Genomic DNA, 285,109 nt, shown 5'->3' with positions numbered 1-285,109 from the left:
ACTCCATCCAAAACAGCTTGGAGAGACAAAACCAATTAAATATCACCAAAGCTTTGTTTTCTGCAAGAAGCTGGAAGTGGCCCTGAGAGGGTTTCCAGCAGCTTTCCACCAATTACTCTCACCTGCATTTCCTTTCAATTCAACACCATAGTTTGGGAGTATCCCTGGGCTGACACTAACCTGGAGTTGTGTCCAGGGCTGTTCACTGGCTTGAGAGAAAACAGCCCATGGAATCTCTTTGTCTGTTGAGTGCAAACATTCATGTCAAAGTTGAGGGGAACCACATTTCTAAAGCATTTAAGAGACTTTTAAAATAGCTTTCTAGAGTGTGCTTCCAGAGGGAAAGGAGCTCAAGCCACACTGGTTGTGGGACCTCCCTGGGATCTGAAGGTGTAATATAAACACTTTGGAAAATCCCAGCTCAGCTCCCCACACCTGCAATGAGGAGATGCTCCAAGGCCAGCCCTGCCCTCCATGAGAAAGGAGGAGAAAGCCAAGGTCATTCATTCATCAGCTTTACTGCATCCCTGGCCAGGTGCCACCACAGTGTCCCTAAAAGATGCTCCTGGACAAGTGTCCTTGGCAAGAGGGGAAGCACACTTGGCTTGCAAAGCCTTGGTCTTGCCAGAGGGAATCCACTGGAATGAGAGTTACTGAGGAGCTCTGAGAGGAGGTGAAGGAATAAGGACAAGCTTCCTGTGAATGTTTAGCTGCTCTGATTGCAGCTCCTTTGATTTTTGTGGACTGGACACAACAAATAGGAAACCACAGTACAGCAGAATACAGCTCTGCCCAGAGATGGATGGGGGACATCACACAATCCCAGACTGGGTCAGGCTGGGGGGGCCCACAGTGGGTCACTGGTCCCACTCCCTGCTCCAGCAGGGCCATCCCAGAGCACATGGCACAGGACTGTGCCCAGAGGGATCTGGAATATCCCCAGTGTGACCCTCCCTGTGCAGCCTGTTCAGGGCTGGGTCACTGCCCAGCAAAGAAGTTCTTCTTCCTGTCCAGGTGGAGCTTCCTGGGCATCAGTTCCTGCCCGTTCCTCCTGTGTGGTTGCTGGGCCCCCCGAGCAGAGCCTGGGCCATCCTCTGCCCCCTCCCTGCAGCCCCTGACACACCCTGGGGAGGGCCCCTCTCAGGCTCTGCTCTGGAGGCTGAACAGGTAACAGAAAATCCAGCTTCCCATTTAAAGAACATGTCAGGCCTGTTAGAAATTCCTTCTGTTTCTCTTGGGAGCAGGAGCAGAGGTGCAGCAGGTGGATCTTTCGTTCCCTTGTGTTTTGGGCAGGCTGTGGGAGGGGTGTGCTCACCCAGGGATGCTCTGCATGGTGGCAAATGAGTGGGATCTCTCTCCCACCCAGGAACAACTCGGACCTCACCAGGTCTTTAATTCAAACACAAAAGCTGGGACAGGATGAGGCCTCCTCACTGCTTCCACCAGGAGAAGGGAGAGGAGGGAACAAACTCACCAGGGCTTCTGGGATTTCCATTTCTACTCACTGAGGGTGAGGTTGGCTCCTGGAGAGAGGGCCAGGCATCTCCAAGCCCTTCTGTCAGCAGCCCCAGCCAGGATGGCACCTGGCAGGGCAGGGTGTCTGCACAGCCTTACTGGGGGGCTGGAGTGAGACAATCTCCAAAAACATTGCACAGCAGTGCCAGTGCCCAGCTCAGAGAACCCCAGAATCAGAGAATATGGTGAGTTGGAAGGGTCCCACAAGGATCATTGAGTCCAACCCTCAGCCCTGCTCAGGCCCATCCCCAAGAGTCCCCCCCTGTGCCCCAGAGGATCAGCCAAACCCTCCTGCAGCTCTGGCAGCCTTGGGGCTGTGCCCACTGCCCTGGGGAGCCTGGGCAGTGCCCAACCAGCCTCTGGGGGAAGAACCTTTGCCTGAGATCCAACCTGAGCCTGCCCTGACACAGCTCCAGCCCTTCCCTGGCTGCTGTCCCTGGTCCCCCCAGAGCAGAGCTCAGTCCCTGCCCCTCCTCTGCCCCTGCCCAGGAAGGTGGAACTGCAGTGAGGTCTCCCCTCAGTCTCCTCTTGTCCAGCTGAACACACCAAGTGCCCTCAGTGTCCTCACACACCTTCAAATCAAGGCCCTTCCCCATCCTCCTTCCCTCCTTTGGACACTCTCTAATGGTTCAATCTCTTCCTTCCATTGTGTCCCCCAAACTACCCCAATGTTGAGGTGAGGCCACCCCAGGGCAGAGCAGAGCAGGACAATCCCCTCCCTGATGCCCCAGGACAGGGATGTCCCCCCTGGCTGCCAGGGCACTGCTGACTCATTTCTGCTCCTGCAGCCCCTCCCCATGCTCTGCACCATGACCTCCATCTCCTGCAGGGCTCCCAGGCCTGGATTTGGAGCTGCAGAACCTTCCAGGGATGTGCAGAGCGAGCTCAGGTGCAGCCTGGCCCAACCTCTGCCTGCAATGCCTTTCATCTTCCAGCAACATAATAAATAGCAATAACCCATATTTCCCCCGAGTTTGGATAAGCTTTCCCTCTTCATGCCATTACTGTTTTCTCATGGATCAATTTTTTTCCCACAATTTTTTCTTGGCTCCTTTTTATAGTGAATTAAATTGTTTTGATGAAATGAAAATGCTGGTGTATCACCAGGGGGGCTCAGGGCTTCTGCACCATATAAACACCCTGCAGGGAGGTGGGGAGGACACTCAGAGCTGCTGTGTGGTGCAGAAGAAGTGTTACCCTGAACATTCATCCCTGCACTTCATTAGCTCATGGCAATAAATTCTGTGTCTCAGCTTTCTGCTTTATTGCCATAAAATATAATGGCCAGTTTCCAAGTTGGCGCCGTGGTGTTGGGGATAATCTGTCCAGCAAGCAATAAAGCAAGGTGCTTTTAAAAAATTTACTCCATTGCTTCAATCCCAACATAAGCAACCTTCCTGGAAAAATTCAGGGGGAGCAGGGGCTGGAAAGTGTTGAGTCAGCTCAGGGTGCCTGGAGAGGTTTCAGGGCACGTTCAGGCACTTTGTGTGTCTTCTCCTCTTGTGAGATGCAAAAAGGTAGAATATCTACCCGAGTTAACTCCTGCCCACTGTTGCCATAGTTACCTGACCACTTTCTAATCATCAATAGATTTGTTCTCCTAACACAGCCCTGTGGTCAGGGATTAAAGGCATCTCCATTTTATAGAGAGAAACCCAAGGCACAGAGTCCAAGGACACGCAGGAGGCAAAGGCAGGAATTGAAATGCAGCCTGAAGGTGTCTTTGTTGGACTCTAAACACAGCCTTGAGCTTCTGGCTCTGGCCTGGTGCCCTCTTAGTCATGGCATCTCCCACCCTCAGTGCCTCCAGTGACTCCCAATCCCTGGAAGTGTCCAAGGCCAGGTTGGAGCAACCTGGGTTGGTGGAAGGTGTTCCTGCCCATGGCAAGGGGGGAAAGGAGACCATAGAATCACAGAATCACAGAATCATAGACTCATAGAATCACAGAATCACAGAATCACAGAATCACAGAATCACAGAATCACAGAATCATAGAATCATAGAATCACAGAATCACAGAATCATAGAATCACAGAATCACAGAATCATAGAATCATAGAATCACAGAATCACAGAATCACAGAATCATAGGATCATAGAACCACAGAATAATAGAATCATAGGATCACAGAATCATAGGATCACAGAATCATAGGATCATAGAATCATAGGATCATAGAATCATAGAATCACAGAATCACAGAATCATAGAATCATAGAATCATAGCATCATAAAATCACAGAATCACAGAATCAGCCGGGTTGGAAAGGACCTCTGAGATGATCAAGTCCAACCCTGGATCCACTACTGCTGTGGTTACTGGATGATCTTTAAGGTCCCTCCAACCCAAATCATTCCATGATTCTGTGATTCTCTGGCACTTCACTTGGCCTTTGCTTTGATGCTGGAAATGGTTTCTCTGTCAGCTGCAAGGCCATCCCACATGGGGAACACCCTGGCATCCTTCTATCCTGCCTCTTTCAGACCAAACCAAGTCCCTCAGCTGCCAAGGACTGGAATGGGCAGCTGAAGGGCTTCAGTGAGGTATTTTTCTCTCTAATTCCATCTCTGAGATACATCTGAGAAAGTAGCACAGAACACATCATAAATTGCACTTTTAAATACTTTTGGCTGTGATGCCTAAAGGGTTCAAGGGAAAGGCTACCAAAGCACAAGCTCTGTCAAGAATAAATATCACCAGCACTAAATCATATTTGCCTTGAGGTTTCTAAAGAGAAGAAAAAAAAGCCACCTTATTTTTGTTGTCTCACCTGGAATTTTTGCAGAAAAACAAGCTACATTTTGCCAGCCAGAAGATAAATTGAGCTCAAAGACTGTTGCAAAGTTCAGCCTGGGGAGGTCTTTGCTTTAGAAATTCTGGTCCTTAGTAGGAATGATGAGTATTTCTTCTTACCTCAGATTGATGCATAGAGGTAAAAATCCTGGTTAGCACACACATCCTCATGCATACACATGATTTTTTTACACATAATATTTATTCAGTTTTTCAAATTGATCCCCACAATTGCAAAATGACAATCTTACAGCACTAAAAAGCCATTTCTGATCATGTCTGGCATTTACAGAGAATGAAATGCTTTTAAAATCCCCAGGTACATTTTGAGACCTCCAGATAACTTTAAAAACCCAGTTTCCCTGTCCAGGGGCTACTTCAGCATCTAATTACACAGGCAATTCTGTAAGAGCTATGGAGAAATCATTAACTGACTTTGGACTTCTCTTTTATTATTTCCTCTCCTCTGAGATGGTGTAAATCCAAAGTAGCTTCACTGCAGCCCCTGGAATTAGGAATATAGGAATGAAGGATTGGGGGGGGGGGGCAAGTGGGACTGAAGGAATGTGAAAGTTGTGGCCATGTTCTGCAAAAACGTTGCCACAGTGTCCAAAGCACATGGAAAAGCTCCCTCCTGGCAGGAGAAGGCTCAGTGAGGAGGTAAAAAGCACAAGAGGTTTGGCAAAAGGAGGTTCAGGAAAGACCTTCCTGTTCTCTAAAACTTCCTGACAGGAGGGGGGAGCCGGGGGGGGTCGGGCTCTGCTCCCAGGGAACAAGGGACAGGAGGAGAGGGAACGGCCTCCAGCTGTGCCAGGGGAGGCTCAGGTTGGACATCAGGAGGAATTTCTTCCTGCAAAGGGTGGTCAGGCCTTGGCAGGGGCTGCCCAGGGAGGTTTGGAGTGCCCAGCCCTGGAGGTGTTCAAAAAAACAAGTAGAGGTGGCACTTCGTGATCCAGTTCAGTGGGAATGGGGGGATTGGTCGAAGGTTGGACTTGATCTTGGAGGTCTTTTCCCACCTTCAAGATTCTGTGATTCTGTGACATGAGGACAATGCAGATGGGGAAGGGCCTTGATTTGAAGGCCTGTGAGGACGCTGAGGGCACTTGGTGTGTTCAGCTGGAGAAGAGGAGACTGAGGGGAGACCTCAGTGCAGTTCCACCTTCCTGGGCAGGGGCAGAGGAGGGGCAGGCACTGAGCTCTGCTCTGGGGAACAGCACAGGGAGGACATGGAGCTGCTGGAGAGAGTCCAGAGGAGGCACCAAGATGATCAGAGGGATGGAGCAGCTCTGCTGGGAGGAAAGGCTGGGAGAGCTGGGATTGTTCAGCCTGGAGAAGAGAAGCTTTGGGGAGACCTGATTGTGGCCTTTTGGCACCCGAAGGGGCTACAAGTAACATGGAGAGAGACTATTTACAGGGGCCTGGAGTGACAGGACCAGGGGGAATGGCTTCAAACTGCCAGAGAGCAGGGTTACATGAAATATGAGGAAATGCTTGTTCCCTGTGAGGGTGGTGAGGCCCTGGCACAGGTTGCCCAGAGAAGCTGTGGCTGCCCCATCCCTGGAAGTGTCCAAGGCCAGGTTGGACAGGGCTTGGAGCAACCTGGGCTAGTGGAAGGTGTCCCTGCCCATGGCAAGGGGTGGAAGGAGATGAGCTTTGAGGTCCTTTCCAAACCATTCCGTGTTTCTGTGATTCTTTCCCCCTCTCTGAACATTTGCAGCACAGCAAACACCTCCTTGGTGTGATCCAAGCCCTGCCTGAGCCAGAGGGAATCGTTTCCCTGGCAGGGTCCCCAGTTGCTCCCATGCAGGATGAAGTGCATCTCATGTACAACCCCAGCTAAAGCAGAGCAGCAGCTCCAGGGAGCAGAGGACTTTCATCCCCACCCAAAGCTTTCAGCTGCACCTGCCCATCCCAGTGCAGACAAAAAGATTTCTATAAAACTCAAGTTTTCATTAGTTTCTGCCAATCATTTCTGCCCATCCAGCTTAATTAAAATTTATCCTTCGAGTCTCAGGCAAGTGTTACACAGAAAGAAGGTTAAAAGCCTCCGTCTACCTTTTCCTTCCATTTTGGGAGAGGTTCCCTGAGTGGCCCATTTGGAATATAAGCACTAGCTACTAATTTCATTTCAAATTAACTGTCCTGCAAAGTAAATTTCACAAGTCTTTGCACTTCATCAACAAAATTAAAACAGTTAAGGAAGGGATTTGCTGATGGAAGATGCTAAAATTGTCTGTCTTTAATTAATCCTGAGAAGAACATGCTGAAGTGGAGAGCCTTTACTTCCCATCAGCATTTCCCTGTCCACAGTGATATTAATTCAAGGGTCATGGACTGGGTTAAGGTTTGTTGAGATAGAGCTTGTTGGAGCTCTGCCATTTATTCAGGTGGCACTGGGTTTGTGGGGAGAAGAAATTGTTCCCAAACAAGCATGGGAGCACTTACAGCCACCAGAAAAGAAGCTTCAGGGTCCATCAGGACTTCCAGTGGGTGAAGGTGGGATTTATGGGATACTCCATTCCCAAGTGTGTGTGGGGGCAGATATGGGTGAGACCACACAGCAGGATATTGCAGAAAGGAAGAGCCAGCCACAGTCCAGAGCACTGGCAGCACAAACCTGAGGTGAAAGGCAGATCTGGGAATATGTGGTGCCTGGAAAGATCCCAGGACTGAAGACAGAGGGATGACCTTTGCTGTGTTGCCTTTCTTGGTGTCCAAGAAAAAGAACCTGGTGAATTTGTGGATGTAACAATTGGAATTACATGTTCAAGCACAATTTACCCCCCTCCCCCAAAGAGATGCTGCTTGTAGGACTGAAGATTTCACCAGCCCCAGGTGGTCCTGTCACCACACAGGCACTGCAAAGGTGGCATCTCACCTTGGCTCCTTCCAGGTGCTGCCAGGGCTGCAGGAATGCTTAGGAGAAGGAATAAACACTGGTTTGTACTCTGGGAAGGAGGTGGGAGGAGCCCTTAGTGTGGAAGATCATGTCAGACCAGGGCTCCCACAGTTCTCTGGGAGGATTTGATGGAAAGGGGCTAAAGGACCCTCAGAAGAGCCCCAGCCCCTTTTAGGAGCTGGAACAAGGACCAAGCTGAGTAAAATGTTGTATTTGCACACCAGGAAGGTCTCAGACCTTGTCAGGGCTCAGCCCCAGCTCCTCATTCTCATGAACTCGCCCTCTTTGCTCAGCTCCTGGCTGGGCTGGGAGGGGTTGTCCTCTGTCCTTCCTCCCTCCCAGGGACCACTGTGAAGGAAGCGGCACAAAACTCACAGATCTGAAGGAGTGAGAGTGAAGAAAAGATCCTGAAGAGATGGAGAAAACACGAGGAGCAGGTTAATGGTTTGTTCCAGTGATCAGAGCACTCTGGAGAAGAACAAGATGTGTCAGGTGTCACTCGGTGGGAAATGTGACATTATTCCAGGTCAAGGATTCGTGTCTGCTTTGTTAGAGAGAAGCTGCAGAGCCAGAAGGGCATAAAACAGATTTAAAATAAAGCAAAATAACAATCTTCAGGTTTTGTTCAGCAAAAGAGGGATACTGTAAATACAGACCAGCTTGGAAAAATGCAGAAAGGGCCAGGATGAGTTACTGGGATCTACAAAAGAGGTCATAAAAAAGATCAACTCTGACACACAAGAAGCGGACCCTGGGTGCAATTGCTCCATAAAACTGACAGCTGGGAAACATGGAGCTAATGGAAAGAAACCCCATCCAGCCTGTCCCTCCCTGGGATTTACTGGGCTGGGGAAGGGCAGCCTGTGCTGGGGTTTGCAGAGCTCGGTGCCAGCCTGGGCTGAGAGCAGTAAATCAGTGCCCAGCAATAACCACAGCAGGAGGAACTTTCCCTTTTCCTCTTATCACCAACCACAGGAAGTTCAACCTGGGAAAGTGCTGGATCCTGCCCCTGGGATGGGGCAATCCCAGATGGATGGACAGACTGGGAATGAGATGCTGGAGAGCAGTGCCAGGAAAGGGCCCTGGGGGTCCTGGTGGTGCCAGTTGTCCCTGAGTCAGCAGTGCCCTGGCAGCCAGGGGGGACATCCCTGTCCTGGGGCATCAGGGAGGGGATTGTCCTGCTCTGCTCTGCCCTGGGGTGGCCTCACCTCAACATTGGGGTAGTTTGGGGGACACAATGGAAGGAAGGGATTGAGCCATTGGAGAGTGTCCAAAGGAGGGAAGGAGGATGGGGAAGGGCCTTGATTTGAAGGTGTGTGAGGACACTGAGGGCACTTGGTGTGTTCAGCTGGACAAGAGGAGACTGAGGGGAGACCTCACTGCAGTTCCACCTTCCTGGGCAGGGGCAGAGGAGGGGCAGGGACTGAGCTCTGCTCTGGGGGGACCAGGGACAGCAGCCAGGGAAGGGCTGGAGCTGTGTCAGGGCAGGCTCAGGTTGGATCTCAGCCAAAGGTTCTTCCCCCAGAGGCTGGTTGGGCACTGCCCAGGCTCCCCAGGGCAGTGGGCACAGCCCCAAGGCTGCCAGAGCTGCAGGAGGGTTTGGCTGATCCTCTGGGGCACTCATTCTGTGACTCTGTGAGTGTTTCCAGGGAACCAAAACTGGAAATGCCCATGAACAGCAGGGTCAAGGACTCCGTTGAAGCAGGGGAGTGAAGCTCTGGGTAACCAGCAAGGAGAATAGAGAAGGGAAGAGGCCGAATGTGCAGCAACAACACTCGTGTCCCCATCCCACCTTCCCAGGAGCCCTGAGAGGTTGAAAAGGCTGTGGGGGTTTAGTCCTGGCCACAAGCACAGCCACAGGCTGCTCCCACTTTGCTCCCTGTGTAACCAGTTCCCTCACTAAGTAGTTGGTTTAAATAAGAGCATCTATCTTCTAAATTGTGTGTATCAAACAATCCATCACTTGGAGGCTGCAAACCTCCCCAAATCTGTAATTATGGTGTCACAGCTGATTGTGATGAAAGTGAAGCTGTCAGGGAGACATTTGTGAGACAAACACACTTGCACACAGCAGCTCTCCCCAGAGTGCTCTGCCAAGCTTTCCTGCCATATGGGGCCATGATTAATAGCCCAGCCTATATGTAAATATTTAGCTGTTTAGGAAGCAACGGAATCCAATTACCTTTCAACCCATTTCTCTCCTGATGATAAAATACAAAGCAGAATTTTTTATTATGTTTTTTTTTCCCTTTAAAAAAAAGATTAAAAAAAAGCCCCGATGAGTCATATTCCAGTGATGATATTAAAGACATTCTTCTCTGTGCCTGAGGTAATACAGGCTGAGAGCTCAGCCGGGCAAGGCAGCTGAAATCTCTTATTTTCTCATTACTATAATGTCTCTCTCCAAGGAAGGGAGCGCTGGCACTTTGTGCCAATCACCCCCCGTGACTGTCACCGTGACAGTGGCCTGGAACCACAGCTCTTGCTGGTACATGAGACAATCTGAAGCAAAGCTTTTATCATGAGCCCTGTGGTTTTTCAGGACAATCCTTCAAGTTTGCAGCTGCTGGGAGGAAGAGCTGGCTGAGAACCACAGCAGCCCCTGGGGACAAACCCAGGGATTTCTGGCTGTCCCAGCAGCAGGGACAGTTTGAAGCTCCAGCTTCACGTGCACCCACAATGGTGAAGAGAAAAGAAAAATCAGCCTCCACAACAACATGATTTTTTAAAAACAATTTTTTTACTTTTCTGGCAAGGTCAACATTTTTGACTGTGTTTTACTTTCCCACCTCCGTGTCCCAGCCCTCTCCACCCTCTCTTGTGCCTCAGCACATCCTCTCCTTGAGGCAACACTGGGAACTTCTCTTGGCAGGTTACGAGTGCTGCTTTTTGCCTCTCTTGACTTGATAGATGAGTGTTACCACAGCTTGGATCACCAGGCTTCCTCCAGCTCCTGCTTCTATGTACAGACTCACAGCTGGACCACTTGGAAATTCTCTTTAATCTTGGTAATAACTTCTGAGGGAGCTGCTCAATGAAACCTGGGTCAAGGTGGTGTGTCCTCCATGGCCTCCCTCAGCTTTGTCTCAGGGCAAATGGTGCTGCTGAAGCCAAGTGCAGATGGTCCTGTGGGTGATGGGAGACACCCAGATGAACCATTTCCACACCATCAATCCCTCTCTGCCCTCGGATTTGCACAAGCCAGCACCCAACTAAACCTCAGGGCATTCAGAGCAGAGAGCTGTCACTCCAGTCACAGCCACCAAACACTGTGGACTTCTTATCAGAGCCAGGGCATCAGCTGTGCCCAGAGATCCAGCTTGGCACAACAGGATTTTCAACAGCAGGAGCTGGAGGGCTGTTGGTCTCTCATTCAGTCTCTTGTCCAGCTCTATGGGAATCCCATGGGACCAGATGGGAACGTGCCTGGAGGTCCCAGAACAGGCTGTCTGCTGCTCTAGTCCTTGGGAAATAATGCCAAAGGGTTCCCAGCAGGGCTGGGAGGAGGCTGTGCCTCTGGCTGCTGTGCAGTGTCGTGTGGCCAAGGCTGGCAGTGCCAGAGCTCTGCCACTCCACACACGCAGTCCCTGGGCACTGAGCTCCATGAGGTGGGCAAGTCCAGGGCCTGAATTCCTGAACTCCTGCCATGCCCCTGCCAAGCAGGATGCCCAACCACTCTCCAAACCTGTAGCTGGTGCTGAGTCACTGCCTTGCTGTTCCTCCACAAAGGGCTGCCCAGGAGATGCTCTGGCCCCTCAGTGGCTCCATCACTGCTGCTCCAGCACCAACCTCATCCCCAGGGTGAACACTGATCCTGCATGTGGACCAGGAAAATAAAACACCCTGTGCTACTGGGTGGCCCCTTGGGGGGCTCAGGATACAAAGATGGACATGCTGGACCACCACAATGAGGCAGGGCATGGGAGAGACAGAATGGGTACAGGAGGAGAAGCATCCAGTGGAGGGGAAACCAGACCTGTCCAAAAACTGGACACCTCTTCTCAGAGAAGCTTTGACACGAGGGCAGAGCAGCAAATGCTGCCCTGAGCTGGACTTCACTGCTTTAAAAACATTCAGATAACCTGGGCTAGTGGAAAGCATCCCTGGACACTTGGAATGAGATGATCTTTAAGGTCCCTTTCAACCCAAACTAGTCTGGGATTCTGGGAATGAAAGGTTCTGAGCCTCACCCACAGCTGCAGAACCCCTGCCCAGCTCCAGACCTGCTGTCCCCAGGGCTTCCAGGAGAACACTGGCTGTCCTGGGACACTTCCCACTCCTCAGTCCTGGTCCCTGGCCAGACCAACCCCAGCACTGCCAGTGGAGAGGGGTTTTTTCAATGGCAACTTAATGTCTACATTGGGAAATGTTTGTCTTGTGAAAACGTGTATTATGGTCTCACCAGCACCAAGATAATTGTCTTTTTAGCAATTTCTAGTCTATCCAAGGTGCATTTTAAGCAAAATGGCCTGATATAAAACACAGGCAGCTTTATTATTAGTCCTAAAAAATGCCAAACATGATTTAAGAAGGGCATCTCTGCCCTCTAGAGAGACCTGGCCATGAGTATAATTTTGGAGTCAATCCCTTTAGTTGTATTTTTGCATTTTGTGTGTTTGCAATTAAATTGGAATTATTTTTATACATAAATGGTGTGGGGTTTTTTTCCCATCATGGGCTACTGAATGCAGAGTTAAAATCATTTTACCTTTTCGGATGAAGCTCTTTTCCTTTAGCAAGTTTGAATTTCTTTTAAGTGCAACATTAAATCCTAGTTTTCTAGTGTTACAATATGTTATTGAGGAGTAATTTTTACTTTTTCTGTCATGTTTTCCTGAGGGTTGTTTATTCCTAATGATGGATCTAATATACTGATCCTTGGAGACATCTGAATCCTGACTGGACGGGGAAATCACAGTCCTCTTGTCCAACCTCAACTATTCTGTGTCTCTGCTTCCTGTGAAACAGGGAGGGTTTGATCACTTGAAATGCTGTGCAAAACATGAAAAAGTCTGTTTATTTGTTTTTTTTTTTCTACTGCAAATGGGTGTGTGCAGGAGAAAGGAATTCTGCATCCATCAGGAAACTGGATGGTCTGGTGGTCCCTCAGAGGCTCAGCAGAGCTCTTTGTGCCTTATGCTGATCCAGACAGGCCTGAAACACAGCAGGGCAGTGGGAAAGGCTTCCAAGAGAGAAAGGAGAAAGGAAAGACTAACAGGAGCAAGAGAGATCCATGCTGGGAGTGCCTGAGGGGAGACTGGAACAAGAGTGGAAGGAGAGACTCGGGAGGTTTCAAAGGTTTTCCAGCTGGGGCTGGCTCAGCAGTTCCTCCTCTGGAAGGATCCAGGGCAGGCTGAGCCCTCTGGCCACGGCGCTGTGGGGTCTGAAGGGCCTTCAAACAGCAGCACTGGCACTGCGGGAGCGGGGGCTGCAAAGATCGGGGAGCAGGAACCGCTGGGGCTGCAAAGATCCGAGAGCAGGGACCGCTGGGGCTGCAAAGATCCGAGAGCAGGAACTGCTGGGGCTGCAAAGATCCGAGAGCAGGAACTGCTGGGGCTGCACAGGATCGAGAGCAGGAACCGCCGGGATCGGCCCCGGGTCTGCAACACTGCGGGGAGGAGATGGGGCAGGGAAGGGATGGGATAGGGAAGGGATGGGATAGGGAAAGGATGGGAACAGGGAAGGGATGGACACAGGGAAGGGATGGACTCAGGGAAGGGGTGGGATAAGGAAGGGATGGACACAGGGAAGGGAATGGGATAGGGAAGGGATGGGGACAGGGAAGGGATGGCACAGGGAAGGGAATGGGATAGGGAAGGACTGGACACAGGGAAGGGATGGGGACAGGGACAGGGTGGGACAAGATGGGACAGGGAAGGGCTGGGACAGGGAAGGGCTGGACACAGGGAAGGGATGGGGACAGGGACAGGATGGGACAGGGAAGGGAATGGGACAGGGAAGGGCTGGACCCGGGGAAGGGATGGGGCAGGGAAGGGATTGGATAGGGAAGGGATGGACATAGGGAGGAGATGGGGCTGGGAAGGGGTGGCACAGGGAAGGGGTGGCCGTGCACACCAGCAGGAGTGGGGGATATGAACCTGCTGGAGCCAGTCCAGGAGAGGCCACAGAGATGCTCCAAGGGCTGGAGCCCCTCTGCTCTGGAGCCAGGCTGGGAGAGCTGGGGGTGTTCACTTGGAGAAGAGAAGGTTCCAGGGAGACCTGAGAGCCCCTTCCAGTGCCTAAAGGCGCTCCAGGAGATCTGGAGAGGTGACTCAGGACTTTGGAATGACTAAATATGAACCCTCTACTCCCTGCCATTGCTGCCCTGCTCCAAGGGAACAGGACACAGGGGCAAGGGAGGGGCTGTCCGAGGTCCATCCAAGGCAGAAGGGGGTGGTTCAGCACCACAGACATGCCCAGACACAGTGCAGGTGTTCTGTGGGAGAGAGGGGGATGATCTATCACAAAATCACATCCTGTCACCCTCAGGACTGACAGAACTGTGACTGTGTGACATAAATCCTGCCAAAGGCACGTGCAAGGGAGCAATTACCTCCTGGGAAGGTTAAGACTATGGCATTCAACCTGTGTGGCTGAAGAGGGACAAGCAGAAGGTGGGGATGTCATTAGACCATTAATAACAACATGCAGGGAACAACCATTGCAAACTGATATGATAAAAATAAGCATTTCCAGAACCAAGGACTCCTGCCCCTCCTGTTCCTGACAGCATCAGCAGAGCTGGCAAATGGCCCTGCTCCTTCTGCATGTCCTGGTGTGACCACAGCCATGGGCAGGGGGCATTTGTGCTCTGCACCTCTGCTCCAAAGGCAGGACATGCCAGCAGGTCCAGTCCCGTTGGCTGGGAGAGGCTCAGCATCAGAGCAGAAATGGTGCTGTGTGGTGTCCTTCCTTTTCCTCATTTCCAGCTGAATCCAGTGGTGTGGTGCTGCTGGAAGGAGTGGACTGGGATTCTGAATGCCTATCTTGGCTCCTTCTACACTTGCCTTCCCTGCCCCAGGCAGAGTGTCTTCTCCTCTTTGGATCTCCCTGCTCATGCCACCCTCCTGTGCTGCATTTTCACTCTCCAGGTGACAAAGGTGCCTCAGAGGACACGCCCAGGCTGCTCAGGCTGCACAGCTCTGTCAGGGCTGAAAAGACATCCCATAACCTCTTGTACTGCTTGAACACTGGTGAGCACAGAATCATGGAATCACAGACTGCTTTGGGTGGGAAGGGACCATAAGATCATCTCCTTCCACCCCCTGCCATGGGCAGGGACTCCTTCCACCAGCCCAGGCTGCTCCAAGCCCCGTCCAACCCGGCCTTGGACACTTGCAGGGATGGGGCAGCCACAGCTTCTCTGGGCAACCTGTGCCAGGGCCTCCCCACCCTCACAGGGAGGAATTCCTTCCATATATCTCACCTAAACTTCCCCTCTGGGTTTGAACCCATTAGTCCTTGTCCTGTCCCTACACTGTTGGTCTCTGGCAAAGAGTCCAATCCTGGTGTTGTATCTCCCAAAGAGATCCCTGCCTGTTGGAATGAATAAAACCATAAACCCTGCCCTGAAAAGAGCTGCAGTGAGTAGGACTCACCAGCACCATGCCACAGCCTCAAGTTGTGCCAGGGGAGGTTTAGATTGGATATTAGGAAAAACTTCTTCATGGAAAGGGTCCTAAAGCACCAGAACAGGAAAGTGGTGGAGTCACCATCCCTGGAAGTGTTAAAAAAACACGTGGATGTGGCACTTGAGGACGTGGTTTAGTGGTGAACATGGTGGGGGTGCTGGGTTGGACCTGGTGACATTGGAGGTCTTTTCCAACCTCAGTGATTCTGTGATTCCAAGAGTGACTTTTCTTTTCCCAGAAGAGGCAATCTCAGTCTTTCAATCCCAAGCATAACTAAGCAAGTCATGAGCTTTCCTATGATGCAAATTAAGAGAGAGGGACAACATATGTTCATTATCTCAGTCACAATGAACAGTTTGCCCAGATGTTCATCTAGAATGACTCTATTTTCATTTCCATCTTTTTGCATAGATCCTCTAAACCAGCAAAAGTCAATCCATTTCAACAGGCAAAACAATCTCATGTGTAAGTTATTCCTGAAGATAAGTGACTACAAGCTGGAAGCCTCTGCTCCAAGGCACTTGCCTGATATATAAGCAACAACAACATAAATGCTTTATAGCAGCCTTCCAAGAAACTGAAACACAGAATTTCTGCTTTCTCAGATCCCCGTAACTCAAAACCAGCCTGAACAATCCCACACTCACTCACGGAGACAAAGCACTTTCCTCTGGGCTGAGCTGAGATGTGAAAAATAAGGTGAAGGTTGGGACTGTCATCAGAAAGTAAAGAAATGATGCATTTAAAATTAAGCTTGTGGTGGATTCTTCTACCCTTGACAACAGCCACGACAGTGGCTCTGTAAGGCTGTGAAGTACTTTGAGGTCACCTGATGACAGACAGTTAAAGAGCTGGACATTTTTGTACCACAGGCAAAGCCAGAAGAAAACTGTCTTTGTTAAGTGGCCAGCTGGCCTCCTGCTTCCTTACATCAAACTCTACTTAGCCCATTTGTTCCTTTTTTTCCTGATGAATGATCTCAAAAAGAAGAGATGTTTCAAATAAGGAAAAGATGTAGGAATTTTCACATAAAAATAAAGAGGAGGAGGAGTAACTGAGCAGCCAGAGAGACCAGTCTGAGCTTGCCCCACTGTGCAGGTCTCCGTGGCTGGATCCAAGCACTGTGTGACAAACAGGCAGACACCCACAGACATTCCCACAGGGCCTAGGGTGTCATTCCAGTTTATCAGCCCTTATTGCCCCTCAAACCTGCCAGGACTTCACTGCTCAGCTGAACTTCCCCGTGGGACCTGGAGGTCCTGGGATAGATGAACTAATTGCTGGAACCAAAGGAGGGCTACAAAGCATCCAAAGGGGCTACAAGGATAGTGAAGGCTCTGCAAGGGCCATACAAGGAGAGTCTGAGGTCATTTGGTCCCTTCAGCTGGAGGAGGCTGAGGGCAGAGCTCAGAGGGGTCCGCAGCTCCTCCTGAGGGGCAGCTTCCTCTCTGCTCCACGTGAGCAAGGACAGCAGCCAGGGAAGGGCTGGAGCTGTGTCAGGGCAGGCTCAGGTTGGATCTCAGCCAAAGGTTCTTCCCCCAGAGGCTGGTTGGGCACTGCCCAGGCTCCCCAGGGCAGTGGGCACAGCCCCAAGGCTGCCAGAGCTCCAGGAGGGTTTGGACAACGCTCTGAGGGACAGGGGGGATTGTTGGGGTGTCTGTGCAGTCCATGGGTTGGACTGGATGATCCAGAGGATAATCCTCCTCTGATTCTATGAAATCAGAGCCTTGTTCACTCTTACCAGGCAAACCAAGAGCAGCAGAAGTTCAGGGCTCTCAGCAGAGCCAACAGATAACAGACCTCACTGAAACTAAGGTCACTGAGCAAGTGTACCCTGACACCCCACTGCCAGGGGACTCTGCTCTTGCAGCCTCAACATCCTTCTCTCCCCCTTGCTCTCCAAGGGTAGTGCTCACACACGGCTTCCTTGTGTGCCCCAGTCAAGCCTGTTCATCTCCTTCAGTGCAGTGATGGACTCCACAAAAGTCATCCTGATTATCTTTTGGATTTAGGGGTAAAGTTGGACATTTTTTCTTCTGCCTCTTCTGAGAGAAATCCTTCACAGTGCAGCTCCTAGTCCCCCCAGAAGACTCAATCATGCTGTTTTCCCAGAAGTCCTACACCCTTCCCACAACAGGGTGTCAGCTTTAGCCAGTGCCTGCTGTGTGAAGCACAGCTTTCACAGGAGAGGAGACAGGACCAGTTCTACTGTGTGGAAGGGGCTTCTGTCAGGCTGGATCAATGGGCTGAGGCCAATGGTGTGAGGTTCAATAAGGTGAAGTGCCAATACCTGCCCTTGGGTCACAACCACCCCCTGCAGCTCCAGGCTTGGGGCAGAGCAGCTGGAAAGCTGCTGGTGGGAAAGGCCCTGGGGGTGCTGGTGACAGGGGCTGGACATGAGCCCAGGTGAGCCCAGGGGGCAAGAGGTCAATGGCCCCTGGGCTGTGCCAGCCATGGTGTGTCACAGCCCCAGGGCAGGGACTGTCCCTGTGCTGGCACTGCTGGGGCACCTCCAGTGCTGGGGCAGCTCTGGGCCCTCAGACAAGAGAGACATTGAGGGGCTGGAGCGTGTGCAGGGAAGGGAACGGAGCTGGGAAGGGGCTGGAGCAGCAGGAGCAGCTGAGGGAGCTGGGGGGGCTCAGCCTGGAGCAAAGGAGGCTCAGGGGGGACCTTCTGGCTCTGCAACCCCCTGACAGGAGGGGGGAGCCGGGGGGGGTCGGGCTCTGCTCCCAGGGAACAAGGGACAGGAGGAGAGGGAACGGCCTCCAGCTGTGCCAGGGGAGGCTCAGGTTGGACATCAGCAGGAATTTCTTCCTGCAAAGGGTGGTGAGGCCTTGGCAGGGGCTGCCCAGGGAGGTTTGGAGTGCCCAGCCCTGGAGGTGTCCCAGGAAGGCCTGGCCGTGGCACTCAGTGCTCTGGGCTGGGGGACAAGATGGGGATCAGGCACAGGGGGGATCCATGGGCTGGGAGGGCTTTTCCAGCCCCAAGGATTCTGTCAGTGTGTGATTCCATGAGCAGGTAAATGACACCTTCCATCGATGTGGCCCAGCACTGCTCTGCTAACCAGGGAAGGTCAATCAATCGTGTTTCAGAGTGGCTGCAGGAGATATGTTTTCTCATAAGATATTCTCTCACAGGAAAAGAAAATGGGTGGGATCAGCCAGGATCACACATAAAGAAACAGTGATGACAGGCAGAAAATTGCAGAGCTTTGAAAAGTTATGACCAGATAGAAAATATCTAGCACAGAAGTCTTTAGGTGACCTAACCCAGCTGCTGCTAATGTTCCAGCAGTAATAAACAGGAGCCTGTTCCCTTGTCCTTCTCCTTTGGGATTCTCTGCTGCAACACTGGTTAGTACTTGAATTCCCAGAGCTGATAACAAAGCTATTGTCTGTTATCACAAACACAATGACATTATTACAGAACTTCCCCTGCAGCAAGATATGAATTAGAGTTAACCTTAGCACACACCAAATATTTACTTTAGGAAAGCAAAAGATATTATTTCATAAATCAGAAATTGTTCCCTTGGCCCTTAAAGGATGTTTAGAAGCAGAGTTGTGATTATGAAGTACATCCTATAATGCCAAACCCTTTGGATCCATGGCTGACCCACCACAGCTCTCTGACTGTGACTGAGGCCCCTCCATGGGGGTCCCTGGTTGCCTTTCACTTGTGTGTGGCAGTGGACAGAGAAGTGGTGGTCACTGGAAAGGTTAAATTCCTTTGGGAAATGAAACCACAGAATCACAGAACCAACCAGGTTGGAAAAGACCTCTGAGATCATCCAGTCCAACCCATGACCCAACCCCACCTTGTCACCCAGACCATGGCACTGATGCCACATCCAGGCTCTGCTCAAACCCCTCCAGGGATGGTGACTGCACCCCCTCCCTGGGCAGCCCATTCCAAGGGCTGATCCCTCTCTCTGGGAAGAACTTCTTCCCAATGTCCAACCTAAACCTGCCCTGGGGCAGCTCAAGGCTGTGCCCTCTTGTCCTACTGCTGGTTCCTGGGAGCAGAGCCCGACCCCCCCGGCTCCCCCCTCCTGTCAGGGAGTTGCAGAGTGAGAAGGTCTCCCCTGAGCCTCCTCCTCTCCAGGCTGAGCCCCCCCAGCTCCCTCAGCTGCTCCTCACAGCACTTGTGCTCCAGTCCCTTCACCAGCCTTGTTGCCCTTCTCTGGACCTGCTCCAGCCCCTCCATGGCCTTCCTGAGCTGAGGGCCCAGAGCTGGACACAGTAAATGAGGTGGTACAGAGGTGTTCAATGAGCTGCAGTCATTAGCAGTGTCTCTTGGGTGCTGGGGCTTCAAAATGAGGGACTGTCCTCAGACTTGTGCTCTAGACCCTTCCTTGTACATATTTCTGAGCAGAGGGGACAGAGCCAGCTCATTGTTGTGTGCCAGATTTCAGACCACTCGTGCTGCCAGACCTCCACCTCAGGACACCCCACGAGACCCACCTGCTTCACCAGAGACTTGGAGATCTTCAAAAAGAACTTTACACTTCACATAGGCAGGAAGTTTTCAATTTTAATCAAACAACAGGCCAAAGGAGAAACACAGGACTTAGAAGTAATGGTGAACAGTCACAAGGGTTGGGAGACTCCCCAAAACTGACCTCCTGCTGCAGAGCCAGGACTGACTGTGGCCCAGAAATCAGACTTCATGATTCCTTGGCTTTCCTGCAGTTGAGGTGATCCTCAGCCTGACCTTTATTTTTCCACTTGGCCCAGGTCCAGAAGAACAGGATGAACCCTGAGGGGAAGAACTTCCCATGGATGCCAGAACATCTCCTGATATTCAGCAAACGTGTTGGCAGATACAACTGGGTTCTCCATCACCTGCATGACCCACCTCAGACACCCACTGGTTGTTCTCTAGAATAAGCCCAGTGAGGAGAAGCCCCTTTGGAATTGCCCTCCTCGGTCCCTGGATGCTGCAATATCCATTGGTCATCCAGAGCACAAGGGATGAGACACAACCAAGCCAACCAAGAGACAGGGACCCTGGCAGTGCCCCCACACTGTGTGCCCAGGATGCTGCTGGCCTGGTGGGTACAGACCTGTTGCACATAAAAGTGGGGACAGAGACCACCTTTCAGTCCTGCCTTGATGTCTCGTTGCTGTTTGTAAAAGCCCTGGAGCTGTGCTTGGGGATTGCTAAAGCTGAGCCCAGAAATGAGCCAGGTCCTCTCAGGACAGCCAGGCAAAGGCAGTTGTGTCTTGGTTTTTCTGCCATCAAAGGGGTTTCATGGCTGGAGCATTGTGAACCCCTCCTGTGTCACTCAGAAGCAGGACCCTCCCCTGGGGGCTCCCCTTGTGACACAAGAAGCCACCAAACCACTTTGTGCCCCCAAGAGGCATCAAACACCTCCCCTGGAGTGAGGGGCTCACGTCCTTTCCGTGTTTGCATTTTAAACTGATTTTCTACAGCTCTTCACATCCTTCCTGTTGCTTATTATGGTTGGAAATATTCGATTTCAGGCTCTGCATGTTAATTCTTCCCTGCCATCCTCTCCCTGCTCTTGTGTCCCTGCCCAAACCATCCCAAGGTACCACCTCCTTTGTTTCCCTAAGAATATTTCCTTGTAGAAGCTCATCTTTATTTATCAGGAGTTTAAAAACTCAGCAAGCCTTTAAAAACCCAGCTGATCTCTCTTGCCTGCTCACTGCAAATCCAAAGAGCCTGCAGAAAATGGGATAGAACAAGCATTAGATTAAATAAAAACTGGTCCCTCCACCTCCTGTGATTCCCTAATTTTCTCCGCAGCAAGTGCAATGCCCACTGTGCTGATCTGTGGGACACGGGAGGGCTGGAATTACAGCAGCTCCTATGCAGGATAATTGAGCAACACATTTTATTGTCCTCATAATTTTCCCAGCCTACAGTGTGTTTTGGAGAGAGGTGGGGAAGGGGAGGGTGGATTTTCCACAAAGCTGAGCCTACAGGGAAATTACAGTTCCTCCCACTGGCTCTGGGGGTGGGGAGGATGCTCCCAGCAGCCACGTGCCAGGAGCAGCAGGTACCAGAGAAATTCCAGCTTGGTGATTCTGGTTCTCACATCACCTCCAAGGCACAGACAGCAGCCACAGTCCACCTGAGTCAGAAATTAAAAGGAGTCAATAAAAATGTCTGAGTACAAATCACATGGCAGAACTTGGCCTTCATTTCTAGGAACACTGGAGCATGAGGGAATGGCCTGGGGCTGTGTCAGGGCAGGCTCAGGTTGGATCTCAGCCAAAGGTTCTTCCCCCAGAGGCTGGTTGGGCACTGCCCAGGCTCCCCAGGGCAGTGGGCACAGCCCCAAGGCTGCCAGAGCTCCAGGAGGGTTTGGCTGATCCTCTGGGGCACAGGGGGGGACTCTTGGGGATGGGCCTGTGCAGGGCCAGGAGTTGGACTCGATGATCCCTGTGGGCCCCTTCCAGCTCAGCACATTCTGGAATTCTGTGATCTCCCCTGGCCTGTCCCCAAGCTGGTCCCAGCTGGGAGCCTCTCTTTGCTCTCTTGCCCTTCTCCTGGCTGATGGCAGTAAAGAGGGCAGTGATGAGGGCACTGTGCCCACGTGGCTGCAGCCCCCAGCCCCAGGGCAAGGCTGTCCTTGAGGAACCTGCCATGTTGCCTGTCCTGGCTCAGCCTGGAGCTCAGTTTGGAGCTCAGCTGCAGCTCTTCAGATGCAAAGCTGACCCCCCAGCCCTCTGCTCCCTGCCCAGTGTGAGATATTCACCCATTTTCCACAGCTCAGGATTGTTATTTCTAAATGCAAAACCTCAGGCCAGTAAAGCATTGCCTTGTTCATCTCCATCACTGTTAAAAGACCCACAACACTTTCAGCTCAAGAGGTGGCTGTATTTTTCTTTTACCACTTTTGCCAAGGATGACAATTAACAGACTGACTCCTCTGTTCCACTGAAGGCTGTTCTCATCCTCAGGTGCACTCAGGGCTATGAATCACTCTGTTCTCTACAAGTTTAGTACCTGCTGCCATGAGGTAAAAGCATTTTATCACAAGTTCATTACTCTCAGTGGAGCAAGATGGTGAGGCTCTTTCCAGTCCTAGAGCTGTTTAGCTTGATGTCATCAGATCCTTATCTGACACCACTGAGCAAGTTCATTGCCTTGGAAATCACCCTGAGTTCACCTCACTGCTCCTGCTGTCTAAGAATTAAAAAACTCCCACCAGGCCTCCTTTTCCTCCAGCTCCCCATGCCTTCAGCAGGGGGGTGAGGGTCTCCAGAGGGGTGAGGGTCTCCTGCCCTCTAAGGTGACCTGTCTCTGGTGGGGTGTGCCCCCAGTTGGGGACTGGGGTGGCCCAGGCTCCAGTGTCTGACTTCAGGCTCTTGCTCAGGTGGGTGAATCTGAGCCAAAGCTCAGACTCAGAGCCCCTCAAGATTCAATCTGACCCAAAGCTCTGACTCGAACACCCTCAGGGTTCAATCTGACCCAAAGCTCAGCCCTGAATCCCCTCAGGGTTCACCAGAGCTGACTCCCTTTTCCCCTCTCCCTTTTACCCTCCCCAAGCTCAGTCTGAGGACCAGGGTGATCAGTTGTAGATAAACCTTTTCCACCCCTCACCAGCTCCCTTTGTGCAAACTGAAGTGCATTTTTCATTACCTTTCCACATTCTAAAGCACCGTAGTACCCTCAGGCAGGACTTTGACCAGTGCTGGCCATAGGACACAGTCTGTGGGGCTGGAGGACACAGCCCCACACCCTGCAGCCTTTAATGGTGTTTGTGTTGAGCCCAGGGGAGGTCCCAGCCCAGCTGTGCCTGTCACACTCTAACAGACAGCAATGATTACTGTGTTGTAATGTAGATGTGAAAGTTTTATTGAGCAGAATTCCACTCAGGCTGTGGATGGGGAAGAGAAAAAGCCCACCCTGGTGGGGGGTGATCAGCTGAGAACACAGAGGGGTCCAGGACCACAGTGCTGGAGCAGAGTTCACAAAATCTCCTGGGTTGGAAGGGACCCACAAGGATCATCCAGTCCAACTCTTGGCCCTGCACAGACACCCCAACAATCCCACCCTGTCCCTGAGAGTGTTGTCTAAACCCTCCTGGAGCTCTGGCAGCCTTGGGGCTGTGCCCACTGCCCTGGGCAGTGCCCAACCAGCCTCTGGGGGAAGAACGTTTTGCTGAGATCCAACCTGAGCCTGCCCTGACACAGCTCCCTCTGCTCCCTGGGTGCTGTCCCTGGTCCCTACAGAGCAGAGCTCAGAGCTGCCCCTCAGGAGGAGCTGCAGACCCCGGTGAGCTCTGCCCTCACTCTCCTCTCCTCCAGCTGAACAATGCCAGATCCCTCAGCTGCTCCTCGTTTGCCCCCCCCAGACCCTTCACCATCCTCGTGTCCCTCCTTTGGACATTCTCCAATAGCCTTAGATCCTTCTTAGCTTGTGCTGCCCAAAACTGCCCTCAGGACTCGAGGTGAGGCTGCACCAGCACAGAGTTGTCCTACTCTGGTTCTGTCAAGCTTCTGCCACCAACTATTCCAGCCACTTCCCTGGGCTGGAGCTTCCTGTGCCAGGAGGGGGGAGGTTTCTGTGGAACAGGAGGGATGCTCCGAGCCCTCAGAGAGGCCAGTCCTTGTTCACACACACAGGGAGCTCTGGCTCCAGAGCTGCCTCACATCCATCACCTGGGGGGAGTCTCTGGGCTCTCACTGCAGCTCAGCAGCCTCAGGTGAACCTCAGAATAAACTGCAGTTCTTTCCCTGAGCACTGTGCAATGCTGGGGCTCGATAAAGAGCTTTGTTCTCTCTGTCACAGAGAAGAATAACACCCTCTGCTTGCTGGGACCCTTTTATGTGCCACAGTATTAATTCCACTGGATGTGTATCCGTGGAGCTGCTCTGATCACACCCCAGCCCAGGTGGGAGAGGCAGCCAGGCCATGGGGGTGTTATTAGACAAGCCCCAGGGGAAAAAGTCACCACTGGTGAGATCTTCACAGAGAATGGAAACTGAAACCAATAAAATCCACAGATTTTGTTCTTCCACTCTGGAAACACAAAGCAGTGTTATCTCCTACAAATCCTGGATATCACGAGCACTCATTTCCTCCTGAAATGAGTGGATTTGTTGTAAATTTATAATGTTATTTTAAGCATATATTTAAAAATATATGTGTTTGTAAGTATTTTATAAACACACACCTCTATATATCACTATGTATTTGGTCTCTTTCTCTTTTTGTGAGTGCGAATTTTTGGGTCATATTTCTCTGATTTCCAATTTTCACTGTGAAGCTATGAAAGAATCTTGCATTCACATCCCTCAGGAGTTCAAATGACTTCTTATTTTTGAAGGGTTCATTCATTACATGTAATTCAATACCTGGCAGTGAACAGGGTCCCCAGGGCCCCAAGGCTGACATGGTGTTTGGACAAGGCTCTCAGGGACAGGATGGGATTGTTGGGGGGTCTGTGCAGGGCCAGGAGTTGGACTGGATGGTCCTTGTGTGTCCCTCCAACTCAAGAAGATTTTGTGATTCTTTGGTTATTTCAGTGAGAATTCAGGGCACTTTTAAAACACCACAGACCTGCAAATCCCAGTGAGGAGGTCACAGGACTCACACGGGGACAGGACCTGGCCAAGGCCCCACCAAAGCCCCTGGGACACAGGTGAGACAGGGAAGCACAGCATCCCATCCCCCTGAAGGCAATGAGGGACTGGAGGGACTGGAGGCAGGAGCAGGCAGAGCCTGGGGAGGGAGGTGAGGGCTGGTGCTGCCCGTGATCATGTCAGACCATTTCCACTTCCCAGTACCCCAATCCTGCAGTCAGGAATCACCACGGGATCAGAACATCTATCACAAGGAACAACAAAATTGTCTCTTTGCCAGCACTCCTGGCAGGAACAGCGTTAGGCCAGATATTTTTATTCCTGGTTTGATTTTGGTTTGCACTGTTTGTTCAACTCCATCTGTGGAAGTGTGATGAGATTCACCAAGGAGTTACACAAAAATGAAGATGAAAGGTTCTGCCTTTCCTTTGAAGGCAAAGTTCACCTTTATTTGGTCTGGCAGCGCAATCCAGAGGGCTGAGCTCATTCCTGAGAAAGATGCCATCAAGGGCTGGGGAAAGACTGGGAATGGATTAAAGGGGGAGAGGGAAATGGAGCAGCTGGGAAGCTGCCTCAGCATCAGAGCTTCTGAAATACAGTCTGTTAGGTGGCATTTGAGACACTTGTTGCCATGTCATGAGCAAACCCAGGGACCTGAGATGAGAACAGGAATTCTGTGAGACTTTGTGCCACTTGCACTGACTGGAGGACAAGCAGTTTTACCAAAAACCCCAATCTTTCAGTGACTACAGAGGAGGGGAAAGTAACAACACTCACAAATTGAGAAGCAAATCTCTCTCAGTTAATTTTACCAAAAAACCTTGATCTTTCAGTGGGTGTAGAGGCAGGGAGAATAACAACATTTGCAAATTAAGAAGCAAATGTCACTCACTTAAATGAAGGCTCATTAGCACCGTGAGGGTGAAGGAACATGGGACTAAAGGGGACTTCCCCACTACTGAAACCACTGTGGCATTCAATTCTTTCTGGAAATAAGTCCCTTTGGCCTTTGGCTCCAGGCCCTGCTGGAGTGCTGTTCATGAGCCTGAAGGAAATGTGCTTCCCTCAGAACAAACATCATTTGCTTTGTTTATCTGCTTAATCTGTTATCCCACTGAACACAAAACACCTCTGCTGGTGCTCAGAGTCCTCTCTGATGGTGCCCAGAGAATTCCTTGGGTGACACTCATCTTCATAGGCAGGAGAGGAGTCAGAACCAGGTGCTGTTTCAGCACAGAGAGAGAACCAGCTAATTGCAGTTCCAAGGGGATGTTCAAAACCAACTCGAATTCATGACTTTCAGGTTTCTGTGCAAGCAGGATGAGCAGGGAGGGGCACAAGGGGATGTGCTGCTTGTGCCAGGGGCAGGGAGGAGCTCCAGGCTGTTTGTCTCTGACAGAACACTCGTGGGCAGGGTGGGGGTGCCTTTCTGAGGAGAACTTGGCCCAAATTCTCCCAGTATGGGCTGTGGACACTGTGTTCTCTACTGAATGCTTTGAGAAATGCTCCAAGGAAGGAGAGTTGCATTTGGAGCCCAGCCCAGACCTTACAACAGCCTCCTCTCGTGGTGGGAGAAGTCTTGCTCCACCTCAGAATGGACATCAGGGTTTCCAACCCTCTGTGCAGCTGCCCAGGGGTCACTGAGGCACCAAGGAGAGGGAGAGCCAAGGTGGTGTCCCCCACAGATCCAGAGCTGTGCCCTGAGCCATGGGGGGCTGCAGGCAGGAGCAGCTGTGAGAGAAACTCTGCCGGGAAGGTTTCAAGGTCCATAGAGAGAAAAGCAGGAAGGATGGATGTTTTCCAACCTCTTTTGGAGTTCTCACCCAGGAAAGGGAGCTGTGGTTTCCAACTTCATTTCTTTGTGATTCACTTGGTGGGTGAATTTTTCCAGATCCACAGAGAGGAGGAGAGAGGTGCTCAGGGAGGTTTGGAGTCCCCACTCCTGGAGGTGTCCAAGGAAGGACTGGCCATGGCACTCAGTGCTCTGGGCTGGGGGACAAGGTGGGCATCGGGCACAGGGGGGACTTGATGGTCCCAAAGGTCTTTTCCAACCTCGTTGATTCTCTGATTCCACGATCATCACTAGGAACACACATCTGTCATCACAACATAACACCTGAATGCAGAAACAGTGGGGGAACATGGGGCAGGGAATGATCTGCTGTGGGAAAGGGCACCTGAGGGCTGCAAGAAGGTTAAATAGCTCTAGAAGGTGAGCAGGTGAAGAGAACTGGGGTCACCAGTGAGCGGGCTGGGGACAGGAGGATTTCTTTCCCACTTGGTGAACATGCAACCTTTATCCTCGATTCCCCACAATATTTATGTTTCACTAAAGCTCCTGAGCTTGGGGAATAATAACAAGCTCTTATTTGCAGATCAGCAGGATCTTGAGTCTCCAACGACTTTATAGACAAAGGTGTTGAAAGAAAAGGACTGGGAAGCATCCAATTTTATATTCCCAAAAAACGAGATCCTCAGTCAGAGCCTGGAGAGAAAATTGTGGCATAATGTCCTGCACCAGTGAACTGACCAAGGAATGATGACTAAAATGTGAGCTGATATCTGGTCTTTCCTAAGCATGAAGGGTTTTCTTCTTCCCTCTGTCCTCTTTAATTTGGATTCAAAAGGAGCTTGGCTGCTTTGGTGAAATGATTACTTTTGAACATGATCTGTCATGATGAATTAGAGCTTCTTTGATAAGAGGCTGGAGAGCTGGGCATCCTAGAGAAGAGAAGTCTCAGGGATATCTTTCCAAATGTTCCATATGAAGGAATGAAGTAAGAGCCAGAATCTTGTCAGGAGCCCCCACCAACAATGAGCACAAATTTAAACCCATCCAACTCCCTCTGAACACACACACACAGTTCTCTTACTGTGAGGGTGGTTGAACGTTGGCTCAGGCTACCCAGAGAGGATCTGGAGTCTCCACATATGGAATATTCCAAACCCACCTGGACACAGGTCTGGACCACCTGTGCTGACCCTTCCTGAACAGGGGGGGATTGCACTGAGCGGCCTCGAGGGCTCCCTTCCAGTCTCACTGAGGCTGTCATGGTGAAGGTCCACATCCACAGGAGGCAACTTGGATCCCAAATCCTCCTGGTCTTACCAAGGGCCAGTTGACCTATGTTCTATTTCTGAGGAAAAAATCTACTAAATCCCACATAACTGCTGAAAGGAGGACAGGCCTAACAAATAAACAGGCCCATGGTGACCTCTGAAGCTGTGAAGAAACCGCTCCAGTTTTTTTTCTCCATCTGTAGGAAATGTCTGCTGTCAGACAACTGCATCCATGATGTGGAAAGGACAGCACTCTCCTCTGGACACACAACACCTGAAACATCCCTGCCTTGTCTTCCTGAGGGCCCTGGCACAGGCAGGATTCTCCCCAGTATGGCCCAGTTAACACTGGAAAGGAGAAGCAAAGCAAACTGAGCAGGGAAAAGCAAAGCCCAGGATCCCAGCAGTTTGTGCTGCCACTGCTTTGTTTCTGAACATGATAATTACAGTCCCAGGGTGCTGCTGTCAAGCTTGGAGTGGGTAATCTTTCTGCAGTTATTAGAGCTGAATGCTTAATCCAAACAGAAAACATCAGAGCTCCCTCTGAGTCAGACATCAAAGCCTGCACTTAAAAGGGTAAATGTCCCAAGAATGGAGCTGTTGGCTCAAGAGTCCTGCTGTGGTCAACATGTGTCCAGCAACCAAAGTGTGGCAGCAGGGCAGGCACACATGTCCTGGCTCGTGCCAGCACCAGTAAAGAGGATTCAAAGCCTGAGAGCCCCCTCACACACCAGAGGGAGAAAAATCTGCCCTTTCATAAATGAACAGTCCCTGGGGAGGAGGTAAGAGGTGGCAGAGAGGGCAGGAGGGCAGAGAGCAGGAGGCAGCAGTGCAGGGACTTCCCAGGGAGAGGAGGACAGAGGACACCCCAAGGGAGCTGGTGTGGGGGGTGTGAGATGGGGCAGGTGGGACAGAGCAGCTCAGGGGGGAACTGGGGCATGGAGAGACAGAGATGGAGATGGAGGTGGAAAGAGTTGGGGGTTGGAGAGGGCAGGTGTCAAAATGAGTCTGCAGGACATTGGAGGTGGCAGGACAAGAAATGGGCTGGACAGAAGAAGTGACAGCACTTTTAGAGAATAACAGACTGGTTTGGGTTAAAAGGGATCTTAAGGACCATCCAGTGCCACCCCCTGCCATGGGCAGGGACACCTTCCACCAGCCCAGGTTGCTCCAAGCCATGTCCAACCTGGCCTTGGACACTTCCAGGGATGGGGCAGCCACAGCTTCTCTGGGCAACCTGTGCCAGGGCCTGCCCATCCTCACAGGGAAGGATTCCTTCCCAATATCCCATCTAACCCTGCCCTCTGGCAGTGGGAACCATTCCCTCGTGTCCTGTCACTCCAGGCCCTTGTAAACAGTCTCCTCCATCTTACTTGTAGCTCCTTCATGTCCTAGAAGGTCACAATTAGGTCACCCCAAAGCTTCCCTTCTCCAGGCTGAACAACCCCAACTCTCTCAGCCTTTCCTCCCAGCAGAGCTGCTCCATCCCTCTGATCATCTTGGCAGGTTATTCATTCTCTTCCATCCTTCCTCAGGCTCCAAGCCCAGCAGTATCTCCAGACCAAATCCAACCAAATCAATCCCCACCAAACTGAGCTGATTCAGTCAAACCCACCCCCTGGCACAGCCCACCCTGGGCTCTGACACATCAGCAAGTTCTCACCACTTTGTTTTGTTTTGTTATGTGGGTTTTCTTTTGTTCTCAAACAAATCTCTTTGCAGACACAAGATTTTATTTGTGTGAAAGACGAGATTTTATTTGTGTGAAATGATTTCTGCGGGTTTGTTGTTGTTGTTGTTGTTCAGGTTTGGGGGATTCGTTAGAAAACAATTTCTGCAGGAAGTGTGACTAATAAAATTTCCATTCTGTGTATTTCAATTTGAAAATGCTGGTGGGAATAAGCCAAGCAAAATATTTCATGTATTTTCTTTTTTTTTTTTTCCTCCAAATCTTCAACTGGAGAAATCCAGTTTTTTTCAGCTGGAAAATGAGAGTACTTGCCTCTACTTTCTGTGACCATAATAATGTGAAGAAAGTCCTTCTTGCAGAGAAAAAGCAACAGGTTCTCCAAAGTACAAAAGGGCTGAGGAGTTTTTTGGGAAGTTTTCTTCTCATGAGTGAAAACATTGTTATTTCTTCAGTTGCTCTCCCTATTTGTCTGTTATTTCTCACAGAGGGAAACATGGAGGAGGCACTGCAAAAACTGAGATTTTCCTTTTTGGAAACAGAGCTAAAAACATCTTATTCCAAAAGGAAAATGCCGGGTTGGTTTCCAGCTGTTGCCTGGAAACTTAAAACGCAGAACAATCGACAACTTTGTCTCACTTAGAAATTCCCCTCGGGAAAAAACTCCCAGTTTTCAATCAGCTCCGCTTTTTGAGCTTCCCATCTCCCCGAAACCTCCACTGACAACTTGTTTCTGGAGGGGTTTTCATAATCCTGGTTGGGAATTGTCACTGTCACAGCCCAAAGGCACCGTTCCCTGTTCCTTCCTCCCCAACAAAGGAGAGCAATTGATTCCTGCGACATCCCACCCACTGTTTGTGTCAAACCCTTTGTACCAGAGATTGATTTTAATGAAATGTTCCACTTTCACACACAGGAAATGCAGCAAATTGAGTTTTTGAATGTGAAATAACAGTTACCAAATCCTGCCAAAGCAAGGCTGTCAGAGCAGCACAGATGGAGCCTGGAGGGGTGGGAAGGGGAGAGGGACCCTGTTGTCTCTTCCCAAGGATTCTGTTTGCCCCTGGTATCACCAAATCTGCACATTTTTATACCAGCCACGAATTCTGCCTCTTTTTTTGGCTTTCTAGGGGGTGATAAATGATGCCCCCTTTTCCCAGGTAGCCCTGTCTTTAGGTGCCAAATCCCCATAAGGTTTATGAAATCTGGGGTTGGTCCCTCACCCATCCCCGATTTCACAAATATAGTTTTATACAACCTGGAAGAACAGTTGAATAATATGTGACATTTTCTGATGAGATTGAGATTTTTTAGGAAATAATGTGTTTTTTAAGGTGATGAACAAGGGCCAAATAGGGAGAATTGCAGAGATTTGTAACTGGTCAGTAAAAATGGCTCCTGAAATCCTGTGTAAATATTGTAGAGTCACCTGCTAGAGGGAAAGGAATCCTAATTTCACATGTTTATAATGGCTTTAAAATGAAAGAGGGCAGGGTTAGATGGGATACTGGGAAGGAATTCTTCCCTGTGAGAGTGGTGAGGCCCTGGCACAGGTTGCCCAGAGAAGCTGTGGCTGCCCCATCCCTGGAAGTGTCCAAGGCCAGGTTGGACGGGGCTTGGAGCAACCTGGGTTGGTGGAAGGTGTCCCTGCCCTTGGCAGGGGGTGGGATGGGATGAACTTTAAGGTCCTTTCCAACCCAAATCATTCCATTCTGTCTAAAAAAGTGAGGTCTGAGCTGGGCACTGTGGCCTGGGAGGGAGCTCCTCAGTCAGACTGGGCAATCCTGGAGCTCACAAACATTATGGCAGAACTGGAAGCAGTTCAAAGAGCAACAGAGAAGGTGGAAGATGCAGAAATGCTTGAGAGCCATAACATCTGAGTAGCCTGGGGCTGCCCAGACTGCCAGCAGCCTGTGATGGATGGGGCTAAAACCAGAGTTACCCAGAGAGCACAAAGACTGACTTCTGTGTCTGCATACAGAAGCTGGGGTTCATGAGATGTGGCCAGTAACAGACAACTACAGAAAAAAAACTTGAGATGGACATCCTTGATACAGTGGAAAGCTCAGGATCTTGTAGAAAAAAAAACAAAACAAAACAAAACAAAAAAACCAAAACAATAGCAGCTGAGAAGGAAAAGGCACAAAATAATTTCTCTCTCCTGAGAAGTGATGAAGCACAGAATTGTTCAGTGGAGGGTTCCTCTTCACTTGTGGTGTTAAAGTGAATCTAAGCACTTGTATCACATCATCTGCCCTCCAGAAGGCTCTAGTCATGCTGAATTTCAGCTTTCATCATTGCCCTGTTTATTCTCAAAGACACCTGTCAGTGGATTATACTGTAGAGGTGATGAAAAAGGAGCCTTGAACTGGAGTTCTTTCAGCCATAGTAAAACTGATGCACACGACCAGAATAATGATTTTCTTCCCTCAGACAGAAAGAGCTGAAAAAGAACTCAGAGATGAATCCAAATTCCTGATTTTCCTTGGCAAACAACCTGAGCCCCTCTCCAATTGTCTGAGTTCCTGTGCAAAACTTCACTTTATCCATGAAGTACAAATATCACTGGAATTTTCCTACCCTGATTTGGAAAAACCTTGGATTTCCTTATTATGGTGCCACAGTAAGTCAGTATTTCAGGGTAGTACATGTCCATTTGGAGACATGGTTTAGTGGTGGGGTTGAGTTGATGGTTGGACTTGGTGATGCCAGAGGTTTTTTCCAACCTTAATGATCCTGGGATTGCTTCTGCAGAGGTCTCATCCCATAAAATGTGTCTCAGTTGTTCAGATTGGATCAGCAGGGATTGCTGTGACATCGAGATGACTGATGCAGAAAACATTCAGGGTATTGGTTGTATCTCCCACCTCATGGAGAAAATGGGGACTGATGGGGACCAACAGATGGAAAGCAAAACCACCAAGTCTCCAGCAGTCCTCAGAGACCCCAACCACATCCAGAATTTGCTGGGCACATCCCTGCTGAGCGTCTTGTGTGCTCTTGTTTCACACCAGTGAACTGTTTCTGCCGTTTTACAACAATCTGAATTAATTTCCTGCTCTTAAGAAAAATCTCTGCAAGTTACTCTTGACATAGGACCGGTTTCCAGGGCTGTGGTTCCTGCACTCCCAGCCCTCAGCTCAGCGCTCAGGAGGAGGACAAGGAGGAAAGAAATGTGCCTTGGCTTTGCAGAAAGGCCCATCTCCCCTTGTACCCGTGTCTAGAAGGAGTCAGAGCTCATAATTAAAACATTTCATTATTATAGGCTTTCCCTAAATCCTCAACTTTGCTTTCAGTCTCTAACTCAGGGAGTTTCTGAGCAAGAGAATATAAATTACTATTTAACAGAACTTCATAAGCTTTTAATTGCTTCATGAATTCATGCACCACTTGAGTCCTCAAAATATCTTGTAGTAAAGAGTTCCACAGTTTAATTATAAGTTGAATGGAAAATATACCTTTTTCTTTTCCCCCTGACTTGCTGATGTGTGTTACAAATTATTCCTTCTTGGCTTGGGGTCATAAGAAACAGACTTTTAGTGCCCTATTCATCTGTTTCGTGCTACTCACAGTCTTGAGGACTCGTATCTCCCAGGATATTTTTTTCCTGATGGAAGAGCTCCCTTTAGCTTCCTCTTCCCCCTGTGGAGATCATGGGGCACTTTGGAACATCCTTCTCGCTGTTCCCTGGATTTTCCTAGTTCTACTTGATGCTGTTGAAAGATTTTGGATGATCCACCTGTCATCCTTCTGCATATGCTCCATTTCTCCTTTAAAGAGCACTAATGGATGTACAAGTCAGACTTCCCCTGATAAATGCTATGCCAGTGCCTTTACTTTTTATCCTATTTATCCCTGACCCTGCCACTTCCAAACCCCATGGGGATTTCAAACAACTCATTTGCTTAATTTGAGGCAGCTCCTCCAATTCATAACCCACAAAGAGAAATTCCACTGCTCGAATTCTCCTCAGCTCCTCCACAGCAAACATCAAAATGAAGAACTCATTTAGCTTTTCTGCTCCAGCCTTATCTTCCTCGAGCTGCTCCTTTCATGCCTCACTCATTTACTGGCCTTGAAGATTCTCTGGCAGTGCTCCTGCTGCTGATGTGTTTCAAAAGGATTTGTTAGGATTTCTTACACAGTTTGCAAGTTGTTCCTAGAAATATTTCTTGGCCTGCCTCATTATGACTTTACAAGTATCTTGCCAGAGCTTATGCTCTTTCCTGTTTCCCCTTTTAGACATAACACACCATTTAGGACTTGCAGGAAGCTAATGCTGTGTGACAGCAGTTGGAGTGGGGGGAAAAGCACAGCAGTTCTGGAACAGGAATGCCACTGTATCCCCCAAAACCTGGATTGGAGGTGATTCCTGCCAGACCTGCCCTGGCTGTGGTGATGTGGGTGACACCTGTCAGAGTGTGCAGGAATTCACCAGCCATGCAAACCAATAGCTATTGATTGACTGATTGATTGATTGATTGCTTTTATCTGTCAAATCAGTCACACCCTGGGAATACTGATGTCCTTTGGGACACTCAAAGCTCTGTGCTCAGCAATATCTGCACAGAGGTACCTACGCCACGGGAGATGCCCCTCATGCCCCATTCCAAGGATGGCTCCATATTCCTGCCAGTCTTCCATTCCATGTTCATTAGCTCTGGGCACCTCAGAGAGTGCTCCAGGCTAAATCCTGAACAGAACCCCTGGGGCAGGACAGCAGGAGGGTCATAACTCAAAGAGAAGCTCCAGGGGAGTGCATGGATGAAGATGGCACATGTTCTCAAGCCTCCATCTCTTTTGTGTAGAGGAAATTTTAGGATGAAGAGTTCTTGCATGAAAGCCTGATCCCCAGGGTGACACTGGTCAGATGTTCTGACAGCTTGAACGCTGCCTGACAGAGGGAGAGACTTCCCAGGGCTCTGCTGACACGCTGGAACTGGGTCACCTACATTTGCACTTTCTAATTGCACATTATTTCTCCCATCACTTTTTGCCCTGAGTTCAGGGTGATTTGAAGGTAACCAGAAAGCAGGAGTGTGCTGGTGCCCACATAGCTCTGGAGACCCTTCCTTGAGCTCCACAGCCAGGCTGCTGCTCCCTGGAGCCTCAGCCCAAGCTGTGCCAACTCCTCTGCCACCCTGATGGTCCCCTCAGCTCTGCTCCTAGCCCACGGCTCAGCCTGATTCCAGACAGGAATGGCTCAGCCTGATCTCCAGGCAGGAATGACTCAGCTGCAGGATGTGCCTGGAACCAGCCATGTCTGTAGTTTTTCTCCACCCTGCCAAGCCTTCCCATCACTGTGGAAGGTGTCCTTTACCATAGGAAGGTCAGGCATGGAGCTCTTGTGTGCTGCCTCCCTGCCAGGGTCACAGAGTCACAGAATCTGCTGAGCTGGAAGGGACCCACAAGGATCATCCAGTCCAACCCCTGGCCCTGCACAGGCCCATCCCCAAGAGTCACCCCCTGTGCCCCAGAGGATCAGCCAAACCCTCCTGCAGCTCTGGCAGCCTTGGGGCTGTGCCCACTGCCCTGGGGAGCCTGGGCAGTGCCCAACCAGCCTCTGGGGGAAGAACCTTTGCCTGAGATCCAACCTGAGCCTGCCCTGACACAGCTCCAGCCCTTCCCTGGCTGCTGTCCCTGGTCCCCCCAGAGCAGAGCTCAGTCCCTGCCCCTCCTCTGCCCCTGCCCAGGAGGGTGGAACTGCAGAGCTCTCCTTCCTCACTCCTGTATAACAGGAAAATACCCATCCAGCTCTTCATCCCAGGGGCTCAGGAGTTTCTCACCCTCACCAACAGATCATGAGACTTCTGCTCTCCTAAGGCTGCAGAGGCTGTTGGAGCTGCTGCCTCTGTAGTAATGCAGGATGAGGGGAGTTGGGATCAGTAGCTGTGGGCAAAGGCCACTGTGGGCTTTGCTGGTCCCTGGGCTCCTGCTTCCCTCCCAGCTCAGGCTGTGCACAGTCCTGGACAGCCTGGCTTGGTCTGAGTCCTTCACCTTATCCAGGTGTTCCCCAAACTCTTACTGGCAGCATTTCCTTCACTCTTGTGAACCACAGAGAATCATATCAGAGAATCAGAGAACATGCTGAGTTGGAAGGGACCCATCAGGATCCCCGAGTCCCACCTGTCGATCATCTGCTGCTGCAGGGGCACAAGCTCAGGGAAAGGACCTCCCACCCCACACTGACCTTCCCCCTGTGCCATGAACTGCTCAGACAATGGAGCTCCTGCTCCAGCAGAGCAGCTTTCCTTGCCCAACAGAGGATCTTCCATTTCTTTTGCAGGAAGACAGACAAACAAAAATTATATTTCCCAGCTAAAACGTTTCAGAAAGAAATTTAAATTGCTGAAACTGCGTTGCTGAGGAGCCAGTTCTGGGCAGCAGCTGCAGTGGGTGCTGGCAGGGCCCTCAGGGAGCAGCAAAGTCTTGCTGCACTGGCAGATGCTTTTAGAAACATCACATCTCTGTTCTACAGATACTGCAGTTTTGGCTGGAGTTGAATCCTCTGTATAGGAAAAAGGCACATGAGAAAAATGGATGCTTACCTGGGAAGTGGGAGTTTGTCCAGGATGTTAACACAGCCCTCCCCAGAACATGGTTCCATCTTGGTTTGTAGTGGGAGATAAAGCCCAGGAAGGGCTGATTCAGAGGAGGAAGAGCATCAAGAAGTGTCAGCCAGTACCTCTGCTACAGTGCTCAGTTTGTGGTGGCTTTGGGTTTTTCTGGGGTTCCACAGTCCCATTTTATATGGGTTTGGGATTGTTTCTATTACAGAAGGAAAAAATGGACAAGTAGGAGATTCTGGACTAAAGGAGATGTGACTGGTGGTGAGTGCAACCACTGGTTCATGTTTGTCAGAGGAACTTGGTGGCATCGTTCCCCTCTGAGCATTGTCACCCTCACTGGGAACCCTGCACCAGCCCCACAGGTGCACAAGCAAGGCCAGCCCACAAAGAACAGCCATGTCAGGAATTTTGGGGGGTGCTGCCTGCTCAGGCAGTAGGGCAAGTCTTTTCCAGCCGTTTCTTGGAGCCCAGAACTATCTGCAAGTGCCAGGGTGTATCAGGAGTGGGGCTGCCCAACAGGGTGCACCAATCTGGGAGCCAGAAGTGGCATCAGGGCAGGTAAGGATGGTGCCCTGAACAGGGGGACACAGTCCCACAGCACCCAAACAAGGTGAGCAGAGCAACAGCAGCAGGCTCAGTCAATGGTCCAGAGATCCTCAGGAATGTTCAGAGTGACAAGAACCACCCCAGGGTCAGTCCAGGAAGGCCCATCAGCTGGACAGGACAATGTAAGAACAAGACCAGGCACAAAACTCCCCACAGCACAGCTCCAGCTGAGCTCCAGTGGCTCTCCAGGGGCAGTGGTCGTGTGGGAAAGAGGTGCCACATGACGGTGGTCAGGAAATGCCAGTCTCTTGGAGCACTGGAGGCCTGGCAGCAGGGGCAGATCATCTCTTCCCACCTCTGCTGGGGAATTGCAGAGGTTTGTCCTTAAATAACCACTGCAGAAGGGCTGGGGGGTAACACTGATGGGATTGTCCTGTTCCCAGACCATGAACAGCTGGTATACAAAATTTCTCCAGCACAACTTCAGCGCTGAGGAAGGGAAAGACTCCCAAGGGTCCTTTGTGGGCTCTGAATCATCCTGACAAAGCAGAAGCACCTCGAGCCCATCTGTTGACTTCATTAAAACCAAGCAGGTCCCCCCTCATCTCAAAGCTGTCTCCCAGCCTCCTTTAGGCTTCCAAATCCCCTTCTCTATGGCTGCTCAAGAGCTGAGACAGAGAGTTTTCAAAGGCTTTAAACACCCATTTGCAGCTAATTTAGTGAAGCCTCTCCAGGCAATTAGCACTGGGGGCACTCCCAGCGCCGGGGGGTCGGTGCTACCTGGGCTCTGCACAGAGTCCTGTACACAATTAAGGAGCCAATGCAATTTAAAATGAAATGAAAATAAGGGGGTGACTGTAATTAGTTATTACAGTTTATTAGCAGCTCATATCCTTTGGCAGATCCTGCCTTTATTCAGTATTTAATGGGATTAATAACTCCTTAAGCAGCCATGTGACAGCAAGGAGCAGTAAAGTTCGCAGCTGGGAGACAGGCACTGTCTTCCCTGTCTTCCCTCTTCCTTTTTTTCCCCTCTTTCTTTTAAAAAGGGACATTTTTTCATGCCTCTTCTGTACAACTTGATGACTTACTGGCAGAGTAAATTGATAACTATTGGGACAGGCAAAGGGGTTGTGGCTACTCCTTTAACTCATCCAAAAGACCTGTGATTCTCAAGTTTTGCAGGATCAAACCCCCCCAAGGCACACTGGAAATCCAGAGGTCTTTAATGTCTCATTCTGCCATATCCTGGTGGAAGTTGGGCTCTACTTCTCTCTCCTGGTCCAACGGTGATGTCATCAGAGAATCATGGAATGGCTGGGGTTGGAAGGGACCTTAAAGATCACCTCATTCCACCCCCTGCCATGGGCAGGGACACCTTCCACCAGCCCAGGTTGCTCCAAGCCCCGTCCAACCTGGCCTTGGACACTTCCAGGGATGGGGCAGCCACAGCTTCTCTGGGCAACCTGTGCCAGGGCCTCCCCACCCTCACAGGGAAGGATTCCTTCCCAATGTCTCATCTAACCCTGCCCTCTGGCAGTGGGAAGCCATTCCCCTTGTCCAAAGTCCCTCTCCAGCCCTCGTGGCAGAGTGGGGGACGGTGAGGAGCAGTGTCATCATCCATCTGATTCATTTATCAGGTTTGTTCTTGCAATGGTGAAGCACAAACCAGTTTTGAAGGTCAGGACACTGGGGTTTGTGTATTGATTCGTTCTGAACATCCAGGAATTGCAGAGCTTCACCAGATGCTAAACTTCCCAACTCTGAAACACAGAGGAAGAGAAACCAGGGGAAGCAAGTGCCTTGTGGCATCTGTGTCAAAAAGTGGAGTGTTAACAACAGAGCAAACTCAGCACTGCCTCATCTTCTTATGTTCCTGACAAACTAACAATCAAATTCTCCACACCAGGCAAGAGGAAGGAAGAGTAGTAAAATCAAAGCAGGACACATTGTCTTCAGAGCAAAGACTGACCAGTAGAGCCAGGTGGTTTTTAAAGATTCACTTGCCCACACTTCTCCCAGTTTCTCAGTGAGGACAGGGTGTCATTTGGCAAAGTGCCACTGCTTCCCTGACCTTGTGAACTGCTTCAGCTTTTGTTATCATTGCAAACTTCGGCCTTGAAAGGGACCTGAGCTTAGACAGCCCATTAAGTGCCTATTAGTAGTGCACACAATTCCTGCCAAATTAGCATTGCAAACAGATAACAAAGGTTAGTCTTGAATAAAATTTGCTGCAAGCAGGTGTGCTGGGCTCTCCAGTCCTTGGAAAGAGCAGAGGAAGAGGAGGGAGCTGCAGGCACAGGCCATGAATATCGGGATCAACCTCCCAAATGCAACAGTGGAGTGGGATGATGCAAACTGAGCGAGCAGACAGAGGGGAGGATCTCGGGGGGTTCAGTCCAGCTCCTCATGGAGATGACAGCATGAGGAGGGAGTTCAGATCGGGGCACCTGCACTCAAATGTCCACATTTAGGCTTCTGAGGGGAGACCTCAGTGCAGTTCCACCTTCCTGGGCAGGGGCAGAGGAGGGGCAGGGACTGAGCTCTGCTCTGGGGGGACCAGGGACAGCAGCCAGGGAATGGCTGGAGCTGTGTCAGGGCAGGCTCGGGTTGGATCTCAGGCAAAGGTTCTTCCCCCAGAGGCTGGTTGGGCACTGCCCAGGCTCCCCAGGGCAGTGGGCACAGCCCCAAGGCTGCCAGAGCTGCAGGAGGGTTTGGCTGATCCTCTGGGGCACAGGGGGTGACTCTTGGGGATGGGCCTGTGCAGGGCTGAGGGCTGGACTGGATGATCCTTGTGGGTCCCTTCCAGCTCAGCACATTCTGGGATTCTGTGACTCTCCTGATGGCCAGCTTTCCTCTGGAGGGGCAGCTGCTCTGAGGTGGCTCAGTCTGTTTTAAAATCATGTCTGGGAGTCTGAGTCAGGCCTCAGCAACCTGCCCAAAGCCAGTGCCCTGCGACACTGTCCCACTGCCCCCTGCCCTGCACTGTTTGCCTGCCCTGCTCTCATGGAATGCCTGCCCTGCTCTCATGGAATGCCTGGCTCCTGGTTAATGAAGCTCCCAATTCCCACTGCACACAACACACTGCCCTGATTATGATGCTCCATTACACCACCTCAGTGTGATCTGTCAAGGTCATTTTAGAGGGGTATTACTTATGAGACAAGGAGAAATCCCTGGATATTTATGGTCCTTGAAGCAGAAAGTGATCAGGGCAGGATCCTGTTTCAGCAGCCTGAGCCTCCAGTCTGGGCTGGATGTGAGTTGTGTTCAACAGGGTCTGCCCAGCCTGGAGTGACCCAGCTCTGCTCAGAGTGTCACAGAAATCATCAGGAAGAAATTAAACCTTCCAACCCCACCTTTTAAATGTTAGTGAGCCAGACATTCCTTTATTCTGGGCAGAGATAGGGAGCAAATCATTCCAGCTACATATGAGTCCTTTCAAGACTTTGCACATATTTATACATTTTAGCAAACAAAGAAATTAATGTCCGTTGGTTCTGAGTTCCACAGTTCTCTTCAATAATTAGTATTCTATCTTTTATTGGCTAATTTGGTCTACATTTTTTGGTTCTCTTATCACTCCTCCTTAGACAGAGAGTCTCCAACTCTCGGGCTGTGATGTCTTTGTTATTCTCCTCTGTATCTTCTGCTTACTCCAACATGTCTTTGAAGGACCATAAATTTAAGATCTCAGATGTTCAATCTTCGCCTCCCTGGGGTGTTGTTTATTGGAGCTCATCAGAGCCAGTCCAGAGAAACTCAAACTCCAGAAGGAAAACCCACCATCTTTTGAGGTGTTCCCATGGAAACTGTCCCTGCCCATGGCAGGGGTGGAACTGGGTGATCTTTAAGGTCCTTTCCAACCCATTCTATGACTGTATGATCCTCCTGTCTGTGTCTAAGACACTGTGTGTAGATCAATTCCACGGCTGTTTAACCAGAGTTGGGCTTTGGGTTTTGCTCCCCTGAACTTGAGGCACGTGATTAAAACCTTTCAGCAACAACAGTGGCAGCTTAAGTGAATGTGACAGCAATAGCTCATTCTTTTGGGAGTAGGAAAACTTCAGGACTCTTCAAATAGTAAATGTGTGAGGTCTCCTTTTAGGAAGAGACAACTAATAAAATGCCAGTATTTCCTAGAAGACAGTGAAATGTGAATAATGTCACTGCAAATCTTGCAGTCGACCCAGCTCCTTTGTGTGCACTTCAAAGTCTCATGAAGTTATTTATTCCCACGTGGAACTTTAGCAAAAATGTTTTGTTCTATCCTGCAGTTTCCCTGTCTGAATTTCCCACTTTTTCTGCCCCACTGAGACCTGTCCTGAGCCACTACCCCGGGCCTGCAGTCGGGGGGGTGTCTGACTGTGAACTGTGCACACACACATGTTGTTCATTCACAGATTGCTGTCTGTCTCAAAAACTGTGGGCTCCAAGGAGTGTTTTATATAATATTTATGTTTCTGAGAGACACGAGAGGTCACTCAGCCTGACAGATCTTGGGCCTCTGCCTGTGGGAGGTGGGTTTTGCTGCAGCATCAGCAGAAAGTAAATTAGCTCCCAAATGAGGGCTCTGAGAGTTTCTGGCTGTCATTTTCATACAGCTTTGGACTAAACTCATGTCTTTTTTCTGGTCAGCACGAGGTGTATCAGCTTCTGATGCTGGAAATAGAGCTCAAGGGGGATCAGTGTTTGCTCTCCTTAGAGTGGAAGAGATACTCCAGCTGCAGTGAGGCACTTTTGGCCTTCAGTTCTGATGAAGTCAATCCATGAATGAACCTTTTCATAGAGCAAGGGTGAACCCCCCTTTGCCAACTGGATTGTTCCCACAGCTCACCCTTTCCTCCAAGAAGTTTGCTTTGCAGCACATGAAGTTGGAAAGTCTTACATTTCTTCATCTCCATCCTCCTTGTCAGGAGCACAGAGAGGTTAAATGTTATCTCCAAGGTCATGAGAGCCACAGGAGCTGATTTCAGCTGCCACCCCATAGCACTCAGCTGCCTTCAAGCTGCTGACAGTATGTTCAGTGAAAAAAGAGAGTCCTGAACACCCCTGAGGAGCTCTGCTGGTGAGACCGTGCAGTGTAGAAAGGCCAAGTAAATATATGATAAACATTAGTGATTTAGAGCCAAACATCTGCTCCACTGGAGCTGGGACTGACTCTCCTGTGTTGTGACTGAGTCGCTGAGGTGCTGAGTTACCACAGGAGTCTGGTGCCTTTTCAGGAATCCTGGAGTAAGCAAGACATATGCCCAAGGCTGACAGACAGGTCACAGTATGTTCAGGAGACTGCCTTTCTGGGAAGACAGCTGGAAGAGCAGCAGGATATCCCAGGGCATCCCAAACGGCAGCAGATGCTCGTGTTTAGCTGAGTCCTACCTGCAGAGGCTGCAGAGCAGTGGGGACTGTCACTGACTCACTTCCAGAGAGGAAGCAAGCCCATCTGGAGTCCTGGATGTGAGCTGTGTTTTGCTGAGCTGGGACTTGCTGATCCCCAAGTCCAGCTGCTGTTGGAAGACTCAGAGTGAGTCAAACCCTGCCCTTGACAGGGTGCCAGCCCTGGAGGGTGCCCAGCTGCTCCATTTTCACTCCCTGAAGTCTTGTTTCACTTTTCTATCCCACTCTTGACCTCTGTCCCTGCTGGGAGGGAGTTCAGTGAGAAACCCCTGTAAGACACCCAGTGAAGATGCTGTGCCATGTTCTGGGGTCAGCAGGTGGGACAGACACATGGATACAGAACAGTCCTGTGCTCTCCCTGCACAGGAGGTCACACAGCTTGATCCTGTAGGTCCCTCAACTCTACCCTCCTTAAATACACCCTGAACATGCTGGTTTTCCATTCTGGGATCATGCAAAGGTCAGGGAACCACCAAGACCCTGGAGTGAGCAATGACACTTGTGCCAGAGTGGAAGGATCTTATGTGTCCTGGCTGTGAAACTGCACATTCCTGATCCTTTTCCTATGGTCTTAAAGGAACATTTGGCTTTATTCCTGCTTGTTCTCTTGATTATTCCCATGTTTCCTCCTCCCAAGCCTGGCAGCTGAGCGCTGACTGTGCTGGTTGCTCTGACTTCCCAAGCACACTGGTTTTATAATCATTCTCTCCTGTTCTCAAAGTTTGCTACTTCTAGATTGGCATGGATGTTTCAAGAGAATAAATGCTTTTGGGCCTTCTCCTAAAACACTGGATTGACTCTTCTCATTGCCTTATGTCAGGATTAGGTCATGGTGTTTTAATGAGTTTGAGCTTTCACGGGTCAGCCAGAAGAACCAGTCCTGGGTTGGTAGGAGTTGGAGCACAGTCAGAGCAGACAGGACTAAGGCACTTCAGTGCCAAGCAAACACCTCTTTCTGTGTGCACAATTCACCTTCTTGGAAGCTTAAAACACACTTGAGTTTCCTCAGCAGCAAAGAGTGTCCCAGACAGGACAAACTATCACATGGGCTTGGAGCTTTGCTTTGCTGTGTGTGCTACAGAGCAAACCTATGGAAGCTGCAGAGCAACCAGGAGGCCTTTGGAGCAGGTATTGCCATCAGGTCCCATTGGAATTGTGCACCTTCCTGTTCCTTAGATGGCCTTGAACCAGGTGGTTCTACATTCTCCCATCCCTGCCTTTGCCTGGATACTCTGATGTATCACTGCCATCATATTATGGCTTTGTCCAGCTCAGATGAAGAGGTGGAAGAGCACAACCTTGTCCCTCCTGACCCCTTCCAGCCTTGCCATGAAATTACCAAGATGCCACAAATGTGGAGCTTCACTCCAGGGGTTGGCACCACTTCAGAGCAGCTGGGCAGCTCTTCCTAAATTTGGCTCCTAGGCCACAACCTGTAGAGTAATTTCCACCTAGTTTTTCACTGCTCAGAATATATTTTTGTTATATTTTTGCTAAAACCCAACAGAGCAGTTTTTAGGGAAGATTCAGCACAAGGCTTGCTCGTAGTCAAGAGTGAATGAAGTAAGGAAATGGTTATTTTTCCCTGCAGATATTTCCCAGCTCTATTTCAGAGAAACCTGTACAACCACCTCTGTAGCCCCTTAATTTTCACAGTTCCTCCACTGCCTGAAGCACAGAGTTAACCTGAGGCAATGATGTGGGCAGGAGAAGTGGTTGCACGTCTATCCAAGGAGTAAAAGGGCAGGATTACCTGGGATGCCCCTCAGAACAGTAAATGTGGCATGAAGGAAACACGTTGAGCAGTTGCAGGGGGATTAGGCAGGACAGGGAAGCAAGACTCACACAAATTTGAACTAAACCCATTGGCCACACCTGGGTGAGCATTCAGAGTGTGAATGGCACAGGAGGCACCAGTGGGCACGGACTGGAAAGTTGTGTTTTCAGGGAATTTGTGTGGCCAGGCTTTGACTGCACAGCAAATTAATGCTGTTGGGTTTTATGGATCAGTGCCCAACATGGCAAAGTGATTGCAAATAACTCAGGGGTGACTGTGCACAGCAGGTGTCCAGCCTGGATTGTCCCTGGAAGAGTAGAAAATACCAGGAGCCTTGGTGGTACATACAGCATTCCCTCCTCCAAGAGGTGCAGCTGAGCTTTGAGGGCTTGGTCAGACTTGCCTGGGAGATCAGGGGACTCAGCCCTTCTAAAGGAGCCCATCAGTGACAGGGGTCACCTCTCCATCAGGGACAGGAGTCACCTCTCCATCAGGGACAGGGGTCACATCTCCATCAGTGACAGGAGTCACATCTCCATCAGTGACAGGGGTCACCTCTCCATCAGGGACAGGAGTCACATCTCCATCAGAGACAGGAATCACATCTCCATCAGGGACAGGAGTCACATCTCCATCAGTGACAGGGGTCACCTCTCCATCAGTGACAGGGGTCACCTCTCCATCAGGGACAGGGGTCACATCTCCATCAGTGACAGGGGTCACCTCTCCATCAGGGACAGGAGTCACATCTCCATCAGTGGCAGGGGTCACCTCTCCATCAGTGACAGGGGTTCACATCTCCATCAGGGACAGGAATCACATCTCCATCAGAGACAGGGGTCACCTCTCCATCAGGGACAGGGGTCACCTCTCCATCAGGGACAGGGGTCACCTCTCCACCCTGCAGCTCCTGGGGACCCTGAGACAGTTGGGTCAGACAACTCACAGTTGGGCTGTCCTGCCCTGCAGCAGCTCCTGGGGGTCTGAAGGGCTTGTCCCCATTCTCTGCTGCAGGGAATGGGGTTTGTTTATGTGCAGAAGACTGTGAAAGGCAATTCCCATGTTTTCCTCCCAGGAGCCAGCAAGGAGGGATGGTGCCAGCAGCAGCAGGGGCTGAGGTGTGGGGTCACTTGCTCCCTCAAAAGCTTAACATGGAGCATGAGCTGAGCTTGCCCTGGTTTGGAAGTAAACATTTGCTCTCTTGGTTTCAGGGAATACACATGAGGGACTTGGGGCAACACAAAAAGTGTGGGGGGGGACTCACAAAAAGTGTGTGACTCGTTGTCTTGGGAATGAACAATGAAAGGTTGTGTCCTGTGTTGCTCCTCAGCAATTTTCACTCCACCTCAGGGCAAATGCAGAGTCAGCTCCAGGACCTTGGCATTTTACAGGAGGGATCAGACGTGGCTGCACAGCATCCCCCAGACCTCAGCCAGCTGTGCCATCCCTTTCCTAAGATAAATGCAGCTCCACCTCTTGACCAGCTTCTTCCTGAAGACTTTCATGATGGATTAAGATCTTCCCTGGGCAGTTTGTCAGGTGCTGTGATTATACCACTGGATGAACATGTCTTGGCCACCAAGGATGTGGCACAAGGCCCAACTTTACAGCAGCCTGGCTATAGGATTGCCTTCTCTTTACCAAGGGTTCAGGGCCATGGGGATGCTCCAAGGGCTGGAGCCCCTCTGCTGTGGAGACAGGCTGGGAGCTGGGGGTGTTCAACTGGAGAAGAGAAGGCTCTGGGGAGACCTGAGAGCTCCTTCCAGGGCCTGAAGGAGGCTGATTAAAAGGAGGGAGAGGGGCTTTTTATACAGGCAGAGAGCGACAGGACCGGGGAAATGGCTTTAAACTGAAAATATGTTTAGAGCAGATACTGAAAAGGAATCCATGGCTGTGAGGGTGGGGAGGCCCTGGCACAGGTTGCCCAGAGAAGCTGTGGCTACCCCATCCCTGGAAGTGTCCAAGGCCAGGTTGGATGGGGCTTGGAGCAACCTGGGCTGGTGGAAGGTGTCCCTGCCCCTGGCAGGGGGGTGGGACTGGAGGATTATGATGTCCCTTCCAACCCAAACCATTATGTGCTGCCAAGGAAGCTGAACAACCCCAATTCATCAGATCAGATTTTAAGTTACCTCTGGACAACTCTGGGTTTCTCCAGTTGTCCAGCACTCCAAACTGGGCACAGTGTCCCAGCTGAACCTCTTCCTGGTGGAGGGTCCTGGTGTCTGAGCCCTGCCTGCACACAGCCAGGACAACCCCCTCAGGGTGGGAGTTTGTCCCACCCTTGTGTGATCTCCTCTCCCATCTCCAGCTGGATCCACCCAAAAGGGGGGTTTTACATCATCCTCACTGAACTCTGCACTAGAGGGGTTTTTTGGCCTTTTTCCTCAGTCTCAAGGTCATTTAAAGTCCTTTTCAAATCCTGTGTTCTCTAGTCCAGCTCTTGAATGGCCCAAGGCCCAGGCAAGGGCCTATGGATCAGCTGTCTCAGGTTGAAAAAGTTCCTGGTAGCTGCTCTCTAATCCTGGTTTGCTGCCCAGTTCTCAATCCCCAGATGGTGGATTCATCTCCCACATATTTCTTTAGCTTGTTTCTGGGGATTTAATGAGCCAAGAGAGTTGAAGGTGCTGCTGTAACAGAACAGATAAAAGGTATTGCCTTTGCACTGCCCAGAAGCTCAGTTACCTCTGAAGAAAATTAAATGGGTTTTCTATGATTTGTTTCTGATGATCAAGGCTGACTCTTACTCACCTCCACTTATTTTCCAGGTACTACTTTCCTTAATTATTTTTCCAGGAATTAAAGCTGAGTTACAGGATTCCAGTGCTGACACACAGGACTTTCAGTACCCACTTCTTGTCCTGCTCCAAGTTTAAACTTCCTGTGCAAAATGAGCTGTGTGGGGGCTGAAATGGCTGAGGGTGCTGCCTCTGACCAAGATGTGTCTCCAAAGCAAACCTCTCCTTGTCTGTGCTCCTGAGCACTTCCCAGGGAGGGAGTTTTGCCTCTATCCATGGAATTTATCATCCCATGGCTCCCTGGTCTCCTCTTAAGGTGGCTGCAGCTTCTCCCTGGCACTGCCTGCAGGGAATGGCCCTGCCAGGGGGGTCACCTGGGACCCAAAATTTGCTGTCACTACCAAACATCTCTTAACTCTTGACTGTGGATTAACTACCACACTTACTTCAGATTTTCTCACAGATGATAAGAGCAGGCTGGTTTTGGATATATAATACATAGTTAGGATATATTATAAAAATTCTGGTGTCTGCTGTTATTGAGAAATGCTGCAGAAATTGTCTCTTTTTATCTCACATCTCACTGCATACACTTGTCATGTGGGAAGTCCCCCATACAGGTTTCTTTTTTAAATGCACTATATCAAACTTCCATAATAACAACTAACATTTCTTTTAATTTTATTTTTTTTTGCATATTTGATTCTTTTAATTGTATCTTAAATTTGTACACTGGCTAGACTTTGTTATTTGACAGTGTGAGAAGGTCTGTGCCTGATTGTTTTGCCTGTGTTTTAAAAGGGATGTATTCTAAATGAGCTCATATTGTAAATTTGTGGGTTTGTGTGTTACACAAAAAGAAGAAAAGGAGGACTCTTAAAATTATAATCTACTGATAAAGAATCTTGCCCTCCCCTCCAGCCCTGGCAGGCAGGGCTGGCATCAAGCTGGTCCTCAGGTGGAAGAAAAACTGTAAAACACTGTTGGAAAACTCCTAAAAGATCTTTTAAATCTGCTCATATCCCAAATTCTGCACAGCCTGGAAAGTTGCAAGCTGATTTATGGAGCAAACAGTGCCAAGAGGCAGCACAGACTGTGGGGAAAGCAGGGAGACCTTCTCTTCCTCCCCACCCAGGGAGCTCCCACAAGTTCTTGTCCCTGTCTCTGTGTTCCTGCCTCCCAGCACTTCAGAAAAATTTGCTCCTGAAGTGTCAGAAAGGATGGAGAGAGGGCCCATAAATTGTAAGTCTTGCAAACATTCCAAGAAGCTGGAATTTCTGTGATTTCTCTGGATTTTTTCCTAACCTGATCCTTCCCCTTGCCTCGAACTCCTTCTGAGAGGCTCATTTCCCATCAATAATTGATAAATGCTCCCTCCTCACTCCTCTTTAGCACAGTTTTCTTCTGTGCCAGGGAAGCAGCTGCACAAGGCACCCTTGACAGCCTCCCTTTTAACCTCGTTTCCAGAGCTCTGCTCTTGTTTAACAATAAACCACACACCCCATTTGCTGTTATTCTCTAAGCAACACCCTGTGATTCAACTCCGATTTATTCCATTTCACGCTGGAACAAACGATTTATTCCCCAGCCTGTTCCCTCAGAAGCCTAAATGACAAATTATCAAGGTTAAGCATTGTTTTAATTTAAAATAAAAGATGAGGGAGCCCATTGCAAAAGGAGCATGGTCTGCTGCAGTCAGGCAGTCACTCTTCTCTCAGAGTTGGAGATCTCATTTCTCCCTGTTCACAAGGGGTGGGGGGAACAAGGGGGATGTTTTATATTGCACAGGGCTCTGGAGGAGCAACCTGAGGTGTGGCAGAAGGTTCAGAGCTGAAGTGTTGCTTTATTTACTATTACTATTACTATTACTATTACTATTACTATTACTATTACTATTACTATTACTATTACTATTACTATTACTATTACTATTACTATTACTATTACTATTACTATTACTATTATTATTATTATCATTATTATTATTTTATAGGGACATGGTGTCAATGGACTTGAGCCAGGTGTGGAAGGGTGAATCCTCCAGCCCTGAATCCCAGAGGAGCAGGGGAAAGGGTCTCTGAGTCCGGTAGGACCTGTCACACCCACCAGGCAAGGAGGGATGAAAAACAGGAGCTCCACAAACTCAGAGGATCTCCACAAATTTACAGGATCTCCACAGGAAATGCCCACTCTGGACAGGGGCAGAGGATGTGCTGCCTTCTGGAGAGCCAAGGTCACAGCACTGGCTGCTCTTCAGGTCCCTCAGCCATGGGTGGTAGGACCGAGCATGTTGGAGTTCTTTCTGTACCAAGCTGATGGGTTTAAATCCAGCTCCTGCCACACCTCCAACAGTCTTGCAGGAGAAATGTTGAACTCTAAATCAGATAAAAATAGACCTCTGTAGGTTACAACATGCATTGAAGACACCAACTCCAGCTGTATTTCCTCTTCTGCTCTGGAAAAATGCAAAGTGAAGGAGTAGCTTTTTAGGAGCAGCAGGGAGCAGGATAATCCAGGCATCCTTGGTACAGCAGTGATGGATTAACCCTCAGAGCTCTGCTGTCCTTGTACAGGCACTGGGGGGTCTGTGCTGTAGGAATTCCAGGGAATAAACCCCCTCTGCAGTGTTGGTTTCACTCTGGGGGGCCTTGGTGCTTCCCAAGCCATGAAGACCTTGTCCTACTGTCCCCAAATAGCAGGAGGACACCTGCCCTGTGCTTCCCAGCCCTGGTGTGTGCTGTCCCCAGGCAGGGAGGGTCCTGCCAGAGTTGGGGGGCACTGGGAGGAGGTTCCCACTGCTCCAGGGGTTCAGTGTGTGATGGATCACCCTGGGGCTGCCCTGGCACGGAGGGTGTGTGATGGACTGTGAGCATCGAGGGTCACAGTGTAAGACAACCAGCTTAGGGGGGTTAATTAATGTTGCTGGAGGGAATCTGGTGAAGAGAGAGTGCCCAGGAAGCAGTGGCACGTCCCAGGAGATGTGCCAGCCAGCAGGGACCAGGAGTCAGGGATGGCAGAGCCTCTCTCGGGCCAGATTCAGGCAGAGCACTGCTGAGTGGGTCTCCCACATCTCCAGATCTCTGCTCCACAGGCCAGAGGAAACCTCCTGAGATCTGATATCTGTTAGAGAGCTGGGTGGTCCAGCAGCATCCCTCCCTCCCTTGTCCTGTCCCTCTTTCCTTCCCTCCCTCCTTCCTTTCTTCCTTCCTTCCCTCCCTCCCTCCCTCCCTTGTATCTTCCCTCCCTCCCTCCTTTCCTCATTCCCTGTCTCACCCTCTTCTCTCCCTCCCTCCCTCTCTCCCTGTGCTCTCTGCTCTCAGCCCCTACATTCCTAGCTCCATCCTCCCTCCTGCAGTTCCCAACCAGCCCCTGGAGCCTCTCCCTCACCCCTCCTCTGCCCCCCAACCCCCTCTGCTGTGCAGGGCCAGAGCCTCAGCACCCAGCTGGCAACAAAAACCTGCTGGGCATCAGGAAAAGAGTAAAAAAGAAAGATTTGTGAGCAAAACAAGGGCTGTGGACTTGAAGGGAAAGTAATAACCAGAATATTCCTGTGTGCTGGGAGAGGAACAACTGCAACAACACTGGCATGATGGAGACCACTCCTGGGAAAGGTGTTATATGGCAGTTTTTCCTCATTTCTCTTTGGAAGATGAGGTTGTAAACAGCCTTGGAATGAGGCACAAGACACACACAAGTGCCCTGCATTTATAAAGCACTCGCCTGCCACATGTGCCCTCCGTGTGTTGGTACCTCCTGGAAACAAGTTCTGCTGAAAACCAGAAATGGGACTTTTTGTGGTGCCTGTAAACACATCCTGAGAGAGATTTATAGAGCTTTAGATAACTGGGGAGACTTAGCACTAAGTACAGCAGTGAATTTCTGCAGAGAGAGATCCTGGTAAACCAGGAGGAGAGCGGAGCAGCAGCTGCTGTTCCAGACAGAGCTCCTGGGAAGGCCATGTTTCATGGAATCACAGGATGGTTTGGTTTGGGAGGGACCTTAAAGCTCATCCAGTCCCACCCCCTGCCATGGGCAGGGACATCTTCCACCAGCCCAGGTTGCTCCAAGCCCCGTCCAACCTGGCCTTGGACACTTCCAGGGACGGGGCAGCCACAGCTTCTCTGGGCAACCTGTGCCAGGGCCTCCCCACCCTCACAGGGAACAGCAGCTGGCACCAACTGTCCCCCTGACAGCAACTAGTTTATTCATGTCCTGACAGAAAAGCTGCTCCTTCACTTTGCATTTTTCCAGAGCAGAAGAGGAAATATGGCTGGAGTTGGTGTCTTCAATGCATGTTGTAACCTACAGAGGTCTATTTTTATCTGGTTTAGAGTTCAACATTTCTCCTGCAAGACTGTTGGAGGTGTGGCAGGAGTTGGATTTAAACCCATCAGCTTGGTACAGAAAGAACCCAGAGGAATCATAGAATCAACCAGGTTGGAAAAGACCTCGAGATCATCCAGTCCAACCCATGACCCAACCCCACCTTGTCACCCAGCCCATGGCACTGATGCCACATCCAGGCTCTGCTCAAACCCCTCCAGGGACGGGGACTGCACCCCCTCCCTGGGCAGCCCATTCCAAGGGCTGATCCCTCTCTCTGGGAAGAACTTCCCAATGTCCAACCTAAACCTGCCCTGGGGCAGCTCAAGGCTGTGCCCTCTTGTCCTACTGCTGGTTCCTGGGAGCAGAGCCCGACCCCCCCGGCTCCCCCCTCCTGGCAGGGAGTTGCAGAGAGTGAGGAGGTCTCCCCTGAGCCTCCTCCTCTCCAGGCTGAGCCCCCCCAGCTCCCTCAGCTGCTCCTCACAGCACTTGTGCTCCAGACCCTTCCCCAGCCCCGTTGCCCTTCTCTGGACCTGCTCCAGCCCCTCCATGTCCTTCCTGAGCTGAGGGCCCAGAGCTGGACACAGTAAATGAGGTGAGGCCTCAGCAGTGCCCAGTCCAGGGGCAGAATCCCTGCCCTGCTCCTGCTGGACTCTGCCTGCAGGTCACTTGGTGCTGAGTGAGATGTTCTTACAATTGTTATGGGGTTTTGTGAGGCCTGAAGGAAAGCAGAGCTGAGAACAGAGGGATAATTAAACCCTGCAACAATCCATGGGAGGTGGGTGTCTCCAGTGTGAGGAGGAGTGTTCCTTGTTTTCCATGCTGCCTCCACATGGATACCCCGTGTGTTGGGTCCTGGGGGATGTGGCCAATGCGGGAGGGGGGTCTGGTGTCTGTGTCTCATTCAGGAGGTGCCCCAAGTTCTGGAGCAGCGTGGTGGGACCCTCTTCCCATGTCTCCAACACACTCAGTCCCACCACCTTCACAGAATGCCTGAGGTTGGAAAAGCCCTCCCAGCCCATGGAGTCCCCCCTGTGCCTGATCCCCACCTTGTCCCCCAGTCCAGAGCACTGAGTGCCACGGCCAGGCCTTCCTGGGACACCTCCAGGGTGGGGACTCCAAACCTCCCTGGGCAGCCCCTGCCAATGTTTAATCACCCTTTTTGTGAAGAAATCCCTCCTAAAAGGAGGAATTCCTCATGGAACCTGGCTGGCTCAGCGAGGGGTCACAGTGGGGAACTCCATGGGGTGGTTTCTGGGTTCTCAGCAACCCATGGCCAAAGGAACTGTTGGTTCCTACAAGCTCCATAGTGAGAATTCCCAAACTGGCAGTGATGTCTCCTCACACACAGTTGGGGATTCCCTGGTTCAGAAGAGTCATCCACAGTTTCCCACAACATGGAATGCACAAGGGGACAGTGTCACCTGCCCAAGGCAGCAGCACCAGCCCGGGGTGAGTCCCATCAGCAGGAAAGGACATTGTGCCCAGAGCTGTCACCCTGAAGGCTCAAACCACAGTTCTGTTCCCCCTGCATGTCCTCAAACACTTTGGAGTCAATGTTGTTATATTTCCTGAGTGAACCCTCTTTCCCTAAATAAGAGATTTGCAATTACAGAACCATGGGATGGTTTGGGTTGGGAGGGACCTTAGAGATCATCCCATTCCAGCCCCTGCCATGGGCAGGGACACCTTCCATTATCCCAGCCCCATCCAACCTGGCTTTGGACACTTCCAGGGTGGGGCAGCCACAGCTTCTCTGGACAATGATTTCAGTCCCAAAAGCTACATAAAGTCACGATTACAGGAGAGAAAAGGAAACAAAAGAAAACAAACCCCAAATCTGCTCAGTGACTCCTTTGCAGGGCTGTTCCAGAGGCTGCTGCACCTGCAGTCTCATGAGACATCATCTGCACTCCGAGGCACCAACACAAGAAGCTTTTTTAAACAAAGGCTTCTACTTCTCTCGCACCCACAAACAAACTCATCTGCAAAGGACCTGCAGTGAAGCTGTAAAGGGCTGCAATATTCTGCAGAACACTCTTGAGGCTGCAAACCAGACTTTCCAGTGCAAAACTTCCCAAAAATGAACATGAATGTTAGATTTATTTTTAATTCTGCATTTCTTTGAAGCTGTTTTATTTTTTTTTTTTATAGCTTTTCATCCCTCAGCTGGAGGGAAGTGTTTCCCTATTTCCCCCCCTTTTACCTATTCCAAATCCTCACTGTTGCGTGGTGGCAGAGTGACAAAGGGCTTTAAAACTGCACAAATCTGCCAGTCTTCCAGTGCTGGCAAAGTTTTGCAGGAAAACAGAACAGTGGCAATAAAAATTGCAAAAAATGGGGGGAAAACTAAGCATTTTCTGGTACTTAAAGAAGTAACAAACTTCTCTAGGAAAAAGAATCCTCCAGCAGGTAATTTGAGGAATATGAACATTGTGAAAGAAAAAGCACCTGGATTGGTTTTCCTCATAAATTATTAATTTTTGACCAGCTTTTTTTAATCTCTGGGGCAGAATGACAAGCCTTTTGCTGACTTTTCTGTGTTTTGTTAGCAAAGGAAGAGGGGAAAAGAAAGCTGGGGGGGAAATGAATCATAAAAAGCTGTGATGGGCTCAAGTAGCAACAAGGAGAGGAATCACAGCGGGGTCTGTGCAGCCAAAGGTGCAGCTTTTATTGGGGAACTGGGGGTGACAAACAAAGCAGCCACATGTGACCTGCCCTGTGACATTTGGTGGTGAGTGACTGAAATGAGGGGAGGTGACACCATCCCTCACCCAGCAGTGTTGACAGAGCCAGGATTTGAGGGGATTCTGTTCTCCATCAAACAGATGGAAGATTAAAACAGGCAGTGGCTGGATCCAGGTGGGTGGAACATCTCTGTTCAGCACTGGACGTTGTCACGTGTTTTCCTCCTGCTGCTCTGTCCTGCAAAAACCCTCCCATCTCCTGTCCTGCAAAAACCCTCCCATCTCCTGTCCTGCAAAAACCCTCCCATCTCCTGTCCTGCTCACTGGAGCAGCTGCTCCCACAGCATCCAACTGCTCTGCCCTGTCCCTAAATACTGCTCCTTAAAAATCCCACCTGCCATGGATCTGACTGTGTGCAACACACAGTCATGGAATCAGAGGGTTGGAGGGACCTCAGGGACCATCTCAATCCACCCCTGCCATGGGCAGGGACACCTTCCACCATCCCAGGTGGCTCCAAGCCCCGTCCAACCTGGCCTTGGACACTTCCAGGGATGGGGCAGCCACAGCTTCTCTGGGCAACCTGTGCCAGGGCCTCCCCACCCTCACAGGCAAGAGTTTCTTCCTAATATCTCATCTAACCCTGCTCTCTGTCAGTTTGTACCCGTTCCCCCTTGTCCCATCACTCCAGTTCCTGATGAACAGCCCCTCTCTGGCTTCCTTGCAGCCCCTTTCAGGTCTTGGAAGGGGCTGTGAGGTCTCCACAGAACTTTCTCCTCTCCAGCTGAACAGCCCCAGCTCTTTCATCCTGAACATCACATAGGAGAAAGCAGATGGGATGATTAAAGGGTATGACCTGATCTCTACACACCCTTTGGAAAAGTCCCTCTCCAGCTCTCCTGGAGCCCCTTTAGGCACTGCAAGGTCTCCCTGCAGCCTCCTCTTCTCCAGCTGAGCACCCCCAGCTCTCCCAGCCTGGCTCCAGAGCAGACCCCCCTTGGCACCTGGGTCACCTGTGCTGGCTGGAGCCCAGAGCCCCTGGCACAGACCAGCCCTGGCTCTGGCTGAGGAGGGAGCACAATGGTCAGCCCTGAAAGCATTTGGGGAGGTTTCTTTGCTCTGGGTCACACCTCCCTCCCCCCCTGCTGCTGCTGCTGCTCCTGGTGTGGGGCTGAGGGCTCTGCACCCCTCAGGGGCTTTGCTGGCCCAAAGTCCTTCCATGGCAGTGAGGGACTCCTGGCAGGGCTGGCCTTGGCATGGAGCTGCCTGAGGAACAGGGGACAGAGCTTTCCATGTCACAAACTGCCACACAGGAGAGATTTGCTCAAACATTGGAGCCCCTTTAGGCCCTGGAAGGGGCTCTCAGGTCTCCCTGGAGCCTTCTCTTCTCCAGGTGAACACCCCCAGCTCTCCCAGCCTGCCACAAGCACCAGTTCAGCTCTTCAGCCACGTTCCAAGGGTCATGCCCTGGATCCCAGGGGATTTATTGCAGGCCATGGACTCCTGTGAGGTGGTGCCTGCCTGACCTCCCAGCTGAGCATCCCTGTGATCACTGACCCCACAGCTCTGGGCTTGGACAGAAACATCTGGGAGAGGGAGACAGGGAGCAAAGGCATCTCCTGCTGGGCTGTAGGGCAGGGTGAGGAGCAGCAGTTCACAGCTCAGCTCCTCTCTAACTGCTGGTAAGTGGAGGGAGAAATGATCACCCTGGGTGGGAGGGCCCAGAGGGGGAAGCAATTACCAGACACCCCCTGTGCTGTGTGGGATCCTCTGCCTGCCAGGGTGTCCCAAAGGTCACAGCTTGATTTAATAAAGGTTTCTGCCTCGAAAGCAGCCTAATTTCCCATGCTGGAATAGCAGGCAGCACTTATTAGCCAGACCTCAGGGCTTTGTTAATGAGCTCACAAATGTCTCACCTGGAGGTTCACAGGGCTTATCCTGCTCTCTTGAGATGAGGGTTGGTCCTTTTCAACACAAAAAGGGATCTGCCTCTAGGTGAGGGTGCAGTGCTGGAGTCCCACTCTCTCCTCCTGCTGCTGAGGTTTGCCAGGAAAAGGGAGCAGAGCCAGGGCCTGCCTGGGAGCTGGAGCTTGAACACCCTTGGGGGCAGTTTTCCTTTACTGTCGGGGTGTGGAGGAGGAATTCTCCACCTGTAGCTGAACAGAAGGTTGTTAATACCCATCATCCCCACAAACAGAACCTTCTAATATCCACCATCATCACAAACAGCACTTCCCATTGCTGCTGAATCCACCCTGGGCTTACCAAGAGTAGCTCATGGTCTTGTGAAAAGTAGTTCACTGCCTGTTCTGCTTCACATGATGGGCTGATGTGTCACTCTCCAGGTGTCCTGGGACACAGGAATCCTGTTCCCTGCCAGTGTCACCCCAGCCCAGGCTGTCCCTGCTCCCACCTCATGAGGGGAATCATAGAATAGAATCACAGAAGGTTTGGGTTGGAAAGGACCTTAAAATTCATATCATTCATGTGCAGGGACATCTTCCACTAGCCCAGGTTGCTCCAAGCCCCGTCCAACCTGGCCTTGGACACTTCCAGGGATGGGGCAGCCACAGCTTCTCTGGGCAACCTGTGCCAGGGCCTCCCCACCCTCACAGGCACGAATTCCTTCCTAATGTCTGACCTAAATTTCCCCTCTTTCACTTGAAACCCATTCCCCCTTGTCTGTCACTGCAGTTCCTGATGAAGAACCACTGAGCCCCGTTCCAGCCCCAGGGCACCCAGCTGAGCAGCTTGGCTCTGCCTTTCTTTTTGTTGTTGTCTTTTTCAAACAAAGAAGCATTTTGCACTGTCCCTTGCGCCTCCCAGGTAGCCCTGACAGCACAGGGGCTCAGGGCATGGAAATGGCTTTTATTGCTCTTTCCTTTGCCTGGGCTGTGTTACCCCCTGTGGAGAGCCTGGGTTTAGGACTGATGGTGAGGTGTGTACCCCAGGGCAGTCCCTGCTCTGTGGGGATGGACCCTCTCCAGCGTGGTCAGCCCAGAACTGGGTACTGGCTCGTCCTCTTCTCCCACCCTGCTCCCTATTCCACTTTTCTGACAAGTCCCATTCCCCCTGGCACCATCACACAGAGTTGAAACTGCTGGCAGAGATCAAAGAGGACAAGGGGGTGGCAGCACCTTTATTATTTTCGGAGTTGAAAGGGATGTTTACAGCTTCCCAAGCGAGGTTGTGCCTCTGAGGTAACATCCCCTGCACTTTCAGCACTGTTGTTGTCATCTTCCGGGAGAAAACTTGTTCCCTTTTGATCCTTTCAGGCAATGGGATCAAAACAAAGCAGGCAAAGGTACAAGATCCAGAAGTATTTAGTCAGCACCCTGTTCAAAGGCTTTCCTTTCTTACTGAAGTGGGGATAAATGAGCAAATAAAAATCTGAAGACAAGGAATAAAAAGGAAAGCAGATCCTAAAGAGGCAACTAAATCATGGAGGCACCATTGTCCTCACATGTGCCACCCATCAGTGTGGAAGTGCTGAGGACACTGCAGCTCCAGGGAGGAGTGAAAGCTGGATTTGAAGGACGGGCAGAAAGCTGGGAGGTTTCCTACAGATGCTGAAAGTTGCTGAGCTCCATAAGCAGCTCAGTTTCCCTCTGCACCCAAAGGAACAAAAATTGCCTGCTCCCAGAAATTTTCATCACTCTGGTGGAGAAGCTTTGCTTGGATTATGGAAAAGCATGAAAATAACAAATAGCTTAAAAATATCTGTTGATAAACAGGTGGGAAGATCCTCAGACGGGTCCCCTTAGACCAGCCAAGCTTGTTGAGTGCAAAGTGCTCCCCATGAAGCCCCTCCTGCCAATGTCACCTCTGGGGTGTGTCCCACCTGGGCTGCACATGAAGCTCAGCTCACAAGGGACCAGGACCTGCCTAATGAGGTGACTTCAAATGATTGTTCTTCATGGTCTAAAAGTTTTTCCACGGTGGCTTGAGAGAAATGTGGCAGCAAGAGGAGGGACAATGGAACCAGGGCACGGGTAATCATTGAATTATAGAATGGTTTGGGTGGGAAGGGACCTCAAAATCTATCCAGTTCCAGTCCCTGCCATGGGCAGGGACACCTTCCACCAGCCCAGGTGGCTCCAAGCCCCGTCCAACCTGGCCTTGGACACTCCCAGGGATGGGGCAGCCACAGCTTCTCTGGGCAACCTGTGCCAGGGCCTCCCCACCCTCACAGGCAAGAGTTTCTTCCTAATATCTCATTTAACCCTGCTGTCTTTCAGTTTGTACCCATTCCCCCTTGTCCCATCACTCCAGTTCCTGATGAACAGCCCCTCTCTGGCTTCCTTGTGAGGTCTCCACAGAACTTTCTCCTCTCCAGCTGAACAGCTCCAGCTCTTTCATCCTGAACATCACATAAGAGAAAGCAGATGGGATGATTAAAGGGTATGACCTGATCTCTTCAGGTCCAGTGCAGGCAGAAGCAGGATGAGAAAATGCTTTCAGAAGAATCAGATGCTTTCAGAAAAAGCATCTGAAAGGGCAGAAAAGGGGCCTTTGCCCTGTTTTGCTCTCCTTGATTCCCACTCTGTGACCTCGTTGCTGTTGTGGGCAGTGGCTCCCAGGGGGAAATGCAGGTGCTCCCAGGGCTCTGCAGGTGAGCAGATCAGTCCAGCTGTGAGATCCTGGGCGGGAGGTTCCTGGCTCAGCCTCTCAGCAAGGTAGATATGAGTCTGAAGATGTTTGTGCCACAGCTGGGCTCTGCTGGGAGCAATCCTTGGCTGCAGGGGGAGCTGGGAGAGGCTCAAGAGAGGAGCAATTGTGGAAGTGTCCAGAGCTCCAGAGCAGGACAGAACACTCACCACCACAAAACAGTGGGAAACCTTGTCCTGGGAAACAGCTGCTGAAAGAAAGTGTCTATGAGGTCCAAACCTCAGGGATGTCCTTCAAGGGGAGGATTTCCTAAATCCAGGACACAGTTTTTGCAGAGAGGCATTTTCACTGTCATAATCTCTGTCCTCAGAGCTCTGTGTGACTTGCAAATCATCCTCATTCCCCCTCCTTTTTGCCTCAGCGGGTGTTTCCAGAGAGGGAATAAGGCTGCAAAAGGGAAAGCTAAAACAATACAAGGGGTGACACTTAGAAAAAGAGGTGGGAAAAAAAAAAAAAAAGAAAAAAAATGAGGAAAAAATAAAAAAAAAAATATGAAAAAAATAGTTCCAAATGTCCTTCCTCAGAGAAAGAGCCCCCTGTGATTACACTATTTATCAGCCTCTGTCTTAACACAGAGCAGTTCCAGCTTATAAAGAGTGACACATGCAGAGCACAAAAAACCAGGGCTGCCAAAGGATCCTGAACAGAAACAAAGCCCAGGACAGCTCAGGGCGTGGGTGGAAAACACCCCAGGAAAACACACCAACATGTCTGGGCTGCTCTGCAATCAGTGTGACAGCAGAAACGTTCCTTCAGGGAATGGCCAAGGCCATCCCTGGCTGAAGGACAGAGCTCCCCTGGCCTGGCAGGGCAGCTGGGGGGGTTTCAAACACAATTCCTGGAGCAGGGAACCATTCAGTGCCTTCATCAGTCAGTGCTCCTGGAGAAGGCCAGGGGAAGAGTTTGTGACTAAAACAGGGTAGATTTAGACTCAACATAAGGAAGAATTTTCTATGATGGAGATGGGGAGGCCCTGGCACAGGTTGCCCAGAGAAGCTGTGGCTGCCCCATCCCTGGAAGTGTCCAAGGCCAGGTTGGACGGGGCTTGGAGCAACCTGGGCTGGTGGAAGGTGTCCCTGCCCATGGCAGGGGGTGGGATGAGATGGTCTTTAAAGGCCCCTTCCAACCCAAACTGTATGATTCTACAATTCTCTATCTTGTCCTATTGGCTTCCCTTGCATTAACAGGGGGAGCAGGATTGGTGTCCTCTGCACCTGCCAGGGGTGAACCAGCTCAGCCTGTGCTCCTGCCAGTGACAAAACTGATAAAATGGGAAAACTCCCAGGAGAAATGACCCCCACAGTTGTGGGACCAGGAGAGCTGCTGCTGTCACTTCACTGTCATAGAACCATATAATGGGATGGAATGGTTTGGGTTGGAAGGGGCCTTAAAGCTTGTCTCATTCCACCCTCTGCCATGGGCAGGGACACCTTCCACCAGCCCACATTGCTCCAAGCCTTGTCCAGCCTGGCCTTGGACACTTCCAGGGATGGGGATCCACTCTGGGTCACCCTGGGGGGTTCCCCTCCTCTCTGTCCTCAGGAATCCCTGACTTGACCCTCTTCCCTGCCAAGTGCCAGGGGAGGGTTGTTTCCAAACCAGCTGGCCTGGACCTGAAGGATCCATCAAGGCTGAGCTTGAGGCTCCAGAGCTGTCCTGGGGTGGCAGCCCCAAGACTGAGCTACTTTGGGACCCTCAGCATCTCAGACTGCTCCAGACCCAGCCTCGTTCACTCAGGAGCCATGAAACCACTTCCAAGGAGAGTCCAGGTGACTGAGGGAACGAACCCTGGGTGTGGTGGGGAGCAGCTCTCCCTCCTTCTGCCCAGCCACGGTAACCTGCAACCTTCTACAGATATTTTCCAGGTCACAACTGAGTTCCCAAGAAGTCCCCCTACAAACTGCCTGTCCCTCGTGGCTGCCAGCCCTGGGCCCTCAGCAAAGACTGGAATCCTGGGGGGTTCTATCCTGAGTAAGTGTGATTTTCTGGGGAGGGTTTTAGGCATTTCTGGAGATACCTGTCTGTGATTTATCCCTGATATCCAGATACTCATCCCAACCATGAGCCACTTGAGAGCCATTTCCCCCTCACCGTGCCTGACCTTTGAAGAGGAGGAAATACTTTCCCATTATCTGGTTAAAGGCATCTTTATGTTATCATTGTATTTTCAGTCATTTTCCTGTAACTCTCAATAAAACAGCTGAAGATACTGGAAGAGCTGTTTTAACAATGAAAGCAGCTTCACCTCAAAACTCTTATTCAGCTTAATGAAGACCCATCTGCTGCAGTACAAAAAGCACCGAAATAATGAGCGGAAATATGTGTGGTGATCACATTCTTCACTCCCTGAGAGCAGCTGGGAGCTCCTCTGACTGTTGGGAAGGAATATAAGGAACATTTTGTGCCCTTTGGCTTGCAGTCTGTAAATAATGAGAACCAGGCAGGGCTGCTGAAAGTTTGCCCAGGCTGAGCCTCTGTGAAGAGCCACAATCACAGGTCACACCTGAGACCTGTGACAAATAGGAGGGTAGGTGGGATCTTTATGTGCATTAGGAATGTCAGCAGCTCTCTGCTGTTGGATGGGCTGCCCTCAAAGGCTTTGTGGGACATGCTGGATGAGTGGGAAGTGGCTGGAACTCAAGCAAACACCTTTTCCTGCTGAGGGTTCAGCAATCTCAGCCAAGGCTGTGGTGCTGGGAGCCAGCAGAGGAAAGGCAGCAATAAATTACCGTGTCCCTGGGTTTCCTGGGACAGTGTCTCACCTCACACATCCTCAATGCTCAACATTCCCACGGCCCCAGATGGCAGCCTGCAGGTTGGAGCTGTGCAGGAGGGATCTCACCTGTGCATTCCCACAGAGCCAACTGGAGGAGCTTCAGCCCAAAAGGGAAATGAGACAACCCATCACCTGCTGTCACCAAATCCATCTGTCTCCCTCCATGTCTGCAGCAACTCAGCTGCATCACAGAGGTAACATTCCCTCAGGAGTGTTCCACGGAGGAGGGGCTGGAACACAGAAGTTGCTCCAGCTGCCTCTGTCACCTGCTGACTGTCCTGGGCAGAGCTGGGACCTGCAGGATGTCCTGGCTCTCCCCCCCTAATAAACCTGTCCATCAGAGTGCACCCAGCTCCCTGCAAACCCCACAACAAGGCATCGAAAAACACCTGTTCAACGTGAGGTGCCTCTGGTGGGGAAAGGGGACACTCCTGTCACTGACACAACAATTAAAGCTGGTTCCTCTAATCAGAGAGTCCCAGAATGGTTTGGGTTGGAAGGGACCTTAAAGATCACCCATTTCCAACCCCTTTGACAGCTCTCAGCACTTGGCAGAGGTCAGGTCAACATCAGAGTCCAGGAGACAGCAGAGGCAGATCAGGACAACCCTCAACCTCCAAGGTCTGCTCTCAAGGGTAAGAGTTGCCCTTAAACCAGGGAAGAGAAATAAGGAATTGCTTCATCAGACTTTCCAAAGTGGGTTTTCAGAGATCTTTCCCTGTCAACTTTGTGTCAAGGCAAGAAGGAGAGAGACAACCTGTCTGGGCACTGACTTATGAAGGGGATTGGCTGCCCATGCCAAGAATCCAAGCATAAATCATGACAGGCAGGTTAAATGCCCCAAAGTGCTTTGTCTTCTGTCAGCATTAATATGCAGAATTAGGTCCTGAGAGACGTATCCTTGTAAAATATCTTTAAAATGAGGGAGCCCTCCCAAGGCCCAGCTGAAAATGTCACTGGTAATGAAGAAGGAAACTTGTCACTTTCTGACCAAAACCATCAGAAAAAAGCACAACAAAATCACATTTGGCTTTAAACTTTGGCCAAGAAAGCACAAAGTTCTTCTTCAGATTTTGAATTTCCTTATGGTAAAATAGAAAGGAAAAAAAACTTGATGAAAGTAGTTTTTTATTGAACTCCTGTTCTTTCACAAACCAGTTCCTTCTGAAACTCAAATTCCCAGAAAAAAAATGTCCAGGCTGTTAGAAGTGGACACTCACTCTCTGTCTTACAGCCTTGGGTAGAGGAAAGTTGTTTGGGATTCAAAAAATGAAGATTGTTTCCATTCTCAGGCCCATGGTGATATTCTTGTTGCTGTTCTGTGAAGGGTCAGGAGTTGGATCTGATGATCCTTGTGGATCCCTTCCATTTCAAGATAGTCCATGGCATTCCCTCAGTGGTTTGGGCAAACCTGAGACTTGCAGCTCATGCAAGGGGGTGCAGCCCACTGGCTTTCTGGAGCATCACAAATTGTTTTCCATATGAAATAACCCCAGAAAATTGTGATCCTTCATTCATCTGAGTATCTTTAGCTCCAAGATTTCTGCCCTGCTTTCCCTGGCCAGTTTTTGCTTTTGCACAAAGACCACTTGAGGTTTTCCTTTGCTGGTGACACAGAGCAAGGAACCTCCAACCCAGACCCAGGGATATCTATGGATGACTTAAAGCTGGAGGCTGATTTGCTGAAGAATGGTTGTTTTTATGACAGACATAGCAAAACCCTTCTGAGGTGCCTCGAGATTCTCACTGCCCACATAAATCCCAACAGCCTAAATAGAAAAGCTTTGGAATCACAGAATCCCAGAATATGCTGAGTTGGAAGGGATCCACAAGGATCATCAAGTCCAACTCCTGGCCCAGACTTTCCAACATAAGCATTTGCATAATTCCTAGTTTTGTTAGCACTCAAAACTCCCTTGTTTAGTGCATTCAGTCCTGATCTGTTGAACCAACATGTTCTGAAGCTTCCCTGTACTAAGCCCTCCCCTCTCCCTGCAGTGTTGTGCATCTGAGCTCCTCAGTGCTGCAGGACTGAAACCACACAGCAAAGGCTGTGGGATCCTGAAGGTTTCCCTTCAGGAAGATCCAGATCACCCAAGCCTGGTGTGACATCCCATGCTCTGCTCCCATGCCTGGAAAGCCAGCTCTTTCCTTGCTTAAATGCACACTGGTGCCTGCTGGAAGGCAGAGAGGAGAGGGTAAAGGCACAGAATCCCAGAATCCCAGAATGTGCTGAGCTGGAAGGGACCCACAAGGATCATCCAGTCCAACTCCTGGCCCTGCACAGGCCCATCCCCAAGAGTCACCCCCTGTGCCCCAGAGGATCAGCCAAACCCTCCTGGAGCTCTGGCAGCCTTGGGGCTGTGCCCACTGCCCTGGGGAGCCTGGGCAGTGCCCAACCAGCCTCTGGGGGAAGAACCTTTGGCTGAGATCCAACCTGAGCCTGCCCTGACACAGCTCCAGCCATTCCCTCAGGTCACAGAATCACAGAAGTAACCAGGTTGGAAAAGACCTCTGAGATCATCCAGTCCAACCCATGACCCAACCCCACCTTGTCACCCAGACCATGGCACTGATGCCACATCCAGGCTCTGCTCAAACCCCTCCAGGGACGGGGACTGCACCCGCTCCCTGGGCAGCCCATTCCAAGGGCTGATCCCTCTCTCTGGGAAGAACTTCCCAATGTCCAACCTAAACCTGCCCTGGGGCAGCTCCAGGCTGTGTCCTCTTGTCCTACTGCTGGTTCCTGGGAGCAGAGCCCGACCCCCCCGGCTCCCCCCTCCTGTCAGGGAGTTGCAGAGAGTGAGAAGGTCTCCCCTGAGCCTCCTCCTCTCCAGGGTCCTGTCCCTGGTCCCCACAGAGACGACATCAGGCTGTTTTCCATCCCTCCCCCCCTTCCTGCTCCCATCAGCTCAGGAATCCACGTCGTGCTCAGCACTAACACACCCCCCCAGCACTCTCACCTTGTTTTCTCCCTGCTCAGGGGCAGCAGTTAAATTTACACCACGTGCCTCTTCCATTTGGGGAAGCAGAATTACAGCCGAGCTTTGTGTTGGTTTAACAAAAGCATTTGCGAGGCAGCTTTGCAGCCTATTAAGCTCGGAGCCGGTTTCATGCTAATTTTCTTTTTAATAAAGAACAAATGGGCACGGGCTGCACACAAAAGCACGGAGCTGGAGCTGCGAGCAGCACAGCCCCGCTGTGTTATTATGTTTTGGGGGTGGATAACTCCTACAAATCATTTGTATCCGTTGTCTAAAGGGAATAATTTGAAGCAAGGAAGCATTAAGGAAGTGAAGGATACACTCCTGCACTCGTTTGCTCAGCTTAAACTCCTTCCTTTGTTTGCTGCCCTTGTTAGAGAAATTGTGCCTCGGTTAAACTTAAAATATGAGTGTGATTATCAACCCCAAATATAAACCAATACAGAATAGAAAACACTATTCATAGCCACGGAGAGCAGGAGCTTTTACATAATTTCCATAGAGTGTCATGCATTTCTAGGAAGGAGAAAAAGGTCTTGAAAAGAAACAGCTGACGGGGAAATCATTATGAGAGATTTTTATGCTCACAGGGTAGTCTTAAACAGAAATAATGTTGCTCCAGAAAATAACACTTGCAAAGTTATTTGGGCCTAAAGCTCCCAACAGGCACCTCATGGGGTTTGCAGAAGTGCTGAATCAGGGCAGGAGAGGCAAAACATTTGCACAGGAACCATGCAGAGAAATAAGCACTTCTGGCTCACAGCACGTTCCTGCCAGGCTGCAGGAGGGGGTTTCTCCCTCCTCCATCCCTGGCCTTGCCTCCTGCCCCTGTGGAGCAGGGAGCAATTCATGGGGACAGGAGCAATCCGTGGGAACAGGAGCAATTCATGGGGACAGGAGCAATCCATGGGAACAGGAGCAATCCATGGGAACAGGAACATCCTGCAGCCCTCACTGCTTGGAGCTGAGCTGGGGCTTAGCCCCAGGCACGGGCAGTGGGTGAGCCAGGCTGTTGTTGGGCAAAGAAAGAGGTTAAATAGGTATAAAAGAGAGAACGGGATAAATGGATTCATCCTCAGAGCCTGCCAAGATCTGGGAATGTCCTGGAGGTGGAACCACCCAGAGCCCTGTGAGGTCACAGCCAAAGCACAGAGCAGGGCTGGTGTGACACCGGCAGCAAACAGAGCTGGGAGGGTCTAGGGGTGAACCCAGGGAGGGAGAACATGCAGTGGCTTTTCCTCTGCCTGAGGGATTCTCCAAAATGGATGATTTTTGTGATTCCTGGGGAGTCCTGCACAGGGCCAGGAGTTGGACTCAATGATCCAACTCAGCATATTCTGTGATTCTATGGAATTTACTCCAGTCAGATTTTAAAGTCAAACTTTAGATTTATCTAAGCTCAAACAGGATAGAAAGAGTCTCCAGAAATGTGGTGCTGGCAAGAGCTACAACCCTGTGCAAAGCCAGCAGCAGTGTTTGCTCCTGCTCTCCAACACCCTGGGAGGTGCTGGGGGGAACAGAGGCAGGGACTGCCCAGGCAGCATCAGCTGGGCCTGTCCCTTTAACCAGAGCTCCAAGTCTGGTGCTAAACACTTGCTCCCAGTTCTCATTTATTTATTTATGCTTTTAATTCTCTCCTAGATGCTGGGAAATGTATTTGCATTTCATTAAAATGTATTTTCCCCACTTAGTTCTGCAAACCTTCTGGCAAACCTTCCCTCTTTGTCATTTTCCCCGGGCCTGGAGCAGACTCAACGTGTTGCAGCTGCTTTGCTTGAGCAGCCCCTGGAGCCTCAGGGCTGTGCTGATCCCTGGGCTGGATCCCTGGGAGCACCTCAGGCCCTCAGTGGATCCCTGATCGATGGATCATCACCCCTGGGGGGGTGCCAAGAGCAGCACACGGGTCCAGAGGGCCCAAATCATGGGTGTTGGTGCAGATCCAGGAGCCAGACCACTGCCAAGGGGCTCAGGGTGGGATTTAGCAGGGATAGGGCACACAGCTGCCATCAGTGCCAGCTTTTGTCTCTGCTGCAAGTGGCTTGGCTGGCACAGCTGGCACAGCTGGCACAGCTGGCTTTCAGCACCACTGCACTGCAGCCAAGACCATGACCAAGTCCCTGCAGCACCTGGGGAGATCCAAAGCCTCCAAGTCCCACTTCCCAGCCAGCAGTGCCCCTGCACAGACACAGATCCCTCCAGCTCTGGGGGGCCTGGCCCAGAGGAAGAGCCTTTCTGCCAGCATGGAAATGACATCTTTTTAATGCTGCACCTTGTCACCTCCTCCCATCCCATCTGCAGATGTAAGAGTTGAATTCATTTCTCATTCCCTAATGAAAATACTCCCCTTCACTCTACCCCAAGTGTCCAGCTCCTTCCCCATATGTATGACACATTATTCCCAGAGGAATATATGCCCCTTTCCCTGACTGCCTCTTGCTGCTCTGTACACTGACTTTTCCTGCCAAACAGGTTCCAAGCTGCCCTGAGTCCCCCTACAGCCCAAATCCCAGCTCCTGGCCACCCAACAAATGACCTTCTCTCTGGAACAGACACTTTTTCTCTGGGTGTCTCACTCAATTACATCTCAGCTCAAGCAACATCCATATTTAATTATCAGAGGTGCTATTAAAGCTCTGTGCCCTCCTCAGCTGAGATGTCCTGTCCTGCACTGCTCAGCAGACCATGAGACAGGCTCACTGAGGCTGGACCTTGGCACCAGGATCGTGTTTTTGAGTGGAAACAGGTCCATCTCATGATTTATTACATTTTAGTACCTGTAAGATGTTAAGAGCAACCTCCACCCCCAACCACTATTTCTTCCAACACTACATTTGAGATCGTCAGATGAAAGGCACCAGGAATGCAAAGCATCATTAATATTTAAGTCAGATTTGCAGAAAGATAAATTTAAGCAGAGTAGAAATTAACTGGATCAAGATAACCATTTCCTGCAGTAAAGAGCTTAAGCTAAATCAAATACTTTACTGCAGAAACAATATCCCTTATCCCTGGGTCCCCACACGAGGAAAAACAGACAGTACTTCATGATCCCAGCGTGAGGGACAGAGCTTTGGCTGCTCTGGGCAGCACAAGGCACATCTGGGTCACAGTCCCAGCTGTGTCTCCTGGGATATCACCCCTTGACTTCAGCACAGTCTGGTTTTACTGTGTTTTTAGGCACCCCCAAAAAGACCCTCTCTCTGCAGAAAGGGGGCAAAGGATGTGGCTCCCAGCCCCAGACAGCTCTGGCAAGCTGGACACCAGTGAAGCTGGTAGGGGATGCCAATGCCCAGGGAACCCAGGCAGCTCCATCACAGAGGATGTCACCGACTCCACTGCAGGAATGCAAATAAATCCCCTTTTCTTCTGGGTAATTTGTTTCTGTGCAGAATAAATTGAATATGTAATTTCATTTTCTCTCTTGGAGCATTAACAACCTTGGAATTGTTGGGATTCACAATGAAGACAACAAACAAGTAATTACTGACGAGCTGATACGCTGGTGAGAGGAGAATGCCATTGATTTGAATTCTCCTCAGCCCTGTTTTACCCTCCCCTTGCATTAGGCATAATAAAGTGTTACAGTAGACTCTGTTCTCTTGTAAAGTAGTTCTTATCAGCCACCACAAACTGCCTCCTGGTTAGAGAACATGCCCACACCATCGTGCTCCTCACCCAGGGGATCCATCCCTGGTGGGATGTCCGTGGCTCTCCCAAGACCAGCAGCTCCCAGCCAAGGCTGAGACCCTTTCTTGTGCATTACTTGGAAACCTTCCCTTGGAAACCACTGCCTTTCCAAGATCCAGGAGCTTCCCAGCATGATGAAGGAAGATGCAGAGCCACTGGGCACAGCCCTTTGAGCAAAGGTGTGCCCACTGGCTTCTCTTTCCAGTGATTTCATCAAGTGATGGCCAGAAAGTTGTTGAACTGAAATAATTAGAACAAAGTCGATTGTGATGTGAAATTTGCTGTGCAAAATGCAGTTTGTGGTGCATCCTTCAAAAGACAGGACAGCTGGATCCCATTTGTTTTGCCAGCAGAGACTCGTCTCCCAGGGAAGGCAGGACTGCTGGTTTTGGTCCTTGGTTTAAACACTGTTTGGAAAGATGACCTTCATCCCCCTGTGCCTTGGTGCTTCTGTGTGTTGAAGAGAAGCAGAAATATTTCACTCTCTCCCCAGCTCTGACCAAAATTTCTGTGGCCAGTCACTGTTTTGCAAGATGAGCAGAGGAGAGTGGAGAGCACAGTTTTGCAGCTTGGAAGGGGTGCACAGAGCATTTCACTGCTTGTGAAAGGATCACAGAAACATGGAAATGTTGATGTGCAGGGACTGCTGGAGGCCTCCAGTCCAGCATCCTGTGGGCAGAGTGGTTGTCAGCATTAGGTCAGCCCTGGATCTGGAAAACTCCCAAGGATGAATAGACATCCAACTCAACCACTCTGCTGAAGACATTCCAGGTGCCACCACAGCCTGTCCCTCCCCTGTGCCCCCCAGCTCTGCCCTCGCCATCACCACCCTCTGAGCAGTGTGGAACTGCCCTGAGGCTCCTCCTGTCTCCTCTTCTCCAGAGGGAAGCCCAAATCCCTCCCTTTCCAAGCAGTTTGTGCCAAAGGGAGCTGTAACACCATAAATCGTGACATCCCAGTGCAACCACCACAGCCAGCACAGCACAGATTCCCTGGCAGTGCCTTCTGGCCCTCAGCTGGATGGTTCAGGAGGTGAAGTTTGCCCTGTGCCTCTATCCTGCCTCCTCCCAGCTCCCCAGCAGGGCTGGGAAGGGCATGATACCCATTCCAGAGGCACAGGGACGCTCAGGAATTTGCCACAAGCATCTCCTGAGAGGTCTGTGCTCCTTCTTCGCGTGTGTGTGAGGACACAGCTCTGAGGCAGAGGTTGGAAATGACTCCTGTCCCTGTTTCATTGCCTCAGCACAATTTCTGGACATGTTTCCTAAGAAATTTCTGCAAGAAATTCTTGAAATGTCATTAAAATGGAGCTTCTTCCATGTTCTTTCTGTTTCTGAGATCTACCTCCACTCCTACCAGATCATAACAGACAGTTGATGTTCTGCCTTAAATCAGGTCCTTCTGTTGTGTGCAAAGTTCACCAGCACTCAAAATGATCTATCGGAGCATAATTAATTATTTTAAAAGTCTAAATTTTAAATTATTGTCTCAATTATCTTTTCAGAGGTTTCTCTTTTCTTTCTGAGTTTGGTAAGAAAATTGCTTAAGCACTGTCAGATAACTCAGTAATTTCCCAATTAATATAACTAATGTTTACACATAAATGACTTCTTCTTTTAGCAAGCACTTGCAGCTTCAAGTGACCTTGATAACCTCATGTATTAAGTATTTCTCTCACAGGACACAGATATACTGATTTTATTATACAAATATTCATCTTTACTACAAGATATTCACAAATTAACCTCTTTGAAGAGGCTTCTTATTTGATAGAGAACACAGGTTGCTGCACTAAGGAAAAGACATTAACATCTAATTAAGCCCCAAAATTATCCAGTAGAACTACTTGGTATCTTCCTTCAAAACATTCTCTTCCTTTCAGTTCCCAAAGAACATGAAAAATGGAGAGTGAAAGGTGTTCCCAAGAAATAAATCCTCTTAGGACAGAATCTGCAGCCCTTCATGAGCAGGCTGAGGTGAAAGTGTTGGGATTGTTGTGCAAAGGAGGCTCTACTGGCAGGGCTCAGGAATTCTGAACCAAGTACGTCATTTCCTCCCATGTCTTTCCAAAACCCAATCCCTGCAGGCTCTGCCACATGGAGCAGAGTCTTTTTCCACTTCAGCAGGTGCTTTAGGGACTGTGTTGAGGTGAGATGATGTTGGCCAGAACTTTATGTTTGAGCAAATCTCTCCTGTGTGGCAGTTTGTGACATGGAAAGCTCTGTCCCCTGTTCCTCAGGCAGCTCCATGCCAAGGCCAGCCCTGCCAGGAGTCCCTCACTGCCATGGAAGGACTTTGGGCCAGCAAAGCCCCTGAGGGGTGCAGAGCCCTCAGCCCCACACCAGGAGCAGCAGCAGCAGCAGGGGGGGAGGGAGGTGTGACCCAGAGCAAAGAAACCTCCCCAAATGCTTTCAGGGCTGACCATTGTGCTCCCTCCTCAGCCAGAGCCAGGGCTGGTCTGTGCCAGGGACTCTGGGCTCCAGCCAGCACAGGTGACCCAGGTGCCAAGGGGGGTCTGCTCTGGAGCCAGGCTGGGAGAGCTGGGGGTGCTCAGCTGGAGAAGAGGAGGCTGCAGGGAGACCTTGCAGTGCCTAAAGGGGCTCCAGGAGAGCTGGAGAGGGACTTTTCCAAAGGGTGTGTGGAGACAGGACAAGGGGGAATGGCTTCCCACTGCCAGAGGACAGGGTTAGATGGGATATTAAGACGGAATTCTTGGCTGTGAGAGTGGGGAGGGGCTGGGATGGAATTCCCAGAGAAACTGTGGCTGCTCCATCCCTGGAAGTGTCCAAGGCCAGGTTGGAGGGGGCTTGGAGCAACCTGGGCTAGTGGAAGGTGTCCCTGCCCATGGCAGAGGTGGGACTGGATGGGCTTTGAGGTCCTTTCCAACCCAAACCATTCTATGTGTCTGTGACTCAACAATGCTCTGATCTGTAGAATGAGGACCCCACAGCCCCACTGGGCTCCTGTTCCAGTGTCTGAGCACTCTTTGACTTAAAATATTTTTCCCATCCCTAAGAGTGTCCCAGGTTGGGTTGGAGGGGGCTTGGAGCAACCTGGGATAGTGGAAGGTGTCCCTGAGGAGACGGTCAGAGCTGTCCTGGTGTGGGTGGAGGAGGGAGATTCTCACACAAATATGAAGTTTTCATAATATTGCCCAAAGCCATTGATGTTTATCAAGAAAACCAGCAGGTTTCTCTGCAGAGAAGTGCAGAGGACCAAGGATGACTTGTAATAATTCTCAAGTTTTGAAGAAAGTGGCAACCAGGAGCTGCCTGGTTCCATGTCTTTCCAAACCATAGCAGTCTCTTGATAAATCCATTTAAGTTTAGATAGATTTTTCCTGCATATGGTTAATTTAAAGTCCATTTAACATTGGTGGTTTAATGTATTTTGATTGACTTTTAATTTGTATTCAAGTGAGCTTGACACAAGCCATCAATAAAGATGCATAATTGAGTGTGAATCAAATTTACAAAATAAAAATCCTAGGAAATGTATGTTAAGCCCTATAACTACTTAAATAAATTGCAGAAATGAAGTGTTTTGTTCTTGGTAGTAGTATGTAGTGCAAGCTGGTATTTACTCACACACCCTAAAAATTGAGTTAGGTAGGGGAAATAATTATTCTTCTTGAATCAAAGACCTCCCAGTCCTTCTCACTGGAAATGATTTGATTTATCTTTGCTGTGGAGAGGCAACTGGGATGCTCAGACATCCTGCTTCATCTGAGCATCTTCAATTCAGGAGGAATTTCTCCTTCCCTCACAAATTCCTCCTTCTCTTTGACTCATCTTTTAACCTTCACCCCAGACCCCACCGTGGAACAGGAAGGAGGTCAGGGGAGAAAAGTGCCCACAAAATGAACACAGGAGGGGAGAGGTTGGTGAGGGAAGAGCACAAGGAGAAGCTCAGGGTACAGGAGCAGCTGATGGTCTCTGGGAATGCAGCAGATAATTGAGAGAAATTCAAGGAATACTTTATCTTTTCACAAAGATTAGTGGAGTAGTGGACAATGAACAAATCACATATTTTAGCTGAAGAAGAGCAAAGTGAAAGACAAGTATCAGTGAGGAACTGGAAAGCTTTGGAAAGAGCAGACTCCAGAGTGAGTCTCAGTTTGTTGGAGTTCTGAATTTGAAGGAATTACAGTGGGGATCCAACCCTGGAAAACTGGATCCTCACTTAAATTTAGCAAAACCACCTCAGTTTTCTTTTGCAAGACAGTGTGAGATTGTCTTGAGGACTTTGGGAGAAAAAGACAACAAAGCTGCAGGTGACTGAGCTGTCAAAACACAAGGAGTGTGCAGCTGAAAATCAAAAGAGGATATCCCAAGGACAGGACAGCAACAAACAATTAGAGAAGAAAGGATTGTATATATATGTTTTTATTTTTTCTAAAAGAACAACACAGACAACATCAGCTTTTGGACAAATAGCTGCAAACCCCCCACAGTCATTTTACAAAATCCTGAAGGAATGAAAAGAGCAAAGCAGAAAGAAATCACAAAGGAGAAAGGGAGGAACAAATTTGTGTTCAGAAACCCTCCAAGCTGTTCCTGCATCCACTGAACACGTGTTCAGCCTTTATTTTCCATCTCGGCACTGAGCAGTGACACAGGACTGCCCACTGCACCTCAGAGGGCAGGATGGGAAAGCCCAGTCACACCAAAGAGCTCTGAAACTCAGCTCAGGCAATGAGAAAACCATTTCTACTTTGAGAGGTAAAACAAACCCCTGTGTGGCTGATTTGGTAACTGTTTTGGGAAGCAGAATCTTTGTTTCAGGGCTTTTCCTCTGTGTCACCTTGTTGTAGAAAACGTCTGAGTTCGTCATCCTTGACTGTCTCAACAACCAGGGGATGGAAGAGACACTTCTGGAACATGATTCATCTGCCCCAGCACAGACACCCACCAAAGGATGAGCTGAGTGTACATTCAAACACTTCTGTCAGCTATAAAGGGAATCTGGACAAGCTCAGAAGTAAATATTTGGATTGCAGATGTCTAAATCTCTGAGATGAATCCTGCCCTGGGTCTCTCCAAACAGAAATTATACTGCTAAGGACACAACCTCCCAAAGCAGGAATGAAAACAGGGAGATGAAGAGAAAGCACAACTGAGGAAAAATATTACCATGATAAAGGAGAGGTTGAATTCCAGGGAAGGAGACAAATACTACAAAGGAAATGCAAAACAGTTTTTATGGTGCTACAAACCAGGTAGAAACAAGAGATAGAACTAACTCCAAACTGTGATGCTGTGCAGGGAAATGGGCTTTGAAAGAATCAGCTTTGTGGGCATTGAAGGAAAATCAGAGTGTTGTTGCTGTTCCAGAAGGCTCTGGATCCCTCATTTCCTCGTCCTGGGCTTTGTTCATTCTGCAGAGCTGGTTTGCCACCCCAGTGTTATGAAATATCTTTCCACACATCTTAGATATCCTTATCAACCTATTTTGCATATCATTAAAAAAAAAAAAAAAGAGATCAGGTCAGTCAGATAAGACCTACTTTCTCTCTGGTTGTTGACTAATGTTAAATATATTCCCACTCTTTCTCTGTTGGAATCTCATGTCAGTTTTTAGAGTGTTTCTATGACAGGGGTCAGATCTCCCTGGCTCACCTACAACTGTGACCTTCAGAGACCTCCCCAGCATCTCCAGGCCCACTGGCCAAGGGAACCAGCCCTTTCCAGCCTCTTCAGCCCAGGTTTTCTGTGCTTGCTGATATAAATATGTTCACTGATGACAAATATGGTTTAACACCATCCTTCCCTGTCAAAGTGCTGAAAAATAGTTCATCATCCTCATGTACTATTCACCCCGCTCCTTCCCAAATTCAGAACACGTTTATTTCTTTATATACATCCAAATTTATGTTTATTATCCCTTTGTTGTGCCAGCCACTGATTTTCCCAGGTGTTTCAGCATGACAGTTCTCTTCAGTTCAGAACTTCTAACACACAATAATTGCCACCAGCATTTCCAGGGGTTTATTTGGTTATTATTTTTACTTCTGTAGCTCTGTCTGTGTTTCCTTCCTGCACTCCACAGTCATTCCTACACGGAAGGAAGGTAAACATGGGAGAGACCAGAAGAGGGGCTGAGTTTCCACACCATACCTTCTGCACTTCCTTGGTGCTTCTCCACCAACATAAGGAGCAACTGTACAGTAACAACCCCTCATCCTCTGTTCTGGAGTTGATCAGCTCTAGTTTCTTATTGTCCTGTGGGAACAGACCTCAAGAACATGTTTCGTGCAGGAGAGAATCACCGAAGGCAATGCTCTGGGGAGGACTAGAGACAGAGTGATAACAGAGAATCACAGGATCACAGAATCAATGAGGTTGGAAAAGACCTCCGAGATCATCCAGTCCAACCCATGACCCAACCCCACCTTGTCACCCAGACCATGGCACTGATGCCACATCCAGGCTCTGCTCAAACCCCTCCAGGGACGGGGACTGCACCCCCTCCCTGGGCAGCCCATTCCAAGGGCTGATCCCTCTCTCTGGGAAGAACTTCCCAATGTCCAACCTAAACCTGCCCTGGGGCAGCTCAAGGCTGTGCCCTCTTGTCCTACTGCTGGTTCCTGGGAGCAGAGCCCGACCCCCCCGGCTCCCCCCTCCTGGCAGGGAGTTGCAGAGAGTGAGAAGGTCTCCCCTGAGCCTCCTCCTCTCCAGGCTGAGCCCCCCCAGCTCCCTCAGCCTCTCCTCACAGCACTTGTGCTCCAGACCCTTCCCCAGCCTCGTTGCCCTTCTCTGGACCTGCTCCAGCCCCTCCATGGCCTTCCTGAGCTGAGGGCCCAGAGCTGGACACAGCACTCGAGGTGAGGCCTCAGCAGTGCCCAGTCCAGGGGCAGAATCCCTGCCCTGCTCCTGCTGCCACCCTGTTCCTGAGCCAGGCCAGGATCCATTGGCCCTCTTGCCCCCCTGGGCCCCCCTGGCTCCTGTTCAGCTGCTGTCAGTCAGTCCCCTCAGGTCCCTTTCTGTCCCCCCACTCTGGCCCAGCCCGTGGGGCTGCCGGGGGTTGTTGCGGCCAAAGTGCAGGACCCGGCCTGTGACTTTGTTGAACCTCACCTCGTTGGATCCTTCCCATCTCTCCAGCCTGGCCAGGTCCCTCTGCAGAGCCCTCCTGCCCTCCAGCAGATCAACACTCCCCCCCAGCTCGGTGTCATCTGCACATTTGCTAATGGTGGACTCAATCCCCTCATCCAGATCATCAATGAAGATATTAAACAGGACTGGGCCAAACACTGAGCCCTGGGGACACCTCTAGTGACCAAATGCCAACTGGATGCCCCGTTCAGCACCGCTCTCTGGGCCCAGCAAACATACCAGGGACCTCATCTCCCTGCCTGTGTGGGCACACAGCCCCTGCCACCCCCTCCTTTCCCTTACACCCCTAAAACTGCCTAAAAGTCTGACAAAGTCACAACCATTGTGACTCTGAGAGCAATTTTGACCAGCCCTATTTAAAGCCACCCTTGGATGAAGTGCCCCACACTCTCTCCCAGCAAGGTCAGACACCAGGGTTTGGGCTGAGGCACAAACAAAACCCAGCAGAAATGGCAGGAGGCAGAGCCTGGCATTTGCTGGAAAAACACCCACACTACAAGTTTCCCAGGGCTAGGAAAGGCCATCTCATTTCCAGCTCAGAAACAAGTGGAGTGAGGAGAACTGGCTGTGGCCAGAGGACGAGGGCCTGCTGAGCCCAGGCCAGGCTGTGCTGAGGTTGCAGCTGGTAAATGAGGGACTGGGAATGAATGGTCCAGAATTGCCTGGTGGAAAAGGAGCTGGGAGGGACAAGAGGGTGGGCTGGCCCTTTGGAGTGGTTCCTCTCACAAGCACTTGGAATATTCACTGGGCAAGGTCAAAAGCCCAGGTGTGCCTGTCCTCTCCTCCCCACCACTCTCCAGCTGAATTCATCTGGCACATGAAGGACCTTCCCCTTGGGCCCTGTAAGCACTGATTATCCCATGCAAAGGAACAGCAGGAGAATGCTGCTCATACCCCAGGCCACCTCAAGGTTAAACCCTCACAATGACCCAAACAAAGGTCTCCTCAGTTCAGATGAAACCCTCAGTGACCTCCATCACCCCTGTGGTCACACTGGGGCCTCTCCTGCTCAGGTGAAAGCTGTTGTAAGTGCCAGGGTTCAGGCAGGAATGAGCCCTCACACAGGTCTGAGTGATTCCAGGGCTTCCCTCACCATGCACACATATTCCAGAGGGATCTCTGGAATTGCTCCAAGCTCAGCTGTCAAGGGGTTAAATGAGGATGAAGGAGTGACACTGATGCCTCAGTTTAGGCATCTAAATGCCATGTGACCTCAGCCACTTTCCTTTGGCTGAGGTTTATTTTCACCAGTGCAAGAGTGGAAAACCAACTGTGGTGGCCTGGGATCTTGGAAAAGGAGAATGTATGAAAATCCAAGGGGTCAGAGCTGGGTGGAAATTCCCCATCCTCCTTCCCAGTCTGCCAATGCAAATTATTTTCTCTGGACTGCGGTTTTCAGGACAGGAAAGCCATCCAAGATAAAAGATACCTGCAGCTCCCAAATCCCATGACAAGAGTTGTCTGGAGACCAAACCCACAACAGGAATTATGATCCAGCCCTGGATTATATTGGCTCAAGCAGAGAAAGTGCCAGGGACAGGAGGAGACAGGAATGATGGGTCCCAGCAGCAGGAGGGCTGTGGAGGGTCTGAGCAATAGTGTGAGGTCCAGACACACTCTGGGAATATTTCACCTTCCTGCCTTCTGCTTCACCAGGGAAACAAAGGAGATACAGATGCTGGGTTATAAATTTTAAAGCAATTCTGCTGAGAACCTCCTTTTGAATTTAGAGGCGAATTCTTCATCTAAATGGATTGAGAAATTCTCCCTCTGAACTCATCCATCTCCTAATAGGACACCCTGACACCAGCTGAGTCAATCCAATGTCTGCTGTTGATCTGAGTGTGTTCATCCAAGGCTGACATGACATTTCTTTTGTTGACAGAGCTCATATGTTACAGCAGCCTGTCCTTCATATTTCTCTATCTTTCACTGCTTCAGCAGCTGCACACCAGGAGAAACTGCTGCATTTACTTATTGCTCCAAGGTCCATTTCGTAGACATTCCCTTCCCCAGCTAAGGGCAGCTTTTGTGTGTTAAATCCTATGTTTCAGCTGGAGAAGGATTTGCCCTGGAGATGATTCTTTAAAGGCCAATGCAGCAAAGTTCTCCTAAGCACTGGAGCACCTGATTTTAATTTCAGGAGCAGATACTTAATAATTACATTATTCAGCATCTTTTATGCCAAAGGATTCTTCTCAAAAGTTGGTCTTTGACAGAGAGATCTAGAGATGGATCTGGATGATCAGTTCAGGCAGGACTTCATGCACCAGGGTATTTCTGGAGAGGAACGTGACAGGTAATTTGAACTGTGTCATACCAAGTTCTAAATCTCACTCAGATTGCTGGGGTGAGGATTTTAACAGACAACTCTGCCCTTGGAGCATGATGAGACCTTCTGCACTGAGGGCAGAGCCCATTTGTGCAAGAAATGAACCTGTCCTTGGAGTCCAGACTGGGACAAATCCTGGGAAAAGTGCTCTGGGAAAGTGTGACCTGGTCCTGTCCTCATGTCCTGGACATTCCCTGTGGAGGGACAGAAGTCTGGGCTGGCTGGTCACTGCTCTCACTGACAGTGGGACCTCTTGTATTGTCATTTAGGCAGGTATGGGCAGTGTGGACACTCTGAGCACAAACACTGCTTGGCAGGTTCTTCCCTTGGAGAAGCACAAATGATAAAACCAAAAACCCCATATGCATAAAGAGTTAATCACAGGGTTGATACCAGGCCTCCTCTGAAATCAGAAATATGTCAGAGCTGAAAACTGCTGTGAACAGATGACAGGGGAAGGGCAAACAGAGACACTGGGAAGGTCCTTTGGGTACCATGTTCTGCCTTCTTGTATCTGCATCCCAGATCCCTGAAGAGAAACCCATGGAAGTGCAGGGTGAGCTGCTTTCTGCCGTGCAGCAGAGCTCTGTGACCTTTAAATCATCTTTACACACCCCAGCAGCTTGAAGAAGAGTTTGTAAGCTACTGAATAAGATGTAAATTATGACTGATTAGTGCTAAGGGTTGTGTGGCCACACAGGAACTCACTGGGCAGCAACTGCTGCTCCTGGTGGTGCCACCAGTGCCACCACAGCGATTGTCACTGGAGGAAGATGTGATCCTGGGCTGGTCACAAACGTGGTGATGCTGCTTGTGGATGTGTCACTGACAGAAAATTATATCACAGTGACTCTCTGCTCTCGAATTCCTCCTGTCTGAGCCTTGTGTGGGCTCTGGAAGTTCAGCTCACCAGGCTCTGGATGTGTCCCAAAGGCTCAGCTTGTCAGGGCCAGTGTTCCCTGGGTCACTGGGTTGTGGAGTGGGTAGGACAGAGGAGCTGGAGCTGGCAGGAGCACATGGAGATCCTGCTGCATTGTCCTTGGAGAGCTGCCATTTCTTCCTTTGCTGGGCAGTTCCTGCTCTCTGAGCTTGCAAGACGGATAGAGAAGCTAAGGAAAAACTCTAAACTGAAGTTTCCAAAGAAGGGGTGAAGAAGAGGTGAGACAGAGCTGCCACGAGGCTCTGCCTGCCTGGGGGGCTGCTCTGCACTGCTCAGCAGGCACTTTGCTCCAGGGGGAAGAGGCGGGCGAGCCCTCGTGCTGCATCCCACTTTAGGGACCCCCTGGCTGGGGCACAGGCTGTGCCAGTCTGGTCAGCAGAGGGGGGGGGCTAAAGGCCCTCATCAGGTTGCAGTTGGACAATGTGTTTTCTATGGCTCTGCTGATGAGGACCTGCTGAAGAGCTCAAAATCCACCACTCTCCAACCTGGACCTGCCAAGGAGCTCAAATCCCACCCCTCTCCAACCTGGACTCCTTCCTGTCCCCTGAGCTTACACACCATGAGGTGTTACATCACTTAGAACATGAAAATATATAAAATCCAGGCTGGGGAGCAGCAGCTGGGAGCTGTGGGAGCTTTGAAAGCTCTGGCCAGGCAGGAGCTGCCCTGCAGGGAGATGCTCCTGCTGAAGCCCTGCTCTGACATCTACAGTCATGCTGAGCACGTGGTCCAGCTCAGCTTAGCCCCATGTTCTCTCCATCCCAGCCCCAGGATGGGTCACAGGCTCTGCTCCCTTCCCTGGAGGAATCAGATTTCACTCCTCAGTTCTGTGTTGCTCTTTGCCTCATAAAGTTTTATTAAAGACTTCCAAGGGATTTTCTCTGCACAGCTGCCCAACCAATGCCCTTCACAGCACATCTCTAGCTCTTTAAATATTCACAAAGCTGGATCTGCTGCTTAATTGAATTTCCTCTATGAATGAATCAGTTATTTTTCTATCTCCTGCAGCAAAGAGGCAGATAAAGTGTAAAGCTGGGGTAGTACACCAAGAAAGCAATTCCTCTCTAGTCAGGCTGAGCCAATTCACCCCTGCCTGGATCAGGTCTCCAGGATCATTCTTCTCCCCAGGCAGTCTTAAAATCACAGATTCCTGGAATAATTCTTGTCAGGATGCACTGCCAGAGGTCTCCAGACAAGCCCTGCTCAGGGAAGGGATACCATCAAAGCCAGAGGAGGTTGCTCATGCAGCCAATCTTCATCATGCAAGGATGGAGATAACCCCTTTCTCTGTGTCTTTACCTCAAGGCTGGCTGTCCCTCATTGTGAAATGTTTATTTTCCCTTACATTTGGTGAGATTCCTGTTTGTTGTGTCTGTTGTTGTCTCCTGTCCTTTTGAATGAACCTCCACCAAGGGCCTCCACCTGTCCCACAACCTCCCTTAGGCAACAGCAGGAACATCTCTCAGCCTTCTGCTCTTAGCACCAGGCGGTTTCAGCACCCTCAACCTTTCCCTGTGCTTCAGCACATCGTGCTCCAGCCCCTAAACTGGATCCAGAACTTCAGATGTGACCTCACAAGTGCTCACTAGAAGGGAATGATCACCTTCACCTCCCTCAGGGTGCTCCTTGTGCTCCTGCTGACACAGCCCCACTGGCTTTCAGGGACACAAGACATGCTGCCAACTCTTGTTGCCCACCAGGAGCTGGCATTAGTCAGGCTACCCCTAATGCAGAATTATTTTAAATCCTGTGTTTCTCGTTAATAAGAGGGAAGAAGAAGGAATGGGCAAAAATTCATTGATGTCAGGTAGGGGGAGAGCAGACAAGGCAAATGCTGGAAACTGTCTCAGCCTCCCCTGGTGCTCACTTCCCATTTCTTGGAGGTTTGGGCCATCTCAGAGAAGTTATTCTGCACAGATGTCTTGGCTCTGAGGTCAGCCAAAGGAGCTGCCCTGCTTTATCCTTGGCCAGGAGTTAATATCCAACTGTAGAGCAAGGAGAGAAAAAAGGAGCGCAGCGGCCTCAGGGTTTGGGTCACAAGAGCACAGGGAGCCTGAGCAGGCTGACAGGGACCAGAGCTGGGAGCAGATGAAGGAGCAAGGTGACACATTGCGTTGAAGAGGCTCCTCCACCCGAGCTGCAGGTGGCTCACAGGCTTCACTGAGTCCTGGATCCAGATTTACAGCAAATCCTGCAGGTGGGACCCACAGCAGGAGCGTTTCTGGCCGTGGTTCCCTGGTTGGGTGTTGCTGAACATTTCTAGGCAGTCGTGTCCCAGCAAGGATGAGCTCAAACAGGGTCTTAACTTTGTCTTTCCATCATCAGGAAGGAAAGTCTCTCCTCCCTCACGTGGTGCATTGGTCCCGAGTCTCCAGCTGCCTCCCAGTCCAGCCCAGGTGAAAATGCCCTTTCTCAGGCAGCACAGCTCTGTGTGCACAGACAGTGCTCTGAGAGCACAGCACGGGGCACAAATCCCAGTCCTTGGCCCCCAACAGGACTGGAAACACAAGGAGAGGAGATGGGGGACTTGAGGGTGAAGGACAGAGCCCCAGGAATTCCTGCAGCCCTTTCCCAGAGCTGCTGAAGTAGGACACTCATGGCCCACTCCATGATTGCAGCGTTCTGGGCTTGAGGATAAAAGAAAGGCCAAGCCTCAGGGAGAGACAGTTTAGCATTTAGTTCAGCTCCTTCAGCATTATCCCTGTGGGATGCTGGGCAGCAGGATGGGGGGCTTTACATCCTTCCAGCACACATCCTGCCCTGCTGTGGGGAGCAGCACAAAAACCTCTTCCACCTCCCTGCAGCCAGCTGAGAACAAGGAAAAAAGTACCATTTGTTTGACTCTGGGATTTGCTGCATCTCCAGGAGATGAGATTCAGAGAGCACTGAGAGTTTTCAGCAGGGACTTCTGAAGGTGTTTTCTTTCCAGAAAAGTACAATTTCTTATTTAGTCTCACTCTTCCATGTGATTAACAGCTCTTTTTCATCCCAAAGTATTTTCAGTTACAATATGCTGCCCTGCAGAAGCACTGCTCCCCCTGGTTTGCATCTGCCAATCCATGGCAATAAGTCATCCCAAGCCTCACCTTGGTGTGTCAGGTCCATCTTCTTCCCTGCAGATTTCCCTGAACAGACCTACTCTGAATGGCATATTTGTGGAGCTCCTGAAGGGCAGGAGACCCAACCTGACTGATAAACAGCCTGTTCCTGCCTCCAGACAGAAACTCTTCTCTTGTTCCTTCTAACATTTGTTCTCTGCTTGGTGCTTGCAAGATGAGAATCATCAAAAGGCGAGATTCTGGAGGTTGAACAGATCTGTCAATTAGAGCAGTTTGCTGTTGTACAGTTGAGCTTTGAATATCTCAGAGCCCCTTCCAATGCCTAAAGGGGCTCCAGGAGAGCTGGAGAGGGACTTTTCCAAAGGGTGTGTGGAGACAGGACAAGGGGGAATGGCTTCCCACTGCCAGAGGGCAGGGTTAGATGGGATATTGGGAAGGAATTCCTCCCTGTGAGGGGGGGAGGGGCTGGGATGGAATTCCCAGAGAAGCTGTGGCTGCCCCATCCCTGGAAGTGTCCAAGGCCAGGTTGGAGGGGGCTTGGAGCAACCTGGGCTAGTGGAAGGTGTCCCTGCCCATGGCAGAGGTGGAACTGGATGAGCTTTAAGGTCCTTTCCAACCCAAACCATTCTATGTGTCTGTGACTCAACAGTTCTCTGGTCTTTACAATGAGGACCCCACAGCCTCACTGGGCTCCTGTTCCAGTGTCTGAGCACTCTCAGACTTAAAATATTTTTCCTAATTTCTAATCAGTGTCTCCTGCATTGCAACTGTTTTCTGCTACCTTTTAGCCAAACTCCAGGCACCTCCAAGGCAATTCAGGGACTGTCTTCCCACTGGAGTTGGAGACAGTGATAACATCTCTCTCCCTTCCCTCTTCCCAAGAGGACAGATGTGGTCTCACACATCAGCAATAAAGGGGGATATTCACTCCCCTTTTCACCCCAGCCCAGGATGTTTTTGGCCACCATCTCCACCACAACATGCTCCTGACCTGTGTTCCCACCGTGCTGAGTGTGTTCCCATGGTGCCTCCAGGTCCTTTCCTGCCTGTCCTGCTCCATGGAGCCACAGCATCCTCGGCACTGCCCCTGGATGGGGCCTGTGCTGAAGGTCATGTGGTTCACCTGAAGAGCAGCCCTGCCCTTCCCAGGGTGCTTTTATCCAGGCACTCCACCCCAAGATCCAGACTCTTAATGGGGACCTTGAGCAGTCCTGCCCTCAGGATCAGCCCAGGGGATGCTGCAGGTACCCAGCCATCAGTTGAACTGTGTAAGGTCCTTTAACCTGAAGTGTTCCAGACAATTTTATACCCAAGTTATCATCTTGATCCAGTCTGGATCTCATCAGTTTCCTATAAAGGTCTTCTTTGAGATTTCTTTGCCCCAGAGATGGAAAGAAATTCTCAGACCTCAGCTCTCAAATACTGATGGTTCTCCTCTGGTGACTTGATGTGGGAAGTCCCACCTTGGATAGATCCAGGTCTCTGTACAGAGTTCTCAGCTCTTTCCTATCTCTTGAGCTGGTTTGAGCCTCAGGATCATGAGATGCATTTCTCCAGTGAAGTGATTGTCTCCTGATTGGGACAGGACACAATCCTGGGCATCCTTTGAAGACCAGGAAGGTTTCTTCAAAGATCATCCAGAAACTTCAGTCTTCCTCTCTGGCCTCCTGTGTGCCCCAGGCAGCAGAATTTGATCCAGTTATGCAGGACTGAGTTCACCACCTTTGTCTTGTCCTTACCAAAGGAGCCCCCAGCAAGGGTTTGAGGAGAGCACAACTTCCATGGGGGAACTGATCCAGCACTAAAATTTCCACTAAAGCTGGTGCCTTATTTCCAGTAGTCTCCTGTTCTTCACAAGGAAGAAGTGGTCTGAAAGGTACAGAGTCTCCTCAACGTGAAAGTTTGTAACAGGAACTCTTCTCCCTTTGTGTTTTTCAGCTTTGAATTTGTTTCTTCATTAAAGCACAGCTTTGTTCTTAAACCCAGCTGATTTCTGCAGCTTTACTTGCTTTTCCTGCATCTCTCTGTTCAACCCAAAATGAATGAACTGCTCCCTGCTGATGGAAACCAGATGGGATCTTAAACACAAGCTGGGGCTGCTCCTTCTTGGAGCTTTAGTCCAGACTCTCATCAATTAGGATACTTTAAGACAGCACAAGAAACTGCTGCTAAAGTGACAGATAGTGCTTGGGAGTCACAAACCCTGGGAATGGGGCACTCTCCCAACAGAAGTTTCTCCTACACCACCTCTCTGGTTAAGGGGTGCTGGCAGCTGAATAACAAATGGACTGTTGCTCCCCCTTCCCAAGGCTTGGAAACTTAATGCTGAGCATGATTGGAGGTGTTCTGAGGCAGCTCTTGGTTTCTTTTCAGAGCACACTGAGAAACGGGACCTGCTTTGCCTTGGGAGCAGCTCCACTCCGAGTAGCCCAGCACGGCTGGCCAGTGACTGTGCCCTTGGATTTCATCCCCCGTTTGGGGCTGGGTTCACACATTTCCAACAGAATTGGTAATTCCTTTCCCCGCTCTGAGTGTTGTCCAGCCTAATTTCGGTGCCAAGGCTCCCCCTGCAGTCACTGCAGAACCGCGGGCACCTCCAGGAAGCAAATGTGGCCGTACAAAGGTTGCTTTGATGAAAATCCACAGAGGAACGACCCTCTGGAAGGATCTGAGTCTCTCCCCAGACACTCAAGGGTCTGATGGAAGGGTAATTTCTGGGAAATAATCTCTTCCCCACATTTAACTGCATGGAACTGGAGCTGAACATGAAGGAAATGAAGAATTCTTGGGTTTGTTGCCACTCTGAGGAGTTACATTTCCCTATCTTTCTCCTGTTTTGAATTAAACACCTCAATCCATTACTCTCCTACCCATTGTCTGCCCTGTATTTCCAGAGGCCAGAGACTTTGCAGCTCAGCTCCTCGGGAAATCTGTGGCACGGAGTCAAAGTAATTTCTCAGTCTTTCCTCATTTGCACATGTCCATCAGTCTTTCTGACAGAAATGATTGCAAAGAGCACAGATGCATTTGCCTTGTCTGAGGATTTCAGTGCAACCAGAGCTGCTGGTTCCAGGAGAGAAAGTGCAGAGAAAGAAGAAAGGGAAAGGAGCAAAAAAAAGAAAAGTAAAATAAAGTAAAGGCAAAGAGGTGATTGCAGAGGGAAAGACAGAGGGGAAGGGAGATGGTGAAGAAAAGAAAAAAAAAAAAGAGAAGAAAAGGGAAGGAAAGGGGGGGGGGAAAGGAGAGGGGAAGGGAAGGTTTGGGAAGGGAAGGGAAAACTTTTTTTGTTTCCGCCAGTGCAAAAAAACCAAACAAACAAAACCAAAAACAAACACAAAAAAAAGAAAAAGAAAAAGAAAATATCCCTGGCAAATGTTGTTTTCTTTTAAAAGCACAGCCTTTCTCCTGTGCTGAGAATATTTCAAAGCAAGGTTTACACCTTGAGATCCACCTGGCAGCCTCATCACAGCTCAGAGCTGTGCCCAGCCCCAGCTCCTGCCCCTCTAGTCCAGCTCCCTCATCCCAGTTCCTCTCTGCTCTGCAGCCTTTCTTCCCTCCACTCCTTATCTCTGCATCCCTGTCTTGCAGCATTCCTGCATCCCAATTCCTCTCCTCCAGCTTCCAGGACAACGGGACACCCACCAGCTCATCCCAGCACAACCTCAGGGTGAGCCTGGCACAGTCCCAGGACCCCCAGCTCAGCTCCACTGCTTTCTTACCTGCTGATATTTGGCTTTCCCCAGTGCAAAATGGATCTGATTGTTGTGCAGAGGCTTCAGGCTGATGTGATGAGATGAAACAGGAACTCCCCACACAACCTGCTCCCTGAGAACAGGTTGCTTTGGTCCCCTCAACAGCATTTTGTTCTCACTTACCTGAAAAATCCCCCTCTACAGGACATTTTTCAGTTTTTCTTTGAAAAAAAAGGCTTGGAACACTTCCACCAACAACTTGAACAGATTTGCCTCTGAATTATATTTTTCTAAAACATTTGTGACAAAATATTAATATCTCTGCCTTCCAGGGAAGATCTTGAAACATTTCAATGCTCCCTCATGGCAAAAAAAAATTAAAACATTCCTTTTGACGGAATATTCATCCAAATTTTCATGGGAATCACTAAATAAAAATCCAGAAATCTGCCCTACGTGGTTGCTCCATCTTTTTGAGCTTTTTATCACTTAATGTTTTGCTCTATGAGAAATGTTATTTTCAATTCTAAGGCAGCGTGCAAGCAAGTTTGGCCAGTTTAATATTCATCTTCTGACAACACTCAGGGTTCAGCTGGTCTCCTAATTAGTTCCTGGCTGCAGTGGAGAGAATTATCGTGGAGAAACACTGACCTTCTACCCATGGGATCTCATTTTTCTCTGCTACCTCCAGCTAGAAATTTGGAGCAGAGTGATGCTTAATCCTGCTGGCCCTGCCAATCCCAGCTCCCTCCAAGGAAACACGAGTGTTGCTACTACTTTTCTTGCTCAAGGCTGCTCAGAGACAGCTTTTTTAGTACTGTTTCTGCTCGTGATGATGTGGTAAAACTCTGAAGCAGCTCAGCTTAAGAGGGCCTGGGCTGAGTTTTAGCCCTACTTAGGTCAGGATGCGTTGGAGAACCCTTGTGGGAGGGTGTTCTGACAACATCAGGGTCTCTCTTGTAGTAGAGAGCTGTTCACACTCCTTGTTTATGCTCTCGTTTAGTTTTCATTAGTTTGTCAGGCAAATCTTCTTTCAAGTGTTTTCATTCTCATCAGCCAATAAATAATAAAAATCAGACACGGGATTCTAAAAGTGGAACCACAGAAAGCCCTATTTCCTGTCAGCCCATATGTTCTGGGCCAAAAGAGCTGCATATCCCAGAGGAAAATTAAAGATCTGAGAGAGCAGCTGAAAATTCATCAGCCGAGTTTCTCAGCAGCTCCCGATTGCAGAGGATGAAAAAGCAGAGCCAGTGGACAACTAAAGATCTCCCCCTAGTGAAAGAGAGGGACAGCACAGCTTCCCGGGAAAACCGGGGCTGGGGGAGAGAAACACCTTTAACTGAACCACAGAATCCCAGAATGTGCTGAGCTGGAGGGACACACAGGGATCATCCAGTCCAACCCTCAGCCCTGCACAGGCCCATCCCCAGGAGTCACCCCCTGTGCCCCAGAGGATCAGCCAAACCCTCCTGGAGCTCTGGCAGCCTTGGGGCTGTGCCCACTGCCCTGGGGAGCCTGGGCAGTGCCCAACCAGCCTCTGGGGGAAGAACCTTTGCCTGAGATCCAACCTGAGCCTGCCCTGGCACAGCTCCAGCCAAAGGGGCAGTTCCACAGCAGTGCTGGGGGGATCTGCTCTGACAACAATCTCAGAGTCCTGTTGAGGCCACGAGCAGCAGCTGCAGCGTGTGGGGGACACACAGGGTACCCAGCCCAGCCCTGGGCACTCACAGGGACCCTGGCCTGTGCAAAAAGGGGTCCCACAAAAGGCTCTGATTAACCCCAGTGTGACAAGACTCTGTTAGGGGAGCATTAAGACTCCCCTCTCAAAGCCCTGAGACCCTTCCCCGAGGTGGTCATGCCTCTGCCTGAACTGCAACCCAGCCAAAACCATCCCTGGAGGTGCAAAAAATGAGTAGGCATTGCACTTTGAGATGTGGTTTGGTGGACATCATGGTATTGGGTCAGAAGTTGGGCTTGATGGTCTTGCAGGTCTTTTCCAACCTTAATAATTCTATAGAATCCCATTAAATTACATCATAAATTAATGATGGTTTTTGTCTGGGAACCTTTGCATGGGATGACATTTTTCCTGTTGATGGGATCACCTATTCTGCTGCAAGCACAGGATAATTGTAATTTCCTGGACTGCTAAAAACACATAAAGTTTATGGGTAATCTTATTAAAGCTTTTTTATAGCGGGAATCTTTATGTTATGAGCTGGGAGAAAATTAATAGCCCTTCTTTAGTGGTTGGCACACAATTAAATCCCAGGAGGCTTTTCTTCCAGATGAAGCACCAGCTCTATGGGTGATTCCATTGTGGTCACTGCTGTGGGTGGCTGAAAACCAAAAAGTGGTCATCTGGGGGGTGTTTCCAAGCTGGAGGCTCCACAGAGGGACCTGGAGGTCGCCTATAGACACATCCTTATGTCTGGACATAGACTGAGGTAGGTCCAGTCAGGTAGTTCCCACCTGAGGAACCAGACTGAGGTCATAAAGGTCATAGAGATCTCAGGCTGAGGTCACAGAGTCACTGAATCATTAAGGTTGGACAAGACCTCCAAGTTAAAACCTCAAGTTCAACCTTCAGCCAAATCTCACCATGTCCATTAAAGTGTGAAGTGCCACATCCAGTCATGTTTTGAACACTTCCAGGGATGGTGACCTTAAAGACCATCCAGTCCCACCCCCTGCTGTGGGTAGGGACACCTTCCACTCGACCAGGTTGCTCCAAGCCTTGTCCAACCTGGCCTTAAATCTTTCCTAATATCCAACCTAAACCCCCCCTGGCACAACCTGAGGCCATTTCCCCTTGTCCTGCCACTTGTTACCTGGGACAAGAGATCAACCCCCACCTCCACACAACCTCCTCTCAGGTAATTGTAGAGAGCAAATGTCTCATTTTGTCAGTGTTTCATCTACCTGAAGGATGACACCACTGACCCCTCTTCCTTGCAGGCTTCTCTTCAGGCCTGGAGTGTTTTATTTTCCCAAGAGGAAAACTGGTGCTCTGTTTTCCCTCCTCAGATGTAACTCCAGGACAAGTGATGCCGTATCCCTTCACAACATGCTGTCCCCACCTGCTGCTCAAGTTTAAGAGACAAACTTAAGAATAACACAACAGTTTTTCCACTGTTTCCACCTCCCTGTGTTCCCACAGTGGTGCCTCACTGTGCAGCAGCACAGATCAATCCCCATCCCAGGAATAACTGAGCTGGAGGCATCAGGACTGTCCCTCAGGAACAACGAGGGTGATGGTGGGTGATGTCTGCAGTTCAGCACAGTCCAGGACACAGGAGCAGCTCAAACACACCCTAAGCCAGGTCTCCATGGCCTCATGTCAGAGCAGCCTGACAGCAAAGCAAAGGATCTGAAGAACTCAAACAAACTCACCTGGGGGATGCAGAGCTTCCCAAAAGTACATCTGAAACCCTGGGACGAGTCTTCTCCAAAATGTAACAGTCAGGCCAGTGGGATTGACCACAACTAAACTGCATCAAGCAGGCTGAGGAAGTTGGGGCTGTTCAGCCTGAGGAAGAGAAGGTTGTGTGGAGACCTCACATCAATCTTCCAGTGTCAGAAAGGGCTCCAAGGAGCCAGAGAAGGACTGTTCATCAGGAACTGGAGAGATGGGACAAGGAGAAATGGGTTCAAGCTTAAGGAGAGGAAATTTAGGTGAGATACATGGAGGAAATCCTTCCCTGTGAGGGTGGGGAGGCCCTGGCACAGGTTGCCCAGAGGAGCTGTGGCTGCCCCATCCCTGGAAGTGTCTGAGGCCAGGCTGGGCGAGGCTTGGAGCAACCTGGGCTGGTGGAAGGGGTGGAATTGGATGACCTTTAAGGTCCCTTTCAACCCAAACCATTCCATGATTTTGTGATCTGCACTGAGCTCCTGCTGCAGGAGGAAAAAGAGCATCTTCTGGGGCTGTAGAGCAACACCACCACCTGTAGGGTTGGTGGGATAACTCTACCTCCCTCTTCAGCCTGGCAAAGACCTGTTGGAGAAACAGGACATTGTGACAAAGGAAAGATGTGGAAAAACTGGAGAGTCCAAGACAAATCAGGAGAGGAAGGCAAGAAAACCAGATCTGTGGAAGACAAACGTATGAACTGGATTAATGAAGAGTGAATGAAAACATTGTGTCCCCAGGGACAGCTGCAAAGGGGAACAGACCAGGGATTCAAGTGCATTGAAGACAGGACACAATGGGTTCCAACTGAAAAAAATAAGATACAGGCTGGGAGGGCTGAGAAGAATTGGAAACACTCCTGTGCCAGGGTGAAGGGCTGGACCATGACGTGCTGTGGTCCTTCCCGACCCCTGCTGTCCTCCAAGCACTAACTCAGGTTAGAAAACTCAATATGGCAAGTCTGTAATCAGAAAAAAAGTCTCTACTAAAACCTGAAATAATTGGTTACATATTTTAATCATAAAAGAAGGATGTTGGAAGCTGCAGAGAACTGAGGATTCTACAGTTTGCAAAGCTGCATATGGGAAGAAACTCCTCTTTAGCACACTCTGTGGGACTGTTCCGGTGCCAAACCACCCAGAGATTGTATGTTCCACCCCCACTCCTTCCAAACAAAACAAAGCCTGATCCCAGGGCTGAAAGAACCTCCCAGATCTCAGAGCTTGCAATTAAAACCACCGGAGGTGACAGCGCTGGAAATGCTTAAAAATAATCACCCACCTTTGAGTTTTCTAAGATTTGTTTGTCTGGTTTGAATGCCTTCTGCTAAAGGGAGGCAACTCCAATGCAGCTTGGAAATGCCTCACGTGGAAGCCACAGCCATGGGCACAGGGCTGCAACCTGAGGGGACATGGAAAGCCTTATATTTCCCAGGTTTTGTCCCCCCAGACACTGATGCCTTTTTTTTTCCTGATTATTTTTCTAATTTTCTAACTCAGAAAGACTTAAAGCCAAGGTGCTGCAGCCTCGGGGTAACTGGGGAGGGGTTGAGCCCTGGGGAAAATTGTGTTGTGGACCCAAGAGAAATACAGCTAAGGTGGGTGGGATGGGATGGGATGGGATGGGATGGGATGGGATGGGATGGGATGGGATGGGATGGGATGGGATGGGATGGGATGGGATGGGATGGGATGGGGGTCAGGACCCTGCTGGATCTGATAGGTCTCCCTGTCCCCCCAGCTCTTCCCCTCAATTTAATTTGCAGCTAAAACTTGGGAGTTCACCTTCAAGATAATTCCAGCCTCCTCCTTTGGTCAGGACTGGATGCTGCTGATTTCAAGTCTTGTCCAGGTGTATTGATTCTCCCAGCAGTGAAAACACTGGCATATAAATTGCAAATTGGAGCCAAAGGGAAGCGGCTGCATTCCGAGCACATGGAATAAAAGAGATTTATAGCAGGGGAAAGGTGTGTTTATTCCTGGGGTGACCTCAGGCCCTACATTACTGCTCTCTCCATGTGCTGACCTTGAGGCAGTGGCTCAGCAGGGGCAGTGCAGCCAACATTTAATAAGGGAGTTTAGCAGAGACAGAACCATTCCAAAGAAAATGCTCCACAAAGTGATCTTGTCCAACCCCACACAGCCAAATGAACAGCCTGGTCCTGGCCAGGCTGATTTCTTTCTTGTGATTATCATTATTATTCTGTTTTCATATTGCAATAAATAATGTAATTACTAAAAACCAAGTGCTGATTAACAGACTCCCTGCTCTGCTGGCAGGGACAGAGCCAGGCTGGGGACAGGAGAGCTCCAGTCCTGCTCAGGGCTGCTGCCTTTGGCCTGTGTTTGTTCAAGGATGGATTATTTGGGGTGGGCACTTCAAAAAGAAAGACTTATTTGGTGACCCTTAAATCCCTTCCAGACCATGCCTGGGCAAGACTCTGGTTTAGAGGGACTAATATTAAGGGAGGGAGCAGAATGGGCAGGACAGAGGTGGATGATGACCTCGGTGGTGTCTGTGGGCAACTCATGGGCACATGGAAATCGGGGTATTTGCTCCATTTCTCTGGGCCTGGTCATGCCATGAGGGTGATGGAACCTGCAGCCCTCCCTCTTATTCCTCAGGGAGAGGATGCAGAGGTCCTGGCACAGTGCAGTGCTGGCTGGGGGAGGTAGAGGGGGACACAGGGCACATGGAGATCATGTCTGGCAGCCTCACCTGAGCCCCACCCCTTGTACAGCAGCAGAAAGTTTGGGGAAACAATCAGCTGGCACCACCACCTTCACCAAACTGAAATGACAGAGAGATATTGAGACTGATTTCAGGTCTGTTTAATGAGGGCTAATTAACCCACCCATCCCAAGGCCACAGGATACACTGGTTGGAAATTTTCCAGTTAATGCGTTATTTAATATTTCCACCTAATTTTCAAGAATTTAATTGATGTCTTAATTATGAAAGATATCTGTGTTAACAACATTCCCAAACAAGTTCCTGTCACTGCTGTGATTTAGAGGCATGTGGGCCTCTCACTGCTGGTCCTTTCCCCTTGGAGGCAGCTCCTGCCCATCCTTGCTGAGCCAGCTTATGCGAGTCTAGGTGGAGGACCAGGGCAAAGCCAGGGGCAGGGGATCCTTTGGTAGTCCCAGGACAGAGTCCAGCCTTCCCCTTATGCAGGGGTCCCCTGCAAGCCCACAACACATCATAGAATCCTCAAATCACAGCATCGTTTAGTTTGGAGAAGACCTCTGATATCATCAGGTCCCCCCTGTGCCTGATCCCCCCCTTGTCCCCCAGCCCAGAGCACTCAGTGCCACAGCCAGGCCTTCCTGGGACACCTCCAGGGCTGGGCACTCCAAACCTCCCTGGGCAGACCCTGCCAAGGCCTCACCACCCTTTCCAGGAAGAAATTCCTCCTGATGTCCAACCTGAGCCTCCCCTGGCACAGCTGGAGGCCGTTCCCTCTCCTCCTGTCCCTTGTTCCCTGGAGCAGAGCCCGACCCCCCCCGGCTCCCCCCTCCTGTCAGGGGGTTGCAGAGAGGGACAAGGTCATCCTGAGCCTCCTTTTCTCCAGATTAAACAACCAGCCCAAAGAATAAACAAACCAAGCTCTCTGCCAGCTCCCAACCCTCTCCCCCCACTTCCCCACAGAGCAGGTGGTTACAGAAGCCATTCCCAGCTCCCCTTCTGGCTGGGACAGCTCCAAACTGCAAGAGGGACATGGAGGCAGGGGGTGATGTGAAGGTTGTGATGTCAGACCTCCAGGGATGGGGGACTGAAGCTGGTCCCTTCAAAACCAAGGAAGCTTGGCTGTTGTACAGTGCTGAAGGGGAAAGGAGGCACGAGATTCACTTTTGGGCCCTTGGGACCAGTCTTAATTATTTGTTTCATTACTGCTGACTGATGCAAATGTTCATGTAAATGTGAGGCCACCTCCCAAAGGCACCTGATGGTGTTTGGTGAGAAGGATGCTGTCAATGACAGGTGGGAGGGACAGCTTGTATAGCTCAAGAATCATGGAATCATGGAATGGTTTGGGTGGGAAGGGACCTTAAAGCTCATCTCATTCCACCCCTGCCGTGGGCAGGGACACTTTCCACTGGACCAGGTTTCTCAGAGCCCCATCCAGCCTTGAACACTTCCAGGGATAGCCTTGAGCTTGCAGGTCAATCTTGCCCATGGCTTCACCTGGTCCAGGTTGACCTAAAGGTGATGGTGATCAGTAGAGGCAGGTCCTGGGAATGTGAGCCTGGGGCTGGGCTGTTCCCTGTGGTGGCTGTGCCCCCATCACCTGCCTGGGCATTGCTGGGCAGTGTCAGTGGTGGGAAGGGGACCAGTGAGGACTGATTTACTTTTGCCTTCTGCCCCCCCCAGACCCCCAGGGGGGGCAGTTTGTTGTGGCTCAGGTGTCTGTGCAGAGAGGGAGGGGGACCTCACAGGGGTGGGCAGGGGTTGGGCAGCATCCAGGAGGAAATGCTCTGTGTGCCTGGAGCTGTTCTCTCCTGCTTTGGGTGCTGGGTCTGGGGATGGTTTAAGGAAATGCAGATCTGAGTGGCCTCAACTGCTGTAGCCATGTGAATAACTTCCTTTCCATCCTTTCCACATGTGACCTAAACTGTCCTGGCTGGTCCCAAACTGGCCTCTGTGTGGGGCTGCAGAGACAGAAAAGCAGGGCCCTATGTGTGGCTGTTTGCAAAGGCAGAGTCCCTGCTGGCCACAATCCCTCTCCTCTTCAGCTCAGCTGCAAATCCACCCCGACCCCATGTTCTGCCCTCTGCCTCCATCCACGAATTCCTAGAGATGTTCCCTCTCCTTATACTTGTTACAATCATAGCTTCTCTGCAGAATTTGGGCTCCCTCAGGATTCCCCAGCTCCAAACCAAAACACATGAAGGTCAAGTGCTCCTGCTACTGACTGAACCTGCTTGGCCAAGCAAAGTCCTTTGAAGGGCAGCATGGAAAAGCCCCTGGGTCTGCAGCAAGCTGGGGAAGATGCCTCAGGCTGGTCTTCATGTCCAGATGGAAGAAAAGATGCCATAGCTGGGGTCTGCCTGGGCAGGGACAGTTGCATAATCTCAATGATCCCATTCCTTCTGTCTTTCCAAACCTCTAGAAGCCTAAGGGCAGTGGCCATGACCTGACCATGTTGGGCACTGTCCCCCTGGCCTGGGGAGACTCAGACATCTCCCAGAACATCCCAGTCAGACAGATCTCCCCACTGAATTTAAAAATGCCACAGCTGCCACAATTAAAAATGCAGACAAGGAAAACAGCACACAGCAAGCAGAGAGCAGGGCTGGGTATTTATAGCTCCTTATGTAAACCAGATACAATGGAGCCATTTGGAGCTGAAATAGGCTCAGCTTCATCCCCCGTCATGGGGTGCCTGGAGCAGATTGCAGAGCTCAGCCCAACAGGAGTGAAGATGGGCCCAGCACAACCCTCCTCAGGACACAGGAAGGTGATGGTTGTGGACTGAGGAGAAATGAGAGGCCGTGGGAGGTACCTGGTGGTGATGGGCAATAACAGGTCTCATCCTGCTCCACGTGTGATGAACAAGGGTGGAGAGATTTCCTGAGCCCAGCCAGACATTCCCTTTGCCCTGCCCTTTGCTGCAAAGCGCTAATTGCTGTTACTCATCAGCAAGGACTCCACGGCAAAAACCCGATGACTGAGGTCTGGCAGATTCTCACAACTGATAAATTAATTCCAAAAGGTCATTATGAACTGCTTTAAAAAAGTGCCAGCACATGAAATAGGGGTTATTGCTTCCTGAACATCTCTGCCTGTTCTCTGGTGATGTGCTGTTGAATTAGGTATTAAATCCACAGATGAGCTAAATGAGTTAATCGTGTCAAATGTTATTACCAGGAGTAGCAGAAGAATCAGAGATGATTAGCCACTTGTCAGAAAGTCTCAGCACAGAAGACAGAGAGAATTAATTTGTCCCACTGACCTGGTTTTGGTTTCCACGTGGTTCTCATTGATGCATGCTGGAAATATAGGGAATAAACAGGGAGAAATGAAAAGCCAAGATGATAAAATGGGAGAGTTGGAAGTGATGTTCTAGAAAAGCAGAAAAGGGTGAAGATAGGGAGCCAGAGAATTACCAACCAGAGCCACCAGTGCTCTCTCCTAAGCTGAATTATCCCATGATTTTAAGCAGCACTTGCCAGCAGAGGATGTTCATTGATCTCCCCCTTGGGAATCACCTTCCCAGCCAGGACCCTCCAGCAGCACCAACTCTCACTTTGGGCCAGGCTGCCCCTTTCCTGGCCACAGACAGGCCTGTCCATGGATAAATAGGGCTGGAGACCTTCCCCAGCCCTGCCTGCTCTTGCCTTTCCATTCCTTGACACAGCCAATTTCCCAGAGGAGATGGATTGATTCTCCACAACCACCATGTATTTAATACACGCTATTTATCACCCATCTTGTCACCCCAGTGCAAGAAGTGTGTGCCTGCACAATACACATGCAAAACTCTCTGCTGCGTTTAGTTAATCCTCTGATGGCCATCAATAACTATCAGGAGTCACCAGGGAAGAATTTTAATAAATAGAATATTTGCTTTTTCTCGTTATTGTCGCTCAGATTCTCAGTAGCCCTTCCCATTTAAAAGTGTGTCACCCTGCAGCAGCTCCTGTTTCCATTGCATCAGCCTGCCAGAGCAGGAGGAGCTGTGCTGGTTACGTCAGTCCTGCTGTCTGGGGAAGGGAATATATCAAAGGAAAGTCAGTTCTCAGTGTTCTGACGTAACTGTGCCCCACAAGCTCAGTGCCAGGAGCTGGCACTGGGTTCTGTCTGCTCTCAGAAACACTCAAAGTAGGGCCTGGGCTGGGGCTTGGGTACCTGTCAGCAAGCAGGTCACCAGCACTGGGAGCGTCATCTCCAGAAAAGCACCTCAAGCCCAAGAATCACAGAATCATTAAGGTTGGGAAAGCCCTCCAAGATCATCAAGTCCAACCTTTGAATCCCACCAAGCCTGTTAAACCCTATCCCAAAGTGCCACATCCAGGGGGTCCTTGTGCAGGGCCCACAGGACACCCAGGGGGGCTCAGGGGGGCCAGGCCTCACCGGGTTCCACATCTGCTGAAGCCAAATCAGATTGGGAAGATCACACCACTCCTGGATATGATTTTCTCTTGTCATTGTGTAGGGCTTTGAACACACACCAAAGTCTGCCCTAAGATCCTTTCCAGGGCTGTGGGTGAAGTGTGGATCTCCACCAGACTGGAGCTCTAGGGCTCATCTGGCACAATGTTCTTGGCCCAGCAATGCCAGCAGGGCATCAAATTTGCATCAGATTTAATAAAAACCCCTCCATTTTGGCCAGGGCAACATCCCTCTCCTTTTTTTTTCCCCAGTAATCAAGCAGCAACACTTTCAAAATAATCTATCCAAACCCCATTTCCCATCACAAGCCTGTTTCCTTCATAAAATCTGAAGATTCACTGTCATCACATGTCTAGTGGCACTTCTTGAGCCCTTGCTTGCAGCCACCACCACTTAAGGCTTGCCTGTGGCAGTGTCAGAGTCTCCCTGACAGTTTTGCTTGGCCCTGTCCTCTATGTAGTAAATAATCAAGTGTATTTTGCCGTTGGATCTTATTAAATTATCATTTCATTTACCATTGAACCTTGTTAACTCACAGTTTTATATCAATAAAGTAATTGTCACGTGTTAAGAGTGAGGTGCAGGACTCCCTCCACAACACCACCCCCTCACAAAGCAGATCAAGGTGATTGCCCAACCTGACCCAGACACTTTATCCATCTCAGCCTGGCCCAGCTGAAACCATTTTCCCTCATGAGTCATCAGACTCTCTCTCTGTCTCCTCTTAATTGTCATTCTCAGACCAGCCCCGTTTCCACGACACAAATACCTCAGTACAGTTGACTCTCTTAAGCACTGCTCAATATTTCATACAGAGGCTTCTCAACATCACAGACTATTCCCAACTGATCTCTTTAATCACCAGCAATTCACTGAGAAAGCCTAAAATAGTGCTTTTTAGCTCCTTATTAGAAGGAGGGGACCGAAGTTTTTGGAAGGGAATAATGAGGCTGTGACAGGAATGTTTGGACAAGCAGGAACAGAATGGCTGTGAAATGCTCCTGCTCTGGAAACCTTCCTGGGAATATCAGCAGTTTTCTTCCCACCTGAGCAAGGCACATATTGCAAAGTGCAAGCAAAGACATAATGTGATTTTATTTGCAAATAGATGCATGAATCACTTTTCCCTAAATTGCTCAACTGGCTTAAGGAGCAATCAGGTTCTTCCTCCCAAGTTTCCATCTGTGGGGGGAGTGAGCTGCTCTGGGGGGTTGTTCTGAGCAGTCTGTCAAAAATGGCCCTGCTCACTCTCCTCCTGAGCTGAGCCCCAGCCAGGTCAAACACGACCCATCAGGGCAGCTTGGGACAATCCTCTCTGTTCCCAACCACATTTTGCCCCATTAAACACCTGCCTTGGTCTGTGGGAGCCAGAGCTGGCCAGGATCCACTTTTTTTCAAACAAGCACATGAATAAACTTGCATAACCCAAAATGTTCCAGCCTTTTTGAGCTCATGGCTCACAGACACCTCACAGATGTGTCAGCAGGCACTGCCTCTCCCTGGCCTCAGAAAGCACCTCCCCAGGACAAGGTGGGAGGAGAAGAGGTTGACTCCACTGGTCCAGGGCATTACCCAGGGCCAGGAATTTGGCTGGCACAAAGGAAAAGTCCCTGACATTGGAACGGGCTGAAATTCCTTTGAACTCTGATCCCGTTCCCTGTTGCACAGAGGCTGCAGGAGGACACACGAAGGTCACCAGCACAGGGCAGGGACTCTGAGATAACTTTGCAACAAGAAGAGAGAAAAATATATCCAGGGATCACAATAAATTCCACCTTCTTTTCCCAAGGGCTCCTATGAAACACTTGAAAAAGTGACCTCATTAATTAATGAGATGGGTTAACGCTCTTTCCACATACTCTACTTAATTGCAATTCTGTCATTCTCAGTGAATTCTTAAAGCCATATTGATTATTCAAAGCTCTGTTCAATCAATAAAGCAATAAACCATGTATGCTTAAAAAAGTGATTAAAGAGATAAATACAGCAGCCACTTTAAAGCAGCCATGTCCTTCTGCAGGCCAGTTATCCAAGAGCAGACAGTGGGTAAATATGTTCCAATGTCCTCATGTAATTGCAGTGGGAATTGTCTCATTAATTTACTTTAATCCCAAATCCATGGACGAAACATTTCCAAACAGAAATCATCCCAAACACTAATGCTCCCAGTTTTTACTGGCTGCCTGTTCCATGCCCTGCATAAATGATAGTCATGGATGAGAGAGATTGTGGCCAGCAAGTGTCACTGTGTGAGCCTGGGGTGACAGGATGGGTGGGAAAGCAGGAATCCTGAAGGACAAGTTTTCTTGAGCAGCTGCAGAAACCTCACAGCACCGTGGCTGAAGTTTCCTTTGGCAGCTGTGCCCTGACATGGACATGGACCTTCTGGGCAGGGGCAGAGGAGGGGCAGGGACTGAGCTCTGCTCTGGGGGGACCAGGGACAGCAGCCAGGGAAGGGCTGGAGCTGTGTCAGGGCAGGCTCAGGTTGGATCTCAGCCAAAGGTTCTTCTCCCAGAGGCTGGTTGGGCACTGCCCAGGCTCCCCAGGGCAGTGGGCACAGCCCCAAGGCTGCCAGAGCTCCAGGAGGGTTTGGCTGATCCTCTGGGGCACAGGGGGTGACTCTTGGGGATGGGCCTGTGCAGGGCTGAGGGTTGGACTGGATGATCCTTGTGGGTCCCTTCCAGCTCAGCACATTCTGTCATTCTGGGGTTCTGTGAGGAGCCCAACTCATCCCTGGTTGGAGCCACATCCACTGGAGTGGAAGGGCTGAGAAAGCCCTTTCATTCCTCATCCCTGACTGTGCTGACTTGATCTCAGTGTGGCTGATGCTCTTCCAGATTTGCTTCTTCCTGACTGCAGCCTCCCTGCACTGTGCATCCCCCCCCGAGCTGCAGGGACCTGCATCCTGCTCCCACTCCAGTTCTGCTGGGACACACAACACTGAGGAGGAGTCAGGAAAACCTCCTGTCCTCCCAGTGTGTGAGCACTGTCTGAGCTCCCACCCCAGAACCACAGAATCCCAGAATGTGCTGAGCTGGAAGGGACCCACAAGGACCATCCAGTCCAACCCTCAGCCCTGCACAGGCCCATCCCCAAGAGTCACCCCCTGTGCCCCAGAGGATCAGCCAAACCCTCCTGCAGCTCTGGCAGCCTTGGGGCTGTGCCCACTGCCCTGGGGAGCCTGGGCAGTGCCCAACCAGCCTCTGGGGGAAGAACCTTTGCCTGAGATCCAACCTGAGCCTGCCCTGACACAGCTCCAGCCAAAGGGGCAGTTCCACAGCAGTGCTGGGGAGATCCTCTCTGACAACAATTTCAGTGTCCTGCTGAGGCCCCACACTGAGCTCACTGGTGTCTCTGTGGGAGGGGAGGTTTAACCTCCCAGTGTGCCAGAGCTGTCCCAGCAATGCACCCCAGATCCTGCCCTGGCTGTGCCCACAGGGACGCTCTGTGTGTGCAGGGCTGAGATCCATCACTGCACTAATCTGGGTTTGAAACTCCTCAGCACGAAGTCCCCAGTTCCCACTTTGGCCAAGCCTTTTTCTCCTTTAGAGAAACAAATGATATGTATTTGTACAACACATCCTGAGTTTGGAGCTGACAGATCCCTGAGGCTTCCAACTAGAAAGGATCCAAGGTAAGGGCTCGAAGCTTGGAGGAGAGGAGGAAAAAACACTTCTGGGCTTGAGGTGAGTTTTTAATTCTTCCTTTTTCTGATGTTGTTGGGTTTTTTTTATTGAAAACATTGTGATTTAACAACTACAGTCATTGTTGAACATAAATAAATAATGTGGAGAACTGGGACATGCTCAGCTCTGTGATTGCATAAATATTCAAGCTGCAAAAGAAATATAAGATTTCAAAGGTGCAAACCTAATTATGGAGTTGTTATCTCTCCCTCTGTAGTAATTCAAACATAAAGAACACTTCCCTGTGGGTTGGTAACATCTGAAATGGTGAACCTGGTAAATACAGGATCTTGCCACAGCTCAGCACCACCTCACCCTCACACAGAATCTGCTCAGCTGAACTAAGGGCACAGGCCCCACATTTCCCTGAGCAGAGAGCTGGGCCTTGCAGGGCAGTGGTACCTCTGTCCTGTCTCTCCTTGAAGCCCCTCTACTGCACTTGGTGCCACGAGGACCATCACAACATGACACTGGTGACATGGCATGTTTCTGCAACACCAAAATGCTCCCACCAGACTTGTCCCCTGCCACCTCTCCCTGCCTGGATTCCTGCCTGGATTCCCCCATTCCATGCCCAGCCTGGTTGACACAGATCTCTCCATCCTCCTGCATGGCTCCCACATGTTCAGCTGGAGATGACTCTGTCTGGGAGGCCTGGGAAAGCCCCCACGGGCCATGAGCAAGGCTGGAAGATGCTTCAGGTCCTCTCGTTGCTCTGCAAAAACTTGACAAAGGAGCCCAAAACTCACAGAATCACAGAATAGTTGGGCTTGGAGGGGAGCTCTGGAGATCACCCAGTACAACCCTCCTGAAACAAAAGCCCCACACAGACCATTGACTCCTCTGAGCTCCCTCTCACATGGCTTCTGCTGTGATACAGCTGAACACCCTTCATGGGCTGCATTTGCCCACTAGTCCCTTTTCCATATCCAAAACCACCCCTTTACTATCTTGAAATCAAATTGTTAATTAACCTTTTAGATTTTCCACTATAGTTTGACATAAAACAAGAGTTTGCTTAATCTCCCTTTTCAGGTTTAGAATTTTCCAACCGGAAAATACTATTTCTGCAATATTGTCTCTACAGCCAAGAAAAAAAAACCTCCACACCAAACCCCTCCATCCACCTGCAGGCCAAGCTGTGCTGTGACACAGACCTGCTCAGGGCCTAGCTGCTCCCTCCCTGCAGCTCCAGGACTCGGCTCAGAGGGGCTGAGGACACAGAGCTTTTACCTGGGGATGCTACAGGTACTGAAATGCTCCAGACAGGAATTGCTGATGCTCCAGGACATTGCCCAGGAAATCCCTGCCCCAGCCATGCTGGACTTCAGAGCTATCACACAAGCCATGACTGGAGGTGAGGGTTCAGTTGCATCCCAGGGGAGGACAGTCATCCCAGGGGCACTGGCCACCGCCAGCTTTGCTCAGGGCTCCCTAGTGACTCTGTGGAATATTCAAGGTCCCTTTGTTGTGAGACAAACAAGAGGGAAAGGGCTGCTGTGTCCTGGGACCCTTGGAATGGGGTTGCTGGTCCAGCCATGCAGCAGCAACCCCTGCCCAGCTCCACTGCAGGTTTCCAGAGTGCCACTGCTGGGGAGAGGGGAAGAGGGTCTGGGAGTGAGCAGGTTCCCTGGCAGAAGCCTGGGATGGATCCAGTATTCCTCAGCTGTTGATTTAGGTTTAACCTGCAGAAAAGGACCTGGGAGTTCTGTTTGACAGGAAGCTGAACCAGAGCCAGGGGTGTCCAAGTGGCCAAGAAGGCCAATGGATCCTGGCCTGGCTCAGGAACAGGGTGGCAGCAGGAGCAGGGCAGGGATTCTGCCCCTGGACTGGGCACTGCTGAGGCCTCACCTCGAGTGCTGTGTCCAGCTCTGGGCCCTCAGCTCAGGAAGGACATGGAGGGGCTGGAGCAGGTCCAGAGAAGGGCAACGGGGCTGGGGAAGGGTCTGGAGCACAAGTGCTGTGAGGAGCAGCTGAGGGAGCTGGGGGGGCTCAGCCTGGAGAGGAGGAGGCTCAGGGGAGACCTTCTCACTCTCTGCAACTCCCTGCCAGGAGGGGGGAGCCGGGGGGGTCGGGCTCTGCTCCCAGGAACCAGCAGTAGGACAAGAGGGCACAGCCTGGAGCTACCCCAGGGCAGGTTTAGGTTGGACATTGGGAAGTTCTTCCCAGAGAGAGAGATCAGCCCTTGGAATGGGCTGCCCAGGGAGGGGGTGCAGTCCCCGTCCCTGGAGGGGTTTGAGCAGAGCCTGGATGTGGCATCAGTGCCATGGTCTGGGTGACAAGGTGGGGTTGGCTCATGGGTTGGACTGGATGATCTCGAGGTCTTTTCCAACCTGGTTGATTCTGTGATTCTGTGATTCTGTAATCCTGCAGGGCAACAGCACCATCTACTGCTGCAGGAGCCACAAGAGCTGGGCAGGTTACCAAGCACAGCTCCATCCAGCCTGGGCCTTCTCCCTTCTCCTGGCCATACCCTCCAGCAGTTCCACACTCATGGGAAAGTGCTCTCCTCTCCCACCAGAAAATACTGTGGCAGAGCATGTCGTTTTTATAGCAGAATAAATTGGTCGTCACCCCAATGTAAGAAATATAAGGAATATGTAGAGCTGTTAAAGAGTGTCCAAGGGAGGGACAGGAAGGTGGTGAAGGGCCTGGAGGGGCCACATGAGGAGTAGCTGAGGTTTGTTTAGATTAAGAAGAGGTGACGGAGGTCAGACCTCACTGGGATCTGCAGCTTTTCTCAAGGGGCAGCTCCAATCTCTGCTCTGTGGGACCAGGGACAGCAGCCAGGGAATGGCTGGAGCTGTGTCAGGGCAGGCTCAGGTTGGATCTCAGCCAAAGGTTCTTCCCCCAGAGGCTGGTTGGGCACTGCCCAGGCTCCCCAGGGCAGTGGGCACAGCCCCAAGGCTGCCAGAGCTCCAGGAGGGTTTGGCTGATCCTCTGGGGCACAGGGGGTGACTCTTGGGGATGGGCCTGTGCAGGGCTGAGGGTTGGACTCGATGATCCTTGTGGGTCCCTTCAAACTGAGGAGATCCTCCAAATGAGAACAGGCTTCTGGGGAGCCTGGGCAGTGCCCAACCAGCCTCTGGGGGAAGAACCTTTGACTGAGATCCAACCTGAGCCTGCCCTGACACAGCTCCAGCCATTCCCTGGCTGCTGTCCCTGGTCCCCCCAGAGCAGAGCTCAGTCCCTGCCCCTCCTCTGCCCCTGCCCAGGAAGGTGGAACTGCAGTGAGGTCTCCCCTCAGTCTCCTCTTGTCCAGCTGAACACACCAAGTGCCCTCAGTGTCCTCACACACCTTCAAATCAAGGCCCTTCCCCATCCTTGTGTCCCTCCTTTGGACACTCTCCAATGGCTCAATCTCTTCCTTCCATTGTGTCCCCCCAAACTGCCCCAATGTTGAGGTGAGGCCGCCCCAGGGCAGAGCAGAGCAGGACAATCCCCTCCCTGATGCCCCAGGACAGGGATGTCCCCCCTGGCTGCCAGGGCACTGCTGACTCAGGGACAACTGGCACCTCCAGGACCCCCAGGGCCCTTTCCCAACTCTGCTCTCCAGCATCTCATTCCCAGTCCGTCCGTTGTTGTCCCGTTCCAGGGGCAGAATCCGACCCTTGTCTTTGATGACAGTCCCGTGCCGGTGTCCCCGTGTCCCCACGCGGTGGCAGCAGTGACAGCGGAGGAGCTCGAGGGGACGGGATGGGCTGCGAGGGGAAGGGCAGGGTGAGCCCGCCGGGGCAAGGGTAACCCGGGCGGGGTGAGATACCCACTGCGAGACGGGCTGGGAGCCATTCCCGGCTCGTTCAGCCAATCCAGCCCATGGATGGCCCCACGGGACGGGTCCCAGCCCTGGAGGGATGTACCTCCGGGGAATGTTCCTCAGCCCTGCGGCGGCAGGAGCCATCTCTGGGGAATGTCCGACTCTTGCCCAGGTGACCTTGGCATCCCAGAGTTGGTGACCTGCCCCTTCCTGCCTCCTGCTTGGTCCCTGGGGAGGACAGAAGTCCCAGGGACACTGCAGGGAGCACTTGGCAAGCCGAGAGGGGGATGACATGAGATACCCCATGTGATGGGGCAGCTGCTGAACCACAGGATGCTGCTGAACCACAGGATGTTCCCCAGCAGGGCAGAAGCATCTCAGTTCAGCCTGGAGATGGTGTAAAACCAGGGTGTGAAGTGATGCTGCAGGTGCTGAAATGAAGCCTTCCCACCTCTATTTTTATCTTATTTTTTATGCCAATTGCTTCTTTGGGTCAGAGAACTTCCCCCCCTTGGACCTGCACTGGGGAACCCAAGTCCACTCAGCTCTCCCCATTCTAGAGAATCTTTTCATCTGTTCCAATAAATCCTCCCTGGACACCCCCAAAACACCTGGTTCCTTTGGCTGCAGGTTCCCAGATCAATGGATAGTGGAGTTCTCTCCATTATTCCAAAGCCATTGTGCTCAGTGAACTCACCCACCTCCCAGCAGGACATGAGATGGACCATGGATGAGGAGCCTGAGCTCGTCCCACCTCTGCCCCTTCCTGAAGAGCTCCATGACCTGTCCCATGCCCACCACTGCTGGCCAGAGATCCACACAGAGCTGAGCTGAAGCGCCTCAACCAGGTTCTGGCCTTCCTGGCTGAGCTCCCAACACCAGGATGAGCTGCTATCCCCCCACCCTGACCCTCTGAACCCCTCTTTCATCCCCAAGTGCTGCTGTGGGATGCTCTGTGCCCAGCTGAACACCCTTGTAGGTCATGCCCATCTCCATGGGAACTCCACAGCCTCTTCCCATCCCACCCCATCCCATCTGGCCAGGGCTGTGGTGCACCTTGGACACTGTTACTCACTGCACCAAACCAACAAGAGGCCCTCAGGGATGGAGGCAGCCCCACCACCACTGGAAGCAGGCCCTGGACACCAGCAGTGTGTGGAATCCAGGCTGGATCCCTTCCCTGGGCAAGTGGATTCACAGTGATGTAAGAGGGGATTGAAGTTTGGCTGTGGGTTCCTGAAAGGAGACAGTATTCCAGAACCAGCTTTCTCTTCCACCCCAATAATGGATTCAGGATGTTAATTAATAGATAATTGCTAATATCTTGCATCCCTCTAATGTCTCACTGATGAGCTTCAAAGCACTTTGCAGTCTCTGGCTCTGATTCCCTGCTTTGAGAGGGCACAAATTGCAGCTCAGAGACATTTCAGGAACTTGCTGATGATCCAAGTCCGGATCAGCATCAGCCCCAAGTTCTGGATTCCTACTCCAAGCACCGACCCGCCCTGCCTCTCCTGCCACACCACTGGCCTGCCTCCCAAACCACAGCCTTTTAGCAAACCCTCCCAGGGAAGCTCTCAAGGAGGCAGAGGCAGGGAAAGAAGGAGTTAAGCAATATACTGATAGGCTGGTGAGATCATCAGAGCTGGGATGCTCCATTGTTTATTAGACTCAACAGAGCCCGGTAGACAACACCCAGAGGGATGAGGGGCTTGGGATGAGCCTGGCTTTGGAGAGGGAGACCTCCTGCTGCAGCCAGCCCTCACTGCTCTCCACGTGAGTAGGATGGGTGTCCGTGAGTTTGGCTCTGGGGGTGGTGGAAAGGGAGAGGAGATCCAGCAGGGCAAGGCTGGGGGTCACCCTCTCACTGAGCCCCTAAAAGGACTTGCAGGTGTTGTTCGCTCAGCAGGTCCCTGAACGTGCTGCTGGGACCATCCAAACTCTGGGTGACACTGGAAAGCTGCTCCTGAGGATGCAGGGGCCTGGGCCCAGCCCAGCTGCACTTCAGCAGCAAAGGGACACTGGTTCCTTCTCAATTTCCACCTGAGACCTGGTGGGGTTGTAGGTGATGTGAAACCCCCTGATGTGTTGCCTCACATCCCCCAGCCGGGTCTCGGAGCAGCACCAGCCACTGCCAGCCCCTCCTTCTCCAGGGGGACAGGGACATGGGGCCTCAGCACATCCCTGGCACCAAAACAACCTCCCTGCCCTCCCCCAGGGCAGAGCCTGCCCGGCCCAGCAGAACCAGCCCTCCTGGAGCTGGCACGTGGTGGCAGAGAGCTGGGTGCCCTGAAATGCTACTCTTGTGCCCACAGGAGCCGGTGGGGGGGTCTCTCCGTGGAGTGCTCAGGGGATGGTGAGGGCAAGTGGCCACCTCCCCTTCCACAGCGAGCCAGGACAGCCCAGTGACAGCCAGGACACGGGCACAGCATGGTGAGTGGGGCCAGGGGGGCACAGAAGGGTGAGTGGGATCAGAGACATGGCGTGGGGAGCAGGCTCAGCATGGGGAGTGGGCTCAGAGAGACACTGTGTGGGGAGTGGGCTCAGAGGGGCACAGCAAGGTGAATGGGCTCAGAGGGGGCTGGCAGGGGGAGAGGGCTCTGAGAGGCACAGCATGGGGAGTGGGTCAGCACTCGGTCCCTCCTGGGGGTTTCCCTGCCCTGGCACAGGAACTGGGAGCTGTTCTGCCCCAGCCCCTCCCCATGCAGGTACCCCAGGCAGACCTGGGGCTGTGGGGATGCTCTTCATGGGGCAGCATCAGGCAGGACAGGTCCCCACCTCCACCCTCAGGTGTGCTGGGTCATTCATGCCTATCCCTCCCTGGGACCCTGACTGACATCCACTCTCCATTAAATTTGGCAGCACTGACATCTAACCAAAAGTTTCTGCTGAGTGAGTGTGTGCACATGTCCATGAGTGCAGCCACCTCCTCCTGGCACACACAGACCAGGAGTGTCATCTCAGGGGGTCTGTGCTGAGCTTAAACATCAGGACTAATCAAAGAGTCTTGCTGAGACCCTCCAGAGCAGCAGAAAAAGCCACGCCCCAAAAAGCACATCTTGGTTTTCCTCCATTCCCCAGTTTCCTCCCAGCTGGGACCCACCAGTGAAGACTTTGCTGCCCCATTAGGGCGGCAGACTGGACACATCTTCTGGCTGAAGGACAGACAAACCCTTTGGATCTTTCCTAGAGGCTTTGCAGAGCACCTGATGCTGCTGTTTGCCAGGGACCATCACAAGCCATCTGGAGGCCACTGGAAACCCTGGAGAGCTGTGGAGCAAAGGGGAGGGTCTGGGGGTCCCTCTCTGTGGGGCACTATCTGGACCTTAGACAGCCAGGTGGGGGAAGTGTGTGCACACCTGTGTCCAGGTGACTTCCACCCAACTTCTCCACAGCACCCACCCCACCCAGCAGTCTGGGGTCCTGGTGCCAGGACTCACTGGCTTTGTCTTCTTGGGGACAGCTGGCAGGGTCTGAGCCCTCAGGAAAAGCCTGGCCCTCAGTCCAGGTTGGTCTCTCTGGTTCTCCCCAACAGGAATCAGGGTGAGCCACATCCATGGAGTGCTCAGCTCACTCTGGGATTTCCTTAGAATTTTCTTTTCTGAGGCTGTTGATTCCCGGAGGGATGTGAGGCTGGAGGGGAATCTGGTTTAGAAGAGGAGTTTCTGCTGCTGCCTGGTGGAGTGAGGAACTTTATTCAGGGCAGTGGCTCAACAGCAGAGAAGGCAGCAAAATCTACCCATAAACTTGGCCTGAATTTGCAGCAGTATTTGGTGGTTGGTTTGCAAAATCCTGAGCTTTTCCCTCAGTGGTTTGTGTGGTGAAACACGGGACAAGAGCTGCAGCCTTTGTGCACCCCCCCAGCACCCACAGCTCTGCACCAGGGCAGGTCCACACCTGCCCCACCACCAGTGCTCCCATGGGATGGCACCTGCTGAGTCCCAGGGCAAAGACCAGCTGCACTTTGGGACACTGAGAGGGGTCTCCATGAGGAAGATGCAGGTGGAGATGGACACAAATCCCTGGGGGAGCTCTGGTGTCCCCAGCCATGCACAGTGGGATGAGGAAGTGGCAGGAACTGCTGCAGTGAGGACTTCAGAGGAGATGTAGGAGCTCCTGAAGCACCAGGGCTGCCTCCCCAGATGAAAAGCAGATGGCCAGGCTGAAGGCTGGACTGGGGCAGCAAATCCAGCTCTTGCATGGCTGGGGTGGCTCAGGGCTGTGCACAGGGACAGAGTCTTCAGATGGGCCTGTTGCCCCACTTTTGGCACAGCTCTGGTCACATCTGTAGGTCCTTTCCAGCATCCCAGGTCCTGACTGGGATGTCAGGGCTGAGAACTGCTCCTGAGGGCTGGCAGGTAAGGAATGGCATTTGTGGGATGGGCTGAGGGACTGGGACAGAGCCCTCAGGTGCTCTGCTTAGCCCAAAGCTCCCGCTCAGCACCACCACAGAATGTCCCCAATGTCCCCAAGGTGGTACCCAGGGGTGTGCTGTGCTTTGGCACTGGGGTCCCCAGCAGCACCAGCAAACAGGACCCCAAGATTTCCCAGTTCAGAAACCAAACATCACCACACAAAGCACTGGGAGAGCAAAGGGGGGAGAAACAGAATCACATGAGGCTCTTCCTGATGGAGTGGGAAAGGAAAGATCCCGGTGTTACCTCCAGCTCTGAGAGCTACCAGGGTTTCAGCAGCACAGCAGACACACCAGATGTGAAATCTGAGACAGGACAGCAAAGAGTCATCTGCTGATTCTCTCCTTCCAACAACGGTGGTTAAAAAAACTGGGAGAAATCTGATAGCACTTTGCTGCCAGACTGCTCAGGCCAACATCAAATCTGAGCACATCTGGGATGAATTAGGGATGGAGCACGGGCAAGGCAGGAACTGGAATTGCATTAACTCTCCCAAGAGCTGCAGATCCTTTCAGTGCTTCCAAACAAGCTCCCAGGCAGTGGCAGGGAGTGGAATCCTTCCCCAGCTAACAATGGGAGAAGTGTGACCAAAAAAGGATGCTCTGCCAGGAAGTGCTGGAGAAATGAGCATTGTCTGGGAATTGTGGTGAGAAGGGTGGCTTTGCCAGAAAATAAAAGGAGGGAATAAATCCACTCTGGAGGAAATGGAAAGCTGAAAGGGAGATGATGGTTTCAGCCTGACATTAACTCCCTGCACAACACACAGAGCTCAGAGCACCCCTGGATACAGAGGAAGGACTCAGCCCATGGGCAAGCAGGGAGTGCTTGCCTAAATATGGGACAGGACAGCCTGGATTAGACTGCTGAGGTGTGAGATCTGGGGATTATTCCAGAGAATAAAGCAAATTTCCAACCACAGAGCCAAATTAAAATTGTACCATGGCTTGACCATAAAACCTCTCCATGAGAGATGTTACAGGAACAAAGACAAAAAATGCCACCCCAGAGTGACATTTCAGGAGGAGTCTGATTGACACTAGAAGAGGAGGATTTGCACTAGAAAAGGAGGAGCAGCAATAGTCCAGTTTGCAGAGGTGGGATTAGCAGCTCAAAAGGACGAAGAACAGAAACCACAACTTGCTACTATGACCAAACTTCCCTGCCTGGTCAAGTCCTTGGTGATCCCTGATCAAGGGCTGTAGAAGACATATCATGTATTGAGGGCAACAGAGCTGGGGAAGGGGCTGGAGCAGCAGGAGCAGCTGAGGGAGCTGGGGGGGCTCAGCCTGGAGAAAAGGAGGCTCAGGGGGGACCTTCTGGCTCTGCAACCCCCTGACAGGAGGGGGGAGCCAGGGGGGGGGGTCGGGCTCTGCTCCAGGGAACAAGGGACAGGAGGAGAGGGAACGGCCTCCAGCTGTGCCAGGGGAGGCTCAGGTTGGACATCAGGAGGAATTTCTTCCTGCAAAGGGTGGTCAGGCCTTGGCAGGGGCTGCCCAGGGAGATTTGGAGTGCCCAGCCCTGGAGGTGTCCCAGGAAGGCCTGGCTGTGGCACTCAGTGCTCTGGGCTGGGGGACAAGGTGGGGATCAGGCACAGGGGGGACTCCATGGGCTGGGAGGGCTTTTCCAACCTCAGTGATCCTGGGATTGTGGGATTCTATGGGATTCTACCAAGATGGCAGAAATGTGCCCCCTCCTCTCTCCCTGTCTTTCCTGCTCCAACAGAGAGGAGTGAAAACCAAAGACAGGAGGGATGTAAATGTTGTCCATTGTTCTTGGCTTTCATTTTTTGCTTGTTGGTCCTGGTCTGGCAAACCTGAAACATCCCAAAATACATGGATACCGTCAGTTGTTTTTCCAGCTGTGAGCAGGGGCTGGTGCTGTGGGAGGCCTCCTGAGCTGGGCAGCAGCAGGACACTGAAGTGCCCTGCCCTGTGACAGCTGGGTCACCACATCTGCAACACTGTCTGTGCTGGGGGCACTAAACTGAGAAGTTACATCTATCTCTTTTCAGACTGAGCCACAAACCTTGATAGGGACACAGGTGAAAGAGTAAGGGAGGTGCTGGCTGGAACCCAGCCATCAGCATCCACAGATGGGCACTGGGCCCAGTAGGGTTGGAATATGGGCAGGTTTCCTTCAGATGGTGCCTCTGGAGCTGTGCCAGCCCCGTGTGGCTGCACTGAGGTGCTGTTTGCTCTCACATTGATCAGCAGCAATGGCAACAGGGCTGGGGCTGCTCCTCCACACCTGCTGCAGCCACAGGCAGGGTGCACATCCAGTCTGGGATCAGCCGGGATGTGAAGCTCCTGGAGAGCCACTCCATGGGCCAGCAGCAGGGCTGGGCTGAGCAAACACACAGACAAATGAAGCCCAAAGCAGGACATTGAATTACCTGCTCAAGATCAAGCCCCCTTAGGCCCAAAGCTCATGTGGTGCTCAGGCAGAGCTGTGCTGGCAGTGCAGAGGGCACAGAGCCCCACTGGGGTGTTGTGCCCAGGCCAGCATGGATGTGACTGCTGGGGAGCACAGGGGAGCCCCATGGGGACAGCTTGGGCTTGGCAGCAACCACCAGGCTCTGCTTGGTGGTGCTGGCACAAGGGAGATGCTCCAGGCTTTTGCAGAGCACCCCTTTGCCCCAAGGGTGGGCCCAGCAGAGGACAGAGCAGTCCCAGCCCTTCTGACACCACTGAGCCCCCGGGAGGAAGCCTGGCAGCTCAAGCAGGAGTTTGCTTTGCAAAACCAAATCTAATTCCTGGGTGTGAAGCATCCACGTCCCTCTCCTGCCTTCCTCAGCCCTGGCTCATCCCTGCTGAACTTCCCAGCAGCAGGAACCATTCCCAGTCCAGACCCCTGCAGTGTCCTCAGCAGAGCCCTGAGCAAGCAGTGGGTACTATAATGCTCAGCCCTTCCCATTTCCCATAATGTTTTCTCAGTGCTAAAGGCACTTTATTTCTGGGAAAATGTATTTACCCCTTGAGCTGATGAAAAACTAATGTGCCAGAAGCCACACTGCTGACCCAGCTGTCCCAGGAGCCCTCCCACAGCTCCTGCCCCAGCTCACAGCTGGAGAAACAAGTCCTGTGGGACCAGGACTTCCCACCTCCCATCTGAGCATTTAGGTAGAAGTGAGAAGCTCCTGTGCTGCAGCTGCTACAAGGCTGGGTGTGGCAGTGAGGAATATCCAGCCCCCGGGGTCTGAAGGAACCTTCAGCCCATGGGAAGGGGCTTTCTGCTGTCCCACAGAGTGTTCCTGACATGACACTCCTGTGTCTCAGCTTCTCCACCTGCAAAAGGGACACACGACCATGTCACGAGGTGCTGGGGTGTAGTTTGGGATCTGGGAGGGAAGGCAGGTCCAAGGACAGAGCCAGCATCCCCAGCCCTGCCTGCAGCACCCTGCTGTTCCCCTGGAAGCAGCCAAGAGCCCGGGGAGGTTCCAGGTAGTGGGTTCCACCACTGGATCCCTGTGTGAGCTGGGAGCTGGTGAGCTGGAAGGTGTAAGGACAGGGACAGGGGCTGCAGGAGTCCCTGGGTGGGCAGTGGGGCTTCACAGGCATCTTCTGTCCAGCCTACCTGCAGGCCCCCATTGCCAGCTCCTACATTCCATTGCTCTCACAGGTGTGATGCTCCTCGCTCCCTGCAGTGACCCACAAAACCTCCTCCCCCTTCCTCTGAGTTTCACTTACTGGTGACCAAAAGGGAAGCACCTCCATCCTCCATCACTTGCCTGGCTCTGCTTTCTCTTTTGTCCATCACAGGTCACCTCCTCAGACCCCACCACCATGGAAATGCCCCCCAGGAGCCCTGATGGGAGCGAGAGGTCTCCTCCCTCCAGGGAGCTCATCACCAGTCGCACGGGGAGCACCCTGTGCATGAGCTCCCGCAGCGAGTCCATCTGGACCAGCACCTCCAGGAGCAAGTGGGAGATCTACCACAAGCCTGTGATCGTGGTGTCTGTTGGAGCTGCCCTCTTCCTCTTAGGGACAGTCATCATCATCCTGTCCTGCTTCCTGAAGGATGAGAGAAAAGTTTTTAAAATGTCTGGCCCGGCTTTCCTGTCCCTGGGGCTGATGCTGCTTGTTTGTGGCTTTGTGTGGATCCCCATCATCAGGAAGAAGCAGAAGCAGAGACAGAAGTCACAGTTTCTACAGAGCCTCAAGTCCTTCTTCTTTAACCGCTGAGAGCAGCCCAGGACCTTCCCGGGAAGGTTCCCCTCCCCTCTTCCAAGTTGTGCTGATTAGCCATAAAAAGAAACACGTTCTTGTACTCTCCTAGAGGATTTCATCTCAGTAAGTCTCTTCCCTACATGGTTTCCAGTGTCAAAATGAACTTTGTATTTCATCCAAGTAATGTCAGAAAAAAAGGGAGCAGGATTTTCCAGCTGAGCCCAGCAAGGCAGTTCCAAACTCTCTGTGTCATTGGGTCAGTGAGTGACCCAACAGCACATGGTGGGGAAAGCAAAGCTCCTGAGTAACCTGGGCTAAAGCAAAGCTCCAAAGTTACCTGGCTCCCCCCAGGAGCTTCTGCAAGATACCTCAGCAGAGAGGAGCCCTCTGACTGCAGAGTGTGAGCCAGGCTGGTGTGAACATTGCTGCAAACTGCAGTTTGGGTGGAGAAACTGAGAGGCCAGATGTGGTTCATCCAGAGGTAGTGAAGAGGAGAAGCAGGACAAAATAGTTCCAGATCACTTTGTATCAGAAGAGGCCACCACAATGGGCAGTACACATCATCAGAGCTCAGGAGAACCAGACGTGATGCCCATGGCCAGAACATTCCTGTCATTCCTAGAATCACAGAATTATTGAGGTTGGAAAAGAATTCCAAGCCCATGGAGTCCCCCCTGTGCCTGATTCCCCCCTTGTCCCCCAGCCCAGAGCACTGAGTGCCATGGCCAGGCCTTCCTGGGACACCTCCAGGGCTGGGCACTCCAAACCTCCCTGGGCAGCCCCTGCCGAGGCCTGACCACCCTTTGCAGGAAGAAATTCCTCCTGATGTCCAACCTGACCCTCCCCTGGTGCAGTTTGAGGTCGTTTCCTCTTGTCTTGTCACTTCCTGACCCCCACCTGCCTACACTCTCCTTTAAGGTAGTTGTAGAGAGTTGTCCCCCCTGAGCCTCCTTTGCTCCAGGCTGAGCCCCCCCAGCTCCCTCAGCTGCTCCTGCTACTCCAGCCCCTTCCCTGTTGCCCTTCTCTGGACACCCTCCAGCCCCTCAGTGTCTTTCTTGCAGAGAGGGGTCCACTGACCTGTCACAGCGACTGCTGGGCCACTGGAGCTCACTCCATGCTGTGTGGGGTGTTCCCAGGCTGTATTTGTTGCTCCAAAGGGTCAGAGTGAGGAGCAGCATCACAACCATCATGTTCTGGGTGTTTAAGGAAGGCTGTTCCCCAAGGCCTGCAGGGCCAGACCCGTCTGACAACATCTGTCCATCTGCACTGGTGGTGTCTGTCAGAGCCACCCCTGAGCCCCAACCATCAGCCTGTTGGTGCCACCAGAACTGGACCACAGGCAAGAGAGACATGTTTGTTACCTCCACCCTGCCTTTAATAAATGAGTGCCTGAGACAACTCACCAAGGAAAGCACGGATCCTTCCTGCACGGATTTGGTTTCATTTTGCATTTTCAGCAAGCTGGAATTACTTTAAAAGACAAATTTGGAACAGAAATTCTCAGTCTGAAGAGCTGGGCTCAGTCTGGACAGTGAGATCTGGGTTGATATGAATAGGCCCAAAATGTCCAGGGTTCAGGCACTGATGAGAGGCTGATGTTCCAGAAGTGCTGATCCCATCTGGATCCTCAGCCTGGCGGGACCGCCCAGCACAGCAAGCACTGGCTCAAAGGCCCTGGCCCCTGCTGTGGGGTGAGAATGTGGTCAGTGCTTCAGAAGCAAAGAGAAACAGAGAAGAGGAGACCCCACCAAGCTGCCCTTTGTAGTCTGCACCTCCACAGGGAAGCTGAGGCATCCCTGCTGCTCTTCCAGATGCTGTGGGAGGTGGGGAGGTTTGCAGGGGGTGTGTGGAGAGAATCTGAATGTGTTTGGTTTCAGATAGACAGGGTTTAATAACCTCCCTCAGCTACTGAGGAGAGGAAGCCCATGTAAGCCCTCAGCTTCCTCTAACCCAATATCCCACATCTACCAACAGCTCCCAAGGAGCACTGGGGGAAAGCACAGGGAATGGGATGTGCAGACAACAGTCCTTCTCCTGGTTGGTGCCCAGCTAACTGCAGCTCAGAGCCAAGACAGAGGCTGCTCAGCCCCCTGTTCAACAGCCACTGACAGAGCCAACACAGTCACCTCCTTCTCTTTTGCCCCCTTGTTCGGGTCGCTTTGTGCTTTCAGTCTCTGCAACATCCTGCAACCACAATTCCTCCCAGCTCCCTAATTTGCCAGACAGGCTGGAAGCTCTGCACAGCATCAGGAGACACAGCAGAGGCAGAGGGGCCCAGATCCTGCAGCTGCAGATCAGCAGACAGCCAGCAGGGCAGTGACAAGGGACACGTGTCCCCTGTCCCCCAGGCCCATGCCCTGCAGCTGTGGGAACTGTGCTCGGGGCTGAGAGTTGATTCCTTCAGGAAACACGGAACCTCCTCCTGGCAAACTCGGGTTGAACTCCCTTATTTCTGAAACTGGTGCCACACCAGCATTTCTGCCAGCAAATATGGTCCAAGATGCCCACGTCCCAAAGCATTTGGGCTTCCACAGCGTGGCTCACGGGGAGCTCAGGCTCACCTTGCCCCTGCTGCCAGGCTGCCCCCAGTCTGTGACCAGGGCTGGGCAGTGCCATGTGCCTGGAGATCCCTCCACCAGCGTGGGCTGAGCTGGAGGTGGCACATCCCGTCCTGGCAGCTCACACAGCTGGATTAGGAGGATTTGAGCACACACCCTTTGCCCCAGGCTCAGCCTGGCCCTGAGCTTTGTGTCCTGGGGGTGCAGATGCGTGTCCCTGCCAGCCAGTGCCAGGTTTGGGGGTGTCCCAGGTGTATATTCTGGCCCCAGACCCAGCAAACCTCTATTCCTCAGCCATTCGTTGTGTTGTTCCAGGCTTTGCCTGTTTTTCCAATCCTGCCCTGGCAAAAGGAGCAGCCTCTGCTGATTTCACTGCAATGGCCAGAGGATACTCACCCAAAATTCCTGCTCAGGGGCAGCTGCAGCCAAAAAAACAGATGGACATCAGGACTCTGGAGGGGGAAATCATGGAGCAGCTTGAAGAGCACCCCCAGAGTCCCAGCTGGATGCAGATCTGGGCACAGGTAGAGTCCTAAAGCTGCACAGGCTGGAAGAGGCACCTGGAAATGCCTGTTCAGCCAGGGCTGGCTGTCCAAAGGGATGTGACAGAACTCCTAAAAGGCTTGGAGAGAGGGGGCAGGGGTCCTACTCTCTGTGCCTCATGGCCAGGGATAAGGAGATGACCAGTGAAATGTTAATATGATAAGAAGTCATTGAGACCAAGAATTTAATTGGATTCCAGGCTGGTCATTTATAACAGGAATATTAGGTTTCATTAAAAGAAAAATTTCCCAAGGGACTTGCATGTGGCTGCTCTGGTCTCCTCTTTGCTCTGTGCCTGTGGGGAGGGAGGGGAGGCTGTGGGAAGAGGGGTCTGGGGCAGAGGAGGGGGTGGTACCCTCTGGACAGGGGGGGCTCGCTTGGGACAGAGGGAGATGAAGAGAGGGGCAGGGGCTGCAGGTTTGTCTGGGTGCTGTCCCTGTGTGCTGGGTGAGGATCTCAGGGCTGGGGGGCTCAGTGGACACCTCTGTGGAGGTGTGAGCAGCACCAGGGTGGCACAGGAAGGTGTCTGGCAAGAGGGTGGAGATGCCCAGGTGATGGTAAAGGCAATAGCCCAGGGATCAGCTGAGGAGAGGGTTTATCAGGTGGATCTCTATCACTGGCTGCCCAGATCTGTGGCAGGACAGGGAGGGAAAGGGAGAGGAATGTTAATTGAAAGGGAAGTCAGATTGACAGCCTGGAGATAAGTGCAGATGGAATTCCAGGAACAAAGTGATAACTCTCCACTTTGTAACACAGGGTGTAAATCCTGGTCACTGCTGGGAAGGTGGGTGGACTTTGAATCGGTGCTCCCAGCACTGGGAATTCCATCACTCTCTTGAAATGAGCTGGAGCAACTTGGGGAAACAGAGGTGCAGGGTGTCCTGAACTGCTCACAAGGATTCATTAGGAGCTGACATAAAATGCTTGTCCTACTGTGGCCCAGGAAAACCCCCTAGGGCTGATGAGAAGTGAATTCCTGCCTCTGTGCTGTGGGACCAGTGAATCTCTACCTCCCCAGGATGTGGGAGGCAGGGAGTATCCATGGGTTCAAAGTGCTTTTATGGACAACAGATAGAGGAAGAGACAGCAGAAGCAAGAGAGAAGAATGTGCCCTCTAACTGCAGCATAACAGTGGTGGATGCTGGAGAAGTCCACAGGGAGCAGATGCCAGGAGGGACTGGGCCCACGTGTTGTCTCCTCCTGCCACTGCTGGAGTCACCACTGGACCTTTGATCAGATCATAGGGCAGTTCAGGTCTTGGGGCTGTTCCCATGCACCTACAAATCACTGTTTTACACTGCCCAATATTCCCCTTTGCTCCCACTGAAGCCTGTTTGAATCCCAATGTGATGCTTCGGATCAGACCAAAGAAAAACATGGGTAAAGAGAGGATCAGTTTTCCAGCAAACATAACCATGCCCAGCTCTCACTAAAGCCAGTTTAGTGGATGTGATCTGCCAGCTTCCCTTGGTCTATAAAAAGAACAGGAAATCCATTAAAAAAGTCATTATCTCTGCAGAGCAGTCCAAGGAGGAAATATTTCCCTGCGTCTCAAAGGTCAGCCCAACCAACCAGCCCAGCAGGCTCTGCTGGGGATGACACCCTGCTCTGGGGTGGCTGACCTGCTGCTTCATTCCTGGGCCTCAACAGGAGCCAAACCTCCTAAAGATGCTGCACAGCCGTGTTGCAAACCTCCCTCTGAGGATGCTCCAGAGCCTAAAGGGGACTTGAGGGGACTTTGAACAAAGGCCTGGAGTGACAGGACAAGGGGGAATGGCTTCAAACTGCCAGAGGGCAGGGTTAGATGGGATATTGGGGAGAAATTCCTTCCTGTGAGGGTGGGGAGGCCCTGGCACAGGTTGCCCAGAGAAGCTGTGGCTGCCCCATCCCTGGAAGTGTCCAAGGCCAGGTTGGACGGGGCTTGGAGCAACCTGGGCTAGTGGAAGGTGTCCCTGCCCATGGTAGGGGGTGGAAGAAGATTGTCTTTAATGTCCCTTCCAATCCAAACCATTCTGTGACTCCCTGACCTCAGCTCACACTGACTGGACTCATCCCTGGTGCAATCAGCAGATTTCTGCTGCTGGGAATCCACCAACATTCACCCTCCTCCAGGGATCAATGGTCCAGCTGTGGAAGGCAGCAGGTGGCCACTGATGTCTGTCAGCACAGGAATATGTTCCACTGACAACTTCCACCACTCTTTCCTGGCAATAAGGCCAAGGGCTCCTGGGGCCACGAGGGCTGATACCCCAAGTTCCTGCACCCTGAAAGGCTTCTGGTGCTTCTTCCACCTTGGGGAGCAGATGACATACCACCAGGATGAGTTGCAATTGCCCATCCCTCCTGAAAGCACCAGCCTCCCCTGTCTTTAACGAGCCAGGATGAGGGTAATAACTTCAGAGGACTCTCAGTGCTCACAGTGAGCTTGAAATCCTACAAAAACCCCTTCCTATTTGCCATGAGGTGTGAGGCACAGGGAAACTATGGAACCAGCTCAGATTTACACCATAGCACCACTGAGAAAGGCACAGGAAAGCTGGAAGAGGTGGATTTGAGCAAACATGCCCCAGCTGTGCCCCTGAACCCTGCTAAGGGAGCGGGACTGTCACCCAAACCACGGCAGAGTGGGTGGATCTGGTTATTTCTCACCCAGCTCTGGTCCTGCTGTGCCCTGGGTGTTCCAGGGTAGGAAATGCCTCTGGCCAAGCTCAGACATGTGCAGCCCCATGGCTGTGTTCCCTTTTCTGGGGCTGGGAATTGCAGCACCAAGAGTAGTTGTGTTTTTTCTCCTTTTTTTTCCTCTCCTTTCCCCAGTTGGAGTATCAGGTTGCACAGAAATCAGCACCGAGAAAAAAACTGTTTATTGCCAGTGCTCTGACCCAGGGGATTCAAAGCTCTGCTTCTCTTCATGCAGCAGCACTGGTGATGGTGAAACTCCTGCTCCCTGCACTGCAGGGTTTGCAGCACCCAGACCACCGTGAACACTGAGGGGCTTCTGAGACATAAGTCTCCAACCCAGCCCCCATTCCAGCATCCCTGTGAAGGAAATAACAGGAATTCCAGCCTGGTGCAGCCTGGTTTTAACCCAGACAGAACCTGAACTGAGCCTCAACCACAGGGGTGGAGGGGCTCCCAGGACACCACCAAGAAGCAGCTGAAAATATGTGTGTGTGTGTGTCTGTGTGTCTGTGTGTCTGTGTGTGTGTGTGTCTGTGTGTGTGTGTCTGTGTGTGTGTGTCTGTGTGTCTGTCTGTGTGTCTGTGTGTCTGTGTGTGTCTGTGTCTGTGTGTGTGTCTGTGTGTCTGTGTGTCTGTGTCTGTGTGTCTGTGTGTCTGTGTGTCTGTGTGTGTGTGTGTCTGTGTGTCTGTGTGTCTGTGTGTGTCTGTGTGTGTGTCTGTGTCTGTGTCTGTGTGTCTGTGTGTCTGTGTGTGTGTCTGTGTGTGTGTCTGTGTGTCTGTGTGTCTGTGTGTCCCCCCTCACCTCATTTTCCTTGGTCTCAAAATCTGCTCAGGCCTCACTGGGGTGATAAAACTTTCCATCCCTTTCCATGCTGGAGCATCCTGGGTGTGCAAGAGAAGAGCCAGGAGGGGCCAGGACTGGTGTGGGGCTCAGGTCTCCAGCTGTGTGTTGGGCTGGGCCACAGCCTGAACATCTGGCACGAGCAGCTGGACAACGTGTGTCACCCCTGTGGAAGGACTGGGGGAACCCCAGCTTGCCCAGAAAGCACTTCCCTGGGTATTCATTTAACCAGGAGCCTCCTTTGACACTTCTGAACCTCAGTATTTAACCTGTCTAGTCTAAACTCCATCCCTGGGTGGCTCAAACCCTCTCTGGTCCAGACATGGCCTTCCCAGCACGTGCCAGTCTGCTCCATGAAGGTAGGAAAGAAATTCAGCTTCTCCACATCCTTCTTGTCCTCACAGGCTCTTGCAAGGGGGAACTGCATTATTTGCAGCCTTGCCAAGGCTCAGCAGCCTTGGTTGGAGCCTGAGCTCACCTGGCTGAGGAGCTCCCAGGAGACTTTTACTGCTCTCCAACAGAAGTAGGAGCTGAAAACCCCAAGGGACATGAAACCTCTTGTGCCAAAAGCAGCAGAAAGCAGCACAAAGCAGCACAAAGCAGCACAAAGCAGCTTTCCCAGCTCTGCTGGGATCAGTGCTGAGCTGGGCCCTGCAGGTAAATGGGAAGCAGGTCACCAGGTTTGCCCTGTGTGTGAGGCATCACCTCTGCTCCAGCAGGACTGGTGACATCTCTGCCTGAGAGACCAGTGATGGGTCCTGGTGGCTCCCAGTTGAAATCCTCACTGGGAGAAGCTGCAGCCCAGTGCAGCCCACTGACTCTGGTTTCCCAAGTGGCCACAGCCACTGTATGGTGCAGAGTTCCCCCCTCTGCTCGTGGGGACGGGGTGTCAAAGGTCTTTCAGGTGTGTGGGGGCTGCCCCAGCCCTGCTGGACCTGCAGGTTTGGGGGTGTGGGGGGCTGAGTGTGGGCTTTGGCCCTGCGTTGTCCTTCAGCAGGGAACCAGCAGCCCGGTGTGGATCTGCCCTGCAGGAGGCAAGGCTGGCATCTGGATGCACTGCAGTGGTTCTGAACCCTGCCAAGCAGGGCAGGAGGGCTGGGATTTGCCCATGGTGGCACTAAAGGAAATGTGCCACCCTGTATCAATAGTGTCACTAGATAAAAGTCACTCCCTGGGCTGGAAAGGAACCCAAAGCCTTCCAGAAGTTTGTTTGTCCCCCATTAATGGTTCAGAAGACTGAAACAATGAATTTTGCTCCAAAAGTACTTCAAAAAGATCAGTACACTCTGTGTACCTCTTCTGCCTTTTTCTAGCCCAGTTCTGCTGTGGCTGGAAAGATGATGTGAGTGGGAAACACTCCTGGAGCTGGCCCTGAGCAGGTTTGCAGAAGGATGTGGCAAGAGGGAACCAGTTCTTCCCAGGGGACAGTGAAGTTGCTTCCCAAGTATTAGTAGGGAGCAGTCTGAGAGGACAGATGGAAGAGGCCTGACAACATCTTTGGCTGAAGGGAACCAGCCCCTCCGTGTTCAGCTGCAGCATGTGGAGACAAACCAGGCAAGGAGCCTTCAAACAGTGTGTCCTGCAGTGAAAACCAGCTGAATCCCTGTGCCATGGGCTGAGCTGGCCTGCAATATCTGCCCAGGGGTGAGGAGGAAGAGGATGGGCAGCACAGGGCAGCTTGATGGAGCAGCCCAGGGCTGGTTCATGGTGATCCTCAGCCACAGTCCACAGGGCTGAGCCTGCAGTGGGGAAAGGCTCAAACTGCCAGAAATGCAGCTCAGCTTTGGCAGGGCTGGGCAAACTCCCTCCTGTGGCACAAGGGGACTGGTTTCCTTCAAGGTCAGCGCATCCCTGTGGGGTTGGAGCATTTTGGGGTTGTGTCTCAGCTGCAGGACTTGTGTCTTGAGGGGAGAAGCTGCTCTCTCAGCACTCACCTCCCGGGTCTGGGGGTAGGAAGAGCTGCCTGGACCAAACGAAAGCAGCTCAGAGCAATTCATATTGAACTCCTAGGACATCTCTCTGAGGAGGAATGGTAAAACCAGCACCTCCCCCCTGCAGACACTGAGTGATAGATGCTGGGTGATTGTACCTCACATACCCCTCTGGGGAAGGAGCCCAGGCAGGAACAGCACCGAGTCAGGGAAAGCTCCTTTCCCCAGCACACCTTTCCTTGCTGAGCCCTGGCTGCTGCTGCTGCTGCTCTGGAAATCATCCCACAGAGAACAGCCCTGCAAAACCTCCCAGCACGAGGGGCTTTAACTCACACTCCTTTAACACACACCTGGGGGTTTAACACCCTCTTCTACTGAAAGAAACCCCCCCACTCCACAAGGCCCTGCCCAGGTCAGCTCAGCCCACCCAGCCCTGGTGCAGAGGGGTCCAGCCCCCCCTCCCAGTGCTGTGTCCAGGGCTGTGGGGGCTCCATGGCAGCAGAAAGCAGGATCTCCAAACACCCCCTGGGAGCAGCAGCAGCAGAAGAAGATGCTCCTGAGGACAAGAGAGAGGTGGAGGAGCTGCATTTCTCTGCCTGCCTTCAGGAAGCCTTGCAGATCAGGCTGGCACGTGCTAGAAAGGCTGTCACTGGACCAGAGAGGGGTTGAGGCATCCAGGGATGGAATTTAGACTAGAGAGGTTAAATACTGAGGTTCAGAAGTCTCAAAGGAGGCTCCTGTGTGTCAGGAGCAGTGTCAGCATTGCCAGGCACAGCTGTAAAACCATCCCAGCAGGTTCAGCTGGCTCAGACTCACAGCCCCAGGAGCTGAAGGGCTGAGCAGAGCTCCCAGCAGTGCCCTGGGGCAGCTCCTCTCTGCTCCTCCACCCACCTCCCTGTGCCATGGGCTGTGCCCAGTGCTGCCTTCCCTGGGCAGCTCCTTCTGATGGACACACGTGTGGAGCTGGGATTGGGGCAGCTGAGGAACACTCTGGAAGTCCTGGATATTCTGGCCTGCAGTTTCCAGCCATCCCTTCCCTACCCTGGAGCTTCAGAATCCTAAATGAACTTTTAATTGTTTTGTTGTTGGTGTATGTGTGCTGGATTATGGTTTTTAAGGATTCATTATTGCTAAATTCATTTTGCTGGCTGTAGTTACTAAATTGTAGTCAGGGGTCCTTTTTCAAAATCCTTTCTTGGAGCATTTTACTGAATATAATCCTTTGTGTACAAATGCAGGAGTTATTAGTCCTTAGTTATACTTTAAAATTTGAGGGTGGTAAATTGACCATAATAAAAATTGGGTTGTTTTTTTTTTTTCAATGTGTGGTGGTGTTTTGGATTTCAGATTTGATCTTAAATGATCAAAACCAAAGCAAACCAGAAGCTGCCTCAAATTGTGCCAGGGGAGGTTATAGGTTATATATTAGGAAAATTTTGTTCACTGAAATATGCTCACCAGGGAAGTGGTTGAATCAGCTTTCCTGGAGGTATTTAAAAGACCTGGATTTAAAAAACCCAGGGTTTAGGCTGTGTTTGGGTGGGGGAAAATCAAGCAGAGCTGGAAGGAGGGTTGTGATTCATCCCAACCCCAAACACTGCATTAAACTTGGCATAATCCATGAGCACACCAGCCCAGAGTGGGACCCTGAGGGCTGGTCTGGGCATGGGGCAGGTCCTGACCAACCTCCACAAGTTCTCTTGCTCTGCTTTTCATTCCTGGGCTACCTCAGGCCTGGGATGCAGCCTGGGAGAAGATTCTTGGCCTGCTCTGGTGACATCAAGGTGGCACAAGCCTTTTGTGGGGCTGCACACACCTGGGTTGACCTGAGGCCCTGCCATCAGACCCATCCTTCCCACTGTTCTGGAGAGTGCCCGTGGTCTGAGTGGGGTTCCTGGGGTGCTGTGCCCTCTGCCCCACATGGATAATGCCTGGTGGGATCAGGGATCAGGCTGGAAGGGACAGAAGAGCATTGAGGCATCTTCTGCAGCTCTGCCACTGCTATAAAAACTGAGTGTGTGGAATTACAGACTGGTTTGGGCTGGAAGGACATCTGGGTTGAGCCCAAGGTTTTAATGTGTGCAGGTGGAGCTGCTGATGGAGGTTATGATTGAAGACTTCCCTGACATCTTCGGGGAGGAGATGGCTGGAGATGCCTCTCCCCAGGGCAGTGGTCACAGCCCCAAACCTGACAGAGCTCAAAGAACACTTGGACAACACTCTCAGGGACAGGGTAGGATTGTTGGGGTGTCTGTGCAGGGCTAGGAGTTAGACTCCATGATCCTTGTGGTCCTTCCAGCTAAGAATTTTACATGATTCTATGATTCCTGTCCATCAGCCAAAGAATTTCCAACACTCATGGGTAGCTCCAGAGGTAGGAGGACAAACTGGGGGTTGTCACAGCCTGGGGCTTGGGATACCAGAAAATTCAACATCAGGACAACGACCAGTGTAGGACTTTGGGTGGGTTTTTGCTTCAGGAGTTCTATTTTTACTTCCAAGAAGTCACTTGTCTGCACATGATTTTACTTTCTAGACCTGCATTAGTTTCTAAGAGCAAAGTGACCCTGCAGAGAGACCAGAAAAGGACCACCAGACAAAAACCTTTCAGGTGCTTCTCCCTCTCTGCTGGGCATCCTCAAAGAGGACGAGGGAGGTGCAGTGGTGGAGTCCAAAAGGGCAGAGGTATGTCAGGTCCACACACGCTGTGACAACGTGCTCTGGGACAGGAGTCATTGCTGATAAGGCTGAGAAGCTGCTGTGGCTCCTCCTGGCAGACCCTCCTGTGTCCTTTGGGGCTCCTCCTCCCCTACAACGACACAAAACACCTACAAAATACCTACAAAAAGACAGAGCTGCCAACTGCAGAGGGCTCTTTTTCAGGTACTCCTTCATCACAGCTCCATCAGGTCTACTTTGGAGCAGGTTGTGCAATCAGCACCTTCTCTGTAGAGCCAAAGTGGCAGTCTGGAATCAGGCACTTAATGCTCCGGGCCAACTCTTGGCACATGTTAATGCCAAAATTTCTGGTTTAGGCACCTTGAGCTCTGTTTCCAACCTGGCACATACAGGACAACTGATGAACCTTTCAGAGGCAAGAAGGTAAAATGAGCTCACTTTGGTTAAAATCAGAACTGAGCCCAGTGGGTCGTGGCTTTACCTCTCGGATCCCACTGTGGGGTGGAAAGGTTTGCAGGGTCTCCTCAGCACAACAAAACCAAAAAACCAAAAGAGAAAAGAGACCTGGGGAGAAGAGAATGAAAGAAAACAACCAGAAATAAGAAGGAGGAAGAAAGAAAAGTCTTTTGGGGATCAAAAACTGAAAAAATACAGGAAGGTTCCAGCAGGTCCAACTCAGCTGAAGGTGCTGAGAAGACCATTTGGGAACTGAAGACTGGATTTGACAGCAAGGGATGGTTTTTTATCTGAGCACCCACAAAGACAAATTTCAGAGCATTCCTGCAAATGAGGAGATCAAATCCTGAAAGAAGCTGAACTTCCCTCCAGCCCTCTGGTAATTACTCCAGAGTTCATTCTGGGCTGGCAAAGCCAGGCCTGAGAAGGTGATAATGCCTGAATAACAGATAAGTTATTTATTTGTGTATCTAAAGCCTTCATTGTCCAGCCAAGAGGAAATAAAAATATCTGCTGGATCAGGCAGACCTTTGCCATCGGGAGGGAGCAGCACAGGAATGGAGGGCTCGCCCAGTGCTGTCTGTGTGGGCTGGGTGAGGCTGGGAGACAGGACCAGGGCTGTGCTGGGCACCCTCCTCTGCCCTGTGATTGCCCTCTGGGAGATGCACAGTGGGGGTGCCAGGCAGGACCTTGGTGACCTTTAACACCTGGGATTCCCTGGGCAGCAGAGGAGGCAGGGAATGTCCTCCATGGCCCCCCCATCACCTCACTCATGGATGAGCAGGGGGGGGCTGCCCAGGTGGCAAACAGGCTCTGGATGCCCTGGTTTGGCGAGGAGATGAGGGAGAACACTCCTGATGTGAGACATGCCCTGGAGCCAAGGCCACCCCCAGCAGATACCTGCAGCTGGGCCCTGCTCCAGCCCCTGACAATGACCTTGTCCCCAGCGGTCCTGTCCCAAGTTTGGCATCCTCTGGCCAAGAGATGGGACAGGCAGCTGCCACCCTACAGCCTCTGCACTGACTTGGGATGCCCTTCCCAGAGCCAAGGGCTCCCTGGGAGTGCTCCACCTCCCCCAGACTTCCCTGTGTGTCAAACATGCCCAGACCAAGGAAGCAGGAGAGGGAAGATGCTCCCGGTGGCACATCCCGACCTGGGAGGAGAGGGTGGAAGCCCAGGATCCCACAAAGCCATACTGGGTGTGCAGAGACAAACCAGGAGCTCTGGGGATTTTTGCCTTGTTTGGTGATTCATGACTGCCTTGCTTGGTTCCCATTTTTGGGGTGGGCAGTGACACAGGTTGTCTCATGTGGGACTCTCCAGCAAGACCTGCCTTTTGGAGGTGCAGCAAAGCTGCTGCATTTCAGTTGGTGTTGTGCAGTTCAAAGGTGCTGTATCCCAGTGCCTCAGTTTACCTATAAAGAGAGGGGAATAGCAGGATGTTTCCAGGCTGCCAGTGGGATAGCAGAGCCAGTGTCCTGCAGCCTTCACTGGGATCCTTGCACGGCAGGTGCTGCCCAAAAGTGACCCAAGGTGCCCTGGACCCCAAATCGCAGCACACAGCCTGGCTGGGGGCTGGGGCAGGACCAGAGCTGGACCTTTTGGACACACGAGGTGTGATGCACCCACCCCTGGGTGTCCTGAGGGTAGGTCCCTTCCCTGGAGGGCTCACATGGAATGGGATCTGCTCGGGGCCGGGGCCAAGCCAGGGCCATGAAAGGGTTAAAGCTGGATCGTGTGCTCCCTCCCAATTGCTCTGCAAGGTGTGTTGTGACATTTGTACTTCCTCTTGGCAGCCCGGGAGCAGAGGCAGCGGGAGGGAGTGCAGGGATGCTGCCAGCCCCTCCCTGAGGGTCTCTGTGGGGGCTCCACCATGGGCCCCCTCAGGCTGCTTGGCCGCTGCGCCGTGTTCGCCCTCGTGGCCCTGCTCTGCGACTTCGCGGGGCTCATCTTCCTCCTCCTGGGCATTTTTGCTCCTATAAGTTCCTGGGACTTCTTTGTGTACCTGGGAGCCCTGCTGCTGGCCTTCAGCCTCCTCTTCTGGACCTTCTGGTACACCTTCAGCATCGAGGTGCCCTTCGGGGAGCTGGGTTGGAGCTGAGCCAAACCAGAGGCAAAGCCGGAGTGGGAACTTGCACTCGGAGGAGCAACATCACGTTCTGGGAAGATCTGACACGTCACTCAGCTGGTGAAGAGCATCCCAAAAAGACCAAAGGGAAGGGTCTGATGGTTCTTACAGCATCAACCAGCCAGATGGACCCCCAGGGGAAAGGTACCTGCAAGGGATGCTTTGCTGGTGTTGGGGAATGCAGAGGTCCTGTCAGGGCAGCCAGACCTTCCTGCCAGGGACAGGCACTGCCAGGAGTAACACTAGAGTTTAAAATGCTCTGGAATGGATTGATGATGGGCAGAAACTTGGGTTGGATGAGATGAGTCTCTGGATGAACCTGGGGAGGGGGATTTTGGTGGGAATTGGAGGTTGCTGAAATCTGGGGTTTATTTGCTCAGTTCTTCCCACCAGATGATGTGGGAGTTGAGGGTCCTGGAGAGTTGCTGCTCTCCTGTGACAGCTTTGTGTGGCACAGGGATGAGGAGTGTGAGCCGTCTCCTGGCAATACACCCTGGGCAAATAGTCAATAAGGATAATCCAGTTCCAGGCTGTTTTTAGCACCAAGCCTCTGTGTAAATGAGGTGAACAAACCCAACTGTTCCCTCGTGTACCCCACCATTCTGTGGGCACTGCTGGGAGGGTTTTGCCAAAGAGGAATGTTTTTCCAGCAAAGTACTAGGGAAAAGCAAGTGAAAGTTGTGTCAGGCAGGCACTGGTGATGTGCTGTACACAGCCCTGTGACAAATGCTGAATACACAGAGACTGGGTACAAAGTGCCATGTTTGAACCTTGGCTTTGAGATTATGCCTTCTTAATCTCAGGCTGCTCTAGAACATGCCTGGTTTGCTTGGCTGTCACACAAAGGGCAGAAAGATCAGGCAGGTGGGCCTGGGCTGGTCCTGCAGCACGTGAGCAGGAGGGACCCACATGCTGAGCATCAGCAGGGCATGGAGGGGCTGGTGATGACCTGGACACCCAGGGCAGCCAAGAGCTGCCTCAAAGGGCTGAATTTTGACCCCACCTATGAACAGCAACACCTTTGCAAAGCTTAAGGGAGGTGGGAACCTCTGTGTGTTGGGAGAGCACCACTGCAGGGATGGCACCCACCTCCTTGCCAGCACCCCAAGGGGATGCTCCTCCTGTGTTGGCAAGGCTGGTGGAGCCAATTAGATAGAGTTTTTTAACATGCTTGGAGCTGTGTGGTACCTAACAAAAGGGAGATGACAGCAGGAGGATGCTCCAACCAGGAGCCACCACCCACAGCCAACCTTCACCCACCACCCAGAGCCAACACTCACCCAAAGAGTTGATGATTTTTCAACAGTGCATGAGACAAAGAGGGGGCAGAGATGGGGAAGATGTCCTCACTGACACGTGGGTGAGAGTCAGAGCAGAGCCCAGCCTCACCTCTCTTCCCTTTTGGCATCTCAGCCAGGCCAGTGCCCCCAGGCAGGTGCCTCCACTGGCAGGAACCTTGCCAGGGACATGATCCCCACCCTCGAGTCACGAGAGGGAGATCTCCTTGCAGAGTTTTTTATAAAGCCTCTCACAACCAATGAGAAACATCCTTTTTTATTATTTACTGATTTGTCTTTATTTCCTGTCATGTTGCCAGTGACCACAAGAGACAGATAAGGTTTTCTTGCCTGTCCCAGGAGGGTGGGAGCTGCAGTGTGGGGCAGGGGGTTTCACAGCCCTCATGCACCAGGATGCCCAGGCCAGGAGTTCAGCTTTACCCTCCACCGGGTCTCAGGGTGCTTTTCCACCTCTGTGCCCTTGGGACAACCTCCTTCAAGAATTTCCTTGATGCACCTCAGGATAAGAACCTGCACCAAGCATCAGTTGGTTACTGCAGCTGTATATGAGGAAGGGCAGCAGGAACCAACACCCTCCTTTATTTGCTCTGGTATTTTTAATTTCTGGTGCTGAGCCTGTCAATCCAGCCTGTAAAGCTTGGCTGAGGGCTTTGTCACTGTTCAGAGTCTGTCCCTTGCTGGGTGAGTGTCTGGGTGTGTCACTCAGGGTCAACATCCAGGGAGCCCTTGGTGTCACCCAGGGAACCCAGCAGGAAATGGTGCTCTGTCCCTGTCCCCATTGGTCCCTCCTGTCTCCTGGGCCAGTGGGACAGACACTCCTGGATGAAGCTTGTTGGGGAGCAAAGCCATTGGATGATCCATCACATCACCAGGGAAAGTTTGGGGATGTGAGGGGTGAAGGGGATGGTCACACACACGGGACAGAGCTGGCAGCCCTGTGCCCAGACCTCCTGGAAGTCACTGGTGAGCCCACACCCCATTCCATGGAGGAGCAGAGACCTCCAATTCACCCATCACACACCAGCTCAGACCAAGCCCTGCACTGCCAGGGTCCTGCAGACCCAGGATGCTGCATTCCCTGTGGGATGTTCCTGCTTGCACATCTTCCCCTCTATGACCCCTCTGTGGTCTGTGACAGTCACCCAGCCCATCTGGCTCCAGGCAGGGCCATCCTCCAGCACGTGGTGCACAAATCAAACCCAAATGTGTGTGTGTGTGTGTGCCAGGTGCCTTCAGCATCCTTCACCTCCCCCAGGCAGCTGCAAGGCCGTGGGCACAGGCAGGACATGGTGGCTTCAACTGGAGCAATCAGGCAGGCCCAGCAACAGAGGGGAAGACTCCCACTTGTGGTGGGAGACCATGGGATTTCTCTTGCCTCCCTGTCCCACCTTCTCCCACGGTGAGCACCCACACCCCAGCACCTCAGAGCACCAGCTCTGATGGTCTCCAACGTCCTCTCCATCCCAGGGACATCAGTCCTCCCTTCTCCTGCTGTCCCCAGGCCCCAGTGGCTGGGGCAGAGTGGCAGGATGGGTGTGAGTGAGGCACCAGCGAGTCCCTGTCCCTCAGCACGGGCAGATCTGGCCCAGGCCCAGGCTGTATTGACTCAAGGGCTTATCTTTCACCACCGAGTTTTTGTGGTTTTGTACTCGCTGTGTTTGCTCCAGGCTGCTGGGGGTGTTCCCAGCCATGGGCATGGCATAGCCCAGTGCCTGTGGCACAGAGCCTGTGTGTGCTGGGCACTGGCAACCAGCAGTGCCCTCCACCCCCTGGCCAGGCTGTGCTTCCCAAGTCACCCCACTCCCCCAAAACCAGCATCCTCCCGTGTTTCCTACCCTGATTCTTCAACCCCCAAATGCCATGGGAGTGCACTCCAGGAGTTCTCTCTCAGCCCTCCTTGCAGCCATGGCATCCCCCACTTGGCACCTGGGGAGGAAATATCAATCCAAGCAATATCTGGTGTTTGCTCACGTGCCTGAATCTTCGAGAGGAAAAAATCCTCCTTTTGTGACTAAATGTTACCAGCCTTCCTCATACCTTGACCTGGGCTGGTCCTGAATATCACTGGGCAGCTCACAGGGTCCAACTGAGAAGGTGATGGCTGCACATATGGACATCCTGGGCTTCTTGGGCATCCCCTTTGCACACAGAAATTGGCTGGTTCTTCTGTGTGGGATCTGGCTTGTGGGAAACGGTCCCCTCAGTCCCACTGTTATGATTTTAGATGCCTTTGTTGAAGAGATCTTGAATTTCTAAGCTATTAACAGGGTCTTTTAACGTGTTCACATCTCTTTTCCCTGTCTGTTTGTAGGGAAGCAGGGAAGGACGAGTGTGAATGTGAGGACTGAGCAGAGGAAGAGGAGCAGCACCATACAGGGACTCTGTCGTGCTGCCCTTGCAAAACCACCCCTGCAAACCCAGTAGGACCTGTGCCACCCTGCCCTGCTGGGCACCCTGTCACTGCTCTGGGCACTGGAGACACCCCTTGAAGCATCAGGACCCTTTTGCATCCTCTCCAAGCACCTTGATCTCACCTCCTGCCCACTGCTGCTCTCTCAGAGGGCCCAGCACAAGCTCCCTGGTGGCAGAGGAGCCCCTGCCAACTGTCCTGACCACGGGCCACAGATCCACAGGGTCCAGTTGGCAGCCTGGAGCAGCTCTGCAGACCTCACCCAAGGGATGGGAGATCTGGTTCAACAGGAGGGACTGCCCCATGTGGAGCTGAGTCCCCTGGCTGGGGACCCACTCTGTGTATCAGTGCACTCAAGGGAGAGACCACAAAGTCAGACAGGACAGAGGATTTCCTGAGCAAAACCTGGGTGGAGGTCTTAGGAATGTTTTACCTAATCTCACCAAGGTCCCAGGAACTTTGTAAGAGGGTCTTAATGAAATACTCAGAAGACCTTGGTTCAAAGAGCTGCAAAGGCCAGGAAAGGATTTAGTGTTTCAGCTGCCAAACCATGGTGGCTCCACATGGGAACAAACTTCCTGAGTGACTCAAAATACAAATCTCAGGTGAGAGGAGACCTCTTGGTCTCCCATGTCTCCATTCTCCTGTGTTCCTGATGCTGATCATGAAGACACTTGTGTAGAATGGAAACATATATAGCACCTATCAAATATATAACAACCTATCAAATAGGTTGTTCAGCACTTTCCTTCACAGATACCTCTTCTCAGCTATTTAAAACTTCACCAAAATTTATTTCTGTGTGATTTCCTGTCCTGGACAACCTGCATTTGTGATAAGTTTTGCTGCTGCCCTCAGTTCTCTCTGCAGACCAGCTGACAGGACAGTGCTGGCCCTCAGGGACTTCTCTGTCAGGCTCCATATGGGGCCCTGATGAAGGAGGGGTCTCCCCACCACATCAGAAAGACCTCCCCAAACCCTCCTGTGGTGCTGGAGATGTGGTTTGGGCCCAGAGAGCACATTCTTTTGCATTCAGTCCATGCCATCAGCTCCACCAGCCATGTCATGGGCAGAGAAAACACCCCAGGGGCTCCAGAGGGAGGGGTGAGCTGGGGACACCCCCCTTCCCTGCTGCCCAGACCACAGCAGGGGCCATGGGAGACTTCATGGGTGGCCTCAGGCCCTCGGTGCCCTTGCTGTCCTCGATGCTGGCATTTGGGCAGGGGGGTTTGTGGGAGGGTTGTTCAGCGTGGGAACTCCTGTTTGGGGAGGAAACAACTTCTCTGTCTCTGGTTCCAGGGACATGAGGCTGGTGGCAGGGCTAGATCACAATCCCTGCCATGGGGAGAAAGCTGGTGTCCCCTGTAGCTATCTAACCATCCTATCCTCCCATCCTGGGAGGAAGGCTCCCTGCTCGACCCCACAGCTGTGCTGTGCAGGTCCCACAGCCCCAAAATAACTCCAGTTTGAAACCCAGGCGTTATTCATGTCCTAATCCCACCCCAGGTAGGACAGGGACCACCTCCCAGTTCCCCAGAATATCCATCAGAGTTGTCACACTCAGGGGTGCCACCAAGCACATTGAGCAGGCACAGGGTGAGGGTGCAGAGCAGAGCAGAGCCTGTGCCAGGGTGTTTGCACTGCTCTGTTCTGTCCTGGGAGAGCCAGCTTGGTGTCAGGTCTGGGACTGTTCCATTAAAGTTTCTGCCTTCCTTTTCCAAAGCTGGTTGTCTCCTGTCAGGAGGTGGTGGGGTGAAGCAGGAACCTCTGGTTGCAGTAACTCTGGGAGGGAGTAGCTCTTACACAAGGGAGCTGGACAATGCCTGGGATAAATCAGTCACATCAGTGGGAAACATGAGCACCATTAACCCCTCTCTGGCAATGTGAGGAAGCCCCTCCACAGTGCAAGTAAGCTTTTAAAAAAGAATCTTTATAATTCTTAAAATTTCTAAAGGTGCTGTTGGCTTTCCTGCATTTGCAGCCAGTGCAGCAGGGGACATCAATGAATTCTTTTTCCTTTGAAGATAAAACCATATTAAGAGGGTCTCTGAGATTTTTGCAAACTCCCATGAGTCCAGGAGCAGGGCCAGGAGATCACAACATAACCCTGAGATCAGCAACTGTATTATCTCTGCAAATGAGTGCCCTCTGCCCTGGGCAAGAGCCAGCCTTCCCCAGGGCAGCCTTCCAGTCATATCCATCCTGCCCCATATCCATCCACAGGGCAGGAGACAGCCTGCAGCCAGGAACTCTGTCAAGCAAAGGGTCTGGGGGAATTCTGAACTGACCCCACTGCTCACAGGGCCACCTTTGCACTTCACCCAGGGACAGAGCCAGCCTGGCTTGTGGGGGTGGAGAGGGACCAGCACTCCTTGACCTGACAGAGACCACAAACTCCTCCTGCACCTTGTACCCGGGGGATGGAGATGGGGGAACAAGCAGGATTTGTAGATCCTGGAGTAACTGGTTCTCCCAGACTGCACAAACCCTTCTGCAGCGATCCTTGTCTGCATCCACCCTGCCCAGGCTGGAGGAGTGGGATGCCTGGTCCTGGAGGCAGTCCCTGGTTCCAGCTGGTTCCAGCACAGCTGCTGAGCTGGAGGGAGTGGGCTCTGAACTGGGATTTAACCCTTCCCAGCCATGGAGGTGCCTGGGGCTGATGGATGGGCTGGGGTGCAGCAGGATGAGCAGCTCCCCCACTCTCTGCACACTGAGCCAGCATTGACTTCACCCTCAGATCCTCTCCTTACACTCCTTGGGACCAGGCACTTGCTGCCTTTTCTGTCCCCATCCAGTGCTCCTGCAGTTCAGTTGCTGTCACTGGTCGTGTGTGGCACCTGCAGGCAGGGCACAGTCCCAGTATCCCAGTGCCTGCCCCATCCTCCTGCTCCTCCAGTGAGCCAAGGCCCATTCCAGCAGCAGGGACATCACCAGTCCCACACCAGATGGGGGAATCAGCCCAGTGGGAAGTGCATTCTCATGCTGGAATCCTGGAGAGAAGGGTTCCAGGGTCCACAGCAGCAGGAGCTCCTGTGTTTGTCCCCCATTGTCAGGGGGCGGCAGGAGGGGCCTGTCCAACACATCCCCAGGGTGAAGGTTTGCCCAGTCAGGGATGGGTTTGTGGGCATCAGCAGCAGGAGGCTGGAGGTCTCTTGGTACATCCCTGTTCATCCTGGGGCTGACTGCTGCTCCAGGGCACCCTGTACATCCCTGGGCATCCCTGTACATCCCTGGGCATCCCTGGGCATCCCTGGGCACCTCGAGGCTGGCTGCTGCTCCAGAGCACCAGCATCCCTCTGCTTCCCTGTGCATCCCAGGGCTGCCCACTACTCCAGAGGATCATCATCCTTGCACATCCCTGCACACCCCTGTGCATCCCTGTGCATCCCTGTGCATCCCTGTGCATCCTGGGTCTGACTACTGCTCCAGAGCACCCTCTACATCCCTACTCATCCCTGTGCATCCCTGTGCATCCCAGGGCTGGCTGCTGCTCCAGAGCCGAGCTGGGAGGACACCCACTGCCACGACACCAGTGACAGCTGGGTGGCTCTGCTGTCCAGCTGGACCTCGTGGCTACTGCCTTCCCTGAGTGGCCACCAGCTAATTCCTGCCTGCTGTGACTGATGCCCAGCAGAGCTTCATGGCTGTTCTCCACCAGTACAACCAGTCCACAGGGAATGAAAACCTTGGGATGAAACCCTTCCACACCAGGCAGTGTCCAGGTCTGGCTGGGGGTGACATCTGACTCCAGGAGTCACAGTCCTCAGCTTCCCCCAAGGAGATGCTCTCCCAGGGATCTCTGGAGACCCATGATATCACAACAACCTTGGATTGTATCAGGGGCTGGCAGCTCTAATCCTGGAGGGATCTAATGTGGCAGGAGGAGTTTTCTAGGAGGCTCCACACTTTACAGTTAAGTAAAATAATCCCAGGCTTTCCAATCCCACGGGAACATTTCTCAGCATGCAGCTTCTCACTAAAGCCCTGACTCCCACCCTCAGGCATCCCATGGTGGATTCCAAACCCTTCTTGTCTTCAACTTGGCTGCAGGAAAGACTCTGACCATGCACAGGGCGTTGGTACCCAGGACTGGCCCCGCAGCACCCGGGGCACCCCCACCCCACTGCTCCCTGCCTGCACCAGGGGCTGGGCAGGCACAGGGCTGGGCAGGCACAGGGCTGGGCAGGCACAGGGCTGCCCCAGGTGACCATGGGGAGCACTCACCATCAGCCAGCAGATAAATCACACTGAAGACAAGGAAAATGGTTTTCCCAGCTGTAGTGGGTTGACCCCAGCTGGATGCCAGGTACCCACTGAAGCCACTCTCTCACTCTCCCTCTGCAACTGGACAGAGGAGAGAAATAAAAAAAACCAGCTAAGGATTCATGAGTTGAGAGAAGAGCTGGGAGAGGTCAGTGACTGATCACCTTCATGGGCAAAACAGACTCAAAGTGGGGCTGGTACTTAAATTTATTACTAACAGGATAAGAGCCAAAGAGTGAGAAATAAAACAGTCTTAAAAACACCTTCCCCTCACCCCTCCTTCCTTCCATGTTCTCCCTCCTCCCCCCCAGCAGTGCAGGGGGACGGGAATGGGGGTCACGGTCAGTTGTTGTTTCTGCCACTGCTCAGGGAGAGGAGTTGGAGTCCTTCCCCTGCTCCCGTGGGGTCCCTCCCTCGGGAGACAGTCCTCGATGGACCTCTCCAGGGTGAGTCCATCCCTCGGGCAGCAGCTCTTCCCAACCTGCTGTCCCGTGGGTCACTCCTCCATGGGGTCAGTCCCTCACAGATGAGCTGTACCGGTGTGGGTCCCCCACAGGGGCCACGAGTCCTACCCAGGAAAAACCTGCTCCAGCCTGGGCTTCCCTCTCCACGGGCTGCAGGTCCCTGCCAGGACCCTGCTCCATCCTGGGCCTGCCACGGGGTCACAGCCCCCTTCCTGCATCCACCTGCTCCAGCATGGGCTCCCCCATGGGCTGCAGGGGGGTCTCTGCACCCCGATGCTCCCCCATGGGCTGCAGGGGGGTCTCTGCACCCCGATGCTCCCCCAGGGGCTGCAGGGGGGTCTCTGCACCCTGATGCTCCCCCACGGGCACAGGGGCAGAGCTGCCCCACCCTGCTCTGCACCACAGGCCACAGGGGCACAGCTCCGGCACCTTGAGCACCTCCTGCCCCTCCTTCTGCACTGCCCTTGGGGTCTGCATTGCTGTTCCCATGTTCTCACTCTGCTCTTCTCTTGCTGGAGTTCTTTCTGTGCAACAACCTTCTGTTCCTAAATATATTATCCCAGAGGTGTTACTGTCACTCCTAGTTGGCTCAGCCTTGGCCAGTGGTAGGAATTCCATCCTGGAGCCGGCTGGCATTGGCTCCATGGGACAGGGGAAGCTTCTGGCAGCTTCTAAGAGAAGCCAGCCCTGTAGCCCCCCTGCTACCAAAACCCAGCCACAGAAACCCACTACACCAGCTCAGTTTGCTGCTGCAAAATGGGACATCATTTAAGGCAAAACCTGTTCTTCCCAGAAAATGCACTTGCTGGTCTTTGCCAGCTGTTACTGGAAGGAGAGTGCAGACCTTTGATCGTATTCCAGGGTTTTTTTCTTGGTGGATCACTGAGTTTTTGACAAAAAGGATCTGTAAGAATGACACAGGGAAGTGTAAAACCTTCCCAGGCAGCTGAGCAGGATATGTGCCAGGGTGCTGATGCCAGGCAATGCCCAGAAGGGCAGGGGCACACACTGGTCTGCACCACAGCTCTGCTGGGCTGTGCTGCCAACAGGGCAGTGAAACCAGCCCCTCACCAAGGGATAGCTCCAGCCCCACTCCTGTCCCCAGGATCCCTCAGCTGAGGGTTTGGGGATCTCGTCCCCTGCCCTGGGCACTGATCTCACAGGGGGCACTGGCTGAGCCCCTCAGGCACTGCCAGACCTCTGCTCTCCTTGTAGGCTCAGAAAATTCCCCTCTCCTGCAAAGCCCCAGAAGAGCCCAGCCCAGCAGCGTGCCCTGTGTGTTGGCACAGGGGGATGGATTCCTCTGGCACCTCCCGGGCACTGGGCACTGAGGGTGGAGGAGACTCCAGCCCCCCATGGTGGAGGAGAAGGGGTGGGCACTGCAGAGGGTGGGATGTCCCCAGTGTGAAAGGGTGGCTGCCATGTGCTGGAGAGGGAGCCAGCAGGGGACACCCAGCCGGGGCAGTGTCACCTCCTGCCTGTGTCCCACCCCGGGCCAGCCAGCCCCCCACTGCCCCTGGCCCTCCAGGGTGGGTGAGGGGAGAGCAGGGAGCTTGGAGGAGCCTTCTCCTCAATTATTCATGGAGAGATCTCTGCTGATGGAGCTGGGGCTCTCTGAGGCTGCTTCCTAATGGATCCTGCTGCCGAGCTCTGGCCAGTAAGCACTCCTGGGCCCTGCGGAATTCCCACTTCTCCCATCTCCGTGCCATAAAAATGCCACCTTCTCCTGCTAATGATGCATTATGCAGCCATTACTGGGGGTTAGAGCCCTGCTGCCATCAGGCAAAGGCCTGTCAGTGTGGGAAGGGCAGGGTGTGCTCTCCAGGCAGGGAAATGGCACATGCTGGGATGTGCCAGGAGTCCTGTCTGTGCTGGAGGGGGGACAGCCCAGCTGGGATCAGCTGGCACGGGGAGAAGAGGGACCAGTAGGTGTAGCTGGAGCACAGCATGGTCTGCACACAGCCCAGCCCAGCTCCTTCAGGCAGAGGGAGGGAAGGAGGTGACAGAGGATGCTTGGGAATGCATCTCCTGGAACCACAGGTGCTGCAGGACAGCTCCTGTGCAGAACAGGATGCCATGGATGAGGGGGTGGCAGTGGTGGAAGATGACTCAGGACTGGCAAAGCTACTGGTAGGACACTTTGCAGGAGAAGCTGTTAAATGCTGCAGCAGAAACACTTGCCAGGCTCTCAGCTGGTTGGGTTCTGTCCCTTTGCAACACTGTCCAGGGTTTCCTGTCACCCTTTCCTGTCCATGTGGACGTCCCACAGCTGAATTCCTGGAATTGGAAACATAACCCTGGTGTTTGCACAGCTCAAGGTGCCACAAGATCAAAGAGGGGGTTCATGAGGGTCACATCAAGGCTTAGGTTACCTTGAGTAATCCTGTGGATCATCCCCATGCCCACTTTATCCACTGGCCATCCCACATGGAGAGCTGTGGTGTCCCTCCCATCCATCCATTCACCTCACAGCCTTTCATCCTTGCAGAGGCACCTGCATCTAACAGCCCTTCTGACCTGACTCTCCATCCATCCATCCATCCATCCATCCATCCATCCATCCATCCATCCATCCATCCATCCACCCATCTACCCATCCACCCATCCATCCATCCATCCATTCATCCCATGCACTCACCACCCAACTGTTCTTCCAGCTCCAGCTGCTGCTCCATGAGGGAATCCTTGAGCTCAGCCCTGGGGTGGGTTTGGTGCCCTCTCCTCAAAGGAGACTATGAAACCCTTGTGACCATGGTGGGACTGGTGTTCCTGTGGAGGCTACAGGAATGCAGGTTTCTCTCTCAGGAGGGAGAGGACACGTTGATGGGAAGGATCTGTACCCCTCCTTCTCATGGCAGAAGATCCTCAGAAGGCTCTGCCTGGGCCTGAGACTCCCTCAGCAACCTCCCAAAACCTGCAGTAGGTGACAGGAATTTCCTCCAGATTGTCATATTTATAAAACCACAGGATAAAAACACATCCTGACCCCTTTTCCAGTCATATGTGAGTGACCAGCTGCCCACAGCTCCCTGCTGGAATTTCTGAGGGACCAGCAGTGCCCAGGGTGGAGCACAGCCTCTGTGGGTGCCTCTGCCATGGGGGATGCACAGGAGGGACATTTGCAGAGAACTTTATCAAAGGACCTGGGGGGCTGGTGGGGGACAGGCTGGACATGGCCCAGCCCAGAACCCCCCGTGCCCTGGGCTGATCCCACAGCGTGGGCAGAGGGCAGGGGGGATTGTGCCCCTCTGCCCCTCAGGTGAGACCCCCCTGCAGAGCTGCTCCAGCCCTGGGAACAGCACAGGGAGGACATGGAGCTGCTGGAGAGAGTCCAGAGGAGGCACCAAGAGGATCAGAGGGATGGAGCAGCTCTGCTGGGAGGAAAGGGGAGAGAGTTGGGATTGTTCAGCCTGGAGGAGAGAAGCTTTGGGGAGACCTGATTGTGGCCTTTCAGTGCCTGAAAGGACCCTACAAGAAAGATGGAGAGGGAATATTTGCAAGGGCCTGGAGTGGCAAGACAAGGGAATGGCTTCCCACTGGCAGAGGCAGGGTTAGATGGGATATTGGGAGAAAAGTTCTTCCTTATGAGGGTGGGGAGGCCCTGGCACAGGTTGCCCAGAGAAGCTGTGGCTGCCCCATCCCTGGGAGTGTCCAAGGCCAGGTTGGACGGGGCTTGGAGCAACCTGGGCTAGTGGAAGGTGTCCCTGCCCATGGCAGGGGTTGGGACATGATGAGTTTTTAGGTCCCTTCCAACCCAAAGTAGTCTGTTACTCCACGAAATCCATGTCCCAGTGCTGCAGGCATGAGTTATCCTCGGGACATCAGGTCACCGTGACAAACCACATCACTGAGCACCTCAGGACTGAGCTGGAAATGGCCCCAATATCCTCTCATGGACACAGGCCTGGTGAGAGGATGAGCTGTAGAGTATCTGGGGGCTGCAGTTTGCTGGAGATCCAAATGTATCCCCAGGGACCTTTAGCAGAAAAGGCCTGGCTCTGACCAGCAGCTTTAATAGCAATCACATGGGATGATGGCAGTTTTTCCATCTGCACAGGGACTGTCTGGGAGCATCCTTCCCAGATGCAGCAGATTCCAACCTAAAACAACAGATACCTCTGGGAGCACTGACCATGAGCTGCAGTGGGGGTGGTGAGGACATGGGTACTGTGGGCAATAGCTGGCCCTAGGCACCAGATATGACAGATGCCCCTGGGAACAGGCCTGGGTCATGCCCGTGGCACAGGAGATGTGAGCCCTGGAACAGGGAGTGGATGCCCAGCACAGCATTCCCTGGTTATCTCCAACCTCCTGCTGCCCGCTCCAGCCAAGGCAGGGACTGGCTCCCCCTGCCAGCCCTGACAGCCATCCCTGGCCGAGCAGTGCCACCCTGTGGAATACACCCTCCGTGCCTCTGAGGGGGGTGATGCCCTGAACCCCCACCCCAGGCCTCCAGGTCCATGGCTGGTACCCCTCCACCACCACCCTTGGTTCTCTCTCCCTGGTCCTGTGCATGACCACAGCACAGCACAAGACACCCCCATCCCATCCCATCCCATCCCATCCCATCCCATCCCATCCCATCCCATCCCATCCCATCCCATCCCATCCCATCCCATCCCATCCCATCCCATCCCAGTGCTGCCACTGGAGCTCTTCCCTGTCCTTGCTGCCTTTCCCAAACATCTCCAGGGCTGCAGCCACCCCGGGGGTCCCTCTCCCCCCTCCCAGGACGTCTGCAAGGGGCTGGTGCCCTGGCACATGCACTAGTTCCCCAGACACACTAATAACAGGGTTTATTATTAAATAATGAGGCAGGGACACGTCACTGTCAGGTCACCATTTCTTATGAAACAGGGTTTCCATTCCAGTGTGGTGTCTCAAGCACTTTTCCCCAGTGCAGGGTCACTGCACCCCGGGAGTGGGTGGGGAAACTCAGGAACGGGGAGGGGGAAGGGAGTGCAGGAAGACCCCAGGGAGGAGCCACCCATCAGCAGCACATCAGGGCAGGCTGCCCTGGCTGGAGCCCCAGAGGATGGGGTGGGACACCATCAGCTCCTCTGCCCCAAACTGCTCCCCCCTTTCCAACCCCAAGTGGTTCTTATTTGTTGCCCTGAAGTGTTCTGGCTGGTCCCAAAGCTGGTGACACTCTTTGTCCCACCCTGAACAAGAACCTCTCCTTGGGAGCAAGGAAACCCTGTGCCAGCCCTCCAGCCCACTGTCACCTCCCACCTGCCCACGGTGGGGTGCCCAGGAAAGTGCCACAGCCCTGGGGACACATTCCTGGATGACAGGGCAAGAGCAGCACCCCCGGGAGCAGGGACTGGGGCAGGAGGACAAAGGTGATGAGGGGATGAGACTCTTTCAGCTGGGGCCAGTCCCAAAGAGGGTAAAGCCAGGAGGGGAGGGCTGAGCGATGCCTGACCTGCTTGGCACAGGTGCAAATGAGCACCGAGGGTGTGAACCCTTGGGAGTGGGATTTAGGGACAAGGGACTGTCACTGTACCAAGGAACAGGGCTCCAGCAAGGAGAGCAGGGTGGGTTCCCAAGTCTGCCCCCTTATACAGTCCAGAACTTTAGTTCAGTCCCTACCCCACACCCCAGTACCTGCCCCTGGACCCCCAGGGCAGGAGGGATCCTGTGACACTGGGAGGATGGCCATGATCCTGGGGAGCTCAGAGGGAGGTGAGAGAGGGCAAGGCTGAGACTGCCTGGGGGATGAGCTGGCATCCCTTCCCACCCCATGGCACAGCAGGGAGGGGAGCATTGGCTGGCAGAGGGGAAGGGGAGCTCACAGGGACCAGGATCACTCTCTCCATGCTCTGATTTCATTGTCCCTGTTCCTGGTAGCTGGAGGCTCTGATTTATCCATCTCTGGGATGGAAAGCCATGAGTTCCTGCTCCAGGCTGGCTGCACCACGTACCCGATGGCCCCAACAGCCTGGGAGCCTGGGCACCTCCAGCAGCCCTATCAGCAGCCCTGATCCTCCTGCACACAGAGCCCTGGGCTCTCCCGGGGCTCTGGGTACCACAGTCACAGCCCACCAGGAGCTGGGAGGGAGGGGAGGGAGCAGCACTTCACCCCTGCACACTCTGTCACAGGGTGCAGGAGGATCCCCTCCACTGAGACACTGGAGGAACCCACTAGCAGGGTTTGGCCTGCCAAATTTTAACCAAAAGAGGCAGCAAATGCCAGCAGTGACACCTGGAGATCTGCAGGAAGTCTGAAAGTCCATTCAGTCCCTGTCCATTGAGAGAGCTTCACCCGGAGCTGCTTCTGGGTTTTTTCCAGAAATCTTCTGAGAGGTTCCAGCCCTGGCTCTGTCCCAGCATCAGTGACACCCCTCAGGCATCCAAGCAGATCCCATCCCTGCTACAAGTCCCTCTTGACCAGCAGCAGCCAGGGGAGCACAGCCGCCAGCATGGCCACGGTGAGGATGAGGAGGACAGCGAGGGCCATGGGGGACTGGCAGCACTTCACCCCCAGGGCTGAGCTGGATGACACCAGGCTGCCCGTGTCTGCCCTGCTCCTCCTCCCCAGGGAGCTGCAGTCCGTGTCCACCAGAGGCATCCCGTGCTCGCTGATGACAAAGATGTGGGCTTCCCGTGCCAGCGCCGCCGGCAGCCCCGGCGGCTCCGCGGGGCTTGGCCCTGCGCTGCAGCACCGGGCAAAGCTCTGCACCGGCATCACGAAGTGACTGGGCACCACCAGGGTGTTGCCGGCCTCTGCTTTGGTGAGGTGGGACAAGGAGGACGGTGACAGAGGCATCTCCAGTGCCCGGGGGTTGGTGCCCGCCCCGGGCGGCCACAGAGCCTTCTTCTTGCTGAGGAAGGTGACGAAGCGGCACACGGGGCAGATGATGCTGCTCTGGACGTGCCCGTCCAGCTTGGCCGAGAGCAGGCACTTCACCAGGCAGTCGTGGCAGAAGGTGTGGCCGCAGCTGAGCCGCCGGTGCGCGGCCTCCAGGGGCTGGAACTTCTCGTAGCACACGGGGCACTCGGGCGGGGGGCTCTCCTTGCTGGAGGAGGTCTCAGACATCCCGGTTCCAGCGGCCACGGGAGCTCCTCAGCTGTGAGGGGGAGGCACAGGATCACAGGATATGCTGAGCTGGAAGGGACCCACAAGGATCATCGAGTCCAACCCTCAGCCCTGCACAGGCCCATCCCCAAGAGTCACCCCCTGTGCCCCAGAGGATCAGCCAAACCCTCCCTGAGCTCTGGCAGCCTTGGGGCTGTGCCCACTGCCCTGGGGAGCCTGGGCAGTGCCCAACCAGCCTCTGGGGGAAGAACCTTTGCCTGAGATCCAACCTAAACCTGCCCTGACACAGCTCCAGCCATTCCCTGGCTGCTGTCCCTGGTCCCCCCAGAGCAGAGCTCAGTCCCTGCCCCTCCTCTGCCCCTACCCAGGAAGGTGGAACTGCAGTGAGGTCTCCCCTCAGTCTCCTCTTCTCCAGCTGAACACACCAAGTGCCCTCAGTGTCCTCACACACCTTCAAATCAAGGCCATTCCCCATCCTCATTCCCTCCTTTGGACACTCTCTAATGGTTTCAGATCTTCCTTATATTGTGGTGCCCCAAACTGCCCACAAACCAGGGTTTGGTGGCAATGATAAGCATGATCCATCTCTGCTCCCTTGCCCTAGTCCTTTGCCCCTCACAGAGGGAGGGGGTGGCTACCAGGCACTGTCTCCACAAGGCATTCCCAGGAGCATTCATCCTCTCAGTGTGGCCCTTGGGAGACATGACAGGAGGATCTCAGCTCCAGACCCCTCAAGGACAATAATCCCTGGCTGCAAAATCACTCGGGAAGAGGGATAAGCCCCTGGATGGAGCTATGGCTGCCTGTTCAATGCCTGACAGGTACAGCCTGTGCCACAAGTGCCTCTGTGCTCTGGGCCAGCTGCAGGTGCTGGGAACTCCCACCCCACAGTGAAATCTGCCAAGGAAAGGAAGGTTTTTCCATCTCAGGGAAAACAGAGAGGCCAGGAGGAGCAGGGGAAGGGCAGGTCTGTGGAGAAGGTGGGAGCAAAGGGCCCCACAAGGGTGGAGGGGGTACGTGACATACCCAGGGCAAGCAGTGAGCACCCACACCAGGCTCCTTCCAGGCTGCTGGAGGGTGTCCCAGGCTGGTGGCCAGGCCACTGACACCTCCTGGCTCCCTCTGGAGCACGGGGCAGCCACAAGGTTGGAGCCCAGTGTCAGCTCTTAGTCAGAGCCAGCTCAGCCAGCCCAGCCCTGGCCCCAAGTGCAGGGGGATGTGGGGCTACAGAGAGCCCCAGACCTGAGCCTGGGATGGCTCTGGAGCTCTGTCCTGCATCCCCCAGGGCAGGGAGCACTCACATGGTGCCCTCAGGTAAGGGAGAGGGGAGAAGAGAGAAGGGGGAGAGGAGAAAAGAGAGGGAAAAGGGGAGAAGAGAAAAAGAATGCTCGGCTCAACTCCCTTCTCTTAGACTGGTTCAGGAATTTGAACTTCATAAAACCTGCAGGTTTTTCCAGACCTTGTCGGATTTTCAGACCCCACCCAACCTGCACCCCTTTTCTCATGCATGACTGTGTCCATGGACACCCTCCCAGCTGATTCTGGAGGGTCTGCCCTCCTCCCTCCTCTTGCAGAGGAGTCATCCACTGCCCTGGGATGGCCACTACAACGCAACAAGCCACCCCCTCCCCAAGCAAGAGAGGAAAGTTCCACGCTCCTGATCTGGTTTCAGAGAGATCAGAGACTTGATGCTCCCCCAAAGTGCTGCAGAAAGAAATCCCAGCCCCATGCTCCTGCTCCTCCAGGCCCCAAAGTCCTCTTACCTGCTGTAGGGCCCCAGGACAGGGGTCCCTCCATGCACTACTGTCCCCTGACCAGGGCTGGCTGCACCAGGGCACCTATAAACACCCAGGTGAGGGGCACCAGGGCACCTATGTAACAGCCAGGGGCTGGCTGGGTGTCTCACCAGGGCGTTGCACAAGCAGAGCAGGGACAGGGGCAGCTCCCGGGGAGTGAATGTGGAGGAACTTGTTCGGGTTTTAAAGGGCCCACGCTGGCCTGGTTGGGCAGGGAGTGGGAGAGGAGGAGGCGTCAGGCAGGGCAGGGGCAGGAGCACAGTCCTGCCTGCCTTCCCTCCTGGAAAGGAGACTCATCCCTGGGGTCAAACCCCAGGGAAACAGGCACTGAAGGGGATGTTGGGTCCCCAAACCCCTCTGTGGCTGCACAGACGGGTGAGCTGGAGCATCCTGCACCAGGGCCAGGCTCCTGTCACACTCTCCTCACCTCTCCATCCCTCACCCAGGCCACATCTTTCTTCCCAAGCCCACTCCCCTCCTCATCCCCCAAACACTCATCCCTCATCCCTGCACACCAGATGTTCACCAGAGTCCTGGTGTGATGGTTCATGGCCCAGCAAAGACACTCTGTCAGGCATGGGGGCACTGCTGCTTTGCACTGCCATGGGGGTCTTCCAGCACCCCTGTGAGCCATGATCCAGGCCCAGCAGGACCCTGTGGGCTCAGGGCAGGCAGGACCCCCTGGCTTGGCCACCTCAGCAGCTGAGGGTGGATCCCGAGTCACCCCCCGGCCACGTGCAGGCTGGAAACCCACACAGAGAAGGTTCCCTGGCACCTCACCTGGTCCATCCTGGGCAAGCAGCCAAGAGGCACCTTCCCTGCACAGCCTTGTAAAAACTGCTGGCAGGATGGATCACTCCTGCCTCAATCCCAGCTCCTCCCAGGCACCCTGTGCGTGCTCAGCCTGGGCAGTGACCAACCCACACTCCATCTTGAGAGTGGCCCCACAGGGATCCAGATGCTGTTTGCCACATCCACAGGAGGTCCCCAGAACATGGGGTTACGCCAGGGTGCTGCCCACCTGGGCTCCCTCACTGTGGCCATGCACCCACAGCACCCGGGTTTGCACTGCCAGGGGGCCTGAATGCCCCAGAAATCCGGGGTCTTCACCAGGGAAAGCCTCCAGCAGAAACCCAGACATGTGAGACCCCCCTGCAGAGCTGCCTCCAGCCCTGGGAGCCCAGCACAGGGAAGACATGGAGCTGCTGGAGAGAGTCCAGAGGAGGCACCAAGAGGATCAGAGGGATGGAGCAGCTCTGCTGGGAGGAAAGGGGAGAGAGTTGGGATTGTTCAAGCTGGAGAAGGGAAGCTTTGGGGTCACCTAATTGTGAACTTCCAGGACCTGAAGGAGTGACAGGAAAGATGGAGAGAGCCTGGAGTGTCTGGATTAGATGTTAGGAAGAAACTCTTCCCTGTGAGGGTGGGGAGGCCCTGGCACAGTTTGTCCAGAGAAGCTGTGGCTGCCCCATCCCTGGAAGTGTCCAAGGCCAGGTTGGACAGGGCTTGGAGCAACCTGGGCTAGTGGAATGTGCCCCTGCCCATGGCAGGGGGTGGGAATGAGTTGATCTTTAAGGTCCCTTCCATCTCAACCCCTTCTGTGATTTTTGTGACACAGAGAGCTGCTCTGCACAAGCAATCCCAGCCCTGTGCTCCCTCAGCTTCATGAAGGTACCCAGGGTTCTGCAGGGTACCCAACAAGGCAGGCCCTGGGGTGCCCCTGTGGGCAGCAGGGCTGGTTCCACGTGCCATGTGCCGTGGCAGGGCCAGGCTCAGGCGTGGGCAGCAGTATCAGTCTCTCGAGGGTGCAGCAGTTGCAGTGGTTACAACACAGGGCTGGTTTCTGGAAGGAGAAGGGTGGGTGCAGCCCCACCAGGCCACCCTGGTGCCCCCAGGGGTGACCTCTCAAGCCATGAAGCCCTGTCCCTCGCTGGGAGGAGACCCTGAGCACATCAACACCTTCTGCACCCCTCTTAGGCTCAGGGACCAAGCCACTCCACTTGTTCTCCCAGATTTTTTGAGAGGATCAGAAGCTGAGGCTGAAACCCCTCTGACAGATTGTGCCAGGGCTGGGGCTGCAGTGTCCCCTCTGGAGTGGGCATCCCCCTCCCCTGGTCCCTCCTGGAAGCTGCTGGAGGTGCACTCACCAAGATCCCCAGTGTTGAACAACGATGTGGGCCAGTGAGAGCAGATTTGGGGCAGCCAAGCATCTCCTCATTCTCACTTTGCTCCCTGCTGGCACTGAGGTGGGGTGGAAATTCCTGTTTCCCATACTTTGAATGCTCTCCGCCGTCAGAAGCCATGAGCTCATGGCTCTATACATAGGCACTGGAAAAACGAGTCTGCCTCCCTCTGCTGCTCTGACCACGCCAAAATCAAAGGGATTTGGGCATATCACAGCCCCAGCTCTGGCAGCAGTTTCGGTCTTTCCCAGGGCTGGCTTTTCTCCGTGCCTTTGTTCCACTTTCACGTGCTGCAGCATCATTCCTGAGTGACAAAGTCGAGTCTGCCTGTGCCCGAAGGACCAAAAACCAAGGTCAGGTGCAAAGCAAGTCCCTAAATGCTGCCTGTCATTTTTTTTCCCAGGCTTTAAGAAGTCCAGCTCATGGCCAGTGTTTCAGCCCTCTCAACCCAAGGACTCCGGGATCCTTTAATCCGAGCAAACTGACACCAGGATCCTTTGATCCAAGCAAGGTGGCACCAGGATCCTTTGATCCAAGCAGGAAGGTGGCACCAGGATCCTTTGATCCAAGCAGGAAGGTGCCACCAGGATCCTTTGATCCAAGCAGGAAGGTGCCACAAGGATCCTTTGATCCCAGCAAGAAGGTGGCACCAGGATCCTTTGATCCAAGCAGGAAGGTGCCACCAGGATCCTTTGATCCAAGCAGGAAGGTGCCACCAGGATCCTTTGATCCAAGCAAGAAGGTGGCACCAGGATCCTCTGATCCAAGCAAGATGGCACCAAGATCCTTTGATCCAAGCAAGGTGGCACAGGATGCTTTGATCCAGGCAGGAAGGTGGCACCAGGCTCAGCTCCTCTCCAGAGACCACAGGTGACGCTTTCTCTGCTCTGTGGTCAGTGGCTGCCAGTGAATAAAGGACATTTCTGACCCAGAGGAGGACACTCCTGCACTGCAGGCCCCCACTGCAGGCTTTGGGGTGGCCGAGGTCCCTTCCCTGCAGCCACAGCAGCATCTGGGCAGGGCTTTGCAGCCTTTTGCAAGGACAGGAAGGTGCTGCAGAGGCAGCCCTTGTCCTCCACAGCATCACCCAAACTTCCCTCTCCCAGTGACCAAGTGTGGAGGAGGGACAATGCTACTGCATTTATTATATTCATTATATTTAAAACCAGAAGACTGTTCTATATGTGAGCCTGGTGCCAGGCAAATAATCACTATATGTCTCAATATTTCCATATCAAGTCCATGCTGCTCTTCCCCAGATCCTAACCACTGAAGTGGGGACATCTCCAGGGAGAAAAGACATGTGCCACATCTCTGGGGCCAGGATCCTGGTGGGAAAATCCCAGAGGGATTCCTGGTGGCAGGATGTCCATGGGGGGAGCTTTGCCATGGAGGCACAACCCAGCCACGTGCAAGGGCAGGGCTGGGGAAAGTCTCTCTGTAAATGAGCCAAAACCTTCTGGGGGGATCCCTGTGCCACGTCTGCGTTCTCCTCTCTCAGTGCCAGGAATGGCCCATGGAATGGTGGCTGTGATATGTCCTTGCCCAGTGGCCTCAGCATGTCCCCAGGCTGGTGGCAGCTGGCAGGGCAGGCTGCCCCTCCTCTCTCTCCTCCAGCCCCTTTCCATACTGGATTTGTTACACCAGTGGCACCTTTTCCCCACCCCCATCCCCCTGGGGTGGTGCTCCATCCCTCCCAGGTCATGGACAGTCCTCCCAAACCCCCCCAGGTTTTCCCTTGGCCGTGTCCAACCTTCAAATCTGAGGCTTTAGAGGAGTCTCTGTTCGACTCATTTTCCTCTTCCCAGCCCCAGCTCAAACACAGCAAGTTGCTGGCATTGGTGGGAACGAAGTGAAAGGAAGGGAGGGGAAAAAGAAATCCATGTTTGATCACAGCCCAGGAGATATTCCCATCTGGGGAGGAAGCTTAGTGAAGAAAAATTCCTTTCCCAGGGCTGGTGAAAGGTCCAAGGGCCATGTCTGAGTTATATCCACTTCCATGCTGCCAAAATAAACTCACACAGCTGGAAAAGTCAGACAACTTCAGGGGCACCAGAGCTCTTTAAAGGGTCTTGGGTGTCCCCAAGCTCATCCGCCTTCCCTCCGCTTGCTTTGCTTGAATTAGAGTGGGAAAATCAGCGGGTTTTCCTTCTGGGTGTGTTCATCCTTCTCCTCAGGCACGTGGCAGGATGGAGATCCACCGTCAGGATGCCAATTTAGCCAAGACGACCCAAAATTCGTAGGGAAAGTTCTTCCTTCAGCTTCTTCCCGGTACTTCCCGCGTTGCCACGAGGTGGTGCTCTCGGATGCGCTTTGGACACCAGGAAAACATTCCAGGATGCGCTGGAAAAACGTCTGGGAGTGCCAAGGTGTCAAGCTGATCCCCACCAGCCGGGATGCTGCCTCTTCCCCGCCAGGATAAATGGGATCTGCTCTTCCTCCTGCCGATCAGAAATGTAAATCCAGCCATTTCATGGGATGAATCCAACACCAAGGAAGAGCTGAGTATGTCCCCAAACCTTTCTATGATCTCTGCTCTCCTGTCCCATGCTGGGAGGGAACCTGCTGTGGTGTCCCAGCTCTGACTTGCTGGCAAAAAATCCTCCTGGAAATGATCCTGAGCCTGGTGTGAGTCTTATTGGTTTCCCTTGGAGTCTTATTCTGACACCAAATCTTTGGGATTTGCCCCATCCAGTGGGTGCAAAGCCACACAGCCCCACAGTGATGGGGTTTTCCCATGCCTGGGAGGGCAACTCCCATCTCCAGGGGCTCCTTCAACAGTTATTTCCCCCCCTAGAAGTGTTTTCCCCTCACCAAACAAGGTGTTTGGTCATTGCCTTGAGTGAGCCTGGGGTCAGCCCAAGTGCCATCCCTTGGGATGGCAAAGAAGACCAGGGCTGTATGAACCCCCATGGATGTGGCAGTGGCATGATCTGGCCCGTGTTCCCCCTTCCTGCCCCTGGCCCCACCTCATATCCCAGCCCAGCCCCTTGGGATGCTGGTTCCCAGCAGGAAATCCACAGCATCATGTGTGGAATGGGGAAACAACAGGGCTTTGAGGGCAGGAGGCAGATGCTCAAGGGAGAAGAAGGGTCTGTTGAGCAGCAGCAGCTGCTGGGATGGGCCCCCCTGCCTGTGCAGACCCTGCTGGGCTCCCCCAGGGGTCACTCTGGGGGTCCTGCCAGTCCCACAGCCCTGCAGACCCTTCCTGGGGATGGGGACAGGACCAGGATGAGGAGCAACATATGAAACCCAGGGGGGACCCACCATCACACCCTTCCATCAGACACGGCCAAACCACAGCAGATTGGCCCCTTGCTTGTCCCTGCACCCTGGTGCCCACCCCAACCCCACCTGGACCCACCACAGCCCCTGTAACCCACCTCTGCTGTGCCATGAGCCATATCCCCTTGGGAATGTTCTATCCCCGGCATCCCCTGCAGCAGAGGGTATTCCCTGCCTCCTTTCCACCACCCCCTCCAGCTGCCTTTTTTCCTTATTCTGGTGGGGGAAGGCATGGAAAGCCTGCAATGCCGGGAGAAGAGGCTACTGGAATTGGGGATTTGGGGCCTCTGCCCAAAGGGGATGTTCCCTGTGGTTTAGGCTGCCAGATTGTGCCACAGTTTGGGTTTTTCCCTCCGAGCCTGGCTCCTGGAGCGATGAGACTGCAGAGGTGTTTCTGCCTTTGACAGGAACAAGTGCAGGTTGGCTTCTCACCCTGCAACATCTCGTGTTCTGGAGCAGCACAGAAAGAAAAGGCTCAGTAAAAGGAGCACTAAATACCCAATTTGGGTTCATTTAATGATTTTTCCAAGGCCTTTTGACCACACAGAACAGTGCTGTGGGTGGAGTTTGCAGGCAGAGCTGCTCCAGCACCATCCAGGATCACTCTGTGGGTGCCAACCAGGAATATGAGGATGTTATGGAGAGGAGGATGCTCAGCATGAAGTGCCTCAGCCCGGGCCCCATGGTAGAAGGCAGGAGGGCTGTCCTGTAGGGTCTGCACTGCATTTGGCCTCCCTGTAGTCAAAACAAGGGAAGGGTAACCCCAGCCCTCTCTTCCATTTGGGGTTGGCTGGAAAACACACATCCCTCCCATTCCCTCTCTCCCTGCCCCATCTCTCCCTCATCCTTTCCAGTCCCATCCTTCTCCACATCCCTTCCAGCCCCATCTCTCCCTAAGCTCTCCCAGCCCCACCCTTCCCTGCACATCTCCCATGTGCCTCCCAGCCCTACACCCTCCCCAAACCCATCCCTCCTGACATCACCTCCAGCCCCACCCTTTCCCTGCTCCCTGCTGGGAGACACTCAGAGCCCTGCAGGAGCTCTCCTGGGCTCCAAACAGCCCTGACTGAACCCGTTGGGTCACAAGGGTGACACAGTGCTGCCCGTGCTGTCAGGGTGGCACCGGGATGGGCTCTGAGGGGGTGTGAGGTGCAGGGGGCAGGTCCTGCCCTCAGTGCTGCTCTCAGCCAGTGGGGAAGGAGGCAGCAGAGAGGGGGGGCTGAGGTTGGGTGTCTTTGGAAGCAAACACCAGTCTGGGAAGTTGGTATTCCCCAGCAGCTGCCAGTGCTGAGACCAGCAGGCTCGTGACATGGAGCTCTGGGTGGGAGCCTTGCAAGGCTGGGTTTTTTCCAGCAGTCAGAAAGCCCCTGGATCTGTGATCCCTTCTCCCGAGCCCAGGAGCAGCCAGACTTGGCCTGTTCAAACCCCACAAAGCTCCTGAGGTGCAATGAGTTGACAGTTCTCAGATCATGTCCCTGGGGACAACACTCACAGTTCCAGAGCCACGAGCAGACACGGATGCTGCTGCCTGACACAGACCAGTGCTCAGCTCCCCAGGCTGTGTCCCACCCCATCCCAGCTTCTCCCTCACCTAAAGCCCCCCTTTCCCCACATCCTGAGGGCTTCTCTCAGCCTCAGAGCCTTTCCAGGTCCCCTCCCCACGGCTGGGGCAGCTCAGGCACCACTTTTCCTCACCAATGAGCAAATCCTTCTCTGGGCAGCTGGGAGGGTCCAGCAGGATCCAGCTCTGCCCCAGCCCTGCAGCTGGTGAAGGTGCACAGACAGCCAGGATAAGAGCTGCTGGAGTCAGGGATGTGTCCCCCTCTCAGACTGGGCTGCTCCCAGCTCTGAATCCCCAGCCTGGATGCTCCTGGACATGGTAAGAGCTGCCGGTCCCAGACACCCTTCCAAGGCAGGGAGCAGTGAGATAATCCCTGCCCTTTTCCCCCAGTGGTTATTTCTCCCTCTCGAACCTTCACCAGTGTCTCTCCAAGGTGATGATGCCCAGGTGTACCTGCACCTAGTGGGTCCCCACTGATCCCCCAGGGCCCCACACCCCCCCCTGTACCCCCTCTGTGTCCCCCCCGGGTCTCCCTGCACCAGGGCAAAGCCCACCCACCCCACAGTGAAACCACCTCTGGCAGCCCCGTGCCAGGACCAGGGGACACCCCCGGCTCCTGCCCACGCTGGGTTCCCCCGCCCCTGTGAGGGACCCCCTTTGCTCAGATCTGTGTCTCTCCCTGGCCTTTCGGCGAGGGGGGTTTGCTGGGGAAACACAGCCGGTCCCTTTGTGCGGCCGCTAATGCTGAGTGACTGTTCCTTTGTGCCGCCTGGGAACAGCCCCGGCACACAATGGGGGCGACCTCAAAGCAAACATCGACTTAAAATCACTGTTAACCAGGCAGGAACACCGGGACCCCTGGGAAACACAGCCCCCAGCAGCGCTGGGCCTTTGTCAGCAGAGGCAAAGCCCCCCCGAGCCGGCTGGTAAAGGGGATGGAGCTGGTGGCATCATCCCTGGTCCTGGAGATGCTGCTCAACATTGGAGGGGATGGGGGTGACCTGGGGTGTGGGGAGAGGCAAAGAGTGTTTTGTTAACTTAAGCACCCAGCCTGGGAAAGAGAGACTGAGGAACAATTTTAAAATTGTGTTTGAAGGATCCCACTGGAGACGAAACCAGGGATGTGGTTTCCCCTGGGTGCCCCTTGAGGAATTAATTCAGGGGTGAATAGATACAGCCTTGGCTCTTATATGAAGGAGAACCCCCCCTTGCCTTCAGAGCTCATTTCCAGTTGCCTCCCAAGGGAGGATCTCTGTGTTGATCACAGCAAGGTGGCAGATCCATGCACATCCAGCAGAGCCAGGTACCCCCAGACCTCCCAGTCTGGAGCAGCACTGACCCTGCCTCCCACAGACAAACATCCAGAGATGCAGACAGATGTGCAGAGAACCCTCACACCCCTATGGCTCCCCACTGCCTCTCAGGTGGCTGTACCACCCCTCTGTCCCCTCAGAGAGGCTGCTCTGTCACTGAAGAGTGAGGAAAAAACTGCACCAAGGCCATGTGGGATGCACAGTGCAAACAGTGCACGACATTTCCTTACAGCTTCTGGAGTGCAGTGGGAAAACTGAGCACCCAGCCTGCTCCAGATCACAGTGGTGGGCACCAACCTGCTCCAGATCACATTGGTGGGCACCAGCCTGCTCCAGATCACAATAGTGGGCACTCAACCAGCTTTAGACTGCAGTGGTGGATACCCAGCCTGCTCCAGATTGCAGTGGTGGGACCAGCCTCCCTCAGAGCACAAGAATGGGTGCCCAGCCAGCTCCAGAGCATGGCAGTGGCACCCAATCTGCCCAGAGCTGGGCTGTGCACTCACCCAGCACCACCAACTCTGGCTACTCCCAACTCGGAGCAGCACAAGGCTGGATCCTGGGAAAGGAGATGTTCTAGCCAGGCCTCCTGCACAGCCACCTTGATTTCCCTTCCCTGCCCTCCAGAGAGGGTTTCAGGGAGCCAAGGGGATGTTAGCTGAAGGGAGAAGGTGGGAGATGTGTGGGGTGGTCCAGGCTGGGAGCAGCACCAGCATCAGCCAGGTGTGACTGGGAGCAAGGCTGCGCTTCCAGGAGGGATGAGGCAGCTCCAAGGGCAGTTTGCCACCAGGATGAGTGTTCACAGGATGCTGTGGCTTCCCCTCCTCTCACAGCCTCTAATCCAGGAGCGGTGTCTCAGGCCGTGCTGTGCCGCACGTCCCGCGCCCGGTGCTGACACTGCCCTGGGCAACACCCAGGGCACACAGGGTGACCCAGACAGGCCCGTACAGGGGGCAGGGGACAGAGGTCAGGGGACAGCCACAGGCTGGACACCCGGCTGGGGAGGGACAGTGTGTGTTCTCCACCCTCAGGTTGTCTGCAACCACCCCCGGGAAAAGCAGGAAAAGCACCAACCCTGGATAACTCCACATGCAGGACATGGCAGAGGAGAGGTTGTGGGGACAGAGGTGGCCCTGGTGGCACTGGCTGTCCCCACAAGGACAGCTGGTACGGCCGCGGTTTCGGCCACGCTGCCGGCAGCGAGGGAAGCACGAGGGCACCCCAGCGGCACCGCCCGCCGCTAATGACAGGGCAGCTAATTACAGGGACAGGCAATTAAACACGCAAACCAAGGTTAAGTATCAGGGCAGCGACAGCAACGCTGCGGGGGCACTGTCCTACCCTGCCCGCGGCCCAGGGGCTGCAGGGACACGCGTGGGGGGCACGGGGCAGCGATGGGGCAGCGATGGGGCAGCGATGGGGCAGCGAGGGGGCAGCGGGGGAGCCGCCCAGCAGCGGGCACGCTGTGCCGGCAAGGCAGGGAATGAGAAAGCCGGGCTGGGCAGGGGTGGTCGCGGGGGCTGTGGGCTCTCCTGAGTTCGGCTCGGGGCTAGTGGGGGGCCCTGGGGGGTTCCAAAAGCCTCTGCCCGCAGCGAATTCCCTGCTCCGCGGGACAGATGAGCCGTGCGGGGCGCAGGATGGGGAGGAAGGAGGAGGAGCTGCCCGTGCCCGCCCCGCTGCTCACCCCGAGGGATGGATAGCCAGGGCCCCCAGGGATGGATGTCCAGAGCCCCGGGGGATGGACGTTCCACAGATCCCAAGAGATGGATGTTCAGAGCCCCCAGGGATGGATGTCCAGGGTCCCCAGGGATGGATATTCCACAGACTCCAAGGGATGGATGTCCAGGGCCCCCAGGATGAATGTCCAGGGGCCTGACGGATGGATGTTCCACAGGCCTCAAGGGATGGATGTCCTCAGGTCCCCAGGGATTGGGTTCAGAGGCCCGTTCCTGAGTCCGCCCCTCCGGGGACACCGGGGACAGAGCGCTGGAGGACGGGACGGGGAAGGGGCAGATCCCGAACGCGGCAAAGATAGAAAGGCGGGACCACCTCGACCCGGGGGCGGCCCCTGGGATGGGGGCGAGCAGAGGAGGGTCCCCACGCCGGGCAGAGAGGGGACCGCGAGGGGCCGGCGCTTCCCGGGACGGGACACGAAAGAATGGCCGGGATAGCGACTGGGACCGGGATAGGGACAGGGGCAGGGACAGAGACTGGGACAGGGGCAGGGATAGGGATAGGGACAGGGTCAGGGACAGGGGTAGGGACAGGGTCAGGGACAGGGATAGGGACAGTAATAGGGATAGGGACGGAGACCGGGCTAGGGAAAAGGGACCTGGATAGGGACACGGACAGGGACAGGTACAGGGACGGGAATAGGGATAGGGACAGGGGCAGGGACAGAGACCGGGACAGGAACAGGGACCGGGACCGGGACATGGACATCGACCGGCACCGGCCCGGCTCCCCAGGCCCCGCCCCTCCCCTCCTAGGCCCCGCCCCTGGCCCCGCCCCCGAGGTTGCATCATCCGGCCCCACCCCCCGGTGCCCGGATGAGGCGGCCCCGGCGGCGGCGGGTGCTGCGGCGGTGTCAGGGGATGCGCTGCGGTGAGCGGGGCGCGGGGCCGGGCCGGCCGGGCCGGGCCGGGCCGGGGGTCCCGGGATAGTCCCGGCGGGCCCGAGGGGTTCGGGACGGGGGGATCGCGGCCGGGGGTCCGGGGGGGCCGCGGGCCCCGCGCCGCCATTGGCTGCGGGTTGACAACGGGGCAGGGCCCGCCCCCGCGCCGCGGCATTGGCTGGCGGAGCCGCGCCGCGGCCGCTCATTGGCGGAGGGGACTGTCAGTCACGGCGCGGCCCGGCTCGGCCGCCGCCCTGCGCGGGCCGGGCCCCCCCGGGACCCTCCGGGAGCGGGGCCGGGGCGTTACCGGGCTCGGGGCTGCCCGGCACCCTGAGCCACCGCCGCGCTGGGCTCGGCACCCTGAGCCACCGCCGCGCTGGGCTCGGCACCCTGAGCCACCGCCGCGCTGGGCTCGGCACCCACGGCGGTCATTTTTGCATCACCGACAGGCAGCCGGAGGTGTGATTCGCCTCAGTTGTCATAAAATCCTTGGGCGACCCGGTGGCCGCGGTGCGGGGCCTTTCTTAGGAAGAAATTCTTCCCGGAATTAGGTGGTCAGACACCGGGAGGGGCTGCCCAGGGAGGTGGTGGAGTCCCCAACCCTGGAACGACTGGCCGTGGCACTCAGTGCTCTGGGCTGGGGGACAAGGTGGGCACAGGGGGGATCCGTGGGCTGGGAGGGCTTTTCCAGCCTCAGTGGTCCTGGGATTGTGGGATTCTCTACCAGGATGGCAGAAATGTGTCCCCTCCTCCGTCCCTGACTTTCCTCTTTCAACAGAGGAGTGAAAACTGGAGGCAGGAGGGGTGTCAATTTTGTCCATTGCTTTGGCTTTCATTGGACTCGATGGGCTGGGAGGGCTTTTCCAACCCGAATGATTCTGGGATCTCTGCTGAGTATTTTTCAGTAGTTCCATGAGGGTTTTTCTCCGAGGTTGCTCCCACCTCCCTCTCAGCTCTATGTTGTGTTTCATACAAAGCCCCCCAGACCCCCTCGTGCCCCGGTGACGAGCGTGACCCGAATTGCACAGACGTGTGCGAGGGATGAACGGCTCTGACACGGGAGCAGATCCCTCACTGGAGCCAGAGCTCACCGAGTGACTCCCACTGACACGTCCCGTCCTTCCCGGGGGGAGGAGAGCTGTCCTTCCCTCCCACAGTCTGCACTGGGAGTGACTCAGGCTTTCCCGGCTCCCTCTGGAACCATCCTCACTTGGTCACAAGTGCACAGAGGTGGGGGGCACTTTTGGATGCCTGTGGGGCATTTATTGCCCTCAGAGGTGCTTAGATATGTGAAGCTGCTGTAGAAGAATTCCTTGGATACTCGAGGAATTTTTTTTTCTTCCTTTTTGTTTTTTCTCCCTTCCCCCCACAAGAAACAATTCCTGGACACTGTGGAGAGCTGGTGGCCTTGTCAAGGTCAGTGTTTCAGTAGAGATATCAGTAACTGTGAGAGGAAGGAGCTGTCCCAGGGCAGAAAAGAGACTGGGAGGATTTTGTATCTTTTGGAAGGGAGGTGGTGGAGTCCCCACCCCAGAGGTGTCCAAGGACATGGCACTCAGTGCTCTGGGCTGGGGGACAAGGTGAGGATTGGGCACAGGGTGGTCCAGAGGTCTTTTCCAACCTCAGTGATTCTCTGAGTATGTATTTATTTACATACATAGAAATGTGGTGTATTAGCAGTGTGAGTGCACAGACAGGCTGGTTGGCAGTGCCAGTTCACTGTGGCTGTGCAGGATGTGAAAGATGTGGGTGGATAATGTGGATTTTGGATTAACAGTGCCAGGACTGCCCCGGAGGAGATCCTGTGTCCTGCTTTCTGCCTGGGCTTTGTATTTATGTATTTACTTTGTATACAGGGAGGGATTCTCCCTTTGGTTTGCACATGTGGAGATTTAATCCTGTGTGCCACTGGGAGTCCCAGAGGTGAAGGATGTGTTCAGACACAAAGTGTTTGAGTTACTGTTTGAGTAATTCAGGGGAAAGCCCTCAGGTGTTTTTTTTTTTCCTGACTCTTTAGAGGTTGCAGATATGTAAGATAATTCCTCTTTTGGTGCAGAAGGAAAGAGAAGAGAAAGGAAAATATGAAAGTGGAGAGAAAGCACGAGACTGATGATGTCTGTGACCTTGGTGCCACAAGGAGTTTTGTCTCTGGAGTCATTGCTGGGAGCAGACTGCCAAAAACTACAGCAACAAAGTACAGTTTATTCCCTCAGTCTGTTACAGTTGGTTTTGAGGTGTCAGGAAAGTCAGACTGAGGAAGGAAATGGTATTCTTGCAGTCCTCATGTTTGTGTGACACCACAAAAATAACCAAGATAAACTGTGGAGCGTGTTCAGCAAACTGCCTGCCCTGCTGTGCTGCCCTGACCTGTGGGCAGAGCCACTCAGACCCAGCAGAGCAGCTTTTTCTTGATGTGATTGTGTCCCTCCAGGGCTCAGCTCAGGAGCAGATTGTGCTGGTTCCTTCTCCTTCCCAACACAGAGTTTTATTTTTAACATTCCTGTTGTTCAGTGCTCACTGCAGAGCCCCTCTCTGGGGGCTGGTCTGTGATAAATACTGAAAATACACCTTTTGGGGAGTGTTTTCAAATCAATTTTCCCCTCTCTTGGCACTGGTAAGATGTAAAGGAGCAGAATTCCCTGCTCTTGGCAGAACCCCGTGCTGAGTGCATCTTCCCCTCTGGCCCCCCCTTCCCAGGAGATGTTGTTCTGGGGATGGGGTTAATTGCTGATGGGAGGCCCAGGGGACCTGGTGCTGTCCTTTGGTGCAGGCTCTGGGCTGGGTGTGCTGTAAGTTCTGGGGTAAATCCATTGATCCTGGGGAGGATGCTCTGGGATTCTTCAAGGTTTGAGGAGAAACCAGGCAACTGTGAGTTGGGGAGGGTGCAGTTGGGTGGATGGTCTCCAGAGGGAGGGTCAGGTCTGTGGCAGCTCCACTTGCAGCTTGTTGTGGGGTCAGGATCAGTGCTCCTGGTGCTCAGCATCTCTCATGGACCTTCCTAGAGGGTGGTTTTCTGGAGAGCAGAGACTCAAATCAGGAGGAAGCTTGTCCTTTTCACAGCCTGGATTTCCTTCTCAGTTCTCTGTTTACTCCACACCTTCTGCTCTGGGGGGGTTCATCCCTCGGGGGTTCCTGGCTATGGAGCCAGCAGTGAATTGTTCTCATGGTCAGGCCCAGGTTGTTCTGGGACACTCACATCTCCAGGGGCCTTTCCTTCATCTCTGCAGGTACTGAACCTGCATCAGGAGCACCAACCTCTTCAGGTTTCCTTTTTAAAGCATTTGGGTGGGAACAGATAGAGGTCGAGTGTCTTAAACTTCCCTTGTGGGTGAATATGATTTTTAATACTAAATTCTGCTCCCTTTGGTAGCTGCAGCTTGATTTCTGGAAAGAGGCTTCTTGCATCAGTGCACTTCTTCTGGTTTCAAGGTTTCCACCCCAGTGCTGGCTCACTCAGCAAGGGTTCTTTATTATGATTTCATATCATATACTCACCAGGCCTTTGAGCCTTGGCCATGTGGTGCAGAGCAGACATGTTATATTTGATTAATGAGGCTGTTGAGATAACAAGGCTTTGCTGTGTGGTGCCAGGTTGTCTTAAAGGCTTTTAGTCTGAACTTGGCACAAAGTTCCTGCAGGTAGGATTTGGTTATCTCCTGCCTCCTGTGCTGTCCAAATTGGAAATGCAGGATTTATTGTTGCAGCAGGAGTGTTCTGCTGACTGTGTGCTCTGTGACTTTCCTCTTTCCCTGAAAGCTCCTGTGCTGCTGTTGCAAGAGGCGAGGAGGCATTTGTTGTGGTTCACTTGAGAACATTCAGTTCAGAAATAGGATTGCAGGAGAAGGCTGAGTTCACAGAGGCTCAGTTCCTAACAGTGACGGATGCGGGCAGACATCCAAAATGTATGGAAATCCACCAGCTCCTATTCCAGGATGAGCAAAACAAGCACAAATTGATTGGTGAAATCTAATCCATGCCTTTGGTTGCTTTGTTTGTTTGTTTTCCATCTTCTATTAAGTGCATGACAATGTCCATTTGCTTTGAGTTTTGGCTGGAGGGCTCAGGTTCCTTTGCTTTGAGCCTTGATTTGGGGGGAAAAAAGTCAAGAACTTCAGGGGTTTGGGGATTACCTGTTGGTTCTCTTGGTTTAAGAAGGTGAAGAACGGTTGGAACAAGGTTTCTTCTGCTTTTGTGCCTGTGAATCAGCCAAAAAGGGGAAGAGGAAGAAGAGCTGGCTGGGGACAGTCCTTCCTGCTCTTGGTGGCAGCTCTGGGTGGTGCCAGCTCTGGGTGACGGGGTGAGATGGGGGGGCTGTGGCACAAAACAGGCACTTGGCAGTTCTGTGGTAGCCAGAGTTATCTCCAGAACTGAAGGCCCCTGTGAGCTTGGCAGAATTCCTTGATCAAGTCCTGTTCCGGGTGGTTACTTATTTAATTCCAAAGGTCACTGGACATTTCCATTGCCTTAAGGGGAGAGGGGGCAGCAAAGCATAGGTGGGGGAGTGCAGCACTGTGCTTTGTCATGTTTGTTTGCCTCTGCACAGTTTTTCATGTTTGGTGTCTGAAAATATTGGGCAAACAGGGTTGTGGGGAAGAAAGCAGAAAAATGTGCAGAAAAATGAACATTAAATAAGATTAATTCCCTTTCCATGGCAGTGGTTGTAAGCTGCTTTTAAATGGGAGAGTGTGAGGCAATTAAAGTCAGGGAGAATGTTTTATCCAGCCCCTTGAGATGCTGCAGGTACACCCAGGGTGAACTGCAACAGCTTGTGAGCAGTGCTCAGAATTATTCCTCCTGTGATGTTTCAGTGATTCAGTTGACTTTGAGAGCGGGGAGGAGTGAATTCCCGACTGTGGGAAGGGGTGGGTAGAAGCTGAGACATCGTGTTGTGTTTCAAGCTGAGTGTTTTGGTCTTAGATTTCATGCAAAGCTCCTCAGCAGCCTCCTGTCACACGGATGAGGTTACACCGTGTTACACTTCAGGCTGTGTTTGTGTTCTCATGGCTTAGGAGAGATTTCAAATGCAAGATTCCCTAAGTTACTTGGAAAATACTGTGTGTTTGTTTAGTTATTTCTGCCACAGGTTGGATTCAGAAATCCTTGTGATATCCAGAGGATTCTGCACATCTCGCTTGTAAGGATTCCTTTGGAGGTGGGAAAACAGATTTGTCCTGTACAAACCCCACTGATTTAGACCAGTTCTTAACCTACACACCGCATTTTTTAGAATGATTTCAGCGTGGAAAAGTTCTTTCCTTTTCCCAGTGGAGAGTTCCTCTGTCCTGCTGACTTTGTGGGGGTGGCTTGAAAGGATCCCCCTTGTTTTGAACGTAGCCCTTGTCTGGGAGCTGCCTTGGAGCTGGAGCTGTGCCCACGGAGCTGTGCTTTCCCAGGGCACTGTGTGAATGCTAAGCTGTGTTGGAATGAATTCCAGTGGGCAGCAGCATAAGCCTGCTCTCATTTTCCCTGGAAGACGCTGCTGCATTGTCTTGTCTGTGCCCTGAAAGCCTCAGTGTTGTTGGTCAAAGGCTCAATTCTGCAAGTGCCACGTATGCAAAGGGGCCTGTGAATAGGAAGGTCTTGCCGTGCTGGTTCTCAGCTCCTTCTCAGCTCCTCATGGAATTCCAGGACAACTGGCAGCAGGCTGAAGCAAGGCAGCCTTTGTTAAACCCTCGTATTCCGTGGGCATCCTCTCTCTCCCACACGTGAGATGTTCCAAATGCTCTGGTTGGGTTCTGATAAGGCCTGGGAATCACTCCCCTGCAGGCACATCCCTGTGCTCAGATAAAACCCTGTTCCTGTGCCATCAGCCGAGGGAATGGGCAAAGCTTGGCACAGTGAAGGGATCTACCTGTGCCCACAGCTGTGGCAGGGGCAGGATTGGAAGCTGTTGGCATCTTCTGGCTCTCAGACTGGTGTTTGGGCCATGAACCACCGTGTTTGTGTGCTCTTCTCTCTTTCATGCCCCTCATGAAGGAGCACTGCAAGCACTGCAGGGATTCCGTGGGTGTTTGTGTCCAAGGGTGTGCCCTGAGCAGACAGGAAGGAGTCCTGGACCTTATCTCAGCCACTTCTAGGATATGATGTAGGAAAGACTAGGAAGAGTTCCTGCCGAGGGGCCTGAGGCATCACAGGGCTGAATCTCCTCCCTCTGGTGTCTGAAAGGGGGTTTGGACAAAGGAGTGGGAGGAAAAAATACCTCCTGTACTTGGGAATGCCAGGCAGCCCTTCCTGTCCTTGCAGAGACTGCTGTGCTTGCAGGGATTCTGGGGATATTTATTTCCAAGGGTGTGCCCTGAGCAGACAGGAAGGAGTCCTGGACCTCATCTCAGCCACTTCTAGGAAAAGGTGTCAGATGCTTCCTTGTACTTCCCTGTAAGAGAAGGCAAGTGGTGTGACTGTGTCCAAAAAGTGGGATGTGGATGCTGGAGCTCAGCAGGGCACACTGGTGTTGGCATCTGGAGCAGGTGTTTGTCCAAAATCCCTGCTGGTAGCATTAGGCATGGTGGGAGACGTGGAGCAGGGGCAATCATGAATTATCACCCATTTAACCAACATGGAGTCAGCTTGCTCCTGTTGGGTATGTTTGGGAAGGAAGAGTTCCCGAGGCACCACAGGGCTGAATCTCTTCCCTCTGGTGGCTGAAAGGGTCTTTGGACAAAGGAGTGAGGGGAAAAAAATCCCTCCTGTACTTGTGAGTCCTTGCTGTGCTCACAGGGGCTCTGGGGTGTTTGTGTCCCAGGGTGTGCCCCGAGCAGACGGGAAGGAGTCCTGGCCCTTCCCCAGCACCTCTCGGAAATGATCTCAGGGGTTCCTTGTAGAGCCCTTTTCTAACCACATCCTGAATTTTGCTGACAGCTGGCTTGGCTGCTCACCTTCTGAGCTCAGCTCACCTCTGGAGCTGTGGGAGCTGAGCCTGTGTTGTGTCTCATTTCTTTTGGGATGAATGTGCTGCCTGCTGATCCAGCCCTCCGGAGTGTGCCGGTTTGGAGCCAAGGGCAGGGAAAGATCTGAGGCTTTTATGGAAGGGTTTGATCAGTGCTGGACCAGTGCTTTGATCAACACTCAGCAGTGCCTGAACTGGTCACCTCTGCCTTGTCCTGGCAGCTGGAATCCCTGTCCAGGAGCTTCCTGAGCCTCTAGCTCACCTGGATGCACCCGAGGGGGAACTGCAACAGTTTGGGCTCCACATCCCCTGGGAACAGGCTTGTGCACAGCACTTGGGATTTGTCCCTGTGGTGGGATGGAGGTGCCTTGGTAACAGCTGAGCGAGTGCTCCCGAGGAAACTTGTGTCTGAAAGTTGTTACTGGAATGGCTCCACAGGTGTGTTTTATTTTGTCAGTACAAGGAAGTGCAGAAAAGGAGACACCAGCAGTTCTCTTGGGCAGTGTGGAGATGTGATTCCTGACAAATTGCTTCTCCAAGAACCCTGTGAAGTTAAATAAACACAGTGTGAGATTTGGGGTGGTTTTGAGGTGCTTGGCACCCTCTGGATAAATTTGGGCCCTTGGGTTGTGGCAGCTGCAGTCTCAGCTGGAGACCCACGTGCCAGCTCCGCCTGGCTGTGTCTCTGAGCTCAGTGCCAGCCTGGCTGCCCTCTGACGAAAGCATGGGACTGTTTTGTCCCACTTTTAGGTATCAAAAATGTGGGTCACTGCGATGCAGGACATATCAGTGTGACAATTTTAGCCTGAAGGGACAGAGTTGGCTGAGAGGGGGCAGCGATGCCCGATAGAGTGTGAAAGTCAGGACTTCCAGGTCAGCTATTCCTGATCAATGAGCTTGATGTTGTTCCCAGCCTCTGCTTTAAGCACAGAAGGAGTTGGTGTCACCTTATTCTTTTTCTGAGTGTTAATGGCAAAATTTAAATCTTGGTTTTTTGAGGAGAGAGAAAAAAGGATGCCTATTTATGAAAGAGTTGTGGGATTGCTTGGGGAGGGCTCAGCTGTGGTGCTTTTCCTGTGGTCTGAGCAGTTCTGGTCCTGCTGTGCATGGCAGGGCCACAGCCACCACTTCATCACCTTCAGCAGCTCTGGGACCTGCTGTGAATGTCCCATGTCCCCTGGACTGTGTGTTGCTCCTTGGATAAAGGTCTGTGTTGGGTTGTGTTTCCTGTGCTGGCTGAGAGCCAAGCAGTGCTGCCAGAGGCATCCAGAGCTCCAGGAAGGGTGGTCCTCATGGAGCAGGGGGTCATCTGCTCCTCCTAACACCTCCAGGCTGGAGACTCTCCTGTATGATGTGACCCTGTGGTTTTATGAGAGGCTGATCCTTCTTCTGTGTGTCTGAGGGAGCAAAATTATGTGGATAATTTCAGTTACCTGCCTGTTTTACACAAGCAGGAATTAGCCAGGACTCAACACAGGAAAGTTAAATTGAATTTTGATCTCCACACACAGTTAGTGGTTCCTCAGTGTTCATCCTCCTTCACTACTCACGTTTGCAGCTCTAATAGCTGCTGTAGTGCTGTTGTAGTGCTATTGTTGTGTTGGTGACAGGAGGCAAAATCTCTTTAAGAACATTTTGGGACCTAAAGTGGAAACTGTGATTGCTGTAAATTTTAGTGTGTTACCAACTGTGATCCAAAGTGGGCTTTTCAACTGGTGTTTCAGTGGCAGATAAAAAAACACAGCCCAAATTTCTGGTCCTATTTCTTGCTGCACAAGCACTTCCAGAAGCTGGGTAAAATTCCATGGCTTGTTGTGGCAGGTCCCTGTGCTGGATGACTCCTGTTAGGGATCATTAACATCCTGTGTGCAGGTGCCAAGTCCTGGTGCTGCTGTTGGAAAGGCTGTGGCAGTGAAGCCCAGGATTTAGGAGCAGGTTTGGGGTCTGTGTTTGTCCTGAGTGTGTCCCTGTGTTTGTGCCCTGCAGGTCGTGTTGATCATGGACAGTGAAGAAATCCCAACTTTCTCGAGTCCAAAGGAGGAAACTGCATATTGGAAAGAGCTTTCCTTGAAGTACAAACAAAGGTATTGTGGATTGGCAGGCTGGGTTTGCTTCTTAATGACCAGAACTTTGTTTAATCTCTTTCTCTGCAAGACCACACCAAGATTATTATATTATATTAAAGATTTTAGAAAGAATCTCTAAAAAGAGAATTTGTAAAGAATTTCTAGCTTTAAAATTCCCAGTTTTGTGGGAACTGAGTGTTGCTTGCCCAGTGTCTCCATGCCAGGAACTCCAGGCTATGTTCTGAGCATGTTTGAGCAAGAGCAGAGCCCTTTTAGGATCATGTGCACCTTTGTATAATTAAAGTGCTGCCTTAAGTACTATCTTGATGTTTTATCATAAGAAGGCGCCTTTGGGCTCTCCTTGTGTCATTCCTGTTCCCTCCAGCTTCTTGTAATGGAATTACTGGTATGAAAAGTGGCTGATTTGGTGTCTGCTGCATTTTATTGAAGTGGATTTTACCTCCCAGTCCTGCCTGGACCAGGGGTTTGCATCTTTTAGGGGGCACGGGGCTTTTTGGGTACCAAAGGTGGCAGGAGAGGCTGTTGTATTGAGTAGTGCTGTGCTTCTTGAGGGGCTTTCTCTGGAGTGCTCCCAGTTCATTTCCTTTGGGAAGCTTTATGTGCACTCAGTGTAACTCATGTGCAACTGAGTTGAAGCCACTTAAAACCTCTCTGGAGCCCAAAGAGCCCAAGTTGCTTTTTTGTTTGGTTTGGGGTTGTTTTGGGGAGGGAGGGGTTGGGAATGTGGAGGAGCCTGTCCCTGTGGAGAACCCTAAGCTGTTCTTGGGTGTCAGAACATTCTGTGTGAGGCACCAATATGTTGTTTCCTAAAGCCTGGTTGGTTTTCCCTGCTATTTGCTGAGGGCTGAGCTGTTACCTGTGGTAAAGATGCAAATTTAATAAGCAAAGTATGTGGAGTGGCTACCCCTGGTATTTAATAACTGTCAGTACTAAGAGGCAGGGATGTGCTGGCTTCCTGACTCCTCATGATTTTTAAGAACCTTAAATTTCCAGGTAGTGCAGAGATGCAGAAACTGTTGTTCTCTCTTTGGTTTTTGACCAAAATCAGGTTAAATGTTTGCTTAATTCATTGTCTCCATCAAATCTCGTACCAGTGGAAGCTGATGGAGTATAAAGTGATTCTCAGGCTCCCATGAATCCTGTAAATAGCCTTGGTTTCACACAGGCATTTAGGGCAGCTGTTGGTTTTGATGTAAGAGAATTAATTTCCTTTAATAGCTGAGCTTAATGTAATTTCTCCATTTCCCAAATTTTCTTTTTCCCCTTAGAAATCTATGATGACACTTAAGTACTTCAGAACTCCTTTTTTTTTCCAGCTTTTTATTTTAGAAGAGCTGCAGATTTTAACTTGGGAGATGCTGGCTTTTCCCACTGATGAAATCCTCTTCTTACAGCTTCCAGGAGGCTCGTGAAGAGCTGGCTGAATTCCAGGAGGGAAGCAGAGAATTAGAAGCAGAGTTGGAGGCACAGCTAGTGCAGGCTGAGCAGAGGAACAGAGATTTGCAAGCAGATAACCAAAGACTGAAGTATGAAGTGGAAACATTAAAGGTGGGTCTCCTCTGTAATGGTGTTGCTTCTTTTGGGTATGTCTCGGATCTCCTTTTAGATCCTCTGGGCTATTCTTGGTCACTGAACATCCAAATGAAGTCAAGGAATTGTCTGTTTATGATCCAGGCTTAAGTATGGCACGTCCTCCAAATAAGGCAGGGAAATTCCTGGCAGAATTTTCCTTGTTCACATCATGAAACTCTTGTCATGGAGTTTGTGCTGTGAATTCTGGAGGCTGTGCCAAGCAGGAGCTTTATTAGTTCCACAGGGAACGTCAGCAGAGCAGCACAGGGACAACACAAGTTGTCTTTCTTTGCAAACCAGTCTTTGTCTCCTCAGTTTTATGAGACCCTAAAGGAGGCTCAGAATGGGTGATCTGTGCACATCTTTCAGAGAGTCTCCATTCTTAACAACCATTTCTATGGAGCCAGGAATTGCAGAGGGATCTGCATCTGCAGGAGGTGGCTTAGAACTGATGCCTCTGTGTTAACAAGTTCTTGCCTCTTTTGGAACCTTGAAATAGCATCATTTTGGGTAGTCTTGGCTTGTGGTAGTGAAGACAAAGGTTAGAAATTCTCTCAGTGGAAGGAAGGTTTCTGGGATTACTCTGTGTATCCATTCCCAGCTGTATTGTAAGGTCAGCACATATTTTATGAGGTCAATGCTTTCTCCATGGGGATCTATCTGTGCCCTCAGAGCTGGTGAGAGACTGTTTGGCAGGGAGTTCTTCCAAAGCTGAGTTTGTGGGCCTGGAGGTTTTGTAGCAGATTCCAGTGGCTCTCATTTTTGCTCATGGACACGTCAGACAGCATCTGGTCTCACAGTGGCTGTTATCAAGGGAAAAGGGAGGGCTGTGCAGTTGGATTTCTCCCTGGCTTCCTGGATGTTTGAGGCTCTGGAGCAGCTGTCAGTGCAGGCTGTTGGGAGCAGATGCAGGGACACATCCCTGAGAGCCAGCTGTGTCCTGGAGAGATGGCTGGGACTTTGTGCCATGTCTGGCTCTGACGTTCACAGCCTGTTCCTTCTCCCTCTCTAATTTTTCCGCATTACCAGCAATCCCAAACCAGCAGCCTGCAAAGAGTGTGATACTTTCTTTGTCCCATTTGACTGCTATTTATCTCCATAATTCTTCCTTCCAGGAGAAGCTGGAGCACCAGTATGCCCAGAGCTACAAGCAGGTGTCCCTGTTGGAGGATGACCTGAGCCAGACCAGGGCCATCAAGGACCAGCTGCACAAATACGTGCGGGAGCTGGAGCAGGCCAACGATGACCTGGAGCGTGCAAAGAGGTGAGGGCTGCCAGCCTCTCCTTCCCTCAAAGCTTGCACTGCATCCTTTCTTTGCCACTCAGATTGGGCATTTTATTCTTCCTTAAAAGGGAAAATACATTCAAAAAACCCCAAACAACCCCCAAGACTCTTGGGGTTCGCCTCCATCAGCTGGTTCCTCGTGTTAGAGCTGGAAGGGCAGTGGGACAGCGTGGCTCGTGCTCCTGTGAGGAACAAGCTGTGCAAGCAGAGCCACTGCCTCTGGTACCCCCAGCTAAATGACTTCTAATTGTGGGCCTGGTGGCTCCAAACCCCTTTGAAGTCAGCAGCTCATGCTTTACATAGTCCCTTTTAAACAGACCAGGCCAAAGGAGTCTCCTGGTCCCTTCCAGAGCAGCTGTAGGGAACAATCCTGGCCTTTGTAAGGCCTGGGATGAACAGGCTGCTCTGGAAACGCCCAGTTTGGGAGTAGGTCATGCTTCCCTTTTGCTGAATGGGAATTCTGCCATTGATTCAGGGAGAGCAGGAATGAGCCTCTGGCTATCTGGGAACAAAGATCTGAGAGCTGAGCTCCTTTCCACCAGGCTCATGCCTGACTTCTGACATGGAGTTTGGAAGGAATTGGCTCTTAGGTAATATCCCAGTGCTCTGCTGTCCACACTGGGCTCTGCCTGCCCACAGCTCTGCCCTCATTATTAAGTGTACAGCTTTGGATCATGGCTTGGGAAGAATGGGGATGGGTGCACAGGACTGGCTCTTTCCCACACCTCTGGTACATCCCTGAGAGCTAGATGCTATCATGTTTTTTCATCTTTTTCTCCTGTTTCTTTGGAGTTGATTAGTCCTTTCTAAGCAGCATTTCCATGGCTTTCAAATGCTCAGTGTGACTGCAGGCCCTGCTAACATTTTTCCTCTATTATGTTTCTGAATACACTTTTATGTTGGCTGAGCTGAAGAACCCAATATTCTGGATTTTGTTTCTAGGGCAACAATAGTTTCATTGGAAGACTTTGAACAGAGGCTGAACCAAGCTATTGAGAGAAATGCATTTTTAGAAAGTGAACTGGATGACAAGGAGTCATTGCTGGTTTCTGTACAGAGATTAAAGGATGAAGCAAGAGGTAAGGCTTGTCTGGTTAGTTCTGTGTCTTGCTTTGCTAAAAGAGACACTTAGCAACCAAAGCTCATGTTTCTAGAAAGCCTCACATGATGAACTGGGTACATTAGCTGTTATTAACAGTAGGTTTTTTAAATGTCCTGTGTAGTCAAGAGGAAAAATTTCCTGACATAGGACAGAATTAATATCAGATTAATTCAGGATTTTAACATAGGTGAGTATAAAAATACTCTGTTCCACAGATATCATAGAATAGTGCTTTGAAAGTTCCTTTTTGTTATGGTTTTATGCCTTGTGTAGGAAGAGAAAGCACAGGAAATGACAGGGAAATACAGGATAAATGATTAAGTAACTGTCCTGAAAAATCCTGTCTCCTGTGTTCCTTCTAAACCCCTTGGAAATCTCCTGGTTTATTTAAGATATTCCAGTAAAGGCTGTGTTTAGACCTGTGAGATCAGAGATGGTTGGGATAGTGTTCTGGGACATGAGCAGGAATTGGGAATTCCCCAATGGATTTCACATTGAGGATCCTGGGGAAATGTTTCTAATGACTGGGAGAAACTGAGTTCTCTGATAATGGAGATGATCTGCTCATAATCCTGTGCCAGCCATTAATAAATTCAGAGATTAGTGGTTTTCAACTTTATTTCCCAAGAGAAACTGTCTAAAATAATTCCTCAGTTCAGGCCTGGGCCTGAGTGTAAGAAAAGTGTAAGAAAACTCACCTGAACAGGATGGGATTTTTTGCTGTAAACCTCTTTGAACCAAGTTCGTGCCCCAATAATTAAAAACTTTATTGGAAGCACAGGGGTTTTTGTAATAAATATCAAGAGGCAAGTTTTCCAATATGTAAAGTTTTACAAAATGTAAATATTTCTGAAGAAATATATGTATTTTCATTTGAGGTTAGGGCAATAATACTGGGAAAAACAGCAAAACCCAGGAGACTGTTTTCTAGAACACTGGAATAATCAGCCAAAAAGACATCTTGTTTTTTAGATGAGTCATTTGGAAATTTTTAGCATTTCTTAGGGTAGCAAAGCTGCTTGTTGTTCCCCCTGACAGCAAGCAGGAACAGTAGCCACTAAAAGAACTGGTAAAATGTCAAACTGAGAGATGACATTTCTGATTGAGCAGCCTCAGGTCCTCTGCTGTGGGCCCAGATTTTCATTTCAGCTCTGCTGTTTTACCTAAAAACAGTTCTAAATATTTGTGACAACTTAAAAGCTGTAGTGTACAGTTAATTTTGCTCTTGCACGTTGTAGCAGATTAAGGCAAGGAATAAGAGGTCTGGGAAAATTCAGGAACAACTGGAACAAAAAGGAACAACTCCCTTGAGATCTTTTCTTGCATCTAGACCCTTCTAAGGATTTACAGATCCGTTGTTGAGCTGTGCTGGATGCTCTCTGTAGCAAAAAGATGTGGAAATGGGAAGGGACAGGGTAAGGATAAGCTGCAGTCTGGGGAGGAGGTGAGAGTAAAGCCTGGCTTTGCTAATCTCCAGCCTGTTTCCCTGTCCTTTGGACTGCCCAGTCTCTCCACTCTGCTCTTCCACTTGTCAAGACATCAAAAACTGGATGCAACCCTTGGATTGTCTTTGGCTGGTGTGGAATTCTGTGGATTATTAACTGGAAGAATAAGATAGGAATTAGAAACACGGGGGTAGGTCATTCCTCTGGTTTTTGCAGCCTCTCCTGGAGCAGGAGCTGAGTGTGGCCCAGCTGCAGCATTTGTGTCCAGCTGCAGTTTTTGTAACACTCTTTCCGTGGAGCTCACACTGCAAATGGGGAGAATTCCTGAGGGAAAGTCACCTGCCATGATCCCAGGGACCACACAGCTCCCAGGGCCAGGCAGGGCTGTTTGCTCCCCCCCTGCTCCCAGATGGGATGGGAAGGGGTGGGATTGGGCTCTGGCTGTTCTGAGGGGTGTCCCCACTGCTGGAGAATCCAGTTAATCCAGGATTACTGCAAAGTGTCTCCTCTTCCTCTCTCCCAAATGAACAGAGAGAGTGTTTGTGACAGAAGTCAGTCTCTAATATATGTTTTTTGTGGATTTTTTCTCCTCTCCATCCCCAGACTTGAGGCAAGAGCTGGCAGTGAGGGAAAGGCAGCAAGAGGTGACCCGAAAATCAGCTCCCAGCTCTCCCACTCTGGACTGTGAGAAGATGGATTCAGCTGTCCAGGCCTCTCTCTCCTTGCCAGCCACACCTGTTGGAAAAGGATCAGAAAATAGTTTTCCTTCCCCCAAAGGTACCATTCCCAGGAGCTGTGTCTGGGTGTTTGGCAGGATGTCCAGCCTGCTGACAAACCATGGGCTCCACAGGGAATGTGGCTGTGGGGATAGGGGGATCCCACACCTGTGTTTAAATCCCAGGACAGCATCAGGTGCCTTTAAGGAGTAGGAAAAAAAGGAAAAGAGCATGGAAAAAGCATGGAAAAGAAGAGCAATGAAGCTCAGATATTGCTTTTGTGGGGGCAGGGGTTTGCACTGTGCAGTGGGTGCTGCAGTGGAGCACTGAGGATATTTGGGATTGCAGGGAAATGCAGGGACTGATATTCCTGCTCCAGTGTGGAGCAGCAGTGGTGGGTGGAGGGTGTCAGGAATTCCAGAGTCTCTGTTCCCACACTGACTCTTGGGGGGTGCTGTTTTCTCCCTGAGGCAGTGGGATGTTAGTCCAGTCCCCTTCCCCGTCTGGAAGGCTCGGGACAGTCTCAGGGATTAATACATTATTTTTCCAATGAGAAGGAGCAGATTCCAGCAGGAGCTCTGGCTGGATTAGATGGATTGTGGTCAGTAGCCCTGCAGATGGAGAGTGCATGAACTCTGCATGTGGGGCTGCTGAGAATGAGGGCAGTGGGCAGGAATTAAGCTCTAGCTTTTTTCCATGGCTGGTGATCATGCAGTTATTGTGGGGTAATTGTATCAAGTGTCTGTGGCAGGATTTGAGATTTAACCTTTTTTTCATGTAGAAGTTGATTTCTTTAAATTTTTAAAAAACCCTGAACTGTGGGGGAGTGGAGCACGGAATAACATGTGTCTGTGTTTGCAGCTATACCAAATGGGTTTGGTACCAGCCCACTTACTCCTTCAGCCAGAATATCTGCACTCAACATTGTGGGAGATCTGCTACGGAAAGTGGGGGTGAGTGCTCTGAACTGCAGCTCTGGGCTCTCCCTGGGGCTTCTGGCCTTGTGCTCAGTCCCAGCCTTGGCCCGTGCTGAGCTCGTGCTGTGCCTTCCAAATCATCCATGTTGTGTTTAGTCTGTTATAATGTAATTTTTTTATATTATTTTGATTTGTAAAGCAAGTTCTGATGCCAGTTTGGGGGTGATGAAATTCATATTTGGGGTTAAAGGTTTCTCAGGGACATGGGTGTACAGGGTTAGGGACTGTCAGCTGCTTGTTCTGACCTCAGCTGGGGCCTGCAGCTCCTTCTGCCCTCAGGCTCTGGGTGCCTGCTGACACCTGAGATCAGGTCTCTTCATGTGAGATCTCCTCTTCTGGGCAGAGATATTGAAAACTAAAATGAAAACGAAAAAAAAAAACAAACTAGAAAGCTTTGGTAAGAAAGTGAGAAAAATAAATCAGGAGAAAGCCAAATGCTCCCATCTGTAGTTGGTGGGGAAGTGAAATGCATGAGCCTTTAAAGGGATTACTGCTGTAAGCAGGGAAGAAGTGGTTTAAACATCTGTTGCAGTGTTGTTCAGGGTTTTCAGTTGGACAGAGACCTGAGTTTTGAGCTCTGAGGAGCTGGCTGATGAGCCTCAGGGGCTGTGTTTGAGTGGCAGCAGGGCCAGGCTCAGTGCTGGCTCTGCCTGGTGTGTGTAACCACCCTGAGCTGGGCAGGAGCTGCAGTGCAGACAGTTGTTTTAGCAAAGTTGGGAATGAAAAACTGCCTTTGCTGCTGCCTTTTGGAGCCAGTGAGCCTGTCCTGGGTTTGAAAGGGCAGCAGGACAGCTCTGGGTTACAGAGTGACATGTTTAAAAGGGGATCATTGTGAGTAAGAGTCTGCAGGGGATTTAGGGAGCTTAACCACAATCCCATATGATTACTCTGCAAGGACAGGAAATGCCAAATAAGCATGCTTCCTTCCCAGCCTCACACACAGCCACTGACACACAGCTCCAGCCCAGGCACTGCTTACCAACAATTATAGGATGCTCAGGACCTGCTTTGGGTTTGGCTGGGCCTCATTCTGAGCCTCAGACTCCCTGTCTCTGCAGGAATTCTCCCCTCAGCTTTCCTGCTTGCAGCTGAGACAGGGAATCACTTGGCCCAGATCCCAGTGGGCAGTGACAGGTGCTGTGTCACCCAGAGACAGGGATTGTCTGTAGCTGCCTGTATAGCCCATATTCCCTAAGGAAGCTTCCATGGATTCCTAGGAGAGTGTACAGTGCTCACTTACCTGTGGCAGCACATCAGGTGGAATATTTGTGGAGTGGGTCTGAACCCCACGTTTTTGGAGACAAATTTTAGTCTCCAGTTCATGGATTTGCTCCATGCATAGGGAGGTGTAAAGAGTAAGGACCTTCTGCCAGACCAGATGGACATTCAGGATGAGCCTCAGTCTGCAGGAAGGGCAGGTGGTGTTCTGGAGGGAAGGAGGGAATTGGGATGTTGCTCCTCCTCCTGCCAGGAGTCAGTGGATGAAGCAGAGACTGTCACTTTATACAGGGGGAAAAGATCTCACCAGGATTGCTTGGAAGTATCAGAGATGGAAGTACAGAGATGGAGGACCATGGCTCAGCTGCTGCTTTTGCTTTGTCCTGACCCCTCTGTTCTGAGGGGAGCTTTACAAACTGGCTTTGGTTTGCAGGCCAAGATTGAGAAAGAAATGCCAGGAGAAGTTGTCCTGGTGAAAAAAATCAACTTCCCAAATACACAATCCCTCTGGAAACCTGAGAATTCTGCTTTAGGCTCAGATTAGCTCCTGGCAGCCTCACTGCAGCTGCTGAGGGAAGGGTTTTGGTAACTTCTGCTGGAGTTGGCTCCCTTATCTTGGGTAATTATTTCAAGGTTCATATGTTCTAAAATCTGAGCCCTCATGGAGCTGAGTAATGCCTGGCAGTCTGCATCAGCATCTGTGTGTTTCCTTTGTGGTTTGGGTGACAGAGGAAATGACAGCTTTGTTCCCATTTTTTTGCCAAAGGTGATCACACTGGAGTCCTGATCATGGCCATCCTGAGGTCGTGGCACAGCCTCACCTCCAGCAGCAAAATACTTTCTCCTAGTGGTTTTATTGTTTTGACATTATTTTTTTTCTCCCCTTTCACAGGCCTTAGAATCCAAATTAGCTGCTTGCAGGAACTTTGCAAAGGACCAGGCCTCACGGAAATCCTACATTTCAGGGAACGTCAGCAGCGCCGTGATGAGCAGCAACAGCACCAAGTACCCACACCCAGGGCACACCTCCTTCTTTGACAAAGGGTGAGTGAGGGACAGCCCTACCCTGCAGGGAACTGCATTTCAGCAGGACTTTGTCTTGTCTTGTCCTTGCCCACCACAGCTTCCATCCCACAGGACAAATAATCCGTGGGACCAAAGTCTCCAGGGCACAGGGAAGGTGCTGATTTCTGGAAAGCAAAGACAAAAGCAGATGTGGTTGTCTCAGCTGGTGGGGTGGCACTGCCTGTTCTGTCCTGCTGCTGCCTCATCTTTGGTGGCTGTAAAACCAAACCCCAGGCAGAAAACCTGCTAGTGGGGAGTGTGGCCTTTGAGAGGATCCCAGGGAAGGAGATATGGAGTTGCCATCTCAGGGAAGCAGAGCTGGAGGTGCCATCTCAGGGAAGCAGAGCTGGAGGTGCCATCTCAGGGCAGCAGGGCTGGAGTTGCCATCTCAGGGCAGCAGGGCTGGAGTTGCCATCTCAGGGCAGCAGGGCTGGAGTTGCCATCTCAGGGCAGCAGGGCTGGAGGTGCCATCTCAGGGAAGCAGGGCTGGAGGTGCCATCTCAGGGCAGCAGGGCTGGAGGTGCCATAGCTCCTGGTGTGCTCTGGGGATGTGGAGGTTCCCTTGGCACAGCTGAGGGCAGGCAGGAGTGTTCACTTGCAGGGTGGAGCCCTGGGTGCTCACTTCCCTCTGCATTAGGGGAAGAGATAAATGTCACTGATGGTGTAATTGTGGCTGCTGGGGGGTGACAGGAACTGCTTGCATAGGAAAAACTACCTCATGTGACTTACCCATGGTCAGAGCTTCTTTTGGGATCCTGGGACGTGGTTCCACAGGAGGATTTTCCCCAGTTCCTGGGAGCACAAGGCCCTGTGGGTGTATGAGGGTGAAAAGCACAGTGGTACTGGGGGCAAAACACCCTTCCTGCTCCCTGCACCGTGGTGATATTTCATGTTAAACCTCATCCCAGTGCAGTTTAATGCTAATAGTCAGCACATGCTCAATCCTACATTTATTTTAGAGAATGAGATGAGCTGTTGCCAGTCTGAAGAGAGCCAGACAGCTGAGCTTCCTACAGCCACCTCCTCAGCTGACTCCACTGCCGTGTGGGAGCAGGCAGAGCTGCATCTTACAAACTGGCATTCGGGGTTTTTGGAGCCACTGCTGTTTGGAAGGGAAGAGTTTGGAGATTTAACAAAGTCACTGTCACGTGCAAATCAGACCTTAGGGCTGTGTGTGTGCTGAGGGGGCCCTGCAGCCCCCCAGCAGTGCTGGCAGGCCCTGCTGGGGAGGGACTGAGGCAGCTCTGAGGAGGCAGCAGGGCTGAACTGAGTGTGGTGGGACCAGTCAGCTGATTGCCCTGTGGGGTGGGGGTCACTCTGAATTCCCCACATTGTCATCACCCTTGTTATCTGGGATGGTGCCTGCAGGAGGAGCAGGTTGTGGCTGAAAAAGGCTTAGAAACCTTGGCCCCTGAAGGAGCTGCAGCAGAGGTGGGTGTTGTTGGGCAGGAAAAGGGATGGAAATGACTGATGGGCTCATGTGCAAGTTGCTGGAGACCCTGCAAGATAATCAGTTAAGCCACACAGGTATGTCTGGGTTAGTCCTGCTTACTGCAGCCCAGACCTTTGGTAGCACTCAAAGCAGTCCTTCATCCCCTTCCTCTCCTTTTCTGCCAGTTCCTCACTGGCCAAGCCACACTCCTTGAATTGGAAGAAAAAAATAAAAAAAAAAAAAAAGTGAACTGGATTCCCTGGAAGATGAGATCAGTGTTAGTAGCATTGCAGCTCCCTGCACTGCTGGGCCTGCAGGAGGGGGGACAGGGTGTTGTGTTCCTTCTGGGCTGTCCCTTGGTGTGTGTGCAGGGTGGTGATACCTCTGCTCCACGGAGTTTTGCCATATTTTTTCCCTCACCTTTGAAGATTTGGGATTCTCTTTCCTGTATAAACAGCAGTACTGCTGACAGTTCAGCTGGAAAACGTCCACACCCAAAGAGGAAGGACAGAAAGTAATTAGGAGAAAGTTCTATGCACAAATGGAGAAACACCCACAAGTGTTGTGCTGGTCAGAGCTCACCCTTTCTGGGGGGTGAATTCTGCACTCAGTGCTCAGATTTTGGAAAGCAGTAGCTTGTCCTTGTCCTCTGCACCCCGGTGTGCTGGCCCAGCAGGGTGGGTGGCCCAGGGCTGTCCCTCCCCCTGGCTCCTGCTCCCCTGGGTGTCCCAGCTGTGCCCTGAGGTGCTGGCAGTGTGAGCAGCTCCTGCTCTGTGTCACTGTGTCACTGGGGGCTGCACTGAGCTGTCCCCACGTGGGGTCAGCCCGTGGGGCCCAGCAGGGCAGTGGCTGAGCTCAGGCCATGCTGGGTGGGCACGAGGGGCTGAGGGGAGCCCTGCCCTTCCCTCTGCCCTTCCCTCCCCTCTCTAACTCCCTGCACTCTCCTCCCTGCCCCTGAGTGCTGCTGGACCCTGAACCAGCCTCACGTGGTTGTGGCTGTGACCCAGCCTGCAGCCTCTGCCTGAAGGGCAGACAGTTGTTGGGTGCTGGGGTTGGGGCAGAGGTACCTCAGCCCCATCCTTACAGCTCTGTTTGCTTCCCTTCCTCTGCCATTTTGCTGGTTAAAGTGTTGGAGGAGTCTCCAGCTCTTGTCAAGCCCCTGCTCTTTGCTCTTTGCCCTCAGAGTGGAGCTGGGCAGGAGCTGGAACAGGGCAGCAGTGCTATAGGGGACCACAGCAGGGCTTGCTCCAGAGCTTTGCTGGAGAATTGGAAGAGTCAGGACTTCCCTACTTTATTCCAGCTCCCCAGTGTCGAGTGTAAGACTTGTTCCTTCAGGAACGTGCTGCTTCTGTCCAGGTGCCAGGGAATGGCAGAACAGCACCTGCAGATGTTCTTGGATAGATATTTGGGCTTTTTGCTGTTGTAATTGTTCTTAATTGGTTATTAAAGTCAGTCCAGTTTGGGAACAAAACAGCTCTGGCCATGAAGGGCCCTGCAGAGTCCTGGCACTGGGGTGCTTGTTCCTCAGGGCACTAACTCCTTGTTCCCCTTCCTGCACTCTTGAATACCAAAGCCCTTGGAGTTGATGTTTGTTCTTAGTTATTTATCTGGATCAGTTGGGCTTTGTTTTAATAAAACAAGCTGCAGTTTGAATGTGAGGAGATTCTTGCACACTTGCAGCAGTGCCATGAAGCAAGTGGGTGTATGTGTTACCCACAGCCCTGCTCTGTGTACACCAGGCTGGGAATTCTGGCTCTTCTTTGGGTCCCTGGTCCACCCTATAAAAAGTTTCCCTGGAAAAGGGGGAACTGTGGCTAACTCAGGTGAGTAATCCTGTAATGTGCCCGTGCAGAGCAGGGTCTCCCTAAGCAGAGGTCAAAGGTTTGCTGAGGTTCAGTTTAACCCCTTTGCTTTGGCCCAGGGTTGTGCTCAGGAATGTCTTTTTTGCGTACATAAACTTTCCCTTTCTCTCCACTAGGCGTGAGAAGGTCATATTCCCCACCTTGGTCATGGGTAATGAATTCATTTGCACTGATCTGCTGCATGTGCTGTAACCTGGGGCTTGGGGGGCAGAGCTGGGCTCTGCTAACTGCACGAGGTAGTTCTTAGTGTCACACACTAATAGGCCCTGATCAAAGCCCAAGGCTGTAATCTCTCCTTCTGACTTTAAATAAACCTCTCTGCTGCTGTGACCTGTTGCAAATGTAAGCCTGAGTGCTGCTGCTTTCTTGATCTAATTAATACTTCAAGTACCTGCATGATTCTGATTGAACTGGGCACAGCAGGGACACAGAGGGAAGTGTTGCTGCTCTTGATGGACTTCATCTTCAAAGTTTGCCCTCTGGTTGTGGTTTTCCTTCAGCATTTTGTAGCTCTGGACTTGTTGATGTGTGGGTGATGTGCTTCTGGCTGAAGGGAAGGCAAACAAGGGCTGGAGAGGGGGAGGACAGTGTGGGGAGGGACAGCACTGCCCCTGCTCAGTGTCAGCAGCCCTGCCCAGCACAGCCCTGGCAGCTGGAAGCAGCAGGAGGCAGCTGGAAGCAGCAGGAGGCAGCTGGAAGCAGCAGGAGGCAGTTGGAAGCAGCAGGAAGCAGTTGGAAGCAGCAGGAAGCAGTTGGAAGCAGCAGGAGGCAGCTGGAAGCAGCAGGAAGCAGTTGGAAGCAGCAGGAAGCAGTTGGAAGCAGCAGGAGGCAGTTGGAAGCAGCAGGAGGCAGTTGGAAGCAGCAGGAGGCAGCTGGAAGCACAGATGTGCCACAAGGCTGGGCAGGTCCAGGCCTCTGGGGATGGGGGTCCTGCACACAGGGCTCACAGGCCCCACCTGCAGTGACAAAGGCCAGGCTGGTGTCCCTTCCCTGCCTCTGGAGGAAGTGTGGAGGGTTCCCTGTGCTATCAACAAGGGCAGGTTCCTGCCAGTCTCCTCCTCCTCTCACATCTCTGCTGGGTGTTCCTCAACCTCCTGGTGCTGTTACTGCTGCCCAGGAGAGGAGGAGATGTGTGTTAGAGCCCTGACCTGCCTCAAAACTCACTTTTCCTCTGATTTTCTTGTGGCTCTGCTCTCCAAGTGTGCTTTGACCAGCTCCATTCACCCTCCAGGCCGGGCTGTTCAGCTCCAGGAGAATCTTCTGCTGAGGTTTTGTTGGATACTTGGAGTTGAGGGAGTCTTGGAGATCAGATGCCAAGTACAAAACAGCTTGACATGCTGTTTAATGAGTCAAAATCTGTCATTAGCAATGAGGGCAGAGACTGTGGCTGGAGATGGGCACAGAGCCCATGGCCCTGTAGGGACAGGCAGTCAGAGACATCCACCAGGAACCACTGCAGGGGTATTTCCAACTTCTGCCTCTTTGGAGCACTGGAACCTGGTTTCTTGGGAAGCCCAGAGCAAGGGCACATCACAGAGTGTGCTGGGGTGGGTCTGAGGGACAGGGATGGGGCAGAAGCAGGAGAGGGACCAGGTTGGGGTCAATCCCTGAAGGCAAGTCTCTGTGCAGCTCCTCCCATCTGAGACCTTGGAGACCAAGCACAAGGGCTTCTCTTCCCAGCTCTGGGAGCTCAGACAGGACATTTTATAGGTTATTTTTAACAACTGCTCTGTTTAAGGTGTTTTACTTCCCTTTCACTGTGGTTCTCACTGCAACAATGCCAATTTCTTTCCCTTTTTTTGTGTGTTTTCATGTTGCCACCAGAAATCCAAGGCTGGGTAAGACCTCCCTAAACTCAGTCCCAGTGCCAGCTTTCAGTATCCCCCAGTTGCTGCTGCTGGTTGGTGCCTTTTGCTGTGCCCCAGCACATCCAAGCTGCTGCTTTACCTTTATTTCTGCACCCAGAGCAGGTTTGGACTGGTGGGATGTGCTGAGCCGTGCAGGCAAGAGGCTCCTGGGGGGAGTTGCCTTCCTGCTTTCATTTTTTAATTAGCAAACAATGGAGAAACCTCAAAAGGCTTCTAAATAGGGTTTTTACCTTTCCCACCTTCAGCAGAGAGGTTTCTGTGTGCAGGGCAGTGCTGGGAGCTCTCCACACCCCGTGCTGGGGGACACTGGGGACACTCAGTGCTCACAGCCCTTGCTGGCCTGGCCCTGCTCTGGGGCTCTGTGCCCTTCTTGTGTAGGGCATCACTGGATTATTTGTGATTTAAGCAGGGTTCTGGAATGTCTGTGTGGCATCTGATCATGTCTGTGTGGCAACCTGGGCTAGTGGTCCCTTCCAACCCAAACCAGTCCATGATTCTGTGATTGTGTCTGTGCTGATCCTCTGGTGCCTTCATGGCTTGTTTGGGAGCCTCTGGAGGTGGGAGAGGCACCCAAGCTGTGAAACACATCCCTGTGCAGGAGCTGAGGGGGCAGAGAAGTGTCACCACCCAGAGGGAGAAGCACCTGCCAAGCCAGGAGGGACAGGAAGGTGTCCCAGGGGCACAGTTTGGGAGCAGCTGGGCCTGAAACCCAGCAGTGTTTGAGGGGGACACAGAGTGACAGGGATGTGGGAGGGCCAGGGGCATGGGGTGGCAGGGTCAGAGGGCTGGCAGGGACACAGAGGTGCCCAGGGACATGGGGGTGGCAGAGGGAGGTGACAGGGACATGGGGGTGCTAGGGGCATGGAGCGCAGGGGGCACAGAGGTGGCAGGGGCTGTGGAGGCAGTGGCTGGTGCAGAGGGCAGTGATGTGCCAGGGCCTGAGCCCTGTGGGGACGTGTCCCCTCCTGCCTGGGCTGGGGGGCACCACAAGGACCTGGTGGCACCTGCTGGGGGCTTGGAGGGGACCAGTGGCCCTGCCCAGCTGCCCATCCCCCTGTGCCATGGCAGGAGCTGCCAGTGCTGGCCTGGCTGAGCTGCAGCCCCAGGCACTGTCCCAGGGCCTGCCAGTGCCAGGGTGGCTCTGCATTTAGTGCAGGGAATGTGGCAAATCCACAGAGCTTTACCATGGCCCCTCAAACACTTCCCAGCTCCTGCTGCCACTGTTCTCCAGCCCTTGCCACACGGACATTTTAACCTGTTTGGTGTTGGCTTTTCCGTGGTGGGTTTTTTTCTCCCTGTCCTACTTGGCAGAGGTGTTTTCCAGCTGGTAACTCATTTGCAGAGTCATGTTGGGATCAGGTTGGCTCTGTGCCCTTCATCCAAACAGGAACAGGAAAATACATTTGTCCCCCAGCCTCTCCAGCAACTCTTCACTGCAGGCAGGGAGGGGTTTGCCCTGGAATTGTAGCAAAGCAACACTCAAATGGGAGCTGAAGTTTCCAGCTGAGTGAGGAGGAGGTGAGAAAGGGGGTTTCTCCCTGCTCTGATCTGGTGCTGGGATGTGGATGTTCCAGCCAGAGAGGAACAAGAGCAGCCTGGCTCAGGGTGTGGATCTGTCCTTGCTAGCAAGCAGTGGGCTTTTAGCTCTTCACCTGCTGTTCTGGGAGGATTTGGGAACTGCCCCTGTGCTGGCAGCACCCTCCTGGCTGTGCTGGAAGGGTTTCTGTGTCCCTGACCCAGGAGGAGCAAGGTCAGCAGGGAACATCAGCTGCATGGGAATGGTGTGCTGTGCTAAAGGGAGCGTGGGAATGGCTTCAAACTGCCAGAGGGAGGGTTAGATGGGATATTGGGAAGAAATTGTTCCCTGTGAGGGTGGGGAGGCCCTGGCACAGGTTGCCCAGAGAAGCTGTGGCTGCCCCATCCCTGGAAGTGTCCAAGGCCAGGGTGGACGGGGCTTGGAGCAACCTGGGCTGGTGGAAGGTGTCCCTGCCCATGGCAGGGGGTGGAACTGAGTGGCCTTTAAGGTCCCTTCCAACCCAAAGCAGTGTGTGATGCTGTGAACAGCCCTGCCCTGCCCTGGGGTCACTGCCATGAGTCCCTGAGGCAGCAGTGGCATCGAGCAGGATGTGGCCTTCCAGGTTCAGTCTGGAGCCTCCCACTCCCAGGAGGGCTTTTCCCCCATCAGCAGAGCCCTCACACTGCTTTTCCTGCTCCCTTTCCCCTGCAGCCCAGGCTGTCTCCTGAAGTGTCCCTGCACAAACAGCTCTGCCAGGACACATCCCAGTGGCACCTTCTGGGGTGCTGGTGGCCCAGGCAGAGCTGGGGACACTGGGGACAGTGCTGCAGGGTGGGACATCAAGGCAGGACCTGCCCTGCCCTTCAGGGGTGTGAGGGTTCCCCCCCAGACCCCACATGAGAGCAGGGTGCTGGTTTAGGGCAGCAGTGGGGTGGAAGTGCTGATCCAGGGATGGACACCAGTGCTGGTGTCTGGGCTGGGGGGAGCTCAGAGAGTGGTGACCCTGGACAGGTCTGTCAGAGCCAGCACAGAGCAGAGAGGGCAGAGCTGTCAGACCCACCCACTGCTCTCCCAGCCCACCAGCAATCAGGTTCTCCACACCTGCAGCAGCAGCCTGGGGGAGGGGGGAGCCCCTGGATCCCGGGGGTGGAGGGTCCCAGAGCTGCTGCTGCATCCCAGTGGGATCAGTGGGGCAGAGGGAGCTCTGCTGGGCTTCACCACGAGCAGACGTTGCTCTGTGTGTGTCTGTCCCATCCCGGGGCAGAGCCTTTGTCCCCAGCCCCGAGGGACACGGGGACAGAGGTGGCACCGGCCCCAGCCCTGGGGCACAGCCCGTGGGGACTGTGCCTTCCTCAGGAGCCTCTGCCCACTGCGGGCACTGAGTGCCAGGGAAGGCACAGGCACAGGGAGCTGATGGTGGGAACAAGCCTGAGAGCTGCTGGCCCTGGCCCTTGAGCTGCACAGACCCACAGAACCCCCGAGGGGTCAGGGGCTGGGCAGGAGCCACTTGTCCTGCCGGGCTGGTCCCGTCCCCAGCACATCCCCGCTCCGGCACATCCCTGGAGGTGGGACCCTTGTCCCGGTCATATCCTGGCCCTGCTCCCGCCCTCCCCGGGCTGCCAGGGGTGAGAGGGAGGGAGGAGAGGTGTGGGGTTTCCAGCTGCCGGTGAGGGGGAGGTGAGCAGTGCCCTGTCCCTGTGCTGCTCCTCCCCTGACGCGTCTCTCTTGTCGTTTCCAGGGCAGTGAACGGCTTTGACCAAGGGCCCCCCGGGCTGGGAGCCTCCCGACCGTCCTCGGCGCCGGGAATGCTCCCCCTGAGCGTATGAGCCGCGGGGGGAGAGCTTGGACTGGTGTTTGCTTTCCTCAGCCCAGAAGAGAAGAACTGCTCCCGATTCCTCCCCCTTCCCACCCCGCCGGAACATGACCCCGAGAGGAGACCCCGAGCTCACGGCCCTCCCCGTCCCGTCAATACAGTTTGTTTTCTCTGTCGCTGTAGTGGACGTTCTGTGCCCCACGAGCTGCCACTCCCAGGGCTGTGTTTGGGGGCACACACGAGTCCTGCTCCCCAGCCCTTGGCCCTCTGCTTCCTCTCTGCTCTGTCTGACTCGAGCACTGGCCGCTCCTCGTCCGGGCTCCCCTGCAGCTCTGCCCTCCCGGGAAGGCTCAGACCCCTGGAAGGAGGCCCTGGGGGAGGGTGGGCGATGGCACTTGGGGCGTTGGCACCTGGGAAGTGGCTCCAGGGGGGTGTCTCAGTCCCGGCTGCCCCAGTGACTGTGTTGGAGCCGGCAGGGCTGGAGGAGCCCATCCCAGTGGCACAGGTGGGCACACACAGCAGGGCCGGGCTCCTCGGGGGCAGGGAGGTGGTGGCACAGAGGGGTGACTGTCACGAGCTCCCCCAGATGCCCTGGGTGGAGCTGGCAGGGCTGAGCTGTTCTCCTGAGGCTCCTGCCCCTGGGCAGGGCCATGTCCAGGTGCTGTGCCCTCAGGTGTCCCCTGGACCTGCCCCACTGGCCCGGCCTCCCCCCCTCACAGCTCCACAGCAGCTCTAGGAGAGCGTTAGGGAGCTCCTGCTGCAGCTGCCCCACTGCCCATGAGCCCCCAGCCCCTGTGACCGTCACCCCCCTGCTCTGCCCCTGTAGGACCCGAGTGTCCAGTGTCCCCTGCAGGTTCTGTGACAGCGTTGGGCGACTGGGGGACCTTGTGGGTCCTTGAAGCGACACATTTGTGGGATTTCTCTGTCCATGTGCCTCGGGGTCGGTGGGTTTTCAGCCTGAACCAGCAAATGGAGCCGGGGTGGAGCTGGGGGTGCTGAACTCCCTGTTCTGGGCTGGTCCAGCACGTTCAGGGGCTCTGCAGCTCCCAGGGGGTTTAGTTATGAGCGCTGATTAAAACCACTGGCCCTGCAGTGGAGGTGGGATGTGCCCCTTTGCCCCTAGGGTTTGTATGGTCCTTCCTTCCTGTGCATCCTCTGCTGCATTTGACTGTTTACATTTGTTTTATTGTACATAGATTTGTAAACATAATACCTTTGCCTGAGGTCTTTGTACATAACTTGGGCTTTGTAGCTTTATTTATTCAGCCTCTCTCTGGCATGTTTCTGTAGGATGTACCGTTCCACCCTGGTGCCACAGCCATGATGTGGTTTCGAAAAAATGAAAACAAATGAGAGTAATCTTCCAAAAATAAAGTTCTTTTAATGTGGAATCAGTGGATTTTGCAGAACTGGTGGCTGTGGCTCTATTTTGTCCCTGTAGGGTTTTTTGCCAAGTGCAGGGAAGGGGCCAGTGCTGAGGTGCTCCCGTTATCCCACGCCCCTTCCCTTGGGAATGTTGCTCCATAGCTCAGTTTGGGCACATGGGAACGGCCACTGCTGGAGCTGGGGCTGAGCAATCACCTGTCCCACACAGCCTCTGCTGCTGGCACTGCATTCCCCAGTGGTGCCGTGGAACACGGTGGGGTCAATATTTAATTTGGGGAGGAACCTTGGGAAGTGTTGGATCTCCAGCTGCCAGCCGGGGATTTTCGTCTCCTTGGAGCAGCTGGAAGATGTTTCCTCTGCAGAGGAGCCGCTCTGGGGCCCTTCCCGGGGAGCTTCATCCCCTCCCAGCTGCGGCTGTGCCGGACACACGGGCCGGTGCTGCCGCTCCCAGCCCGCCGGGATCGGCTCCAGCCCGGGATCGGCTCCAGCCCCGGCGCTCCCGGGACACGGCGCTGGAGCCCCGGCCCGGGGCAGTTCTCCAGACCCCCCTGCCCGCCCCAGGGTCGGGGCACTGCCCAGGCTGGCCCTGAACCCCTGCGGACACACTGGGCAGCACATCCTGTTCCTCCTGGGAAGCTCCTTCCAGAGCATCCTGAACCGATCCAGGCCCAGCTCCCTCCCGGGGGCAGTGCCCTGAGGGGAGCAGGGTCACCCTCCCTGCAGTGCCCCCTCGCAATGCCCAGCTCAGAGCGCCTCGTTCGCTCCTGCAGCCCTGCCAGAGGCAGGGAAAGCCTTCCCTCAGCCCCTGCTGCTCCCTCCCTCGGCCCCTGCTCCCTCCCTCGGCCCCTGCTCCTTCCCTCGGCCCCTGCTCCTTCCCTCAGCCCCTGCTCCTTCCCTCGGCCCCTGCTCCCTCCCCAGCACGAGGAGCAGCAGCCGGGGAGGGGAAGAAGCACCTGAGGAAAAGGTGCCAAGACTGACTCGGGTTCCAGGAGCTCGTGCCTGGGACCAGCCCTTCCCCAGCAGTCCCTCCATGCTGGGAGGCTCCCAGGGCCCAGTCAGGCTGCTGGAACTACAGGTACCATGGGAAGGGTGGGAGCAGCAGCCCCCCCTGCCCCTTCCAGCTGCCCCCACAGGCCCCCAGTCTGCTCATTCCCTCATCATGTTTTTAACCCCCTCCCCTCCCTGGGGCCCACCCTGGTCCCAGACCCAGCCACGAGCCCCCACCCAGGACCAGCCCCTGCAGCTCTGCCCCCCTCGGCCTCAGCTGCCCCTCCCTCCTGCCCCAGCTCTGCCTTCACCTGAGGCAGGTTCTGCACCCCAGGACCCCCCAAAACTGCCCTGGACAGAGCCCAGACCCTGCTGAAGGCAGAAGGGGGGCCGTGCCTGTGCCCTGAGCTCCCTTTGTGCTCCAGTGGCATTTCAAAGGCAAAAGGCTCAGCTCTGACCCAGCCATTGATGCTGTTATTTAGTTCAAAATAAAAGGAAAAAAAAACCCAAGCAAATAAAAACAGGAAGAAGGGAAAAGGCAGCTTCCAGTCATATCTCGTTTATTAAGGTCTATGCCAGCCTCGGGAGAGCTCTTCCAGTAAGTAAACAGAGCAGGCGGCCGCATCTAGAATGAATAAATTTATTGTCTTACAAAAATCATTGTCTAGAAATATGGGTATACAAGAAAACAAGATATTTGCAGTCAGACGCCTGGTGGTCAACAGCCAGTTTGATTAAAAATATCCAAACACACACAACAAAACCTTCGCGACAGATGTTAAAGCTTTGAACCAAAAAAAGGGAAATCCATGGGTTTTGAGCATGTGGCAGAGGAAGTTTCCTAGTTAACACTGATTCATTGTCACTAATATCAATAATACCACTTGGACTAGAGAGGTACATGATATGAAGCACAGTCAAAATTAATACATTAAATCATTGTTATATAGGCAAATTATATATGTAACGTTGTCTTAGTACTGTAGTGTCTAAGGCACTTTCTGTAATGTCAGTTTTCAGCTATTTCAACAAAAAGAACGCTAACTACTCACTGTAATACTGCTCAAAATAAAAAAAAAAAAAAACAACAAAACAACAACAAAAAAAAAAGGATTCACATCCACTGGCATGTTAACTCGTAGGCAGGCAACATCCATCCATCCACCACGGGAGCCCCGGCCCCCACAAACCCCCCGGGCCCGCAGGACTCCCAGGGGGCTGCCAGGGGGTCCCAGAGCCTCCTGCACGTGCAGCCACTCGGCTCCACGGCCTGGCCACGGCCTGGCTCAGCCTCACGTTAATAAATTAGCTTTGCCTGTGTTGTGTGTTTAATTCCCACTGGTGTTCACATTAAAGGAGCCTGGATATCTACAGGGAAGGCTCTGAGCTCACGGGTCTGTACAGGGGGACGGGGACCCACCTGGGTGTGCCTGGACTGCATGAACACGAACGGATGGAGCAGGTGCTGAGAACACTTCAAATGGTATTGCAGGTTAAAAAAATGGACACTACTCACTCATCCCTACACTTCCCTCTAACACTTGCCAAGGCCGTTTCACAGTTCACTCACGGATTGTGTGCGGATCACAAGGAGGAGAAAAGAAAAGATACAGGTGCGGTTTGGTCTTCACTGATCCAAGAGACTCAGCCCAGCCAGGGGCCGGCGAGCCCGGGAGCCTGGAAGGATGCTGGACACAAGGCATGCATAGCCATGGCAAGGGGTCTGTCCCGGCCACCCACCCGCTGGGAATGACGGTTCTGGATTGATAAAAAAAAGTTTCATCCTTCACATGATGCTTTTAGAAAATGGCTTTACAATGAGTTATCTGGAAAAAGAGATGCACTGAACAGAGACGATCCCGGTTGTTCGCTATATATAAAAAAAGCAGTTGTACCTATATCTGAAGCAGGGTACAGTGTGGTGAGGCTGGAGAGCCTTAAGACATGGTTGACCTATGATAAGGAGCCTTGTAGCACATGCCGACGGGCCGTAAGGCAGGTTTGGGGCCACAAGGCAGTTCGGTGGCAGGACAGTCCTGTGCTCCTGCCGGCGGGGCTGGAGAGGTCTCTGCATGCAAAGGGGCTCTACTCGGCGGGGGCGGGCGGCGCCTCGTTCACGTCGCTGCCTTTGCTCTCGGCGTCGTCGTCCGACAGCTCCAGGGAGGCCCCCTCGATGTGCAGCTGCCGCCGCCCGGAGCGGCTCGAGGAGAAGGTGATGGGCCCCCCCCTCCTGCAAAGCACAGCAGGCAGGGATTGCTGGGGGGTCCTGCCCGGCCCACAGTCATCCCAGAGTGGTTGGGGTTGGATGGGACCTCAAAGGTCATCTCCTCCCACCCCCTGCCATGGGCAGGGACACCTTCTACTGAAGAATCCCAGAATGTGCTGAGCTGGAAGGGACCCACAAGGATCATCGAGTCCAACTCCTGGCCCTGCCCAGGCCCATCCCCAAGAGTCACCCCCTGTGCCCCAGAGGATCAGCCAAACCCTCCTGGAGCTCTGGCAGCCTTGGGGCTGTGCCCACTGCCCTGGGGAGCCTGGGCAGTGCCCAACCAGCCTCTGGGGGAAGAACCTTTGGCTGAGATCCAACCTGAGCCTGCCCTGACACAGCTCCAGCCATTCCCTGGCTGCTGTCCCTGGTCCCCCCAGAGCAGAGCTCAGTCCCTGCCCCTCCTCTGCCCCTGCCCAGGAAGGTGGAACTGCAGTGAGGTCTCCCCTCAGTCTCCTCTTCTCCAGCTGAACACACCAAGTGCCCTCAGTGTCCTCACACACCTTCAAGTCAAAGCTCTTCCCTAGCCCAGGTTGCTCCAAGCCCCATCCAACCTGGCCTTGGACACTTCCAGGGATGGGGCAGCCACAGCTTCTCTGGGCAACCTGTGCCAGGGCCTCCCCACCCTCACAGGGAAGAATTCCTTCCCAACATCCCATCTAACCCTGCTCTCTGTCAATTTAAATCCATTTCCCCTTGTCCTGTCCCTCCAGGCCCTTGTCCAAAGTTCCTCTCTCGCTCTCTTGGAGCCCCTTCAGGTACTGAAAGGTCACAGTAAGGTCACTCTGGCAGCCCTCCCTGCTCAACCCCACAGGAATGTGGCAGCTCAGCACCAGGTCACCCAAGGGGAAAATTCCCACAGGGAGTCTCAAACCTCTCCCCTGTCCCAGGAGCCAGCACAGTGTGCTCCAACACCTCTGGCATTCCTGCTTGGTTTATGCCATCACCTTAATTTTGCAAGTCCCAAATAATTTAAAATGCTGTCTCTGTAGGAGCACCGAGCACAGACCAAGCAATGAAGAGAGTGGGTTCTCTCAAAAACTCCAACAGCTGCTTAGTGAAGCTCAGCTCAGCTCAGCACCCTTGAGCCAGGCCCAGCAGCTCAGCCCCTCTGTGCCTCCTGACATGGCCTGTGAGCTGCAGCTGCAGCCCTGCTGCCTCCCCCTGTCCCTGACACACACCCTGACCCCAGAGACCTGCTCTCAAAGGAACTGCTGCAACACTCCCACCAGTGCAGGCCAGGAAAAACAGGATCGGTACCAGCCACTAGAGAAGCACAACCGAGCCACGTTCTCTGTCACATTTACCTGCAGAGACCCAGGGAAGCTGCCAACATAAACTCCAAAGAGTTTGAGCTCAAGAGCTGTCAGGAACATCCCTGTGCTGTGGCAGCTTCACCAGGCTCAGACCCCAGTTCCCAGCAGGCTCCAGTCTGACCCATTCCCTAATATCAGGAGCTGTGCTCCTGCAGTTCCCCAGCTGGGTGCTCCCCAAGGATGAGTCTGTGGGCTCCCAAGGGCTGGGATGACTCCCTGCTGGCACTGACCTTAGCCTGTTTTTGAGGGTGCTGACCTCCCTGCTCAGCCCCTCGTTGGCCTCCGTGGCGTCGTCCAGCTCCCGCTGCAGTTTGCGCCGGGACGCGTTGGCCCGAGTGGCCTCTTCCTCTGCCTCCTCCAGCTGCCTCTTGAGCTGCTTCATCCTGGCATTGGCCTTTTCCATCTGAAACACCAAGCCAAATACTTGGGATCACACCAGAAAGCTGCCCCCCATGACCTCTCCCCACCACCAGCCTCACTGCAGGCTCAGCCCGGACCCCTGAGCTGGGAACACCATGGAGCTCCCGGGCCTGGTTTAGTCACCAAGGTGGATTCCCTCAGATATTTTCATTACAATTCTTCACAAGCCCTTCCTACCCAAAGGAGGTTTTATTGGCCTGTTCAGAGGAACAGCCCCCACCCACCTGCTCCTTGTACTGGTCTGCGTGGCGCCGCTCGTCCTCCACCTGCATGAACACCTCCTTCAGCTTCTTCTCCGTGCGCCGGACCAGCTTGTTGGCAGCTGCTCTTTCCCTGGAATAACCAAAAGCCATCATTTGTCCCAGTACTTGAAGGCTGGGAATACAAGTTCTGTCCTTCCTGAAGGCTCCTGTTGTGTAACTGGTACCAGAGTCCTCTGCACATGCCTGGCACCAGCAGTGGGACGGACTCAGTGCTGGTGTGCCAGGGACTGGCTGGGAGCATAGAATGTTAAGGAGTTAGAATGGACTATGAAGATCATTTAAACCCAAGACCCTCTTCCATGGGCAGGGACACTTTCCACTAGACCAGGTTCCTCAAGGCCTTGGCTTTGATACTTCCAGGGATGGGGCAGCCACAGCTTCTCTGGGCAACCTGTGCCAGGGCCTCATCACCTGTACAGTAAAACATTTCTTCTTAATATCTCTCCTACATTTCCCCTTTCAATTTGTACCCATTACTCCTGCAGCTCTCAGAGCACAAAGCCTTAGCCCTGGGGTGATGTGAGCATGGAAAGAGGGCTCAGAGGGTGCCTTCATAAGGACACTGGACAAAGAAACTTCAAAGTTACTGCTAATCAATAACATGGTTCTGCTGCAGAGCCCAGAAAGAACACAGGTGGTGGTAGGACAGCCCTCACCTGCAGATTTGGAGAGAAGCCAGCTAAAAAAAATTAATTTTGAGAACCAGGATTGCAAGGATGGATAATTCCCTGCAGAAAGATTTCTGGAGAGCACAGGATTCATCTCAACTCAAACTGTTGCACCTAAGCTGTCCCTCTAACCAAGAGACATGGGGTCTCAAGGGGACATTTCATCTCGTCTCAAGTAATTTCTGCAGCACCTTGTGGCTCCTGGGACATCACCCAACATGTCCCAGGGTTCATTCAGCTGTTAGGAAGCAAATTGATTCTGAAACTTTCAAGCCCAGCTACTTTACAGCTGCCTTGTTAAGGGGTGTCTCCTAAGCAGCAGTTTCCAGACAATAAACCTGTGCTCTGAATTCACATCTCAGTCTTACAGAAAGTTCAGGCATGGGAGTTTAAGGCATTCAACTGACACAGGAAAACCAGATTTTATCCCTTACTTGGCTTCCTGCTCAAGCTGTTCTTCGAGCTGTGCAATCTTGGCTTCTAGGGTGGAAATTGTTGCCTTGAATTTGGACTTCACAGAGCCCTCCAGTTCCTGCAGCTTGGCCTTCAGCTCCTTGTTCTGCCTCTCCAGCTGCTGCCGGGCGTTCTCGCTCTTCTGGGCCGCGCTGCGCTCCCCGGCCAGCTCCGAGTTGAGCGTGTCCACCTTCCAGGGGAACACGGGGTCACTCCGTGCCACCAGAGCCTCCCCTGAGCTGCCCACCCAGCCCAGACTGCCACCCCAGGGTCACCTGCAGCGTGGTCTTCCGGAAGCGCTCGTTGAGCAGCTCCATGTTGCTCTGCTCCTCCTCCAGCTCCTCCTCCAGCTGAGCAATCCGAGCTTCCAGCCGGCGCTTCTCGTCCAGCAGCGCTGACCTGGAGAGGGGAGCGGGGTCAGCACGTGTTCAGAGCCAACAGAGCTACTGGGGAGTTTTAGAGTCATGGAATCTCCTGAGTTGGAAGGACCCAAAAAGATCATCCAGTCCAACCCCTGGCCCTGCACAGACACCCCAACAATCCCACCCTGTCCCTCAGAGTGTTGTCCAAACCCTCCTGGAGCTCTGGCAGCCTTGGGGCTGTGCCCACTGCCCTGGGGAGCCTGGGCAGTGCCCAACCAGCCTCTGGGGGAAGAGCCTTTGGCTGAGATCCAACCTGAGCCTGCCCTGACACAGCTCCAGCCCTTCCCAGGGTCCTGTCCCTGGTCACAGTGAGCAGAGCTCAGTGCTCTCCCTCCTGAGGAAGCCGGGGGCTGCTCTCAGGGCTCCCCTCGCTTCTGATACTTTAAACACAAATCGTCGGGAGAAGCAACTGTGTCAGTAACTATCTGGAGTTTTTATCCTGCAGCCTGGCAGTACAGCCCTTGTGAGCCCTCAGAGCAGGGCTGCTGTTCCTGCAGCTCTGCAGTTGCTGACTCACTTTCCCGAAGCGCTGTTGGCGATCTCATCCGCCAGCTCGTCCCGCTCCTGCTCCGCGTGCCGACGGGCTCGCTCCGACGCAGCAAACTCCTGGGAAGGGTTAGCAAAACATCCATTACAGCCTCAGGAATCTCAAATCTTCTGCAAACCATTCAGCCTTATAATAACTTCCAGGAGATGCTGTGAAGTGGGATATCCCTGAGGGATTTTAATGGATAAGCAGAAGCAACAGCTGCGGAAGTCAGGATACACCAGCTTGACATTCCAAGCCCCCCACTGCCATCTGACTGCAGTGCAGTTACTTCTCTCCATCCCTGAAATGTTCCCCAGACACAGCAAAGGAAAAAAATCTTTGAAGATCAGATTCAAGCCCTCAGCAGCAGGAAAAACCACCCTGGCAGCAATGCTCTAACAGACACGTTCAGTGTAAAGTGGGCACTAAGGTAACAAACGGTTTAGGATCTTACAGAGCGCACAGCAAGAATACAAGGAAAGAGTAAAAACCAAAAAGCTTCAGCACAACAGTATAAACAGCAGTGAACCTCATATTATAAATCTGCATCAAGTGGCAGAAACCCCCAAGCATTTGCTAAGGAGGACAATTAAATGCCTGACTGATTGTCTGAAGGCCACAAAGTCCACCTGGAGAAGCTCCAGTGGGTGGTGGGTTGTCTCAAATAGACCCCAGTGACAGTGTAGTGAATCTGGGCAACTACTTCAAGCTTTGACCTGTAGCTCATTCAGACAAAAGAGAGGCACAAGGCAACCCTGCTAATGTCTGACCTTGTGGCAGACCAGGAAGAGAAATGGGGGGAGATCAGAGAGATGTAACAAGATCTGGAGCTCTGCAGAAATTGTCAATAATGAGGGCAAACATGTCTGTGAGAGAAAGGGATTAGGACCTGAGAGGGCAGAGGGATAAACCTCCACATACTCTAATGGTCCACTGAGATACTGGAGAGATTTTTTGGGCTTTATACAACTCCAATAATAAATTTTAATTTCCAGTAATCAGTTCCAGTCCTGACACTGTGCACTGCATCTTTCAGAGACTCTCAGAAACACCTGCCAAATTGTAGAGAAGCCTCAACTGTGTTTAAGCAGTAGGAAAGTTTTCCTGCTACTGCAACTTTTCAGTCCAGTCTCCTAAAATGATTCCTACAAAGCTGTAAGGACTTCACTGATGACTTGGAGCAAGGGGAACAAGAGAGTTCTCCTGGTCCATTTCTCTGTTCAACTCACTGGATTGATTTTTACTTTTTTTAGTCTCTGATCTAGCAAGAAAAACAAATCTCAGATTTCAAGCTCACCTCTTGGAGTTGGAGTATTTCTGCTTCAAGACCCTTGAGTTTCTTTTCACTCTCTTTGGACTGGGCAAAGATCTCATCCCTGGATGCACGGGCCTCTTCCAGCTCCCGTTGGTAGTCCTTCATCTGAGCCTGCAGTTGGAAAGCAGGGTAAGGAAAAGCTGCACTAGGACAATCACAACATCTATTAGTAGCTCTGAAGAACTTTAGCCTTCAAGTTATAAGGCCTTCCTCTCAAAGTGGCTTCATTCCACTTGAAGGCATTTCCAGTTCTTATGTTCACAGGAAAACTTCATTTTCTCATCTTTCCATCCCTCAATTCCTTGCCAGAAATATCACATTCTTAAGACTTCACCTCATTTCACAGAATCAGAGTGGAATCTTAGAATGGCCTGGGCTGGAATGGACCTCAAAGCCCATCCAGTCCCACCCCCTGCCATGGGCAGGGACACCTTCCACTAGCCCAGGTTGCTCCAAGCCCCGTCCAACCTGGCCTTGGACACTTCCAGGGATGGGAAAAGTGTTTCTGCCTGTGGCAGAGGGGTTTGGAACAAGACGAGCTTTAAGGTCCCTTCCAACCCAAACCATTTTAGGATTCTATAAAAGGATGAGAGGAGTTTTGAGCAGGGGACAAATCCAGGCCAGATACCCTTTGACACATCACTGGAGTCTGATTCTCCTTTTGCCTTCAAGCTCCAGATGCACTGAATGAAAAGCCACACCCTGGGCCGTGTCCCAGGACAGGAAACAGCTCCATTATCCCATGTGCCCACCTGGAGCTTCCTCAGCTGTTTGATGGCTTCATCCCGAGCCTTGTTTGCAGCCTCTATCTGCCCCTCCAGGTCCTTCAGATCCATCTCCAGTTTCTTCTTGGCAGCCACAGCCAGCGCCCGCTGCTTCCGCTCGTCCTCCAGCTCCGCCTCCAGCTCCCGCACCTGAGGGACCAAGGATGGGACAGGCTCAGTCCTGCAGGAGCAAACAACCCTAAACCAGGGGCTGGGGACTCCAGGGGGCCTGCACAGAGCAGGGTTAACACCACTCCATGGGAAAAGGCCACGGAAGGCACTGCAGATGGTAAGACCAAATCCCCAAACTGGAAGTAGAGATGTCTGAAGTGGCCAAGTGGAAAACCAAAGGTAAAACTCAGCACCTGAAGTATTTCCATTCCAGCCCCTTGCCCAGCACACCCCCCCACCAGTAGGGGTGGCTCTAGGGCAGATGCTACTAATTCTGATGGAAAATAAAATATAAAATCACCTCATTTTCTCAAGAAAACAATAAAACCATTCCCTCTGAATAGCTGTGCTACTGGCATTTATACACCAACAACTTTTCCCAAAACGTAACAAAAGTGAGTGTAGGCAGCAAGTGAGCACAGACTGAGCCAAGTCTATACAAAAATAAAACAGGTTACCAACATGAAAGAATATATTTTGTTTTGAAGGCAATCTCCCTCCTTGGGCAGGCTCAGGAGCTCTTGTCCAGTGCAGGATAAAAGCAACTGTGAACTTCAAAAGCTCTCCAGGCAATGTTTATACCCTTAGACTGGTGATTCTCAGTAACTGGATATTTTTGTTTTCTAGTGATAAACCTTGAAATATTGTGTGTTTTATTCCTCAACACTTAATGTTAATTTAGAACTACCTTCTCCTACAAGCATGACATTCTAAAGTAATTTCTTGAGTCTCTTCTGGCCTCTGTGTTATTAGAATTCTCAAGTCTAGCACAACTGGAAGCTCTGCCACAATTTTCATATAGGAAACTGCTCACTTAATTACAGTTTCTGAATCTATCTCAGCATCCATGTATTTGTTCCTGGACATCAAAAGACTGGCTTGAAAGTGCAAATAACATACCCTTGTCCTTGATATACACCCAGACAGCAACAGCCAAACCTCTACCTGCCCAGGGAGTGGTTTTGGAGGCCACCAGCAGCAGCCTGACACAAAGAGTGGCCAACCCTGAGCAAGAACTATTCTATGGTTTGTTAAGATCAGGGCTTGGGATTTCTTAAAGGATGGAATCTTTAAGCAAAGAGTTTTATTTTTCTGGTAGCACAGAAGGCACAGAGCTTTGGCAAAAGACCCTCACCCCCTCCTGACCACGAAGCACAGTAAAACAGACGTACTTGTTTCACCAGCATCCTCTTTTTCTCTTCATTCTGTTCATCTCTGGCTTGCAGATCTCTGTCAAACTGGGCTTTCATAGCTTGCATGTTCACCTCCAAACGCAGCTTGGCATCTTCTGTGGCCTGCAGTTCATCTTCCAGTTCCTCAAGCTGAGTCCTCATCTCTTCCACCTGCTGCTCCAAGGTTCTCTTTGACTTCTCCAGCTCATGGACCTAAGTGACAAACACTGGTCAGACCCTCTCCTTCAGGTACCTCAAATCAGCAATTTCTAACAGCAGAACAAGTCACTGTATGAACTCAGTGCAGTGTATTTTGTGATGCTCTAGGTTGGGCAATGAATCAGAACAGGCAGAGCAGCATCTCTAAGTCTGTATTAGAGAACCCAAGAAACATCTGTGCAGGTGAACTGTGCAGTGCTGCAGAAAGAGGAGTGAATAAAAGTAAGCCAGGTAAGCCCTTAAACCCAGTGCAGGTGCCACCAGCCACCGTGGGCAGTGGCCAGGCTTGCTGTGCAGACCTGATGAGGCTGGTGGAGCAGGAACCTGACCTGAGCCACCACTTGCACCTGAGCTCAGCTCGCAGCTCCAAGCAAGGCTTAACCACTGAACAGTGTCTGGGGTGAAGCAGAGGCCTCACTCACACCCAGTGCTGTCTCGGTGCAGACACACTCCCCTTACCCAGGTGTAACAGGCCTGTCAGAAGTGTAAATCTGGTTCCTGGAGGAGACAATGCTGTGGGGCTGTAACAGGGGGAGGGCAGCAAAGGCCCTCAGCGAAGGTCAGGCGGCCTTTGCTGCCTCAGCGGGTGGAGGAGGGAGGACACTGAAGGGTCAGTTCTGTCCTGCCTTTGATTCAACCATGGCCTGGAGCTCAGCTTGACCAAAGGTAACAGAAATCCTTATTATCCCTCACTAACATATGAAAAAATACCCCCACCAACATGAAAATGATGAAGTGGCTGCCCCTCCATCTATGACACAGCAACATGTAACCACTTACATCTGGCCACAGTCCCAGCTCCATTTATCCAAAAGTGTAAAACTCACATTTGGAATCCTTCATGCAGAGGGTGAGAATACAACTTCTGAAGAGGCCTGATGCTAATAAGGATCACCCCCTTACTCTGAGCATTAATTCCTCAGCATTTTGGGCCATAAGTCACCTTTGGAATGACTGTCCTTGTGTCACACACACTTCCCCAGCCAGGGAGTTTTCCCTGTTGTTCCCAGTATGAGGTCTGTAACAGAACAGGGTGTGCAAACATACTCACATTTTTGCCCACATCATCTTTAGAGCTCATTAAATCTTCCATATCTGCACGCAGCTGCTTGTTCTGTCTTTCAAACTCTTCCTTGGCTTCCAGGGCTTCCTCCAAGGCCCGAGCCAGAGACAGTGCTTTGGTTTCCTTCTCCCTCGCTTCTGCCTCAGCACGATCCCTTTCCTCTGCATATCTGGCAGAAATGTTCTTTTCTTCTGCCAGCATCTGAACAGAAGAAACAATTAATTCATCTCTTAAGCTCTGTAATCAGGTCCTTCCTGCCTCAGGTGTTTCATTCAATGAGTGGTTAATGCTCTAAGTTTAACTGGCCTCCAGAAGCTGTCTAGTCTCTCAGTCTTGATCTAAGTGCCAGTAAGAAAACAGCTACAGCTACTCTGGGATGAGAGGAGGAGAGCAAGCTACTAATCAAGACTAAATAAGTTTCATATTATTTCCATCTTTCAGTCTTCAGATCCTTTCTTAGTCTATCTTAAGGGATTATAATAATACCCGTAAGGTTTTGTTCCAATATAATTTCCTTTTTGAACAGGAGGAGCTTATTACTGGATCTAACAAGTCTCAAAGATGGTGTTTAACTCACTGAAACTGGAAGTGACAAGTTACTCTTAACAAAGGCCAACTGCTCACCAAAAATTTATCAATAACCGCAGCAGTCAGACCCTTCCTTATACAAGGCTCAGTGACAATAAAGACAAGATGTCATTTAAAAATCATGGAAAGCAGCAAGATGGCAGGGAACTGCAGTACCTGATCAAACTTCTTCTGCTTTTTCTCCAGGTTAGAGACAATCTGGCGTTGATGATCCAGATCCACCATCAGGTCATCCAGCTCTTGCTGCAAGCGGTTCTTTGTCTTCTCCAGTTTGTCATAAGCCAGTGCCTTCTCCTCCAGGCGCTGGCTCAAGGACTCCATGTCCTTCAACAACTTCTTCTTGGTTTCCTCCAAGCCTTCAATGGTTCCCAAGTCATCGTCTACCTTTTTCTTGGCATCAGCCAACTGAAATTTAACACAAGAAAGGAATGTCCCTCAGTGCATCACAAGAGGGAGAGAAAGGCATAGGGTCCAGAGTGCAAAACCAGGACAGATGTCACTGGAAGCTGAAGGAACACAAAAACTGGGAGCAGGGCAAAGTCCTGCCCACTGCAGGTCACTGTACTCATTATTGCAATGGAGAAAGACCACAGGATATTTTATTCCCACATGTGGTCTAGCACGGGTGTGAGTTACATGACACGTTTCCTGAAGGTGTGGGACCCCAATTCATCTCACCTGGGGTGTGCAGGCCTGACACAAGTCCTGCCACTCACAGCAGCTCACCTGTGACTGCAAGGCCAGCATCTGTTTCTCCAAGTTCTTTCTGGCCTCCTCTTCCTCTTCCTGCTGCTCTTGCAGGTTGTTCTTCTCCTCTTCCAGCTGCCTTATCCTGCTGCTGAGGTTGAGTTTCTGGCGGGTTTCCTCCTGAAGCAGCTCCTGTAACACAGGCACAGTTCACAGTGTGATAACTGTCAGGAGCTGGCACTTGAAACCTCTGGGATTGTAGATGGAGAGTTTCAGGTTTGATTATTTTTCTCACAGATTTTGGTACAAGGACAAGCTTGTAATTACATCTGTAATTTGGGTTTTCAAAAAGACACTGACCATCCATTTGGGGCACACTGAAACCTTTATAAAGCATATTTCTGACCAGGGAATCCATGCCAGGGGCTGTGCTATAAATTAATTTTTCTGTCTTTAAAGGGACAAGCACAGAAAGCACCTTCAAAATATATTTTTCTTCTTTCAGACAAGCACATAGAGCACCTGTTTTAAAACACCTGGGAAGAATACATAGCAGCAAATCCTGCAATGGCACCATGCTTCCAAGTTTTTCTGCATTGTTTAAATATAAAGGTCAGTTTACAGGCAGCTGTAACATGGCAGTGGAAACTTCTGCCACAGCAAAAACTAATGGAAGGTGTAACCACCATCCCATCCCCTGTCCCCCATCCTGCTCCTTGTAGACCTCTCCAATTGTGATTAACAGTATTTAGGAGTTTTGTAGTTAAGTGGCCACTTTTATACAGGGAAAACAGAGTATATAGAAGTGATAAATACCTGCAGAAAGCTGAATTTTTAAAATTCAGAACCCAAACCTGACAGTTTGAACTTAAACAGTAAGAACTTCTACCCTGTATAAGACCCAGAGTATTGCTCCTCATGTCTTCCATATACCCCAAGAATATTATTGACTTTAACATTCTACTTGGAAAGGGGTTTTTTATTTGTTTCTTGTCTCCCACACAGACTTAGATATAAAAGAGAAACTGAAAGGCTACCAGCTATCAGGGAGTGAAGCCCAGGTAATGAAAAATCGGTTCCACATGTAGCTGAGCCATCATTATACATCACATTTCACTTGGCTTAACAAGAAATGCAGCTTCTACTGCATTTCAAACCATGGGACTTTCCAAACCATGAATGAAAATGTATTTTCTGTTAGCAGGCAGCATTTCCCCGAGGAACAAAGCTCCAGTGCCAAGTTCAAGCTTTGCTGAACACACACCTGGGTATCCTGAAGCTGAGACTCCAAACTGGCAGCATCCTTGGCAAACTTAATGCCTTTCTTCTCTGCTTCCTCCAGGAGACTGGAGACATTATCCAGCTCATTCTGCAAAGCAAGCAGTGTAAAGGTAACAGTGAGCACTGACTCAAAGCCCACTGGGAGCTGGAAATGCAGAACACAAAACCTCAACAAATTCCAGGCATGGCAAGACAACAACAACAAGATCCCAAAACAGAGGGATAGCCAGCTAAAAATACTGAAGTCTGGCTAGAAACTTCAAGTTGAATGTCAATCTTGAACTGAAGTGGTACAACAAAACAAGACTTATTAGGTTCAGCTACTTAGCACAGCACATTCTGATACCTGCATTCATAGTTCAATGCTATTTTTAATTCTAGGACCATATATTTTATGAAATCATTAATCCAGGGATTACCAGGGTGGCAGCTGGGTTTAAAACATCACTGCAAGAGAAAAGGTTACTGCCAGGTGCCAAGTCTTAGTATTTTAGGCTATGCTACTTTTATATACAGTGAGAGACAGCTTGAAACCTTCCTCAAAGAGAACTGGGCCATTCTCCTTTTGAAGTACTTTAGCTGGATTTACCTAAAGTACACATTGCTGTGGTTTAAATGTCAGCCATGGCTCAATTTTGCCTGTTTTCTCCATTTCCCAGGAAACTGGGCCTGTACTTGCAACCTCTACCTGCCAAGCTCCCAACTCTGAAGCACAAAAGCAAACCTGTGGCCACCATCAATCAGTACATTTTTGGTTATACCTATGGAAAAGCTCAGCTCAATCTACTCAATTCCACAAGCAAAAAACTCGTAGGCAAGCTGTCAGCAGCTGGGCTTCCCACAGGACGTGCTCTCTGGGATGGAAGCCATTTAAAAGCCACTTCAGCTCTCACATAGCCCAGAAAGTTCAGGGTTAACATCAGAGTTGCCCAGCTCTCTCCACCTGAGGCACACCACCACTCTGAGGCACCGTGACTGAGGTGACCTCCCATGTCCCCTACAGGCCATTTCTGCACATGGTTACAGCTTTTACCTTCTTGCCTGTTTTGCAGCAGTTTAGGACTTCCTTACCTGCAGCTTGTTTGCTTTCTCTGCCAGCTCCACCCTGAGCCTTTCCCCTTCTGTGACCTTTGCAGTCAGTTCTTGGACCTGAGCATCAAGTTTCTTCCTCTTGTGTTCAGACTCTGCCTTGACCTGCTGCAGCACCTTCACTTCACAGGCCAGCTCCTTGTTGTCGGACTCGAGGCCTTGCTTGTTTTTTTCGAGGTTTGCTTTGAACTAGGAAAGACAAAAGAGATTCAATCCTTTGTTACAGGTGACTATTTCCTGCTAAAAATCGTTCTGCAACTCAGGTTTACAAGTTCAAAGACAAATTAAGTGCTCAGCAAGTTGGAAGCAGAGGGAGTGTTTAAAATGCTGCCATGAAACATTCTCTCTGTGTCAGCCAAAGATGAGTTAATGCAAGTTATTCTGCTCTCACCCATCACAGGTACCAGCGAGGACCAGGAGATATGAGATGGGATTTGAGTGCTGTAAAATGACTGTTTTAGCAGCACTGTAAGTGGGAAGGAATGTGCCCATTACCAGCTCAGCATGGCTCATCTCACAGAAATAAAAGGGAAGATATGAACCAAAGCTGCCCTGATTTGAGTAGGCAGAGCAGCCTGGAAGTGCAGAACAAAGAACTTCTCAGCACTGCACTGACATTTGTCAAAAACCTTTTCTAAAAAGTAATAATTGGCACACGGGATGTTTAAGTGTGATTCTTACTATATCCCCAGAACTGACATCATCTTGTCACAGGACCCTTTGTTCAGATTGCAGGGTATTTCTCCATTTTTTTATGCTCTCATTGACAATATTTAATGAATAAGGAGCAGAAGGCATGCATGAGATCTTCAGGTGAATAAAGCTGGTGAAAATCAGAGTTTAACTGCTTCATTTCTCAGTTTAAAATACTAATGAAGCTTGTGAAGTATTCCCAACATAAAAAATATTATTCCAGGATATGAACTGTCCACATACATTTGTGACTGACCCAAACTATAATTTCACAAACTAGACACTTCTTTTTTTGGCAGAGTTGGAATAACTGTACTTCTGAACAAGGCACTCAAGCTCCGTGAGTAGGAGCTGTGTGATCCACGTGTGCCAAGACTGTCTGACAGTTGCAATATTGCCAAACCAGCATGATAAATCTCATCCAGGTGCAACTGTGATGCATGTTTAGAAGACAACTCAGCTCTGCAGGTATCATGGAAGGGACCACACCACCTTTGGTACTTATTAAATATCCTGAAGCAGAAAATTCCTTTTCTTCTCACCCTTTTGGCCTGTTCCAGTTGCTCAGAGAGCTCTTCCAGGGCAGTGGCATGCCTCTGCCTGATCTCCTGGATCTGTGCTTCGTGGTTTTTGGTTTCCTCTTCGATTGCTTTCTTCAGTTCAGCCACCTCCTGCTCACGTTTTGTCCTAGAGGAAGCACCAAGGGTTAGCAAGAAATCAGCATTTCAGTCTTTTTTTAAAGATGAATTTCAGTGGTGCCTTCTTAAACAGACACGTGCTCCTACCTCAGCTCCTGTTGTGCTGCAGTGGTATCCAAAGTATCTTCCAGTTCAGTTTTTAAAGCCTCCAACTCTTCACTTAAATCTCTTTTCTGCTTTTCTGCCTTGTTGCGTGAGGCCTTCTCAGACTCCAGGTCCTCCTGCAGTTCTGCAATTTGGGCCTGCAACTCTCTTATCACTTTCAGTGCATTGTTCTTCTGAACTGCTTCTTCATCACCCCTGGTAAATAGTGGCACAACAATTAATGGTATTTCATCTACTCTCAGAACAATCTATTTAAATTATCTACATAAATGAGAACTTAAATTTTCCTTTAGAATAAAACAGACCTTCTAAAAAATCCCAGAATGATTTGGGTTAAGGGACCTTAAAGATCATCAAACTCCAATGCACTCCCTCCATGGGCAGGGACACCTTCCACTAGCCCAGGCTGCTCCAAGCCCTGTCCAACCTGGCCTTGGACACTTCCAGGGATAGATAACAGATATTATGGATAAAATCTCACTGTTACTCTCAACCATAATGCTGCAGGTTACAGATGCATTCTCAGAATGATCAAGCTTTAGTTTACATTCAAATATTCCAATTTTCTCTTCCCACAAAACTGCCTACTTAAGAAAAAAAAGGGTGTTTAGCTCATATCATAACATGTGACTGCAGGACTACCCCAGAAATCCAGACAAAGCCTGTCCTGCTAATCTCTGACAGAACTCTATTAAGGAAGACCCACTAAGAACCATCTGCTTTTCCCCTCCTGAGGCTGAATTCTGTGAGACTAAAAAGCTTCCAGAGCCCAAAAACTACTTTACTCTGGTGAAACCTCTGGGGTTTTTTTGCAGCTCTGCAGAGCAAGGATGCTGAGAAAACACTGAATTCCTTTATTTTGCCATGTCTACACACAGCACAGGTGCCTAGAGATGCTCCAGCACAAATGAGAACTGGTCTATGTCCCAACACTCCCAGCTCCAATGTGCAGCCAAGCAAATTTTGGTTTAAAGCAGATTTTCCCCCTGTTGTGCAGCCCCTGCCCTGACCTGGCCAGAGCAGCCTGCAGCTCCTCCTCTTTCTTGGCCAGCTGGATCTTCAGCTCCTCAATCTGGGCTTGCAGCTCAGCTATTTGGTCCTGCAGGTCTGTTGTTTCACCATCCAGTTTTCTTTTAGCTTTTTCTAATTCCTGGCGGGTCTTCTCCTCCTTTTTTAAGCGCTCTGAGGAAGCAAAGAATGAGACTGATAAATAATTTTTTCTCTTGTCACCCTCAGAAACTTTGGGGGCAGGGCCATGGGGTGGCAGGGAGGGTGGGAAGTTTAATTTATGCTGTCTCAGTTCTTTCTCCAGGCTGAGAAAAATGAAACAGAAAAGGAAGACTGTGGGATTTAGTCAGAAAGTCAAGGTAAAGTCTGTGAATGGACAAAAAAAAAGTCTGAGATAAGGGAACAGAAACATAACCTCATCTTGGTAGGAAAGGAGTGGGATCTAACAGAGCAGCTGTCAGGCCAGATAATCACAGACATCAACATTCAAAAATGAAGATAAACTATGGGCTGGAAAAAAATGATGGCTTGCATGGCTTTGGAAGGGCTAGGCCAGACTCCAAAAGGTCTTCTGGAAAATAGTACAGCTTAAAGAAAACGTGGATAAACCATTTTTCCAAGTGTCTGTGCCACTAACTCACATCCCAGGGATATTTAGCAAGACTCTGCAACCCAGGGAGCTTCCTCCCAGTAACTTCCTTGTGTAGCCAAGACACTCCTGCCCTGAGGAATTCCTTGTGAAAACCCAAGTGCCACAGCCACCAAACACATTTACCTGACCTGCCTGGTGTCTGATTAAGACAATTTCTGCCTGAATTGTCCACAGTTACCTAATGAGCAGGGATGGAACAGATTTAAGTCCCAGGAAGGTTTTGCTTAGCAGAGCATTAACATAATTTTAAATGCATTGGCATAAACTGGAGTTATTACACTTGTTTGACACTTTGTGGATCCCCAGTGCAGGTATTTCTCTCACACCCTTCCTAAGTCTGCTACTGGATCAGGATCATGGTCAAGAATCACCTCCTACAGCCACCCAGGGCTATTTGGGATTTTCCAGACACCCTAAAGTAACACTGCTCTTCTCCAAACAGTTTCTTGTTCCAAAACAAGAGCACTTTTCCCTCTGTTTTTACATTTTGTTCCTGGTCAGTGACAGTTAGAGCAGTGTCACAAGACCCAATTTTGTAACTGAGAAAGTTCCTAGCAAACTGAATTAATTTTTTTCCCCCAAATATCAGTGTCTAGCAGTGCCAAGACTCCAGCAGAGAGACCTTAATGGCTTCTTGAATCATCTCCAAGTGTAAATATCATTTTACTGTGCTTTACTAGCCAAGAAATTGCATGCTTTAAGCTTTAATTTCCATTTCTAAGGTCATCAGTCTTGGAACAGCACAATAACCAAACACATCTGTCAGGTCTCTAGTCCTGATTTAAGCACACAGCTACTCAAGCATTATTTTCCAGTGAGTAAAGCTTACTTAGACCCATCTTAAGGTCTCTGAATACAACTGTTAAAGACAAGGTACATCAATCACTTACTACCCCTATTAGTTCAATACTTTCCTATACTGATAAGGCTTTGCTATTCTTCCATAAGTACATCAGCTTTAAAATATGTAGCAAGACAGGCCATAACACACAAAGTGCAAAAACTATTTCCAAATTAGGGCACAGAGAGCAACTTTGCTTTATATTTTGCAACTTTGACTTGGCAGCTCATTAATGTTGCAAAATATCTATTTACAACAATAAGCAATTTAAAAAAGAAACAATATAAAATGAGGAAAGGTTACATATGGGGCAGGTCTAGTCTGTGACAACACAGGCAAAACAGTAAGAAATAAATGGATGAAGAAATGAACTCTTCACAAAATGGTTTGAATTGGAAGGGACCTTAAAGCTCATCTTGTTCCAAACTCCCACCATGGGCAGGGACACCTTCCATTAGACCAGGTTGCTCAATAAAAACAAAGCATGACAAAATAAATAATATATAGAAATATAGTGCAGATAAAGCCTTAAGAAAAGCAAAACAATGGTGAATTACTTATTAAAAAAAAATAAAATATGGGAAGTCTAATGAATCCTGCTGCCCTTCTTACAGAAATACATGGCTCTGATGTCAGTGTAGAAAAGCAAAGCAACTTCCTAAGATGTTTTACCTTGGCATTGATGGATGCCAACAGGAATTTCTAAATTTGTCTATAAATGAAATGGATTCTCAAAAACAAAAACCTGACAAGTTCAACAGGAGAAAGACTGAGCAGCCAGATGCAACATGGCTTGCAAGAGACACAAATTTCCTTCAGGATTTAGCTCCAAATAACAGCCCTGAAGTATCTCCAGGTAAGGCTTGGCTCCCCAGAGCAGACACTGCAGACACTGTCCAAGGGATCCATCCCCTCCTGCACAGTGGCCAGGCTGTTAATAGGCAAGGCCAGTCAGAACCAACCTTCCAAATCAGTGATCATCATCTCCTGCTTGTTCTTGAGTTTGGCCAAGTTTTTGGCCTTTTCTTCTTCTTCAGCCAGCTGAGAAGAACATTCAGCAATTCGATCCTCCATCAGCTTCTTTTCCTGGTTGGGAGGAAGGGGAAGGACAACTTGTAAAACACCACCTGAAGAGGCCCTGGGCAATGCAAGAACTGAAGGTACAAAACCCACAGAGAGGTCTCTTACAGCACATACAGATTTCATTTCAAGTGAGTATCAATATTAAGGATTGAGTGGAATTGTTTAGAAAAACGAACATTTGTTTTCCACGAGAGGTTTGGAATTGAACACCCAGGAGGCCTGGGTTTAGGACAGCATTTGGAAACCTGTTTGCAAAGACAAACGGTAGCTGTGATAGTTTCCAGCTCTTGGATTTGGAAGAATCATGAAACTGGAAAGAGTGCACGACAAATAATTCCCTTGGGAATGTCAGTTCAAATGAATCTCCAGTGCCCACAAGTCCTCAGGTGCATATTTTACAGATAATGTAACAGCAGGCTCCAACTGAGAGCTGTCACTTGGCACCACTATTCCCTGTGTGCAGTATCTCCACCATGCACACTACTGGTCTCACCTTCAAAAATTTGGAATTTTGGTCCTCCAGCAGTAGGATCTCTTCCTCCATCTTCTTGATCTTCGCCTCAGCTGTCACTTTTTCAAGCTGCAACTTCTGTCGAGCTCCCTCCTCCTCATCGAGCTGCTCCTCCAGGTCCTGGGAAGAAAAGGCAACTGCATCTGTGCACCTTCCAGGCTATCCATGTGGTAACTTTCTTTTTTTTTACACTTAGTGACAAAAATGAATTATTTTCAAAAGCCACCTGCCCTACCATACACTAAACCCACATTTGCTTTGTTAGATTCATTTACAGCATCAATGATCTGGGAATGAAATTAAGGGCCATGTGATACACATGGAATTTCTGGTGCTCTGTGTTTCAGCTTTGGCTGAAGTGTGCTGTCTAGGAAACACACACTCATTTCAACAGTCTGTCACCTTTTTAATTCCAATTATAAAATAAAAAAAATGTAATTAATGACAATTATTTTGAGAGACAGGTTAAGTTCTCAGGTACTCCCTTTTTCAGGAACCCTGTCATTCAAAAGGTAGCATCTAAATAGTATGATTTTCACAAAAAAACCCATCCAAGTATTTGGAGGAGAGGACATTGTCTGCAGTTTTGTAAAAGTCAAATGAGGAATATTCTTCATGATATTCATTGGATTTCAGTCAAAAAGGAACATCTCTCTCACAAGTGACATCATCTGGTCAGTCTGGTCATTCCTGGTTCCTTCCCTCTCAGAAGCATTTGCTATCTTTAAAGATCTTTAAAGAATTTAATTCTTAAAAAAAGAATTCTTCTTTAAAGAATTTCTCCTTTATAAATACCAACAGGGCATCCTGACTTTCTTTCTCTCCTCACCCTCATATATCTAGAGACACATGAAGCTCATCAAACTGAACACAGGGAGAGGATTTAAAAATTCACTTATTCCACTAAGGAGCAAATTCCTCCATGCTGTGAAGGTGCTGAGGGAGCCTCCCCATCCCTAACTGCCCTTTTCCATTTCCAGTTCCTGAGAATCATACCTGAATATGGCCCTGCATTTTCTTTTTCTCATTCTGCAGTATTTGGTTTCTTTCCTCTTCTTCCTCAACCCTGGACTCCAAATCATGGAGAATTTCTTCCAACTCTTGTTTTTTGGCAGCCAAGCGAGCCCTCATCTCCTCAGCTTCTGCAAAGAGCTCTGTCTCAGCCTGGAGCTGCTCTGCAAGAATGTTCTTCTCTTCTAGAAGCTGCAAACATACACAAATGAAGTAAAACTTTAAAAATGACACTTCAAAGTCTCTTGTGAGAGATTATACATATGACAGCTACAAAGTTACTTAAAGGCCAAGTTCTGCTCCAATTTTTGATTCCCTGGTCAACATCCCAAGCCAAAGACTTTGAGATGGGATTTTAGCTGCAGTTCAGAAGACACCAGTTGTGGCAGTGGGGCTACAGCAATATCCTCCAGTTTAAGGAACAAATCCCTCTGCACCTCCTCCCCCTTCCCTGTTCTACCAGCAGCAAAAAGATGAGGGAAGTGCCCATTTCCTGGACTGTTCCTTGCACTCATCCCTGCAGTGGCAGAGCAGTGCCATGGAACACAGGACTTCTTGCCAGTCCCAGTCCCGACCCCTGAGGATACAACTTGTCACCGGCCTCCACTTGGACATCAGCCTGTTGACTGCAACCCTTTGAGTGCCACCATCCAGCCCATTCCTTATCCAGTGAGTGTCCAGTTTAGAGACAAGGATGTCATGCTGGACATGCCAAGTGCTTTGCACAGGCCCAGGCAGGTGACATCAGGTGCTCTTCCCTTCTCCACCAACACTGTAACCCCATCACACAAGACCACCAGCTTTGTCCAGTTGTCATAACTGTTTCCCCACTCCTTACCCAGCCCATGCACAGACTGACACTGCCACTGAAGTTCTCCTGTAAGCTAGGAAACATGATGTTTAGCCTGCACCCCTGCAGGAACAGCTCATGCTGTATCTTCCAATTCCATATTCCTGGTGACTGTGAAAGGACTCAGCTCTCCTGATACTCGGTGCTTTTGCTCCCCAGTGTCTCCCAACATGGTTTCGTGGGATAACTCACGTCCTAGATATCAAATGCTGATCTTAGACACCAACCTGTTGATGTTTCCTCTCCATTTCTTCAAGTTCTGCCTCCACTTTTGTCTGTTTTTCTTTCACCTTCATGAGCTCCTCATCCTTGGCTTGAAGTTCTTCTTCTTGACGAGTGACCTGAAGAAGAGGCTTCACCTGCAAAGATTTGAAAAGAACGAGTGAGAAGCTGCACTCACCTATTTATAGGTGAATATAACAGAAGAGAACATCAGGAACCTTTGTGAAGACTCTCCACCACTGCCAGTGCCTGAGCTTTAGATATGCAGCACAATTCCTCTGCAGGATTTTCAGTGCACTCAGCTGCTGCTGTTTCTTTGCAAAGGCCCTGAAAGACAGACAGAGCAAAAGGTTTGTGTTAAATGCAGCTGATCACATGTCCATGCTTTTAATTTTTAGGTTACCCAACTCTAGAAAACTGCAGACCATGAATAGGCTTATAAATAAAGTTTCAATGACTACACTGATTTGAGTTCTCGCTCCTATGAAGAGTCAGAGCAAGAGCTGGAATCACCATTTCAGAAAAACAATTACAAATGCTATTTATTCTTACTTTTAACAGGTTTTTTTCTTAGAAAAGACTAAATCAGGATGGATTAAACACTTTGATTTCAAAAAAAGTCACTTTCCAGAGTATTTCCTGGACTTTCAGAGACTTTCTTTGCAGCCACTGTAAAGAGCTGCATGGGTCACATGAGTGAGGAAAGGAGATATCAAGGAATGAAGGTGCAAATTCTTATTAGGTAAAAACTGACTAATATCCTGGATGCAGCTACAGCTTATCAAGCAAGACACTAAGAAAATCTCTCTTGAAATGGAAGTTTTGACGCACAGCTCCCTATCAAAGAGGCTTAGGAGACCCAAAAGAAGATCCAACCACAGGAGCACACGTACTTCCTGGCCAGGTACCCTCTGCACACTGCCTGGAAGAAGATGATGATGTCTGTGATCTTCAGATCCCTCTCTTCTTCCAAGTGTGCCAGGACACCAGCTCGGAAGAAGATCTTGCTCTGGCCAATTCTGTATAAGTTGGGGTCCAGCTCCAAGGCTCTGATCTAAATGGACAGGTGAGCACACTGTTGTTACACCAAGAAAAGGGCAATTTTTGTTACAACTTTTCAGTGTTTTGCCAACATTTAAGTATAAACACTTACCATACGCTCACAGGCTTGCTTACCATCCATGAAACCTTTTGGAATTGCATTGGGAGTGAGGATCTCATACCTTTAAGGCAAGTGAAAAAGCACTTTTACATTCAACGAGAAGCTGTATTATTTGAAATATAAATAAGGCTATAGTGACAAGTGCATGGTTAAGGAATTTCTCCAGGAAGTTTTTCCAGCAGGTTGTTTCCCCTTCCCCTACTGTCTTTAAAATAACCTTGGAGTATTTAACTGCTTCAAGTTTGACCTCCCACATGGGTTTTGATTTTCTTTGAGTAGGGTTGGGGGAGGAGGGAGGGGTGTTGTGGGGTTTCTTCAATTATTTAATAAGGAACTGTAGCTCCTAAGAACTCAAAGACTGTTTCTGCTGTTACCTCTGTCTGAATTCCTGGAACACTATCCTGTTTGGAAATCCTTGTCGACAGATCCTTATTCCTTCCAAAACACCGTTGCACCGGAGCTGATCTAGAACCAGATGTGGATCCAGTTTTCCAGCCTGGACAAAACAAAACAAGCATGAGTTTTAGTCTTTCAATTGGTATTAGTGAAAAATTAACTCCTAACTTTTAGTACTGCTCAGAGCTGCAGAGTCAGGCCAGGTGGGAGCTGGACAGGCTATTTGACACAGTTGGGGTAACAAAAGCCTGACACCTGACATCCAAATTGTTCCTATTTTTATACATCAAGATAAATGGATAACTCCAGAGCACCACCCTAGAGGAAAGCAGACAGTACCACAACATCACTCAAGAATACTTGGACATCCAGTCTAATTTAACCATTAACACTCTAATGGGAATGAACTGGGTTGCAACTCAGTGTTCACAAGTTCCATATGTTATGAAAACTGCTGTTTGTCAATAGTGAACATTTAGTACACAAGCTTCTGAAAACAGAACTTCCTACAAGGCACAAGTATTTTACAGGTTATTTACTGAGAGATGTTATGCACCTAATAGGAACAAGGATAGCAAGTGGTATTTGCCACCTGCCTTGTATCCAAGTGAACGTTATCCTTTATTCTGCTCTGGAACTGGTTGGAGATTAGACAAAAGTTCTTCCCCCCGAGGCTGGTTGGGCACTGCCCAGGCTCCCCAGGGCAGTGGGCACAGCCCCAAGGCTGCCAGAGCTCCAGGAGGGTTTGGCTGATCCTCTGGGGCACAGGGGGGGACTCTTGGGGATGGGCCTGTGCAGGGCTGAGGGTTGGACTCAATGATCCTTGTGGGTCCCGTCCAGCTCAGCACATTCTGGGACTCCGTGATACATTTTTTGTGGAGATTTAGCAGAAAATATCTTTAAAGTCTCCTTAAGCATCACACATTTACATTTAGAGCATGTACATGTGTGGGGATCTGTCTTGCCAAGCTGTGCATTGACCCTGTGCCTCCACCCAACGAGTTTGTCTTCAACCACTGGCAAGTTGTACATAGTAAATAGAGCCACCCAAGTGCCTCCTGGGAGACACTGGATTATCACACAGAATCCCAGAATCAACTAGCTTGGAAAAGACCTCTGAGATCATCAAGTCCAACCTCTGACTTATTTTATAATTTTATTATTATAATTATTATTACATATTAATTATTGGATTGGCCCAACTCAAGGCCTTGTATATATTTTTAAAGTCAAACCCCTTTGATGAGCTCGTAGCACGAGCCTGGGCTCTTACACCTCCCAGACAAACTCAGTACTTTGTTTTTCAAGCTACTCTCCACAAAGACAACGGTCTGAATCAGGGGATGTGCAGGGAACTCATCATGGCTGGGCTTCCTGACCAAAGATTTGGGAAGGGCTCTGCCCACATTTGTTACAAGCACGCTGGTGGCTAAAAAGGCCAATAGGAGCAGGGAACACCAAGGGGACATTTATCAGTGTGAGATCTGGGGATTCTGACTGCGAAAGGAAGGCCCAGACTCCTTCTCCTTCCAGCCTTGCCAGAGTCCCAGCCAGAGGGAGGCAGGTGAAGAGCAGGGCTCAGGGGAGGGGTGAGCAGCCCATACCCTCTTCTCGTGGTTGGGGATGATGCAGCGCACGAAGTTGGGGTTGGTGTTGCGCAGCGTGGCCATGAGCTTGGTGAGGGACTCCTTGTAGAGCTGCCCCACGGTGCGGAACATGCCCTTCTTGGTCTTGTAGGCGGAGCCAAAGGCCGTCTCCGTGATGCCGGTGACCTGGTCCAGCCCCACGATGCGATCCACTGGCAAGGACAGAGGACAGAGGTCAGGGGGCTCTGCTCGGGCCGGGAGAAGGGAGGCAGGAGGAGGAGGCAGTGCAGCAGCAGAAGCTTTGCGGGACAATGACAGAGGTGCCGTCGGAAGGCAAGGCAGGGACGGGGACACTGTGCACAAGCTTTGGGACCAAAAGCCACAAACTTATCCAGCAGAAGAGTGTAGCTTTAGTTAGGTACAGACTGAAATATCCAGCTCTTTACTTGCAGTTCTACATGACCAGTAAAGCTATTTTCTTTGTTTTAAATCGGCTTTATAGAGATAAAAAAGAAAAGCTGCCTGGAAACTGGCAATTATTGGAATTCTTACAATGCAAAATATTTCGGGGTTGAACATTTGGAATGACACATCTGTGTGTATTTGCTTCGAGTGAAGAGTCACTTATGACAATTATATAGATTAAATCTGAGTTTCATTGAGTATTCAAATGTGTTTTCATAAAAATTTACAGAAGAATTGGAAATGGTGTTATTTCAGTGATGAGGGAAAAAAGTATCTGGCAGAATTCTGCTAGGCTGCTGTTTTGAAGAATTCTTTCCATTTTATTACAACTACAAAGAAATCCCTAGACAAAAAACAAGTTTCAAATCAGGAACACTCCACACCAAAGCACTTCAAAGCTGCCATAAAGCATCACAATGGAGATTTTTCTTTGATTTTTTGAACATTTTGGGTAAGGATCCCTACAGTTCATTCTTCAGAAGCACAGATTTGAAATCTGACTGCTAAAAGCTTAAAAGGTGATTCCATGTGCATGTCAAGAATTATGTAAACAGTTCACTAAAAAATACAAGAGGTGGCTTAACACCTTTAATAATTATTGCTGGTGCTTTTTAATGCTGAACAAACACCCAAAATATGTGGGTTCCCAATGAAATCCAAACTGGCCAGCCAGAAACAAGCAACTATTTGTAGGCTACAGCTTCAATTTTGTGAAGTTATTTTATCATTTAAACCAAAGCAGAGGCAGTTATGCTTTGCTACCAGAATTAGTTTTGTATCTGACAAGTAAGTGAAACTATTTTATTTCCTCCTTGTACTCAACTGGTTTTCAAAAGTCCATTAAAATAAAAAAGAAAATTTAAAGCAGAAAAACACAGGGCAACAAGTTTGAGTAATCAGTTGTAGGTCTTGCCTGGAGTACAGAGCAGAGCCCAGCTCCTCCACATGGTTTTAAACACAAGAATCTGCAGTTTCTTAAAGTTAGAAAAATAAGTAGGTGGCAAGGTGTTCATAAATCATATCACAAATTTTTACTCTGAAGCAGAATTCTGCTCTAAATCAGACATGGGACAGAAATTAATGGGAATTAGTCCCATAGAGGATGAACACAACAGCTTGTGAATATTAGGAACCTGCCCCCACCAGCCCCACTAAGGACTGGAAACCCCCAGCTTTGGTTGGAGGTACTTTTTAGATTTAGTAAAGAGATCTGATACTTGTGCATTTTTGTTTTGCTCCCCTCTGTGCTCCAGCTTGAAGAGGGTGATTTCTATTTCCACCAGGATTATTAAACCTAAGCTTTCCCTACAGTTTAAAAGCAGTCACTGAACTGCAGGACTGGACCATCATCCCCTGGCTGAAGGCCCCAAAACTGAGCCCTCCCGGAATTACTTTAGGAACACCATGAGCCTCCTCAGGGATGGGATGTACCAGGAGCAGTGGAAAATAAACCCAAGTAAAGGCTGAAAGTCTGAAGGCACCACCTTCAATATTTCTAAACCTGGGGAGAGGAATACAAGGAGGATGAGGAGGTTGAATAAAATATTGAAAGTGTATTCAAAGACATTCCAAGCAAGTGGGTTTGTTGATTTCTCAACACCTCACAAAACACGTGCTGTTTATACAACGGGGAATATTAAAATTAAGAGGTTTTTAAACAAAAGAACAATTCCAACAAGTCTGGAAGAAGTTTTATTTCACTTACTACCCCCACTACAACTGCAGCACTCATTCTGATACTTCAACACATTCTTCAGCTCTCCTCCCAAAAGCACACAGCCACGTTCTAGAACATTGCAGAGTTTTGTCAATGTTGGACTGCAGAAAGAAGCTTGATAAGTGTTACAAAGCTTATGCATTCTCCCAAATGCTTGGAGCCACCAGAATTGTCACTTAAGAAGCAATTCTACATCTCCTCATGGAACTAGGAAGCAACAAACCTTGTCATCTGCAATGCATAACTGGAGATGCTATGTGTGTTTGCAGCAGCAGCTGGACAGGAGCACTCAGGGACTGCTGGCCTGTGGGGGTTTGACCTAAATCCAGCATGAAATGAGAAGTTCATGCAAGCCTACGAGCAAAAATGGATTTTCCTGTAGATACAACAGCCCTGCCTTTAGTAGGCCTACTGTTTTATATCCATTCACCTGGTGGCTCATGAAGACCAGTAATATTGTCATAGAAACAGGCTCTCTGAATATTCTGAATCTCTAAGGCAGAGAAACAGCAGAAACAGAAAGACAGAAGAGCAGATACACAAGACACTTCAGTTAGTAAAAACAACAGGTTCATCAATTGCAAATAGACTTAACTGCTACAAAAGCAATTAGGCCACAACATATTCCATGCACATTTCAATTATCTGTGGAAGCAGGTATTGAATATTTGGACCAAAACACTTGTGTGGGTACTCAAAAAGAAAGGAGCAGATGCAGATGCCCAACCAAAAAGTTCTTTATCTATTCATTAAAGCTGCTCTCTGTGACTGAGGAGAGTAAGAAGGAAACTCAGTATTAACCTGCAGCACCATCTTTATCACAAGCTTCATTTCCTCCTCAAATAACAAACTACAGGATTTATACACTGTGACATGTAAATACACTCTAATTAACATACTGTGATGCTAAAACTAGAAAAGTCTCTCCTAAGTATCTATTTGGCTATTTCTGCTTCTTGGAGTATTTTGGTAAAAGTATTGATAAATACTTTCAGGTGATATGCAGGTAAACTGGCTGAGCAGCAGTGCACAGTTAAAACAGGAATATACTGCATTTGATTTTAAAATGTAATAGCACTGCTATGGTCATTAATGGAATTTATTTTAGGAGATGTGGGTTTCCAGGGTATCCCCCACCACTGCACATCAAACAACTGTGCTGGTGCTCACATAAGGCAATGTTTTATTAACAGGAAGAATCACTCCAGCTGTTCACATTTAGGACTCTACTGCAGCAAGTCCCAACTAAGAGTTTGGACAAGATTCCACGTGAAATTCGACCCAGAGTAACAAGTAATAAGTGAATATCAGTTCAAATAATGAACATGAGAAGCAGCTACTCAGAAATGGTACATGTGCAAGGGACCAGGGGTGCGACCCAACTTCCTTGTCGTACTCGTGGCACTAAATAAGAGAGAAAATGCTGCAGATATTTACAATGGAGAGGGTGGAGGGTGAGGAGGCACAAAAAGTTTAAACTCATCCAGCAAGGTTAAATCACTACCAGCACGTGCTCAGAGCATGATCTCTCACCATCCTTCCAGAGCTCAGCAACGAACTTGTCGGACGACTGGTGCAGGAGCGTGGCCACGTTGTCGTTCAGGGGGTCCATGTTCTTCATCAGCCACTCATCTGCCTTGTAGTCCACCTGCAGGGGCAGAGGGACAACCAGCTGCAAGTTTGTACTGGTCAGCACCAAAAACAGCTTTCAGATCACTACAGTGGTGTTTTCCTCCTGTTCTCAATGCTCGTCACCATTAAGGTTGGAAAGGACGTCCAAGATCAGAGTCCAACCTTGCCTGTCCACACCAACCTTGGGTGTCCATAGTTGGCCTCTTCCAAACAGCTCAAAGTACCACAGAAGGCTGTTATTCTTTTGAAAGAGTAAATGGGTGTTTTCTTAAAAATCCAGCCATCTTTTTGCTTGCTCATAGCCAGGTGTACATTTGCAGCCTGGTGTTGTAAGGTTGACTGTGAAGATATAAAACCAACTCTAGGAGAGATCCTAATTTTACTTATCTAAATCACTAGAGAATAGATTAATTTCCCTATAGTAGTTATATTTAAACACTTTGTTCTATAAGGAAAACAAAGGTCTTATCTCTAAAGAACCAAACCTGTGGTTTCCAATTAAACCACAGTTCAGCAGCTGAAAACTCAATGAGAGAAACATGGGTTTCCTTCCAACCCAAAAGAGAGCCCTAAAATGCCCTAATTCCACCAAAACCTCTGCACAGATTAGCATGGCTTTGCTTCAATCAAACCAAAAGTTTTCTATTTTTGGATAAAGGCTTTGGAAGAAAAGACACATTTAACAACTTCCAGCATCCAAAACCAAAACAGATCATTATCTCAGGACTTCTTGCAGGAAATTATTCCTGTTTTGAAGGAATACACGTTCTGACCAGAGACTGCAAAATGCCTTCTGTCAGAGGAAGCTCTGAAATGCCAGTATTCCAAAAATGCCCACTCAGTTTGGCAGAAATAAACCATTCTTTAGAACAATTATTTCCAGTAGCCAGGCACCAAGCTGGTTTACTCTCCTTTGATTATTTAAAGGCAATCTATTAACTGCAGGAACAGTGATCACTGCACTATTTCTAAGTAACTGTTTTAAATATTGATACAACAAAATGTATCATGTATTTCACTTTTTGCTGCAACTACCTAGTTGGCAGCACTGACCTCAACAAAGGTAACAACAAGCCAGCAGTACTTAAAGTGAAAATTAAAGGAGAGGTCAGAATCATTCACATAACCTGATTCTTTCACTATCAGGTAAAAAAGTAGGATTAAGTTTTAACCATTTATGAAAATAATTACAAGCAGGGCCCTATAGAAAATCCCTGGTTATCATGAAGGATCTGCAAAGTACAGGAATTGCAGTTATTTCCTGGAGCTGCACCTGAGCTCTGTCCCTGCAGCAGGAGACTAAGGACTGAGCCAACAGTAAAAATCAAAAGGTCTCAGCTTAACTCAAAAAGAAAGTGTTCTGTGAAGATAAATGTGAAGATGGTACTGACAGCCCTGCTTCAAGCACCACCATCAACCTGACAACCCAGATATGCAAGAGATTCCTTTCAACAAAGTCCTGGAAAAAACTCCACCTGTAAAACCTGGTAAAAAAAAAGTAAAGGAAACCAAAATATTTGCTTTATCTAATATTAATTCAGATTTTTCAGTTCTGTCCATTTGGTAACATAAGTTCCATAAAAGCTCTCCTGAATATGTTCAAGAAAATTAAACAAGGCAAGAGTATTTCTAAATTTGGTAGCTATACTGCATAGTATATGCATATATATATATATATATATATAATGTCATATGCTGTACTGCATAGCACTTTCCCCAAACCAATATTTCTAACCAAGAATTTAACATTTAACCCTTACCTTCCCTGCATAGTGAATAATGCAGAAGTCTGCTTTGTCCTTTAGTTGTCTTGGTTTTTGGAACTTGGAATGAGTTCCTTGCTCTTGGACCAATTTTTCCACAAATGTCTTGTCAGTAGCTTTAGGGAACCAGCATTCCTCATCCAGCAGTGCCAACACACCAGGAGGATTTGCCTGAAATGCAGTTGGGTTTAATCTGTGAATATTCTTATAAATATATTTAAAAGTTCAATATTTACAATACACCACTGAATGCCACAATAAAATTAGTCTAAACTGATTAAATTTGACTTCAGATAAACAAGCTGTGGGGAAGCCCAGGTCAGAAGGATGGTTCAAACAAATTCATTCCAGTGCCTGTGGAGCCAGACACGAGCTGATCCAGTGCTGACCAGAGCCTTGCTTTGAGCTGGGCCTGCAGTGGATGATCTCCAGAGTCACCTTCCCAACATTTCTGTGACAGGGACAGCAGCTCATCCACATTCCCAGGGTAATGTCCTGCTTTAATGGGAGATAAACTCAGCCAATGATCCCTCCCTGCCCCTGGATGCTCCCGTGGGTGGGTGTCCAGCAGCATTCCCAGATCCAGCACAGCTTTGTACACTGTCTCCATGGAATTTAAGCACCCTCTCTGAAAGTTTATATTTTCTTACAATGAAGCAGGGAACAACCAATGTCTGTATTTTACAGCTGCAGAATTGTTTGTCAGGATTGCTTTCCTCAGAGTAGACAGACTGATGTACAAAGGGAAGCAATGGAAAAGGGTTGTAGGGATTTATACTTAAATTTTAAGGATCTATACTTAAAAACCTTCTAGGGAAAGCAAAGTCCACACATTTGAAGAGAGATGTTTCTACTACCTGGTATCACATTTACAGAACAACAAGGTACTGAGATTTGCTTTTCAAATAATGATGCATTTTAGGATGTTCACCTAAACGTGTGCACACTGAAGGCACCCACACTTGCCCCCCTGAGGCTTTTGGAGGAGATTTTACCTTCCAAGGTGGCAGAACTTTCTAAGTTCCACACACCTCTGATAACCCAGACAAGATTTCCCCTTTTCCTAAAGGAAAACAAGGGTGTAGCTCATGGGCTTTTCAGCTGCCCAGGATGCACAGCATCACTGGCAGCTCACCTGTATTCCAGAATACACAGAGAAAGGCAGGGAGGAGTCACTGCAATGCCCCAGGGGGAATTTAAAAGGTCCAAGGTTCAGAGGGACAAAGAACAATAAACTTTCTGGGGTAAAAATCCTTGTTCTCCTCCTCTGCTCCTCCTGCTCTTTGAAGGGCTCTTCAGCCTCCACAAACTGAGCAGCCAGGGGAGTACCTTAAAAGCAAAGTGACTAAAACCACTTTTAAGACTTGTATTCCATTTGCAAGGCAGATTTGTGGGGGGAGAAAAAGGAAGTGTCAGGAATTTTGCTATTGATTTCAAATTAAAAAAGTTTACCCCAAGTCTTGAAAAGGTTTCAACCTGAGCCCTAAAGCTCCTACAACACAATGGCACAATTTAGTGACAGTGACAGGATTAATGACTTTGTTAGTACTAAGGAAAAAAGTATAAAAATAGCAGCTCCATATCTTGAGCTTAGTGTTCTACACTAACATCAGGGCAAAATCCCCTAAGGATTAATCCTTTTGCTAATAATACACAGTGTTTTAGACTTTGGACTTGAGCATTCTGGTTAATTCCCTTTTAATGACAGCTCCTTGAGAAATATCTAATTTGCAGGCAGTAAAAGACACACTCAGCATTCCAACCTCACTGTTCACGTGCAAACTTACAGGTCTTTCAATTAAGTCAATGCAAGGCTGCAGATCCAGTCCAAAATCAATGAAATTCCACTCGATCCCCTCTCGCTGGTATTCCTCTTGCTCCAGGATAAACATGGTGTGGTTAAATAACTGCTGAAGCTTCTCATTGGTGTAGTTAATGCAGAGTTGCTCAAAGGAGTTCAACTACAAGAATAACATCAGTATGCAAGAATGAGTCAGTGACAAGATATCACATATCTGGGAGTCAAAAATTTGACTTTATAAGGAAATTCTCCAAAACTCTGCAAAGTTCAAATATAACAGAAAGAAAATTGGAAAACAATTATACGAATCTCTCATGTTCCCTGCTACATATAATTAAACTAATGCATAGTAGGAACAACCACCACACACAAAAGAAGGATTTAGACTAAAGTATGGCTTTTTAGCACTGTCATTTTGGGCTGTCAAAGCATTTTTATGCTCCAAGCAAACCCCTCCTGCAGCCTTGGAACACGCTGCATTCAGTGGCTCTGCAGTGGGTCCTGATCACACATTACCAGGGAAAAGAAAAACCTGACTAGCAGGATTTCCAAGTACCTCAAAGATCTCAAATCCAGCAATATCCAGGATGCCAATAAAAGATGCTCCCTGACGTTTGGTCCTGTCCAAGGCCTTGTTGATGCGGTGCACGAGCCAGCGGAAGAGGCGCTCGTAGGTGGCCTTTGCCAGAGCTTCCACTGCAAAGTCTGCCTGAAAATCCAAACAGGAAAATTTATTTACCCTGGAAAAGCCATCAAAAGAACACAGACATGGATGTTATCACAAATAACTAAGGAAAAGAAGAAGCTGGATGGAGTTCATACCAGTGAGGAATGAAAACAAGCAGTAGAAACAGTAAAGAAGTTTGATTAATGGTAAGAAAAATGTCTTTTTAAACTGTTCCATAAAAACAAAAGGTCTCTGAGTATTTGATAATGTCACAACAGTGATACAAAGGATGAAATCAGGAGAAGGTCAAGGAAAGGGAAAGGTTTCTTCTATTCTACAACTAATTTTTACCATATAAGAACATTCCATAAAGACGGCAAAGCTTAAACAGAGTCAGTGGCAGCACATTGCAATTTTCTTTGTTAGGAGCTAATCAGGATGAGGCACAGTTTCCCTTCATCTTTAAAACACCAAAACTTACTTGTTCTTTGGTCTGGGCTTTCTGCACATAGTCCCTGCCCACTTTGATGCGGGGAGTCAGGATGGCCCGGGTGAACTCCATGACGTTCATTCCCAGCAGATGGCACAGTTTCTGTGCAACTGGAGAGCAAAGAGCACATGAAAAGGAGCACTGGAATCCTCCCCAGCAGCCAGAGATCCCAGGAGAGCTGCTGCTGACAGAGGCTGTCCTGGGCCACAGTAAAACTGAACCCAGCCTGGGGAGCCGGACACGAGCCCTGTGACAGGTCCCATCACACCCCAAGGCTGATGGACCCCTCCAGAGGGACACAGCTGGATTTCCTCAAGGGAGCATGGAAAACACTGGATTTCATGGGATTGCAGGTCATGTAACAGCCCACAGTTCAGGTACAAGCACCCATTTAGTTACTTTACAAGAGAACACCCATTTTCTTATCCCAAGGGAAAAGCACAGCCTGAGGACATCACACACCAAAGCCATCATACTGAAGGGTGCTTAAAACATGTTTCAATTCAGGCAGGTGTCCAGTGTAACGTCAAAATATATGACTTGTACTATTTAAAACATGGGTTTGTAATATTGTTGAGAGAGGCTGAGGACTCCCCAACCCTGGAAGTGTCCAAGGCCAGGTTGGACAGGGTTTGGAGCAACCTGGGCTGGTGGAAGGTGTCCCTGCCCATGGCAGGGGGTGGAACTGGATGAGCTTTAAGGTCCCTTCCAACCCAGCCCAGTGTGTGATTCTGAGTGTTTCATACAGAATAACAACACCAGCAGCAGTGCACTTTAACAGCAAGAACTCTCCTGATGTCGTGTTATTATTTAAATAGTGCATTACCCACGCCATCCCTACACATTCCTGTTGCATCAACCCCTTTTTCTGAACACACATCCCAAGAGTTGGGTGGTTATGATTCCACATTTCTAAAAATGAATGTGACGCCAAAGGTATTTTTAGGGTTGGGGAAGTGTTGCCCTTTAGCAGGAAGCTCTCCACAGTATCCAGTAAGTGCTCAGCCCTTGTAACCTGACAGCTTGTTGTTCTACTGTCAAAATGAAACAAACTATTTTTACAAATTAGCATTGGAAAATAAGAATTTTCCAGTAGGTGCTACAGAGTGTCCAGGGAAGGGAATGGAGCTGGGAAGGGGCTGGAGCAGCAGGAGGGGCTGAGGGAGCTGGGGGGGCTCAGCCTGGAGCAAAGGAGGCTCAGGGGGGACCTTCTGGCTCTGCAACCCCCTGACAGGAGGGGGGAGCCGGGGGGGGTCGGGCTCTGCTCCCAGGGAACAAGGGACAGGAGGAGAGGGAACGGCCTCCAGCTGTGCCAGGGGAGGCTCAGGTTGGACATCAGGAGGAATTTCTTCCTGCAAAGGGTGGTCAGGCCTTGGCAGGGGCTGCCCAGGGAGGTTTGGAGTGCCCAGCCCTGGAGGTGTCCCAGGAAGGCCTGGCCGTGGCACTCAGTGCTCTGGGCTGGGGGACAAGGTGGGGATCAGGCACAGGGGGGATCCATGGGCTGGGAGGGCTTTTCCAACCTCAGGGATTCAGAGATTCTGTAATTTCATACCAGTATATAAGAGCTTCCTCTGCATTATTTTTTTTTTCAGTATTAAAACCACTACTATTTGCTCTTAATATTGAGATTCTCTCACTGGCCACACATTCATTAGGGGGGCTCAAGAACTGACACACAATCAGTGAAATCAGGGGGTGTCACAAACTGAGCCCTTTCACTTTAGTTACATACAGAAGCATTTCTGTGCTTTGAGGATAAAAATATACATCAGCACATCAGACAAAACTTACTGTCTTAGGGATCAAGTAGCAAGTGCTATCAGGATCTTGAAAAAAAACCACCAAAACCAAACCAAGAACTTGAAAATATTAAGCAGCCATGAGCATCAGCTCGGTACAGTGGCATAATGGATACTACATAAAGGATATTGCAGTTTAAGGAAGGAGTCTTTTTCCCCCCTGAAGTGCTTCAAAACTACACTCAGCCTCTTTCATGAACCAGTGGTGTGGAATTTTTTGTCCCAACCCTTCCAGTCTGTAATAAACTGTAGTTTAGGTAAGAATAACAACAATAAACCATAGCAGATGTAGTACTAAAAATCCCATCTGCTAAACCACTGAAGGGAGTTGAAGCATTTCTGAGGTTCCCCTGAAGGGAACTAACCCACTTTCAAGTCCAAGCTCTGTCACTTTTAAGGGCAGGACTGGGTCACACTATTTCAGCTTCACTCATCCTGCACTTTAAAAAAAGCATCATTTATCTTAGGATGGTTTGGGTTTGAAGGGACCACAAAGCTCATCCAGTTCCAACCCCCTGCCACGGGCAGGGGCACCTTGTTTATAACTGAGAAAGGGTCCTTGAAAAGGTGTAATTGGACAAAGCCCTGACTATCCTGACTCATTTTACTACTACTGGGTTTTTGATATAACTCTCTGAATTATTACAAAGCCAAGATACTGAAAAAAGCTCCTATCACAGATGAACAGGAACCTTATGAGACTGCTTATGAACTTCTGTCCTCTCAGCAGAAAGGTTTCTTCCAAATCTGGTGAGCATGAAATGATTTTTTAAGTACAGTTTCTCCCTCCTCTTAATACACAAAGGCTCTATTTCTTTCTTGGATCTCTTGTATCTGTCCTTGAAACCATTATCTGTTTATCTACATCTGTGATCTATAGGGCAGAATTTGCTTTCCATATTCTTTGACTCAGTTCACATCTCTGCCACCCACACAAATTCCTTCCCATCCATCGAGACAATAACCTGACCTATATCAGACATCTCTAAAAGATGAATCCCTGTCAGGACACTGATTTCTCCAGAGGATGCAGGGAAACCCCTCACAGTGAGAGGTGACAACACAGGTGACAAGGGAGAGATCAGTTACCCCCAGTGTCTTCAGTGAGATCCAATAACAGACCACATATCCCAGTTTTTAAATACAAGAGGACAGAAATAGGCTTTAACTATGACCTGAGCTTTTCCCCATCTCTGCTTTGTAATTCAGCATTTTGTATCCAGTACTATAAACATCCAACAGGATCAGTATATTTATAGCCAGTGCTATAATTCAGAATTTATGTCCAAAAACCAATGGCAATACAAGTAAAACCAAGACAGTCAGGAAGTAAGAAGCATCTGTATCTTTCTACATCACACTTTCTACACTTTCTAGACTCAGATGAGTTCTCTAAGCCAGCAGGGAAAGCCCAAAAAACTAATTCCTCACCCAACCTCTTTTCCTCACAGCAAAAATCCAAATCTCAAGTCAATAACTTGCACCTTATACCTGGGCAGGAGGCCACTGCCCTCAGAAATGAGAACAATTTGGGACACTGCAAGAGATCTCCATGCACAGCAATTTGGGACAATTCCAAAGGGAGACAGAGAAGAATCTGAGTTGTGCACGTGCAGCAGGTCCTGTGAATGAACAGGTTCCCAAGCTCTCCAAGTTGACTCTCCATGAGAGCATTTAAAAGGCTGGCACTGAAGTACTAAATAAAAACCTCAGATGTGCTTCAGCAGCTATTTTTTTGTGTGTGTGAAGAAATACATACTCCTGAAATGGTGACTGCATTGCAGGCACTGACACATTCAATCCCAGCCACGCTGCCAGGCCACTCCAGGAATCAGCCTGTTCTAAATACAGCATTCCTGTGTTCTGCCATTGCACCCTGGAAGTTGTGCTTGGCTCCAGGGCTCTTATCATTGGCAACAAAACTGCTGCCAAGAACCAAAGCAAACAAACTGATTTAAGCATGGGCTTCTTCCTAGGGCTTAATCTTTGGGGAGAGCAATAAACAAGACTACAACTGAAATATGTGCTCAAAGCTCAGCAGCCACACAAACAGCACCAATTCCCTTGACAGACACTTACATTTGTCTGCAGGGTGAGGATGGAAGAGGGGAGTTTTAGTGATTGCCTGTTGGCTCCACTCATCCCAGTCCTGGCCCCATTTTGGCACAGAACACTCTCAGGGATGCTCAGCAGACTGCTCTGTGTTTTTCAAGATATGCACTGGACAAATGGCAGGAAGAAAACTCCAGCACTAGTCAGAGGAAGCCACACAGACGTGATCAACTCACCAGTGTTCTCTGGCATAGAGGCTTGATCGGTATTTCTCTCCTTCTTAAAGGAAATATTTCCAAATTGCAGCACTGAAGACACCACTTTCAGCATTGCTGTGTTAACAAAAGACATGTGCATCAGTTTAATGGAAGAGGGCTCAGCTTGGATAATTTTTCTTCTGTTACTTGTGTCACTTTCCTTCCAAATCCAAAGCAGGAGCTCAAAAAGGAAATACAGTTTGTACTGTGCTTTTTGGGCAAATGGCTTTAATTCAACTCTAGTTGAAGTTAAGAAAATATTTTCTTCAGGCTCTCAATACACTGAAGCAACATTAAATTGGGTGACATAAAGTTATCAAGTGTGTTTATGTGTGTAAGACAGAAAAGTACACTCTGAAAATGCAAAGGGCTCAATAACTTACACAAGATCTCATCGTGTGAAAACCCCATGATATGCATGGCTTCCATTGTCTCCTGGAAGTTATCCTTGTCTTGTTGCCCAGGAATGGGGATGTAGCCATTAGATAAAAATCTGTAATTGTTAAATCCTTCGAGCAGCAAGTCAGCTGTATTGGGGGGAAGGAAGAGACAGAAAAATAACATAAAGGAATTCTGTTCTCTCTAAATGCCCAAACTCAGCTTTAGGAAATCAATTCCTCACATGTGGCTACAAGCCTGTAATGGCTTGTAGCTGCAAGCTGCAGCTCCTGAAACCCTAAAAATACAAGTGTGCCTTGTGTGCCTTCCAAGCTGAAGGCAGATTCACAGACTCTCTGTAGCAACCTACACGAGCTCTTTAATGTATCTCTGTACACAGAGCATTGCCCCACTCAGATCTACCATAACCTTAAATCCCCATTTGGAATATCCCAAAAGGAGGATCTCTACTGAAAGGTACCAAGCTCAAGCAGAAATGGAGTTAGGGACTGATAATCACCAACATCAAGGATGCCAAACAGCAGCTTATCTAACACAGGAGAAGAAAGAATGGATCCATTCTCTGAAGTCTGTATCTTCATTAGTTTCACTTATCACAACCCAACAGAAACTCCCAGTTACCAAGGGGGGGGAAAACCCACCCAGAGTTGAGATAACCACCACAGCACTGCAGTGGCTTGCAGAAAGCCACAGAACTTCACTGTGTTTTGGTTAAATGGCTGCTTTTCTCCCCAGGCTGAAGGCACAGCCCAGAGCAGATACAGCTACCACTGCTGATCAGGGTTGGTGGTTATCACCTGGGAACACTGCAGCTTCTATCCAGGGATTCCCAGCACGAGACTGCCCAAACTGGGCTTTGGCATGGAGGAGACATTTGCTTGATTTATCAGAGTGGCTCCCCAGCACATCTGATAAAGCACAGGAGTTGTTCCCAACCAAAGCCACCTGGCTTTTCCTTCTTTGTTTAAAACTCGCTGGCTGGTGACTGAGACCAACCCAACCATGTTAAACTGAAATAACAAACACAGCCCACAGACAACAGGGTCACAAAAAGAGACTCTCAACTCACACTTGAGATGTTCTCCTGCTCCAGCCAGCAGTTGGTAGAAGATGTGAAACGTCCGCTCGTCTTTGGCCTGACGAACAGCACGAGACTTTTCCAACAAGTCTGGATTATAACTGGAGTCAAGGATCAGCTACAATTCTTGGTTAAAAACGTCCAGTGCAAACAAAAGTTCCAAAGCAGGCTATGGAATTACTTTAAGACCAAGTAGAACTTTAGTAGTAATGCCCAGAGAAGCTGTGGTTGCCCCATCCCTGGAAGTGTCCAAGGCCAGGTTGGACGGGGCTTGGAGCAACCTGGGCTAGTGGAAGGTGTCCCTGCCCATGGCAGGGGGTGGGACTGGGTGAGCTTTGAGGTCCCTTCCACCCCAAACCATTCTGGGATTCTATGACCAGACCATGCCCAATATGAACTTTTAGTGACTTCAAGTGAGAGATTTCCAGTTCAGACTGGTGGAAACCCACTTTTAATCTCAGCAAACTCATTAATTTCAGCACACCCATCCCGTTCCCTGCTCCATGCAGTTGTCTGGAATGGATTAGCCACAGTTTTGGTGAGAGGAGGAGCTACCATCCTTCTTCTATTAAGGTCATAGTTGAAGTTTTACTACCAAAAACGCAGCAGCTGCTGAACTCAGAGATACTTAGTCATCTGAAGTGTATTTGTCGTTTCTCCCCAGCACTGCATTTTTCCACACAGTCACCACTGCCTCTAAACAGCTCCCAACTGCAACTCCTGCAGCAGGCAGTGTCTGATTAGCTGCAATGTTATTTAACTCTTTTACTTCTAGATATTCCATATTGTAATGCAAATGCAGGACAGGGATTTGAAATGACACAGGTCACTGGTGAGGATGAGTTCTTGTGATGAAGAAAAATTCCCTAGGAGTTAAATCCTTCTGTTTTCACAAAGCTCTGGGCAAAACAATTCATCTGAATTTTCCTAAAAGCTGCCTTCATTCCTGTGCTGTGGTGAATGAAGGAAAACATTTATCACTGAAGCATATTTTGAATAACTATAGACCTTTTCCAGCCTTATTGGGAAATTATACTTTGTGACAGTTCCAAACATTCAGTGCACTTCAGATGAAGCAGTTTAAAACACAGCAACAGAACAAAAGCTTAACTGCAGCACTGTTTATGATCAATACCCACTTCATATTGTTTACTAAGACTTCCAATTTCATCATTTTATGACCACCCTGTTTTCCCCCAGAAAACAGGCTACACTAAAAATTACACACACATTTTTAGTATGAAGGAAACAACTTCAGAAAAGGGCTTTCAGTGCAAGTATTTTTACTTGTTCTTGCACCATCACAAATAAGAACGAACCTCAGAGCTAAACCTGAATCAGGCTTTGGTATTAATTATAATTAATTAATTACAATAGTAGGTCTTGTGTTATTGAACCCATGTGAGGGTCTAGAAGGCAGAAGGTGGCCCAGCTTTGTCACTTGATAAGGAGCATCAGCTCCTTCCAGGCTGGGAGCTGCTTCCGAGCTCTGGGCACGATGCAGAGCCTCAGCTTCTGATTAGGAAGGCGTTGGGGTATTTTCAGAAATGTTCACAGAGCAAGCACATTTTACATGGTTTCCCTTTTTAGCACACCCTGTTTTTAAGGCCAGTCTAAAAATCCAGCAGGTTTGGGAGTGCTGAGCTGGGCAGTGGAGGATTTCTGAGCCGCTGAATTTGTGACATTCGATCGCTATTTTGAAACAAAGGAAGAGAGGGGTGTTGTCAGAGGAATGTCCTTTCACTGCATTCCAATGAATTCTAGGGTTAAAAGCAAAACAAAGCAGAAAACTTGCATTTTTGCAAGGATGTGGCATGAAGGAGGATACATGTCTCAATGTTGGCCCCCACAATGTAACCAGTAACATCAAAGTTAATCCTGATGAATTTACCCTGCAAAGAAAAGAAGATTTTTTCATTATTACTGTTTTTTTTTAATTAAACAACGCTGTCTATATAAAATATAATCCAAATGCATTCATGGATCAAGCATTTCCCAAGATCAAATGAAATCACTGCCCATCCAGGTGCTCAGCCATCATTTCAATGGAGCACACAAACACACTCTAAGGATTAAGGAACTCTTAGTCCAGATATATTTGTAATCCAGACTCAGGAAAAACTTCTCTGAACGTGAGGCTCAATTCCTCACACTGAGGTTGGAAGAAATGCTGAGATTCTACATGTGCACATTTCCATAGCAAACTTACTGGTGCCTGAAGGTGCTCCAGCTGCAGCAATCCCAAATCTCAGGTGCTGCCCAGCCCATCACACCACATCTCCCCTTCCATTCCAAACCAGGCTGGCTGCTCTCTCTATGGCCTCTCTTCTCCAGCAGTTGGTAAAGAAAGAACTAAGAAATACACCCATTTCTCACACCTACATCTCAAATAAAGAGCCACTTCCCACACACAGAGCAGCTCTTGGAAAGGAGGTGGTTGCCAGTGGATATATTATATCATTTTTAAGCCACATCAGTTCCCCCATCTGATTTGTCATTCCCAACAGGACAACAGGCTTGGAGCTGGACCATTTTATCTGCACCATCACTGAATTTCAAGTTTGTGCTCATGAACCTGTTCAGCACTGCCCTGGTTGTATACCTGTGAAAAACCAGTGGGAATTCCCAGTGACTACACTGGGCTCTCCATCTTCATTGCACCCAATTTCCACAGTCCTCTATCCACACACAGACAGGTCTGGAGATCAGGGAGCATGACAGAAGTCTGTTAACACCTGCCCTAACACCTCTGATGGTATCTGCACAAAGCCACCCACTGATAACTTTTATGGAGCCCTTTGGAAAGGGCTTTTACAACCTGGATCCCAACCCTGCCTTATCTGCAGCCTGATTAGTGCTATCAGCATGTTCAAGTGAACATCCATTCAGCTCAGGGAGTGTGCTACTGATTTCCTGATTAAACATTCTACTCTCCAAGCTTGTAGGGTCCTGTATGTCAGGAATGGTCCAACCTGGTATTATTTTGGGGGCACATTTCCACACTGAACAAATTGCTTCATTTGTGCTATTGCAACTCCTTACCAGAACCCCCAGCCCTAATAAAGCCCATTCAGATCAAGATCTGTGGGCACAAGACCAAGTTTCTCCTCCCAGACCCCTCAGTGTATCCAGGGAAAGGCACAACCTCCCCACCAGCCCAACCCTGACTCAATCTCAGGGCAAAGTCACTGCTCCAGGACTGTGGCTGTGCAGCTCCAGCTCAAAGTGGGGTCTCTGAGTTGCAAGAAAACTGGTGGAACACTTTAAATTAGCTCCAGTGGTTATTCCCTACTGTTCCAGCTTGGTTGTTAAGCCACTGGCACTAAAACCACCATGCCAAGGAACAAGGGCTGTTTCCAGGCATGGCCTGGCAGGAAGCAGCACTGAACACAGATTTCTGAGGATGCAGATACAGAACACCCTCAGCTCAGTTTGTAACTGCAGCATTTAGACTGTTTGCTCAGGAACAATTCCAGAAAGTTCTATTTATAACTGGCACGAAGAATGAAATGACATTTTACTGAAATTCAGGCAGTAGACCAGATATATGATGCACATGTCAGCATGGCAACAATGGCAGGAGACTTTTTACCCAGAGCTGCTACCACAGAGCCTTCCTGTCTTGAACTTGCCTTGTCACGTGTGAAAACAAACAAGAAACATTACAGAAGGTCTAGTCAGTGGTTTTTCCTGATATCATTTGGAACCACTTTACGCTGTTTCCCTCTTAAAAGTTATTTAATTTCTGCTGTCAAGTTACCAGTTCCATGAGCAAAAATAATTGAGAGGAAATGCAGTCATTACACATCAGAAGAGGGAACCCACATGCTCCCTGCTTCAAAGTTCAGGCCTCACTGGAGTCTGTACTAGAGAGATCACTTATCTAGTTAATCTTCTTAAAAGCACAATATTAATAGATCCTTTTAGCTGGCACTGGCAAACCTTGCTATGAAATCTTTAATTCATCAGTTAGACTGCAGTGGTGCTCATCTAAGGGCTGAATTCTGTTGCCACCATCAGGCTTTGGAAAAACCACACCAGAAGGAAGCATTTAGCTCTGCCATGTGAATCCAGCAAGGCCACTGTCCCATCCAATGCAAACCAGAGATTTTTATTTCCTGAAACGCTGCCCTTGGTAGAAGAAAAAAGGGGGGAAAATGAAATTCCTTGGACATCAGCCTTATTTGAGCCCTGCCTGGTGCTGTCAGCGAGCAGGGACAGGCTGGCAGCCTCAGTGAAGCCTGTCAAGCCTCTGTGGCTGAACAACAGCACTTCTCACTTTGTGGGAGGATAGATATTTTTTAAGTCAGGTTTTAAAATGGCTGTAAAAGATTATTTTTTTTCCTGCATGAGATGAGACCATCTGGAATGCATTATACTTGCTCCTTTATAAAAACAGGGCTGGAGCCATCACAGTGATTATGTTCATGATGGCAATGCAGCCCTCAAAATAACACAAACCAGATGCTGACATCTTTTAGGGAAAAAGCATCCTCATTAAATTAGTACAGTCCTTGATGCATTCAAGATAGAATTACTGTACAGTGAAATCTATTCATATTATAAATTCTATACCCAACTTATATAAGCATCAAGCAATATTGTAAATAACGTGGCTATAAAATTATCAAAGCTGAATTTCCACAGTACTCTGCTCTCCCTTCCCGACTGGAAAGGCTGAGGGACTTAGTCATGGAGTTTTCCAGAGTCCTTATCACTGGAGTTGAGTTCATGCATTATAAATCCAAGCAACTGTTGAAATGTCAAAGGCAGACCAGAAATCTTTCCTTTGTTCTGTAAATTTTAGTGTTGTTCTCGCCAGAAAAAAAAGATTTAATACCTCCTATACAGTTCTGAAGTTGTACTGAAAACATCTCCCCCCTGAAACAGGAGATGGCTTTTTTTCCCTTCAAAGGAAAGGAAGTTCTAAGAAGTGGTAAAAAGCTATTTATTCCCCACGATTTTTAAAACAATGGAACCCATCAGAAGTGATTATCAGCCACCAAAACTCTCAGTGAACAGAAGGCACTGACCCAACAGAAACATCAACCAGCTCCAGCAGTGCCTGACACCTGGGATAGGTCACACTGGCTTTTTGACTTCCCTACAGTCAATCACTCAGCAAATTTAGACAGGTTTTTATATGCAAGTTCTGTGCTTTTTTTGGAAATTCAGGATGTTCTCTTTAAACAACCAATTGATAAAGTCCCAGCTATTGACAAGAAGGCTACAGATGGTGCCCAAGTCCAAGCTGATGCCACAGTCTTTCCTACTTTTTAGCAATTCTGCAGGAATTTGTGCACACAAGTCACAGTTCAGCTCCAGAGCACAGCTGTATTTGTTGGACTATAAACAACTGTCATCTCAAGGATTGTTGAGGTTAGAAACTGGATAAAATTAAAGTTTTGCCAAGAGCCAGTGAGGATGTGCCTTCAGAATCCCAACACATCACAGAAGGCACTGTAAGAGAACCTGAATTCATGGAGGAAGAGAACAGAAAAAGCTTTGGATACCACTTAGATAAATTCCTAAAAAGGTAATTTCTCCATAATCCAGATTTCCAGACTCTAAAGAGAAAAGGAGTTACTCACAAAGCGGGAGGAGTTGTCATTTTTCACTGTCTTTGCATTCCCGAAGGATTCCAGGATGGGATTGGCCTGAAGAAGCTGCCGCTCCAGCTCCCCCTAAAAACCACACAAACAGAAAAAGGAACAGATATGAGCACGGAGCACCTGGAATTGAGGGTATTCCTGTATTCTGCCTCTTCCTGACAGTCATTTCCCCCTGGCTGTGGCAGTGACAGCACCTTCACAAGGGGGGTGTCATCCTTCCCCTCACTCCTAAACCTGCCGAGACTCCTCCATCAGTGCGGGGCCTTTGGTGGTGGTTTTTTGGTTTGGGTTTGTTTATTGGAACACACACACACACACAAACACAGCAGTGACCAAACAGGACCTGATGGATGTTGACAGTCATCAAATTCACATTTAGGGCTGATGAAATTAGGCACAGACCTTGAGTGCTTTAGAGGAGAAACTAATTTAACTGTGAAGATTTTGGTGCATTATTCTTAAATTTCATGTGTAGTGACTTGGCAATACAGCTACTTTGGAACACCTATTTTTAAACTGACAAATACCTCTTTTCAAACTTACTTTCAAATCAGTGAAAACCCTCCCCCTCAGTCAACCAGACTGAAATTCATACCATTGCAACATCTGACCTGACCACACCTGAGCACAAAGTCAGAATGGCCCAGAAGAGCTGAGCAACCCCAAATACAAACATCACTTTCAAATTGCTCAATCCAACCAACATTGCTCAGTATGTTCAATGCTTTTTTTAAATGTTTCTGTAAGTTCAAGCCAATGGATTTAGAAATCAAAGTGCTTATCTTAAGGAAATTGCACAACAGCTTTTACAATTGCTGTCCATGAGGAGGACTGGACACAAAAAAAGTCTGTGCTGCTTCCAAGAGCCCAGGAGGCATGAATGTACACAGGAAAATATACTGTCTTCCTCCTCTGAAGGTTGGTTTAAAACAAAAAAAAAGAAAAAAAAAAGTGAAGCTGTCTGGAATGTAGTCTCAAAATGTGATGTTTTGTTCATAAACCTGCTTTTTCCAATTATTAATAGCCTTGATGAATAAAGGCCCCAGACTGAACATCAAAGAACAGGAAACGTTAAGTCTCTTAAGGCTTCCACATGAGGTCAATTCTTAGAAGGGAATTCTAAAAATTCACTAGTTCACACCTAAAAGAGGCTTTTATTTGTATATCTAAATGTATTTCAAGCCCTCCTTGATATTAATGGTTGCTCCTTCTGTAATGTGACCTGAAGTTATCTGCTCAAAACTTGCTTATTTCCACATATATTCCCTTTGGGACCACAAATTATTGGAATTCTGCAGTAACTGAAGAAGGAATAAATGTGAGTGTGAGCCCAGAGCACACTAAACACTGCTGAGGCTGCAGGGGCTGTGCACTGTCAGCTCTGCCAAGGTTACTGTTCTCAGGAGCACTTTTAAACTAGAAAAAAACCCACAGCTGGAATAAAACTAGGTCTCTGTTATACCTACTCTGTGCTGTCTGCAGGTGATATTCTCAAAGTTTTCCATGTAAACACATCAGAGAGTGGGAATTTTCCCACCATCCCTCCCACTTCCCCCTCCCGACAGGCTACTGCTGCGAACACACCGAGATAAAAGGGAGAAGCTCCTTACCCTGCAGTGAACAGCCTGGGATAAACCCCAGGGTGTACAGGAAAGGCAGCAGGGGAGTCACAGCTTACAGGGCAAACTCTACAGTTATTCTGGAAGAATATATATATATATATATATAATCTTTTGGGACAAGGAAAACAGCTTATTTGTGACACGAGGGAGGTTCGTGCGCTGCTGGCACTTCACACACTGACACCTCTGCAACGGTGTCAGGGGCACTGTAATATCCTGATCCAGGTTTGAGTTGTTCAATTCAAGCCTGTTTGTATTGGAAAGCAATCTAACTTGCTACTGATTATTATCTCTTGAAGGGTTTTTTTTAAAGACAAATTGGTCAGTAGAGATAAAATTCTCGTTCTTGCAGTCGTTCAAAAATCTGTGCTGTAACAATATTAAAGACACAAGATTCCTCTACATTTGAATGTTGAGAGTAAAGCCTTTTCAAAGACTTGCCTGCAATAATGTGCAAAGACAAAGCAGCCTGAATAAAGTATTCTTTGTGGTTGCAAAATGTGAACTGACTCCACACCAACTCCTCCATGGACAGCGCTGTGTCTCAGGAAGCACCCACGGGCCACAGCCTGGACTGGGGCTGTGCAGAGCAATTTCTGCAGAATTTATTCAAATTCTCCACGTGAAGGCAGAAAGGTCTCAGTAGCTCATTTTCACAGTGAGGATTTGATGGAAACACTCAGCTGGATCCTCAGCTGTGGGTGAGCACCATGGGAACGAGCCGCGCTCGCAGGCTCCGTGCTGCACACACCAACTCCTCACAGCCAGCACCAAGCAAAGCAAACCTCACACCAGGGTGAAACCTCTCACTCTGTGGAAAAAGGCATTTTTCATGTCTAGATGGACAGCTTTACAGCCCAAAACAACTCTCTTTTCGAAGCATTCAGTGTTTTGGAAGGAGTGTCCCAGTTTGGCCTGCGGGCTTATCTCCTGCGTGGGCACCTCAGCAGACCTTGGAAAAAGCAGTGTGGCAGTGCTGGGGGAGGAGTGAGCTCATGCAACAGTTCATGCAGGGCAACATGAAGACAAGGACAGGCTGTTGTCTCAGTTTCAGAAAAATCAGCATCCAGTGAGTCTCTTGCAGTGGAGCCTGGGGGAGGCAGGGGAGGGCACATGCTACTCACATACAACAGGGATCCACTCTGGAGTTCAGAATGACATCGAAACAGAGATGTTAATGATTCCACCGTTTATGCAATATCAACAGCTCTGGATTAGCATTTTCCCAGGGATACAGTTCAAATGTTTGCCAACAAACGGTTCATGTCAACCCTGACACTCCAAGCAAAGGGAGGGTTAAAGCTAAACACCCTCTATTTTTGGAACTGAGAAATATTTCAGTAAAAACCCTTAGACTTGACTGATGTTTGCAAGGAGGGAAGATTAAGATAAATACTAAGAATGTCTGTGACTTATTCTGAAAATGAGACCATGGGCTCAGACACATGATTGGGTTACAGAGGTTTAACAAGGTTTAACACACACTACCAGAGGCATCACAGCTGTCCAGGGGTTGCTTTTGGCTTCCAATATACCAGACTTGCTTGAAAGTTCCTTTACTATTTTCCTTTCCACTACAGTTTATGTTGCACTAGTCAGCTCTCAGAAATGTAAGGGAAGAACACAACCTGCTGAACTAACTCAGGGCAGCTTCTTCAGTTTCCAAGCCTTGGTTACACCCTGCCAAAGCTGCTGCTTTATTTAAAAGCTGGTGCTCAGGACAAAGGCATCACTTACCAGCTGGGGTTAGAGCAGAGCATTTATCCTGCATAACACATGGCAGCAATTGTTTGTTTATCTCTTTCCACAGTCTTGCCCTCAACTACCACCTAACCCTCCTCTTTAAGCTCCTTCTCAGGTAAATTCCAGAGCACTGGAAGCACTAAAACTCTTACACAGGTGGGACAGAACAGACCGAGTGCTGCTGCCCCAGGGACAGAGGGAACAGGCAGAATTATCTGCACAGGGGCTCCAGCCAACCTGAGGAGTAAGAGCAGCTGAAGCTCAAATGAGGAAACATTAATTCAGATCCCACACTGCTCACACCACTTGTACTAGAAAGTCAAGGGAAACACTTGATTTCAGAAGATGTTGGTTATGCCAAGCCTTTGACACTGGAGATCAAAGTCTTTATCGAGTTATCTGCAACGCTACAAAAACATTCAGACAAAACAGTATGTTAATCAAAAGGATTTTGTAGCTTCCATTAATCCATCTCTTATTTACCACTTTGTTTAATATTTTAAAAGTGTTCTGCACTCTCTCAGCAGCACATTACCCAGTACACACACAGTATTTTGGAGAAGGGTGGCTAGAGAGAGGATGAGCCTCTCACTTCAGGACAGGGTAACACCACTTTAAAGTGGTGACAAGTCCTTTGCAATGCTGAGAAACTCATAAGCTACTCACTAGTCCACTCTCCCAAAGCCAGTACACCACTCCAAGGCTTCCCACATCATAAATGCAAATAGAAGAATACACATCAGTTCTCCTACATAACTTTAAAAGCATTAAAAAAAACCACTTGCCTGGTGTTTCACGGGTTTGGGTGATTCGGGCTGTTCATTGCAAACAAACAAATGATAAGTTAGCAAGGAATTCCAGCTGTCACATCCCACATTAGCACTGTCAGAGGTTTAGTTTAACTGAACACTCACTTCATAGAAACCCTTCAAGTTCAGCTTAGAAAAGAAGTTATTGGCATGCTCAAAATACTGAGACCTGTGTTTGTGCAAAGGACTAATTCCAGGTAAAACCCAAGATGACAGATGGCCCTTGAGCAGCAAGGAAAAAGGCAAAAGTTTCTTTACTTGGGTACAGCTTTCCAGTCTTGCCAAACAACAGTAAAAAAATTAAGCTCAGCATTAAGTGGCTTTCTCCTCAGCCCTGGGCACTGTGAGGGGGTTTGTATGGATGAGATGAACATTATCCTTCAACAGTCACAGAGGTTATGAGAGAACAGAGAGGGAAGCAACACTTAAAGAGTTTTGCACTGTACTACAAATTTTTAAGAAATGCAAACCCACAGTCAAGACAAAAGCTTTGTTTCTCTCTTTAATTCCACATGAGCAGAACCTTAAGGAACTGGAAGACCTTCCAATTTTGCCAGCAAGAAGGTCAAAGGGAACATGAACATAATAAAATAAAATAAAATGCCCAAAAAATACAAATTTGCACATTTTCTGCAGAAATTTTCAATTCCATTATTATTTCCCTGGCTCAGACTGCAAGTTTAATAATCTTGAGCTTCATATCAGGAGCCCAGGGGCAAATACTGTGAAGAAACACACAAAACAAGGAATTTTTATACCAAGTCAGATTCTTGTTTTAAGAATAATGATTCTTATTTTAAACAACCAGCACTGGCTTAGTGCAGAATAACCAATTTTGACAGAGGTCTGTAAAGCAGCTGGCAAAGGTTTGGCTTGTTCAGGTAAGTCACGTGAATTTTCAAAGCTGTACCATTCCTGCCAGGAAAACAACCTGGGCAGCTAAGGAAGGTTCAGGATTTCAGTGTGGAACCACCACTCCTGGACTTACAGAGAAGGACAAGCACACCCAGGAGCCTCAGAGGCATTTTGTTTGCTTATCTTCAGAGAAGATGAGCTGCACTCTCAGGGTGTCCATTCCTGTCCTCACTAGAAACAGAACTGAGCACAGTCAGACACGTGTTTAACTCTCTGTGGTTAAATCAGGGCAGTTAAAGCTCCCCTGGGAAACTCCCACCAAGGGGAGCTTCAGCCTGAGTGACTCTACCCATGATTCTGTCCTTCAAAACTAATTTTGTTTCTTTAGAAATTAATAAAACAAATTAAACAATTTAGCATTTCAGCTACCAAGGCAAACACAGCCACTGGAAGGAATCATTAACCTGAAAGCACCAGTAATTACTTCTACAGTTTAAAATAGCACCAAAGTGAAAGCTGGATTTTAGTGAAAGTAGAGGCAATTTGGGATGGGAAGGTTTTGGAGAGACCTGAGAGCCCCTTCCAGGGCCCAAAGGGGCCCCAGCAGAGCTGGAGAGGGACTTTAGGCAAGGGCCTGCAGTGACAGGACAAGAGGGAATGGCTTCCCACTGACAGAGGGCAGGGATAGGTTGAATATTAGGAAGAAATTCCTCCCTGGGAGGGTGGGGAGGCCCTGGCACAGGTTGCCCAGAGAAGCTGTGGCTGCCCCATCCCTGGCAGTGTCCAAGGCCAGGTTGGACGGGGCTTGGAGCAACCTGGGCTGGTGGAAGGTGTCCCTGCCCATGGCAGGGGGTGGGACAGGGTGAGTTTTAAGGTCCCTCCCAATCCAACCCATTCCATAATTCTATGAGTCAAACTGAAGTCTGGTTCCATTCATCCACACCAGGGGCACAGGGAACCAGGATAACTGGCAGTGCAGACAGCACTGGCACATGAATGAAGTTATTTATAGAATTTAACAACTCCACACACTCCCACAAATGAAAACTTCTGCTGTTTTCATGTATTTGACCATGAATAGGGCCCAGGTACCTCCACAGCCCAGAGGAGCAGCAAAAGGGCAGCCCCCAAATTCACCCAGCCTCCACAACATGCAAGGTCATGGCAGTCCCTGGGCAGCAGGGGACAACCAGCACTTCTTTTGGAAAACCATGTATGCAATTCCCTTATTATTATTATTATTATTATTTCTATATTTTGCACTGACTTCCCTCTCCATCCAAACCCACAAAGTTTGTAAACTAAAGCAGAACCCAGAATTTAGACACTTCTTGGCCACATTAAAGCGACACTAACACATGCTTTAACACACTTTTATTCCTCTTTTCTCTCATTCCTGCCTTTCTTACTACACAGGGCATTGATGAGCCACAAAACTAAGTTCAGAAGCCTTTTTCCTCCCTTCTCCCTGTGCCCAGTGTGTCCAAATCCCTCTGCAGACACATGACCCTCCTCTCCCCGTACTCACCAAGTACCTGGCCTTTCTCTCCTCTCCTTTAATTCTATGTGTCCTCCCTCCACAGCTCCTGAGCCTCCTGAGGAATCCTTGGGAGTGAAGGTGAGGGAGGCTCCTGTCTGGCCAAGGAGCCTGGGACAGCTGAGCAGCCCAGCAGACACCACTGTGGGTCAGCTCTGGGCTGAGGTGCCTGAGCTAAAGCTCAGTGCTGGTCTTTACAAAGCTGGTCCACATGTGGCACATTAACAACTGAATAAAACACAGTCCCCTTGGTGCAGGCAAAATATTCAGCTTTAATGACAAAAATTCAGCTTTACTAGTTACCACCTCAACCCCTCAAATTCTTCAGAACTCAAATTTGCTGGATGTGAAACTTTCAGTTATTTCCAACAGACACCTTCCATCTTCCATCCCTTGTTACCCACCAGGGACTGTCCCTGTGCCAGTTCTGCCACTCAACCAAACACACAGCAGCCAAGAATTCAGGTTTACTTTCCCCCACCTTCGGTCTTTAGAACAGCTCATGTTCAGAACTCACAGCCAAGCACTTCTCCCTCCCCTCCACTGCTTGGCTCTAGAAAGCCCAGCCCCTATTCCCAATTTCAGGAATTACTGCAGTCTCACCTGGCTCTGCCAAATCCCACAATTACTAAAGTTTCTCCTCTACATTTTTACCCCCAGCAGCACCTCCCCACACTTCCGAGAGCAGTGCCCAGGACAACATCTTGGGATTAGACAGGAAATGAGACACTGGGGCCACAGATTCAACACTCAAACATTAGGAATCATCAGTTTTAAGGCTGCCCAGCACTGTAATTCCAGCTCCTGTGGCTACCATGTGTTATTGGCTTGATTCCCCACCTGACCAGGGATGACATTCCAAGGGGAACAAAGAGCTGCTGGGAAAGAAAAGCCTCATGGATGAGGAATGAGGCTGTCCAGGAGATGGGCAGAGCTCCCACACGAGACTCCTCACACAGGCTGAGCATTCCCCCACCATCCCACTGGAAAATGTCCCTGGGGAGCACCTGTGACACGGCAGAACATCAGTGCTGCTCTCAGGTGTCACACTGGGGCTACATTTGCTTGTTAGACTTTTACAGCACTGCCAGGGAAAACAAATTTAACCCTAGACTTAGCATACAAATTGCTGCTTTAAAAAAACCTAATCAATGTGGCATTCAAACAGTCTCAGAAATATGCATGACACTGATAATTATCTGTAACAGGATGGGTACACACAGACTGCCAGTCAGGGATTAATTTAACAAGCCTGTTTAGCATCTTCCTGTGCACAGGATAATGCACAGTTGTACACATGGGGACAGTGGATCACCACCAGCCTCTATAGCTCTCTAATGAATATGCAAATTAGGAAACAGGAACAAATTAGGGCTGCACCTCACACCCCTATTCTGACACTTTCCAGTGTGAGCTGTGCAGGTTAGACATTCGTTATTTGCAATATATAAATAAAAACTAGTTGTTACAGAACTAGGCACACTCATTTCTACTTTCAAAAGTGGTTTGTTTACACAGATATCCTGCATTTTTCATGGATATATGCTTAGTTCAGTGCTCACTGCCTTGAATGAAATGCACAATCCAAGTATCACACTTTTATTCAGGACACCACCCTATTCTTTCTGTGTGTCTAAACTGTGTTTTAAGAACTTTTCTAGTCTTCATCACAATAGTCAATGGTTTGTGAAGCAGCTGATTATAAAATCTATCTTTTGAGATGACCACCACCACCCCATCTGATCCCACTGGTCAGTAGAAAATTAAGCTGCAGTTTAACCAGAGATTTACATGGAATCAGCCAACACTGCATTGAAAAGGGCAACTCATCCTGCCCTTCACTGATGTTTTCTATCCCATTTCCATCTTTTCTGTGCCTTCACTTCATACCATTTCTGCAGCCACACAGACAATGGAGGAAACTTGCTCCATTTGAAGCCAAATGGACTTTTTATGGACATTATTTTGAGCCACCAAACCCAGTGAATGGCCACAGGAATTGTTATGATGACAAATCTCTCAGGGGATACTCCTGGCACAGCACAGGGAAGGCCAAACACACTCAGGGTACAAAGAGGGCTTCGGGTGGTGAAGCACCAGAACAGGCTCACAGAGAAGTTGTTTAATCTCCATCCCTCAAGATTTAGATGAGCTAAACTCAGCTTTACAAGGCCTGGACATTGTAACCTCACTTTGAAGGAAGGCACATTTTGAAAGGTGTCTGGACAAGAGGCTTCCAGAAGTGTCTTCCAGCCCGAGCTATTCCAAGTTGTCAATGGTATATTGAGAAGGACTCAGCACAAAAGTGCACAATTCCCTTCTCTCCAGAAGCCTGTTGGCAATTTTACTTCTGCAGAAATTGAAAAAATACTGGGTTTGTTCAAGGCTGTGAAGTGATAAAGCTAGGAATATTCAGAAATCAAATACTACACAGAACTCCTGCTGGATGATGTCCCAGATAGTGTCCCCCAGAGCCACGTGCCCTCCCAGCACACCCGACAGTGCCATGAACACACTTAATGCTGCTGACACTCCTAAGGAACCTCCTTGTGAGGCCTGGAACCCCCCCATACAACTGCAGCACACTCAGACTGCTCAGGAAATACTTAGAAAGACCAATTTTGATCTTTTCTGTGTGATAAACCAGCACCAGTTTGAACAAGTATCAATGCACAGGCCTGTGTTATTTGCTCTTGATTAAAGCAAAGACTCAAGTTTCCCCACACACTTCATGAGATTTCTCCAGATTCACCTGCAACCTTTCCTTTTCTCCCACTTCAAATCCTTGCCTTTTTTTTTTTCCCCTTCACAGACTTCTCAAAAGTCATCTCCTGTTCTCCCAGGAGTTTTGAGTCTTGACACATTCAAGAATGTCTTGGCATTAAGTGCTGTGCATTAAAAGCTGTTGCAGCTACAAGGGGAAAAGGCCTCAAGTTGTGCTAGAGGAGGTTCCTGTTGGATATTGGGAAAAATTTCTCCACTGAAAGAGTGGTCAAACATTGGCAGGGGCTGCCCAGGGAGGTGGTGGAGTCCCCAGCCCTGGAGGTGCTGAGAAAACAAGTGGATGTGGCACTTCGTGATATGGTTTGGTGGGAATGGTGGGACTGGTCAAAGGTTGGACTTGATTTTGAAGGTCTTTTCTCTGATTCCCTAAGTCAGCTGATGGAGTTTGAAGGTTCCACCCACACAAACACCTGCATTACTGCTGGAAAACCAGCACTGACTCCATCAAGCTGTTTGCTTGTAGCAAAGCTGAATTAGGATTTCACTGCAAAGAGATCCAACAACAGATATTCAAACCCATTCATATTCTTATAAAGCAAAGAATTACCAAAAATTCAGTGCAAACGTTGAAGCCTGGCAGGAAAAATGAAGAAAATTCTACATAAATCAGAGTTGGTTTCAAGTTACTAAAAAATTCAATATTCTCTGACATAAAAATGTATACTCTCTGTTTGTAGTGTAATAAAATCTGAGCTTTTTATTAGATGCTGACTTCTAGATATAGTAAATCTACAGCAGTTTTCAAGTTTGATGATTTTTCCCAGTTACAAGTTAATTTTTCCCATTTGCAAGTTAATTTTTCAAAGAACAAAAAACTTGTTCATCAATGTAGTACCACAAACTGCATCCAGTGGGAACTAAATTCACTAAGAATTGCCCAAGTTTAATTGAATTCTTGGAAAACTGGGGTTTGCTACATCAGAAAACTTTACTACCATTTGCATAAAGCCTTTAATTTTACAACATAAATTTAACAGCTGACATGGACTGGAAATTTTAATGTAACTGCTCAATTCAGCCACTGCTAAAGAGAGAAAATAATGGTTGAGACAGAGTTACATGGATTATATATTACAGTTTAATTAAAAAATCATGTTTTTTTAATGCAAAGACGGTAGTTTTCAAAAAAAGCAATTAAAAAAAAAAAATCGAGAAAATATCCCAACTTACAGGAATATTATGGTCCTTTCTTCCTTTATGGGAGGAAGCAACATGAGCAAGGTACTGAATGACCTTCTTAGTGTTCTCAGTCTTCCCGGCACCAGATTCACCCCTGCAAAACATTTCAGACATTTCCCTCAAAATTCATTTTCAACAACTTCTCAACCCTTTGTTTACAGCAGCCTCAGTTCATTCCATTTATGGCTTTAACTATGCAACAGACCTTCACTAACCACCTAAAACCAAACTGCAGTTGCAGGGATTTTAAACAAATCCTACAAGGTATTTGTTTAAAATACTTTCTTCACCCTAAAGATCTCTGTAGCTCCGAGATGTTGATACAACGTGGACCATCAGTTTGATTAAGAGCTTTTGGCTTTATGCCAAAGGAACATGAAACACTTGCCCCCTGCCTTGACCACCGTAGACACAATTTTTCAGAGTGCAGATACATCTATATTTTTAAATCATGACATATATACACATTTATATTTAGCATAATTTTATTATATTTTAATATTCCAGGATTTGGTTATGGGAATTACCAAGTTGATGGAAACACTCTGAACCTTGAGGAGTTTCACAGTGCAGTAAAATACACTTTAAACAAGCAGATTCTTTCCACTCAGTCTCTTCACAAGGTTAAAAATATATTTAAGGCCACAGGGCTACATGAATTCATTAAGAAATAAATTTATCAGTGCAGAGTGGGAGAGTTCACAGATAACAAGGACAGCAAATGCACATCTCATTGTTAAGCCAGAGGTGGACTGAAGGCAGAATATGTTTAGACAGAGTTTATTGTGAGGTTTACAGGAGAATTGTGATAATGTGACCAAGTTCACATCCCTGCCATCACAAATGATGTTACTACAGCCCTAAAAATCACAGTTTGGGTTTGGTTTTTTTTAACCTAGGTCTGCTCTTCAGACAAATCCACAGCCCAAAGGGATTCAGGCCTGACTTAGGCATGAGTCAAAGGCTGCAAACCAGGGAAAAAGGAGCCATTTCCAGGGAGACAGGGACTGCCACGAGCAACTCGGAGGTGTGGGAAGCTAAAAAGGATCTTATTATGGGAATTTGCATGGGAAGAGTGAAAGCACTCCTGTCATTCAGGAGTTGTTCAGAAATTAACAGTTTGGAAGCCAACTCCTCCTTTTTAAGAATGACAAGCACATACTCTCTGTGCTTGGGTATTTCTCCACTAAGCTACTTAGAATGGAAATCTTCATTTACCAGGGGAATTAAAGCACTTTCTTTTGCAGTCTTCATAAATACCTTCCTCCAGCATGCTGTACACCCCAGTTTTGTAGCTGATCTGCATTTGCTTAGGGATTTAGTACCTTCAGACCTGCACTTCTTGATCAGGTAAGAGCTTAGCACCATCCTCACACTACACTCAACAGCTGCAAAAATGAGACGATACAGCACTTGAAATTTTACCTCTGCATTTACAGAAAGGATATTGATATTACCCCAGATTTTCAAAGAGAATGGGCTCAAACACTCATTTCTTCTCACCTTCCAACACTTTTAAATCATGGAAACCCCACAGGAGAATGGCCCCAGCAGAGGTGACCGGGGCAGCAGGATGGCCATTTCTCTATCCAGGAGCAAGAAGTGACAGGGGTTGAAGCAGCTCTTTCATTCACAGCAGTTCACTGAATTCCTCACAAGGTAAAACAGCCTCTGTCTGACCTGGAGAACAGCAGCAGCCCCCAGGTTTTGCTGGAAGAAGTCTTTAACTGAAAAAAGTGGACGAATAATTCTGCAAAGATATTGGGGGATATTGCACAGCCTCAGTTACTGGACTGTGGCCTCCAACAAGAGAGGGGTAACCAAGGGTTAACACTTCTGTTGGTGGCATCTGCTCCTCAGAAACAACTACAGCAGCCTAAAACCACTTTGGTTCCACTTTTCCTCCCAGTCATTGAAAAATAACAGAGAATATGAAAGATTAGAGGTCACTGTACTCAATCACTCCAAGCTTTCCAGAGACAAGGGGGAGTTCCCTTGGAACTCGTCGGCTGGGCTGGCTTTGCTCAGTGCATGGAAAAACTTGGAAGGTTCTACCTGAAAAGCTGGTTGGAAAGGAGATTACTCAGAGTTTGCTAATGGATAACTGGGTTTCCTTTCTGCCAAGATACCATCAATATGCAACACAGAAACTGGCTGTACTTGGGGACCACTACAAGTGGAACAACACCCTTTGACTTAATGAAAAATCCCATTTCTACCCAGCCCAGAGTCTCCACATACAACACAAATGTGAACACTGACAAGAAGAAAACACACCCCAAACCATCAGATGTCAATTCTTGCTACTCAAGTCTTTATTTCTCATTTCCCTTTTACTGCAGTGCTGCCATTAACATAATTCATGACCACGAGCAATAATAAAAGCAGCTTTGCCTGTTTCTGGATGTGTATTAAAATATGCTAATGCTAAAACTATTCCAGCAGGTAAGAGAATTAAGAAAAGAAGTACAGCAAAATATACATTTACATTTTAAAACAATACAATTTGTTCTTATTGTCAGCAGAGCTTGGGAACACATTATTAGCTGGGCCTTTAAAACTAGAGAAATAATCTTTAATGTCAAATTACAAGAAGAAAGTTTATTAAATTTTGAAGGAGGGAAAAATATTTCTATTTAAAATTTAATTTTTATTTATTTTCAAAAAAGTTTATTAAATTTTTAAAGGAGGAAAATTTACATGTGCAGTGAGGAGAAGGTGGTACAACAAATACAGCCCAGATGTTGACTTTGGGAAAGGGCAGCACAGGGTTTTGGGAGAGGCTCCTGTGGACACACCAGTAAAGCTGCACAAGCACAGGAAGGGCAGAACCTTGCAATACATTCCTTCTGCTAAAAAGCCTTTAGTTTTTCAGAGAAAGCCCTTTAGCAAGTTCTTATTCAAAAGCAACACTAAGGGATGTTATCATCCCAGTTCTGCTCCCTGGAGCTTACAAATATGCCAAATATTTCCTGCAGCACAGTGTCAGAAAGCTCTGCTGTCATATCCTACAAAAGAATTAGAAGATTTAGGATAAAGTCCTTTGCATTTATAGGAATAATGACATCTGCATATTTTGGTTCTTTCCCAGGAGTGCAAACACATAGATTATAAAAATAAATGAAAATCTTCTACCTCTATCAACCTGCCCAAAAAAGGTAAACTCTCAGCAACACCATGTACAATATTTATGGAAAGGGGATGGTATCACAGAGCTAAAGTTTAAGTTTTTCAAAACCTTGTTTTAATACAACTCAATATGTTGCCATAAATTAAACAACTAAAGCCTTCCCTCAGTCAGTGGCAGCTCTGCTAATGATTTCAACAGGGTCATTATTTCACCTTCTTCATTTCAGCCTCAGCTCCACTACTTGTAGGATCAGAAACGAGACTGAATTGAAACACTCTCTGAGCTCCAGCCATGGGCTGTACAAACAGTGCTCCCAAAAAAGCAAACCATCCTGAGCCATAGGCTCCAGTTGGAGGCATAAGGTTATTCCATCAATTAACTGAGGGATCTCTCCCTTGGAAACAGGGACAGGTCAAAGAGAGTCCGACAGTCCTGGTAAATGTATGCAGTATCTCAAGTCATGCTTTTCCCTGGAGCAGCTTCTGCTTTGAAGCAGCTCCATGCACATTTAAAAGAGGAAAAGCTTAGCCAGCATGAGCACTTTAAAGTTTAACATGGTTTTAAATTCATTGCATGTAAAGCTGGAGTGCCATTTTCAGCAAAGCCAAGTCTTCAGGCAAATCCATCCCAGCTACAATTTGGTTACCAAAAACTAGTGACTGACTCAACCAGCTGCAGTTTTTTCCCTGAGCAACTTGAGCCCAAATCTTTGTACAAAAGGCACTTCCACTGTTGAATAGACTCTCACCTGGAAAACAGGCAAAACATAGTGGGAGACAACTCACAATTCATAAAGTAAAGAGGCAGGAAGCAGGAATGGAAGCTGGTCTTCCAAATTCCTGGAGAACACTCTTCCCACACGACCCACTTATAATGGCAGTTATTACTCCAGAAACAGGTCAAGTACCTGTTTGGGAAAGACCTATTCTGGGAGGAAACAGTGCTTCTGAAGGAAAACAGCAGTGAAACAGCTGCTTTCCTTATTGCCAAGGGGGTTTGAAGCATTTACACACCTTGTGACAGTGACAGCACCTGGCAGGGCAGGCAATGCCACCATCTCCTCCTGACCTGGCAAACAAGTTGATGGATTTTAGGGAAGTCAAATGAGTCCAAAGTTGCTCACTGAAGTGCCACTGCACAGACAGGCCTCCTTCCACCCCCACCCAGAGAGCCACTAATTCCATGGGCAGGGCAGGAGGTTCCCAGCAGGTACAGAGTGCAGTGCTGTGAGTGACACGGGACAGGAGGGCACAAAGCCACACAGTTCCAAAGAAACTCTGAAATTCAAAGACAGGCTTTTCTTTCCCTTGCTACCTGTGCTCAGCCTGCTGCTGACTAACAGTATTTGGGAGGACAAGCATGTAGGATGAAGGAGGATGGTCAGAAGCAGTTGGTGCCATCTGTCCCACCAAAGATCATCTCTGTGATTTCAATCACTGAAAACTAACCCAAATAACCCAGATTTCACATGCTGGGGGCCTGGTTCACTCAAACCCTTTCCCTGCCCTAGGAGTTTCAGTCTAGTTCTCTCCTTCCCGATCAGGAACAAGCTCTGGGCTGGGAAGTTCATCTGGAAGCAGAAGGTCCTCCTGTGAAGAAGTGGCACCGCTCCCTTGACACCTGGGCAAGTTCTCAGTGCCAAATTCCCAGGACACAAGAACCCAACCTGCCACTCACAGCTTCCATTTAAAGCAGCCACTTACCCAAGGCCCCAACCATGGAAATATGCACTTAAATTGTCTGTAGGAGAAAGTAACTGCGTATGTAAGAGCCCCAACAATGGGCTTTTGTCCCTCTCACAACAGCAGTTGCAAAGAACAGAGGAGACACTTATTCTCAGACACAACTGAGCAGATCATCTGCCAGCTACAAATTAACAGATATTTACAGGTAAGACCTGTAATTAAAAGGCCATTTTAATCACCTGCCTTATTTTCTGCAAGAGGTATAACTGATAGTTTGGAGAAGAGTCATTAATTGGCTTTACTATTTACGTGGCTGCTTCAGAGCTGCTTCCTTTCCCTCTTGATGCTTCTCATCATCTCAACACCACTTGCCCAGGGAATGTTACAAGCTGGACTCCAGCCAGAGGTTGTATACAAAAATGCTTGGTATTTGCTGCTGTTGTCCTGTAATAAGCAGCCTCTATTCCCTCCACACCCCACCACTCCTACAGAAGCCAATTCAGATTAGATATCCTTGTGGGGCTGCAAGCATCTTGCTAAATGCCTATTTATCAGTTCTGAGAATACCAGAAGTCTGTGGTAAGATCCTTCACTTCAGAAACACATTAACTGCAAAAAGTGCAGAGCAGCACATTTTCACAGCTGACTTCCCAAGAGTCGCCTGAAGCCAGGGGAGGTTGGAATATTTCTCAGATTCTTCGCTACCACAACACAAATTTCTTCATCTTGGTCATCAGCCTCCAGCAGCCTGGCATGGCCAGCGAGCACTAAACAGGCAGCAACAACAGAGAGAAACACCAAAACTTAGCAAAACGTCAGCAGCTGCAGCTTCTCCAAGAAAACAAAGCCTCAAAGTCTCTCCAGAACAGCTTCACATCCCACAAAAACGGGAAAATGTGCAGGCAGACATGTGCACACTGCAATGTTGGCACCACTTTCTGTAAGGCATCACTTATGGATGCTGGGCTAACACAGGCTGAAAGCTACTTATTATATATATATATGTATATATATATAATATACAACATATTATATTACCTATAAGCTCTCAGGAACATTAAGTTGCTGGAACTACATATATTGTCCTTTCTTTTCAGCAAACTAAGAATTTACAGACACAAGATCCAAAATAAACTTCCATTTGCACTCCAGTCAAGGGGGAGTGATGAGAAGGAAGCTGGTTAAGTCCAGCTCCCTGGAGAAGTGCTGGTTTTAAGGGCTGCTCGTTTGCTTTTCATTGAAAAGTTTGATGAACTAAACTACAAAGCAGAAGAGAGCTCCAGCAACCTTTCTAACCATGTGTTAGTGGTTAAAGCCCAAGATTAAACCATCCAACTTCAAAGCTGAACAGAAATTCCCACCATTACTGTTTGTTCAGCTCCTCCCATCTCATCATTAGCCAGGCAATAATCTGGCTTTCACCCATGTGATAGATTGTCCAGTCGATTCAGGAGCTGTAGGGGTGTGTGCCTCTGCACATATTTGGGGTTTGCAGTGGGTGAATGCCAAAGGGCACATAAGGAATCCCATCACCACCTGAGGAAATCAGGGTGACACCATGGAGCAGCAGAGTCCTTCTGCATGTGGGAGAAGGACTTCTGGTTCACTCTGAAAAAAGCCTTTCTATAATAAGTAATTTAAACAAGAAGTTTCTCCTACAAACTCCATCCCTGGGCTCAGGTACTCACCAACTTACACAAACAGATGGGGAAGGAGGTGCCACAATGAAACAACAGAGACCACGCCAGTAACTCTGAATAAAGCCCTGCAGCCTCTGCAACAACACAGTTGTCTATATTTGGCTTCCTAAAAGGTGGGGAGTGGAAAGGGAAGAGAACAGAAGGTAACTAAGAGAGGAAGACAGCACACTATTTTGTGTTCAGAGATGCCTCATGTCTGCAGCAAGAGCAGGAAGTCATCTGTCATCAGGAGTGGACTGGAGAGCTCAGCACAGCCACATCAGCTGGCAATGCCAGCAGTGCCCTCCTGGAGAACCACCCCCCATGCCAGGACAGGGTGTTCTGCTCAGACAAGCAGCCAGAGAACACAGCAGGTAGTTTGGTGGGGTTTTTTTCCTTCCCGGTATGTTTGACTTTGAGAAAATATTACTAACTTTAAGACCACTAGTTCATGCAAAACTCTTCATGGAACATCAGCAGGTGAGACAGGAAACCTCCAGGTAAACCCACTGCCTTCAAAGCAATGAGATGTGATGAGAGACATGCTTGGAGAACCATCCCCCAAGGTCAGCCCACTCCAACAGGGCATTAAGAGGAATCCTGTATCTGCAGCATCTCAGTGAAATACAGGTTATTCTTCAGCACAGCTCTCTTGGTGAGAAAAAAATTAAGATAACTCTGAGCAAACTGTATTCCTCAGAAAGATCCACCTGCACACACCTTCTTCACAGAGCTAATATTTACTAGACTGAAGCAAAGTAACTGCAGGCCTTTTGGGGGAAACAGGCTGGTATTTCCTAAAGATCTGCACAGGTCAAGACAATGAATCTGCCTCAACCCCAGATGTAACTGCATTTTCATGCCTAGGATAAGAAAATATCATGTGTACCAAATATAAATCAGGATTCAGTTGTTTAGTGAGTTCAGAAGGATCAAGAGTTCACAGTTATCTTGCAGGTTAGGCAATAACAAAATTGAAGGCAAGAGAGTTTAAAGGTTTTCCAAGGTAAGTACGAATGGATTGGACATTCACCCAGCTGGAACCAAAGGAAGGCAGGTGGAGAACAGGCAGAGACGGTCCTTGAAGAGGAAGAACTGAAACCAAACCCAAAGGCCCAACACAGCACCAATCCTACACTAAGAACACCCTCAAGAGCAGCACTCCTGGCTGTCAAGAAGAAAGGGTGGTTGGATCCAGAGAACCTGGAAAATGCTGTTCAAATACTGTCACTGGAGAACTGATCTGGCCCCTCCTCTAAAGGCCATGGAAGGTAAAATCCCAGGAAACTTCATCAACTAGAGACAGGGGGAGAGAGGTGAAGGTGCTGCCCAGATGGACCTTCAGCAAGCCGTGGGAGAGACTCCTCTCCAGACAATTTATGGTCAAGGCAGTTGGAGACAGGGAAGTGACAGGCACACCACAACTGTCCTCATCCCAGTGCACAAGGCAAGGGCTGTTTTCTCTCCCACCAGTTTGAACCACTCCTGCTGGAGAAATTAAAAAGTACTCTGAGGACTTCCAGCTTTACTAAAGATCAGGGTCAACCAGGTGACCCAGGTCCTGAGACAGCAAGTTTGGGATGAGAAGATGTGTCAAGCCTTTTATGAACTGCCAAAGGAGTTTCTGAAACCACCTCCGGTGTGGTTAAGACACACTCCTTCCACCTTATTTATTTCTGCCTTAGTCTAAGACCTGTAAAACCAGTGGCAGGAGGGGAAACACAGAGTTTACCTCTTCCCCAGAATCAGCAATGCAACAGGAGTCCTGGACACAGGCCAAAACAGAGAAACAGGATTCCTGGTCAAAACATGGGACCTCCTTCTGGAGGTAGAGAGTTTGCCATGGCCTTGTCCCATTCATGGAGCAGATTTAACATCCCAAACATCAGTTTAGAGTGCAGAGCTGCAAAATAATAGGGCTCTCCCATGAAGTCCACAGGGGAAACACTCTTTGGGACAGTGCCACAGAAAAGAGCTGGCTTTATCTGTTCAAAAGGGACATACAGGGGAGTACAAATGGGTTTGATGGCACTTCTCTTGAACACAGAGCTGGAAAGCAGTCTAAGAGAAACCTATTTTAAGAGGAAAGTGTTTATTAACCTGGCAGCCTCTACTATCCTTTTTTGTACTCAGCATGTAAATGGTGTTGCTCATCAGACAGTGTGAGCAAGGTCTCCTGGGCTATGGTGGAACTCTGGTGTACAACTCCCAAGATGACAGAAGCACCTTGGATCCCATCATCTATCACCTCATGTGTCTCACATTCTGACAAGGCAAGACCCACACTGTACATCCAGTTTGGACATAAAATGCCTTATCCTTTATAATCCTGAGGCCACAGATATGTCCCCATTATGGAGGAAATCCATATTTTCTTGTGAACTGCGTTCAGTGACGTTGGTCTTTTGAATTTATGCTGCTGTGTAAGTACTTCAGCAAGAAACACCAGGTAGAGCTGTAGGACAGCAACAGAGCCTGGAATCTGTGCTCAGAAACTCAGATTTATTAAGGCTGCCACACTTCTGTTATGTGGAGCCTTTAAGACTGATACAACCAAGGCACTGAATTAAAGGTGGTGAAACTCATGTCATGGGACTAACACTTTCAATACCCAGGGTTGGGATATGCTTCCAAGCCAGTGATGAAACTTCTCAGCACCAGATTCTGGAATTTTACATGGAGTAGATTTGTCACCAAGCATTTCCCATGTCCAACAGAAGAGATGTCCTCAAGGCCATCTCTGAGGGTCTTAATATTGGGATGCACTCAGAGCAGTCCCCAGTAGCTCCAGACTTCCATACTGGATGTGATCACGTCCTCCTGAGGTCTGGCTGTAAGGATCTGTGTCCATCCCCACCTCCCACCATCTGGACTCAAGCTCCTCTGCAAAGCAAGCCCAGCCAAGATGTGGAACCCAGCAGAAGATCCACAAATTCCATACTGGACTGTGTTGAACCAGATACAAAACAGGGGTCAATTATCTGTTCAGCACAGAAGGATCAAAAGCTTATGGTAACCTGAGAGCTGAGGTAATAATAAAAACAAAGGCAAAAGAGCTTAAAGGCCTATTCAATCTTTCAACAGATCAGACATCCACCAAATCCTGCAGCACTGTCATTCCAACCTTTGTGGGCTCAGCTGACCACACAAAGGAGGGAAAGGTTCATGCACAGGCACAAAACATGAAGTTACTTCAAAAAAATTCACCTGGGGCAAGCAAAGACTGTCAAAGCATCCACAAACACACGAGAACAAAGCATTTCTTCTCACCCTGGGATCCCATCCCTGCTTTGAGGGCTGCTTTGTACATTGCACATGGAATAGTCATCCCAGGAAAAGATGAGTTCTACTAAGAGCAGGAACCACAGACCTAGACAAGCCTGTGTTAACTGGATCAACTTTTATCTTAGCTACAGAACTGTGTTTGCTCCTGTTTCCTTGGCCCTGAGAATCTTGTATTCATAGTCTCCATAGTGCAGAAAAGCCTGGCTTGAAAGGATCCACCTTCAGTCTTGTACAGACTCTGACAGTTAAGGCACTTCTGCAGGAAGAAGAAGATGGAGATTTGAATCCCTTCATGTAAAGAAGGAAAGTGAACCCAGGACTCCTTCCAGCAATTCATCCACCACTGAGCTCCTTCAGAAAGCAACTTCCAAAGCACGTCCTGGCACACAGCAGGGCCAGGGGATCACACACCCCAGGCAGAGGGCACACAGGGCACTGCACCTGCTGGAAGGACTTGAAGAACACAGTTGCCTGTCTCAAAACACTGTCAAACCACAGAAGAAACCTGCCAGAGGATCAGCCACCACAGTGGGAACTTGAGATAAGCACAGAAGAGAGACATTTACAACAGCAAGACACCAATTCCAGGCCTAGCTGAGGGTAGCTTTGGTCAGCACAACCTGGTTAATCCACCCAGACAAAAATTCCCACGTTGGCAAACTGTGGGAAAGGAAGAACTGCTGACAGACATGGCACCCCAAGTTATGGGGACATCTGTGACCACCCCATGGATACCCAGAACTCGGACTGGATAAAGGTGGTAACTCCAGAAGAGCAACTGCAGGACCCCCATCTCCAAGCCCAGGGTGAAGAAGGACCAACAGGACATCACTGGATCCAGGGGTGCTGATGATCTTCTGCTTGATCTTTCTCTCCCACCCTCCTTCCTGTTTCCTACAGATCAGCTCAGGAGTGTCATAAACCTGGAAGTGCATTTGTATTCTGGCTTCCCAACCACTGCAGTTCCAGATCCCAGGGAAATTTGAACTGAGGTGAGAAGTTTGCTCCTGGGTGGGGCAAGTTCAGGTAAAAGGGAACCTTAGTGTCAACTTCTTCAGAGATCCCCTGTCTGCAGCAGATCCAACGCAGACTGTTGGTCTCCAGACCCACTTCTGGGTCCTGTCTCCCTCAGGCTTTATCCCCCTGAGCAGTCACAGCACAGCATTTCAGAGGTGTGAACTTCAAGCTGTGTGGTTCAGATTCAGATCTCTTACTGACATTTTTAAACTGCATTTCTTAAATAGCACATGCCTAGAAAACTTGCAATAATGTGAAGTACAGTATTAAAAGATTATACCCCCATATTAAATATCACTTCCTGCCACATCTTTAATCATTACCCACCACCTGTAAAGGTTAAAGACCAAGCTTTGACTACCACAGATGTATCAAAGACCCCTCTCAGCACAGATTCCCAAAAATGCCCAAATGAAAAGTGGTCACTTACGTGCAGAGAATGGATTGGTCCTCACGGTCTGCAAAACAAGAACAAACATGGTTATAGGTTTTTGTTTATACAATACAGTTTCTTTTAAATGAATGTTTTTTAAATTCATCTTTTCAGTTTAAGAATTCTAAAGACATTCTAAAGCAATTTTAATCATGTCCCAGTTCTCACACACATCCCCCAAACAACAGTTCAGACATTCCTACAAGTCCTGCCATTTCAGATAATAAAGTTAAAAACTGGTTATATTTAATAATAACCCATTGCAATCTTTTTAAATATATTTTCAGATAAAGCTGGACTAAGTCCTGCCATTTCAGATCATAAATTCAAAATTTTGCTTAAAATTAATAATAATCCACTGCAATCTTTTAAACTATATTTTGAGACAAAGCTGACCTAACATTTCTTATTCTGTATGCACAAAGAATTTAAAACCTTCACTGAAGAGAAAAACAGCTTCAAGTACAGAACACTGACAACCAGACACTTGGAAAGAGCACTGACATCCCCAGCAAACAAGTGCTTTACTCTACAGCTTTTTGTTTTCTTTTTTACATTAACATGCAGGCCTGAAGTGCCTCCACAATTTAGCTTATTCATGAAAGCCTCGTCCAAAGGACATGCAGGGAAAGGCTGCACAGAGCCCAGAGCTGCAGCAGTGGCTCAGCACTTCTGTGACACCCACTGCTGTGCTCCTGACCTTTGAGAACTGCCTGGAGGACACTTATACCCTGCAAGGGGCATTTCAGAATTACAAGGCCTTTCCAGAATATATTTCAGCACCACACACTCTATATTAATTCTATAGTGAAAGCATTCAAATACACCTGCAGTAAGGAGAGCATTTCAGTTAAAGGTGTTTTCTGCCCTGTCTGAGCCAGGTTTTCAATGAGTTCAACATCTTTTTCATAAATCTGCATCACAAAGATCTTGCTTTTACACACTTCAGCTGTTTCTCACCAGCTCCAAGAAAACACAACTGTCTCCTGCAAGCTCAGAACTTCAAACACATTTTCTGTTCTGATTGGTAATTTGTAATGAATTGTATTATAATAAATAAAACCAAGCTTTGTTTTGCTCATGTGTAAAGCTCAGGACTACACAGAGTCCCTGCCAATTTTCCAGGCTGTATGAAACCAGTCACCCCCTCCACGGGATGAGTTGAGTTCATGGTGTAACTATTAGTATTGAAGCTGAATTTCAACTTCAGAGAGATAGCATCTAAAAAAATACAGAGAATCACAGAATCATAAAGGCTGGAAAAGACTTCCAGGATCATCAAGTCCCCCCTGTGCCTGATCCCCACCTTGTCCCCCAGCCCAGAGCACTGAGTGCCACGGCCAGGCCTTCCTGGGACACCTCCAGGGCTGGGCACTCCAAACCTCCCTGGGCAGCCCCTGCCAAGGCCTCACCACCCTTTGCAGGAAGAAATTCCTCCTGATGTCCAACCTGACCCTCCCCTGGCACAGCTGGAGGCCGTTCCCTCTCCTCCTGTCCCTTGTTCCCTGGGAGCAGAGCCCGACCCCCCCCGGCTCCCCCCTCCTGTCAGGGGGTTGCAGAGCCAGAAGGTCCCCCCTGAGCCTCCTTTGCTCCAGGCTGAGCCCCCCAACAGCACAGCAGCTCCAGTACAGACACACCAAAAAAAGTAAGGGGAAAGCCTGGGACTGCAAGAAATGAAAGCTGAGAGTAGGCAAAAGCAGTGGGAGTGTGACAAGAGAAATGTTAGGGAGACACTCTATGGAGTTCATGTTCTTCTGCTTTTGACACCTGGCACCTGGACTTGCAAGGCCTATCAAAAATAACTTTTTAGTACCAGCAGCAGAGCAAGCCCAGAAGTACAGCAGCAGCTGGATGTCCTGCATGCCCAGTTGTCAGCACAGCCAGAAGAGGCACAGCTCTGCCCCTGCCCTGCTCCCAGGGCACCAGAGTGACTCAGGCTCTTCACAACCACTCCACATGGCAGCAAAACTCAAGGTGACGCAGGACAGTAGGAACCATTTGTTCTTCCAGAAGGAACTGCTGAATGGATGCCAAGTTGGTATCATGACTAGAGTTTAAAGTTAATATTTCCCAGCTTTAGTATGTATTTTTTAAAGTGATGACTTGATTTTTGCCTTTTTACTCCCCAGGGATAACGTCACTCTGACTTTGTCACTGTACCTCAGCCACTTCATCAAAAAAAAGTCTCCTCCAAACCAGAGCTCTTCAGTTTAGCACTTCTGAAACACTTAAGAACACAGGTAGCATTTGCCTTGAAGTTTACAGTAGTTTAGTTGAAGACAATGTGTGTTTGTCAGTGCTTTGTATCATATTTTACCTGTCCATTTACCACGCAATGCTACTGTGCCACAGCACACACTGCACACTGGATAAATGAATTTTCTTACCCAGTTAGTCCTACAGAAAGTCTACAAGTTCAGATATTTATATGTATTTCTCACTGCCAGAAACCCCAGCAAGTGCAGCTGAGCTTTTTCATCTTCTCTGTCCAGGAGCCTGAATTGACACAGACCTTATAAAGTAAATTATCTGAACTCAAGTATGTTACCCCAAAGCCATTTTTCTGGGTCCTTTCAACCTAATCAGATGAATATAAGCATGAAAACAAGGATGTTTAAATGGGGATGAAATAACAGGACCAAGCTCTTAATTCAAGCTACATCATAAAACACCCCCTTTGGTTTTAAACCAACAGGAAAACCCCATTGGAATCTACCACTTCACTTCTGCAGCTTGGATTTAAATATATCCCAAGGTCTTCAAACTACACCGAAGACCAAAACATTCAAGTTGCACAGAGAAGGTTTACTACAATAACCCTAACTTGAAAATAAAAGTTAAAGTTATGGAAAGTCTATGAATAAAACCAAAATTTGATTTTATGCTGCTGAAATAAGCTTTGAAAGGTCCTTTGGGATGGAAGAATCTGGAAGCATGAAGGCCATACAACCTGACACTGGCTTTAGGCTGGAGCTCCCCCACTGCTGTAATTCAGCTGGAGCAGCTGCTGGTGTCTCAGCTTCCCCTGCCCAGTGTCCCATCCCATTCCTCCTCTGGAACCAGCAGCTGACTGTGCACATGCACTGGAGCTGAGGAACTACCAAAATTTAGTGTTCAATCAGATCAGCTCCCTGGTGCAGTTTGTACCACAGGAATCAGCACACAGAACATGAGAACCACCTCTCATACCAGCCACCAACCCTCTGGGCACCCCAAAGCCACTGGGAGAGGCACATTCCCTGGCCCAGGGGAGCTGCAAATCCTGCCCAGCAGAAGGTGCCACCTCCTCCACCCTGGTGTACGTTCCCAGGCCTCCCTTGAGCCAGCACTGGTGGTCACCTACGATGACCCAATAATCAGTGAGTGATCCCAGCAGAAAACTAACCCTACCAAAACATCTAATCAAACAAAAGTGGCTATTCATTAGATCACTTGCCCTGTATCACACAGAACATTTATATACAGCTCCAGCTGGATGTCTCAGGCATTGAAGCCTTTCTTTCAGCCCTGCTCTCCTGCTCCTTTCACCTCCACCCAAAGGCAGGATCTCACCCGAGCTGAGGATCAGCTGCTGTGGAGCCAAAGCCACGTTAAACTCATCCCACCAACCCCATCCCACCACCCTGCAGGGAACAAAAACCCTGGGGAGGCCAAGGAGAATGACCAGAACAAGACAAGAAGAATTACAGCTCTGAAAGCCATTTTTCCCTCCTCTGCTCTCGGCTCCCCACAGGAACGTGCTCTGGGGACAGCACTGGGCAGCTCCTCAAACAAACCTGTTGCTTGGCTGCAAAAAGGTTGCCAAGTTTTCTGGTTTGAAAATCCATAAGAATAGACAGATCCTGGCAATATAAGAAGATGCATGAAGTTTTGACTGTCAGAACACAAAGCATTTGACTCCACATCCCTTCTCTCACCAAACTAGATTCCACCACTCCCCTCAACAGACTTTACCTAACAAACCCCTGTTAACTCCAAGGAAGGTTCCAGATGTACATCAAACATTTGTTGGGCAATTGGCTCAGGCAGGATGTTGTGAAAAGTTGTAGCTCAAAGCTGTAGTCTGTCTACAAAAAAAATACTGTATTTTAAAGGCAGCTTTTCTTAAAAGCATGATTTTGTTCTGCTCTGGTCACACTCTAGTAATTTATAAATTGATATAAGACAACTAAACAGAAAAGCAAGAATCTTTTCAAGTTTCCCACGAAAACTCAAAAGGCAGCAACTCTGCAAGCACAGAAACTTTATCACAGAACAGACCTTACAAGCACACTGACACACAACCCCTACAACTGGCATTGTCCAATTACTCTTTACTGTATTGGTATTTCAAGTATTGCAAATGCCCAGATCTGCCTTTATCTCTCACACTTTGACTCAGAATGAACAGAAGAAGCTATTTGGAGCTATCCCACACAGTGGACAGCCCAACTAGAAAGGCGTTTTTTGACTTAATATCAATTTGTAAATCTGTGAAAAGAATTTCACAGAACCTGCTTTCACCTTCAACCTATCTCTGATTACAATTCTTAAACAGTAACTTTCATGCAAACACTGACTTGTCTCACAACCCCATTATTTAAGAACATACAATAAGTAAGTGGTAAAAAGGTTAAATCTAGCAAAGCAGTGAAAATGGACATATAGAGTTTTAACCTGCTTTCCCAGAAAAAAAAGCTCTGGGTTACCACACATCCAGCCAGCAGGAAACCATGGGGAGGAAAATGGTTCTATCTGCAGGTACATCAAGGGTTGTCCTTTCCCAAGCCCAAGATTCTTGTGGATCATTCATTTTGGCACAGCCTTTCCTTTTCCCTCTCCAGACCAGTGATCAAGTGCCAGTCCCACTTCTGGAGCAGACAACCATAAAAGTTTCTGCTTTCTTGGGGGTGCAGGAGGCAAGTTTTTTGATATTTCTTAAATAGGAGAAATCGTTGGGTTTCTAAAAAGAGGCTCCATGTAGGAGGAAGGGAGGGTTGTTGTTTATTTGTAGATAATATTTCATGCCCAGGTGCCCCAGAGCACAGCCCAGGAACAGCTCTGTTCCCTGGTGGACAGCCTTGTTTGTTGTGGATGCAGGCTCCACAGGGCTGCTGTGGATGTGCCCTCTGCTGTAGGTGAACAGGCTCAGATATCAGCCTGTTCAAGGACATTTAAAAATTGAATTCCTGACAAGTTTTGTGAAAATGGGTCAGTGCCCGGGGGAAAGAGGGACAGAGACCTTCCCACCAGCACAGGGTCTGCTGCTGCCAGAGCATTCCCAGGGCAGGGTCACAAATGCTCCATGACATGGGAAGCACACAGGTGGCCTGACAACCCGCCAGTCTTCAATTCCAAGCTCCCAATCACTTTTTTTTTTCCTTTCCTCTTTTCCTACTGGACTGATAAGCATGGGAAGAGATCTGGTTACAGAGATGAAGCACGGCTTTTACTTTGTGTTTGTCTCTAAAATGTTGCCTGGTTACCCCATAAACTATCATCAAACACTTAGCACTGTGAAGTGACTTGTGACAAACACCTCTAACAAGGGCCAACAGGAAGAGTGACAGGCACAAGTTTGTTTGCTGGGACCTGCCACACCAAATATTCCCTGACACACTTATGGTCACCAGGAGATTCCTGTTTATCCTACACTTCAGTACTTGTGCAATGATCTCCCTGTACAGCTCAGTCACTCCTTCCCAAAGACAGGGCAGTTTGCAGGAGCTGTTTTGCCAACAGTCACCCATCAAACACCCCAGGGACCTTTGCAGAATGCAGGCAATTTGCTAAAGTCGACATTTCAAGTTTTAATACCCAAATTTCATCAAGCCAGTACTGACTGTTTAAGGACACTGAACCTACACATGCCCAAAGCATCTAATGCAATCCATCCAAAGCAGCTGGAAAGTATCACTGTCAGGCTACTCTCCTCAGGAGGTTTCAGGTGACTAAAAGCATGGAAACATCCCAGGTATCTTCAAGAAAGGTGAGTAGGATCATTGCACTATCCTTCTAAAAGCTGGAAGGAACCTCTGGAGGTCAGAAATTATCAAGGACACACTTCAGGGGAATCCATCTCTCTTGGTGCACCTTCAAACTGCATTTCTCTTTTTCTTCTTGCCTTGCCATCATCAGTTCATTTGTATGTTGGGTGGATTTTACATCCAAGTCTTACTCTTTGAAACTGTCAAGCAATGATGTAGAAATTCTGACTTTGTCCTAAAAGGTGTAACACAGTAGTGTTATACCAGCAGTAAGATCAAATTCACGTGTAGTCTGCACCCAGTGGGTATCCAGTAGTTTTAAGGTTCAGGATAATAATATTTATCAGCTTTGCTTCATCAGTGCTCAGACACTTTTTCCACAGACCACTGAGAGCCCCCAAAGCTGGCTCAGACATCACTCCATGGGGAATTACATCAACCCTCTCCCTGCAGCCCAACACCATCCACTTCAAAGCCAAACCCTAGAGTGCTGCTTTAAATCAATCACCAATTCCCAGCTCTGTCTGTTCACCTGGTATTTCCCACATGGAATGACACAGGACAGACACAGCCAGTGTCTACTACATTTCCTCTGCCCAGAAACCAGCCTGTCTGAGAACTGTCGGGCTCAGCTGCCACTGCTCTGACAAACCAGTATTTCACTCCTGCCTCTTTCTTTCCTTTGTCTAATTACTGCAAGAGATCTCCAAGCCTGTAGTGAAGGGCTAATAAAGCACCTTTTCACTGTTGGAGGGGTAAACATGCTACATATGTTCCAGTGAAGTTAAAATAACAAAAGGGGGTTTTTTTGAAGAAAAAGAGTGGTTCTGTCCCTTGCTCTGGAGGATGTGAGATTTGAGATAAATCCCAGCCACGCTCCCTGGCTGAGGGCATTAAGTTAATAATTACCAGTGAAGCATAGCAGAGGTCACTCAAAGCCCAGTCATGGTTCACCCTGTGACTTGGTACAGTGACCCACAGCACTGAACACGGGGATTTCTTGCGTGTCTGCAGCAGATGAGGTGACCACACTCATTGTTCACTCACCCAGCACAGCACGGGAGGAACCAGCCAAGCCATGAATTGAGGCTATTTTAGAAGTCACGAGTGAGGCATTTGCAACATTAGCCTGAAATTCTCTGAATTCCTAAAGGAAAAGCTATGACGTTCTCGGCATTGCCAGCCAGGGCTGAGTCAGCACAGAAGGACAAAACAAACTGGACTATGTCCTGCCCACCCAGTGAAACTGGGGGCAGCTTCTCCATCACATACCAGAGAGAATTTGAATTTTATTTTATTTTCAAACTCATTAAGCTTGAAGAAGCTTAAATATGGTTTAGTTTTCACTATCAGTCTTTGACCACCTTTATTAACCATCACTGAGAGAAGTTTTAGTAGGTCTAACTTAGAAATTACAAGAGATGCTGCACTTGTGAGCAGCAGTTAATGGGTAACACATTGCTGCCCTAACAAATTCAAACGGGTCCGGGTTTATTTATCCAGCCTTTTGAAGTGGGTGACAGCTGGAGTTGGGATGAGCAGAGCACACAAGTCAGCACAGAAAACTGCCCCATCCCAAGGGCAGCTGAGATGTACAAACAGCAACACATGGAGAGGGACAGAGCCTGGACTGTGGGAGTGCTCCCAGTGTCCCCAGCCCCCGGGGACAGGCACAGCTCTGGGACTGACCCAGTGTCCCAGCCAAGGGCTGGCTCACACAGGAGGGTTTCCTGCAGCTCAGCTCAAGGGCAGTAACAACCCATCAGGCAGCACCTCCCCACACTGCTCAGCTGGAGCTGCCAGGACCTGCTCCCTCACGGACCTTGAGCTTCCGACACAGACACATTCCTGATTTGTGGCTCCCAGCAGCTCCTAAATCTACACAGGCCACCCCTATGCTTGTATTTCAATTCCTATTTCCATTCTGCTTAGCAGTAACCTAAGATTAGTAGGAGCTGGCAAGCCAGAGGCCGGAGAAGGTTTATTTGGACTACAGAGCATTCAGCATAGCAGTGGTTTCCATCCTCCATCAATCCTGCTGAAGTTGTTCTACTTCCCATGTAGTATAATTTTGTTTAGACAAAGATTACACTGTCAACTGAAACAATGATTCAAGGAGGTCCTTTAACTGTAAGATCTGCCATTTAAGCTCACTCATTTAACTTTTGCTCTTCTCCTTCTCAAACAAATAAGCAAACACAAAACACTTAACAAAACTGGACAGAAGCTTACTTTCACTCCAGTGGCCTCTTTTCCAACTCGTGCCTGAACTCCATGAGTTTGGAAAGACAACAAATATGACAGCAGTACATAGCCAGGCTTTTTAACTTCAACACAACAGGGGCAGTGGTTTGGCCTTTTGTTCAGTCCCACACAGGACAGGACCTGGATCACCTCCCACATCACTCCAGCACCATATCCACCAGTGATTCCAACACACCACCCAGCAATACCCACGCTGAGAACATGTAAGCATTTTCCTGATGGATATTTTCTCAGTCTCACAGCAAGCTTTTTGACAAAAATGGTTATGTGACAATACTTTCAGTCACACATTTGCTGCATGAACTCCTTGCACCTCTGCTCTTCAGCACTGGGGTCAAGTTACTACCTTTTCCAAGCACTGAGCACCATAAGAAGTTCCAAAGCACTTTCCCAAGAGAACATGCAAAAGCCACTGTTAACAGCCTCAGGAGAGAAAAGCTCATGAGCTTCCCTCACTTTACAGCTGAGGCCACCACATGAGTGTGGAAAAGCTCAGCACAACCCACCTCATGTGCTGTGTGTGGTCAAGCTGAACATTTGTCTACAATTAAGATTTGGAGGGGGTGGGAAGGGATATCTTGGATGAGACAGTTCAAACACTAAAATCCTTTCCTCCAAAGACCCAAGTTGATTCCCCTTTCTTGTATTTTAAACACAGATTTGGTTTAGGCTTGAGTCTGCATAGGTTTTAAAGTTCAACAAGTCAGAGGACAAACACCACATTCCCACCCTCTCGTGCCTGAATCACCACTAAGTGCTCAAACTCTATTTCAGCACAACAATTTGAAATTGCACAATATAAATCCATCCACCAGCTTTTAAGGAAGAGTCATAGGTATATTCAGACCTCCTTTCCTTTGGAGGAAAGGTGTTGACCTTTAGCTCTTTAAGGTCAAAAGAGCTTTTATTCACATGCATTTGTGCACACACACAGGCATTTTCCTCTCCCCTTTGCCATCTAAACATATGCATCATATATTCCTTACATTATTTACGGGGGGAAATCCTTAAAATCCCCTTTTCTCTCTCTCTTGAGCGCACAGGCCTGACACAAACATAGTTCCTGCAAGTCCAAAACACTAACCAACCTGCAGTTTCACAGATATGCTGGTGACTGAAGGAATCCTTCCCTCAGAAACCCTCACTGGTTACCAAGTGCCTTTGATTGTTGTTTTAATACTGTTTCCATCAATAACCAAGTGTATATTGCACTAAGAGGGGGTAACATCTCTCTGTTAAAGCAGGAGGGAAAAAGGAGCAGCACCTCCCCAACAACCACCCTTCCCCACCCATTTTCAGCACCTAATGCCACCTTTCTTCCAGCCAAGTATGTGAAAAACAAGGATACAGGAAAGAGGATAATCACTGTAGGAATTTTTGACCCAGTAACTACTGTGAACTCATTCCTGTACTAAAGGCAATGTTCCCCCATGCCTTTGTGAAGAAAAACTAAACCTCATCTTTTAATTGTATTTCATTTGAGATGCTGAATGTCACCAGGATCAACCTCTGCTTTAAAAAGAGATGCAATGACATTTTACCAGTTGCCTCTCCTTGGCCTGTTGAACACTTCAGAAATACCACTGATGGAAAGCACCCAATACAGACTAACTAAGCTCCATGTACTCATAATAAACTAACAACTGTGCTACAGTTTCCAAGTGCCAACAGCTTCCAAAAAGCCAGTGGCAGCAGATTGCTGCCCTCCTACCTGTCCCCTCCTGCACAGGGAGGGGCACAGGAACCCATCCCACCCCCAACCCTCCAGTGTTAGGAACACACAGGCCATGACCATTTAACTCACATCACTTTTATGCACAGGTTACAAACTAAAGTTACTCACAGGGCAAGACAGACCACACAGAATTGGAAACAGTATCTCACACCAACAGCAAGGACCAAAAACAGCAAGTAAGGATGATCCCCTGCAATTTCCCAATCCATTAACCTCAGAATTCATGTTTTTCTCACACAGCCTTTCAGCCCCCACTATATCTTGAGGCACAGAGTAGCACACTTCAGCAATGCTGTTACAAAAATTGCTTCTTTTTGTTGTTTTGAACACGTCATCTGCAAATCTCCAGTAATGACTCTTTGTTCCTGCATAGGAAGAGATGGGGTGGGGGAAGATCACCCTCTCCCTGTGCCACTTCAGATTTAGACCTCAGTTACATCTGACCTGAATTATCATTTCCTTACTGAGTTTTATTCATTTTGGTTGTTTTTCCAACGTGTCCTGTCCCATTTCCTCTGCGCCCAAAGCAGGGCAGGGCAGGGCTGTACAAAGTGCAGATAAAGAGAAAATCATAGAATGGCTTGGGTTGGAAAAGGCCTCAGAGATTCCACCCCCCTGCCATGGGCAGGGACACCTTCCACCAGCCCAGGTTGCTCCAAGCCCCGTCCAACCTGGCCTTGGACACTTCCAGGGATGGGGCAGCCACAGCTTCTCTGACAACCTGTGCCAGGGCCTCCCCACCCTCACAGCCAAAAATTTCTTGCTAATATCCCATCCCCCTGACCTCTGTCAGTGGGAAGCCATTCCCTTCGTCCTGTCTCTCCAGGTCCTTGTTCCAAGTCCCTCTCCAGCTCTCTTGGAGCCTCTTTAGGCACTGGAAGGGGCTCTCAGGTCTCCCCAGAGCCTTCTCTTCTCCAGGCTGAACAATCCCAACTCTCTCCCCTTTCCTCCAGCAGAGCTGCTCCATCCCTCTGATCCTCTTGGTGCCTCCTCTGGACTCTCTCCAGCAGCTCCATGTCCTCCCTGTGCTGTTCCCCAGGGCTGGAGCAGCTCTGCAGGGGGGTCTCACCTGAGGGGCAGAATCCCCCCCTGCCCTCTGCCCACGCTGGGGGATCAGCCCAGGGCACAGGGGGTTTCTGGGCTGCCAGAGCACAAGGCCAGGGCATGCTGAGCTTCTTGAGAAGCCCCAAGTCCTTCTGCTCAGGGCTACTCTGAGTCCATTCCCACCCAGCCTGTTCCTGGGCTTGGGGTGTATTGTCAGCCTAGGTATTACAAAAACAGAAAGAATGTTGTATGTTGTACTATATTGTTATACATTTACAACCATGGCTGATGGTTGCATACAGATCTGGTTCATCCCTACAGCTCCCACTCAAGCAGTAACAGCTCCAACACCACTAACACAATTCACACCCCCCATGCACAGCAGTGCTCTGTGGGTCACACGGAGCCTCACATCCTATTTTAGCCTCTTGGACACTCTGAGCTACAGTTCTTCACACCAAACTCGTTTTTGCTACCCTGGATAACAATATGAGCCAAGAATCCCCTCACAACCCCCTCTCTGTCCCAAGCAAGACATTTATAACAAGAAGCATAAGCAGATGAGTGCAGGTTCCAGGGTCTCCAAACCATAAAAAGCAGAAACGATGGACAAGATTGGCCAATCTTTAACCAGCTCTTTGCCTTTTCTCACACTGCAGTTACTTACAAGCCTCTGGGTAGGATCACTGTCAAATTACTTTTGGAAAGCTGATGATGATGATACTGGTCTCCAGACTCCCAAACCTGAGCAGGACTCTCAGAGATGGCACCCACTAACTCACATCTGGTTGCTTTGGTACTGAATGTTTTGTGCCAAATGTTTCCATGCAGCACAGTCCATCAGCTCTTCCATCTCTGAAATTAGGAATTTGGTTCTTGCAGCTTGCTACCATCATTTTTCTGTTCACTAACCTTTCAGTTTGGGAGTGATTCCCTGATATTTTCCTCAAAGGATCATTCCCAGCACGAGAACTTCCCTGAGCAACTTCACAGCAGACACACAAAGAAATAGTCACACCTTTTTTCTGCTTTTTCTGGGTTTTCCTTCTACACATCACCTGATGGCTTTACCATCCCTCTGAAAAAGCCCCAGAACAAGAAGAATTTTAATGCCTCAGAGTAATGACAAAGCCATGAGCTTTTATTCACCATGAGCTATGAAACAGTACTTAAGAAGCACAAAACCTTGCAACTCTGAATGGCTGGGGAAGGCACACCAAGTCTGTCAGGAGTCCCTAAGCAGCCAAATACCTGAGAGCAGGTCAGGACAAGAGAAAGGAAGCTGGAGACATACTGGGATATAAATTGGCATTGTGTTGGTGATGTGGTCCTGGGGTCAAAGCCTCTCACCAGTTCTCTCCACTCGCTAAGGGCTGAACATCACTCTGCTGCTTATTGCTTCCTTCCCAGAGCATAACAAAGAACTAGAAGTCAAGAGGATGGGGGAGGAAAAAGGAGCTCCTGCAGTTGCTGGCAGCAGCAGTTATGGCACAGCTACAGGTAGTTCAGCCCCCCAGAGGAATGCAGACACCAGTGACAAACCCCAGCAGCACCCAGCAGGGCTGTCACAGGCCAACCTGCTGTCAGCATCAGAACACATTTAAGTTTTTGTTACATCCAGGCATTATTGCCTGTGCATGTCAGCTGAAGGCTTAAGCCAAGCAGAAGTGAATTATCCATTTCACAACTACCTAGAAATAAAAGGAGTTTAATTTCAACTAAAGCTTTGCTGCAGAAGCAGGTGCTGGGCTGAGTAATCGCACGAAATGATTCATCTCATGAATGATTTCCCAAGTTGGATGCACTTAGGCTTGAATTCCTGTCTGTAGGCACAGTCACAATTCAATTATGAAGTCAGCTTGCATAGCAAGTTTTAAAATTAAAAGTCATCCCCGGATGCCCAGAATATCAACCAAAAAAAACCCATGGAACTGGCTCCTCTCTTCAGAGTCATACTTCAGAAGTGGGGAGAAAACAGCCAAGACGCTCAAAAAACCAAGAATTCTTTATGTAATTGTCACTCCTGTCTCATTTTTAAATAGAAGAAAGTTACTGAAGTTAGACAAAAAAACAAATTATGTCAACCACTTCAAGTAACACTTCTGAGCAACTGAGCCTTAAGGAGAGAGTTGCTCACTGTAAATATCATCATCATGCCTAATTAAGTGCCCAGCCCTGAGGCTGAACCCCAACAAACAGGGATCCAGTCACATTTTGACCCAGAGAAGGCCAAAGGTCAGTATCTGTTGTCAAGTACTAAGCATTAAACTTTTCCAACAATAACAAAAAAAAAAAAATAAGAAAAAGAAATTATAGGGTACCATAACCTAGTTCTAGAAATTAAGTTCAACTGAGTCTGTCCACTAAGGACTTGCTACTGATGCCATTCACAGATGGCCAAGCAAGGTGCAGTCATTTAAACCATGACAATAACTCAGTCTCTGGAGCACACAGGTTTAATGTCAAGAGACAGAATTGAAGAGCAAGGAGAAGGAGATGGAATATTGCAAAACAAGTTCAGCTGACAGAAGTATTTCTCATTTTATTTCAAATTCAAAAATAATGAGGCAGGAGACTGTTTCAGTTTTTTTCTCCTTCGTTTCTTGCTTCAAGAATCCCTTTCCCTCCCCCCAGCCACTGCATGTTACACTCCTCCTGTACACAAGCCAATCTGGGTGCTAATGTTACTGCTGCCTCAGTATTTATATTCCACACAGTCTGACTGGACAAAGTGAAAACCCAGAGCTCGGAGTGTAACAATAAAGAGACCTATAAATCCTTGCCATGACATTTCCCAAGCAGCCAGTTCTGCTGAGATGGTTCTCCTGCACTTTGTAACCAGTTAAAAGGCCTCGGGGACCCCTTTTGGTAAGTCAAGATGTAATGAAAATACCAAGAACATTAATGGCATATGTATCAGGTTCCACATATTCCTCACACAGAGAATGTCAGCCATCACTCCCAGGCTTTTTAGACTCAGAGCAATTTTTTCCTCTTCCATTTGAAGATTTAATAGGCCTTTGAAGAAAAGAGTTGTCATATTTTAGTTTCGATTCTTATTTTCCGTACCTGGGGGTGGATATGCCCCCCAAGGGATGACTTAAATCAAGATTAACTACAAATATAGATCAATATGATGGTTTTAAGGGAGAAGTATTGCACCTGTAGGCAGTTCTGGCTCCTCCAACACCAAGTGTATTACGCTGTTTCCGATAAACCTTCTCTGCAACAGGATTAAAGGCAGTCCCAAAATATCAGTGCTAATTTGGTGCTCATCAAGATGTCCTCAGGGAAACAGGATAAAAAGGAGAGACTAAGCATAATTATACCAGAGTAATATTGGCAGGCAAGTTGGTCTTTAGTAGCAAAAAGCCAACAAGTTTTCCCTTAATATTTCTTCTAAAGCACTTTCATACCAATGAATAAAGAGGCATCATAAAACAAAGCCATACTTCCTCTAGAAATACAGTGGGGAAACTGGAAGGGAGGAGGGAAAAGTGAAAAGTGAAGTATGGTAAAGGAATACAGAAAAATTTATTAGTTCTGCTTTTGCACAATCAAGTCTCCCTTGCTGGTAAAATATAGTTACAGATGAGCTGTCAGACCTACAGAATTCATTTCCTTAAAGAAAATCCCAATCCATGGCAAATTCTTACTGCCAATAATTTTCAGCAGGACTGAAGAACACCAGCAAGTCTTGCAAATTGTATTACCAAACAGAATTAAGGTCAAGGGATTAGGACACCAATTCCTTATGACCATGTCAACTGTCCAGGAGCTGTGAAAAACTCAGCCTAGCACTGTTTTGTGGAGCCAAGGCCAGCCCTCCTCACTGCTGGGCTTGATTCCTGCCCGGGGCCAAGCAATCCATCCCCCCTGGAGCCTCTGGGATATGGGCACTCACTGCTCCAACATCTCCTTAGGGAAATGAAGGGAAAGCACAGGAGAAATCCACTAAACCACCTGTGAAGTTACACCCTCCTACCGCAGCCCTTTGAAAAATAATTACACGGGGAAGGAGAGGGGAAATCCAGTATGTAAAGCTGAATTGCAGGTTATTATCTGTGCGGTCAAGGCACTGGGTAATGAGTCTTTTCCTGGACAGAAATCCTGACTGGCATAACTAGAATGCAGTCTAAGTCTTGCTTGTTTTAAATAAGACTATGTTGAACCCAGGCTTTAATACAAGCCTTGCAGAAAAGGCAGCACTGAGATCGAGCCATGAGTGAGTTTTGCTTTTCCTTGCAGAACTCGCCCCAAATCCCTGGTGAATCACAGCTGCCCCCCCCCCAAAGTGCTCATCTGCAACACTCTGAGAAACAATTCTGCTCCTCCCTCTCCTGTGGCAGCTCACACCAATTCATTCCACCTCCAGGGAACACCATTCCCTTTCCACCATGGCCAACTTGGCTCCTTGGACTGTTCTCTGCTCAGAGCTCTGCCCCTTCGCCCTCCGTGTCTGACAAGCCCTGAACCTGATTTCCAGCCCACTGTTCCCCTCCCCAGAGGGCAGGGGGAGGTCTGACCTGGGCAGCCCGAGGGGCCAGAGGTGCCCCCAGACAGGAAACTCTTTGAGGGGCCAAGAACAGAGCAGGGTTTGATGGCTGGCAGTTCACAATGTTTCCCTACAGGCTTTTCCTACCAGAGAGCAGAAGGGCAGGGATCCATTTATACCCCCAGTTTAACAAAATGGAGTGTTTCCAGCAATGTTTAAGACAAGGAGTAACTATTGAGATCAGCAGTTTCTGCTCACCAAAAAACCTTTCTTTCATAATCTAAACAGAAATCTCCATTTTCCTGTTTAAACACAAATATTATTTTATTTATTAGCAGAAACTGGAAGTTGAGCTGTGACCATCCATGCTCTGAATTAAATACATAAAATCATCAAGACACTGAGTGAAACTTTACTCACTGAGCCCGATTCTCTGCACAGAAAAATTGTCTTTTAAGAAATCAGATTGCTCTGAGTCACAGCTCTGGTCCAGGTATCCTGTTAATCACTGTAAACAAAGCTCACAAACACCCAGAAAATGAGTAGTTTGTGATTAGCTGCAAGGAAAGTAAACATGATTATACTGAAGAAAACACCACTGAACCAGCCAGGAAAATCCAGCCAACCACTTTCATTAATCCAAATTAGTGGCCAAGATATTTCTATAAGGGTAAGGTCGTATTATCCAAAGGAATTGCATTCCTATGGTTTCAACTTCAGGTTTGAATCCTAATAATTAAACTTCAGATGTCAAGTACTGGAAACACAAGTCATCCATATCAAAAGCAGCCTATGAATGTACTGTAACAGCAACACATGACTTGGAAAAACTCATCTCCCCCACCCCTCTCTTTACCAGCCCATCTCTATCTCCCAAAGCAGCTACAAACACAGATAAGAACTGCAGAACAGTTTTATAAATATGTGTTAGTAACTTATCAGGAAAAGCATTTTGATCAAGGATTGCACTGCAAATAAATGCTTGCAGAGATCTCTGATGATTTAATCTGAAGCATTTTGATTAATCCAGATACTTCTTGGTATAGAGACCTATTTCTACCAGCCAAAAGTTTCTGATCCACCTTTGCTGTTTCGTTAGAGACTGAATGCCTGGTAAAACATAAGGCACAGTTAGAGGATTAAAGACATTTTGTACATCATGTTAGTTACTTGGCTGGCAGGGAAAACCCATCTCTCCTTACCCTCAGCAGCTGACCTTGGGTTGCCACTGCTGATCAGAAAATAAGTGGAATAATGTGATGTGCTTAAGAGTAAACATATAAAGCTATAAGTACTCAGCAAACTTCAGGAAAAACTAGGAACCAGTATCTCAGAGGAGCTTTCATGGGACTGTTCCCAGTGGTCATTTGCAACAAAAGACACTGTATTTGTGTTTACATGAGCAAGAATGTATTTCAAAAAGTGCTGTCTTACCAACACACAGAAATATGCATTGTTTGGCAGCTTATGGGCAACAGAATTCTTACCCTGTCACAGATACTAATGGTGAGGTCACAACCCACATCAAAGTTGAGACTATCAAAGGCACTTCAGATATCCAAGATGCTCCCTGAAAAAAAATTCTTACGTATATTTTAGAAAACCTGCTACTGTTAAGACGAGCATTATTTGGTGCTCTGATGACTAGAAAACCTCACTTGTTTTAATTGCAAGTTTTATTTATATGGAGATTTCCATTCAGTTCCCTGATGTGCCCAAGTGTCTCTCTCTACATCAGGGCCCATCCAGAGGCTCTGGAAGCACAGAGGGACCAGCCTGGAGCAGGGTCAGTGCCAGGGCTCTCCACTCACCCCACCTGATCCAAACACCAGTCACCCTCACCACAACCCATCATTTGTGTCTGTTCCAGAGTTTGAACTTATCCTTGCAATGCAACTGTGGACACAAACCATCAGTGAGAAGTCCAGGGGCTCCTGCAAACACTCCCTAAAATAAACAGGGAGTAGCTCCATACAGGTGAAGGGCACTAGAAATACAGATTTAGGTAAGTTTAAACAAGTTATTCCCTAATGAATGGATCTCATTGCATGGGTTTCATCTGTTCTTATTTCAATCTATGCCTTCATTCTTTCAAATGAAAAGAATTCAGAGTATCGAGATCAAAAAGAAAGCAAACACAGACAAAGATTTGATACGAAATATAAACCTCCATGCACGAGTAAGGAAAGAAAAGAGGACTGTAACCAAACATATACCACTATGTCAATTTTTTTTTAATTCCATCTTCCAAAAATAGGAGCATCTGTCCATGTAGCAAGATCCCCAGAGACACGAATCAGTACCAGCAGTATGTGAGCAAATATATAGAGCACCTGCAGTGTGGGAACTACTGACATTGACTTACTTTTTTAGAGGACATTTGTCTCAAGAACTTCTCAAACGTTCTTGAGATAATTTCAAGAGATACTGTGCTTTCAGAGAGGGAGGCCCTTATCCACAAACCACTTGAGACTGCTACAATAAAATAATCTTAAGGTTTGCTCTATTCTTCCACATAGAGTCGTTGTTAGGGGTCCTCTGACCTGAGCTGTTAGAGCTGTTCCTGTCAAGAGGTCAGAGTTTTTCTTTCACAAATACACGTGAAAACAGAGTCCCAAATATCCACTGGGAAGCAGGACAACTCTTGGTGGCCCCAATTTGCTGCCTGTCCCTGCATCACCCCACTGTGACAGCCCAGCTCTCCTGGGGTGAAAGAGCACTTGGCAACCTGCAGTTTATTATTAAGCAGCCCCAGAGACAAAGTCACAACTGAAGAAACAAAGACTGATGTGACTTATTTAAAGGCATAAACTGCTTTTAAAAAAGAAGATTAACATTTAAGTGGTTGGTTAACCTGGTAGCAGAAACAGCTTTTTCTCAGTTTGTGTGAACTAGGTCAAACAGCTTTTACCTTCCTTCCAGACCATCTACATCTACAGCAGAAAACACAGACCTGTCTCTTTACACACACTTTTCTACATACAACATGCTGGTGTTCCCATATCTGTAAACAGGCCCCTAAAAGGAATCAATATTGGATAGTATGAGCTGTGTTTCCAAAATACTATGTCAGAAGTGCAACTCTGCAAGTTGGACATGTGTTTGTTTCAACAGATTTAGATCGTGTCAGATTCAGTTTTCATGTTTGTCCAGCACAAAATTAAAGCCAAAATTCAAAGCATGAGCCCCCCACTAACTCACTCTCTATTTTACTACAGACAGGACACACATTAGTTTGGAGGAAAAAAACCTCCTTCAAGGTTAAGCATTTCCTTGACCTCTTTTTGAACTCAAACAAACTGTTGTTCCATTGTCACTTCAGATTGTCAGCTGCCAAAACAACACTTCTACAGTTCTCCCTTTTCAATCACACTTCTTTCACTCTTCCTTCATCCAAAGCCAGTGCACTCACATCTTTTGACAGGAGTCTTAACCCTTCTTTTTTTAAGAACAAAGTATTTCAGCTACAACTTCCAGAGCCCAGTCGGTGTCCCTTTGCTGCTGCCCCCAGCGAGTCACACAAAGACGGTTTTCTCCCCCTCCCTTTAAGCACTAAAAAAGATTCTGATTGTGTTAGAAATTACTGTGTAGCTGGATAAGGGTTGTAGGATCGTTAAAGAGTTGCCAATTAAGTGTTAAGCACCAATTAGCTGGCCCTTACCTTGCAGCATGCACCTGTAGGCAGACTCGGAGATCGCATAGATGTGCGGTGGCATCTCATGGCGCTTCTTCCCTCGGTACATCTCAATAATGTTTTCTGAATAAATCGGGAGGTTCTTGTAAGGATTTATAACTACACAGAACAGCCCTGAATAGGTCTGGGGAAAAAAAAACAAACACATACATTTCTGTTAGTAAACAGTATTGAAATAGAGTCATAAAGAACAAAAAAGCTTTTTTCACAGGTTCTGTAATATTTATCTTAAAACAAAATTGAGGTCCTTTTTGTAGAGCAACTCAAAGTGCATGCTATATTCAAATTATTAGTTTCTAGTTCTCTTAAAAGGCTCTTTAATTACCTGCATAAAAAGTAATTTAAAGATAATAAGCGTAGGTAAATTTGAAGAGGAGCATCTGATCTCTTTCCCACAGACATTTAAATCTCCCTCCCGTTTGCCAGGTTTCAGGGTTTATGGACACCTTTTGATGTTCAACTCCTTCGGTAAAATGTGCATTCCAGGGTATTTTCATTTTTGAAGGAACTGATAATCTCCACTGCTCTATTAAATAATCTGAATGAGGGAAAAGCCTATTTCAAACCACCCCTGTTCCTGCTGTGCTGTTATTGTCTCATATCTGTATGTCTTTCCTGCTCATCAGCCCTTCCAATCCCACAGGGGGGGTCATTCCCTCCCCATCCCAGCCCAGCTGATGGACAGCCTGGCAGCTGGCACTGCAGACATCTCACAGCCTGCCTTCAGAGCTGACACTCCACACAAGTACCAGGACTCCCAGAATATCCAGGCACCCAGCACAGACTGTACACTGCTGATTCCACTGACTCTCATTGAGGCATTTTTTTGAATCAAAACACGCCTCAAGTGCTACAGAATCGAGCCCACACTGAAGAGATGCCCATAGGGCCACACTTCCCTGTGATCCAAGTATCACCTCCTCCAGAACAGCTCCAGCTCTGCTCCACACAAGTTAGTTATAGGAAGTTATCACAGGAACAGCCATGGCAGAAGAACTCACAGAGGCAGGCACTGACACTCGGTTCTGTGGGAGGGACAGACCAGCAGGGTCTGGCTCAGGATCAAAGGCTGAGCTCCCAGACACCCTGCACACAGCAGAGCTCACCCAGGGAGTTCCCCTAATCCAAGGCATCTGGATGGCTCTGCCTTTCCAGCAGCAACTAAAACTGAGGGCTCTAAAGAAAGCAAAATCTCTCCATTCACCGTTAACCTCATCACCTGCTTTGACAGTGTGTTCTTTTTGGTCAATGCAGCTCCCAGCTCAGGAACGTGGGCAGGAGAGACCAGGTTTGACAGAAATGGGAGGGATCTTTGAAAATGTCAGGAAAACATGCTTCTTACCTTTGCAGGTTGAGAGGAGAGAAGGAATGGAGGAGAGAAGGAATGGAGGAGAGAAGGAATGGAGGAGAGAAGGAATGGAGGAGAGAAGGAATGGAGGAGAGAAGGAATGGAGGAGAGAAGGAATGGAGGAGAGAAGGAATGGAGGAGAGAAGGAATGGAGGAGAGAAGGAATGGAGGAGAGAAGGAATGGAGGAGAGAAGGAATGGAGGAGAGAAGGAATGGAGGAGAGAAGGAATGGAGGAGAGAAGGAATGGAGGAGAGAAGGAATGGAGGATAAGCAGAGAGCATTAACAGCTCTTCAGAGCCCAGAATACTGAGCAGGTAACTCATGATTTTTATAATATTAGTCAATTTTAAAAAGTATTTCTGCTACATTTGTATCATCACAGTAGCTGAAAGTTCTGATCTGCCTTTTTTTTTTTTAAGAATAAAAGATTTTAGTTGAAGGAAATGGTGCCCTGTTCTTTCTGCACCTAAAAGGGATTCTGGAAAGACAAACAGAAGGTGATCTCTGAACTGAGCCAGGAGCACCATCAGCAAAGAAAAAGAACTTGGGTTTATGCCAGATGTCCTGACATAGGGACATTTTATGTCCTTACAGGAAAATACTCCCTGTGCTTTGGGTAGATCTGCTGGATGATAAGCACTGCAGGGCCTTACCATCTAAAATGGTATTTATTTCCCAAGAGAAAGGACATAGATGTTATCAGGTCAACTGATCCAAGCATAAAGAGCAACTTATCAGTTATTAACTCAACATAACATGGGGCTGTTGGCAAGTGAGTAGTTCCTTTCCAACCACATGGTCCTACCCCTGTCCCTCTTGCCACCATCAGCCCCTTTGCAGTAATGAGCAAGCTGGATATAACTGAAGACAAACTTCAAAAAGAAAGGGTTGGTAATAATCAGTTCCCTGCCCAAACTTATTCCTCATCACTGGTGATATTGAAAGGGAGAGGGAAGGCAGGACAGTTATTTTCACAGCATGGTACAACCAGCCAAGGAGCCAATTAACTGATGAGCACTGGACCTCCATTCCTGGCCAGCCAACTTCCCTGTGCTCAGCTGAGGTCACCCACACCTCTGTCATCACTCCTGGTGACACAGAGGCATCAAGAACTACCACAAGCCTGGTTTCCAGTCTAGTCTTCAAATATGGCTAACCAGGAAAAAGGCACATGTCCACTGAGCCCAGCTCAGGATCACTGAGCAGCACCTCCACTGTGCTCCTGCAGGGCAGCCACAGCCTATGACACACTGAGTTACTGGGGGAGAACTGCTCCAAAGGAATCCCCACACCCAGAGTCCACTTCAGACCTGTCCCACACAGCCCTGACCAGTGTAATGGCACCAACGTGTGCAGAATCCAGTAGATGCCTCTGGGATGATTCTGGACTCCCAGCCAGCACTCCTGAGCCTGCTCTGGTTTTCACCCACCCAGCTTCACAGACTTCCAATTTACCTGTTCCTCATCTTACCAAGGACAGCAACTCCCAAACCAGTGACTGGTTAAGCTCTAAGGGTGGTGTTGAATAACCAGCTACATTACAGTCACTCTTTCAAAAGCAATACTCTATTGCTCTGCAAATTCATCCAAAACTTTTACCACCTCTTTTGGCCTTTTATGTTCCCAACAGAAAGCTGTTGTTTTATACCTAAAATCACTGTCCTTCCCCTGACATGAATTAACTGATAAGTAATTAAAGAAAAAACCCTTAAGTGTTAGGCTAGAACAGCTGCTTGAAGATGATCCTTCTCTCTTCCCCCCAGTTACTTTGGCACCTTTTATTTCCCCAGCACAGACACAGAGTAAATGTTACTATTTAGCTACACAAAGAACGAGTAATTTATAAAAATAAAATTAACAATCCTTCAGACCTGTATGGATGATCCCTAACCTGGGAGCCTTTCCAGACTCTCTCCTGAAGCAGGAATGGGATGGACCTGTGAACCTGGGACGACCAGAATAAGCAAAGCCCAACGATGCCAACAAAACTCTGTCAATCTAGAGAAGACCAGCAAATGTCCTGGGCAAATGAAAAAGGGTAATTTAAGAGGCTCTATATTGAACAGGGACAAATTAGACCTTATGAAGCACAAAATTGTACCTTTCACCAGTGCTGGGGTTCATTATTTGAAACTAAACCTAAAGGAGTGGCTTTTATCCCAGACCATTCAGTCTGTGCCACGACACAGCTCCTCACACACAGCACCTGGAACTCCAACACCTTGACTCCCTTCACAGTTGCCACCCAGTTCATTCTCCCTGCAAAGTTTAAAAATCACACTTTCTCCAAAACACCACCACACTGCACAGCCCTAATTTATTGAAAGGAAGATGGAGCTGAGCTTTCCCACACAGCTCCCAAATTTCCTGACCGTCATCTATTGCAGAAAGCAACGTCTGAACATATTGGAGGGCTGTGTTCAGGGCTTGGCAGGCAGAGAAACACAGAAGAGATGGTTTTATTGAGCCAAATTTAACTGGGAGGGAGGTAAATGGTACAAAAATCTTATAGAGCTATTTTATAACTGCAAGTCTCACAGTACATCAACTGTACCCAAGGCAGCAGATTGGAGGCAAGGGCTTTTTGCATGCAAACTGAACACATGAAAAGTAGGCTGAGATTGTTTTACACCCCTCATAAAGCTTCCTAGTGAGCAGCCATGGGAAGAATTATCAGAACTTGCACACCTGCTTAAATAAATGGACACTCTGTTTAATGAATACTATGCTGCAGTACATGGACTCTGATGGAAGTGTCTGATGGGAATTAGAGCTGGGATCAGCACTGACAAGCTCCAGTAACCACCCAGACTGGAGGAAGAACCAGACTTCATTCATTTTTCAGCTGACAGGTATATTAAGAACTGAGAGGCAAGTAAAGGTGCTGATTCACCTTGAGCTCATGGGATCAGCTGGGAACAAGCTGGTTGCTTGAAACACACATTCCTGCTTTAGCCAGGACCAGGCTGCAGGCAGGATCAACCAACAGCAACAGCACATGGAATAACCTGGGATGAGCTCAGCTGGTCAGAGCATGATGCTAAAACACCACGGTGTGGGTTTGATCCTCTCGTGGGCCATTCACTTCAGAGCTGAATGCCATGATCCCTGTGGGTCCCTTCCAACTCAGAACATCCTGTGACTGTGAATGCAAACTCCAGGCAAGGCTCCAGAGACAAACAGTAAAGGAGTGCTCTGACAGAGGTTTGGTACACAAGATCTCCCTCAGGACACTAAGTGTGGAGTTTGAAGGTTTCCAGATGCTTACAGCCTTTATCCAGTAGTTTATCACTGAGTAATATGGGTTTTGGTGAGCTGTCCCAGACTGCAGAGTTCAGGTTCCTGGCCTGGCCTGTTTGAAAACTCCATTTTATTCCCACAGCCTGAGAGAGGTGCATCAAATGAACAACTGGCAAGCAGAGTGTGTGATTCCCAGGTGAAAGCATGTGGGAGCTCAGGCTCTAAATCCAGAGTGTGGGCTTTCCTGGCCTGTCTTCCCTTAAAACCATATCACACCTTCCCTGTGCAGACACAGATGGAGGTGTTAAGGGTCAAAAGCCTGGGACGACTCCTTGGATTAACAGCTCAGCTTTGCAGTTCCTGGATCCAGGAACATGCTGTTATGACTGTTAGCTTGGTTTCTTCTGTCACAACATCAAAAGGCCCTTTAAAGCACCACATGAGAAAGATGCAGGTAAAGTTTTGGAATTTGTAACAATCAGTTTGCATCACCTGAGCATGCAGGCTCAACATTTATCTCCAGTTCTTCAGATATAAAATCTGACAGATTCACTCTATTACTACATCAATAATTAAGCTGAAGTAAGTAAACATCTACACATCTCTCATTATTACCTGAAATAGAAACCAGCAGTTTCCAGCCTAGCAAGCATTACATGTTTTAAGCAGTATCCCATAACTACTGGAGTGGAGCACATTCTCCAGGTTGATAAATTGCCTCATTGTAGCATTTTCTTGCTTGGCTTCCCTTCCTGAGGTTACAGACCCCCATCCCACACTCCAGGACCCGCTGAGTTCTCTGAGCTGGACATGGTTTTCCCATGTAGAACCTTTTCTCCTAAAGTTATCCAATCTTAAATTCAAGCCTCAGAGCAGGGCAGGCAGCTCTTCAGTCTCAGGGAGGAGAAAGGTGAGGTGGTGCCCTGGGGTGGGACATGTTCTCTGCCCCTGCCCAGCTCCAACCCAGCTGCCCCTCAGGGCAGGAGCAGCCCCCAACCACCCTCCCCAGTCTCCCTGGCTAGGGCACAGCCAAGATAAGAACCTAGAAAATAACCCAGACATCTCTGTACAAGCCCAAACTGCTGGATTAAAACAAAAAATAAACAACCACAACAAACAACAGTACCCACAAAGTTGGAATCAAGGGTAAGGAATCCCCTGTGGAGTAGTGGGAACCTCAGGTCAGAGAGGCTGGGGGACAAGAGCCACTGTTCCTCAGGAAAACTGAGGAAGAGAGTGAGAAAGGGAAGGAGCACAACACATACACCAGCTATTCATGACAAAGCCCAGCCCATGCTGTGGATGACTTGTCTGGAGATAGTCTCTGCAGCTGGAGCTGAACAGAGGCTCACCAGTGCTGTATTTTCACACTGACAGCTGTCAGGAGATGTGTTCAAAGGAGAAAACCCCACAGTGGATCAGCAGTGCAGGTTCTACCCTGCTCAGTGAGCTCTCCAGCTCTCCCAGACAGGCTCAGGGTCACAGCCACTCAGACAGAGCGGCCTCAGCCACAGCAACTGCTCAGAGCTAAAACATGATCTGAGGTTGCACCAGGGCCAGAGGAGTATTAATATCCTTTCACAGGGCTCCTGTACAGCTGCATGTTGGAGCTTGACTGCTCTACAAACAGCTTTACACAGGCTACCATGAGTTCTGGTGCAGGCACACAGCTTGTCCTGCAGCACAAAGCATTCCACTGAGCACTTCAACAGGAGTCCAGAACCCAAACTGCTGCTCCTTTCCAGGCTGTTAAGCTACCTGTTTTTACAGAAACTGAATATTTGACAAGAACATGCACTTTTTCACAGCTCTGCTTGCCTCAGGGCAAGGAGGGAATTGACTGATTTCCCTTCAGTCCCTCTGACATTTCTAACAAACTGAAACCCTGCAAAGAGCTCCTTCAACTTAATCACACTTATGAGTCTTCCAAAACTCAAGAGTCAATGTGAAAACAAGTTCTTGTGTCAAAGCAACACTTCCAGTGTGAAGCCCAGCATTTCTTCTGCCACATGCTGGGCATTAGATCCAGTGACTGGTCTGTGTCAAGGAAAAGATGGAATCAAGCAACAAATTCTATTTCTTGTAGTTTTCTTTTAATACCCATCTTCGACGCTCAGTAACGTGAAACATTCCCAACTGGACCAGCAGGAAAATTAAAGCAATTAGAACACAGAAGCTTATGTAATACCACAGATTGTTCTAGGTTACACTCTGGCCTCACAGGAGGCAGCAGCTTAACAGAAGGAATAGCTTATAGACAAGTGCAGTGTTACCAGAGCTCCCACCCACAGCAGGCTCTGGAACTGGGGACTGTGGCATATTTCTCATTCTTCCCTCTTCTGCTCCAGTAAAATGGAAAGTACATTAAAATTGAAAGAAAGGATGGCAGGTCAATTACAGAGGTAACACTTGCAATTATCAGAAAAATACCTGCTGAAGTATTTTAACTTGCACTATAGTGAGTACGTTTTCCTCTTCACTGGTGGAAAGAAAAACCCAGCAGTCATCTGCAAGGAGAGCAGGAACCAGCAGGAGGGTTCCAGGAGCTCTCAGCCTCACAGAAACAGCTTCAAAACCCTTTTCCCAAAGTTTCTGTAAAAAATTAAATGTGGAGGAGCAGGCAGGTAAGATAATGCACAGTTCACTGGAGTTTGGAGCTGAATGTAACCCTTTCCTCAAGGGGCTTCACCAGCTTTTTATCCTTCCCCAAGGAGCAGCACAACTAGTCAGCTCTAACTCGACCTCCCCTACAGCACACACGTCTCAGGTCCATGTCCCCAGCTCCAACTCTCCACCTGAGCATCCAGAGTCAGGTCATGGGCTCCCCAACATCCCACCCCACTCACACGTGCCAGAGGCCACCTGGAGACTGAGGCAGGGGAACACAAGTCCAGGGGTTGAGAAATTCTGCTCATTTGAATCCTCCTGACTGAATGAGGTCAGGAAGTAGTTAAGGAGCAGTTCCAATGATTTATGGGGGTATCAGAAAGCCACACCATCAGCTGTGGGCAAGGGACTTCCTCCAGGAAAGCCGGGCCTACAACAGATGTGGCAACAGTAACATTTTTTTAAATAGGTTTTTATAAAGCCCACTGGATTTTAAATATCTTAGTTTTTACTGTGGCTTAATTACACCCCACATCTGAGTGAGCAATTCCTTCATCCCATCCTGCTGCAGTGGGTACAGGAGTGGGGACTTCTGACTGTACAAGAGACTTCTGAGCCTCCCAGATAATCTTTCAATTTAAAAAGATCATCAAACTCAAACGTTTATAGACCCATTGAGTGGGCAAAATGTTGTGTATCCCAGAACTTCTCAGACATTTCACCTGCACTTACCAGTCAGCCCATTAAAATACAGCCATCTGCAATTTGGATGTTAGATTCCTCTGGAAAATCAGTACCTTGTGTCAAACCTGCACAGGATCCACCCTGCCAGTGTGTGCCAGAGCACCCATCTGAGTTTGCCAAAATACTTCTGTTAACAAGATATTCATAAGTTCATGGTTTTTCAATTTAAAATATACTTTAAAAGTGGAATGGAAGGGTCTTTCTTGCCATCAAAAGAGGTGCTGACCACAAGCAGAGCTTTGAATTGCTGGGAAAAGTGTCACCCAGCCCTGCCTTAGCAGTGTTAACAGCCATCAGCTTGTTCATTCCAATTCCAGCCAGGGTCTGCAGTACCAAGAACAAGCTGCTTTCCATTTAAGCAGAAATGAGGTGTATTTACATTCCTGATCCACTACCTGTATTTTGATTTTAAAAAAAAAAAAAATGCTTTTCATGGGCTTTTTTAATAGCCAGGTTGGATGGGGCCTCTGAGCCACCTGGACTAGTGGAGGGTGACCCTGACCATGGCAAGAGGTTGGAAAGAAATGAGCTTTAAGGTGCCTTCCAACCCAAACCAGTCTAATGTTTCATGACTTAGAAATTCAAAATTCAGAATGCTGCCTAACAAAGCATTGAAATAACAGAGTGAGTAGGAACAACTTTGCTTCTTGCAGCTCTAGAAGAGGAATAGTCTATGTCAAAATTACATTCAAAAAGAAAAGAGAATCATCTTGCTCTGAAGTGAAAGAAGAGGACTCTCAAGCTGCACACAAACCAGACAGTCCCTAACAAACAAAATGGTAAAAACCTACTTAAATATATTTTTAAAAATTATTGACACCATTCTTTCCTTCAGATCAGCCATGAGTCAAATTAGGCAGTAAACTTTGAGTAAAAACTTCATTTTGAACATAACTGACATGCCTGTACATGAGCTTTGCTTTTCTGAATAGACTGAAGTCAGTAAATACATTGTTAATATTGAAGTGCAAAGGTATCAAGATGGAGAAAACACCTCTTCCTACACCAAAAACTCCTTAGCAGCTCTCAGACCTGATTTGTAGCTCTCCAAAGCACCCAAGTATCTCCCCTGTCTATTGCCAAGTGCAGCATCTGTCCTCCTGGCACTCTATTTTCAGACTAAATCCTCCTTCTTATCTCCTCTGCCACTTCCCAACCCTTCCCACCAACACCAGAGACCCATCTGAAGCATCTCTCTTTTGCCAGGATTGCAGCTGAAGGAGGCAGCTCTGGCTCAGACCCCCCCTCACAGACCTGTGAGCCCCAGCAGAGCTGCTCTGAGCCCCCCCAGCTCCCAGCACAGCAGAGCTGCTCTGAGCCCCCCCAGCTCCCAGCACAGCAGGCTGGAAACCCCAGCCCGGGAGTTCCCACACTCAAAGGCCACATTGGACCAGGAAGAGCTTGGAAGCTGGTTCATGAAAACCCCCAAAGCTCCTGAAGCACTGACAGGGAGAATTACTGGAGCAGCAATCTTGTCTTATCACAGCTTGTGACAAAGCATTAAGTCAAGGGGGGGGTGGGTCTTGAAACTCAGTAGCCTCCAAGGCTGAGGGACTCCTAACATCCACTCCTTCCAGGGGATTTCATTTCTCCATTTCATTGTCTGAGTCAAAGATTATTCCCCACCCGTGAGATCATATTTTGCTGACTTAAGTAGAAATCAAAATCTACCTAGAAGCCTCCACAGTGGCATTTTACATGCAGATCTTGTACAAAGAGAGATGTTTCCTCACTCAGCCCTCGGTGACCTAAAACTTCTGACTAGAACTAGACTCCTCTCTTAAAGCAACACCCCCAGAAAGGGATCTGGAACTCAGCTTATCATGGCATATTCAACAACTGCCACAAAACCAGTCTGAGCAAAATCATGTTTATTCCAAATCTTCAAAGGACCTCCTAAACCCTCTGGGAATTCCTCCTGAGTGCCCTTCCAATGAACTACCCCCAGTTCCTGATCTACAGCTGAAGGATATCACCAAACACAGGCTGAAGCCAGGATAAAAGTTGGCCACTCCAAAGCAGGGCAGGCAGAACAGTCCAGTTTTACATGAAGCTGAAGAATCAACAGTTCACAGGCATATGCAGTAACCAAAATACACAAGAAGCTGCCACTCCAGCAAGATATGAGACCAATTCAGAGCATTAGTGGCTCAAAGGATTCATAAGAAATGCTGATACCCCTAGAAAAGCTCAAGATTTGGGAGAGTTCAGCTATGAAACACAACAAAGAGTGAAAACTCACAGCCAAGGTAAAAGTAATGAGAAAACAAACAAAACACCTGCTGTAGGTGGCTGCACCTTCACAGAACCAGCACTTTGTGCTTGATGAAAACCAAGCCTCAAACGAGCAGAGATCTCAAGGACTCAGATCCACTGACAGGTTAAGGAGAAAAGTCCAAGTGCACAAAGTCATAATGACAGATTTACCCATTCTCAGAGACTAAAATATATATGGGGAGAGAATATATATATATATTCAAAAGGATTTGCTACAAAGGTAATACAGCTTCTCTAGGAAAGAATGTTTATAACATATTCTTGTTACACTCAAATCTTGTGGCAAGCAACAGAACAGGCAATGGTAAAAGTGGAGCAAGAAATTATTTCATCTCCAAAGCAAAACTGGGATCACTACAGTTTACACACAACCATCCTTCCCAGCAGTTCTTATACCAGTCCTGCTGCCTTTACATCTCCTGTGCTGTCATGAACAGAGCACAAAAAGACAGGACCAAGCACTGATACGTTTTTCCAAGCCACTGATCCTCCACGTTCTCCATTTGTGTTCATCTCCCACGGCCCAGTAACGAGACTCAGAGCCCCAGCTCGGGTCACTTGGCAGGCCTGGGAGGTGGTAGAAGTTCCAGAAGCTCCTGGCCATCCCTACTTGGATGTCACATGAAACTCTTGGTGGTGGAATGAGCATCACTGTCCAGGTCACCAGCCAGCTTTAGTCAGCCTCCCTGTTCCTCCAGCAGAGTCACCCTGGAGTAGCAGATTACAGACAGATGACTGGGCCCACCAGCCAATTCCCTCAACTGGATGTTTCCTTTCTAGGGATTGAAAGGAAATGGGACTACTTCACTTGACATTCTTTCACCTGCTACTTCCTAGAAAGGCAACACTGCACTCTGCCTTTTGGCAAATTTAAATCAGATTCTCCACCTCCACCTCAACTGCCCGAGACCAACACCAAAATGTAAGATTTCAGTTTGGTTATTATGGGAGTACTATGTGGAAATCAAAACATACCTTTAACCAGCTCATATCGTGGCCAAACCACCAGAACTGACTTCAGCTCAGTTAACTTTGGCTCTTTTCCTTACACCAGGCAAACATCAGCAGGAATTGCAGGCCATGGCTCTGGGCTGTGCCAGCAGCAATGGTAGTGCCACATTCCTGGGGTTTAGCAATCCCTGACAGAACTACACTAAAAACACCCCCAGCTTGAGCTCTTGAGGAAGTTTCTCTATGGTCTGTGGATCTGTGCAGCATGCAGCCTTTACTCCAACACTTCTCACCACTGCTCTTTCCCCTACCTCCAAAAACTAAGCTGAGCTTTAATTTCAGACAAGCAGCCATTATTCCAGCTGCACTGAGCCATTATTCTTGGTACCAGCAGCATCCTCCAGCAATGTCCCTGTAATTCAGCCTTCCAGTAAAGGCCAACAAACCCATGAGCTCCTCAATCCCAACCAACTCCTTCCAGCCTGGGGGCAGAGAGGCCAGATGCACTAATCCCCCTCTGTGGCAGCAGCATCACAAGGCCAAGAACCAAGTTTCAGAGTCTGCCTCAACAAGGAAAGAATGAAAGCAGGGAGTGGTGGGGAAGTGGTGGGGAAGTGGTGGGGAAGTGGTGGGGAAGTGGTGGGGAAGTGGTGGGGAAGTGGTGGGGAAGTGGTGGGGAAGTGGTGGGGAAGTGGTGGGGAAGTGGTGGGGAAGTGGTGGGGAAGTGGTGGGGAAGTGGTGGGGAAGTGGTGGGGAAGTGGTGGGGAAGTGGTGGGGAAGTGGTGGGGAAGTGGTGGGGAAGTGGTGGGGAAGTGGTGGGGAAGTGGTGGGGAAGTGGTGGGGAAGTGGTGGGGAAGTGGTGGGGAAGAAAAAAAAAAAAGGTATATCACCTGCAGAGTACCACAAATTCCACCTATGTGATCAGCCAGTCCTTCAGAAAGGGAGGTTTGTCAGCCACCCAGAGTAACACAGCCCTGGATCCCCTCTGTGTGTGTACAGTGACAGGTTCTCACACATCCTCCAGAGCCATTTCTGGCTGTGTTTACTCTGTGCAGTCCTTGGACTAGAGTTTGCTGTGACATTTAAGGCCTTCAGCTTTTAACCTTCACAATGAAATAGGGTTATAAGAGCTGTAATGAATTTCATAACAGCCATCATTAGCATTGATACACAGACTGAAAACTTTTGACCTATCAACCTTGTTTACTTTTAGTTTTCAATCCAGTCCCTACTTATTATCCAATTAGTTTCCTAATGCAGAAATCATTCCAGAAGTATTTTTCACTGAGCTCTGCTGTAAACACTTTGGTTTAAGGCCTTGGAAGGGCAAAAACCATAAACCCACAGAGGGAGCTGACAAAGAAGAACAAATATAAAACAAAGGATTTTGAAGTTGTATATAATTTTTAGTTAAGTCCAAACTACCAAGCAAAAAATTAAATGATACCTCCATTAATACCTTGATGGAAGGGAAAAATGAGCCAACTTGCAGGACTAAACAAAATGAATTTAAGCATCAGGACAAGTGTTTTTAAAGTGAACCAAGCATTTAAGGAGATGTTCCAGTTTCTTTTAGGACAGAAAGTCTTCTTGTAGATTTTCATGACTCCCTGACCCAACAAATCACTGTGCCATCAGTTTGCCAAGAGACCAGGAGCTGCTCTGAACTGTACAGGAAAGACCTGGGACAGTGTCCAAGGGAGGAGCAGGGTCAGACAGCACCAACAGTGCTCTGATTCCCAACTCTAGGGCAAGATGGTGATAAACCAGATGTTCAATTAGTGCTTCAAAACCACTGGGAAAAAAAAGCTTTATCTTATTGGTTTATTTTAAGCACTCCAACACATTCTTTCCTGGCCACTATGTTGATATTCAGTTCCAAAAAGACATTTTGCACTCCCGGCACTCTCCAACTTCAGCTTTTAAGTAACAGCAGGGCCTCTTATTGCCACTTTTAATATGCAGCAAGTTAAAACACGACATGTGCTCATTCACAGGAGCAACTAAACACAGCAGTTCAGCAAAGTGGGGGTTTGTCATCTCCCTCAGCTCACACCAACCTGCTCACTGGGTCAGCTCAGCACGTGAGACAAGTGCTCCAAGGAGCAGCACAAGCAGAGCCCCTGGAGCTGCCATTTCACATCCTGTTGCTAGAAGACACTCACAGAATTATATCATTTGTTTTATGACAGAGTTCTTGACCTGCACACAGCATGGAAAAAGGCTTTGGACTAATGTAAATGGCAGGGACACAAGTATTTAGGCTGTCAAACCACAGATGTGACCCATTCCCTCTGTTTCACACAGTAAAGGGATGGGAACCAGGACAGTTCAGCTGAATTAGCACCCAGAATGACACTAATAATTAGTACTTACATAGATGAGCCCAGAGTAATAGCGATCCTTTAAATTGTGCAATACAGAGGCTTCATTTAAACAGGTTAATTCTGCCATGTCTTCCACTTTAGAGAACTTGGGAGGATTCATCTTCTGAACATCATCTTTATTGACTAGTGCTTTCTTCCCATTCTCTGCCAGTTCCACCAGCACCTCATCCCCCTTCTCCTCCTTGATGCTGGCTGCCTCGAAGCCGTGGCGCTCCGAGGGGATCCACACCAACTTTTTGGCAGTCCAGTCAGCCTGGGTGGCAGGGTTGTAGATCACAGCCCTATCCACGAAGAGGTACCTCTCTGGATCCTCCTGTCCCAACCTCTGTGCCATGGTGGGAAGCGAAGGTGCCCTCTCTCAGTTACCCTGTGATTGGAGAGGGAAAAGCAAAGAGCAGGTTACAAACAAGGCTCTGACCCACGCAGTGCCACAGCAGTCAAACGATCCATCACCAATATCTGCATCTGCCCTGGAAGAAGCAGCATCAGTTCTCTCTCCCAGAGTCTGGAGAAGCCCCTGTTCACACAGCAGCCCTGCACAAAACAACTGCCAGACAAAAGTATCCTCCAAACCCAGTGCAGGAAAGCCAGTATGAACTGGTTCTAAGTGTGCACCAGCCAGGGTGAGACACTGCAGCACGTGTGAGAGCTGCAAGCAGGAAAATCACAGCCCTGTGTCCTGGACTGAGATAAGGAAGAAGAGCAAATTGAGCAGAATTTTGTTAGTAAGAATTCTAACAGCTGCAACGGAACAGTGAAAAAAAAAATACAGAGATAGATACAAAACCATAAATCTGCTCCCTGGGTGGCTGGCTGCAGAAACCAGAACGTGTTTTAAAATGTGGATTCTCAACTACAGACAAGAACTTAGGACACATGGAGTTTCTGCAAGACATTAAGGCAGCTAAACCTTGATCATATTCTTCCTGAAAAACACGAGACTCTGCATTTCCACAGCCTGCTCCTGTTCTCAGTCCTGAGCGCTGACATCACCATATTCCAAAAAAAATGTCTCCAGATCTCAAGTTTACCTCGAGGCTCAAGACACTGCAAGGGCTGATGCTGGATTTTCCAACAGCTCCACGGGTAATTTGAAGGGGAAAGAAAAACTGCTGACTGACAAGAGCCCCTGTACACTCATTTTACCTGCCTCTATCCAAGAGAGGGCCCTGCCCCTTCCCTGGGCTCTGCTGTCACAGCCAGGATTCTTGGAGCTGGAGGGTTCATCTGGAACTCCCTGAGGAGCAGAAAGGTCAAGCCTGACCCCTCATACTCAGGCTATCAAACATCTTGGTTGGTAACACGTTAAATATCTTGGTTTGTCACACACACGCGACATCTCTTCTGCTGAAGAATGTTACATCAGCTTTTTCCACCAGGTAACCTAAAGGTCAACTTGGGAAGAAAACCAGAGAGGTTTACCAAACTGCATTTGTCACCTTTCCTACCACGGCACGTGCTCTGGCAACCCAACCCTCCTTGGCAGAGCATGTAATTAAATAGGATAATTGTGTCTCCATCCACGGCAGAGAGATTTCTTACACTGTCCAACTTGGACGTAAAGCAAGCGTGAAGTCACCCAACCCTTCCGAGGTGTGAGGAGCAGCCCGGTTACCACAGACAGCTTAATTCAAATCAAGATAGGATGACTCAACATTAAAAGTATTTCAGAAGAGCCTCTGAGAGAAAATTCTCATGAAGAAAGAAGGAATCGTTGAGGGGACACGTTCAGTAATAGTTGGACTCCTCCACCATGAAAATAAAGATATTGGTCAAGGAAGGCTACACCTGGCTCAAGAAGCCCATAGATTTAACAGCTGAGCCTCCAACCCCGAACGAGAAAGGCGACTGTGCCAGAGCACAGCCCAAGTTCCAACAAAGCCCTGGAAACGCCGGTGCCACCCTCGTGTGCCAATGCACCTCCGAGCCGGTCCCGAGCGCTCCAGGTGTGACACAGCCAAAGGCATCCAAGGTAAGCTCAGGCTCGGTTCTCACACACCGAGAGGCAGCGAAACCTGAAGGTCAAATAAAGCTAACGCGACAAAATCAATCATTACCGTTCCCCCCGCGGAATTAAAGGCTGAGGAGTGAAACGAATGCGTTCATATATAACTGCACACGCCGGTCACGTATGGACGGTGGAACTGGCTTTACCCCAGTCCCCGAGGGACAGACCCAAACATCGGGGCACCACAGGCGGCTCCAGGGTCATTCTCGCCCCCGGGCTTCCAACCCCACCAAGCCCACCACAAAAGCCCCTCTGCAGAAGGCGAGCGAGCCCCAGCTCACCCTGCCCAGGGCTCCCCCGCTAACAATGGCATTCAAATGAAACACACAAATGAGCGCATTTCTCATGCAGGAATCCAGCACTCCCCGCAGCCGACGTGCGAATAAAGGGGGAAAACACCCAAAAAAAGCCCCCGACGCAAAGCGGGGGGGAGGGAAGACACGCCGGGGCCGAGGCAGCCCCGGGGCAGGGCCGGCCCGAGGAGCCGCGCGGGGGCCGCGGCCGCGCTGCCCCTCGCCGGGCCCGAAGGACAAAGAGGCGGCGGCGGGCTCGGCCCGGCGGGGCCCGGCGGGGCCGCATCCCCGCGCCCCCCGCCCCGCGCCCGCGGCGAAGGCAGAAAATGGCCGCAAACCGCCCCCTCCCCTCGGCGGCAGCGCCGGGCGGCGCGGGCGGGCGGCCCGACAAGGGGGTCTTTGTGTGGCGGGCCCGCCGCCCCCGCCACACCCCCGCCGCGGGCCGGCCCCTCCGAGCGCTCCCCCCCGGTTCGCAGCGCCGCGGTGCCCCCGGCCGGCCCCGCCGCCTCACCTGTGCAGCGCCGGCCGCCGCCCGCCCTCCCGCCGCCCTCCCGCCGGCTCCGCCGCGCCCGCTCCGCCCCGCGCCCGCCGCGCTCCTTTAGCGCCGCGCCGGCCCCGCCGCCCCTGCGCGCCGACCCCGCCCCCCGCGCCGCGCGCCGCGCACCCATTGGCCCGGGCGCCCGCCCGTCAGCCTCCTCGCGCGTTCCCATTGGTCCGCGGCGCGGCCGCTCTGCGGCCACAGCCATAGCAACCTCCGCACGCCGCGCCGCGGGGCCCGCCCCCACCGCGCCTCGCCCCGCCCCCGCTCGGCTTCCATTGGTC

General features: G+C 49.9%; 4 protein-coding genes across 9 annotated transcripts; 2 read left to right on the top strand and 2 right to left on the bottom strand.

The window, feature by feature from the left end:
• Nucleotides 1-110,582: 110,582 nt before the first annotated feature.
• PIRT (phosphoinositide interacting regulator of transient receptor potential channels) lies at nucleotides 110,583-110,999 on the top strand. The gene has a single exon (XM_051797579.1). It carries the CDS (start codon nucleotides 110,601-110,603, stop codon nucleotides 110,997-110,999), a length of 399 nt encoding a protein of 132 aa, XP_051653539.1. The 5' UTR covers nucleotides 110,583-110,600.
• A 28,607-nt stretch (nucleotides 111,000-139,606) lies between these two features.
• On the bottom strand, nucleotides 139,607-140,272 carry RNF222 (ring finger protein 222). The gene has a single exon (XM_051797565.1). It carries the CDS (start codon nucleotides 140,270-140,272, stop codon nucleotides 139,607-139,609), a length of 666 nt encoding a protein of 221 aa, XP_051653525.1.
• Nucleotides 140,273-152,901: 12,629 nt separating this feature from the next.
• Nucleotides 152,902-181,256, top strand: NDEL1 (nudE neurodevelopment protein 1 like 1). Of its 4 annotated transcripts, XM_051797550.1 has the most exons (10): nucleotides 153,819-154,437; nucleotides 161,894-161,991; nucleotides 163,389-163,542; nucleotides 164,682-164,830; nucleotides 165,794-165,930; nucleotides 168,002-168,175; nucleotides 168,976-169,067; nucleotides 171,202-171,353; nucleotides 174,785-174,819; nucleotides 179,791-181,256. In XM_051797550.1, the coding sequence occupies exons 2-10, from the start codon at nucleotides 161,906-161,908 to the stop codon at nucleotides 179,796-179,798; spliced, it is 987 nt and encodes a 328-aa protein (XP_051653510.1). In that variant the 5' UTR covers nucleotides 153,819-154,437; nucleotides 161,894-161,905; the 3' UTR covers nucleotides 179,799-181,256. The 4 variants fall into 4 exon arrangements, with proteins under 4 accessions (XP_051653509.1, XP_051653511.1, XP_051653510.1 ...); XM_051797549.1 differs by lacking the exons at nucleotides 153,819-154,437; nucleotides 174,785-174,819 and adding an exon at nucleotides 152,902-153,011; XM_051797551.1 differs by lacking the exons at nucleotides 153,819-154,437; nucleotides 174,785-174,819 and adding an exon at nucleotides 153,393-153,480.
• A 1,525-nt stretch (nucleotides 181,257-182,781) lies between these two features.
• Nucleotides 182,782-284,860, bottom strand: MYH10 (myosin heavy chain 10). Of its 3 annotated transcripts, XM_051797457.1 has the most exons (42): nucleotides 284,799-284,860; nucleotides 281,976-282,353; nucleotides 268,399-268,555; nucleotides 249,230-249,257; nucleotides 237,995-238,097; nucleotides 231,625-231,654; nucleotides 227,454-227,546; nucleotides 223,691-223,754; nucleotides 221,854-221,952; nucleotides 220,769-220,912; nucleotides 220,365-220,460; nucleotides 216,269-216,387; nucleotides 215,677-215,829; nucleotides 215,107-215,280; nucleotides 213,317-213,490; nucleotides 211,458-211,572; nucleotides 207,761-207,954; nucleotides 206,135-206,256; nucleotides 205,752-205,821; nucleotides 205,492-205,652; nucleotides 204,817-204,925; nucleotides 204,604-204,735; nucleotides 203,512-203,718; nucleotides 202,498-202,635; nucleotides 201,884-202,007; nucleotides 199,431-199,602; nucleotides 198,403-198,615; nucleotides 198,160-198,304; nucleotides 196,907-197,113; nucleotides 195,819-195,923; nucleotides 194,594-194,746; nucleotides 194,024-194,272; nucleotides 193,268-193,480; nucleotides 191,998-192,210; nucleotides 190,643-190,804; nucleotides 189,873-190,001; nucleotides 188,564-188,652; nucleotides 187,900-188,023; nucleotides 187,606-187,814; nucleotides 186,465-186,573; nucleotides 186,051-186,223; nucleotides 182,782-184,468 (listed from the first exon to the last, which is right to left on the bottom strand). In XM_051797457.1, the coding sequence occupies exons 2-42, from the start codon at nucleotides 282,318-282,320 to the stop codon at nucleotides 184,324-184,326; spliced, it is 5,961 nt and encodes a 1,986-aa protein (XP_051653417.1). In that variant the 5' UTR covers nucleotides 282,321-282,353; nucleotides 284,799-284,860; the 3' UTR covers nucleotides 182,782-184,323. The 3 variants fall into 3 exon arrangements, with proteins under 3 accessions (XP_051653417.1, XP_051653416.1, XP_051653418.1); XM_051797456.1 differs by lacking the exon at nucleotides 284,799-284,860 and having other exon boundaries at nucleotides 281,976-282,496; XM_051797458.1 differs by lacking the exons at nucleotides 231,625-231,654; nucleotides 284,799-284,860 and having other exon boundaries at nucleotides 281,976-282,495.
• Between the last annotated feature and the right edge of the window lie 249 nt (nucleotides 284,861-285,109).

Source organism: Manacus candei, unplaced genomic scaffold (genome assembly GCF_025592945.1).
Source record: "Manacus candei isolate 608988 ecotype Guabito, Panama unplaced genomic scaffold, ASM2559294v1 h1tg000047l, whole genome shotgun sequence".
Lineage (NCBI taxonomy): Eukaryota > Metazoa > Chordata > Aves > Passeriformes > Pipridae > Manacus > Manacus candei.
The sequence above is the reverse complement of the archived record's forward strand: the minus strand, read 5'-3'. Positions and strand labels throughout refer to the sequence as shown.

Excerpts from the sequence above, each read along its gene's own strand:
- NDEL1 (XM_051797549.1), top strand. The coding sequence starts at position 161,906 with ATGGACAGTGAAGAAATCCCAACTTTCTCGAGTCCAAAGGAGGAAACT. Across the intron at positions 163,543-164,681 it reads ATGAAGTGGAAACATTAAAG|GAGAAGCTGGAGCACCAGTA; the intron begins GTGGGTCTCCTC and ends TCTTCCTTCCAG. Across the intron at positions 169,068-171,201 it reads ATCTGCTACGGAAAGTGGGG|GCCTTAGAATCCAAATTAGC; the intron begins GTGAGTGCTCTG and ends CCCCTTTCACAG.
- PIRT (XM_051797579.1), top strand. The coding sequence starts at position 110,601 with ATGGAAATGCCCCCCAGGAGCCCTGATGGGAGCGAGAGGTCTCCTCCC.
- MYH10 (XM_051797457.1), bottom strand. The coding sequence starts at position 282,320 with ATGGCACAGAGGTTGGGACAGGAGGATCCAGAGAGGTACCTCTTCGTG. Across the intron at positions 268,556-281,975 it reads ATTACTCTGGGCTCATCTAT|ACCTATTCAGGGCTGTTCTG; the intron begins GTAAGTACTAAT and ends TTTTTTCCCCAG. Across the intron at positions 249,258-268,398 it reads CTACAGGTGCATGCTGCAAG|ACCGTGAGGACCAATCCATT; the intron begins GTAAGGGCCAGC and ends CTTGTTTTGCAG.
- RNF222 (XM_051797565.1), bottom strand. The coding sequence starts at position 140,272 with ATGTCTGAGACCTCCTCCAGCAAGGAGAGCCCCCCGCCCGAGTGCCCC.